The 286,476-nt window shown below is 48.9% G+C and overlaps 5 protein-coding genes and 1 long non-coding RNA gene across 12 annotated transcripts in view; 3 read left to right on the top strand and 3 right to left on the bottom strand.

The window, feature by feature from the left end:
- Por (cytochrome p450 oxidoreductase) overlaps positions 1-30,367 on the bottom strand; it is a 67,349-nt gene extending 36,982 nt beyond the window's left edge. Inside the window, exon 1 of one of the 5 annotated variants that reach the window (XM_076560132.1) lies at positions 30,247-30,367. The gene's annotated coding sequence lies outside the window, so the exon portion shown is untranslated. Of the gene's footprint in view, positions 1-8,668; positions 8,817-9,865; positions 11,380-11,947; positions 12,349-28,557; positions 28,626-30,246 lie in introns of those variants that run through there. The other 4 variants (XM_076560134.1, XM_006971282.4, XM_076560135.1 and 1 more) reach the window with 4 other exon arrangements.
- A 17,680-nt stretch (positions 30,368-48,047) lies between these two features.
- On the bottom strand, positions 48,048-60,721 carry Rhbdd2 (rhomboid domain containing 2). Its single transcript, XM_006971284.4, has 4 exons — positions 60,460-60,721; positions 55,974-56,381; positions 53,023-53,173; positions 48,048-49,537 (listed from the first exon to the last, which is right to left on the bottom strand). Exons 1-4 carry the CDS (start codon positions 60,635-60,637, stop codon positions 49,189-49,191), a joined length of 1,086 nt encoding a protein of 361 aa, XP_006971346.1. The 5' UTR covers positions 60,638-60,721; the 3' UTR covers positions 48,048-49,188.
- Positions 60,722-104,233: 43,512 nt separating this feature from the next.
- On the top strand, positions 104,234-107,320 carry Ccl24 (C-C motif chemokine ligand 24). The gene is made up of 3 exons (XM_006971285.4): positions 104,234-104,415; positions 104,627-104,744; positions 106,677-107,320. Exons 1-3 carry the CDS (start codon positions 104,346-104,348, stop codon positions 106,843-106,845), a joined length of 357 nt encoding a protein of 118 aa, XP_006971347.1. The 5' UTR covers positions 104,234-104,345; the 3' UTR covers positions 106,846-107,320.
- Positions 107,321-125,887: 18,567 nt separating this feature from the next.
- Positions 125,888-146,138, bottom strand: LOC121825367 (uncharacterized). Its single transcript, XR_013047516.1, has 2 exons — positions 144,676-146,138; positions 125,888-127,063 (listed from the first exon to the last, which is right to left on the bottom strand). It is a non-coding gene; the product is annotated as an uncharacterized LOC121825367 (long non-coding RNA).
- Positions 126,467-130,635, top strand: Ccl26 (C-C motif chemokine ligand 26). The gene is made up of 3 exons (XM_042268198.2): positions 126,467-126,602; positions 126,693-126,798; positions 130,381-130,635. Exons 1-3 carry the CDS (start codon positions 126,506-126,508, stop codon positions 130,472-130,474), a joined length of 297 nt encoding a protein of 98 aa, XP_042124132.1. The 5' UTR covers positions 126,467-126,505; the 3' UTR covers positions 130,475-130,635.
- A 512-nt stretch (positions 146,139-146,650) lies between the features above and the next one.
- On the top strand, positions 146,651-281,297 carry Hip1 (huntingtin interacting protein 1). 3 transcript variants are annotated; one of them, XM_006971288.4, is made up of 31 exons: positions 146,651-146,849; positions 233,925-233,988; positions 236,785-236,927; positions 238,129-238,185; positions 240,794-240,874; positions 242,807-242,883; positions 243,614-243,675; positions 248,314-248,454; positions 253,443-253,500; positions 257,230-257,305; positions 257,388-257,528; positions 258,482-258,579; positions 260,729-260,801; positions 261,762-261,945; positions 263,204-263,292; positions 264,131-264,247; positions 265,039-265,140; positions 265,356-265,499; positions 266,221-266,356; positions 267,668-267,754; positions 268,171-268,278; positions 268,358-268,494; positions 270,372-270,482; positions 272,660-272,718; positions 272,954-273,047; positions 274,608-274,708; positions 275,146-275,251; positions 276,674-276,797; positions 278,158-278,219; positions 278,974-279,082; positions 280,594-281,297. In XM_006971288.4, the coding sequence occupies exons 1-31, from the start codon at positions 146,730-146,732 to the stop codon at positions 280,644-280,646; spliced, it is 3,114 nt and encodes a 1,037-aa protein (XP_006971350.1). In that variant the 5' UTR covers positions 146,651-146,729; the 3' UTR covers positions 280,647-281,297. The 3 variants fall into 3 exon arrangements, with proteins under 3 accessions (XP_006971350.1, XP_015857559.1, XP_015857557.1); XM_016002073.3 differs by lacking the exon at positions 146,651-146,849 and adding an exon at positions 200,865-201,043; XM_016002071.3 differs by lacking the exon at positions 146,651-146,849 and adding an exon at positions 227,821-228,041.
- The last annotated feature ends 5,179 nt before the right edge of the window (positions 281,298-286,476 follow it).

The raw sequence follows: 286,476 nt of genomic DNA, 5'->3' as shown, positions 1-286,476 counted from the left end.
ATGTGTATGTGTGTGAGTTCAGGTGTTCAGGGAGGCCAGAAGAGGCTGTGAGATCCCTTGGAGCGGGAGTTAGAGGCCAGAGGCTCCCTAGGGCGCATTGGTCAGCTGGTTTAACCCCAGTGGTAAGCCCCAGGCCGATGAGAGACCATGTGTCAAGAAAACAAGATGTAGGAAGTGGATACTCAACGTAAGGCAAAGGATAACCAGACTCCAAACCACAGCTCCAGAGAAGCTAGGAACAAGGAGAACCCTAAGAGGGACGCACAGATAGCCCAGCAAAGGAGAAATAGATGAGATCTACACGAGCAAACTGGGAGGCAGGGGGTAATGGAGGGCAAAGAATGGGGATGAGAACATAAGGGAATGGGAGGGTCGAGCTGGAACAGGGACAGAGTGGGAGAGCAAGGAAAGAGATACTGTAATAAATGAAGACATCATGGGAACAGGAAGAGGCAGGGTGCCGGGGAAGTTCCCAGGAATCCACAAGGATGACCCCACCTTGGACTACTAGCAGTGGTCGAGAGGGTGACTGGACTGGTCTACTCCAGTGACCGGATTAGTGAATACCCTAACTGTCACCATAGAGCCTTCAACTAGTTACTGATGGAAGCGGATGCAGAGATCCATGGCCGGGAGCCAGGCTGAGCTCTGGGAATCCAATCGATGAGAGAGAGGAGAGATTCTGTGGGCAGGGGACATAGAGATCATGAAGGGAAAACACGCCGAGATGACCAGCCACACTAGTGGAAACCTATGAACTATGGACCAGTAACTGAGGAGCCCCCATGGGACTGGACTAGGCCCTCTGGATATGTGAGACAGTTGTTTAGCTTGAACTGTTTGGGGGGCCCCCAGGCAGGGGGATCGGGATCCATCGCTGGTGCATGGGCGGGCTTTTTGGAGCCCAGTGCCTAGGGTGTGACACCTTGCACAGCCTTGGTGCAGGGGGGAGGGGCTTGGACCTGCCTCAGCTGAGTGTGCCAGGCTCTGGTGACTCCCCATGGGAGACCTTGACTTGGGAAATGTGGGGATGGGGGATGGATTGGGAGGGGAATGCTAGGGGACTGGAAGAGGGAAGAAGGGGGATCTATGGTTGGTATGTAAAGTGAATAAAAAAATTAATAATAAAAAAGGAAAAAAATAAAAAATAAACTAATGAAAATATTGGAAATGAAAAAAAAGAAAAAACAAGATGGGAAGCTAGAGATACAGCTCAGTGGTTAAGAGCACTTGCAGAGGACCCAGGTTCGAGTCCCAGCACCCACATGGCAGCTCACAATGATCTTCCAACTCCAGTTGCCCTCTTCTAGCCCCATCAGGTACTGCACACATGTGGTACACAGACCTATAACATATATGCAGACAAAATACCCATATATACACACTTCAAATCCCATAATGCAGGAAAATGGCTGAGAGTTCGAGACTAGCTTGCTCTACACAGTTCAAGTCCAGCCTAGACAACTTACTAACACCCTGTTTCAAAACAGAAAATCAAAAAGAAGGCAGAGCACCAGGGGGCAGTGGTGGTGTACGCCTTTAGTCCCAGCACTCGGGAGACAAAGGCAGGCGGATCTCTGAGTTCAAGGCCAGCCTGGTCTACAGAGTGAGTTCCAGGACAGCCAGGACTACACAGAGAAACCCTGTCTTGAAAGATGGGGGATGGGAGGGTGGAGATCCTGGAGCCTCATTCCTGTAGAGGCAGGGAGGCAAGAGGCTGTCTGTGGGAGGGACTAAGCATCTAATGCCTCCCCCGGAGACTGGCCACCTCCAGCTGGGGCAAAGCATCTCTTCCCACTCACTGCCGCAGATCCCCAAGCTGAAGCCGTTGCCACAAGGGACGGTTCTGACTCTGCTCTCTTCCACCCATCCCCAGAGTTCTACCCTTAGAGCGGTTTTGTTGTTGTTGTTGTTTTGGTTTGTTTTTTTTTTTTTTGTTTTTCGAGACAGGGTTTCTCTGTGTAGCTTTGCACCTTTCCTGTATGTAGCCCAGGCTGGCCTCGAACTCACAGAGATCCGCCTGGCTCTGCCTCCCGAGTGCTGGGATTAAAGGCGTGCGCCACCACCGCCCGGCCCTTACAGCGTTTTGACTGAGCCTGAGGCCCCATGTTTTTAGCTACACGGGTCTAGGTAGGGTATATGGGTACCACTCCTCCATTCTTTAATTTTTTTATTCCATTTTAACTCTGCGTATATGTGTGTTTGTCTGTTTAGGGTATATGCACATGGGAGTACACTGTCCACAGAGGCCAGCAGAGCACCCTGGAACCTCTGGAGCTGAGCCAAAGGGTGTGGGTGCTGAGAACTAAACCCAGGTCTTCTGGAAGAGCAGCACATGCTCTTAACTACTGGGCCATCCCTCCAGCCCCCTACCCCTTTGTTCTCTGGAACGTTCTCGCCACTACTCTGGCCTCCTTACTGCCTTTCATCCGGTTGGCCTTGTTCTCACATAAGCACAATCCCAGCATCTCAGAGTCTGCCCGGCAGGCACGGCGTGCTCTGTGAACACTGAGCGCGGGGCAGGTGCTAGCTGCCTTTGCCAATGACCTGACATCCAGGAAAGGCACGCCGGGCCACAGACCTGCTTCCTTCAGTCCTGTCAGCTTGCGCCCCACACTCCTTCGTCTCGACTCCTGGAAAGCTCTGTGCTGAGTTCCGTGCTCACTCGCGATAGCTTCTCTTTCTCTCTCTTTTAAATGATTTACTTTTATTACGTGCATTAGTTTTGTCTGCACGTAGTCTGTGTGAGGGTGTTGCCACCCCTGGAGCTGGAGTTACAGACAGTTGTGAGCAGCCATGTGGGTGCTGGGAATTGAACCCAGTCTTCTGGAAGAGCAGTCAGTGCTCTTAACTGCTGAGCCATCTCTCCAGCCCAAGAGGTTCTCTTGATTCTCATCTGGCACAACTGACTGGCCTCTCAGGTCCTGCTAAGCTCTTGGTTTTGCTGGAAAGAGCACGTGAGATCCCATAAACTTACAAACCAGTGAGCCACAGAAGAACAAGGCTTCGTGTGTGTGTGTGTGTGTGTGTGTGTGTGTGTGTGTGTGTGTGTGTGTGTGGTGGTATTCTAATTGTACTGAAATGTGATTTTGATCGTATGTTAATAAATAAAGTTGCCCGGGGGTCAGAGCTATTAGAGCCATAGACAGAGTGTGGCGGTGGTGGCACATGCCTTTAATCCCATAGATCTCTGTGTGTTCAGGGATACAGCCAGCATTGGAGACATATGCCTTTAAGACCTAGGGGGCTGTACATTCAGACAGTGACGAGGCAGTCACGTGTTTGGGTTTACAACCAATGAGAAGGCAGAATGACTGGAAAATCGACTTACACACAGGAAATAGCTCTCTTTCGGGAAGCTGGGACAGCAGGAAGGGTGAGATTTTAGCTCTGAGTTCTGACCTCTTGGCTTTCTCTTTTACATTGTTTCTGTGTTTCTTATTTAATAAGACGGTTGGTTACATCTACACGTGTGTATTGTTACTTTCTAATTGTTGTGATAAAGCACTCTGACAAAAGGTTAAGAGAACTTGCTGCCCTTCCAGAGGACCTGGGTTCGGTTCCCAGCACCCACATCCAGTAGCTCATAACCACCTGTAACTCCAGCTGCAGGGGATCTGACGCCCTCACATATACATACACATGCACACAATTCTAATATAAAAAATTAGAAATAGCTGAGCAGTGGTGGCAAACGTCTTTAATCCCAACACTCTGGAGGCAGAGGTAGGCTGATCTCTAAGATCAAGTCCAGCCTCGTCTACTGAGTGAGTTCCAGGACAGCCAGGGATACACAGAGACACTTGTCTCAATCAATCAATCAATATAAAATTTCATAGCTACTGTACCTTAGAATAACAATCTTCCAAAAATACAGGTAGCACTTAATTGGACATCTGGGCTCAGTAACACACCGGACAAAGATCAGCAATATCCTTGGGAGCATGAAATCATATTCACTCATTCATTTACGCACTTATTCATCAGGTTATTATCAACTGAGTGTCTATCATCTTATGCCTGGCACTGTTCCAGGCCCTGGCTTATCCCCACAGAAATAACTGGAAGTTCTCTGTGCTCACTGAACTCACCCACCAACCCAACTATATTGCCACTGGGGTAGAAAGTTCTCAGATCCTTTTATGAGACCCTGTCTCACTATGTAGCCCAGGCTTGCTTCAGACTTGCCACCCTCCCACCTGAGTCAAGGGCTAGGATTACAGAAATGAGCTGCATGCCTGTGGCTCAACTCCTTCTGTTACTGACTACTTTATAAAAGGTAAACACAGATGAAAAACATGTACTCAACAGATAAGGAGAATGGTTTTAAACTCTTGTACAAAGCTGGGGGCAGAGAGCTTAAAGGTAGAGAATGTACTGGCACACCTGGATCCCTGATTTCACCCCCACACACACCAGTACCTCCCTTAGAACACATACACAAAAATTCTTTTCTTGTTTTGGTTTTGGAGACAGGGTTTCTCGGTGTAACAGCTCTGGCCGTCCTGAAACTCACTTTGTAGACCAGGCTGGCCTTGAATTCAGAGGTCCACCTGCCTCTGCCTCTACAAAAATTCCTAAGCAAAGTGGGCAGGGGGTGGGAAAGAGCAGCATTTGAGTGAGGCATGGCGGTAAGTGCCTGTAATCCCAGCACCCATGAGGTGAAGGCAGGAGGATCAAGAGTTCAAAGACAGCCTTGGCCACAGAGCAAGCTTAAGACTAGCCTGGGCTACATGAGACTCTGTCTTAATAAATAAATAACAAAGAAACAAAAACAAAAAAATAGAAAACAAACCAGTCTTCAAGATCAGTGTAGTAGGGGCTGGAGAGATGACTCAGTGGTTAAGAGAGTGCACTCTACTCGTACAGGACTCGGGACCTCTTCCCAGCACCCGTGTGGTGGTTTACAACTCTCTACAACTCCAGTTCCGAGGAATCCCATACCCTCTTCGGGCTCCACCAGAACAGGCACTCATTGTGGTACATGTCTATACACGCAGGCAAAACACAGATACACATAAAAATAAAAATAAATGCTTAAAACTATAAGGGGGAAAAAATCAATCTAGCAATGGTACCATGGACAGATCTTGAGAAGTGGGTGGGGAAAAGCAGAGAAGAATTAGGAATTCCAGGCCAGCCTGGAACAGGGCAAAGTTCTGTCTGGAAGAAAGAAGAGTGGGCATCAGGATGGCTCAGTGAGTAAAGGCGCTTGCTTGCAAGTCCGGCAGTCTGAGTTCGATCCCTGGGATCCATGTAAAGAGGGAGGAAAGATCTGAATCTACAAAGTTGTCCTCTCTCCTCCACACCTGTGCTGTGACACACACACACTCTCTCTCTCTCTCTCTCACACACACACACATCATAAACACACACATGCATCCACACTAATAATAACAAATAAAAATACTTAAAAAAAAAAAAGCGGTCAATCTGAGGACCACAACAGCTAGTGAAGACCATGCAATTACAGAAAAAGATTTGAAGACCAAAACCAGACAAGATGTACTGGCGGCTGCAGACCCAGAATACAAGGGAAAAGGGAAGGTACCATTTGTCCCTGAGAGCTCTGGGAGCCAGGAAGAGAAGGATAGCAGGGCCGCTGTCAGGAACAGAGACCATGTTGGTGGCAGTTTATGGCCGCTCAAGTACTATGTGACCTCCAGATCATATTGCAAGAACTTTATTTATTTTTATGGTACTGGGGATGGAACCCCAGGACCTCCGCACAGCAGGCAAGTGCTCCAGTGATGAGGGATATCCCCAGTCCCTAAGAATACTGATGGGTCAGTGGCAAAAGGCGATTGCTGCTAAGTCTGAAGACCTGAGTTCAATCCCCAGGATCTACATAATGGAGCTCCAACTTCACCAAGATGTCCTTTGGCTTACACACACACACACACACACACACACACACACACACACACACACACAAAGTGAAATGCCAGTGAGTGAACCCATGACAAACACTCTCTTCCATTAAACCATACTCCCAGTCCTCAAATAGCATTCATTATATAAAGGAACCCCCAGTGACCTGTCCAAGTGATACTGTGGTTTTATAATCAATCAGAAAGGCGCCGAACCCTTAGGCAAAGCCAACACACAGCCTTCTTCACCAGACCACAAAGCCCAGGTCAGGCAACTCTGTGATGCTTGGAATGTGCACCTCCCTCAGCCCCACCCCAGAGGAGCCGGGCACAATTGGCTGACACAATCTGTCTATCCAAGGGCCTTCATCTCTGTTTGTTGTTTTGAAAACCAACCCTGGTGACCCTTCAATCATTGCAGTTGTGTGCTGGAAAGGTTACGGAGAGTTTGTGTGTCCTGTGAACCCTTACATTGACCCAGTACGCAGTACACACTGTGGAGATCAAAGTCTTCCAAGTTCACGGTGTTGTGAACATGAACCATCCCAGGAAGAGATGATGTGGAGACTGAACTCTGGGGACAGGTCAGGCAGGGAAAGGCCACAGACACTGAAGCTATGACCAGAGGACATAAAGTCAAATGACTCAATACCACCTGTAAGTCTCACTTACAAATAAAATGACGTAAGTTCCACCTTAGAAAGCACACCTTGTCTATTATTCTTCCTGTTATACAATCAGGCAGATAAAAGCCAAACTCTCCACTCTCAGGACAGATCACTGCCAAGGTACCATAGACTGGAGTGCCATCTAATTATCCTTTATCCTTTAGACATCTTCCTTTTCCTTACTTCCTTCTCTCCTTTTGTGAGACAGGGCCTGATGCAGTCCAGGCTAGCCCTCCAACTTACTATGTTGCTGAGGATAGTCTTGAACTCCTGATCTGCCTACCTCCACCTCCTGGATTACAGACAGGCATCACTATGCCTCATTTATGCAGTGCTGGGGATGGAACCCAGGGCTTCATGCCTGCCAGGTGAGCACTCTGAGCTACAGCTCCAGAAACTGCTGAGTTTCTGGAAATCCCATGTCGAATTCTCTTAGCTGTGTTATACAAAGGAGATCAAAAGATCTCAGACCCCAGCATGCCAATCAAAAGATAATTCTGAGATTGGCCTCCATCTAAGACAGATCTTAAAACTGAAATAAGAGCTGGGGAAGTGGTGGCGCATGCCTTTAATCCCAGCACTCGGGAGGCAGAGGCAGGCGGATCTCTGTGAGTTCGAGGCCAGCCTGGTCTACAAAGCGAGACCCAGGACAGGCGCTAAAACTACACGGAGAAACCCTGTCTTGAAAAACAAAACAAAAAACTGAAATAAGCGGGCAAGCAAGAAGGCCCAGTGAGCAAAGGCAGTTGCTGTCGCCTGACAATAATAAAACAGAAAGTAAAACGTCAGACTATCTAATCATAAGTATAATTCTTGTGTTTCCATGTTCCAAGAATGAAAGAAATTTAAATTTAAAAAGGGGGGGGCAGTGAGGGGGCTGGAGAGATGGCTTAACAATTAAAGGCACTGTGCTCTTCTAGAGGCCTAAGCCTGGTTCCCAGAATCCATGCCAGGTAGTCCACAACCTCCTGAATTCTAGTTCCAGGAAATCTGATGCCCTCTTCTGGCCTCCCAGCAATTGAAAGGCTGGAGTAGGAGGACTGTGTTGAGTTCAAAGCCAGCTTGGGCTACAGAGTGAATTCCAGGCCTGCCTGGATTACAGAATATCTCCGTAACAAAAAAATCAAAGGGGGGGGGGGCTGGAGGGTTAAGAGTACTGGCTGTTCTTCCAGAGGTCCTGAGTTCAATTCCCAGCACCCACATGGTGGCTCACAACCATCTGTAATGAGATCTGGTGCCCTCTTCTGGCCTATAGACATACATGCAGGCAGAACCCTGTATACATAATAAATAAATAAATCTTAAAAAAAAAAATCAAAGAGGGAAGTGAGAAGGTCCAGTGGGTAAAGGCACATGCCACCATGAATAATGACCCGAGTTTGATCCCTGGGACCCACATGGTAGGAGGAGAAACTGACTCCTCTGAGCTGTCCTCTGACATGGTACATACGACATGTACCTTGGCATATGCCCTCACCCCATAAATAAATGTAATTAAAACAATTTTAACCAACAAAACAACGGGTGCGGGGATAGTTCAGTTGGTAAAGTGCCTCAATTTTCTAAAACCTAGCTTTAAAAAAAAAAAAGAGCCTGCATGTTGGCATGCACTTGTAAATCCCGGGGCTGGAGAGGCAGAGACAGGTGGATCCCTGGGACTTGCAGGCCAGCCATCCCAGCCAAATCAGCCAGCTTCAGGTCAATGAGACACGGACTCCGAAAGACTCATATTACAGGCATGGTGATGTGTGCCTGTAAATCCAACCCTAGAGAGGCTGAGGGAAGAAGCATGGCCAGGTCAGGCCAACCTCAGTAATACCCTGAGTCCCAGATCAGCCTGCCCTAAATAGTAGCACCCTGTCTCAAAAAAATAAAATAAAATAAAATAAAATAAAATAAAATAAAATAAAATAAAATAAAATGGGCTGGGCAGTGATGGCGCACACCTTTAATCCCAGCACTCGGGAGGCAGAGGCAGGTGGATCTCTGTGAGTTCAAGGCCAGCCGGGTCTACAGAGTGAGATCCAGGACAGGCTCCAAAGCTACACAGAAAAACAAAACAAAACAAACAACAACCCCCCCAAAAAAAAAGAAAGAAAGAAAAGAAAAAAGGAAAAAAAAAACCCTAACCTGTGGGAGATGGAGGCAGAAGGATCAGGAGTTCAAGGCCATCCACTTCATGAGGAAAAGCTAACTAATTAAAATAAAAAATTAAGCAAGCTTCTGAGCTAATCCAGGAGACAGATGGAACAAGGATTCTTTCCCCAACTCTGCCGATGAAGAAATCAAAGCTTGGCGTGTACCTATGGCTTGTCCCAGCAGATAAGCGACCTTTGACCTAGTGCTTCCGCACCAACTGCAGCGAGTCCACACTTCTGTCAAATGCCAAACAGCAGAACTGTACTGAAAGATGAGTTCTGCCCAGGAGCCCATGCCAAATAAATAATAATGAGGCTCTGACACCCTGTAAATCCAACACTTGGGAGGATGAGGCAGGAGGATTGCTACAAGTTTGAGGCCAGCCTGGTTATATAAGTAGTTCTGGACCAGTCAGGCCTACTTAGCAAGACCTTGTCACAAAACAAACAACACAGGCATGTGGAGGGGGGTGGGAGACTGACCCTATGAAGTGGTTATTTTCTGTCTCTAGAAGATATGAATTATTTGTTTCTTTTACTGTAATAAAATATGCAGTAAGACATACAAGAGGGTATGTACTCAGTCATGCTTTGTGATATTAGTCCTATTTTTTTTCTTTTTTTGAAATGAGATCTTACCATGCCCTCAAGCCTTGAGTAGGTTGGTAGCGTGCTTGTCTAGCACACGGTAAATGGGCAAAGAAAGCATTAAAATGTATGGATATGTATGGGAAAGAGTATGCTCAATATACAATAGATACCTGTATGAAAATCTAATAAAGAAAAAAATAAAATAAACCATGGGAAGTTATGTCTCACTCAGCTGAGGCCTAGAGGCCTGGCTTGGTGTGGGCAGTGATCACACACCAGCTAAGGATGCTGCTGGGCCTCTGAGGATGAGAAAAGATACGACAACCGTGTAAGGTTTACACAGAAGGAAAAAGTCTCGAGAAGAACTAGGTGCTGGAGCCAGGGTGGTGATATACATCTATGACCCCAGCACTTAGGAAGCAGAGGTAGGAGGACTGGGGATTCAAGGTCAGCCCAGGCTACCTGAGACCCTGTCTCCAAACAACTAGATTCAAAGTGGCAATGTTGAAATGGCCTATGGATTTAGTAAGTAAATGTTTTCCTCTTGGCAGGCAGTTCTTTTCAAATAGTCAAATCTGCTAAGTACACAGAGACTTACCTAATGGATGCAGATCCTGATTTTCAAGGAGTTAAGAAAACCACAACCCAGAGTGGAATGGTCCTACAATTTCAGGTTTATCAGGCTACAGACATCCATCTCCTATGGGTGTTTATAAACTCCTACTGCAGGATGTCTTCACCTGAGGTATCCAGGCTGCCATCAAGCCTGTGATTTCCAGGGACCAAAGTCCAACTCTGGAATCTTCTGAAGCTTATACCTACTTCTTATTTTCTTAAGTGCCAGATGTGAGGGTAATTCTAGAATAGTCCATTCTCTCCAGCGCAGGCCTGTTTTCTGGCCACTTTTTGATAATGATTGAGCAATGTGCTCAATGAAACCAATTCCTGTATCAGAGGGTATAAAAGTTAAGATCCATTCACTCTCCAAAGAAAGTGAAAACTTTTTGTTTTGTTTTGTTTTCCAGACAGGGTTTCTCTGTGTAGTCCTGGCTGTCCTGCAACTCAGATCTGTAGACCTGGCTGGCCTTGAACTATAGAGATCCACCTGCCTCTGCCTCCCGAGTGTGAAGATTAAAGGCGTGAGCCACCACTACCCGGCTGTGAAAACACTTTAAAAGGACCACTGTTAACAACAACAAAACCAAGGTGGACCATTCCGAGTTTCCTGGTTTTACTATTGGGCTTTCCCACTAGCAGCCAATTCAAGGGGGATCTATGAGGGTAGAGTGTGTGTGTGGTTAATGAACCAATGCTACAAAAGTTCCAGGAATTACTGCCCTGTATAGTAAGAACAAATCTCCACAGTTAGATAACCACTTGGCTTACAAAAAAAAAAAAAAAACAGCCCAGTTCTCAATACCACTAGCCAGGACCTCAGCCTCTCTCTTCTTTTCAGTTTTACAGAGACGGGGGTCTCAATATGCAGCCCCAGCTGACTTGGAACTTGCTGACCTTGAATTCAAACAATTCTCCTGCTTCAACCTCTGGAGTATTGGAACAGCTCCAAGACAATCTCTTGCTCTCAAAATGTCACAACCCTGGTCAGGCCAGGTGGCACACACCTATAATTTCTGTCCTCAGGAGGCTGAGACAGGAGACATCCATCAGTTCAAGGGCAGGTGCAGGCCAGCCTAGGCTGCATAATGAAACCTTGTCACCAAAAAACAAAAAGTCAACCCTAGGAGAGGGCAGCTGGATCACTAAAGACAAACTGGAAGCTCAAAAAAGTTACGCATCCTGACAAGATGGCAAGACTCAAACCCTGGGCCACCCCCACCAGTTAAGTAAGCCTCCCTTTGGGCTTCCATTATTCTCCTTCATGGCTAGGCTCGGAGCTAACCGTGGAAGTTTTATGGGTCGATTTCAAACACACAGCCGCTTTCACTGGAATGTCCCCCAAATCCTCAGTCCTGGTCACTGGCTTACACAATGCCGAATCGTCTTGGGAAAAGAAAATGAGTGGGGGAAAAAAAACAATCCAGGTCAAGAACCGTGGAAAGATGCTCGGCTCCTGCCGTCCAGCGGATCTCAACCTCTCACCCAGATGCTCCCAAGAGCTCAGGGTGTCACTGCTGCTCAAGAGAGCTCCACAAAGGTGTGTCGCAGACACTGTCCCGAAAGAGGGACTATCCCAGGGATGCACGCTGGGCGACTCCCAGGCTACCTCAGCTGAGTCCACCTGATTGTTGCCGGCTCCTATTCGCCCTCACAGAGCTCATTCTAATGTGAGTGGTTTTCATAATCTGCTGCCCCCCAAAGTCCCGCCGTGCAGGTGAGGAAACTGAGGCTTGGAGAGGGAATGTTGCTTTGCCCGAGAGAGGAATCTCGAGGACCGGATCCCCACCCGCAGATGCAAAGATCCGACCCTCGGGTGAAGGCAGCTATAGGGAGGCGTCTGGAAACGACGACCCTCCATACGCCCCGCGACAGGTTAGGTCGTGGTGGGAAACACCACCCTGGGAGAAGGGCCGAGGTGGGAAGTCTCGCCTTCCGCACCGGGTGAGACGCGTGGAGATCCGGCCTAAAAACCCTCCCCGGAGTCCCAAGCCGGATGACCGCAACGACAGGAGGTGACCCGGAATCGCGGAGCCTCCCCCGAGGTCCCCCAGTCCTCACTCACCCTGCGCCCCTCGGTACCGACCCGCTCACACACCGCGCGCGGCCGGGCAGATCTCTGTGGCACTGGGACCGGACGCAAGTCCGCACCACTGAGGCGCTACCACCGCCCCGAAGGCTGCGGGGGTGGGGCGTGGCCAGCAGCGCCGAGACTCCGCCCACAAGGGCCGCACGTGCGCGCTGTAGAGTCGGGCCTGCTTCCCTTGGCTCCCCTTCCAAATCCGTGCTCTTGGTACGGTCCCCGCGGGTCACGCCCCTTAACTCTCCTCGGAAAGCCCCGCCCCTAAGCCGAGCTCTCCGCTCCTAGGCCACGCCCCTCATCTCTCCTCGGGAAAAGGCACGCCCCGGAGCCCGGCGGCGCACAGATCGGTTGTTCCGTTTCTGGGCCACGCCCCTCTTCTCGCCTCAGAGAAGCCCCGCCCCCAGGCCCTGCGCCAGGGTCTGGGCCACGCCCCTCCCCTCCCGAAACAGCCCCGCCCAGCCCTGGGCTCAGTTCGGAGGTTTGGCTGCACGGCTTTGGCAGCTTGGGCTTGCGTGACCCAGCCGATCCCCCTGGCAGCCGAACTCGGGCTCTCGGGTCAATGCGGGGTCGTGGCTGTGTGCCACCTCGTGTAGCCTCCTGCTGCCGACCTCCGTTCACCTGTGATCTCATGTCTTTGTCAGCCGAAAACGGCGAGGCTGATGGAGGCACCGCTGGCCCGTGGGGGTCCCCGACTGAGATTTGAAGGCTTGCCTGCTGGAGGGTGGGAAGTGGCTGGGGATGAGGCCAAGGCAGCAAGGTTTGGAAGTCTGGCCACCAGCCGCCGCCGTGCTTGATGCCTGTCATCCCAACACACAGGAGGCTGAGGCAGGAGGATGGCGAGTCTGAGACTAGCCTAGGCAGTTACCGAGGTCCAGGAGAGCATAGGCTACAGAGTGAGACCTGTCTCAAAAATAAAAAAGAGGACAGGACATGTAGCTCACTCAGTGCTCACCTAGTGTACATGAAGCCTTGGGTTCCGCCCCCAGCACTGCATAAACGAAGCAAAGTGGATCAAGTCCCAGCACTCAGAGAACATTGCAACAGGAGAATCAGCCTTAGCTACATAAAGAGTTTGGGGCCAGCCTGAGCTGCTTGTAACTGTCTCGAAAAAAATCCCAAGAACAGAAGAGTGGGCTGTATTGAAATTAAGAATCCCACCTCTGCCCCCTACGGGTTTGGGGTAACAGGAACATAAGAATTGGGTGTTCCTAAGGGCAAGAGTGAGTGCTCTAGGAAGGAGAGACTTGATCTTTACAACTGTTACTATTATTAGTAACGGTGCGTGAGCCACCAAGACAACGACCTCTCTGGGTAAAGGTGCTTCTTGTGGAGTCTGACTCATCCCGTGCTCAGGACAAACGTGGCCAGGAAGGAACCAGTCTGACTTAGCAGCAGGTTCGGTGAATGCCACCGACCTCGGGGTAGGGCTGGCCCAGGCCAACTGGGGGACTGAGCAACAGGGGACTCTTACAGCAACCCAGGGCATTGCTGCTGGAGAAACCCGTACCCGATATTACATGTCACCCTTTCAACACCCTTTGATGTCTCTCCGGGTGCTCTACCAGGCCTCTTTTAGAGTAGAAATATATGGCTGATTGAGGTGAGGGGTTTTTCTTGTTGCTGGCTTTCCTTCCTTCCTTCCTTCCTTCCTTCCTTCCTTCCTTCCTTCCTTCCTTCCTTCCTTCCTTTTTTCAGTGTTGGCCACTGAACCCAGGGCCTCTGAATATTAGGCAAGTACTCTATCTTCAAGCCATGCTTCCAGCCTCTCACTGGGGACTTCTAGGCAAGTGATCTACCATTGAGTCACACCGTTGGCAGCTTTTGGTGCACCTAGGTTCACATTTCACCTGGGTGGTTCCAGAAGCTTCTTGACTGTATGTGTTTCCCAGTCAATGTCCTGATCACTGCCTTGCCTCACACTAATACACACTCAGATTCTATATGGATAAAATAATACTTCTAAAGGCATGTGCCACCACCACCCTGCCAAATACTTTTAAAGATGACGTAAAAGCCAGGCATGGGTGGATATCGATAATCCCAGAATTCCTGAGACATCAGTTCAATTCCAGCCTGGTCTATATAGTGAGTTCCAAGCAAGCCAAGGCTATATATAACAAGATCTTGTCTCAGAAAAAGGAGGAGGAAGAAGATGAAGAGAAAAGAAACCCCATAAAAATCAAATAAGAACTGAGTGTGAAGGTGAAAGCCTGTGATCTCAGTACTTGGGAGTTAGAGGCAGGAGGATCAGGAGTTCCAGAACAGCCTGAGGCACATGAGGAGTTGGAGGCCACTCTGGACTATCAGAACTTGTTGAGAGAGAGAGAGAGAGATAGAGAGAGAGAGAGAGAGAGAGAGAGAGAGAGAATGGTGGTTTGGGCCAGCCTAGACTACATAATGAGACCTTTCCAGAGCTGAGGACAGAACCCAGGACCTTGCTCTTGCTAGGCAAGCACTCTACCACTGAGCTAAATCCCCAACCGAGATCTTTTCAATAAATAAATAGGGCTGGTGGGATGGCTCAGCAGATAAAGGCACTTGTTGCTAAGCCCGGCAACCTGAGTTTGATCCCCAAGACTCACACGGTAGAAGGAGAGAACTTCCCGCCCAAAGTTGTTCTCTGACCTCTGCAAGCTTGCCACGGCACCATACACCCATCCATACCCCAAACAAATCAGATCAGTGTAAAGGAAACAACTAAATGCTGGATGTGTGTCAAAAATCAGCAGCACATTTCCAAAGACAACTAATTAGGAGAAAATATTTGCAGCGACAAGCAAGAGTACGTCCATAACAAAGAGCCCCTACTAATTAATTAAATAAGCAAGATTAATTGACCCAAGTGGGCAAAAGACAGAACCCAGCAGTTCCAGCAAAGGAAGGACAAACCGCTCTAACTACATGAAGTTTCCCGACATCACACAGAGAAGAGAAGCGAACTGGAACTTGGCTAGAAGGTCGCGCTTCCACTGCGCTATAACCAAATGCAGAAGTTGGTGGAGGTCTTCAGAAGCAGGTCTGCGGTTTATTATCGCTAAATCTGTAAGTAAGGAGCAGCCAGTTATTTAAAACCCAAATGGACAGGGAAGGGAGCTCACTGCCCATACACAGCAGTCTGCCATAATTAGACTTCCTTAATGGGGCGGGAGGCTGCTGAGAAGGGCCGGCCAGTAAAAGTACTTGCAGCCAAGCCCTGACCTCGATCCCCAGGACCCACCAAGTAGAACAGACTGACTCCTACGGGCTGCTTTCTGCCCTCCACAGCATACACTGTGGTGTACGTGTCCTGGTATGTGCCTCCCTACACAAAGAAATAACTAAACACAGTTTTCAAATCAAATCATATTTCATACTTCTCAATTTAAAAAAAGATATGCCTACAGGGGTGGTTACAGACACCAGTTGCCTGCCAACTCCCCACCATTTGCTTATCCTTACTGCTCAGAGGGGATCAATTCTTACCCTGTTTCCTGCTTTTTTCTGGCTTTTATTCCAACCTATTCAATCAGAGTTTTTCGTGAGGCTTGATGACCCCTACGAAAAACTAAATTGGTGTTGTTGTGACTGCTTTTGTCCTAAGCTAGATTTCTGGGTTTTTTTTTTTTTTGTTGTTGTTGTTGTTGTTGTTTTGTAGTACTGAGAATTGAACCTAGAACTTTCTACCTGCTAGGCAAGCACATAGCCTGACACTGAGCTACATCCTCAGCTCTCTTTTTGAAGACTTTTTCTTCTGGAACAGGGTCTCACCAAGTTACTCATGCCGGGCTTGAACTCACTGTAATCCAGACAGGCCTTTAGACCTGTGTTCCTCCGACCTCAGTCTCTTGAGTAGCTACAATGACAGGTCTGTGTCACCAGGACCTCTATATTTGGTTTTTGTTGTTGTTGTTGTTGGTGGTGGTGGTGGTGATATGTGTGTGTGCGCGTAATATTTTTACCAATTTTATTTTGGGTGTGGAGTGAATTGGTATTGATGTGCCACAGCAAGAGTGTAGAGATCAGAAGATAACTTGGAGGAATCAGCTCTCAACTTCTACCATGCAGATCCCAGAAATCAAACTCAGCTTGTCAGTCTTGGTGGGAAGCACCCTTATCCACTGAGACATTTCACCACCCTCTCTGTGCCTGAAAATTTAGATATTGTCTCTTATGGCATCAAGTCTTATTATTTTTTGGTTTGTTTGTTTTTTGAGACAGGGTCTTGTTATACAGCCCTGGTTGGCCTAGAACTCACTGTGTAGACCAGAACTATTTAAGTCTCGCTCATGATTAATTTATTGAAACCATAGCTCACCCCCACTTCTATATTTTTCCAATATAGTCATTTAGATATCTAATTTAGTTCTTCTTAGTCATCATGTTGATTGACGTAGCAGCCTTAGACCTTTAATCTAAGCACTATCTCTTAATCTTATGTAATGCAGCCCTTGACCCTGGTTCTGTCCCCATCTCTACCTCCAGTTTCTACTATTGGGACTTCTGTGTTTGCAGTCTTGGGCTTCACAGGGTTTGCGCTCTAAATATGTTTTTTTTTTCATGGTCTTGTAGCTAGAAGCTGAAGGTCAAGTCAACAAGCAATGTTGACACTGCTGTCACATCGTACCTGTGTATACAACATCTCCAATCATTCCTGAAATCAGAATCACAGAATGCTTTCTATGCAGCCCTTCTCTGCCTAGAGGCTAACTGGCATTGTTTAAAGGATCCACTGGAATAAACCTCAGCAAGTACAGCACCTGCCTAGAATCCCCCAGTGAGGGGCTGGGGTGTGGCTCAGTGGTAGAGCACCTACCTAGAATCCCCCAGTGTGGGGGTAAGGGTGTAGTTCAGTGGCAGAGCCTTTCTGTTTGTAAGGCCCTAGGTTCAATTCCCCAGCTACTGTAGGATGTCCTTCTGTATTCTGTGAATATGTGTTGCTCTGATTGGTTGATAAACAAAGCTGTTTGGCCAATGGTGACGCAGAATAAGGTTAGGCGGTATATTCTAGCTGGGCAGACAGGAAAGAGAAAGGAGGGATGGGAGAGATGGGAGCCCACCACCAAAGGAGCAGCAAGATACCAGCAGACTGGTAAAACCACAGCCATGTGGCAACATATAGATTAATAGGAATGGGTTGGTTAATTTAAGATGAAAGAGCTAGCTAGCAAGAAGCCTGAGCCATTAGGCCATACAGTTTGTAAGTAATATAAGCCTCTGTGTGTTTACTTGGGTCTGAGCAGTTGCGGGACCGGGCGGGACACAGGAAAACTTCTGACTACACCCAGCACTGAAAACAATGTTAATTTATAAGAAGAAAGACAGGGATTCTCCTTGACTCTGGTGCTGTGGAACTATTCCAGGGACAGACCCCCTGCAGTGCTGACAATTCTGTGTCCCGTCCTGATTGACTCACGCCACTCTTATTACACATGCATAACCTTGGTTGGTGAGTAAACAGGTCTGCTAAACCGCGAACACAAAGGCGTTGGAGATCAGTCTTCCACTTGCAGCTCCATAACGTTCCTCTGTGAAGCAGTAAGAGTCCAAAAGGGAAGCCAGGCCTGGTGGCACATGTGTCACCTTGGGAGGCTGAGAAAGGAGGATCAAGGTCAACCTGGGCTACACAGTGAGTTCCAAGCCAGTACACACAGAGACCTTGTCTAAAAAATGGGGTGGGTTAGGGATGGGAAAAGAACTACAGGAATAATCAAAATCAGGAACGAAAGTCATCCAAAGTCGTAGTGCCCCCCACATGGCAAAATAACTGTAGCTACACAGCCTAGGCTTGGGTGGCAGCCTCGCTAAGGGACTGGACTGCTGTCATCCCAGAACATTTCACTGGTCTCTATGAGATAAGGACCGTGTATCTTACCCAAGACTCTGTGGATTCTTGTGTCTTTTCCTGTTTTATTGTTTTGGTTTGGTTTTGGTTTTTCAAGAAAGGGTTTCTCTCCATCACAGCTCTTGCTCTCCTGGAACTTTCTTTGTAGACCAGGCTGGCCTAGGACTCACAGAGATCCACCTGCCTCTGCCTCCTGAGTGCTGGGATTAAAGGTGTGTATCACTACTGCCTGGCTTGACTCTTGTGTCTTTTGAACCTTCACCACCAAACATAAGGAGACAAGAGGTTGTAGATACAAGTGTGGCAGCCAGAAAGACTGCTCAGGACGTGGCATGAGGAGCCACGGGGATGGTAGACCTGTTACCCTGCAGTTGGTACAGTTTTATACCCCACCAACCCCACTCCAGTTCTTACAGTACCTACAGTGGAGTTAGATGTTCCCTCTAGCAAACTACAGCAAAAAACTTATCTTTGCAGTACTGGAGGTAGAACATGGGCTTTCATTTAGGCTAAACAGATACTGTACCACTGAGCCACACTGCAGCCCCTCACCGGGGGATTCTAGGCAGGTGCTCTACCACTGAACCACACCCCAGCCCCTCACTGGGGGATTCTAGGCAGGGGCTCTACCACTGAGCCACACCCCAGCCCCTCACTAGGGGATTCTAGGCAGGGGCTCTACCACTGAGCCACACCCCAGCCCCTCACTAGGGGATTCTAGGCAGGGGCTCTACCACTGAGCCACACCCCAGCCCCTCACTGGGGGATTCTAGGCAGGGGCTCTACCACTGAGCCACACTCCAGCCCCTCACTGGGGGATTCTAGGCAGGTGCTCTCTCACTGAGTCACACCCCAGCCCCTCACTGGGGGATTCTAGGCAGGGGCTCTCCCACTGAGCCACACCCCAGCCCCTCACTGGGGGATTCTAGGCAGGGGCTCTCCCACTGAGCCACACCCCAGCCTCTCACTGGGGGATTCTAGGCAGGGGCTGTACTGCTGAGATGTAACATGTTCTACATATCATAGCAAATCTCTCTGAAATAAACACTTGACAGAAGAGGACAGAGGCTCAGAGAGTTGAAGGGATTTAGCAGCCTAGTGGGTGCTTCAAGGTCTCCTGACCCATAGCTGTTTCGAGGTTCCCAGCTGGAAGTTGTCTTAAGGTCCCTAAGTGACGGTGTCTCATCTAGTAGATGTCTCAAGGTCCCCCAACTAATAGGTTGTCATGATTTATGTTACCTGTCAACTTGACAGAATCTAGGATAAGCTGGGAGATGGGCATGCCTGTGAGGGATTATCTTGAGCTGGTTAACTGAGATGGGAAGACCTCTGCCCATGGTGGGCGGTACCATTTCCTGGCCGGGATCCTAGGATGTACAAGTGGGGAAAGAGAGCTGAGTAGCAACAAGCATTTATCTCTGCTTCCCGACTGGGTGTGGTGGACTGCGCCCTTGAACTGTGAACCAGAACAACCCTTCTTCCTCTTTAAGTTGCTTTTATCGGAGTTGGTTTTTTTTTTTTTTTTTTTTTTTTTTAATCACAGTAAAATGAAAAGAAGGAACTGGGACATAGGCATTTCAAGATCGCCAGCTAGATAGACCGTGATCCAACCCGATTCCTAACGATGGGCTGGCAAAGCATCTCCAAGCCAACCCTGCTCTGCTCTCCCTGCAGAGCCTGCCTTCCCGGGGCGGGGTCTGAGTCTGGGATCTGCTCTCTAGGACACCCGCCTGAGCCGACAGGGAGCGTCAATTCCACTCTTGCTCTGGAGTCACACTGTTTCTCACAGTGGCTCACCTGTGCTCTCAACCAGGGGACCCTCTCCAGCTCTGATTCTCACGAGCTCCGTTTCTGGCCCCAGACTTTTCTCTGTACCTTTCACATTCTGGCCTCTTTTCTTTCATGGGCACAGAGGAGCTTCAGGTATTCTGAAGCCGTGGTGCATCTCTAAGGTTCCACAGTCCTCTTCCCAAGCAGGAAAATACCCCCATACTCGGCTGAGGAAGTGACTGGCCCTTGTATACGAAGAAAAAGAGGGCCTCAGATTAGCACGATTGTGTTAACGTCCCTCATAGATGCCAAAGGGGAATGGTTGGTTTTCAAGAAGTCTAAACCAGGAGGCAGAGTGGTATGCTTTTAAAGGTAGGAAGATTTCATCCGGGCAGTGCTGGCGCATGCCTTTAATCCCAGCACTTAGGAAGCAGAGCCAGGCAGATATCTGTGAGTTCGAGGCCAGCCTGGCCTACAGAGTGAGTTCCAGGAAAGGCGCCAAAGCTACACAGAGAAACCCTGTCTCAGAAACAAACAAACAAACAAACAAACAAACAAACAAACAAAAGGTAGAAAGATGTCTGTGAGTCCAAAGCCAGCTAGGGCTACATAGTAAGATCTCTTCTTTTAAAAAAGTACAAAGCAGGGGGCTAGAGAGATAGCTCAGTGGTTAAGAGCACTGGCTGCTCGCCCAGAGGACCCAGGTTCAATTCCCAGCACCCACATGGCAGCTCACAACATTGTAACTCCAGGTCCAAAGGATCCAGCACCCTCTTCTGGGTACTGCATGCTTGGGGCACACTTAATACACCTGTAGGAAAAACACTCATACATACAAAATAAAAATAAATAAAATATTTTTTAAAAGGTGAAAGGCTCCTAAGAAATGATACCTGATGTTGATCTCTGGCCTCTACACATACACGTGTGTGACCACACACACACACACACACACACACACACACACACACACACACACACACACACACACACACAGTGGTAGAGCATTTAGCATTCATGAGATCCTGGCTCAATCCCCTGCACTGCATTAAAGCCAAAACGTTATAAATTCCATGTCATCTCTCTAACACAGTTTTGTTTTTGTTTTTGTTTGTTTGTTTTTCAAGACAGGGTTTCTCTGTGTAGCTTTGGTGCCTGTCCTAGATCTCGCTCTGTAGACTAGGGTGGCCTTGAACTCACAGAGATCCACCTGGCTCTGCTTCCTGAGTGCTGGGATTAAAGGTGTGCGCCAACCCTGCTGGGCTTCTAACACAGTTTTTAAGATGCTCCCAATGGGGCCAGCAAGATGGCTCAGTGAATAGAGCACTTGCAGCCAAACCTGGTGACCTGTGTTCAATCCCCAGAACCCACATGATGGGAGGAAAGAACTGATTCCCACAAGTTGTTACCTGGCCTCCACATGCATACCACATAGGAGCACCCTGGGAAATAAAACTAGTTAGATAAAGTACAGTCTCAAATGTGATCGTTGCTTCCCCAGAATGTGAGGTAAATGAGCGTGTGGCATTACTGGACTCACAAGGTTAGGCTGACCTTACAAGGCCAGGCAACTTGAGTTAACAAAGTTCAGAGACCCAGAGCCAAAATCCGCTCAGAAGGTTAATCGCAGATCTGGCCTTGGCGAAATCTCTGTTCTGTTTTTCTCTTTGGATAAGAAGTCAGATTTCTTATCAGCCAAAGAAGAGAACCTTACCCTCACCCACTTCTTTTTGAACATTTTTAGTGTTTTATGTCTAGTGTTTTGCCTGCATATATGTCTGTGCACCATGTGTGTGCAGTTCCAGTAGCAGCCAGGAGAGGGCGTGAGATTTCCCCTGGAACTGGAGTTAGTGACAGTGAGGAGCTGCTGTGTGGGTGTGGGGAATTGAACCTGGGTCCTCTGGAAAAGCAGCCAGTGCTCTTAACTGCCGAGTCATCTTCTCAAGTCCCCCTTGACTGCTTCTGCAGGAAGTTCTGAGGCTCCTTATGACGGACAGATGACATCAGGGTAGAAGACCTGCATGGATCTTCTGTGTGGATCTGTGTGGATCTCACCATCAGAAAGTGGGAACACACTCTCCTGACTTCCAATGCTGTCAAAGCCTCACTCTGCCAGACCTTGACCTCACTGGGTCCTGAACTCCATGAGTGATTTCTGCCTTTGTTCTCTGTGTGTCGGGGTGGGGGTGGGGGTGAGGGTATGGGTGGGGTCACACGTGTGTGTAGGTGCACATGTTTGCATGCTTGTGGAATTAGAGATCAGCCTTGTGGATGGTTCCTCTGGAGCTGAAATCTGCACCATGTTTTTTTTTTTTGTTTGTTTGTTTTATGGTTTTTGAGACAGGGTTTCTCTGTGTAGCCCTGGCCGCCTGCCTCTGCCTCCTGAGAGCGGGGACTAAAGGCATGTGCCACCACCGCCCAGCACACACCTTGTTTTGAGACAGAACCGTTCACTGGGACCCGGGACTCTCAGATTCAGCTAGGCTGACTGGCCAGTGAGCCCAGGGGACCCCACCCTCACCCTCATCCCCCACTCCCCATTTCCCCACCCCCCATCCTTCCCTTCCCCTGCCCTCCCTCCTCCTCCACCCCCCATTCTCCACCCCCAACTCCTCCAACTCCCACCCCCACCCTCATCCCCCCCTCTATCCCCCCCTCTAATCCCCACCCCCACCTCCCCCACCCCCACCCCATCTCCCTAGTGCTGATTACAAGGGTACATCACCACCGTCTGCTCTTTGATGTGGGGTCTAGGGATCACACTCAGATCCCCATGCCTGTGCAGCAAGCCCCTTCCTGATATAGCTACCTCTCCCAGCACCTCTCTCCCTTCTCTCCTCCTGCCCTTCACTCTGTAGCCCAGGCTGGCCTACAGCCCAGGCTGGCCTTGAGCTCAAGCTCCTCCTGCTCCAGCCTCCTAAGTAACTGGGATTCGGAGCCCATGACACCTGCCCACGCCTCTCATGTGCTCGGTGAGCAGCACGTGTGCATCCGTGCGTGAGCTCGCAGGAGTCTGCGCTATACGCAAGTGCGCCCTTGCCTATGTGGGTGCAGCTGGAGGCCAAAGGTTGATGTCAAATGTCTTCCTCTATCGATTCTCTACCTTAGTGTTTAAGACACTAAAACTAGAGGTTACTGTGTGTGCTAGACTGGTTGGTCAGTGAGCCCTGTGATCCACTTGTCTCTGTTCCTAGCTCTGGAGTTACAGACATGTTTAATCACACCTAGATGTTACTCAGGTTCTGGGGATCCAACTGATGCCCTCATACCGTGTGGTTTTCTCGTTAATTTCAGCTGTCAACTTGGCATAGCCCAGAGTTACCTGAAGGAGTCTGAACTGGGAGATTGCCTGCATCAGATCGGTAGGCATTTGTGTCTCTGGGGCCATTTTCTTAATTGATGTATGAGGGCCCCGATCACTGTGGGCAGTAACATCCCTAGGCAGGGGAGCCTGGACCTAGACTGTATAAGAAAGCTAGCTGAGAAGCTGGAGAGATGGCTCAGTGGTTAAGAGCACTGGTTGCTCTTCCAGAGGACCCGGGTTCAATTCCCAACACTACATGGCAGCCTGCAACCATCTGTAACTACAATCTCAGGGGATCGACACTCTCTTCTGGCCTCTGTGGGGGCCAGGCATGCTTGTGGTACATAGACATACATGCAGGCAAAACACCCATACACATAATTTAAGAATAAAATAAGAAAGAAAGCCTAGCTGAAAAGGCGTGCGGGGGGTGGGGGGGGGGGAGCCAGTAAGTGGCATTCCTTCATGGTTTCTGCCAGTTCCCTCCCTGATGTCCCTCAATGACAGATTGTGACCTTGAAGTGTAAAATGAAATAAATCCCTCCGTAAGTTGCCTTTGGTTATGATATATATATATATTTTTTTTGTTACTTTGTTTTTTCAAGACAGGGTTTCTCTGTGTAGCCCTGGCTGTCCTGGAACTCATTCTGTAGACCAGGCTGGCCTCCAACTCACAGAGATCTGCTCACTTCTGCCTCCCGAGTGCTGGGATTAAAGGCATGCGCCACCACCGCATGGCTTGGTCGTGGTATTTTTTATCATAGTCATAGAAAACCAAACAAGAACATACAGCAAGCATTTTACCAACCCGGCCACCCCGACGGCCATTCCTATTCTTTTCCTTAAAGTATCCAATTCACAAAGCCTGTTGAGGTCCTTCCGGGGTCTCCTGGGGACACACGGACACACACACACACACACACACACACACACACACTCATGCACGCACGCACGCACACACACTCTTCTCTCTCCTGCCCTACTCCGCTGGTCTCCTGGCAGCTCACTCCTACTGTGCTAGAGGTAATTGGTCAGTGAGTCCCACCTGCTTTGTTTATCTTTGTTAACCTGCAAGGTTGGGTGGTAGATTCACAAGAAATGGATAGCAGAGCTAGGCTTACGTGTATCACACTTTAAAAATAATCCCATAATCTCTGTTGAGGGGAGGATCGGATGCTCGTGTCTAAAGGCGGCTATTACCCAGATGTAATTCAGCACACTCAGAAGTAAGCTGAAACCCAGTCAAAGATTTTGCAGATGGATGGCTGATCTGAAAAGGTAGTGAGCACCCCACTTTGTGTGCACATTTAGAATAAGGAAGTCTCAACCTTGGAGTTTGGGGAGATACAGGCACTTGGAAACACGGGATGCTTTTGGAAGGAATTATAAACCCACTGCAGCCTCTGCTGGCCTTCACTTTTCAGGGGTGTGTGGGTGTGTTGCACGTGTGTGTGCATGCCTGTGTGTGTTTCTGTGTGCATCTGTGTGTGTGTGTGAATTATAAACTCACTCTGTAGCCTCTGCTGACCTTCAATTTTCCTGTGTGTGTGTGTGTGTGTGTGTGTGTGTGGTGTGTGTGTAAAGGTGTGTATGCACATGCATGTGGAGGCCAGATGATGAGCTCAAAAGCCCCTCCCCAGTCCCTCTCCACCTTGAGACAGGGTCTCTCACTGCCTGGTGCTCACTGACTTGGCTAGACTGACTGACTGGCCAGTGAGCCCCAAGGGTCCACCTGTGTCTGCCTCCCTAGCACTGGCTCTGGGGATCGAACTCAGGCCCTCAGACTTGTGCAGCTAGCACTTCACAGACTGAGCCCTCTCCCCAGCTCCTAGCCGTCAGCTGTGTGGGCGTGTGCACATGCTATGACACACACGTGGAGGTCAGAAGACACGTAGGTCTCCGTTCTCTCCTTCCATCTTGTGGGATCCATGGATCAAACTCATGCCTTCAAGCTTAGCAGCAAGCACCTTTACCCACTGGGCCATTGTACTAGCTCCAGTGGCCTTCAGTGGCCTTTTGATCCTCCTGCCTCAGCTTCCAGGATGCTGGGGTTGACACCACTGTACCTTTAGTATCCCTAGCGAAGTCCCGGGTGTGGAGGATGCTTGTGGCTTACAGGCCACACTTTGTTTAGCTACATCTGTGAGTTCTGAAATATGAATCTATGGGAGACACCAGCTCCTGGCTCCTGGGAACACCAACCAACTCCCCACCTGCTCTCTGTGCCCAGAGGCACATAACTGAGGCTGAGAACCACAGGAGAGCTACTGCAGAAGCACAGCGTGAGACTCCTTAGAAGCCCTTTCACAGAAGGTTACAGTTGCCATAGCAACGTTCAGCTGTAGCCCAGGAGATCTGGGGACGGAGAATCAGGGGATTGTTTGCCACTCTGAAGAGGGAGGCCGGTGGGGTTGCTTGGCCTAGCAGCACGTGGACCACAAACGTGAAGGGCGAGGCTGAGCAAAGGCGTGGCTTTCAAAGTCCCTCTCCCCTCACGGCCCTGGACACCCTCCCGTTCTGAAACTTGGGTTGCATAACGGATCCAGGAACAGAGTGGGGGTGGGGGGGGAGAAGAATTCTATTCTCGAGAACCACTACTCAGGGGGTCATCTGACGCACATTAAGAACGATCCAATCCTGCTCTCAGCCACCTGGGGCTGGGTTCCGAGGACCCCCCCAGGAGCTATCCGATCTCACCCAGTCAGGCTGGTCTTGGAAATACGATCAACCATAGCAAAAGGCTCTGTTTGTTCTTGCCTCTGAGTACTGCCTCTTTGATTGCTGAACTTTGGACATGGTTCTGAGGATTGGATTTGTGGGGGAGGGGAGAAGGCAGGGACTGAAGGTCTGGATGAGGGGTGGGGGGTGGAGGCAGCAATTTCAACACTTCAGGGAGGTCAGCCTGGTTCAAGCATCGAGCTTTGTACTGGCCGGTCCCGGCTATCTCCTCTTCAGCTGTGCTCGGGTTTGGAGCAGCAGCAGCACTGTCCATAGTTCTCGCTCCACACAGCAGCCCTCAAAGTGAGCGTGGGCAAGACGGACGTTCCTCTAAAATGTCCGTTTCTGACATGGCGCCGCCCAAATGTGAGGACCTGAGTTTTGGTCCCCAGAACCCAGGGAAACCTGTATGCAGCTGCACATGTGTGATTCCAGCATTCCTGTATGCAGCTGCACATGTGTGATTCCAGCATTCCTACAGCGAACAGGAGCCTCACAGGACCAGCTGGCTAGTCTGGCCTAGGAAGAAAAGACTGAGAGACCCTGCCTTAAACAAGGTGGAAAGTAATGACTGACAGCCACGGTTGTCCACATGTGTATGACACACATCCACACGTACCATGCATGCACACACATCCACACATACAAAGCATGCACACACATCCACACATACAAAGCATGCCACACATACAAAGCATGCACACACATCCACACGTACCATGCATGCACACACATCCACGCATACAAAGCATGCACACACATCCACACATACAAAGCATGCACACACATCCACACATACAAAGCATGTCTCCAGCTGGCCCCAGCTGGCCAGCTCAACCAGCAGCCAGCAGGGCCACACACTGGGGTACTGAGCCCATCATCCAGGAAGCCAGTCTCTAAGGGATCATCGCAGGGGACAGCAAAGTGAAGGAGCATCCTGCAATTGGGGGGTGACAGCCACAATACTCGGCTTCTCCATTTTCACTCAACAAGTGGCCTTCAGGGAGCTAGACCTGGTGGCACAGGCCTGTCATCCCATACTGTGGTGATATATTGTGTACCCTAAGATATCACCACACCATACACCTGGGAGGCTGAGGCAGGAGGAGGGAGATGTTCAGGGTCTGCTTCCGCTAGAGTGATTTCAAGGCCAGTATGGGGGGCTTAGTGAGACCCTGTCTCAAAATAGACAATAAGAACAGGGCTGGGCCAGCACTAGGCAGGCAGATCTCTGTGAGTTCGAGGCCAACCTGGGCTACAGAGTGAGTTCCAGGAAAGGTGCAAAGCGACACAGAGAAACCCTGTCTCAAAAAACTAAGAGAGAGAGAGAGAGAGAGAGAGAGAGAGAGAGAGAGAGAGAGAGAGAGAGAGAGAGAGAGAACAGGGCTGGCAATGTAGCTTACTTAGGGTACAATGCTTTCCTAGCAACCCCAATGGGGGGCTAGGGGTGAAGCTCTGCAGTAGGGTGCTTGCCTTCTGTCTGCCAGTGAGGGGCTGGGGTGTGACTCAGTGGTAGAGCACCTGCCTAGAATCCCCCAGTGAGGGGCTGGGGTGTGGCTCAGTGACAGAGCCCCTGCCTAGAATCCCCCAGTGAGGGGCTGGAGTGTGGCTCAGTGGTAGAGCACCTGCCTAGAATCCCCCAGTGAGGGGCTTGGGTGTGGATCAGTGGTAGAGCCCCTGCCTAGAATCCCCCAGTGAGGGGCTTGGGTGTGGCTCAGTAAAGCACTTAACTTTGCATACCCAAGGTTCAATCCTCAGTAACACACACACCAAAACCACCTACAATGACACTGAGGTTCCTGCCCCCCCTTTTGATATAGGGTCTCATTCTGATGCTCTTATTCTCAAGCTGTTGTCCAGCTTGTCCCAGAACTCACATGTAGCCCAGGCTGGCCTTCAACTTGTAGCAATCCACCTATCTCAGCTTCATGAAGGATAGGATTGCAGTCATGGGCCATGACGCCATTGTGAGCGATTGTCTGACGTTCATGAAGTTACCAGCATCATAAAACCAGGTATGCTGGTACATGCCACCATAGGAGCTCAAGATTACCCCTGGCTACTTAAGTTTGTGGCCAGCCTGGACTACATGGGACCCTGTCTCAGAGGGAGGGAGGGATGGATGGATGGATGGATGGATGGATGGATGGATGGATGGATAGATGTATGGAGAGATAGATAACTGGATATATAGATAGAGGATAGAGGACAGAAAATAAATACATGATAAATACATAAACAATAGATAACTGACTGATGGGCATAATTGACATTATGATAGATAATTGACATAATAGACAATGAAACACCCCTTGTCACTGCTTTGGATTTTTAGAATTCTCTGTGTGTGTGTGTGTATGTGTGTGTGTGTGTGTGTGTGTGTGTGTGTGTGTGTGTACTAAGAGGTTACACTCAAGGCTTCCTGCGTGTCAGCTATCATTGACCTCCAGCTCCAGCCCTTAAAAAAAACTTCTTTTACATGTATTTCGCGTGTGTGCAGGCAGGTGTGTGAGTGACAAAGTATACATGTAGATGGCAGAGAACCAGCCATAGGAGTCAGTCCTCACCACTGTGTGGGGCCAGGGATCAAATGAGGTCATCAGACTTGGCTGCAAGTATGATGGACCTGTTGGACCATCTTGCTGCTACCGCCACTTTATTTTTCTTTCTTTTTGGAGACAGGGTTTCTTTGCACAGCCCTGGTGTTGAACAGGGCTGGTGTTCAACTCACAGATTCGCCTGCCTTTGCCTCTCGAGTGCTGGGATTAAAGGTGTGCGCCATAATCGCCTGGATCTGCCCTGCACCCCCCCCCCCCCGCTTTTTTCCTTCCTCTACTTTTTGAGACAAAGTCTTGCTATGTAGCAGGGGCTGGCCCTGAATTCCATCCCCCTGCCTCAGCCTCTTGAGTTGTGCCCAGCTGTTTTTAGATTTCGCCCTAAGACAACCCTGCATTTTCAGTGTTGGGGGCCGATACTCACATTTGGTCTCAGGGAGACTTTTCACCCCAGAGGCAGCTCTCAGGGCCTCCAAGAAACCCTCTGCTTCTGGAATGAGGGTGGTGGTAGAGTCATTGTCCCACAAGGAAAGAAACCTGACCCGTCCCTCCCATCCAATCCCGGGACAATGACAGGATTATTTTAGTTGTTTTGGCAAGGTAGACTCAACCAAACAGGCCAAGAGAAAAACAGATGAGGTTGTAGCTCAGGGAAGAAAAGCAGGTCTGGCCTCATTTCCCAAACTGTTTGCTAAACGGTTAATGCGGAAGGAAGAGGGTTCTATACACCCCCTCCTCATGCCTGACTGCCAGTGTACACGTGCTGAGCACATCCTAGCTTTGAAGATGAGGTCTCATTTGCTGAGACCCTGCTCCCTGTATTGGGGATGGAACCTAGGGCTTTGCATCTGCCAGGCCAGTGCTCTGTAGCTGAGTCAGTCCCCAGTCCTTCACTTGGGAATGCGAGACAGGGGCTCTACCACTGAGCCACATCCCAGCCCCTCACTGGGGGATTCTAGGCAAGTGCTCTACCACTGAACCACACCCCAGCCCCTCACTGGGGGATTCTAGGCAGGGGCTCTACCACTGAGCCACACCCCAGCCCCTCACTGGGGGATTCTAGGCAGGTGCTCTAACCACTGAGCCACACCCCCAGCCCCTCACTGGGGGATTCTAGGCAGGTGCTCTACTACTGAGCCACACCCCAGCCCCTCACTGGGGGATTCTAGGCAGGTGCTCTACCACTGAGCCACTCCCTAGCACCTCACTGGGGGATTCTAGGCAGGGGCTCTACCACTGAGTCACACCCCAGCCCCTCACTGGGGTATTCTAGGCAGGTGCTCTACCACTGAGCCGCATCCCAGCCCCTCACTGGGGGATTCTAGGCAGGGGCTGTACCACTGAGCCACACCCCTAGTCTCTGCATGTATTTTATATAATATACATTTACTATGAGTACGTGTGGTCCTGGGTGTGTAGAGCTAGAGAAAGAAGGATGACTCTCCCAGACCCAAATCCTCCCTGCAGCCAGACAAATACTCTTGGGCTCCCTCTACCCACCAGGCCCCTGGGGATTGGTTAGCAGGCACAGGCCAGCTGTGTGTGTCTCCCTCACAGCCATTTCCTTCACTGGTCACATCTACTTGGCTGCCCCCAGGAAGGAGCCAATACCTTCTGGAGGTTCTGTGACCCACAAAGCCCTGACTCCAAGTTGGCAGCCCTGGGTTTTGGGGTTTGTGGCCGGAAATCAGAACGACTGTATGAAGGGTCGAAGATAGGGTCAGTGGGATGAAAAGCAGAAGAGGCTGGAGAACCCACATAAACTTACTGCAGGGGTTATCCGAATGCAAGAGAAAGGTCATGCCCTAATTTCCCATCTTACAGATGAGAACACAGCCCAGAGAGGTGGAAGCATCTGCCCGGGGTCACACAGCATCCCCAGTTACGGTTTTTTCACTCCGAACCCAGGCCTGGGTACAAGTAAGGACCTCCCTCAGATTCTGCCCTCTTCCACTATGGCAGGAGTCTGGGGGCTGGGCACACAAACCACTGTCACTCTAGCTTCGCTTTGGCCCCCTGAGCCAGGCTTTCATCGGAGGGACAAGGAGCTCCTTGGTGGCTCAGACTCCACCATGCCAAGCTGCCCTTTTCCCCGAGCTGAGGAGGTACCCACCTGAGGATCCAGGAGTGTGAACACACCAGAGAGAGCCAAGCAGCACAGCCAGGACCTGTATTAACGATTGTCTCCACTTGCCCGGACTTAAGGCCCTCCGCGGCCCTTTATGAACCCGAGAGGTGTGAGAGAGGAAACAGGGCGTGGCTTAAGACATCTGCACCTGAGACACGCCCCCTCCCAGCCCTGCCAGGCAAAGTGCTGAGGCTTGATCCTGCAGCTGCCTCTAGAATGACCAAGGCCCTCCTTGAAAACCACAGAGATTCCATCAAGTTCATGGTTCCCACCCGGTCCAGAGCAGCTTAAGGGGATGCGTTTCGCAGGGCACAAGTGACCTCTCCAGCTCCCGACAGTCCTTCCTCAGAGGAGGCGGTGATCTTGCATCCCCTCTCTCTCTCCCCCCCATTCCTTTTTTTCTTCCCTCCCTCCCTCTTTTTCTTTTCTTCCCTTCTTCCCACTATATTTTCTATCACTCTCTTTTTAGATAGGGTCTCGCTATTTAGCCTTGGTTGGCTTGGAACTCATTATATAGACCAGGCTGGCCTTGAACTCACAGAAATCTCCTGCCTCTGCCTCCCGAGTGCTGGCATTAAAGCTGTGCAGCACCACCTTTGATTTGCTCTTTCCTTTTTTCTTTCTTTCTTTTGACTAATGATTTTATTTTCAGACAAGCCATTTTTCTACCGCTTCAGTATTTTCTTCTCAGATAACACAAACGTTGCAGAACTGGGTCACCTGCTTCTTTTTTCTCTTTGTCTCCTCCCAGTTCAAAACGCTTGCATCTCTGTAGGGCCAATGTCTTCTTGGTTCTGCGTTAGGCTCAACACATTCGACCCTGAGCGTAGGCTTCATTGAGGTTGTGGCCTTCTTTTAGAAAATAGGTTTTGTCTGTCTGCCCATCAGATTCACCTTGCATCTCATCATAGCCCCCCCACCCCTTTTTTAAGATTTTTATTTATTTATTTAGTGTGTGTGTGTGTGTGTGTGTGTGTGTGTGTGTGTGTTACATGTGTGCATGTTTGTGGAGCTCAGGAAAAGGTGTTGGTTTCCCTGGAGCCAAAGTTACAGGTGGGTGTGAGCCTTGCAACATGGGTGCTGGGAACTGAATCCGGGTCCTCTACAAGAGCAGTGCCTGTTCTTAACCACTGAGCCGTCTCTCTAGGCCCTCATCACAGTTGGTCATATCCTGGGTCACTCTGTGAGGCAGACACTTGCCACACTTCTTATAGACGGTCCTTTGGGTTTTAGGCACATTGGCCATCTTTGTGGTAGAGGTGTGTACAGGATGAGAGCGGAAGAGCCAGTGCCCGTGATTTTAGCCGCAAGCAGGACCCCTCACCCCCACAGTGTATCCCTCTCTAGCCCAGGCTGCTGCTTGAACTTACAGCAATCCTCCTGCCTCTGCCTCCCAGATACTGTGGTCAGGAATACAAACTACCACACCTGATTGAGGGGCCAAGAGTTCTGGAGCCAGCCAGATCCCCTGCCCCCAGTTCCTACTTATTGAGGGCCTCCAAACAACTCATGCCGTCTCTGAGCCTCAGTTTCGTCATGTTCAAAATAAAAATGCTAGCTGGCCATAGTAGTGCATGCCTGTAATCACACACACACACACACACACACACACACACACACACACACACCACACCACACACTCTCCCTCACACACACACATACAACACACACACAACACCCTCACATACCACACACCACACACACAACTCTCATACCTACCCCCCCCACGCCACATTCACACACCACACACAAACCAAACTCATACAATCACAGACACCACACACATCACACACTGCACATGCACATATCACACACTACACACACCAAACACACATCACACACACACACACACACACACACACACACACACACACACACACGCAGGCAGGCGGCTGGGCAGGCACTTGATCCCAAGGCAGTATAGAAAGATAGAAAATTGCGGGGCCCCCTGAGGCTGGGTTCCCGTTGAAGCCTCTGAGAGTCAAGAATTCTGAAGCATCAGCTACAGTCACTGTGGCAGTTGGTGACATGCAACATTTCTTTTATAGAGAGATAGTTCAAATAAGAATTTTAAAATACTGGTGAGGGACTCTCCAGAGAGACAGTTCAGCGGCTAGGAGCACTGACTGTTTTTCCAGGGGACTGGAGTTTGGTTCCCAGCACCCATGTGACAGTGACTCACATGTAACTGCAATGCCTCTGGCCTCCAAGAGCACCCTCGTTAACACACACACACACACACACACACACACACACACACACACACGGAAAATAATAAAAATAAATCTTAAAAATAATCAATGAAGCATCTGCAAGGCTTTGCTCTTTCTCCTATATATTGCTTTCTCCTATATTGCTATAAACATGCAATTAAAAATTACATTGATTTATTTAGTGTGTGTGTCTCTTTTTGTATGTATGTATGAGCACCCAGATACCAAGGTGTGTGTGTGTGTGGAGGTCTGAGGACGGATTCTCTCCTTCAACCATACGGTTTCTGGGGATCAAACTCAGGTCATCAAGCTTGTCTGCAGGTGCCTTTACCCACGGAGCCCTCTCTCTGGTCCCCAATCTGTAACTGTCTCCAAGTCGTGCCAGAAATAGTCTTTACCGTGAAAGAGATGCTCTAACTCCATTGACAGCCCAGTGGCTGCCGGTTTTGTTTTTGTTTTTTTTTTACTTAAGTTTTTTTTTTAATTTTTTTAAATTGTGTGTGTGCACACGCCCTTGAGGCCAGAAGCAGGCGTCAGATCCCCTGAAGGAGGAGTTAGAGGCAGCGGTGAGCCACCTGGGATGGGGGCTAGGACCCAAACTCCAGTCCTCTACAGGAGCATGCAGGCTTCTGTAACTGCCGATCATCTCTCCAGCCCGGACCACCCATTCATATAGTCAATGCACCTTGACTACATCCGCCCCCCACCTCTCCTCCCTCCCACTCCTGCAGACCCCTCTCAATGTGTCCCCTTCACAAGTTCAAGTCTTTTTCTTTTTGTTTTAAAGACTGACTCACCGACTCCACGTAGTGTTACCTGCTTGTGCATTTATAAATAATAAGTCATTAATCATTTCAATTAAAGCATTTACTCAACCACCCCCCTTTTTTGAGATTAGGATCTTTGTGTATCCCTGGAGGAGTCTGGAACTCACAGAGATCCACCTGCCTCTGCCTCCCAAGTGCTAGTATTAAAAGTGTGTGTGACCATGAGCAGCCTATAGTTTTCTTTTTCTTTTTCTTTTTTTGGTTTTTTCGAGACAGGGTTTCTCTGTGTAGCTTTGCGCCTTTCCTGGATCTCGCTCTGTAGAGCCTGCCTCTGCCTCCTCTGTGTTGGGATTAAAGGCGTGCGCCACCACTGCCTGGCTTAATTTTCTTTTTAAATTGAAATTTTATTGCATTTATTCATTCACAATTCCATACATATATAAAGTACTTTGAGGATACACCCGTTATCTTCTAATCCCCCTCCGGCTGAACCCCTTTTTCTTGATGAGGTCCTATTCTACTGAAAATCTCTTTTTAATAAGCCCCAAGTCTGCTTTGTACTGGATCATGCCTGTAATCCCAGCACTCCAGAGGTGGAGGCAGGAGGATCAGAAGTTCTCCTCAGCCACTTGGGGAGGTTGAGGCAGTCTGGGGGAGAGAGAGAGAGAGAGAGAGAGAGAGAGAGAAAGGAATACAGTCAGGGGTACAACAGCACTTCCATCAAGAGTGATGAAATCCTTGTCACACCCTGCACTGTGCGGATTTCTGGGCTCACAAAATGTAAGCTAAATGTGAGTACTACGAGGTCGCCTGATTGAAACATTCCCTTTTGAAAATTTACTTTTCCTATCTATCTATCTATCTATCTATCTATCTATCTATCTATCTATCTATCTATCTATCTATTATTTAGTGTGTGTGTGTGTGTGTGTGTGTGTGTGTGTGTGTGTGTGTGTGTTTCGAGACCAGGCTGGCCTTGAACTCAGAGCTCCGGGGAGAGGGCAAGCCAAGTCAACACATTTTAACAAATTACTGACGACTACTTTTTTTTTTTTTTTTTTTTTTTTTTTTTACAAATTGAGTGACCAAGTTGTCATTCAGAGTTCCCAGAATTCCAGTTCCCACTGTCCAACCCCACAGGCCGGTGGCTCCCTTTCTTATCCTAAACCCTGTCCGGCCTTCATCACGGCACTCTTGTGTTTGTGCCCCAGCCCCATATTCACACTCCGTGCTCCCATTCTGCCGACAGCTGCTCCAGGGCAGCAACCCTGGCATGGTCCATTCCCAGGAGGAGGACTGGGAACAGGCTCCCAGTCCGCACAGGCATGCTGAGAGCCTTTTGGACCCAGACTGCCAGAGTGCGGTGTAGATGGGGAGGACTTGGGGTCTGGACACGAATTTCCCCTTGACTCTGAGATGATCTGGGAACACGGCGAGGAACTCTTTGTCCATGTCCAGGGACCAATTACATAAAGCCACGGACATACACCCTTGCCTAGAATCGCCAAGGAGGGACTGGGGGGTGTGGCTCGTAGTTGAGTACTTGCCTAGAATCCACACACACACACACACACACACACACACACACACACACAGTCTCGTACCCAGATCGATCTAACACAGCAGCTTCTCACATCCACCTCCCTGGCTCTCCCCGTCTTGAACAGAACTACTCGGGCCCTCTGCATCTCTCTCTCAGAACTTCTATCCAGCCCCTGTCCACTGAAGGGAAACATATTGTTGGTCACAGCACAGGATGGACCAGGCTCAGAAGACCTGGAGGGGACTCAGAAAACCTAGGATCAGCCACTCTGGCCCTGCCTGGGCCCCGGGAAATATTTCTAGTGATGATGACATCCCTCTTGTACCCCAGCAGCCTGACAGACTGGTCTGGAGCCAGGACTAACACTCTGCCATCTGGAGTCCATCCTTACCGCAGCCTGTTTTCTTCTGTTTTTCTTGTGAAACAAGACAGCTGCTCTCACTTTGTCACGGCCTTGAATCTGTGATCCTGTTACCTCAGCCTCTAGCTTGGGCCACCTCATTCCACTTATCCTATCTCCAGTTACCCCCAATATTAAGGATTGTATCTAGGACCTTGAGCATGCTAGGCTAGTCTCCTCTACCACTGAGCCACACCCCAGCCCCTCACTGGGGGATTCTAGGCAGGTGCTCTACCACTAAGCCACACCCCAGCCCCTCACTGGGGGATTCTAGGCAGGCGCTCTGCCACTGAGCCACACCCCAGCCTCTCACTGGGGGATTCTAGGCAGGTACTCTGCCACTGAGCCACACACCAGCCCCTCACTGGGGATTCTAGGTAGGTGCTCTACCATTGAGCCACACACCAGCCCCTCACTGGGGGATTCTAGGCAGGTGCTCTGCCACTGAGCCACACACCAGCCCCTCACTGGGGGATTCTAGGCAGGTACTCTGCCACTGAGCCACACACCAGCCCCTCACTGGGGGATTCTAGGCAGGTGCTCTACCACTAAGCCACACCCCAGCCCCTCACTGGGGGATTCTAGGCAGGCGCTCTGCCACTAAGCCACACCCCAGCCCCTCACTGGGGGATTCTAGGCAGGTGCTCTGCCACTGAGCCACACACCAGCCCCTCACTGGGGGATTCTAGGCAGGGAAGCTACTGCAGAACATATCTCAGAAATTTTTCACTTTTTATTTTGAGTCAGGGTCTTATTATGTGTCCAAGCTGGCTTTAAATATGTGATCCTCCCTGCCTCAGTCTCCCCAGTGCTGAGATCACAAGGCAAACCACTATGCCCTGCTCAATCCTCACTTGGTGTACCTGTGTATTTTGTGTGTCTGCGTGATGTATGTGCATGTGTGTGCACAGGTGCTTGCCTATGCACATGTGTGGAGGCCAAAGGAGGACATCAGGTGTCCTACTCTCCCACTCTCCATCTTGTCCCTTTGAGACAGGGTCTCTCACTGAACCTGGAGTTAGGTTGGCTGCCAGCGAGCCCCAGAGATCTGCCTGTCTTTACCCCTCGCTTCTAATTCCAGGTGTGAACAAATGCAAAAAGCTGTGCCTAGCCTTTTCTGTGGGTGTGGGGATCTGAACTCAGGTCCTCAGGCTTGCACAGCAGGAGCTCTTACCCACTCAGCCATCTCCCTAGCCCCCAATCCTGACTTCTCAATTATGGGACCTTAGATGATTTGCTTTTCTGTGCCTCAGTTTTGCTCTATGAAAATGGGCTCAATAGCAATACTAACTCACAGGACGGTCCAACAGCCCAATGAGTCACTGCATTTATCCAGCCAGTCTTTGTCACATGCCTGCTTTGGGTCAAATACAAAAGAGCCAAAGCCACGCTAGACACTGGGAATTAAGTTATGAATGAATCAAAGGCTCTGGTCACACAGATGGTCCCTTCCTGCGTAGGAAGCATTAATGAAGGTGGAAGGAGCTATGAGAAACAAAAGAAAGCTGGGTATGGTGGGACACACCTGTAAACCTAGCACTTGGAAGGTGGAGGCAGGAGGATCTCGAGTTTGAGGCAACAGAGGAAGGCCTTGTCTTAAAAATAGATGAGCGTTGGGCTGGAGAGATGGCTCAGCTATTTTTCTAGAGGACCCGGGTTCAATTCCCAGCACCCACATGGCAGCTCGTAACTGTCTGTAACTCCAGTTCCAGTGGCCATCTAACTCCCTCACACAGACAGGCATGCAGACTAAACACCAATGCACAGAAAGAAAAAAGAAAAGAGGAATGTGAACACTGAGATGGCTGGGCATAAAGGCACTTGCCAGCAACACTAAAACCTGAGTTCAATCCCTGGAACCTACATGGTGGAAGGAGAAGAATCAATACCCACAGATGTTGTCACTCACTCACAAACACACACACACACACACACACACACATACACACACACACACCACAGACACATATATACATCATACAATACACACCACAGAGACATACACATATGCTACAGACACACACACCACAGACACACAGACATACATACATACCACATAGACACACACACACCACAGACACACACAATGTAATTGTTAAATGAATGAGTGGATGAATAATAATAAAGAGAGATGGTGGTGTGCTGCAGGATGTCTTTCTGTGAATATGTGTTGCTCTGATTGGTCGATAAATAAAGCTTTTTGGCCAATGGTGAGGCAGAATAAGGTTAGGTGGGACATTCCAGCTGGAGAGAGAGGAATGGGGAAGGAGAGGCGGAGGAAAGCTGGGAGCTGCCGCCAGGAGAAGCCAGATGTAAAAGTCCTAGTAAGCCATGAAGCCACATGGCAATGCATAGATGAATAGAAATGGGTTAGTGTAAGATATAAGAGCTAGCTAGCAAGAAGCCTGACCCCATAGTCCATACAGTTTGTAAATAAATAAATATATATCATATATACATAATATATATACATTGTGTGTATATATGTATATGTATATATGTATGTATGTATATGTGTGTATATATACATATATGTATATATATTGGTTTTTTTGAGACAGGGTTTCTCTGTGTAGCTTTGCACCTTTCCTGGAACTCACTCTGTAGCCTAGGCTGGCCTCAAACTCACAGGGATCCGCCTGCCTCTGCCTCCTGAGTGTTGGGATTAAAGGCACGCGCTACCACCGCCTGACACCAGTTTGTAAATAATATAAGCCTCTGTGTGTTTACTTGGGATCAAGTGGCTGCAGGACTCAAGAGGGAGAGATTTGTCCCAACCGCAAGGCCGGACAGGACTGGAGAAACCTTCCGGCTACAGTGGTGTTTGGGCCAAGGCAGCCCCCAACAGTGTATTAGTTCCTGTCTTGCTGCTGTAACAAACACCTGATGAAACTGACTTAAGAAAGGAAGGATTTATTTTGGCTCACCATCCATCATGGTGGGAAGGCATGGCATTGGAGCCTGAGGTGGATGTCACATGGCATTTGCAGTCATGAAGCCAAGAAGAGATGGATGTTCATGCTCCTCTAACTTCCTCCCTTGCATCCTGTCAGAGACCCCACCCCCAGAATGGTGTCACCCACATTCAGGAATGTCTCCTCACCTCAATTAGCTTCAGCTAGTTAAACCCTCACAGATGTGCCCAGAGGTTAGCTTCCATGCTGAGACTAAAGACCAACAGTCAATTAATTAGCAGAGAAGGTATCCCTGATGGAGGCGCAGTTAAGCTAAGAGCAGATGAACTCCCACAAGGGTGTGAGCCCTGCAGATACTGGAGGAGCCTCTGGGCAGGGAAAATAGCAGGTGTAAAGGCCCTGAGGATAGAGAAGCTCCATGTGGGCTCCCCCTGAGCCCTGGATTCAGCCCCAGGAAAGGTTCAGGTTTCTCTTCTGGTCCCTGTCACTACTTTCTCATCATCTAAGCACTAGTCAGGTGACATATGGGAGAAAGTGCCACATTTCACCTTGACCCTTCATTTGGATGCGACAGCTCATCTTTCTCCTTGGATCCTTGTGAATGATGCTGGCTAGCTGTCTCCAGATGTCTGGCACTCGGTGAGGGATTGGAAGGCCAGGACTCAATGTTCCCGAGGCAACAAAACTGCAAAACAAAGACGCTGGAGGAAATCCCATCCCAGGCCACCAGGGTTGCCTGCCCTCATCCGGACACCAGGGGCCAATAACGTGATATCCCCTATACACTGCCGAGAGGTCACCGTGACATCCTCTCTCCCAGGCTGGAATCCAGATGGCTCCTCCTGGGAACCCAGAGCACTGCTTGTTGGCACGCTGCTCTCTGGAGAGAGAAATGGGTCCCTTGCTGCATGCAGCCAACTCAAAATCACAGACTTCACCTTGAAGAGATTATTTATTCATTTATTCCAGAGCCAGATATGAGTGGCCATGATCTGGGAACACAGATTCTGATAACTTCAAATTCCCTGTTCCAATGCAGAAGTGGTTACATGTGATGTTTATTAGTTACACAATAAATAAGTCAATGAGCTGGGCAGTGGGGGCGCACGCCTTTAATTCCAGCACTCGGGAGGCAGAGGCACGTGGACCTATGAGTTCGAGGCCAGCCTGGGCTACAGAGTGATTTTCAAGATTACACAGAGAAACCCTGTCTTGGAAAGAAAAGAAAGGAAGGAAGGGAGGGAGGGAGGGAGAGAGGGAAGGAGGGAGGGAGGGAAGGAAGGAAGGAAGGAAGGAAAGAAGGAAAGAAAGAAGGAAAGAAAGAAGGAAAAAAGTAAGTCAATGTAGCAATGCAATCACAGATGGGTGGCTTACAGCAGAGGTACCTCTGCAGCAGGCTTTAGACACCATCTGATGGCATCCTTGGCATTTGGATTGGTGGAAGCCAGTGGTCTGCTGAGGATATACTCTGAAATTCTGGTAGTCATAAGGACGCTGGGTCAGACACAAGTGTGAACACAGAGGACTTTCAAAGGGACTGAAAACAATCCAGGGTTTATTCGGCTCTGGTTTGCAACGCTTTTATTTTAGATTTGCTTTTATTTTTTAAAAGTGTGTGTGTGTGTGTGTGTGTGTGTGTGTGTGTGTGTGTGTGTGTGTGTGTGTGTACGTACAGTGCCCGAAGAGGCCAGAAGAGGGCATCAGATCCCTTGGAGCCGAAGTTACAGGCAGCTGTGAGTCACCCAACTCGGGTGCTGAGAACTGAACTCCGGTCCTCTGCAAAAGCAGCATGTGTTTTTAATCACTCAGCCGGCTCTCCAGCACTGGTCTAGAGCATTTTGACGATCCATAATCTTAAAGTGTTATCACTATACCTTGTAGAATCTTTAGCGTTCCCTCTCCCCATCTTCTTTCTCTTTCCTTTCTTCCTTCCTTCCTTCCTCATCTCATCTCCTGCTTTCTTTTTCTGGAATCTTCAGTTCACCCAGGTCTAGGGTGCAAGGGCAGAGCTGAGAAGCACAGAGAGCCAAGATGAGCTTCCAGAGTCAATGGAGTTTATAAATTGTGTGTGTGTGTGTGTGTGTGTGTGTGTGTGTGTGTGTGTGTTCCCCTACCTAGAGTTCCCTAGCCAGCCCGGGTCACCTAGGGAGACGTTGTCCCAAACCCTGTCTTGATGGGCCAAGTTCCTTCCTTGACCCTCATCAGAGTCATGTGGAGAGACATGTGCCTCTGTCCTCAGGTTTGGCACACAGGCACAGGGGCCCCTGCAGAGCCTCCTCAGATAGAACGGAGCCAGATTTTCTGACCACATCGAAACTCTTGTTTCTTCATGGGCTGATGAGATGGCTCTGTGGTGCTTGCTGCCAAGCCTGGTAACGGGGAGTTTGATTCCTAGGACCCACATGGTGGAAGGAGGGAACCAACCCTCAGGGGTTGTCCTCCGACCTCCACACGCAACCTGTGGCATGTGCCCCCATAAAGAAATGCAATCGAAAAATTTAAAACTGATAAGCAAACAACATCCCCACCCCCACCCCCCTACCCCATCCCCCCCCACTCCCCCACCCCCCCCACCCCCCCACTCCCGCTCCTTTTCTCTTTTGCCAGGACTGAACATTGAACCTAGGTTCTCATGCATACTGGTCAAGCACACTACCACTGAGACTCCCTTTTCGGAAGCTCCAGAGGGGGATGGGCAATGCCCAGTCCTGGAATGGTTAAGTGGTTATCCAAGCCCAAAGCCCAAGGCTTCCCAGGGTGAAGTGCCACTTGAGCTCCAGAGGGGACATTGCAACCTGACCCTCAAGTCCTTGGTTCTCAGGAAACCTGAGCCTGTCCCAGGTGCAGAGCTCTTGGGAAGGGCGGGGCCCATGGCCTGCAGAGAAAGAAACCTGGGCTTTTATGCTGACTGAGGCTCCGAGGCTGGGCTACAGGCAGGCAGACAAGTTTGCCCCCAACATTCTGGACCCCGTATGCTGGGCCACAGTGGACAGAGGTCCAGGCAGGACCAGGATTAAAGTCATGGTGGTTTTCAGTGATGGGGGAGTGCCAGTAACAAACTTCCTTTCCTTGGGACCCCACCAGAGGGCTCCAGTGACCTTTGCAGAGCGTTTATGTCCCCGACTAAGCCTGCCCTTAGAGGACACTTTATTGCAGAAATGGATTTTCTTTTTAAAACAAATTTTAAGAATTACAGTGTGTGTGTGTGTGTGTGTGTGTGTGTGTGTGTGTGTGTGTGTGTGTGTGTACATGCCACAGCACGTGTTTGGAGGTCAGAGAACAACTTCTACCATGTGGGCCCCTGTAATTGAACCCAGATAATCAGACTTGGCAGTCTGCAGAGGGGTAATCGAGCCCCTGCCAACCTGAGACTTGGCGCTGTGAACTGATATTTCCAGGAGGAAGGAAGGAAGGAAGAAAAGGAGAGCCAGCCCTCTTCACTGGCTCCAGAAATGATCTCTAGCCTAGCCTGCTGGTGCAGGGCCTGCCATCCCAGCTATTTGGGAGTCTGAGTCAAGGGGACCACAAGTTCAAGGCCAGCCGGGGCTACAGAGTGAGATCAAGGACAGCCTGGGTAACTTAGTGAGACCCTTTCTTTTTATTTATTTATTTATTTAAATGCCAAATGCTGTTTATTGAAGGAGGGAGGAGGTCTTAAATACAGGTTCACAGCACAATGGGAGAACCCCGGAGGGCAGAAGTTCGCTACCGATGTTTTACAATCTTGCATCTAAGCTGTTAACGCCCATTATGCAGGATACACAGACAAGGATGAGACCCTTTCTTAAAATGAAAAGTGAGCTGGGGACTGGTGGCAAACTTTGCTCCCTGAGAGAGGCAGGTGTCACCTGAAGTCTGTCCTTCTGCCTCCTGGAAGGCTATCTTTTGTATGCACCTGAAGCTTTGGGAAGGAGCTGACGGGTCACACCTGGGTGTGGGGGACAGGGAACAGCAAACAGGAGGTACAAGTGTCTTGCCAGCCACAGGAATGCCCCTGGTCATTCACCAGGACAGAGGAGCGGCCTGTCACCACAGGAGGCCTGCCTCACCCCTTTGCAGATGTTTCTGTGTGCGAGGACCCAGGTCCCCCAGCAGTGTGTGACCCAAAGGTTTAGACAGCCATGGGAGAGGCTGGCCTCAGACTCCCTGGCTTCCAAAGAGTACTAAGAGGACAAGTGGAGAAACCTCACGGCCACCTCTGACAGGAAAGGGATCCAGCCTCAATTCCTGAGCTGGCCTCCAAGGCCTCCCGCCCTGGGCTCTGTGGATCCTTCACTTCTGGCGGCCCTGTGTAGTCTCTTAGAGCCCCCTCAGGTCAGGCCTGGCTGAGGGTCTCTGCTCTAGCGTGCATCCTCCATTTTGCCTTCTTCACATTCCATCCTGAGAGGCCTAGAGGGACCCCAGGCCAGGGCTAGGGAGCGCCACCCGGTGGTCTAGCTGGCAGCTCCGCCGTGTCCCACCCGGGGTGGGAAGAGACTTCTCCGAGAGCTAGGACTCCTGTTGCTTATGCCCGGCTGTCCTGGAACCAGACCTTGGTGACCTGGGGTCACAGGCCCTGTGACAGGGGCTCTGTGTCTACTAGAGGAGAGAACCAGGTCCCCCAGAGAGGGGATGAGTGAGAGAAAAGGGGAGGGGGTGATGGAGTGTGGAAAGGGGGAGGGAGGGGAACATGAAATGGTAAATGTGGGGTTCGTGAGTAAAGGGGTGGGAAGGAGTCAATGAAATGGCGTGGGGTGAATGAGAGAGTGGGAGGCAGAGACTACGTGAGTTTGAAGGACCAAGTGTCATCTGGACAGGGCTCAGGCTTCTGGGAACTGGGAACCTGGATTTTAAGTCCCTTGTGGGTGGTGTGGAGAGCTCCTGTGGGCTGGAGAAACCTAGCTCTAAGTAAGTGTGTGACTTCCCAAGCTCAGGCTGTCCCAGTAAGATGTCAGGACAATAAACATGGTAGTGTGCATGCCTTCAATCCCGGCACTTGAGAGGCAGAGGCAGACGGATCCCTGAGTTCAAGGCCAGCCTGGGCTACAGAGTGAGTTACAGGACAGCCAGGGCTACACAGAGAAACCCTGTCTCGAAAAACAAAAACAAAACCACACGGAAGTGTTCATGTATGTGTTCCTATGTGCCTGTTGTGGAATATGCACATGTGGGATCTGTGGGGTCTGTGCTTCTGGCCGCATAGGGCACAGTGGAGACAGGGTTATCCCCCGTGATTTCCGCAGGCAGGGGAGCTCTGATTTCTCATCCCAAGAAGCCCAGGATGCTCAGATACTTGGCCTCTGGAGGCTGTGGCTTGTCCCCCAAGAGGAGCAGGAATTCCACCCAGGAGGTCAGGGCAGCCATCCAGTGGCATGCTGAGGAAAGATGCTCTGACTCCGCTTGAAAGCTGGAGATCAAGCATGCCCATCCTTCATAATGTAAAAATGTCTTAATTAGGGTTTCCACTGCTGTGGCAAAACGCCATGACCAAAAAGCAAGTTGGGGCCAGGTGGTGTTAATTCCAGCACTCAGGAGGCAGAGGCAGGTGGATCTCTGTGAGTTTGAGGCCAGCCTGGTCTACCAAACGAGTTCCAGGACAGCCAGGGCCACACAGAGAAACCCTGTCTTGAAACAACAACACCAACAGCTAAAGCAAGTTGGGGAGAAAAGGGTTTTCAGCTTACATTCCCCCATCATTGTTCATCTTTAAAGGAAGTCAGGACAGGAACTCAAGCAGGGCAGGCACCTGGAGGCAGGAGCTGATGCAGAGGCCATGGAGGGATGCTGCTTACTGGCTTGCTTCCCATGGCTTGCTCAGCCTGCTTTCTTATGGAAGCCAGGACCAACAGGCCAGGGATGGCACCACCCACCATGGGCTGGCCCTCCCCCATTGATCACTAATTGGGAAAATGCCTTACAGCCGGATCTTATGAAGGCATTTCCCCAACTGAGGCTCCTTCCTCTGTCATGACTCTAGCTTGTGTCAAGTTGATATAAAACTAGCCAGTCCATGTAACAACAACAACAACAACAACAAAAAGAAACAGTGTAGGCTTGGCCAGCCTTTGGAGGTCTTTCTGAGATTCTCGGCCAGGTGTGTAGGGAGCCCTTGAAGCTCACAGCTGTAAGCCCAGCTGTGCCCAGCTGTTATTCCAGCACTCATCAGCCGAAGCAGAGGATTTTCTGTTCCAAGTCAGCCTCGACTGTCTCATAAAACCAACAAGGCCTCAGGTGGCCTTGTCACCTGCTCTGTGGGTGGCACTGGATTCCCCGGAAGCCAGGCTTCAAGTCCAGCGTGGAGTGTTGTTATTGTAGCATCTGTCCAGGCATAAAGGGACGCACCACTGTGGGCCTCAGGAGTCCCAGGGCCCAGCACCCACCGTGAGGCTTGCCTCGCTGGCCCCCGGTCCCTGCTTCCTGGAGCCCCAGCCTCCAACCCTGATAGAGCTCGGTTGGTAAAGTGTCTGCCCACCCGGCATCAAGTCCTGGCTTCAGTCCCTGGGACCACGAGAATTGTAACTGGTGGGGCATGCTTAAATCCTGGTTCTCAGGAGGGGAGGCAGGAGGAGCGGAAGTTCAAGGTAACCCTTGACTCATTTACACAGTTTGGGGCCAGCCTGGGCTATATGAGACGTCTTTCTTCCAAGATGTAAACCTGCAATTTTGCCAAAAATCCCCAATCCCATCTATAGTAAGTAAAAGGTCATTTCCTAACCACCCCTCCAGATTTTTAATTCTTTTTTGTTGTTGTTTTTGTTGTTGTTGTTTTTTTCAAGACAGAGTTTCTCCGTGTAGCTTTGGTGCCTGTCTTGGATCTCGCTCTGTAGACCAGGCTGGCCTCATACTCACAGAGATCCACCTGGCTCTGCCTCCCGAGTGCTGGGATCAAAGGCGTGCGCCACCACCGCCCGGCTAAAATGACAGTTTTTGAATGATCTCAAATTCTGCTTCATACCGACTCGATCTGATATTCTTTTTTGTGGTCAAGGATGGGGTTTTGTATGACTGGAAATCCCTCACCGACTAAGGGAACACCCTCAGGCTGCTCCACTCTGGCTAGGCCGACAAGGCCACCCACCATAGTGTGGAGCAGGCACCTGAAGACAGACAGGAAGGAGGCCTTGACGCTAAGCGAGATGTCATCACCATCATAGGCTTCTTCTCCCACCGACATTCTTCTAACGTCACCGCCTGAGCCTGGCTAGCCCACTTCCCTTCTGTCCAGCTGCTTGCCCCCCTGTCCCCCTGGCTCCACGCTTGCGTCACCACCTCTGGCTCCTGCTTCCCTTTGCCCAGCCCTTCCTTTGTATTCTCAATCAGTCGGGAGATCTGCTTCCCTTTGGCTGAAGCTGGAGCAGAGGTTGGGACCTTTTCCTCCAGCAGCCCCAGAGCACTGCCTGTCCTGGGGAAGAGAGGCCCACCCACTGCAGGGCACAGTTCTGCCTCTCTGCAGCCCCCAGCTGGCAAGCTGGGCAAACGGATGTCTGCAAGCCATTCGGGCTGGTTGGTGGCTGGTTGCTCCTGCCTTGATTGGGGATGGGATGTTAGTTGAGCGGATAGAGGTTTGAGTGCAGGGGAGGACAGCTTTCACTTAGGCTGAACAGAGGTCAAGGTTTTTCCTTTCCTGGAAGAGTTGGATGGCTATGTAGCCCCAAATCCCTGGCTCTTGAAATCCCCGACTCCCTATTGTTGGCATTAAAACCGTCCACCACCACACCAGGTACATACTATTTATCCCCTTTAGTGCTGGGATGAAACTGAGCTTTCTAGCTATGCCCTCTACCACTGAGCTACACCTCCAGCCCCATGACAATTCCTTTGTACATGCATTTGTGAGTGTGTTCACCAGTGTTGCGCTTGAGGCCAGAGGTTAATGTGGGGATATCTTCATCTGTTCTTCACCCTCTATTTTGAAACAAGACCTTTCACCCAATCTAGAGCTCACCCTTCTGGCTAGACTGGCCAGCCGGCTAGTTCCAGGAATCCACCTCCCAGGACTGGTTTACAGGTTCACATGGTCATGCCTGTTTATGGACGCTCGGGGGATCCGAACTCAGGTCCTCAGGCTTGGACAGCAAGAACTTTACCCAGTGTCGTCTCCCCAGCTCTCAGCATTTTTTTTTTTCTTTTTTGGTTTTTTTGAGACGAGGTTTCTCTGTGTAGCTCTGGCTGTCCTGGAACTCACTATGTACACCGGGCTGACCTCAACTCACAGAGATCCTCCTGCCTCTTCCTCCAGAGTGCTAGGATCAAAGGCGTGCGCCGCCACCAACCCGCTAGCTATTTTTTATTTATCTGTTTCCTCACTGTTCTGAGCAGCCTGGGGCAGGGTCATGTAGACTTTTGCTTGACAAACATTTATTGAGTGGCAGGGCCCGCACTCATGTCCCCGACACCCTATCTTCATGGCACGTGACTCCAGCCTGGGGCCAGGTACAGACTCAGCTGCCCAGAACACATGGTTTGGAAAATGGGGGAAGGGTTGCGATCCCATAGGCCCTTAGGGGTCTTGTGGAACACATGTGGGTGGAGGTTTTCCACAGAAACAAACTATAGTTCAGACCAGACCGCAAATCCTCCACCCCTCGCTGTTCAGGTCATGCTTTTGGACCTAGAGAAAGATTCTGTTCTCTGAGATTCCAGCTCAGAGCCCCAAGGGAGGTAGCTATGCAGTGGCCACGAGGTAAAGGCTGCTTGCAAAGCAAGTAAAACGGAAGCCTACAGGAAGGCTCTAAGAAACGGCTCCAAGGCCTGGAGAGATGGCTCAGTGGTTAAGAGCACTGGCTGCTCTTCCAGAGGACCAGGTTCAATTCCCAGCACCCACATGGCAGCTCACAATTGTCTGTTACTCTAGTTCCAGAGGATCTAATACTTTCACACAGACATACACACAGGCAAAACACCAGTGCACATAAAAATAAATAAATCTTAAAAAAGAAAAGAAACAGCTTCACTCTGGCCTGTGCATTGGTTCCAGATCATGGAACAGGGATCTAGGAGCAGCAAGGCAGTGTGGGGCAGTTGATGTGGGAAGCTGGAGTCCAGCTCTGCATCCCTGGAGCCCTCAGTAAAGCCAGTGGCTGGAGGATCCAGAATGACCTGACAGTTCTTACAGTCTAGCTGCCAGGGCACCAGGCATGTGCAGCTCTAGAGAGTGAGCCACCCTACCCAGGAAGGCCAGGAAGGGCACACACAAACCTATCTACACTAATAAGTACCCATCACACCCATTTCTGGGTCTGGAGTAGAGGGACATGTCTGTTCTCAGGAAGCACCACTACAGGTAAAATGCCAGGCATGGCTGGAGCCCAAAACCCCAGGTCCTTTCAGATTCTAGCTGTGTCTTCACTGAAGCCTAGATGCTGCCTGGGCAGCTGGTTCCTTGGCTGTGAACTCAATTTCCTAACCCAGATCAGGTAGTTCCATCATCAATCATGCCATCCTGGCTTCTGTCTGCTTGAGTTTCAAAAGGCCACTGGGGTGTGCCCATCTTCAGACTCCCCTCTCTGGAGGAGTGGACTTGGAGTCAGGTAATCATCTGTATGGGAAGACCTAGGACCCCTCAGATACAGCCCAGAGCAGCTGCTAGAAGGGAACGCCATGTACCACACCTAAAACATCTGTGCAGGTGGCATGCTTCCTCCGCCCAGTACTGGAGATGGAACCCAGGGCCACGTGTACGCTAGGCAGGCCCTCTACCACCGAGCCACACCCCTGCCCTGGAACTAGTCAGGCAGACCAGTGACCTTAAAGATGTAAGTGTTCTGCCTCCCAAGCGATGCAGTCAAAGGCAGGTACTACTATACTCAACTCTTATTTTTAGAGACGAAGTCTCACTATGGAGCCTTGGATGTCCTGGAACTATGTATGTAGACCAGGCAGGCTTCAAACTCAGAGATGCACTGTCTCCGCCTCTGAAGTACCGAGATTAAAGGCACCTACCACCATGCTCAGCTTATTTTTATTAAAATAATAATAATAATAATAATAATAATAATAATAATAATAATAATAATAATACAAACTTTTTGAGACAGTCTCACTAACTTGCCCAGGCTAGCCCCGGTTGACCAAATTTCTACCTCATCTTTTCCACCCACTTCCCAAGTCAGGTCCCCAGTGTTGATCCCAAGCACAGGCTATATTCAGACTTGATGTGACCCTTTCTGTCACCGCCCATTCCTGTCGTTGGGATCACTCCCCACCCTGGGCTGACCACAAATAAGCCACACACCACTGGCAGGTTGGAGGCTGGTTTTTATACAAAGGTAACTAACTCACAGGGTGGGCCAGCAGCGTGCTGCTGCAGGTCACCACTGTCTGGCAGAAGTCAGGACCGGGATGGCTGGAGGGGGCAAACGGTGCCACACAGACCGTCCAGTACAGAGACACAAGCAAGGATCCACGGGCACTGAGCAGGTAGGGCCGCCAAGTCCCTGGCGCCCGATTACAACTGCACTTTCTCGTGCTCAGGACACTGGATGAGGAACCGCAAAACCTTGAAGTGGCTGTGGAGCCTCCAGACTCCAAGGGACCCCGGAGTGTCTCACTTCTCACGTGGCCCAGTGGCTGGCTTCAGACCCACTGTGTAGCTGAGGGTGCCCTTCAACGTCTGATCCCGCCCTGATCATAGCTGAGCTCACAGGCACGTCTCACCACGCCCAGTTTCATTTCCTGTGTCTGGAAGCTGAGTCAGGAAACTACTTTCTAGAGCTGCCTTGAGGGGAAACGATACAGATATATAGGGATATTTATCCAAGTACTCAACAGAGCTGGCAAATAGAGGTAATTAATTAATAATAATAATTATTATTATTTGTGTGTGTGTGTGGAGCTGAGGACTGTGCTGGGTAAGCGCTCTACCACAGTGCTCTAGTCCCCGCCATTTTTATTAATTTTCACAGTCTTCTTATACACAGCCTAGGCTGGCCTTGAACTTGCTCTGGGGCCCAGACAGATCTTGACCCTTGGATCTATCGGCCTCAACCTCCCAAGCAGCTGGGATGTCAGGCCAGCACGCCCTTGGCTTCAATAAATAATTCTGAAGAAATTCCTCACTCGGATAGGACCTCTCTCTGTCCAACATGTCGGAGCCTCCTCTGCAGACGGGCTAGGGCATGGCGACCTTGGAAGACTCCTGGGGGCCTGAAGCCCCTGGGGTGCCCAGGGCCCCAGAATACACAGTGCCAGGACAGCTGATGGGGGAGGGAGGCTGCACCCCCTGGGAGGTCCCTGCAGAAGCGGGGTACACACTGGAGGCACTGGGGTTAGGACCAAAGTGGTTCTGCACATAACACAGGCCGGAAGCAGGCTGGTACGGAGGCAGGCTGGGCATGTGTCCGGGAGGCCAGGAGGCCAGTTTCTGCCCACTGGCATGCTGCATCTGGGTGACAGGGTGACTTGGGGCCAGATGAGGGTGGCAACTCTGTGTGGGGTAGGAGCCGGGTGCAGGGTTCAGCCTGGAAAGGAATAAGAGAAGACAGAGTCATTCTGTTGGCAGGGACAAGGTCCACCATGTCGTTTCCTGAGATAAGGGCATGGATCGGGCATAGCCAGCACCAGGTTTCAAGGGAGGAGAAGGACCTGGGGGGAGGGGCAGGGTTTCACGTAGCTCAGGCTTCCTTGAATCCTCAGTGTAGCTAAGAATGACCTTAAACTTGGGATCCTTCTACCTGTACCTCAGAAGATTTCGGCTACAGGCATGAGCCACCACACCCTGCCTGTGTAGTGCTCAGGGTCAAATCTAGGGATCCCTGTGTACTAGGTAAGAGTGTACACATGTCGGAACACAGTCCAAGAATGGAGTCGCCTGAGGATTCTGACAGCTTGAGGGAGAACTCTGAGAAAAAAAAAAAGAGTTTTGTGCCCTTAGTTTCTTTAAAACACAGAATTGTTCTTGGACTGTGTTTGCATGTTCCTCCCAGGGGTAGCGGATGGGAGTGAGTTTTCCTCCGCTGTTGTTATTCACGCACCTCCATGGAGAAACAAACATGTTTTGTCATGTGTGGCTTGTCCTTGTGACTAAACACCTTACTCATGTGATTCCTCTTAATCCTCAGGTATAAACTGCCTGTTGCTCTGAATAAAGTTGGCTATTGCAGGAGACTTTAGTCAACCTCATTTTAGGCCCCAAGCACACACACAAGTACAAAATTTTGAAAATATAAAAACTTCTTTTCCCATTGGGGCTGGGCTGTGGCACAGTGGAGAACCCGCTCAGTATGGGCCAAGCCCTGGTTTCCAACTCACTAACCCACTCCGGCTTCTTGGAGTGCTTTTTTCCTTTTCTTTCTTTCTTTTTTTTTTTAAAGATTTATTTATTATGTATAGTGTTCTGTCTGCATGTGTCCTGATGGGCCAGAAGAGGGCACCGGATCTCATTACAGATGGTTGTGAGCCACCATGTGGTTGCTGGGAACTGAACTCAGGACCTCTGGAAGAGCAGTCAGTGCTCTTAACCCCTGAACCATCTCTCCAGCTCCTTCCTTTTCTTTCTTTCTCTTTGTCTTCTTTTTTTTTTTTTTTTTTTTTTTTTTTTTGGTTTTCGAGACAGGGTTTCTCTGTGTTGTGTTTTGGTGCCTTTCCTGGATCTTGCTTTGTAGACCAGGCTGGTCTCGAACTCACAGAGATCCACCTGCCCCTGCCTCCCGAGTGCTGGGATTAAAGGCGTGCGCCACCACAGCCTGTCCTTTTTTTTCTTTTGAGACAGAGTCTCACTAAAGTCTTGGGCAGCCTAGAACTCTCTATATAGACTGGGATTAAAGATGCGCATTACCTTCTTATTAAAATGATTTTCCACTTGTGTGTGTTGTGTGTGTGTGTGTGTGTGTGTGTGTGTGTTGTGTGTGTGTGTGTGTGTGTGTGTGTGTGTGTGTGTGTGTGTGTGGCGTGTCAGAGAACTTTCAGGGTCAGTTCTTTCCTTCTACCATGAGGGATGTACCTCCTGTCCTCAGACTTGGTGGCAGATGTCCTGATCCACCAAGCCATCTTGCTGGCCTCTTTTCTTTCTTGTTTTTAATAAACCGTCTCTATTTTTATTATAACAAAACCACCCAAACTCTATGCCAAACCAACTTTCCAAACAAGATCAATCACAGAGACAAAACAACCCACTCGGCAGCTTACTAGAATAAACACACGTGTCCTGTCGTAACGCTCTTGGTGACTCTGTTAGGACACCTGAAACATCATGTTCTGTTCTGATACCTGCAGCCACCAGCCACGTGAGGAACAGAGAAGGAACACAAAGAGCTACCCATGCCACACCTGTCCAGGGTCAGAGCAGGCACCAGGTGACAGAGCTTCCCAGTGGGCAAGTCTAACTCAGAACAGAACCCTTTCTGGGTACCCAGGGGCAGGCAGCTCCATTCACTAGGAGTGTGTGAGTTGGGGCCGACCCCACCCCATTTCTGTCACATAGGACACTCCTTGAGGGGCAAGTCTGGACCTCTCAAGCCTGTCAAGTTCCTAGGAGACCCTTACTTGCTAGGCACACACTCTCCCACTGAGCCACATCCGCAGCCCTTGGCTTCTTCAGATGTGGCAAGCTGAGGTAGGGTTTCACTCTGTAGGCCACTCAGCCTGGCCTCCAACTCCAAATCCTCCTGCCTCAGCCTCCCAAGTGCTGAGATTACAGGTGGGTCCATACCCTCCTTCTTTCTTGGCTTTAAAAATTGCTCGCCAGGCAGTGGTGATGCACGCCTTTAATCCCAGCACTTGGGAGGCAGAGGCAGGTGGATCTCTGTGAGTTCGAGGCTAGCCTGGTCTACAGAGCGAGACCCAGGACAGGCACCAAAACCACACAGAGAAACCCTGTCTCAAAAACAAACAAACAATTGCTCAAAAGGAACCCGGGGACATGGCTCAGTTGGTAGAGTGCTTGCCTGCACACACAAGGCCCTGGGTTCCACCCCCAGCACCACATAAGCTGGGCACTGAGATGGAGGCATGAGAAGATCAGGGTCATTCTGATGAAACAGCTATTGAGGAACTGGACGCTCTATCTACAAATACACAAACAAAACACGCACGCACGCACGCACGCACGCACGCATGCACGCACGCACTAAATAAATAAATAGCACAGAACCCAAACCCAATTATTCCAGTTCAATGAAGCTTGCTGCAGACATTGGGAGTGGAGGGACCCCCCTCCCCGCCCCCTGTCAATGCTGGCCCTGTGGAGTCTGAGACACTGCCGGAAGGAACACAATGGCCGAGGCGGGATGGGGAAGGAGCCCCAGCAGGCTCTTCCCTGACTGTTACCTGGGATCACCTGTCCTCTCTGGCCTCCTCTAGAGAGAAGGTGTGAGAACTCCTAAGCTCTGGCAGCTGGCCTAGCAGGATCTAAGAGCAAACAAGCCCGGACGGGAAAAAGTCAGCCTCACCTACTCTTGTTGGGGAGCCAAGAAACTCTCCTTTGGGGGAGCCAAGAAACTCCTTTCAGGTTTCCTACCCTGTCACCTACTGAGCAGACTATCCAAGCCTGGCTCCCTGCCACAGCTCAGTGCCACCCGCAGTGTTGCTGACTGGGCAGTGTTAGGACTCTTCTCTCTCCACAAACCACTCAGAATCACACCCAAGCGTCTGTCTTTGGCCACTCCTGCTAGGTTCATTTTCACACAGGGCAGCAGCAGTGTTCAGAAGATATTTGTGCATAGATTCTTTCCTTATTTGCAGTGCTGGAACCCAGGGCCTCCTCTGAATTAGGTAAGAGCTCTACCGCAGAGCCACACCCCAGCCCCTCACTGGGGGATTCCAGGCAGAGGCTCTACCACTGAGCCACACCCCAGCCCCTCACTGGCAGACAGAAGGCAACCAAAGGCAGGGGTGGGTGTCCGCACAGTGACAGAGCACCTGACTAGCACGGGAAAGGCCTTGGGTCCGACTCCCCAGCACTGAAAGCAGCCAAGCAAGCAAACAGGCCAGGGGACTCATCACTTACTTCCGGCTCTGGGCTGCTCTTCTTTCGGCAGAAGAACCTGAGACGTACTTGAACAGGGGAATCCTCCTCATGACACTGAAGGGGAACTTCTGATCAAGCTTCAGGGCCACTCGCTCAGAGAGGTCCAGGGAGTAGCAGTAGGTGAGGCCATCTGAGGTGGGTGTATTAAGAAAAATTGAAGGCAGCAAGAACCGGGGCAGCTGACAAGCCCTTGGAGGACCCAGCCCCCGGGAAACACAGGTGTATGCCTCAGCCTCAGTCTCTGTAGAGGCCTGAACATTCCCATCCACACGCCTCACAGGAAGCAATGCCACGCGAGACATGCATCAGAATTCACACACACCCCTGAGCCTTCCAACCATAGCCACGGTGGTTTTTTTTTTTTTTTCTTTTTTGGCTTTTTGAGACGAGGTTTCTCTATGGAGCTCTGTAGACCAGGCTGATCTGGAACTCAGAGATCCATCTGCCTCTGTCTTCTGCATGCTGGGTTTAAGGTGTGCGCCACCACCACCCAGTTTACAATCCGGGCCTAATATAACACAGAGACTGGTACACTCCTGGATGTTCGCTCCAAATCAAAGGTGCTCTGCCTCAGTGTGACCAACTGAACTTCACATGGCCTTTTGCTGAGGGAGGGACATATAGGTAGCCTAGTCTGGCCTCGTACCTCAGACCCCTTGATGAGGAGGCAAATTCCAATGCGGCTTCTCCGGAAGCATTTCTCCATGTAGTCACCGTCTTTGTGTTTGTCTGCCACTGCTGAATAGCCTGTGCCACAAACCCTTCTACAATTTTATTACGTACATATTCTGTGTGTGTGTACATGCACATGGAGGCAAGTGTGCCAGTGTGTGTGTGTGTGTGTGTGTGTGTGTGTGTGTGTAGGGAGGGGTTGGGAGAACAACTTTCTGGAGTTGGAATCCACTCTCCCTCCACCATGAAGGTCCCAGGGATGGAACTCAGGTTGTCAGGCTTAGCCGCAATCCCTTTTACCCAGCAGGCCACCTTGCTAGCCGCCCTTCAGTAAATATTACGCATCTGTTTTATGCCTGCACCAAGGGGTAAGTACAGGTTGAGTGCTCCTTATCCAAAATAGTGTGGGGGAAGTATCTCGGGTCTCACAGGTTATTTGAATACTTGCACCTGTATGACAGAATCCACTTGTACCTCACACAGCCTGAGGTGACTTGACACAGTATTTGGGGTACATCCATGTCCTTACTTTGACTACAGTCAGGTCAGGTGCAGAATGTTCCATCTGTCTCATAATAATGGTCAAAACATTCCAGATTCTGGGAGTTGGGGATTTAGCTCAGTGGTAGAGCGCTTGTCTAGCAAGCGCAAGGCCCTGGGTTCGGTCCTCAGCTCCAGAAAAAAAAGAAAAAAAAAAAAAACATTCCAGATTCTGAAGTATTCTGGATCTCAGAATTCCTAATTAAGGAGGCTCAGTCTCTAATAAATGCCAGATAAGGGTAATGCTGGTCTTGTAGCTCAGTAGGGACTTGACCAGAGGGCCTAGGTTGGACCCCCAGCCCCGCCTAAAATGGATATTTCCGGTACTAATCGGCTGAATGTAATCCCAGCTACTCCAGAGGCTGGAGGACTGACTTCAATTTGCCGCCTCAGTCAGCTCCAGGCCCAGTGAGCTACCTTCCACCTTACCTCAAAATTAGAAGAGGCAAGCCGGTGTGTGCACACACACACCTTTAATCCCAGCACTTAGGAGGAAGAGGCAGGCAGATCTCTGTGAGTTCGAAGCCAGCCTGGTCTACAGAGTGAGTTCCAGGACAGGTACCAAAGCTAAACAGAGAAACCCTGTCTCAAAAAACAAAACAAAACAAGTTACCGTCTGAGGGCAGGGGAATCTAAAGATGGCTTCACAGTTAAGAGTGTAAACTGTTCTTCCAGAGGACTCAAGTTCAGCTCCCAGCACCCACATGGCAGCTCCTGTAACTCCAGTTCCAGGGGACTTGATATCCTCTTCTGGCCTCCTCAGTGCCAGCCTGCAGGTGCACGTATCCACAGACTTACCCATAAACAAAAATAAACCTTAAAAAAGAAAGCAAGCGCACACCAAGACATTTCTAACTGGAGTATGGAACCAGGTATGATGGCACGTGACAGTAACCCTGGCACTCAGGAAACTGAGGTGGGTCTTGAGTTTGGGTCTAACCTGGGCCATATAGCAAGACCTTATTACAACCCCTTTCCCTCTGAGAAAAAAGAAAATTAAGGGCTGGGATGTAGCTCAGTGGTCGAGTGCCTGTCAATCACGCACAACGCCCTGAGCTTGATGCTCTCAACCCAGCAAAAAGAGAACAAAAATCTCAGCAAGCCCAGGTCTGTTTCTTAACCCGTCCACGAACACCTCCAGGTGATGGACGTCTCGGGTTCTTCCAATGACCACTCTGTGTGGAGGCCAGAGGCCAACCTCGGGTGTCGATGCTCAGGAATTAGGGTCTCTCACTTGATCTGGAACTTACCACACTAGGCTGGGCGTGGTGGGCCAGTGAGCCTTAGCAGTGATCTCTGATCCCTGAACTGCAGTGATCCCTGCAGTTCAGGGATCAGAGATTACGATCCAGGGCTATGGATTATGTCAAGCTTGCACAGATCCTTTACTGAGAAAGCCACCTCCCTGGCCTCCTCCAGTGTGGCTTCACGCTAGAGTTAGTTGAGTAGATTACAACAAAAAAGGCAGGCCAGTATAATTAAGCTTAAACCGCCAACTGTAAACTAGATGGGTTTGAGCTGGCCCGGGCAGGCAACCATATTCATATTTTCCAGATGAGTCCTGGTCCAGGGAAGGAAGGAAGAGCTGCCCAAGGCTCCGAGGTTTTCAAAGCGGGAGCCAAACCCAGACTGCCTGTGTACTTGAACACCCCACACCCTCCAAGTGGGTTTGCCCTCTGGTGTAGCTTCCCTCAGCTGCCCCCTTCCAGGAAGGATACAGGACAGGCCGATGAGAAGGCCAGAGACATTACTCAGGAAGGAGGTCTGAGGGATGAGCCAGGAGGCACACAGCAGCAGCCACGGCACCAGGACGGAAGGCACCACCACGCCAAACACCAGGGCCCGCCTCATCCGAGAGCGGACTGAGGTGAGTCCCAGCATGGCGAAGGCCACGGGGGTGAACCCTCTGGCGTCCTCCACCTCCCCCAGCTTGGACAGCGACGACACGGACTCGAAGGACAGGTAGATGATGGCGGAGGAGACGGTGAAGATCAAGGTGAAGAAGCAATGGCGGACGGTGCCCACGGTCCTCTCGAAGTTGCCAGCGAAGCGCCAGATGATGATGGCGCCGCAGAGCAGGGAGACCGGGTTCTCGTAGACGAAGATGTAGGTCACCAGCCTGTAAACTAAAGACGGGTTTGGGTTAATGGTCCAAGTGCTGTTCCAACCAGGGGCAGCCAGGTCCCCAGCCAGCGAGGGGAGGGAGCCCTGAAGCCGGGCGGGGCTGTAGCTCGGCTGGTACGGTGCTTGCCCGGTGTGGACCGAGCCCTGGGTTCCATTCCTAGCACCACACACACACACCACACACAGGAAATGGTGGTGCGCACCTATGAGCTCGGCCCTCAGGAGGGAGAGGCAGGAGGGTCAGGAGTTCAAGGTCATTCCTGGTTACACTGTGAGTTTGAAGTCAGCTTGGTCTACACGGCCCGTCTCAAAAATAAAATAATAAACAGGAAAGTGAGAGAAGTGTCCACCCTCCGAGGCATAAGTATATAACATAACCTCTGCTTCTTCCTGACCCTGGAGACAGGGCTATCAAGACCAATTCCCGAGATTCAAAGCATGAGCATAGAATGTAGTCTCCATTCCTTCTTGGCCCTGGAACAAAGATTGTCTAGACCAATTGCTATGTGTGAAAAAGAGAATTTTTGTGAACTTGTCAAATGCTTTATTAACATTGTTTTAGGGATCTTTTAAAGACTCTGTCATTTGTATATCTCTGTTTATGCCACCTGTATATGTGGAGGTGCCTGGGGAGGCCGGAAGAGGGTGTCAGATCCCCTGCAGCTGGAGTTCCTGGAGGTTGTGAGTGAGCTGCCCCATGTGGGTGATGGGAACCAGCCTTGGGTCCTCTGCAAGAGCAGCAAGCTCTCTTAACCATCTCTCCAGCCCTCCTTCTGTAGATGTTAATACTGACCCACCTCACTGGGCAACTGAGGGTTAATTACCAGTAAGAGCTTCAGGGTGGACTGGGTGGGGGTCAGTTAACACTTGTGCCCCCATCTCCTCAGCTGCTGATTCTGGCCTCTCCTTCCACTGAGGCTGTTCAAGGGGAGAAAGAAGGAATCATGAATTATTTTGTGGTTTATAAGGACTATAATGTTATCATTAATAATATACAGAAATTGGACGCCTTCTCTAGGAACGCATTTCCAGGTTTACAGGTGGAGCCAAGATTTATATGCCATAAAATACCAAAGAAAGGGGCTGGAGAGATGGCTCAGAGGTTAAGAGCACTGCTTGTTCTACCTAGAGGTCCTGAGTTCAATTCCCAGCAACCACATACTTGGTGGCTCAGAACCATCTGTAATGAGATCTGGTACCCTCTTCTGGTCTGTGGGTGTACATGCACACAGAACACTGTATACATACTAAATAAATAAATCTTAAAAAAAAAAAAAAAAAAGATACCAAAGAAAATCCTTCTCTCTCTCTCTCTCTCTCTCTCTCTCTCTCTCTCTCTCTCTCTCTCTCTCTCTCTCTCTCTCTCTGCTGTGAGACAAGGTTTCACTATGCAGCCCTGTCTGGCCTACAGCTATGTAGATCAGGCTGGCTCCTGCTTCCTGAGGGCTGGGATTATATATGTAAGTCATCCCACTTGGCTTTTTTTTTTTTTTTTTTTTTTTTTTTTTGAGATAAGGTTTGGATATATAGCCCAGGCTGGCCAGGAACCCACCATCTTTCTGCCTCAGCCTTTGAGTGCTGAGATTACAAGTGTCTGCCATCAATGATTCCTACGTACAGCGTCTCTGTTTTGTGTGATGGAAAAGCCCCACAAACGGACAGTAGTATCAGGACATAATATCATGAGTGCAATAAATCAATACAATTAATGTAATTAATGAATATCATAAATAGAGTTATTGAATGACAAAAAAAAACAAGTGGCTGCCATCCTATTTGGTTTATACTTTTTATTTTTTCTAAATACAAGTTATCGGTAACACACATAATTTTTAAAAACTTTATCGTGGTTATATGGGAGTGCATGTGTGCATGGCACCCCTGTGGCATTCAGAGGAAAAACTGCAGGAGTCAGTGCCACCATATAGGTCCCGGGGACCAAACTGCAATGCTCATGATTGGTGACAAGTGCCTTTACCTGCCGAGCCACCTTATAGGGGTCTAATGCACTTTTTTTGTTTCTTTATTTGAGACAGGAAATCACTATGTAGCCCTGGCTGGCCTGGAACTCCTTATGTAAACCAGGCTGGCCTCGAACTCACAGAGATCCGCCTGCCTCTGCCTGCCCAGTGCTGGGATTAAAGGCCTGTGCCACCACACCTGGCTCTTTAAGGTACTTATCTCTCTCTGTGGGCTGAAACCCTAACATGAGAGAGAAAGATGAATCGATAGTGTCATTTCTTAGGAGTGTAAGACTTGGAGGGGATCTTGGCTTTATCATAACCAGGCTGCCTGGGCTCAGTTAAGTCCAACGACCATATCCTCACAGCTTCAATTTCCTCATTGGGAAGTATCAGGTCAAGCCCAAGGCCTTCAAAGGTCCCGTATCTCTACCTGTTCATGAATCCCACACTCACACAGATAGGGTTAACTACAAATGTGATGTAGTGCATGTCTGTGTCTAGTACTGAGGAGGCTGAGGCAGGAGATTTATGGGCTTGTGGCCACTCTGGGCTACACGGTGAGTTCTGACCATTCTGGTCTACATAAATAGCAAGACCCTGTTTCAAAGGAAAAAGGAAAGAAAGAAAGAGGGTATGTGCCTCATTAGATTGGCATTTAGCTGATTGTAAGAAGTGCTACATGCAGGGCTGGAGAGATAGTTCACAACCATCTGTAATGAGATCTGGTGCCCTCTTCTGGCCTGTAGGCATACACGCAGACAAAATAAGTAATACATATTTTTATTCTATATACATAATAAACTTTAAAAAAAAAGTGCTACAATGAAATTTGCAGGCAAATGGATGGAACTAGAAAAAAATCATCCTGAGTGAGGTAACCCAAACCCAGAAGGACAAACATGGTATGTACTCACTCATAAGTGGATACTAGATATAAAGCAAAGAACAATCAGACTGCAACCCACAGAACCAGGGAGGCTGTATAGCAGGGGGGACCCTAGAATGACTGTGGCTTATAATAAGTTTTGGTTTTACTCAATTACTGGGCAAGCCTCAATGAAACATTTCACAATTAGGATAAAAATTTATACTGTATCAAGCTGATAATAGAAAAATAAATTTTAAAAAAGGTGAAAAAAAGTGTTGTTTTTCAAGACAGGGCTTTTCTCTGTGTAGTCCTGGCTGGCCTTGAACTCACAGATTCACCTGCCTCTGCCTCCAAGTGCTGGGACTAGAGGCATGCGCCATTACCGCATGGATCCCAAATTAAATGACCCACATACGTATATATCTATATAAGGGTGTGCGCATTATATGTCCAAACCTTAGTTCTAAAACAGCATACTAAAAACAAAAAGCTGGGTTCCTATCTCAATATTTTGATGTATTAGCTCTGTGATTCTCTATTCATCCTCAATTTCTGGTAAACAGGCAATTTAATATGGCCTGTCATGAAATCGCTGTGAGGATTACATGAAATGAATGCACAGGCCTCTGTTACCTTGGGAGCCACTGGGGGTTCCCAGGAAAGAATGAGAAAGAAACAAAGGCTAGGAATCCTGTCTTTTACAAAAGGATGATTACAGACTTAATTGGTCTGAGAAAATTCTCTCCCCTGAGAAAACAAACACTTTACCAGGGGCAGAAGACGGCCCAGCCCTTTCCTCCTTCCATGAGCTGGAATTAAGAGTCAGGGTTAAGGTGAAGACGCAGCAGAAAATTCTAGACTCAAGAGGAAAAACCATTCATGCAGGTGACAAGAGACGAAAAGTTCAACTGTCACGACGAAGGCGAGAGACGTTTGTTTTGTTCCTGAGGGGCTCAGGCCTTCAGCAGATGGGGGTCTGTATTTATAAAACTGGAGGGGCGAAGGAGGGGGAGTCATCCTCAAAACCAAAGAATGAATGGGCCTGGGGGGGGACGGGACATGCAAGGTGGCAGTTTTGGGTAGGGAAGGAATTGGCGAAAATGATGATGAGACTTTGGACAAGACTTGCTGGAGCTCCAAGCGGGGAGATCAGTGATGGGCACGGAGGCTGGGGGCTGGCTGGCAGTGACGGATAGCTGGGGTCCCTGGGTTGAGGAAGCGCGCCATCCCCGCCCAGTTCCTGCTCACCTTGCCAGTTGCGCAGGGCCTCGGAGCGCAGCGACAGCCCCGAAGGCGCCAGAGGTGGCTGCAGCAGGAACAGGCGGGGCCCCGACACCAGCAGCGAGAGCAGGGCGGTGAAGAATGTGGCGGAGGGCACCTCGGGACACGAGCACCAGAAGCGACTCGCGGGCCCCGGGGCCGCCATGGCCGCCAGACCTTCCCGCGCGCCGCCTCGGCACTCGCCGCCCGCCTCGGCAATTTCCGCCCCCCTGCGGCGGTCTCCCCAGGCAACAGTGGAAAGCGGGCCTCTCAAGCCCCGCCCACATGGAGGAAGGACCAATCCCGTAGGGCCATCCGCCCAAAGGAGGCCGGGAGTTGTAGTTTCAGCGCGCCCTCTCAGTCTTGCCAATATTCAGTTTCCTTCTACTTTCTCTCTCTCTTTACTTATTTTTTTTTTAAATTTAATTACATCTGTCTATTTCTTCGAGTATTGGGGAGGTGCAGGTGCGTGCAACGCGTCTGAAGGACAGGCGACAACTTAAGGGAGTTGGTTCTCTTCTTCCACCTGTGGGTCCTGGGCATTGAATTCCAGTTATTAGGCTTAGCAGCCTTTACCTTCTAAGCCGTCTCGTTTCCCCTTTTTATTTATTTATTTATTTTTTATTTTATTTTATTTTTTGGTTTTTCGAGACAGGGTTTCTCTGTGTAGCTTTGCGCCTTTCCTGGAACTCACTTGGTAGCCCAGGCTGGCCTCAAACTCACAGAGATCCACCTGCCTCTGCCTCCCAGAGTGCTGGGATTAAAGGCGTGCGCCACCAACGCCCGGCTCCCCTTTTTATTTTTACTTTTATTTTTTAGATGTTATTCCCTATTAACTCGTGAGGCAGTGTACAAGGTGTATACACATGCACCTCTACTGTCAGCCATCTTGAAGATACGATCGCCCACTTTTTTTTTTTTTTTTCCTAGACAGGTTTTCTCTATGTAGCTCTGGCTGTCCCTGAACTCGCTCTGTAGACCAGGCTGACCTCGAACTCACAGAGCTCCGCCTGCCTCTGTCTTCCAAGTGTTGGAATTAAAGGCGAGCGCCACCAGGCCCAGCTCATTGTCGAATTTTCATACATGTGTAATACATGTGCATGATGTATTTTGGTCATATTTGATCACAGCTCCATTAACCTCTCTGGTTTTCCCACCTAGTCTCCCTTCTGCTTCCATCTTTCTTTCTTTTTTCTCTTTCTTTCTTTCTTTTTTTGGTGACCCAGTGAATTTCATTAAACTTACTTACAGAAGCAGAGTGAAGGTTATTTATGAAGCATGGGCACCTAACTAGTAGCTACACCACTTCAGAAAACATCTCTCCCTCTTCTAGCAACCATTAACTGCCAGTAGATCCTCAGAGAGGGGGCGGGGCCTTGAGAGCCACTCTGTCACTCTGTCCTGCCTTTTTTTTTTTTTTTTTTTTTTTTTTTTTTTTTTTTTTAATGTAGATAGTCTTATGTAGCCCAGGCTGGCCTGGACTCACTCTGTAGCCAAAGTGAGTTTGGTCTCCACATGATTCTCCACCTCCAGAGTGCCAAGATTTTAGGCGCGCACCACCTCCCACAGTTTATACAGTACTGGGGCTCGAACCCAGGGACTCGACTGAACTGAACTGAACTTCATTCTCAGCCCAGCCAACTGTAATGATTATGACGCCTCTTGTGGTCCACAGAGCCCTATTCTCTCTCTCTCTCTCTCTCTCTCTCTCTCTCTCTCTCTCTCTCTCTCTCTCACACACACACACACACACACACACACACACACACACACACCACTTGTGTTTGGCTTTATTATACCAAAGAGGAAACCGAGTCTCGGAGGGTCCCCTGACTGATACAGTTAAGTAGCAAAGGGAGGATTAGAACTTGGGTCTTCCCACCTGATTGGCCAAGAAGACAGCGTGGGCATCTTCTGGAGATGGATTGAAGAGGGATGAGGAGGCGAGGAAGGACGTCATGAGTTACGCATGCGCTATGATGCTTCACTAAGACCGGCTTTCGCCCTTCACAATTAGAACAACAGTTCCCGCAGAGAAAACCTGTTTCAGGCAGACAACTGGAGCATCCTCTCTGAGCTGTAAGTGCTTTAACGGGTGAGGTCGCTTCCTGGTGAAGTCACCGGTGGGAAGAGAGTCAGGGATTGAATCCCAGTTTGCTGGGCCCCAGGGGCAACTTCAGATATTCCTTCCCAGTATGTTTTGTTTGGGCAGTACTGGGCACTGAGCCTACAGCCCCATGCATGAGAGGTAAGTGCTCTACCACTGCGCTAAAGCCCTTCTTCCCAGTATTCCTATATGCACTGATAGACTCCCGAAGCCTGGAAATGGTGGCGCATGCCTTTAATCCCAAACACAGGCAGGCGGATCTGTGAGTTCGAGGCCAGTTTGGTCTACAGAATGAGTTCCAGGACAGCCAAGGCTACACAGAGAAACCCTGTCTTGAAAAACACCAACCAACCAACCAACCAACCAACCAACCAACCAACCAACCAACCAACTAACTAACAACTAACTAAAAGACTCTTGGAAAATAATCAGTTGTAATCAAGAAACCGTCCAGCCCCCAAAGAAACAATAGCGTTGCTCACATAACATCTACCACTAGGGGGCAGCACGGGGCTACAGACTCACGATAGGAATAATGAGATTTGTTTAAAAAAGGGAGGGCTGTGGGGAGGCGCCCAGCCTGGAGAACTGAGTTTGACCCCCGGACCCACGTGGTAGAAGGGGAAGCGGGAGAGCCGACTTCTGCAAGCTGTCTTCTGACCTCCACACAAGCGCCCACACACATAGACACAAATAAATAAATGAACATACTAGAATGGAAAACCAAAGGGGGCGGGGGATAGGCATGGTCTGTCTTTCTACACAAACCGCAGCTCTCATTTCAAAGAGTTTATTCTTGAGCTAAATATAGAAATGGTTTCATCCAGCTTTAGTAGCTATGGAGAAGCAACAATAACAAAAGGTCATAAACCATCTTTTTTGGATACATTGTTGTGACCATCAGGGTCACGGATGTTCAAAGTGGGTACTATTCATGCAGAGGACCTGAGTTCTGTTCCCGCACTCATAGAGTGGCTCACAACTGCCTGTAATTTTCAGTTCCAAGCCTCCACAGGCCCCCGCACTCACGTTCACACACACACACACACACACACACACACACACACACACACACACACATGCACATGATTAAAAAGAATAAAAATAAAAATCTTCTAACAAAAATAGAAGGAAGAATAGTGAGATGCCTCAGTGGGTTAAGGCACTTGCTGTCAAGCCTGACCGACTAGAGTTCGATCCCCGAGACCTGATGGAAGAGAACCAACTCTCACAAATTGTCCCTGGACATCTACATGAGTTTGCAAACAAGTAAAAATAAGGCCGGGCGGTGGTGGCGCTGGCCTTTAATCCCAGCACTCGGGAGGCAGAGCCAGGCGGATCTCTGTGAGTTCGAGGCCAGCCTGGGCTACCGAGTGAGTTCCAGGAAAGGCGCAAAGCTACACAGAGAAACCCTGTCTGAAAAAGCCAAAAATAAATAAATAAATAAGATAAGATAAGATAAAATAAGAAAAAGAAGAGGAAGACACTCCCAAGAATGGACGTGGGCTAGTGAGCAGAGACAAGATGGTCTCCGATTGGAGACCATCGCCACAGCCCCTCCCCCACTTGTACATCACGGTGTTTCACGTCCAGGTGAGGACGTTGACAGTCTTTCTCTTTCACACATTTTGTTTTTTACTTGCTTATTTATTTCTTATTTACTGGTGGGACCGTGGTGGAGACCCATGCTAGGGCGCATGCGTGGGAGTCAGTGGACAGCCTGAGGTGGCCGGTTCTCTCTTTCCACCTTGTGGGTCTTAGGGATTGAACTGAGGTCAGCAGGCTTGGCAGCAAGCTCCGTCACCCCCTGAGGCACCCCCCTGCTCTCGTATGTTAATCCTGTGTTCTCTCCCTGCTCTCTCCTGATGCATGTTCATGCTTTATTTCCAGTCATGGTGTCTGGAAGAAGATAGTCTCGAAGGGAAGTCTATTTTTGTGTTGACCTTATGCTATTTCTACCAACAAAATAACATGTCTCTACACAGAGACGAGTAGAGCCAGTGCGAAGGTTGAGACAGCAAAGGAGTCAGACGTGATATGAAGACAGATAGGTCAAACGTCTCACCCCACTTTGGTCTCCGATGAGACATCTGCGGACGCAGGGCCTTTGGGTCCTTGCAAAGTAACCTAAACATCTGTATCATGACCCACACAAGGCAGATGTCACCTACTGCAAAACTGGTGGGCATGACATTCCTTAATTTTATGTACTTTTTTACTTTTCGAGACAGAATTTCTCTGTGTAGCCCTGGTTGTCCTGGAACTCGCTCTGCAGACCAGGCTGGCCTCCAACTAGGAGATCCTCCTGCCTCTGCCTCCCGAGTGCTGGGATTGCAGGCGTGCGACGCCACCACCCGGCTATTCCTTACTTTTCTTGACCCTGTGACAGTAACAACTTAAGGAAGGAAGGAAGGAAGGAAGGAAGGAAGGAAGGAAGGAAGGAAGGAAGGAAGGAAGGAAGGAAGGAAGGAGGAAGGAAGGAAGGAAGGAAGGAAGGAAGGAAGGAGGATTTGTTTTGGCTCACCAGGGAGGTCACAGTCCCCGGGGGCAGTGGGAAGTCAGCCAGAAGCACCTGGGAGACAAAGACACAGCTCCGTAAAGCTCCTTAGAGAAGGTCTCAGAGCTGTGACTGGCCTCGAGGTGGGAGGGAGGGAGGGAGGGAGGGAGGGAGGGAGGGAGAGCATTAGACAGAAACAATAGCTTCACTACAAATGAGAGAGGCGTGAAGGAGAGAGACAGAGAGACAGACGTGGAGGGGAAGTGGGGGGAACTGAGGCGAGGCGAGGCGAAACCATGAGGGTTGGAGGGGGAGAGGCCAGAGGAGCCTCTACAGTGAACTAACTCCCAGCAAACCCCCTGAAGGCGTCTCCCTGGACTAATTCCTCAAACTGAAGAAAAGTCTTATCTATAACTTTTGGGGGGTGGCAGGAAGTGATTTAGGTCAACACACTGAGGGTGACTCAGAACGTGGAGGAGCCAGGTATCACAAATTGGGAGCTGTTCTTGGGCGGTGGTGGCGCACGCCTGTAATCCCAGCACTCGGGAGGCAGAAGCAGGTGGGATCTCTGTGAGTTCGAGGCCAGCCTGGTCTACACAGAGAAAATCCTGTCTCCAAAAAACAAAAACCAAACAAACAAACAAATAACTTGGTAGCTGTCGCCTCACCGCACAGCCTGCCTCTTACTTCTCTGTTCCAGAGAAAGCCACAGGGAGGTTAGGCTTGGCTCAGCCTCTGGGATCCGGCCCTAACGGGGCAGGCCTGTGTTCTAACTTTCAGGGACACGTGTCGGCAGGAACGTGAGACAGTTTGTCACACGGCAGCCACAGTCAGAAAGCAGCGGTGAATGCGGAGGCTCAGCTCGCTGTCCGCTGTCCACTTTTTCTTCCGTCTGGGACTCGTGGCTGAGCCTTGTCGTTAACACTCTCATAGATGCATCCAGAAGTGTGTCTCCTAGGTGATTCTCAGCCAGGAGAAAGGAAGACCAACCATTACAAAGACTGTCACCTCGGGCTGGAGAGATGGCTCAGAGGTAAAGAGCACTGACTGCTCTTCCAGAGGTCCTAAGTTCAATTCCCAGCAACCACATGGTGGCTCACAACCATCTGTAATGAGATCTGGTCCCCTCTTCTGGCCTGTAGTCATACATGCTGTATACATAATTAATTAATTAATTAATTAAAAAAAGACTGTCGCCTCTTGGTGTGACCCCTGAGATCACAACCATCTGTAATGAGATCTGGTCCCCTCTTCTGGCCTGTAGTCATACATGCAGACAGAACACTGTATACATAATAAATAAATAAATAAATAAATAAATAAATAAATAAATAAATAAATTAATTAATTAATTAATTAATTAAAAAAGACTGTCGCCTCTTGGTGTGACCCCTGAGATCAGTAACTTGAAGTCAATTAAAAGGACATGAAGATACAGGGTTAATGTAGGTCTCCCCTCTGAAACACAAATGCTTGTGTCCTTCTCTGTATGCCGGACATTTAGATATTGTCCATTCCTCTTGGAGATATAACCGAGTCCTGCTTCGCTCCACAGTTTCTGGGTTCCAAAGCTGCCATTCAGTCTCCTTCCTCAGCTCCCGGCCCACTGCACTGGGCTTCCCATTCCTGCCCTTTCTCCCCCAGGCCAGGGTTGTCTTGTGGCTCCCCGTCAATGCCAGTCTCTGAATTCTTCACCTTATTTCCTTATTGTTCTTTTTTGTTTTGTTTTGTTTTGACAGGGTTTCTCTGTGTAGCTTTGGCACCTGTCCTGGAACTCACTCTGTAGCCCAGGCTGGCCTCGAACTCACAGAGATCCGCCTGGCTCTGCCTCCTGAGTGCTGAGATTAAAGGGATGCGCCACCACCACCCTGCTGCAAGCTGCAGGAAAACATAATGGAATTCAGCTACTATCACAAAAGCTACTACTTGGAAAAGTCAAGGATTTCTCCAAACGTCAAGCTATGACTTAAGTCTTGGTGATATTTTAGCTTTTGTGTACACACACACACACACACACACACACACACAAACACATGCTGGTTCCTACAATGATTTTCTTGTAATGTTATGCATGCTTCCAAGAACTCCTAACAGTGTATTTGTCTAAAATGCCTATCAAGCATCTAAAGCCAAACGAAACAACACCAGTCTCCTAGGTCAGACGGATAGCTTTATTTCTTGTGCAATTTAGGGTGAGATCCTCCTTTCTTATACAACCTTACTAACAGACTCCTAACTTCTTACCTAACCACTCCTAGGAATGTGGACTGAGCACATAGATCCCTTTTTCATATACTAACGGGTCATTAGCACTCAGTTGACCTCCTCCTTTACCACTCCCATTTTGGATTGTAAAAGAAAGCCTAGTGGTCACTGCCTGAGGAAAATTCTTACCTGCCTTTATGACCCCATAGAATTCAAGCCTGGTGACCTGGCTCGACCAGGGGATTGCTATTGCTTAGGTTTATAACTGAACAGCTCAGAGACTTGGGGGGATTTAGAGGTCTAAGGAGATGGAGAGGAAGAGAGGAGTGGAGAACTGGAGGATGGAGAATGGAGAGGGATGAGGAGGATTTTGACCAGGGAGAAAGTGTGGACGAGATGGAAGATGAGGAAGAGTCAGATGGGGAAGTATTAGCTGGGTAAGAATGAGATGAAAAGGACCTTGATGAGGCAAAATTAAGACCAGAGAATTAAGGTAGAACTTAGAGGGAACAGTAGATAAATATAGAAAAAATTAAACAGCAAGGCACTAGGCTTGAGAACAGAAATGAAGCTGTGTAGATAGCATTCTATCCCAGAGGAATAAAGTAGACAGACAAAGAGCTTAGTGTACTTAGATTCTTTTCCCGGAAATAAATCTCGCTGTTTATAGTTTCTCTCCTGAGCCCCTAGGAAGTATAATATTAAGGCTGGTCCTTTTAATATTATACAAGACCTCTCGGCATTCCTTATTGTTCTTAATCTTGCAATACGCTTCATTCTCCTCGATTGGACTCATCTCCCCCATCCGTCCCCCCAACTCCGGAACCTCAGTCTCACATCCCGGGCTTCCTCACACATCCTGCTGCTCTCAGCCTCATGCTCCCACAGCAAGACAGTTCCTGCAGGTTCTGGAGGAGCGAGGGATTCAATCCCTCAACCCGCCGCTCTGCTGTTCCTGGAACAGCGCTTCTAGAATCAGACACTGGAGAAGGAACCTCTACCAGATCCCGGTGGGCCAGCAACTGGAGCATGCGCAACAGCCCGCTAGCTGTTTTCAGCGCACATAAACCATCGCGCTCGCTGCTTCTTATTTGCTTTGTTTGAAGACCGAGTCTCCTGCAGCCCAGGCTGGCCTCAAACTCACTACATAGCCAAGGATGATCTTGAGTTCCTAACCTCCTCCCTCCACCTCCCTACTATTGGAAATCCATGCGTGCCCCACCACACCCAGTTTGCCTGGTGCTGGAGACAGAACTCAGGGCTTCAGGCTAAGAAAGCACTCTATCTACTGAGCCACATCCCAGCTCCAAAAGGAAAAACATTTAAAATAATTTATTTTATGTGTGATGTTTTGCCTGCGTGCATGTCTGTGTGCCGCATGCTTGCGGTGGATCCTCTGGGAATGGAGTTACAGGCATTTGTAAACTTCCAGGTTGTTGCTAGGAACTGACTCCAGGTCCTCTGGAAGAGCAGCTAGCGCTTGTGACCACTGAGACATCTCTCTAGCTACTACACAATTTTTTCCAGTGTGTGTGTGTGTGTGTGTGTGTGTGTGTGTGTGTGTGTGTGTGTGATGGGATTTCACCGCTGTCCAAGTCAGTTTGTCTTAACTCTTCGGGTCAAGTGATCCACCCTCTACCTCAGCTCCCCCAATGCTAGGACCACAGGCATGTGCCAATGGACCCCAATTTAAATTCTTTCCCCCCTTTTTTAGATGGCACTGGGGACTGAACCCAGAGCCTATTCTAGGCAATGCTCTACCCCTGACATGCCCCCCTCCCCGTCCTCAGCTTAAATTTGACTTTTAGAATTTTATTTATTATTTTGGTTTCTCTGTGTAGCCTTAGCTGTCCTGGAACTCGCTCTGTAGACCAGGCTGGCCTCGAACTCACAGAGTTTCACCTGCCTCTGCCTCCTGAGTATTGGAATTAACGAATGTGCCATTACTGCCTGGCTTAAATTTGATATTTTTCTTAGGTAAAATTTCCCGGAGGCACTTCTCATGGTAACCAAGGCTGGTCTTGTACTCATCCATCCTGAGCGCTGGGATCTCAAGCGTGTGCCATCATGTCTGGCTTGAGGTCGTGTCCTGTCAAGACAACGTGTTTCTGCCTCACACCACACTTCCATCGTAATCCTCGTGTTCTCTTCCCTGACGCCATGAGTCATCGCTTTGGGCAGGGCTCGGTTGGCCATTTCTTAGGCTGCTTTTGCATGGGGTCACTGACGTATCTGCTGTTGGCTAGTGGGTTGTTGGAGACTGTGGCGAAGGCGAGCTCGCTGGGCTAACCACTTCTGCTCTCTGTGGTGCCGTCCCGAAATGGACCGTGTCAGAAGGGGGTCTCTGGGAAGTAAGCGAGGAAAAGACAAGGTGAGAAGACTTTGCATACCTCCAGCTGCCGCTGTAGCAATGGCAGCTCATATCACGTGGCTCATGCTATGGAGCCATCCCTCAGTGTCCATGGAGATTGTTCTAGGACTATAGTCCGACTATTCTAACCCCAAGGCAATACAAGTTCTTCATATAAAATAGTGTCGCATTAGCCTGGAACCTGTGCATGTCCTTGTATGCTTTCACTGTTGTCTAGAATACTTGTGATGGCTAACGCAATGGAAACGCAGGACCAGGGCTGTTCCATAGTATTATTAAGGGACCAAAGATCAGAAAGGAGTCTGAGAAGCTGGAGAGACGGCTCAGAGGTCAGAGCGCTTGCTGCTCTTGCAGAGGACCCTAGTTCAGTTCTCAGAACCCATGTCAGGGGGGCAGCTCACAACCAGATGTAATTTCAGATCTAGAGGATCTGATGCCCTCTTCTGGACTCTGCGGGCACGATGCTCATGTCCTCTGACCTACACACACACACACACACACACACACACACACACACACACACCACACCACACCGATAAAATAAAATCTGTTTTTAGAAGAAAGTCTCTACATGTTCAGTTAAGACACAATCCCTACCCCGCTCCTCCAGTTATCCTCTTTGCCTTTTTTGGAGCGAGGAAGAAGAGGAACTTGAGACAGGGTTATTTGTAGCTGAAGCTGTCATCCAATTCTGTACATAGTAGAGGATGAGCCTGAATTCCCGATCTTCCTGTCTCTTCCTCCCGAGTGCTGAGATCACAGCCCAATGCACCACTACATCCGGCAGCCCCTGAATAGTTTCCATGTACTGTTGGTTGAATCTTTGGGTGAAAAACTCACAGAAATGGAAGTCCAACTGTGTGTGTGTGTGTGTGCGTGCGTGCGTGCGCACGCGCGAGTGTTTCCAGGAGCCCAGGATGATCTCAAACACACTCTGTAGCCAAGGATGGCCTTGAAGTCCTGATCCTTCTTCTACCTCTCCAGCGTGGGGAGGGCTGAGTACCACCCTCCTCAGTTATCACAGATAGCTAAACTAACACTAATGATGATGCAGCAATGAACCGCAACAGTGATTAAGGTTTGACTTAACAGGAAGCAAAATATGAGTCAGGAGACGGGGAGTCGAGACTGTGGCAATAGGAAGGGGATCCGAGCTGCCATTATCCAGATTCAGAGGTAGGAAGGAGGAAACAAGTCCTGGGGACTTCCCATCTTGGTGCTAGCTCGCCCACTCTGTTCCCAGGCCACTTCTAGACGCCCTTCGTTTGTTTTCTTTCAAGACAGGGTTTCTCTGTGTAATCCTGGCTGTCCTGGAATTCACTCTGTAGACCAGGCTGGCCTTGAACTCAGAGATCTGCCTGCCTCTGCCTCCCACAAGTGCTGGGATTAAAGGATGAGAGAGAGAGAGAGAGAGAGAGAGAGAGAGAGAGAGAGAGAGAGAGAGAGAGAGAGAGAGAGTAAGGTGGGAGCTTTCTGAGTTTGGGTCTGGCTTGACTAGAATAGTGATACTTAGTCTCAAACAATAACATACATGGTCGGAGAGTGGTGGCCCATGACTTTAATCCCAGGATTTGGGAGTTGGAAGGGAGAAGTTCACATCTCTATGAAGATACAATGTGACTTTTTTTTTTTTTTTTTAGTTTTTTTTTTTTAATTTTTTTTTCGAGACAGAGTTTTTCTGTGTAGTTTTGGTGCCTGTCCTGGAACTCGCTGTAGACCAGGCTGGCCTCAAACTCACAGAGATCCACCTGCCTTTACCTCCCGAGTGCTGGGATTAAAGGCGTGAGCCACTGCCACCCAGCCTACACCCACCACTACAGCCTATAAGTGGCATTTTATCTTTATTTTCTGTGTATGTGCACAGGAGCATGCGCTAAGACTAGAGATTAACCACAGAGTACTGGCTCATGAGTTTTTACCTTGGTTTCTGAGACAAGGTCTCTTAACTGGCTTAGAGCTTGCTAATTTGACTAGACTGGCTGGCCACTGAGTCCCAGGGATCCACCTGTGTCCACCTCTCCATCAAAAGAACTGCAGGCACATGCCACCACACTTGGGTACATGCCACCACATGCTTTTTACATGGATGCTGAGGCTTAATATTAGGCCTTCTTCCTTTCCAGAAAGTACTTCAACTGAGTTGTCTCCCTAGCACATTTGGAGACAAAATCCTTCTATATATCTCTGGCTGGCTGGCCTTAAATTTGTGGCAATCCTCCTGGCTCTGCCTCCAGGGTGCTGGGGTTACAGACATGCCTGTGGAGGTAAAAAGACAACTTGCAGGAGTCAGCTCTAGCCTTCTGCTGTGGGTGTCAGGAATGGCTTGGGAGCAAGCCCCTTTACCCGATGAGCCATCCTGGAAGCCTACCAATCCCATTAGACATGATTTTATTATTTATGTGAATGGCATAGATCTCTGTGCACCACATGTGTGCTTGTGCCTTTAGAGACCAAAAGAGGATGTAGGATCCCTTGGAACCAGAGTTACAGACAGTGTGAGTCCACCATGGGGGTGCTGGGAATTGAACCCAGATCTTCTGGAAGAGCAGCCAGTGTTTATTCATAACGGCTGAGCCATCTCTCCATTTTAAATCCCCCCCACCATCCCGCCAACTCCATTTTTAAGAGAATCTTAAAGTTCAGAGAGCACACAGCCCTAACAGGGAGAACAGAACCCAGGCCAGTTCACCTCAGTGTGATGGGTCCATAGTTCTCTCTACAATATCAGAAGCCCTTAAGTAAGTTCACAGGACCCCATGGACCCCTGCTCTGTATGGATCTATGTCCCTCATCTGGCAGGGAGTACTTAGTTTTTATAAAAAGTGTGTATGGGAGGATGGGGACACCTATTATATCTGATTCGGTAACCATAGTATAGGCAGCTCAATATATATATATTAAACAGATTTTTGAGATTTTACTTATATTTCTTTATGTGTTTGCCTGAATGCATATCTGTGTACCATGGGTGTGCAGTGTCCTCAGAAGTCAGAAGAGGGTGTTGGATTTCCAGGGGCCAGAGTTACAGTGTGAGCCACCAGGTGGGTGCTGGGAATTGAACCTGTGTCCTCTGGAAGAGCAGCCAGTGCCCTTAACCACTGAGCCACCTCTCCAGCCCGACAGTTCATATTTGTATCATGATGGCTTTAAGTTTACTTCCTGGGAAGTTGAAAATCAAACCCACTTCCACTCCTCCTTATTGAGTCCTAGGCTGAGCTTGAATTTACTGTGTAGCCAAAGATGGCTTTGAACTCCTAATCCTCTTGCCTCACACTCCCAAGTGCTGGGATTACTGGTGTGGGCCACTATGCCTGGCTTCCAAAACAACTTAAGAACTTCCTTTTTTTTTTTTTTTGAGACAGTGTCTCACAGGGTAGCTCTTATTGGCCTGTAAATCACTCTGTAGACCAGGCTGGCCTCTAACTCACAGAGATCCACCTGCCTCTGCTTGTCAAGCTTCAGGATTCAATGTGCATACCTCAATACCTGGACTCTTGAGATTTTTTAAAATTGTTATTTAAAAGAAATTCTCAGGGGGGTGTGGTGGCACACACCTTTAGTCCCAGCACTCAGGAGGCAGAAGCAGGTGGATTTCTGTGAGTTCAAGGCCAGCCTGGTTTACAAAGCGAGTTCTAGGACAGCCAGGACTGTTACATAGAAAAACTTGAGGGTTGGGGATTTAGCTCAGTGGTAGAGCACTTGCCTGGCAAGTGCAAGGCCCTGGGTTCGATCCTCAGCTCAAAAACAAACAAACAAACAACAACAAAAAAAAAAACCAAACTTGAAAAACCAGTAATAAATAAATGAAAATGTCTTTGTTTGTGGGTGTGTGTATGAAAAGGGACACCACAGCATGTATGTGGCAGGTCAAAAGACAACTTGAAGGAGTCAGTTGGGGGGCCAGGGGCCAAACTCAGGTCATCAGGCTGCAGAGCAGGTGCCTCTATCTGCTAAATCATCTCACTGTCTCCCAAACCACTTCTGAAGGGAGGAGGCCTCAGCATGAACTGTCACAATTGCCGGGTGGAATAAGCTATCTGCTCTAGCTAACGTATGATGCAGGCAAATAAACAGTGAGCAATAATAAAAACAAAAGTAGCTGCCAGGGGTGGGGGAGATGGGGTGGGGGGGTCTGAGGCTATCATTACTGAGCTCCAGCTGTCACGCTTCACATAGCTGACCAGGGGCGGCACACTTGTCCCAGCCTGCGGTGGTTCCTGAGTTGACCTCCCCTTGACCTCTACGGCTTGTCTCTGGATCCTCAGGGAAGTCATGGAATAACTACCTGGCCTGGGAAGGAGTGGAGGACACAGTGGGGCTTGGAATTCGCTCTCCTGTGGATGCCAGGGGTGCACAGTACCTCAGGACCCTATGAAGCCCCCTGATGGTCGTGGTCTCTCCAGACCCGGCTCTTGGAGCCAAATCTTGGACCGCTGGTGGGTCTTCACTGCCACCTAGCGGCCAGCCCCATGCGGCTTCTCCCGGCTTGATGGAGAAACAGTCCAGCCCGGCCAGGGCCCTCCTGGCCTGCATCCAAGGCTCTACAGGTGATCTTGGAACTGCCCAACCCTGCCCTCCAGGGAAGCAGCAGAAAGCAGAGAAGCGGAGGCCGGGGGCGCAAGGGACCCCTTGCAGGCCAAATCGAGCAATGTGTGTGTTATTTCTACGAGCCCCAGGAAACTTCCTGAGCTAAGCTAAGAGGGTCAGGACCTACTGAAGGTTTGGAAAGCAGGCGAGAAACAAGTCCATTCAGATATTACGGACGGGGCTGAAGTTCCGTTCTTGTCCTCTCCCCCCCCCCCGCCCCACCCCCTTCTCACTTCTTCCTTTCCTCCCTCCCTCTGTTGCCTCAAACTTGCCAAAGCAAATAAACTGAGGGTGGCTTTGAACTTCTGATCTTCTTGCTTCTGCCTCCGGAACTGCTGAGATTATATACATGTACCACCATGTTTGGCTCGTGTGTGTGTGTGTGTGTGTGTGTGTGTGTGTGTGTGTGTGTGTGTCACATAAAAGAATGCAAAACATCTTTGCATCATTAAACAAATATTCCACAGCATTGACGAATGTCACACATCTTTAACTAATATTCCACAACACAGGTGGAGGCCAAAGGGCCATGTATGGGTGCCAGGTCTCTCTCTATATATATATTTACAGGATAGCCTGTATCCAGTGAGACCCTGTCTCAAAAAACAAACACAAACCAAACTCAACACAGCACTATAAACTCTTCCTTAAGGAACGTGAGCAGGGCTGGAGGGCTGGCCCAGCAGTTAAGAGCACATTCAGGTCTTCCAGAAGACCCAGGTGCAGTTTCCTGCGCCCACATTAACCAACTCACAACAACTGAACTTCAGTACCAGGAAATCTGGTTCTTCTGCACTCACTCAAGAGCATTTGCACACTCACATTCTCACACACACACACACACACACACACACACACACACACACACGGAGACAGAGAGACAGAGACAGACACAGAGAGAGATACACACACACTTAATTCTAAAACCTAAATCTCCTTTTAAAAAGAGTTGAGTACCTTGTAGATTATTATTATTATTATTATTATTATTATTATTATTAGGTTTTTTGAGACAGGGTTTCTTTGTGTAGTTTAGGTGCCTGTCCTGGATCTCACTCTGTAGACCAGGCTGGCCTCAAACTCACAGATCCACCTGCCTCTGCTTCCTGAGTGCTGGGATTAAAGGCAAGTGCCACCACCACCCGGCCCCTCATAGATTATTAAAGCACAGGTCTGAGTATACTTTTGAGCATATTTGCATAACTAATTAAATCATGAGGGTTCTGACCCAATGAATGGATCACGCAAGAGAATTAAAAGCATTTATTCCAACCAAAAGATGTGCAGAATAATGCACAGGAATTATGTCCACCCTAGTCCATTATTTTTATTGCCCTGACAGAACACTAGAGACGAGGGGGTTGATGGCTAAGAAGGTTTATTTTTGCTCAGGGTTCGGGAGTTAGCGATCATCAGGGAGCGGTGCCAGCGCACACTTAACTTCTGATGAGGGCCCGGGGTGGGCAAGAGTTGGCACCTCTGGGGCAGTGGTTCCTTCATCCCCACAGCCCGGTGCTGACAAGGTTCCTATTTCCCAGGGACCGTCAACTGTCTAATTGTTGCAAGAGCACTGTGCCCTAGATAGTCATGTTCTGAAAAGTCACCCGCTGCTAACCTAGGTCATTGTCCTTTATGCTTTCCAGAGAAACTGCCATCGGGCAGAGCAGCCTCCTCCCACAATGTCTAGGCAGCCTGTAGCCTGATCTAACTTCCTCTGTCCCCTGCAAGAGTTTCCACAGTCATGGCTGTGTGTGTGTGTGTGTGTGTGTGTGTGTGTGTGTGTGTGTGTGTCTCACTGTGCTGCCCTCGCTGGTCTGGAACTCTCTATGTAGATCAGGCTGGCCTTGAACTCACAGAGATCTATCTGCCTCTGTCTCCAGGGTGCTGGGATTAAAGGTGTGTGTCACCATGCTCTGCAGATGATGGCTATAGGTAACTATTCACTGATTCCAGAATCATGTGGTGGGAGCTGGGCTTCTGGGTGTGCCATGGGGGATTGTTTTGATTTTGTTAACTCTCGTGGGAAGACCCACCTTTCATTTAAAAATGACTTTTTGTATTATTTGTTTGTGTGGAGGCTGAGTGGGGGAGCAGATGTGCCATGGTGCACACGTGTGGAGATCAGAGGAAAACCTGTGGGAGTCAGCTCTCTCCTTCCACGGTGTGGGTCCCGGGGATGGAACTCGGGCCATCAGGCTTGGCATCAAGTGCCTTTACCCCCCAGTTATCCTGGTGGCTCAGGAAAACTATCTTCACCGTGGATGGCACTGTTCCCTGGCTGGGGTCCTGGACTGTATAAGTAGAGAAAGGGAGCTGAGCGCCAGCATCCGTCTCTCTCTGCTTCCTGACTCTGAGTGGGCTGTGACCAGCCGACCCAGGCTCCCCGCCCATCAGACGCTCTGTGCCTTCGACAGTGAGCTAAAACAAAGCCTGTCTCCTTTAAGTGGCTTTTGACCAAATCGGAGTATTTTTATCACAGGAACACAAATATGTACACACACACACACACACACACACACACACACACACACACACACACACACACACAGCCATGGTAGACTTTTGTAGCCAGAGTTACAGGCTAGGCTCCTCCACTTATTCCAGTATGTCAATTACAGAGAATAATGAATAACGGCGAAAATCAGAGCAGGGTTTACTATTCACTTATTTGTGTGTTTGTATGTACCACATGTGAGTATGCCAATGTGTGTACATTCATGTGGAAGCCTGAGGGCAATCATGTGTTATTCCTCCATCACCATCCACCTTAAAAAAATTTATTTATGTATCTATGTGCACATGAGTGCAATGCCTTCAGAGACCACAAGAGGGCATCAGATCTTCTGGAGCTGGAGTTAGGAGTGTGAGCCACCTGATGTGGGCATTGGGAACTGAACTCTGGTCCTCTGGAAGAGCATCAAGTGCTCTTAACAACTGAGCTGTTTCTCCAGCCCCACCATCCCCCCCCTTTTTTTTTTTTACATTTTTATTTATTTATTGTGGTGTGTGTATGTGTGTGTACATACTACTGTACTGTGCGGGTGTGGAGGCCAGAGGACAACTTTCAGGAATAACGTCTCTCTTTCCACCAGATGGGTCCAAGGGATGGAACGTCTATTGTTAGGCTTGGTGGCAAGCTCCCTCACTGAGCTGTTGCTGGCCCACTTTTAAAAAAAGCAACATGCAAACTTAATTTAACAAAGTTAACAGGTAAAGTCAAAGGGTGCTTATACTAGAAAACACCCGGGGCTGAAAAGATGATTCACCATCTTCCAGAGGACCCAGTTTTGATTCCCACGTGGTGACTCATCTGTAACACCAGTGCCAGGGGGTCTGATCCCTCCTCTGGCTTCCTTGGGCATCAGGTACCATGTGGTAAATAGACATACATGTAAACAAAACACACACACACACACACACACACACACACACACACACACACACACACACACACGCTGGGCAGCAGTGGTGCACGCCTTTAATCCCAGCACTTGGGAGGCAGAACCAGGCAGATCTCTGTGAGTTCGAGGCCAGCCTGGGCTACAGAGTGAGTTCCAGGAAAAGGTGCAAAGCAACACAGAGAAACCCTTTCTCAAAACAAAAACAAACAAAAAAGAAAAAAGAAAGAAACAGAGCCAATGGAATGAACAGGGATGTAAAGGGGCGTGATTAGAGCGGCTTATGGGCAATGGTCCAGGTAGTCCAACAACGACTGTCCCACTTGGTCAAAGGCCAAGGATCCAGCAGTTGTTCAGTCCGGGACGTTGGATGTCCCAGCCGTTCCAATCCGGTGTGGGAGAACTGGATTCTGGAAGAAGGTGATCCTGATGAACGCCTCAGCACCAGGTTAGGTGAACGTGCCAGCAAGAGTCGGGGCCAGCAGGCAAAAAGCAAAGCTTCCTTCTTTCCTGACCTTCTCTGTGGGCTGCCACCAGAGGGTGTGGCCCAGATTTAGGGAGGATCTTCCCGGTTCACATCGATTCCTAAGTTTTTAAATTGTGCATGGTTCTGAGATGTGTGTAATCTTTTGCTATTTCTTTCTTCCTGCCTAGGCTATCAAAAATCCCTCCAGCCAGTGCACTGGCTAGGGTTCTGTCAGCGTGATGCGAGCTTAGGGTCGCTGGGGAGAGGGAGTCACAACTGAGAAAATGCCTCATAGGATTGGCCCGTAGGTAAGTCTGTGGGGCATTTTATTTTATTTTATTTTTTCTTTCTTTTTTTAAATGTGGAATCTGTTTTATCTAATTGCACGATTATTGTGCCTGGATGTGTATATGTGTACCACATGCTTGCCTGGTGTCTAAGGTGGTCAGAAAAAGGAATCAAATCCCCTGGAACTGGAGTTACAGGCAGTTGTGAGTTTCCATGTGAGTTCTGGGAATTGAATCCAGGTCCCCTGGAAGAACCGTGACAGGTGCCCTTAACCACTGAGCCATCTTTCCAGCCATTGTAGGGCATTTTTTAAATTGTTGATTGATGTGGGAGGGCCCAGCCCACTGTGGATGGTGCCATCCCTAGGCAGGTGGTCCTGGGATGTATAAGAAAGCAACATGAGAAAGCCATGAGGAACAAGCCAGTAAGCAGCACTCCTTCAGGGCCTCTGAAGATTCCGGCCTCTGGCTTCCTACCCTGCTTGAGTTCCTGCTCTGACTTTCCTCAGTGATGGATCATGACCTGAGAGTTGTAAGGTTAAATAAGCCCTTCCTTCCCGATGTTGCTTTTAGTTATGGTGTTTATCACAGCAATAGAAAGCCTAAGATAGCCAGTGTATCCACGGTGTATACACTACCCGCCCTTTAATATTTAGCTGTCTTGGTTATCAGCGTGAGTTACAGCATCTGTACTAGTAACCTCTCTCATCAATGTGCAAAATACCACAGAGAAGCAAGAGAGGGAGGATTTGTTCTTCCTCACAGTGTCAGAGGTGTCAGAGCATGGTTACTTGGCCTCATGGGAACATGTGGCAGAAGGGAGCTATTTACACCATGGTTGATCAGGAAGGGGAAAGAGGAATTCTGGAGCTCAGTTGGCTTTCTCCTCTTTTCTTTTTTCTTTTTTTTTTTTTAGATTTAAATTTTTTCATGGACACATTTTACACTTAAATGAAAAAAATTTTTGAGATAAGATCTCTTTATGTAGCCCTGTCTAGCTTGGCACTATGTAACACCAGACTGAAATCACAGAGCTCCACCTGCCTCTCTCTCTGCCTTCCGAGTGCTAAGGTTTAAAGGCAGGTGCCATCATGCCTGAACTACTTAAAAAAAAATGATTATATTCAGTGTGTGTGTGTGTGTGTGTGTGTGCGCGCGCGCGCACACACACACACACACACGCAATGCACACACATGATGCACATGTGGAGGTCAGAGAACAACTTTCTGGGGGCAGCTTTCCCCTTCCACCATGTGGGGGGCCCGGGGATCGAACTCAGTTCATCACGCTTGCCAGCAAGTGCCTTGACCCTCTGAGCCACCATGCTGTCTCACCAGCATTTTTTTTTCAATTCTGTCCCTTCTTCCAGCTGGTGGGATGATGCCATGGACGTTCGAGGCGGGTCTCCCCACTTCAGTCAGCCCTCTGTGGAGTCTCTCAGACACAGGGCGCCTCACCTGTCTCTTAGGTGATTCTACATCGTCCAGTTGATGATGAAGAATCACCCTCAGGATTCTGCCATGCTGTGTTCAAGTAACAACCCTCAAGGAACTTAACGTCCCCAAAGTTCTGATGGCGGCAGCTGTATTACAGCGCATTGTTACGGCTTCTCTGTTTTTGCTAAGAATGTTATTGATCTCTTTCTGTGCTGGTGAGAACAGTAACCAGGCTAGTCAGTCTGACAACCAAGATAAGATTTAAAGACTGGGTAGTTGGGGCTGCGCTCTGTGGTTAAGAGCACGAGCTGCTCTCTCAGAGGAGCCAGGTTTAATTCCCAGTTCTCATCTGGTGGCTCACAACCACCTGGAACTCTGCTTCCAGGCCATCTGATGCCTGATGCCTAATTTTGGTCTCCACAGGCACCGTATGCAAGTGATGTGCATACACACACAGAGGCAAAACATACATGGAAAATGTAAATATACATTTAAAAAGAACATTTCTAGTTTTGATAAAAGGGATTCTTAGGATGGAGATGTAGCTCATTGGTTGAGTGTTTGTCCCCCAGGGTTGCATAAACTCGGTGTGGTGGCATATACCAGGAATCCCAGCACTCAGGTGGTGAGGGTGGGAGGGTCAGAAGTCCAAGGCCATCCTTGGCTACTTGGTGAGTTCAAGGCTAGCCTAGGTTACAAGAGACTCTGCCTCAAAAAAACAAAAACAAAAACAAAAAAACAAAAAAGAAACCCAAAAAATAAACAAAAACAAGCAGACTCAAGATAATTAAATTTAAAATCATTTTCTTGAGCTGGTCAAGGTAGTCCACAACTTTAATCCCAGCACTTGAGAGTCAGAGACAGGAGGATCTATGTGAGTGTGAGGCCAGCCTGGTCTACAGAGCATTTCAGGACTATATAGAGAGACCCCATCACAAAAAAAAGTTTTTTTTTTTTTTTTTAAAATCATGTTCTTTGCTGGCAAGAGGCTCCTGTTTCTCTGTGATTGATGACAGTGGATAATCATGGGCTTGGAGAATCATATTCTGACCTGGTGCAGAATCGAGTGTAGGTCAATGCACTTCATGATTTCCAGAGAAATAGACCTCAGATTTTCTTCCAACCGCAACTTCCACATACCTCACTTCCGCTGCCTCTTCCCATGACGGGGATTTAGTAGACTGAAAGAATGGATTCCTCATGTGGATCTCCAGATGCCTGATGGGTAACCAAAGCGTGGGGTGGAACATTCGTATCCCTGTCTCCATGCTTATGCCTTTTCTTTAACAACTTTAAGCTTTACACCAAATTTCAACTCGACTTTGCACAGATATATGCCAAGTGTTTAAGCAGCATTCACCTAAAGCTAGTCATTCACTGGGACCAGGGCTGGGGGGTCAGTGTGTAGAACACTCACCTGGCATACATAAGGCCCTGGGTTCAATCCCCAGCACCCCATAAACCAGATGTGGTGGAGCATGCTTGTGATCCCACACTTGAGAGCTGAGGGTAGGAGTTCAAGGTCATCCTTGGCTACCTAGGGAGTTGGGGACCAGTCTAGGTGGGCTACAAGAGACTGTTTCAGCTCCTCGTTCCCCTAAAACACAAAAACCCTGGTGAGATAAGGCTGATTAACCAAAAGTTTGTCTAATCTCTTTCCTTCCCTTTTCAGGCTGAAGGAACCAAGACGAGAGGAAGTGAGATACTTGTTTGATTTACCGAGATGTCATAGTCAAGACTGTCTGTTAGTCACTAGCTTTTGCAATGTTCTGTTCAGGACCACCAGTGTGGTATCTGGAAGGCTCCCACCATTGCCCCCAAACAAATGTGGACCCAGGCATTGCTCCAAATCACCCTATTTTATTCTGGTAACATCTCCCTCCCTCTCTCTGGTCATCTCTCCTCTCCAACCAGTTGGTTGTTCATGTCCTGGGAAACTGAAGTGCCACAGACGCCATCTTCCTCACACTGTCAAGGCTAGACTTGAGAAAGTGATCAGTCAGGGCGGGGAAATGGTGGGAGTGAAGAGCTTGCCTGGCATCAGGAGGACCGGAGTTTGATCCTCCCAGAACTGACACTGAAAAGCTGGGTATGAGCCGGGCATAATGGCGCACGCCTTTAATCCCAGCACTAAGGAGGCAGAGGCAGGCGGATCTCTGTGAGTTCAAGGCCAGCCTGGTCTACATAGTGAGTTCCAGTACAGCCAGAGCTACACAGTGAGAGCCTGTCTTATTTATTTATTATTTATCTATTATCAGCTTGATACAGTATAAATTCTTATCCTAATAGTGAAATGTTTCACTGAGGCTTGCCCAGTGATTGAGTAAAACCAAAACTTATTCTAAGCCACAGTCATCCTAGGGTCCCCCCTGCTATGTAGCCTCCCTGGTTCTGTGGGTTGCAGTCTCATTGTTCTTTGCTTTATATCTAGCATCCACTTATGAGTGAGTACATACCATGTTTGTCCTTCTGAGTCTGGGTTACCTCACTCAGGATGACATTTTCTAGTTCCATCCATTTGCCTGCAAATTTCATGCTGTCATTGTTTTTCTCTGCTGAGTAGTACTCCATTTTGTATATGTACCACATTTTCTTAACCCATTCTTCAGTTGATGGGCATCTAGGTTGTTTCCAGGTTCTGGCTATTACAAATAGTGATGCTATGAACATAGTTGAGCATATGAGAACCTGTCTTGAAAAAAAAAAAACACCACCACCACCACCACCACCACCACCACCACCACCACCACCAGAAAAGCTGGGTATGGTGGCATGCCCTTGAACTTCCAGAGTTGGGAGGCAAAGACAGGGAAATCCCTGAGGCTGACCATTGCCAGCCAACTTAGACTAATTGCTGCTGAGTTCCAGGCTAGTAAGGGACCTTGTCTCCAATAAATAAAATAAAATAAAATAAAATAAAATAAAATAAAATAGAATAGAATAGAATAGAATAGAATAGAATAGAATAAAAAATAAAATAAAATAAAATAATAAAATAAAATAAAAAGGAAAGAAAGAAAAGATGAATGGTACCTAAGATATCTGTGTTTTTCCCTGGCAACTACATGCTCACATACCCGTGTGTGCACACACACCTGAACAGATGCACACACGTGCACGGTCAGGCAGGCCTTGTGCTGATCACGACTGCTAGGGCTGGGAAGATGATGACGTGGTTGTTATGCAAGAGCCGATGTTTGGATCACCTGAACCTGTGCAGCCCATGGCTGTGACCTTGACCTCCTGTGTGAAGATGGGAGGCAGACGTGGAAGAATCCGTGGCAGCTGCCAGGCCAGCTAGTATACACACCAGCAAGCCACAAGAGATCCTGCCTCAGACAAGGTAGAAGGTGAGGCCTGATGCCCCAGGTTACCCTTTGACCTCCACATGTGTGCTTGTACTTACATGACACACACACCACAGGTAATGTGACAGTATGACTCTGCTTGCTTCTTGCCCCATTTTCTCCCTTTTCCATAAAACCCCCCAAAGTTACCTGTATTCACCACCATTCAACCCACAGGTCCTTTGAGGTGAATGGGCAGACCTGGCCCGTTGGGACATCTAGAGCCAGGCCTTCAGCCCCTCACTGGGTGATTCTATACAAGTGCCATGAAACGGAGTTACATCCCCAGTCCCATTTCTTAACATTTATGGTTTGTTTTTTTTAAATCAGCGGAAGCTGGGCATGGTAGTCTACACCTTTAATCCCAGCACTTGGGAGGCAGAGGCAGGTGGAGCTCTGTGAGTTCGAGGCCAGCCTGATCTACAGAGAGAGTTCCAGGACAGCCAGGGCTGTTACACAGAGAAACTCTGTCTCAAAAAACCAAATAAAAAAATAATAAAAATAAATTTAGTTGTTATTGTTGTTGTTGTTGGTGGTGGTGGTGGTGTGTGTGTGTGTGTGTGTGTGTGTGTGTGTGTACATGGGTATCCACAGAGACCAGAGAGGGCCTCAGAACTTCTGGAGCTGGAGTTACAGGTGGTTGTGAGTTGCCTGACATGGGTGCTGGTCATATTTAGTCAAGTGTAGAAAAAGGTTAGCAGGGCACATCTAAGACCCATTCCTAGAAAGATCCGCTTACAGAGCTGGCCTTTGGTTGGTATCAGGGAACCTGGCATTCACACGGTCTTGCAGGCCAACCACTTACTGATAAGGGGCCACAGCAACTGTCCCTTGTGTACTTGTACAAAGGACTGTGTTTATGATGTGCTACCCAAGGACACTGGGGCTTTGAAGCCGAGGACAGACACTTGCCTGTTCCCACAGTCCCCAAACTCATGGGGTCAAGGAACTCCCAGAATTCCTTCTGGGACTTTGGAATTTCAGCGTGGGCTATGCCCAGGTGTGGCTAATTGTCTGGCACCAGTAAAAGTGTTGGATTCTTGCCAGGCTCGGCCCAAGCTTTTAATCCTAGCTCTCAGGGGGACAGAGGTAGGTAAAACGCAGGTAGATTTGGAGGCCCAGCTAGGGCTACATGGTGCGACTCTGTCTCAAAAGAGAAAGAGAGAGAGACAGAGAAAGGAAGAAAGGAAGGGACAGAGGAAGAAAAGAAAAGGAAAGGAAAGGAAAGAAGAAAAAAAGAAAAGAATCTAGAGTTCTGTTAAGTTTGGATATAAAGTACCCCTTCAAAGAGCTTGGGTATCAAAGACTGGTCCCAATGGACATGCACACAGTATTTAGAAGTGGAGATTTTAGGAAGCAATTGGATCATGATGATTTGGTCTTCATGAGTGGACTGATCCAACGAAGGGATCAAAATGTGAATAGAGTGTTGAGAGGTGTGGGGATTGTGCAGGATGGGGATGATCCGAGAGTGTGCGTCACGAGGGCTGTTATTGTGGGTGTGGGCATCTTGCCTTGGCCACTTCCTGTTACTGTCTGTATTAGTTATTTTTCTGTGGCTGTGAGAAAGTTCCATGACTAGAAAGCAACTTAGGGAAGAAGAGTTGTGTGGGCTCCAGAGGGATAACGTCCACCACTGTGGGGAGGCATGGCGGCAGGCGAGAAAACCATGGCGGCAGGCGGAGCGGAAGCTAGCTGGTCACATCTTCATCCGAACACCGCAACAAGCCGAGAGGTAGGGCAGGAAGTGGGGTGAGGCTATAAACCCTCAAAGCCCTCCCACTTCCCAGTGACTGACTTCCTCCAGCAAGGCTCCATCTCCTAAAGGTTCCAGAACCTTCTCCACAGCATCGCCAACTGGGGACCAAGTGTTCAAATACATGAGCCTGTGAGGGGCATTCTCATCCAAAGCTCTATGTCACCCCATTCTTTAATTCCTGTCCACGATGATGTGAGCAGCCACCTCCGCCACAGACTCCCACAGTCTGCTTTACTTCAGGTTCATCAAAGGCTGCTGCAGAGCGAGGCCCAGCCTCAGCTTTTCCTAGCATAGAAGAGATACAAGCCTGGTGGTGTCCAGTACCTCAGAGACCCGGCATGACGCGGCAGTACTTGGAAAGGGGAGGATTATAAGTTCAGGTTTGAGGACAGCTTCATGCTCATGGTGAGCATCTCTTCCCAAATCCCCTTCAGGGACATCAAGTCTGTAACTTGGGATCACAGTAGAAACATTTTCACCAAGGGAATGGGCAAATACTACGACCATGAGAGCTCTCTCTGTAGAGCCAGTTGAGAAACATTTATCATCACACAACCAGCCCATCTCATCTGTCTGTCAACCAAGACCTACCCAGGCATGCGCCAAGAATTGTGGTGTCATAATTATCTTGTTTGAGACAGGGTCTTGCTATATCCCAGGGTGGTCTCGAACTCAGTATGTAGCTATAGATGACCCTGAACTCCTGAGCCCTTGTTCTTGCTCCGATTGCTGGGACTATGGGCACTCAGATGTAGAAGAACTCCAAGCAGTGATATTCCAGTTGCATTTGGGGCAGACAGCATGGGACACTTGGTGATGAAGACCTAAACTTTCCGCCCTAGTCTCCCAAACTCTCTCTTCTCTCACCTTCTAGAAGCTCCGTTCTCCAGGCTCTTCTGCCATGCTTGTCTTGAAGCGCCCTGGTCGCCTTCCTTATCCCTTTCTAAAACTTCTTGGACCTGTCCCCTCATCCAAAGAGTCCTTTGTACTTGAAGGTACATGGTATCCTCATTAACATTTACTGCATCCAGGCTTGGAGCCAGGAACTCAATAAACAGAGGTTCAATCTTTGCCCCTCCAGACACCGGACAGGGAAGAAGGGTTTCATCTCCACTGCCCAGATAACGATGATAATACCAAGGCTGGCAGAGCCAGGATCTGAGGCGGCCCTGCTTGCCCCGGCTGTGGAGACTTTATCAAGCTTTGCTGCCATTACTCATGTGTTTGTTCCTCCAGTGGACACCAAGGTCTTAGGTATTGCGTCTGAAATGGGTGTTTCAGGACCGGGCTTGTGCTACTGCGCACTTGCGATCCCAGCATTTAGGAGGCTGAGGTGGGGGAGTGTGAGTTCTAGGCCACATTGGGTTATGTGATAAGACCCTGTATCAAAGATAGAGGTAAGAGGCAGGGATGGGGAAGGAAGGGGAGAGAGAGAAAGGGGAAGGAGGAGGAGGGGGAGGGGGAGGAGGAGGAGAAGAAGAAGAAAAGAAAGAAAGGAAGGAAGGAAGAAAACAAAAAAGCTTTTCCAGCCTCACTGACGGGGAGGAACATCATGCTCAAGGTTGAGCCCTTAGACATTGTAGAAAATGTAATGGCAGGGATCCAGGGTGAAGAAGACATTCCTCTTGAGAGCAAGGCATGATCTTTGCTTGTAAGCAACTGGAAAATGGTCACACTTTGACTATAACACTCGAAAGAAGTCCACTCTCCATTTTGTATATTGACTGTGTGCTAAGAGAAGGGAGAAGTGGCCCGGCATGATGGCGCACGCCTTTAGTGCGTAGTCCCAGCACTCGGGAGGCAGAGGCAGGCGGATCTCTGAGTTCGAAACCAGCTCAGTCTACAGAGTGAGTTCTAGGACAGCCAGGGCTACACAGTGCAACCTTGTCAAAAAAAAAAAAAAATCAAAAGAGAAAGAAAGGCCAGCCAGCTGCCCTGAAACGCTACCAGCATGAAAATGGTAAACTTAGTGAGTCTCTTTCCGATGAATGTGGTGCCGAGCTTTCATGGTTAGATAGGAACTTAGAAACAAACAAACGAAGGAGGGAAACAGATCCGCAGGCAAAGGTGCTTGCTACCAAGCCTGATGACGTAAGCTGGATCCTTAGGATCCCAAAAAGACATGGTAGGAGGAGAAAGTTGATTCCTTCAAGTTGCTCTCTGGTCTCCACGTGCATGCCTAGGGATGTGTACGTGGGAATGTATGTGTGCAAACACACATCCATAAATAAATGTAATTAAAAAAATAATGAATGGAAAGAGAGAGGGAGAGGAAGGAAGGGAGAGGAAGCGAAGAAATGGGTCCTCAGGGGGTAGCTGCGATTCCGTCCCCCCGAGGCTCGAATTGTCTACATGGAGACCTACAGAGGTGAGTGTTCTGTGGGACTGGGGAGATGGTCCCAGCACTGGAGAGGCAGCACAGGTGGATTCCTGGGGGTCACTGGCCAGCCAGTCTAGCTGAATTAGTAAGTCCCATGCCCACTGAGAGACTCTATCTCAAAAACATGTAAAGGTACTTGCAGCTAAGCCTGGTGGCCCAAGTTTGGTCACTGGGACCCACACAGGGGAAGGAGAAAACTGACCTCCTCATATGCACTGTGGCATGCATTTGAGAGAGACTGCATACACACATGTGCATGCTTGAATGTTTGAACACTCCGGTGCGCGCGCGCGCGCGCGCGCGCACACACACACACACACACACACACACGCACGCACGCACGCACGCACGCACGCATGCATGCATACATGCGCACGCACACTCCCAAAAGCAAACGAATGTAAAATTTAAAGCTGAGTGGATGGCTCCTGAGGTATAACACCTGAGGTTGATCTTTGTTTCCATATACACCCCGAAACACACATATACTCACATGTATATAAGTACATGCACATTCACACATGGATGCACACACTTAACAAAATGGCTGCGCATTTCCTCGCATTGGTCTCCTCCATCACTCAAGGTTGCACCTCCTGTCTCTGGATGGCTTTGCTTTCCCCAGATGTCTTCCTTCTCTTCCTTTGAACTTGACCTCTCCATACCTCTTCTGTTCTGCGTGGACCTCCAAGGAGAGATGGAATCATGTGCTATTGGCATGGACAAGAGTTCCCTTGGGGCTGCATCCGTCTCTTTAGACACCCCAGCTGGGCTAGCTGGTTAGAGATATCACTAAATTTGCTTGCTATCTGGGCTCCTTGTTCATGTTCAAGGTGAGCCCTTGACAATCCTCCCATAGAGAGACCAAAGGGCAAGACACTCCATAGAGGCCGCCTGTGCCCCCTCCCTGCCTGTCTTGGGTCACACCCTTTCCTGGATTGGGCTTGGGTACGTGGGGTGGAAGTTCATCTCTAGAGTGGCTCACGGGCATCCCCTGATGAGGGTGGTTCTCACACCACACAGCCATTCCCACCCAAGTCTGTTTATTGTGGGCCGGCCCACATCTTGAAAGTCCTTGCACACTTCCGATTTTGCAAAGCCGAGTGAGGTGAAATCTGCAGCTGACTCCTTCTCCTTCGCACCCCTCCTGGAGAGGCCCCTCCCTTTCTCCTGCATCTCTGGATCTGAGTAAGCCAAGGGGAAGACCACTTCTCAGTTTGGTGTTTTTGAGCTGTTACGGGGTCGCTTCCAGGTAAGTGGTGTTCAGGACCGCCCCTGTGCCCAGAACCCTTGGAGTGTGTGTGTGTGTCTGACTGACTGATAGCAAGGAAAGGGGATGTCACAAGCTGTCGTGACACCACCAGTCTGTCCTTCTGAGTCTTCCACGCTTCCTATCTCAGTCCCATCCAGGTTCCTAGCACCTTCCTGTGACTTCCCCTTATTTTAAACCCCAGATGTCCTCCTAACTTTGGGAGGGAAGGCTGGGACAGGAACCGAAAGGGACCGGAGGATGGTGGGTGATGATGGTAACAGTGAGGGTCAAAAGGAAGGGCCAGGACCTGGAGCGATGGCTCAGAGGTTAGAGCATATTGGCTGTTCTTCCAGAGGTCCCGGGTTCAATTCCCAGCACCCACATGGTGTCTCAAAATTCTCAGTAACTCCGGATGTTTGGGACTGGAGACCAGAAGAGGTCTCCACAGGCATGTGGTGCATGGATATACATATAGGGAAAACACTCATACATATAAAATAAATATATCTTTATTTTAAAAAGGAAGGGATAGATTGGAGAGGAACCCATGACATGGAATGGGCACCACTCAACAGAGTACATTTATCCAGCACATGATGAGGGCCAGAGCTCCTCCCTGGGATGGTGCGGGGTCAGCCTGTTCTATCCCAGCTCAGAGCTCTTTTGGGCTAGTCATCGGAATCTCTATGTCTTAGTTTTCTCTCTGGTGAAATAAGGATAATACAAGGACCAGATAAAAATTCAGAGGATGATTATAGCTATAGATCACTGGTAAAGTGTCTGCCTAGAATCCCCCAGTAAGGGGCTGGGAGCAGGGCTCAGGGGTAAAGTGCCTGCCTAGCATATATGCAAGGCTCTAAATTCCATTTGAAAGTTCAGAGGAGCTGGGAAAGACCCAGAGCAATGGGTCTCAACCTTCCTAAGGCTGCCATCCTCTGTTGTGGTGACCCCCACCATAAAATTATTTGTGTTGCTACTTTGTAACTGTCATTTTGCTACTGTTGTGAATTGTAATGTAAATATCTGTGCTTTCCAATGGTCTGTGGTGACCCCTGTCAAAGGGTCATTTGACCTCTGAAGGGGTTGTGAGCTACGGGTTGAGAACCCCTGACCTAGAAGAATAACCACTGAAGCAATAGTGTTGATAGCATGTTTGGTTGAGTGAATGATTAGTTTTATTAAATTTTATCCTTGTGTTTGCATCACAGGGATATCCAGCCTGTGGTCATGGGCCACAAACCTCCCAGGATAGCTATGAATCAGGCCCAACACAGAAAGAGAAACTTACTTCAAACATTATTAGAACTTTTTGCTATTACGTTTCTGGTAACTCAAAACATTTTTGATCACTTTTCCCCCCTGGTTTTCAAGACAGGGTTTCTCTGTATAGCTCTGGCTGTCCTAGAACTCACTGTCTAGACCAGGTTGGCCTCAAACTCACAGAGGTGAGCTTGGCTGCCTCTGCCTCCTGGGTGCTGGGATAAAGGTGTGGACCACCACCACCCAGCCCATTTGGGTCATTTTAAAGCATCAACTTCGTTGGTGACTGTTTTGTCCACCAGAGAGTGATCTACCATAGCTATACAGGTGGTTCCAAATGAGTGAGTTTATTAAGTTTATAGCAAGCCAAAGTTAAAGAATAAATAACAAGAGATAGATAGATGATAGAGAGAGATATGATAGGCAAAGAGATATATAGATAGATGGTAGACACTGAAGACAGATAGCTAGACAAATAGATAAAGATAGATATGTAGATAAATAGATAAAAGATTAATGATAATAATGATAGCTAGCTAGATGATAGACATTGAAGACAGTTATCTAGATAAATAGATAGATAGAAGGTGGATAGCTAGATAAACAGAAGAGAGCCAGATAGATAAATAATAGCTAAATAGATAAATGATAGATGAAAGATAGATAGATAGATAGATAGATAGATAGATAGATAGATAGATAGATAGATAGATAGATAGATAGACAGATAGACAGATAGAAAAAAGGTAAGTAGGCATGCAGGCTGATAAAATATATCATCAAATCCAGTGCTCAAAACACCCAGCAGAAAGTAACTGGGGAAGTCGAGGCAGCCAGCCAGAGCTCCCCACTGGGCCTTCCTCCCACACCTGAACTCCCAGCTTCTCTTTCCCCCTGCACTAGCTTTGTATTAGAGGACAGACAATACTGAAGTCTGTTGGAAATGGCTCACCTTCCAGCTGGTCTCAAGGACATAACGATTCCCCCCTGGGCTGTTGGGCTGTTCTCTCCTCCCTGTCACAGAATTAGAGAATCAGCCACCCCCTAGGCCTCGGAGGACACTGGAACAAGCATTCCTAGGTCTGAAATGGAGTATGAGGGGACACACACCCCATTTCAGTGTGGGACTGCTGCACCCAGTTTATACAGTGCTGTAGAGGGAACCCATGGATTCTCCCAAGGACTGAGCAAAGGGCTCTGTTCCAGGCCAGTCTCCTCCTGTATAAATGCCCTTGTCTTTTTCCTCTGTCTTCACATCTTCCTCCTCTGTCTGAATCTCTGTGTTCAAACTTCCCTTTTCTATAAGGAAACCATGGCTTGGGTAGTGTAGCTCAGCAGAGGACTGCTTGCCTATTCACCTGGGCACAATGGTGCATGCCTATAAATCTCAGTACGTGGGAGGCTGAGGCAAGAGAATGCTGAATTTGGAGACCAGTCTGTGTTACCTACTGAGGTTCTGCCTCAAAAAACAAACAAGCAAACAAACAAATGGACCAAATAGAAAACAGCACTAAGCGTTGCAATGGTGGCGCACGCCTTTAATCCCAGCACTCGGGAGGCTGAGGCAGGCGGATCTCTGTGAGTTCGAGGCCAGCCTGGTCTGAAAAGTGAGTTCCTGAAAAACCAGGAGAAAGACCACAAGGGACTCAAAAGAGACAGGGCCAGGTGGGACAGGTACACCCATAGTCCCAGCCATCAGAGGCTGAGGCAGGAGTCCCACAAACTGGACTGCTTATAGAGACTCCGTCTCACAAAACAGAGAGAAAGAGAGAGAGAGGGTAGACACACACACACACACACACACACACACACACACACACACACACACACACCGAGAGAGAGAGAGAGAGAGAGAGAGAGAGAGAGAGAGAGGTAACTGGAGCTGGCTTCCTAAGGACTCTGCCATGGGATCCTTCACTAGAAGCTTCCTCCTCTGCCAGGAGCCCTGATTGTGCTTTGGGGAGCCTGAGGGGAAATCCCCATGCTCCCCACCTTCCTGGGTTATACCAGGTTCCGATCTGATAAACCAGACCTTTGGTTCAAAGTTGGGTCACCTGAGGGTGCAGACCAGCTCTTGGGCTTTGGGTATGGCCTGAATAAAACCTTTAAGGCTCAGCTATTTACATAAACATTTTGAAAACCACCTCAGCATCCTATCTTTTTTTTTCTATTTCTTTTCTAATTGAAATAAAATCCCCAATCATAGAATTACCCTTTTAATGCCCTTTACGGCATGAGTTGAAGGATGTAGGCATAGCTTGGTGACGGAGCATTGCCCTGGGTTCAATTCCCAGCACCCTTACCACCAACAGAAAGGATCTTCTAAAGGGGTAAGTTGAGGCTGGCAAGATGGCCCAGCGGGTAAAGGCACTTGCCACCAAGCCTGAGAACCTGGGTTCAACCTTCCAGCCCCACATGGTAGAAGGAGAGAATTGAGGAGCTGGGCATAGTGTTGCACACCTTTAAACCCAGCACTCAGGAGGCAGAAAGAGGGGGACCTCTGAGTTCAAGGCCAGCCTGGTCTACAGCGTGAGTTCCAAGAAAACCAGGCTTACATAGTGAGACTCTGTCTCAAACAAACAAACAAACAACCAGGGGAAAAAAAAACAGAGAGTATTGACTTCTGCAAGTTGTCCTCTGATGTCCATACCTCCTGTGACATGGCATGCATGCCCCTCCACCCCCCCCCCAAAAATAAATAAATAAAATATAAGAAGACCTCTAGAAAGATAAAATATTGTATATTGAGTGAAATAGTTACAAACAATGAACATATCATAACCATAGTCTAATTCCAGAACATTTCATCCTCCCTAAAAAGAAACCCTGTCCCCAATTCCCCATATTTCTTGGTTAATCCTTATGGATTTTTCTGTTCTGTTTCTTCAATTGCCCTTAGCCAAAAGGCTGAGAAGTGATTACTCAAATTGTATCTTAGAAATGAACGGTGTGGCTCTCATGTCTGACTTTTGTCATGTAATGTGATGTACTCAAGGTTCACCCTCATTGGTCATCTATCAGCATCTATCAGCACCCTATGCCTTTTTTTTTTTTTTGCAGTTGAGTAATATTCCACTGTGTAGATATTGCCCAGCTTCCCCCATTCTCTTTTTTAGCAATTATGAGAAATGCAGCTATGAATATTAGTGTACAAGTGCTTACGTGAATGTCCATTTTTTAAATTTGCTTGGGTACACAGAGTGAAATCGTTGAGTCATATCATAACTCTACACTTAACTTTGAGGAACTGCTGAACATTTCCATTGTGGTCATGACATGTATATTCCAAGTGGCAATGAATGAAAGTTCCCATTTCCCTGACAGCATTTGTTATTTTCCATTTTCATTTAATTGTAGTAACCAAACCAAAATCCACGTAGTTTGCCCCCAGCTCAGTAGCATCAACACTCTCACACTGCTGCATAACAGATCTTCTAACTCTCTAGAACTTTTCCATGTCGCAAAAGAACCCTGTACCCATTGAACTGCTTACCTACCCACAGCCCCTAACAATTAGACTTCTACTGTTGGATTGTTAGGGGTATTTCATGTAAATGGAGGACTGGATGTAGGTGGAGTTTTCCTGTGCCAGCAGCTGCTCCCAAATAATCACGCAGAAACTTAATATTCATTGTAAATGCTCGGCCAATAGCCCAGGCTTGTTACTAGCTAACCCTTACATTTATGTTAACCCACCATTTCTTATCTTTGCTTTGCCATGTGGCTTGGTACCTTTTCTCAGTCCGGAAGGCCTGTCTCGTTTCTCTCTGCATCTGCTTGTGACTCCCTTCCTCTCCCCAGCATTCTCTCTGTGTCAGGCTGTCTCGCCCAATCTCTTCCTCCCAGCCATCAACCAATCAGCTTTTTATTAACAATGAGAGCAATACATGTTTACAGTATACAAAGATTGTTCCACAGCAACTGGGGATGTAGCTCAGCCGTAGAGCCATTAATGAAACCAGTGGAGTACAGGGGTCAGCAGGATGGCTCAGCAGGTAAAGGTGCTTGCTCATAAGCCTGACCCACATGGTGGAAAGAGAGAACTGACACTTGCAAATTGTCCTCTGACCTCCACATGCACATGATGGCATCTGTGCAATGAACTCTAATGCACATTAATTAATTAATTAAATATTTAAAAGAAAGCTCAAAGCTGGGTATAGTGTTGCACACCTTTAATCCCAGCACTTGGGAAGCAGAGCGAGGTGGATCTCTGTGAGTTCAAGGCCAGCTTGGTCTACATAGTGAATTCCAGGACAGCCAGAGCTACATAATGAGACCCTGTCTCGAATAAAATAAAACCTCAAAAAGCAAAAACCAAAACGGCTTAAGTAGGCAATGGGGTATGGTGGTGACCCACAAAACACGGGGTTTACTGGAAGAAATAGGTCTCTGGGGGCATCATTCAATAGCATCTGGCTTTACCCCTTCCTACATTCCTTTACTTCCTGGCCACCATGAAATGGACAGCCTTGTTCCGTGATCTCACATGATCACACAGCCAGGATGGTCACCTTTGCCTTAGACCTAAAGCTCTGGCTGGGGTCAAGGGACCCTGGAAGGAAACTTCTGAAGCTGTGAGCAAAATGAGTCTTTCTCTTCTTTTTGGGGGGAGTAGGGTGAGACAGGAACTCACCATGTAGCTCTGGCTGTCCTGAAATTCACTATGTAGACCAGGCTGGCCTCAAACTCATAGAAAGGCATGGGTCATGGTACCCAGCAACCTTTTATTTTTTCCTTTAAATGTTTTTTCTCAGATATTTGTAACAGATTCCTAACAGTGTCTCAGTCTGTTTTATGTTTGTTGATGAAACTGAATGGTACAGACTAGGTAATGTTTTTGTATTTTCTTTTTTTTATTTTTATTTTTATGTATGTATGTATTATGTATGTATGTGTGTGTGTGTGTGTGTGTGTGTGTGTGTGTGTGTGTGTGTGTGTTTGCACATAGGTGCAGCGCCCACAGAAGCCATAAGAGGGAGTCGTAAGCCCAGGAGCTGGAGTTCAAGGTGGTTGTGAGACAACCAATGTAGGTGCTGGGAACTGAACCCAGGTCCTGTGCAAGAGCAGTAAGTGCTTTTAACCACTGAGCCATCTCTCCAGCCCTTTTGGAGATCCCGTCTCAAACCGTAGCCTGGTTTGGTCTGGGATTCTCGATGTGGCCCACGCTGACCTCAAACTGACATCGGCTCTCTTGCCCTGAGTGCTGGGGTTGCAGAGGTGACTCACCCATGCCTGGCTTGGAGGGTGTGCTTGATAAAAGGAAAGCATTTTTTACGGTTCAAGAGACGGGAAGTTCAAGGTCAAGGGATGTCTCAGAAGGGCCTTCTTGCTGTATCATCATTTACTGGGGGGCAGAGGGAAAGATGGAAAGACAAGGCAGAAAAGAGAGCTCACCCTGTGTGTACATGTGTGGCTGTGTGTGTATACTTATGTGCACATGTATGTGGGGCCCAGAGGACCTCAGCTGTCACATCTCAGGTGCCATTCTATATTTATTTATTTGTTTGTTTTTGAGATAAGATCTCTCATTACCTGGAGCTCACCATGTAGACTAGGCTAGTTGTCCAGCAAGTCCCAGGGGTCCTCCTGCCTCCCTGATTCTTGGGGTTCTGGAGTCAGAACTATGTACTACCACACCTGTATTTTTGTTTGTTTGTTTGTTTGTTTGTAATGACCTGGTCTCACTCTATAGCTCTGGCTGGCCTGGAATTTGCTATGTAGACCATGATGGTCTTGATCTCAGAGATCTGCCTGCCTATGCCTCCAGAGCGCTGGGACTAAAGGTGTGCACTACTAAGCCCAGCAAATTGGCTTTTTCATTTGTTTGTTTAAACATGAGTTCTTGGGATTGAATTCGGGTCCTCACACTTGTGAGGCAAGCATTTTACCCACTGAATCACCTCCTCAGTGCCAGCCTCATCCTTTGTCACAATCCCTCCCCCATAAAAGCGCTGACCTACTAGTGAGGGCTGAGCTGGTGATCCCCCTACCTCCCCCCACCACTGGGTTCACAGGCCTATGCGCAGCCATACTCTCCTTTATATATGGGCACTGGGGATCTGAACTCAGGTGTTCATGCCTGCGCTCTTATCCATGAAGCCACACCCCCAGCCCCGCCCCCGCCCCCAGCCCCGCCCCCAGCCTGAGGTCTGGACTCTTGGCAATGTTGCATTTGAATTTAAATGTCGGAGCTCGTTAACACTGAGAACAGATTCTAACCACAGCAAGTGGGAATGAGATCCTAACTCAGAGTTTGCACCTCCCTCTCCTGTGTGTTTTTCTTTTTTCTTTTTCTTTCTTTCCTTCTTTCTTTCTTTTGTTCTTTCTTTCTTTCTTTCTTTCTTCCTTCCTTCCTTCCTTTTTTCTTTTCTTTTCTTTTCTTTTCTTTTCTTTTCTTTTCTTTTCTTTTCTTTTCTTTTCTCTCCCCCCCCCCAGACAGGGTTTCTCTGTGTGGTTTTGGTGCTGTCCTGGATCTCGCTCTGTAGACCAGGCTGGCCTCGAACTCACAGAGATCCGCCTGGATCTGCCTCCCGAGTGCTGGGATTAAAGGCATGCGCCACCGCCGCCCAGCTTCCTGTATGTTTTTCAAGGTATATTCCCTCTAGAGAATGTAGCTGCTTTTTTCTAGTCTCCGTCCAAGTCTAGGCGCCCTGGACATCAGCAAGATTGGCAAGAGGACCTCCCTACCACCTGCTGTCCCTGCCACGATGGACTGTAAGCCCCTGAAGCCATGGGCTCAAATAGACATTCCTCTCTCATACTGCTTCAGCCAACGACCCGTCCCCTGCCCATGGATCCAGCCATGCCACCAGATCACAGCCCTTGACCTCATTAAGCTACTCAGAACTGGGGGTGGCTGCCACAAGATCCAGGCTGAGTCCCACGGGTGGGAGACATCCATAGCTCTTTCCACACATGAGCGCCACCCTTTCCTTCCATTGACAATGACGAGCTTCCGAAGAGCTAATCAGTTTCCTAGGCAACCAGGGCTCTGCTCCAACCCTGCCCCTCCCCACACTAAGAGCTCTAGCCTCTGCCTGTGTGTCCCAAGTGGTCTGAGAATGGTCTACGATGGTCATACATTTGGCTTTGAGTAAGTGAGTTTACTGACTATATACAGCAAGCATAAATAAAACAAAAATAAGGGAAGAGAAAGATAGAACACACACTCTCAAAGCAGGTGCTCAAAACATCCCACAGAAACCAAATGGGGAAGCCCACTGAAGCAGCAGGCTGGAGTTCCTTAGCGAGAGTCCAGGGCAGAGAGGAGTGTCCTGTTTAGTGAGACTTTCAAATAAAAGAACAATGAACAGGAGCTGGAGAGACGGCTCAGCGATTAAGAGCACGTACCATTCTTGCAGAGGACCTGAATTCATATCTAATCACCCACAAGCTGGCTCATGACCTCCTGTAAGTCTAGCTTCAAGGGATATAACGCTCCCTTCTGGCCTCATGCACTTACAGGAGCACACACACATTTACGCATAATTAGTAATTTAGAATTAAAAGGAGATTTGTTGGGGCTGGAGAGATGGCTCAGAGGTTAAGAGCACCAGCTTCTCTTCCAGAGGTTCTGAGTTCAGTTCCCAGCACCCACATGGTGGCTCAAAACCATCTGTAATGAGATCTGGCACCCTCTTCTGTATACATAATAAATAAATAAATCTTTAAAAAAATAAAAAAAAATAAAAGGAGATTTGTTTCTAGCTGGGGGTGGTGGCACAGGCCTTTAATCCCAGCAATCAGGAGGCAGGCGGAGCTCTGTGAGTTCGAGGCCAGCATGGGCTATAAAGCAAGCTCTAGGACAGCTAGGACTAACTATACAGAGAAACCCTGTCTCAAAAACCAGAAAGAGAGAGAGAGAGAGAGAGAGAGAGAGAGAGAGAGAGAGAGAGAGAGAGAGAGAAAGAGATATTTTTATTTTATGTGTATGTTTTCTTACATGTATGTCTTTGCACCATGTGTACATGCCTGGTACACACAGAATTTAGAAGAGGGCACTGGATCCCCTGGAACTGGAGTTATAGACAGTTGGGAACCACCGTGTGGGTTCTGGGGATTGAACGTGGGTCCTCTGGGAAAACCGCTTAGCCGCCTCTTAACCGCGGAGCCACCTCTCTGAAGCTAACTAGAGGGGCGGAGACAGTTGGCTGGAGTTCCCCATTGAGCTTTCTCTTCCCAGCTGAGCATCCAGTGTCTCTCTCTCCCACCGCAGGCACTTTTATACCATGGGGTCAACACTAGTGACCTCTGTTGGAAATGGGTCACCTTCCAGCTGTCCTCAAGGCCACAGTGTTTTCACTCTTGGGTTCTTTTTTTTTTTTTTTTCCGAGACAGGGTTTCTCTGTGTAGCTTTGAGCCTTTCCTGGAACTCACTCTGTAGACCAGGCTGGCCTCGAACTCACAGAGATCCACCTGCCTCTGCCTCCCGAGTGCTGGGATTAAAGGCGTGCGCCACCAACGCTCTCGGCACTCGGGTTCTTTTGCTGTTCTCTTTCCTCCCTGTCACAGAGTTAGTGGTGAGGGCAGCTGACCCCTAGACACCGAGACAAGCATGCTAGGGTCTGAACAGGGGGAGTGAGCTCCAACAGCCCCCGACAATGCCCCAGTGTAATGCATATTAGACCACACTCTGCTTCGGTGGCATTAGGGCATCAGTGCCAGTGTCCCTGCCGTGGTGTGACTGTGAAATGGGTCCCCACAGACTTATGCCTTTGCCCCTCTGTTCCCTTCCTGGTGCCTCTGATCTGGGAGGTCCTGAAATCTTGGGCATGGAGTGTCCCCTCCCCCAGCTGGTGGCAATGTCAATAACGGTGAATCCTGGAGGCTCTGGCCTGGCTCTTTGCTTCTTAGTGGCATCATGCCCCTCCCTGTCAATATGGACGGGCCTCCCCTGCCCTCATGCCTTCCTGCCATGATGGACTTGAATTCCTGGAAGCCATGACCCCAAATAAACCTTTTTTCTCTTAAGTTGTTTCCGTCAGGTGTTTTGTCTAAGTACTGAGAGAAATTGATACAGTCCTCTTCCTGGGACATGTCCTGAGATAATCTGAACTAATTTATTTTTCTTTTCATTTATTTTTGTTTCTTCAGTACAGGTTCGTGTACATGTTAGGCAACCATTTTACACCCTCCTCTCCCTCCCTCTTTCTCTCTCCCTTTCACCTTCTCACCTTTCTTGAGACAAATTTTCACTAGACAGCCCAGGCTGAACTATCCCAATCCATATAGCCCAGGCTAGCCTTGAACTTTCGATATCTCCAATTCGGCACCCCAAGACTAGGATTACAGGCATGTGCCACTAGGCCCTGCTTCTAACTCTTTCTTTCAGCCTTCCCCCTCGGCCTGTGACCTGTCAGGTCCCAGCCCTTCAAGAGAAAGGATACGGGTTCCCATTTGGGGAACCAGGATTCGTGGCCCGTGATAGTGTCTTGTTCATCTCCCTTTATAAGATTTCCATTTTCCCCTTGCAAACTGCGGTTGTAGGAACCACGGATACATGTGCAAGCTTGCAAGCAAGAGGATCTCAGTTTAGATCCCCAGCACCCATGTGTGTGCTGTGTGGGGTGGTGGCCCATCTCTAATCCCGCACTTGGGAAGTGAAAACCGGGGATCCCTGAGGCAAGTCGCTGAGTCAGTGAGTTCTGCATAGAGTGAGGAACCCTACCACAACATAGAAGGTGACTGAGAAAGGCACTGTCAACCTCTGGCCTCCACAGGCACACACGAATTCATGTGCCTGTGTGTGCGCACGTACACACTCACACACCACACACACTCACATACATATGCGAAAACAAAACAACAACCAGGGTTGGGGACCCCACCTACTCCCCTAGATACACTATGAAGACAAAGTGGGTGGTATTTGAAGGCCTTGGAAAACCCCACTAGAGAGTGTTAGTAATCTGGGATGCACCATCCACTTCAAGGCCTCCCACTGGTGACCTTTTGCCAACCCACTCGGGTTACAACATTAGGCCCTGAGCATCCCTGCCCTGGCCATGCACTTCTCTCTGCAGAGATCCATGCTTTTCCACTTCCTCTTTCGGTCACGTGCTATTGCATGAAGACCCAGAGTGACAACTGGACAGGCCCCTCAGAATTGCTAAGCAGCCAAGGCTGAGGTGGATGCTAGAAAATGCAATCATGGGGGCTGGGAGATGGTTCGGTGGGCAAAGCATTTCCTGTCCAAGCATGGGGACCTGAGTTCCATCCCCAGGACCTAGGCAAAGGCAGAAAGAGAGAACCGGACCCACAAAATTATCCTCTGATGTCCACATGTGCGTCATGGCACACAGGTTCCCCACCCCCAACAAATGCATAAATTGATCAATCAATTTTTTTTAAGATGGGCTTTAGCAATGGGAGCTTGTAACCTCAGCGCTGGAGCAGAGAGAGAGGGGGATCCCTGAAGTTCATTGGCCAATCCGTCTAGCCAAATCAATGACCTCCAGGGTCTGTGAGAGGTCCTGTCTCCAAAAACTAAGACGGACTGAGACTGGAGAGATGGTTTAATTGAGGAGTGTGCTTTCTGCTCAGGCAGAGGACTCGAGTCCAGTTCCCAGCCTCCAAGAAGGGCTGCCCACAATGCTCCCAACTCCAGGGATCTGACGCCCTCTTCTGGTCTCTGATGGTACCTGCACTTGCACACACACACACACACACACACACACACACACACACACACACACACACACCACACTTTAAAATAAAAATGAAATCTAAATGAACAAATGTGGAGAGAAATGTGGGAAAGATACCCAGCATCAACCTCTCTGGCTTCCACACTGGGGTGCACCCATGTGTTTATGTACCGCTGTGGACCGGGGGTTCCCAACTAACCCAAGCAGACACAAGAGGTTACTGAAGGGCAAGATTTAATGCAGGGCGGCAGAGGAGAAGGGGGGAAGTGGAGGGGGCTGATCAGGGCCACAGAACAGACTTGGGAGCTGAACTTCTTCCCCAAGTGCCAGCTGGAGCAGGTATTTAAGCACAAAAGTGGCAAACGCTTGTTGCAAAGTTACAGTTATAGTTTCTACCAATCAGAAATCAGAGATTAGGGGCTTTCCTGAAATGCTCCATCAATGTCAGCTGAAACAAAAGTGTTTCAGTCCAACCAATCAGATTCATTGGTTCCTCCTGTCATTAGGAACGCCCGTGTTTCCAGAGAACTCAAGATGCATAACGACTCTTTCTATGGTTTAAGGAGGAGGTGGGTCAGCCACTGGAAGGTTCTCAGCGCCCCTGGGACCCGAGAGCCTGAATTTTCTTTTTTTTAAAAATGATTTATTCCTTTTAATCTTGTGTTCATTAATGTTTTACTTGTATGTATGTCTATGTGAGGGTGTCAGGTCCCCTGGAATGGAGTTACAGATAGTTTTGAGCCACCATGTGGGTCCTGGGAATTGAACCAAGTCCTCTATTAGAGCCAGTACCCTTTTTTTTTTAAAGACTTATTTATTTGTTTGTTTGTTTGTTTATTATGTATACATCATATATGCCTGTAGGCCAGAATAGGGCACCAGTTCTCATCACAGATGATTGTGAGCCACCACGTGGTTGCTGGGACTTGAACCCAGGTCCTCTGGAAGAGCAGTCAGTGCTCTTAACCTCTGAGCCATCTCTCCAGCTCCCTGAATTTTCTTTCACCCTACAGGTTAAATGGAGTCTGAGGTTAGAATGGCAGCACTCGGGACAACATGCTTTTTGCCTGTTGCCAACAATACATACGCTGTACACGCAGACATCACATGGTGTACACAGACAGAAAGGTAACAATCAAAACAGACGGTAGACAGTCCAGTTACTGCCCTACCCACTTATCTCGCGTGGTGTACTCAATGAATCTTTTGTCCTATCCAAAAATAAGAAGGAAAATAAACGCTTTAACACACACACACACACACACACACACACACACACACACACACACACACACCAGTGCATGATAGGTGTTTCTGTGACTTCTCTCATGGCGGTGCCGGGTGAGAATTCTCACCGCTGGCTGATGAGGCTGAGGCAGGTAGGGTGAAGGCATGGGAAGCACTGACTGGGGTCTTGCTAGTTTTCACTCTGTATGAAAGGCAGTGGAAGGATTGGGGATACGGCTCGGTTTGTGGAATGCTTGCCTAGCATGCGTGAGGCCCTGGGTTTGGTCCCCAGCACCGCATAAAACAAGGCCTACAGATGGATACCTGTAGTTCAAGTAGGAAGGGAGGCAGGAGGAAAAGTTCAAGGTCATCCTGGGCCACAGGAGAACCTGCTTCAAAACAAACAAAAGCAAAACAAGTTTTAAAAAATGGGGGTTTAAGAAAGCATTGGCTGTTCTTCCAGAGGTCCTGAGTTCAATTCCCAGCAACCACATGGGGGTTCACAACCATCTGAGATGTGGTGCCCTCTTCTGGCTTACAGGTGTACATGCAGGCAGATCACTGTATCCATAATAAATACATTTTTAAAAAAGGGGGGGGGGTAGAGGAGCAGGAAGAGGAGGAGGAGAGGCAGAAGGATGAGCAGCGAGTCTGGGGACATCTGGATTCCTTGATGTCAGCCTTGCCTTCATCTGGGGCCTTACCTCCTGGCTTCCTGGTGTCCACCCTAGCTCTAGTCATTCTGAGCACTAATCTGTAAGGTGTCTGGTCCAGGGTAATTGTCTAAGAGAAATTGTCTCAGAGCTGATCCATCTTATATTTATTCTAAAACTGTTGGACACAGGGCTGGGGACTTGATGGGCATAGATGTTGGGGGCACTGAGGTCCTTGGACTCACAGAGAAGCACTAAGAGAACCAGGGATGTTAACCATGCAGGGGTGTCTCCTCCAGGGAGATAAAAACCAAATTCTATCCAGAAGGCTGGGAGTGGATTTTGTTAATGATCTGGTGACCTTTTTGCTATCTGTGGAGGCAGACATCACCCAAATCCCCCAGAATGATTATCCCAGGCTCTTCCCTCTCTAGACAGTTACTCACATGTACTTTTTTTTGTTGTTGTTGTTGTTGTTGTTGTTTTTTGTTTTTCGAGACAGGGTTTCTCTGTGTAGCTTTGTGCCTTTTCCTGGAACTCACTTGGTAGCCCAGGCTGGCCTCGAACTCACAGAGATCCGCCTGCCTCTGCCTCCCGAGTGCTGGGATTAAAGGCGTGCGCAACCACCGCCCGGCTGTCACACGTACTTTATGGGCTACTGAACGCGATGCTATCTCGGTCAGAGACCACACTAGATTCTAGGCCTTTTAGCTACAGAACTCACCCTCACGGTCACATGTACTTTGTAAAAGAGTTTCTATGTAGTCACACCTTAGGCTTTATTGTACATCTGGAATTGGACTGATTGTTGCCTGGAAACCTTTCCCCAAATTGTGCTGGGGTTTAAGTCTGCTGACAATGAACCACCTGGCCTTAGACTCCCTGAAGTCTGATCCAGGTAGACGAAGTCAATCTGCACCAGGTTTTCATTTTTATCTCTTTACAGGGTCCACTTCCCTGTCTGACACCTGCAGGGACCCTGCACCACCACCCCACCCCCCAATAGAAATGAAGCATTTATCTTTATAGACTCACCCACCATAAGGCATGTTTAATAAAAATTTAATGGATAGAGAAACTCTGTCTTGACAACAAACAAACAAACAAACAAAAAGTTTGGTGGATGAATGCATGGGTGGGTAAGTTGATTGGTTAAAGAAACAGTAGATGAATGGATGGATGAACAGATGTATGGATGACAGATGGATGTGAAAATGGGGTTACTGATAATTATCTAGAGGATTGTCAAGTTTATTTACCCCCATGGACAAAAAAAAATTGAACTTTTGGGAAAGACAGGGAAACTAAGGCACAGAGAAAAAACGTAATGACTTTATCCCTTCAGGGTGTGAGGAGCCCTAAGGTTCAAGGTCCTTAAGTGGATGCTGGCTTGGGTATTTCATAATGTCTCAGGGTCCTCCTCTTGCCCTGTTTAGATACCCACCCCTGTGTCTTCCCACCATTTCTCCTCCCAGTGCCTTCTGGGAACAAACCACCATCTCAGGGAGCCTGCTTTTGCCTCTCTAAGTTTCCTTTAGATGGACAGATGAATGGACAGGTAGATCAATGGATGAATGGACAGATGGAAGGAAGGCAGATAAAGATGACTCCACCCATTGCACAGCTACAAAAACTGAGGCTCAGAGAACCAGGATCCCACATGAGAAGCAGCGGAACCAAGTCAACGGAAACGGTCTTGGCCCAGGCAGGATGACAGCCCTCCCCCAGATCTTTGTTGCTAGAGCCCCAAATCATCCCTGACTCAGCGGGACAAGAAATGGACAACAACTTCCTCTTTTTTAGACCACAGAATGCTCATGATTTTCGAGGAAGCCTGTGGGGAAGAGGGAGGGAGGAACTCCAGTGTGTGTCTCTCCGGAGCTGTCCATATAAAGGCCAGGGGGAGAGAGGTTGGGGTGTCCTCATATCTCCAGGCCCTTCTTCTTGCACCCCAGCTTTGACCTCTGAGCTGAGGCCTCTAATCTCCAGGACATGGCAGGCCCCGCCACCATTGTCGCCAGCCTTCTTCTGGTAGCTTGTGCGTGCTGCATCTTCCCCACAGGTGAGACTTCGGGGGGGGGGGGGGCAGCCCGGGGCTGCTGGCAGCAAAAGCTTTTAAAGGTTTAGGCGTGATGGAGGGTGGGGGAACTGAGCAGCCTGGGGCTGAGGGGGGCGCTAAGGGGCCTGGGAGTATAACAGCCTCTGTGTCTGCAGCTGAGAAAGAGCCTACGGCAGGCTGGATGTTGACACACAGCTTCTCTCTCACCTTGTAGACTCTGTGACCATCCCATCCTCCTGCTGCATATCCTTCATTTCCAAGAAAATCCCGGGAAAGCTAGTGGTTAGCTACCAGTTGACCAATGGTAGCACCTGCCGCAAGGCAGGGGTGATGTGAGTATCGAACCCAGGAACCCCTAGGGTCCCTGAGGAAGTTCAGCCCTGGGCATCTTTGAAAGTATACGAGACCTCTCTGGAGGTCTCCTTCAGCTTCCTCACCCATAAAACTAGGAGGAAATGGGGGGTAGCAAGGGGGCGCAAATAGGTCAGTAAGAGTGCTTGTCTAGAACATATGGAGGCCCGTGTTCAGTCCCCAACATCACATAACAGCCAGGACACGATAGTAGATGCCAGTAACTTCAACACTCAGAAGGCTGAGAACATCCATGAAGGACCCAATGCAGGCAAGGCATTGTGCATGGAGGGAAATGCATAATTCATTATCCTAACTAATCTTAATTCCACGAGACAATACTAGAAACTCTGCCTAGAATCCCCCAGTGAGGGTCAGGGGGTGTGGCTCAGTGGTAGAGCACCTGCCTAGAATCCCCCAGTGAGGGGCTGGGGTGTGGCTCAATGGGAGAGCCCCTGCCTAGAATCCCCCAGTGAGGGGCTGGGGTGTGGTTCAGTGGTAGAGCACCTGCCTAGAATCCCCCAGTGAGGGGCTGGGGTGTGGCTCAGTGGTAGAGCACCTGCCTAGAATCCCCCAGTGAGGGGCTGGGGGTGTGACTCAGTGGTAGAGCCCCTGCCTAGAATCCCCCAGTGAGGGGCTGGGGTGTGGCTCAGTGGTAGAGTCCCTGCCTAGAATCCCCCAGTGAGGGGCTGGGGTGTGGCTCAGTGGTAGAGTGCTTTCCTAACATGCACAAAGCCCCGGGCTTCATCCCTAGAATGGTAAAAACAAAAACAATCTTATGGAGGACATAAGACTTTTCCCTTTTGCCGTGAACAGTTGAGGCTCAAGGTCACATGACCAACCAGCCCTCTAGATTCCAAACATCTTCAGAGCCGCCTCTTCACCTGGGGTGACAAGCAAGAACTCACGGGGAGTGACATGTGACTACATTCCCCAGCTAGGGTCAGATCGGTCCTGAGAGCAGGCATGGAAGAGGTCGTCCCACGCTCCCCTTTCAGCCATGGCGTGCCCAGTAGCCATGTTTCCATGCATAGTGTGAGCTGGTAACATTTGCCTTTAAAAATGTATGTATGCGTAGATGCACATATGTGTGTGCATGTACATGTGTGTGTGCAGACCTATAGAGGCCAGAGGCCAATCTTGGGTGTCATCCTCAAGTGTGCCATGCACCTCCTTCAAGATAAGGGTCTTTGAAAAAATTACACTTTAAGTTGAGTGTGTGTGTGTGTGAGCACACAGGCATGCACAGGTGTGCATATTCACACAAGTGCACGCACGCTGCAGTTCACGTGGAAGGGTCAGAGGACAACCTGTTCTCTCTCTGAAGCCTGTGGGTCCTAGCAATAGAACTCAGGTCATCAGGCTTGGCAGCAGGCATTTTTACCTGCTGAGCATCATCTCTCTGGCTTTCTCACCAGCCTGGAGCTCACCAAGTAATCTGGACTAGCTGGCTGGCAAGCCCCAGAGACCCACCTGCCTCTGCCTCCCTGGCACTGAGATTCCAAGCACACACCACCATACCTAGATTTTTTTTAAAAGTGGGTTCTGAGGATTGAAGTTGGATTCGCAGAGTCGCAAGACAGAGTTTTTCCCACTGAGGAGTCTTCTTGGCCCATTTTCCCGCTCTAGATTAAAGCCCATATCCTCTATCACATCCAGCATTCTATTCAAAAGCAGGACCTCCTCTGTCTCACAAGGAGGTCATAGAATGATTGTGGCCACACTCCATGGTCCTCCTGTTACCCAGTGGTAAAAACAGAACACACAGAGAGAAGGCTCACCTCAGTGGCCTCCTAGCACCGAGGGCGAGCAGCTGAGACTCCTGGGCCCCCACACTCGCTTCCTCAGGGAGGGAGGATTAGTCCCCGGACCTTGCCAGACCTCAGACTAAATTTATTCCCTTCTTCCTACAGCTTCATCACCAAGGGGGGCCACAAGATCTGTAGTGACCCCAAGTTGCCATGGGTCCAGAGGCACATGCAGAACCTGGATGCCAAGAGAAAGCAGCCTCCTGCAGGTGCCAAGGCACGGGGCGCCAAGTTTTCCGTCCAGACACACCACGGCAACAGCACTCAGGTTTAATCGCCTCTCCTCTGTCCCTGAACTTGGACGCTGGTCTTGGGGCGTGGCACACAGCTGGGATGAGGCCCGAGTTCATTTTCCCATTCTCAGCATTTCCTTGGGGGAATGTGTTTATTCTGTGAGAACCCGGGGGAGCTCCAAGCGTGCCAGAGTTCTGGTGTTTCCTGTGCTGCGTGAGAAGGTTCCAGAAGGATGGCATTGGTCATTCTGCCTTCTCCTCTTGTGTGGCTTGAAGAGCCCAGGTGCATAAGACTGGAGCACCTGTGGGTGTGCCTTGTTTGCGGCTGGCTTAGCTGCGGTCCTTGTCTTGGGGTGGGGCCCAAGGGCTGTCTGTCTGTCCACCTATGGGTGTCTGTCTGTCCATCTGTGGGTGAAGCTCCATCAACAGTAGTAATTCCCAAGCCTGTTGGGGGTACTCCAGGCTGGTCCCACCTCCAGAACTTTGAACAAATAAAAACTCTACTGAAATGGAGAACTCGATGGCATCATTTTTAAACTCATCAGAATTTATAAAGAGGGAGGTGAAGGGGGCTGGGAATGCAGCCCGGTTGGTGAGGTACTTGCCCAGTGTGCACATGACGCTGGGTTTCAACCACAGCACTGCAAAAAAACATGCATGATGATGCTTACCTGTAATCCTAGCACCCAGGCAAGAAGATGAGAATTTCAGGGTTAGCTAGGCATGGTGGTGCACGCCTTTAATCCCGGAACTTGGAGGCAGAAGCAGGAGGATCTCTGAATTCGAGGCCAGCATGATCTACATAATGAGCTCCAGGAAAGCCAGGGTTACAATAGAGAGCCCTCAACCCTCCTCCCCGCAAGAAGAAGTTCAAGGCTATCCTTAGCTGCATAGTTAATTTGAGGCTAGCCTGGGCTACATGGGACTTTGTCAGGGAAGGAGGAAGGAAATGGAGGGAAGAGGAGGAAAAGGGGAAAGGCATACAGCTGAGCATGATGGCACACACCTATAAACCCAGCACTCAGGAGTCTGAGGCAGGAGGATCATGAGTTCTAGACCAGCCTGGGCTACAAAGCAAGACCTTACCTAATGTATATATAGTTTTAATTTTTAAAAGTATCTACAGAGGCAGGTGGATCTCTATGAGTCTGAGGCCAGCCTGGTTTACAGAGTGAGTTCCAGGACAGCCAGGACTGTACAGAGAAACTCTGTCTTGAAAAACCAAGAAACAGTACCTAAAGGCCGGGATGCGGGCTCAGCCTAGGGAGTTTGATTCCTTCATGAACATATAATTTCAGGACGTTCCTCTTCGTGATACGGCTTGCTCCTTGCTGCTGTGGCGGACAAGAAGTTTCTGTGACTTTAACATTGGGCTCTCCCTACACTGTGGTGAAGGGAAGTTAGGGTGGGAACCAATGGAAGAGAGTGACCCCAAGGTTTCCGTACTATGTGAGATACAGTGGGGTACATCAAGAGCATAGACGTGGTCACTGTTCTCGATAAGCCAAGTAAAATGCGACTTCTGTTGTGGTGGCTGTCCCCTGCCTGTCCCCAACTCTCTGCAGAGCGTGACTGTCCATGAGGAAAGGAGGAGTGCTCCAGAGAGGCTCCTGGGCAACATAGACAGAGGGGAGGGGATGAGAGCCCAGTGCATCCTGCCAAGGTCTTGGCCTCCCTTGAGAACCCTGGAGTAAAGAACAGAAGGGCTTGAGATGCAGCTCTATGGGAGAGCCCCTGCCCAAAATCCCCCAGTGAGGGGCTGGGGTGTGACTCAGTGGTAGAGTACCTGCCTAGAATCCCCCAGTGAGGGGTTGGGGGTGTGGCTCAGTGGTAGAGCACCTGCCTAGAATCCCCATTGAGGGGCTGGGGGTGTGGCTCAGTGGTAGAGCACCTGCCTAGAATCCCCCAGTGAGGGGCTGGGGTGTGGCTCAGTGGTAGAGCACCTGCCTAGAATCTCCTAGTGAGGAGCTGGGGTGTGGTTCAGTGGGAGAGCACCTGCCTAGAAGCCCCCAGTGAGGACTGAGGGCATAAGCCACTCATAGCCCAACAAAAGTCATGTGGTTGGAACAAAGACTCAGGAAGTTCCAAGGAATCTAGGAGCTCTGTGTAAAAGGCTCTTTACCTCCATCTTTTAGGAAGTTCTCAAAGTTCTGTGTCAGAAATGGGTCGGAGACTATATACAGATATACATACAAACACACTTACATACTTATATACATACACAAATCTTCTTATAGTCTACCTTTTTCCCCCTATTCCTCCCAGGTCCACCTCCCACCCTTGTGCCCTCCCCCCACAGTCCATCTTTAATATGACACATTATTTCTCTTTTTCAAACCCGGTCATTGTGCCTAGGGCCTTGTGTATACACACATTCTCTACCACTGAACTACACCCCAAGCCCCTTCTTATTGTGTCTTTGCAAAATTTGTGATAGGATCTCACTATTTCCCACAGTGACTTTGAACTTGGGGTTCTCCTGCTTCCATATCCCCAGGGAAAGTTTGTGCTCCTAAGGCTTTCAAACAGCCAACCGTAATCTATCCAGTAACCTTACAGAAACTACCCAGTGATAGATATCCTCAAGGCTGTGTAAGAGCTGAATGGACTCCTGTGCAAATGTTAGATTTGAGGAGATTCAAAGAAGCAATAGTCTCATTTGGCATCCACTCATCTTTTGTGAAGTAGATGTTAAACTTGTGGTCAACTTGTAATAATTATCCCTTAAGACTGGAGGGATTTGGTTACAGATGTCTTAGAGGTTGGCCCCCAATTACAATGGAGGACCTGGTGGAAAGATGAGGCTAAGACCATTGAACAATAGAGTAGGGCTAGAGGTCTTGAAATTTGCCAAGATCAACTTCCTGTAGAAGGTGATTATGCTGATATACAAAGACAATCTTTATATGATGACCACACTCTGCCCTCATGTTGAATGGTAGCCTTGAATGCTTGGGACAGAATTGAAGAAGTAGGAAAGAAAATTGAGTCATTTACAAAAGTTATATAGGGCCCAAAAGAAACCTTCACTGATTTCTTACAAAAATTGACTTCAGTACTAAATAGAATGATACCAAATTCAGAAGCTAGACAATTAATAATTGAATCTCTGGCTTTTGAAAATGCTAATGCACAATGCAAATGGGTAATTAGGCCATTAAAGGCAAGATCAGCATCCTTGGAGGAATAGATCCAAGATACAATAAATATTGAATCTCATGATCATGATGATGCTTGGATAGGAGAGGTGATTTCCAGAGGTTTGAAGAAAAATAGTAATGCCAAATGTTTCAATTGTGGTAAAAAAGGTCACCTAAGAAGGGACTGTAAATGGGGCATTCCTAGAAACAATGTTTTTCCAAGGAATAATCCCAACAGCATGCCCCTCCTTTCTAGATTATGCAGAAGGTGTGGCAAAGGCAGACACTGGACTAATGAATGTAGATCAACAAGAGATAGACAAGCTAATCCCTTGCCTTTGCCATTGGGAAACTCCCTTAGGGGCCTCTCACAGGCCCCTATGTCAATTTGGTTCAGTCCTTTCCTCTCATCATGGAGGAAACACCTTCTTAGAGCAATTAAAGAACCTAATGCCTATTGTAAAAAAAACCATACTGCTCAAAGTGATAGAACAGCTATAGAAGAGAGAACAAAAAATTTGAGAGATACCATAAAGTAAAATTTTTTTGGCAGACTTCTATAAATAACAAAGACCAAAATTAAAAATACAAATATATGACATTCTCATTAAAGTGTTGTAGACACAGGTGTAGATGTAACAATAGCACCAGAATCTTGGCATCCAATTTAGCCTCTTCAGGAGATAATGTTCAGCTTTTAGGGATTGGAATATTACTTCAAGTGAAACAGAGCATAAGATGAGTTGAATGTATAGAGCCAGAAGGACAGAGAGGGAAATTAAAGGTCTATGTGGCTAATATACCTATGAATTTATGGGATGTGATTTATTACAACAATGGAATACTCAGATTAACATTCCTCCAATCTCAGAAGCAAACCATAAACTAATATATGTTTCTGAGAAAAATATTAGAAGGTATTATAAAGAACAGTCATCACCCATCCAGATTGCACAAGAACAGGGCACAACAGCTGCTGATTTTCAAAGACACCAACAGCCCTACCTTTAAAATGGTTAACAGACAAGCCTGTATGGATTCAGTAATGGCCTTTAACAACAGAGAAACTGGAGGCCTTAGAACAGCTGATACAAGAACAGTTAATTGCTCAGCATATTGAAGAATCAACCAGCTTGGAATTCTCCTGTATTTGTTATTAAAAAGAAATCTGGTAAGTGGAGAATGGTAACAGACCTAAGAGCTGTTAGCAAGGTAATTCAGCCAATGGGCTGTCTACAATCTGAAATTCCTTTGCCTTCTCTGTTACCTAAAGGATGGCCTCTCATAGTTATCAATTTAAAAGACTGTTTCTTTTCAATACCCTTACAAGAAAAAGACAGAGAAAAATTTGCCTTTATGGTGCCTACTTATAATTCTCAGCTTGTTAAGAGATATCAATGAAAGGTTCTCCCACAGGGAATGTTAAATAGCCCAAACCTGTGTCAATATTTTGTATGACAGTCATTGTAAGTAATACATAAACAATTTCATCAGTGTATAGTTTACCATTACATGGACGACATTTTATTAGCTAGTTCAAATACAGATACTTTAGAAAGAATGTCTGAAGAAGTAAAGAAAAATTTTGCCTTGTTTGAGATTACAAATTGTTCCTGAAAAGATACAAGAAGGAGATTCTATTAATTATTTAAGATATAAAATAAGTCTACAAAAATTTAGATCCCAAAAGGAGAGATCAATTATGTACTATTACTGACTTTCAAAGATTATTCAGAGACATTTCCAATCTATGGACCACTATTGGAGTAAAAAATGATGAACTGAGTAATTTGTTCAAAACCTTAGAGGGTGACAAGGACTTAAATTGTCCAAGAGAATTATCAGCTGAAGCTGAGAGAGAATTGGCTTTGGTGGAAAAGAAAATACATGATGCACATGTGGATCATTTGGATCCAAAGCTTGATTGCCATTTTGGTTATTTTACCCTCTAAACTTTCTCCTACAGGAATTTAATGCAGAGGTAAAATATTATATTGGAATGGATATTTCTACCAAATAAACAGAGTAAAAAATTAAAAACTTATGTGGAAAAGATCTCTGAGTTGTTTTTAAAAAGAAAATTAAGACGTTGTCAATTAGCAGGAATAGACTCAGCAGAAATTGTAGTACCTTTAACTAATGATGAAATTGACAAATTATGGGCAGAAAGTGAACCTTGGCAAAGAGCTTGCAGTAATTTATGGTGATATTTTATTTGTGCTGAAATATGATTTTATTTATATATTAATAAATAAAGTTTGCCTAGAGATCAGAGATCATAGTGAGCCAGGAACAGCAGTCAGGAGGTGTCAGCCCACCTTAATCCAATCACATGGCAAGCAGAGTCTCTGTGTGGTCAAGGATACAGCCAAGCATGGTGAGACAAGTCTTTAATCCCAGTACCAGCCATAGAGACCTGGAGGTTTGTATAGACAGGCAGTGACAAGGAAGTCATGTGGTTGGGTTTAGAGCCAATGAGAAGGCAGAACAGAAAGGCAATTAAAAACACAAGTCAGGCAGGAAGAAACTCTCTCTGGGGAAGCAATGGTGGCAAGGTGGTAAGATAAGGTAGTCATGACTCTCTGACCTCTTTGACTATTTAACTCTGTATTTGGCTCTGTGTTTCTTATTTACTAAGACTGTTTGGAATTTCATTTACAGTAATTTTTGGGAGAGATTAACAACAAATATCCCAAAAGCAATAAAATTAAACTTATAAAGAGAACTAGCTGGATCCTGCCTCAAATTGTATAGGAAACACCAATATCTGGAGCCCCTACATTTTATATTGATGCAAACAAAAAGGAAAGACAGGTTACAAATCAGAAAATTTAAGTAAAGTGGTTCAAAGTCCTTATAGTTCTGTCCAAAAATCAGAATTATAGGCCATTCTGATGGTATTAATGGATTTTTCAGAAATGCTCCATACAGTTAGTGATTCTCAGTATGCCCAAAGAGTGGCCTTACATATGCAACTCTTACATAGGGAATTTATCCCTGATGAATCAGAATTAACTTCGTCATTTATTCAGTTGCAAGAAATAATCAGTAATAGAAATCATCCCTTATATATAATAAACATCTGATCCCATACAGGACTGCCAGGACCTCTAGCACAAGGTAATGAGGAGATCAATCAATTATTGATAGGAAATGTGCTGGAGGCCTCAGAATTTCATAAAAAACATCATGTCAATAGTAAGGGTTTAAAAAAGGATTTTTCTATAACCTGGCAACAAGCCAAGGAAATTATAAGAAAATGTCCTACTTGTTCTTTCTACAATCAAACTCTACTTACAGCAGGATGTAACCCAAAGGGTAGTCACAGGAATGAAATCTGGCAGATAGATGTGTTTCATTTTATAGAATTTGTAAAACTGAAATATGTACACCACACCTTTGATACATATTCAGGATTTCAATGGGCAACTGCTTTGAGTTCTGAAAAAGCCGATTCTATAATCACACATTTGCTAGAAGTTATGGCCATCATGGTTATACCTGTACAAATTAAAACTTACAATGCTCTAGCATATGTCTCTGATAAAATGAAACAGTTTTTTGCTTATTACAATATAAAGCATACTACAGGGATACCACATAATCCTACAGGTCAAGCAGTTATAGAAAGATCAAACAGAACTCTAAAGGATATTCTAAATAAACAGAGAGGGGTAACAAAAATTCCCAGAAATAGATTACATAATGCTCTATTAACTTGAATGTTCTCAATGTTAATGAGAAAGGAACAACAGCTGCAGAGAAACATTGGATAAAAAAAAACTACTGAATTAAATGATCCTGTATACTTTAAAGATGTGCTGACCTCGGAATGGAAACCAGGATATGTGTTACATTGGGGACGAGGTTTTGCTTTTGTTTCTACAGGAGAAGAAAAGCTATGGATACCATCAAAAATTGATAAAGGTTTGATTTGAACAAGAGAGACCTCTTAATTAGAAGAGGTGATAGTTCATCAACCAGCATGATCATTCAATTTAAACTAATTTTATACAACTAACAAATGCTTTTCATTTCATCAGATATAACTTGCCAAAAGGGAACCTCCCCAAAGTTAGAGTTGAGAAGGGTTTTGCTTTTGTCTTTCAGGAGAATAAAGGCTAAGGAATTTGAAGAACACTGGACAAATGAGACATCTGAAGAAAAAGGACAAATCATCCAGAAAAAAAAATGTCCCAAGAAAAAAAGAGTAAATTGGCCTATTGGTATATCACATATCTAAGAGGACAAAACTTCATACATCTTCCTAAATGTTTGTTTCTGCTGCTCTCTACAGACACATACTGCAAATGGCCTTTATGTAGTCCCAGTTCAATTAAAAATTAAAGCTGGCTTTGGAGTTGGAGTGTGGCTCTTTCCTTCTCTTAACCCAAGCATACTCATTAAAAGAAAATGCAAAATCTCTGTATCATGTCAGTAGAGCCACCTGATATGGGGAAGAAAAAACAAAATTAAGGGACTATTCTATTGCTATTAATCATGCCTTTTGGTTTTTATTTTGACTCTTTAAAACTTTTCTTCTCTGTTTTTGTTTTTCGAGACAGGGTTTCTCTGTGTAGTTTTAGTGCCTGTCCTGGATCTCGATCTGTAGACCAGGTTGGCCTCAAACTCACAGAGATCCACCTGACTCTGCCTCCCGAGTGCTGGGATTAAAGGCATGTGCCACCACTGCCTGGTCAAAACTTTTCTTAAGGTATGAATTTTATATCAAAATTTATAAGATTAGGCTGGGTGGTGGTGGCGCACGCCTTTAATCCCAGCACTTGGGAGGCAGAGGCAGGCAGATCTCTGTGAGTTCGAGGCCAGCCTGGTCTACAGAGAGAGAGATCCAGGAAAAGCACAAAGCTCCACAGAGAAACCCTGTCTCGAAAAACCAAAAAAAAAAAAAATTGTAAGATTAATATATATATATATATATATATATATATATATATATATATATATATTAAACTTTTGACATGATATTAATGGTCATATAGAGTACTAATTCTAGAAAAAAGGCTTTATCTAGCTTCCTGTACATGATTTCAGGTTTGAGTATCAGTTTTCTGCAGTGAACCATGAACATGCCTAACAGTGACTCCAAAAAGATGATGGGACCCCACAATGATTCCATCAGGACTATGGTAACACCATTAAACTGACAAATACCACTCAAAGATTGGCTTTGGACTACAAACTGCTCAGGACAATATCAAGATGGCTAGCTGAGATGATCCAGCCTCACAGATTACTTGAGCCAGGACTTGAGACAAGCCCTGTACTTTCGAATTATGCAGTGACTGGACAACAAATGATACAGCTACCTCTCCCAGGACTTGACAATTAACCCAAAATTTTTCTTTTCAGGATTCCCTAAAGATGCCTTCACCCCCAAACAGCAGGAAGTAATTTTAAGAACACGGCACCCACATTTCTAAGAGGTGGGGTGGGTGGCTTATGGCCTTTCAATGAGTTATAGATAATTGTCATCGTTTAGGATGGTTAGTTACAAGTTGTTAATTGATAATGGTCAGGAAAAAAGCTAAACAAAGGAGATTAGATTCAGGGTTTTTGTTTGAAAGAAAAAGAAAAGAAAAAGAAAAAAAGAGGATATAGATAGGTAGATTATTGAATCTGAAAAAAAAGATACAGAAATTATAGGACAAAAGGGTAGATTATTGAATCTATTCTGAAAAGAAAAAAGGGATGATATGGATATGATCAGATAAAAAAGTGGATTATTGAATCTACATTTAAAAAGCAACTACTAGTTTTAAATATTTTACATTGGATTGGATTTTTGTATATTGTATACAAATTATGTATACTGATACAAATTTGAGATTGATTTTGTTAGAAAATACTGTACATATATTTCTAATCTTGTTCAAAGTATTGTACCTATACAGTTCATTTAACAATGTAATACAAATTTCTAGTTCTTGAAAGTTATTACCAACTAATTAGGATATAAAGAAATGTAGGTTAGTAGTTAGTCACCTATTACAATCAAACTTGTAGTCAGGTTAGGTATGTTTTCAAGATCAAACAGATCTATATTTTAGATAGACTGGTCATCTTCAAACACTTCAGAGATCTACAGAATATGGCATTTAAGATGTTTTAATAACACAGATTCTTTTTTTTTTTTTTTATGACTATGAGACATGTCTGCTCCTGGCAGCACCAATATACTTCAAAGAAGATGATGGGCATTGAAGAAACTGCATATGGAGTTTACTTTCTTTGTGGCAAAAGTTAGCCACTGGGCAAGAAAGTGCCCTTGCCTCAACTGCTGACAGTATGCTGTCCAAATGGACAAGCAGGACACAAAAGAAAGGACTGCTGAACCTTGCCAAGACAAGGTAGGAAGGCCCTTTAGAAAACCCTGCTTCACAGATGAGCCTGTCAGATATGCTAGGCCTGTAGGCTGAAGACGGATGCTGCGACATTTCAGGGGAACCTTGGGTGGCTGTCCAGGCAGCCAGCTGTTTCTGTCATTTCTCACATTTTGGGAAGTCATTTGTTTGCACTTCCTGCTTACTTAGTTAATATTATTTCCTTCTCAGGTCTCTGAGAGAGTTGAAGATTAGATAGTTATAGTTATATTTTTCCTTGTTAACAAATTCAGAAAAGACACTAAAGAGGTGTAAAGTGTATAAGTTTGAAAGACATCAAATGAAAGTTTTCAGTTGGCAATACAGATTAGGATAGAAAGTGAATTAGGGCTGGGCAGTGGTGGTACATGCCTTTGATCCCAGCACTCAGGAGGCAGAGCCAGGAGGATCTTTGTGAGTTCGAGGACAGCTTGGTCTACAGAGCGAGATCCAGGACAGGCACCAAAACTACACAGAGAAACCCTGTCTTGAAAATCCGGGAAAAAAAAAAGAAAGAAAGAAAAAGAAAGTGAATTAGGTACAACACTTTGGACTCACCAAAATAGGATTTAATGGAGTATTTTTTCTGAATTTGTCAAATGTTTATGGACTGGACATTGCTAATGTAATTCTTGACTATATATATTGTATATACTTATTGTATACATTTTCCTTATATTAGATATAACCTTCTTTTATTATTTTAGACAAAAAAGGGGGAAGATATTGATATATTGTGTACCCTAATAAAATTTGCCTGAAGATCAGAGAACAGAAGAAGCCACTAGATTAAACATAGATGCCAGGCAGTGCTTGCCAATTTCCAGATTCAGGAAGAGACCCTGTGTTTTAAAATAATAATAAGGTGTTGGGAGTGGGGAGATGGCCCAGTGCTTGCTGTCCAAGGATTAGGACCTGTGGTGATCTGAATGAAAATGGCCTGCAGAGGCTCACAGGGAGCGGCACTATTAGGAGGTGTGGCCTTGTTGGAGGAAGTGTGTCACTAGGGGGTGAGCTTTGAGGTTTCAGAAGCTCAAGTCAGACCATGTTCTCTTCCTGCTGCCTGCGGATCCAGATGCAGAACTCTCAGCTCCTTCTCCAGCACCACGTCTGCCTGCACAACACTGTGCTTCCTGACATGATGATAATGGACTAAACCGCTGAACTGTAAGCCTGTCTCAGTGAAATGTTTTCCCTTATAAGAGTTGTCATGGTCATGGTGTCTCTTCACAGCAATAGAACGCTAAGTAAGACAGGACCTGAGACTAAACTCTACATAAAAGTTCCAGCATCCAGGCAAAAACCAAGCATGGTTGCGAGTGTCTGGAGCCTCTGTGGAGCTGAGGCAGGCTGACCATGGAGCTGACTGACCGGCTAGCTATGCTGGATGGAAGGGGAGGCTTTGGCTCGGTGAGAGACCCTATCTCCAGGGAATAATATAGAGAAAAGAGAGGAACTCACTGAGGTCCTCCTCTGGCCTCTTCATATTCATGTTCATGTGTATGCACCCACACCCTCCCACACTCACTCGCACACACACACTCACTCTCTCACACACATTCACACACACACCCACCCACACTCACACACACACACACACCCACACACACACACACACACACACACACACACTCACGGGTGGAGGGTGATTGAGGAAGACACCTATAGCCGTAAGTTTCTCCAGTCCTACTCACCCCCCCCCCCCCCGGTCCCGCAGCCACTTATGAAATAATCGCTTAGGGGCTTAATATTAATTGCAAATTATTTTTGGTTGTAAGCCTAGCCTTTAACGGCTGAGCCATCTCTCCAGCAAATTATGTGGCCTATGGCTCAGGCCTCTTGCTCGCTAGCTCTTATAACTTAACTCAACCCATAACTATTAATCTGCTTATCACCACGTGCCCCATGTCCCATTACATGATGCTCCTTGAACGGTGGGCTGGCGTCTCCCCTCTCTCTCTCTCTCTCTCTTGGATTTTCCCACCTGGCTCCATCCTGCCCTGCCATAGGCCAATGCAGCTTTACGTATTAGCCAATGGGAATAATACATATTCACAGCCTACAGAAAGACACCCCACAGCAGACACCAAATGTGGTCTAGCCTCCACACAAATGCACACACACATATATACAATAAATAAATACAAAAATAAAAGTAAAGACAAAAAGAAGGCATGATAGAGCTGAAGGCAGAGCGCAGTTTACTGGGAATGGACTGAGCACCCCACCCCGCCCCAAAGTCAGCTACCATTCCTAAGCATGCCATTGATCTCTGTCAGCTGCGTGACAGCGGAAAGTGATTTTTCCAGTAGTTAGAAAGGAAAACAGAAGTCCCGAGCAAATGAATTGAAAAGGCGGTTCTAAAAAGGAGAAGTATAAATGGACAAAAAACATGTGGAAAAAAAATTCAATTATCTTTATATAGCCACCAGGGAACCGAAAATCAGCACAGCGAGTTTCCATTTCACCCTCCTCAGAATGGCTCTCACTGGGCAAATAGACAACATGGGGCCGGAGAGAGATGGCTCAGCGGTCAAGAGCTCTTCCTGCTCTCCCAGAGGACCTCAGTTCTGCTCCCAGCGCCCACGTCGGGCAGCTCACAGCCGTCTGTCATTCCAGTTCCAGGGTGTCTGCTGTCCTTTCCTGGCTCCCGCAGGTACGGGACGCACACGGTGCACAGACATACATGCAGCCTAAACACCCACACACATAAAGTGGTAAAATAAAGATTTATTGAAATACACATTTATACACAGAGGGCTTCATTCAGCTTGACTGACACGTGGAGGTCAGAGGATGGCCTGCGGAAATTGGTTTTCTCCGACTCTGTAAGTCTCAGGGATCAAACTCAGGTCGGCAGGCTTGGCAGCAAGCCCCTTCACTTTCTGAGCCATCTCACTGCCCCCCCCCCAGCTTTAAAGAAGAATGAAATCATGCCATTTTTGAGAAAATGGATTATCATAGTTAGGGATACGATTGCTGTGATGAAACGCCATGACCATAGAAACTTGGGGAGGAGAGAGGTCTATTAGGCTTAAGCTCATAGTTCATCATGAAAGGAAGTCAGGACAGGAACTCAAGCAGGGCAGGAACCTGGAGGGAGGAGCTGATGCAGAGGCCATGGAGGGCTGCTGCTCACTGGCTTGCTCCTCATGGTCTCCTCAGCCTGCTTTCTTTTCTTTCCTTTTCTTTTTCTTTCTTTTTTTCATTTTTGTTTTTCAAGACAGTGTTTCTCTGTGTAGTCTTGGTGCCTGTCCTGGATCTCGCTCTATAGACCAGACTGGCCTCGAACTCTGGCTCTGCCTCCTGAGTGCTGGAATTAAAGGTGTGAGCCACCACCACCCGGCATCAGCCTGCTTTCTTATTGAAGAACCCAGGACCACCAGCCCAGGGATGGCACCACCTTGGGCTGGGCCCTCCCCCATTGATCACTAATTGAGAAAATGCCTTACAGTCTTTATTCCCAGCACTTGGGAGATAGAGGTAAGAATATCTCTGACTACACAGAGAAACCCTGTCTCAAAAAATGTTTAAAGAGAAAGAGAGAAAGAGAGAGAGAGTGAGAGAGAGAAAGAAAGAGAGAGAGAGAGAGAGAGAGAGAGAGAGAGAGAGAGAGAGAGAGAGTGTAAGGAAGGGAAGAAGGAAGAAAGGAAGGAAGGAAGGAAGGAAGGAAGGAAGGAAGGAAGGAAGGAAGGAAGGAAGGAAGGAAATGCCCTACAGCTGGATCTCATGGAGGCATTTCCTCAGTTGAGGCCCCCTCCTCTCTGATGACTCTAGCTCGTGTCAAGTTGACATGAAACTAGCCAGGACATGAATAGAACTGTAGGACTCAGATGAAAAGCTTAGGTGTTTTCTTTCATTCAAAGAACCTATATTTAAACATCTATATGCATATGTCTTAGTCAGGGTTTCTATTGCTGTGATGAAACACCGTGACCAAAAAGCAAGTTGGGGAGGAAAGGGTTTATGTGGTGATGTATTTGTAATCTAAGAAATAAAGCTTGCCTGAAGAGCAGAGGACAGAGCTAGCACAGAGTTAGCCATAGAGGTCAGGCAATGGTAGCACACACCTTTAATCCTAGCACTCAGGAGGCAGAGGCAGAGATCCTCTGAATTTCTGTGAGTTCAAGGCCAAACTGGGCTACATGAGATTAATCCAGTCTAAAAGAGAAACAGTCAGGCAGTGGTGGCACACACCTTTAATTCCATCACTTGGGATCACACACCTTGAACCCCAGCACTAGGAATGTTGAAACAGGAAGTGATATGGCTGGGCAGAGAAAGGAATATTAGGCGGAAAGAGACAGGAACTCACTCTCTTTGGGAGGATCTTCCAGGCTGAGGAGTTGGTGAGGTAAGAAGTGGTGGCTGTGGCTTGCTCTACTTCTCTGATCTTTCAGCTTTCACCCTGGTATCTGGCTCCGGGTTTTTATTATAAGACCATTTAGGATTTGTGCAACAGGTTTATTAGGCTTACACTTCAGCATTGCGGTCTGAGCAAGTCACAAGGAGCAAGCCAGTAAGCAGCACCCCTCCATGACCTCTGCATCAGCTCCTGACTGCAGGTTCCTGCCCTGTTTGAGTTCCTGCCCTGGCTTCTTTTGATGATGAACTATGATATGGAAGTGTAAGCCTAATAAACCCTTTCCTCAACTTGCTTTTGGTTATAGTGTCTCATTACAGCAATGGAAACCCTAACTAAGACACTAGGCAAACACTTTACCAACTGAGCCACATCCTCAGCCCTAGCTCCAAAGTAACTTGAAGTCCACTGGAACACTCAGGAGCCATGGCCTAGGAAATCATGTCTCAGAACAGGCATGACCTAATGAAAACAGCTGCATGTCTCCTAGACAACTGGCAGTATGCTTTTGTGCTGTGAATGTTGCAATCCCTAGACTTGTGTTTCCCCTTTTGGGCTCCTAAAAGTTTGGATATGGTTTTCTGGTCTTCAACTATGTTTCTCCTTACCTACTCAACTGTGATTTATCCATTGTTCTGGTATCCTCTGTTGTTAGTTCTTTTATTACTCCTTTGGGGGCCTACCACCCAGCTCCCAAATCACACACAGAGGCTTATCCTTAATTATAAATGCCCGGCCTTAGCTTGGCTTGTTGCTTGCCAGCTTTCCTTCTTTTCAATTTTTCCCATCTACCTTTTGCCTCTGGGCTTTTCCTGTTTTCTTACTTCTGTAAATCTTACTCTTACTTTGTGGCTTGCTATGTAGGTGGGTGGCTGGCCCCTGGGATCCTCCTCCTTCTTCTTTGGCAAATTCTTTTTTTTTTTTTTTTTTTTTCAGAGCTGAGGACCAAACCAGGGTCTTGTACTTGCTAGGCAAGCGCTCTACCACTGAGCTAAATCCCCAACCCCTCTTTTTTTTTCTTCCCCCAGATTTCTCCCTCTATTCTCTCTGCCTGCCAGCCCCGCCTATCCTCACCCCTGCATTGCTATTGGCCATTCAGTTCTTTATTAGACCATCAGGTGTTTTAGACAGGCACAGTAACACAGCTTCTCAGAGGTAAACAAACTCAACATGAACAAAAGTAACACACCTTAAAATAGTATTTTCCAACACTCCTCACTTACCTATAGGACCATTTTGGATAGAGGCTGGGGGAAACCTACTTGGAGGTTCGTTTTTAGGGTAGAAGGGGACAAGACGCTGAGACTCTTCAGAATGAGGCAGAAGACGTCCAGCTTTAGCGTTGACCTTGGATAAACCAGTTCCTCTCTCTGGATCTCCATTTTCTTAGACAGCCAAGAAGGATAAAAACTAAGCTCGGGATGGAGCAATGGCTCAGCGGTTAAGAGCACTGGCTACTCTTGCAAAGGACCCAGGTTGGATTCCCAGCAACCACAGGGCCACTCAAAACCCCCTGTAGCTCCATTCCAGGGGATCCAGTGCCCTCTTTGGCCTCTGAGGGCACTGTGTACATCTGGCATATAAGACATGCATGTAGGCGAAACACCCATACATACAAAATAGAATAATTTTTAAAAAATAGCCATCTCTCTCAAAGAACTGCTTTGAAGAGTTATACAGTTCCTTCAAACAAACAAGGTCTGTCTTTAAAATGTCATTATTATTATTATTATTATTATTATTATTATTATTATTAATTTTGGTTTTTTTGAGACAGGGTTTCTCTGTAATAGCTTTGTGCCTTTCCTGGATCTTGCTCTGTAGACCAGGCTGGCCTCGAACTCACAGAGATCCACCTGGCTCTGCCTCCCAAGTGCTGGGATTAAAGGTGTGCGCCACCACCACCCGGCAATTATTTTTATTTTATGTGCATGCATGTGTTTGTCTGTGAGTGTGTGCCTTATGCGTGTCAGCACCCACAGAGGCCAGAGGAGATATCAGATCCCTGAAACTGGAGTTAACAGGCAATTGTGAGCCAGCCCCATGTGGTTGCTGGGACCCAAACTCAGGCCCCTCCACAAGAGCACCAAGCACTCTTACCTGCTGAGGCATTTCTGCAGCCCCAAAAGTCTGACTCTAGCTGGATCTGGTAACACACATCAGTAATGCCAGCACCTAAGAGGCTGAAGTAAGAACATCTTGAGTTCAAGTCCAGTCTAAGTTAAATAGTGAAACCATACTCAAAGAAAGCCAGCATGTGGACTGGGCTGCCCTTTCTTCTGTGCTGTGCTTTGAAAGTGAGATGTTCTCTCCCCCCCTCCAACACACACACACACACACACACACACATACACACACACCCTACCCAGACCCATGTCTTTGAACACAGGGTGCCTGGCTGGTGGTGGTTTGGGGAGATTTTGTTTTGTTTTGTTTTTGTTTTTGTTTTTTCTGAGACAAGGTTTCTCTGTGTAGTTTTGGAGCCTGTCCTGGATCTCGCTGTAGACCAAGCTGGCCTTGAACTCACAGAGATCTGCCTGGCTCTGCCTCTGAGTGCTGGGATTAAAGGCATGCACCAACGCCGCCCGGCTCTTTGGGGAGACTTGGGAAGCCTTTGGGAGGTAGGGCCTGACTGGAGGAAGAAGGCTGATGGGGAGTGGGGTCTTCCAGATCATAGTGGGGATCCACTTCCTCTCCTGTCTCTGTTTTTGATACCCTCAAGATGTGGATAAGAACCTACTGCTCCCTCCAGAGGAGCCAAGTTCAGTCCCCAGAACCCACCTCAGGAGGCTCACAACTTCCTGTCCAGCTCCAGAGGACCTGACTCCCTCTTCTGACCATCACAGGCAACTACACTCATGTGCCCATACTCACACACAGACATACACATAATTTAAAATAAAAATAAACAAAAATAAAAATAGTCAGGCATGGTGGGGGCACACCTTTAATGCCAGTACTTGGGAGGCAGAGGAAATGGATCTCTGTGAGTTTGAGGCCAACTTGGTCTACATAGTAAGTTCCAGGCTTACCAGGGCTATGTAGTAAGACTCTGTCTCAAAAAATAAGTCTTTATTAAGTTCTTGTTTCCAAACATAGGCACATTGAAGGGTTAATGCTTCAACATATGAATTTGTGGGATGGGAATACAGTAGTCTGTGGTGATATATTGTGTACCCTAATAAAATTTGTCTGAAGATCAGAGGACAGACCAAGCCACTTTAAACATAGAGGCCAGGCAGTGGTGGCACACACCTTTAATCCTAGTACTTGGGAGGCAGAGATCTGCCTGGATCTCTGTGAGTTCAAAGCCACCCTGGCCTACATGAGATTGACTCAGTCTAGGAGAGAAACAGAGTCAGACAATGGTGGCACACACCTTTAATCCCAGCACTTGAGATCTCATGCCTTTGCTTGGGAAGCACACACGCCATTAATCCCAGGAAGTAATATGGAAGTAGGGAGAAAGGTATATAAGGCCTGAGGAGACAGGAACTGAAGGCCTTTTCAGGCTGAGGAGTCTTAGAGGTGAGACGTGGCAGTGGCTTGTTCCTTTGTCTCTCTGATCTCTCAGCATTGACCCCGATATCTGGCTCCGGGTTCTGTATATAATACCATTTAGAATTCGAGTAACACCATTCTGTAACACAAGGGACATAAGGAAGGAAGCCTGGACAAGTGAGCCAGTCTGTTCCATCCCTGTGACCATGACAACAGAAGAATTTTAGAAGGGTATCCGTGGCAGCAGAATTTCAAATAGCTGACCAGACCTTGGGAAGCATCCCAGATGGGGGTTTCTGGCACATCCATACAAATGTAACCAGATCGCAGCCAGCAACCTGGAGGGTATGGAGCAGGGAATTTAACCATAGGGGAGGGTGAGCTGGGGACAGAACAGGACCCAGAGGGGCTGAAATGATGGATATGCTCAGGACTCGGGGTGTAGCACGAGGCTCTGGGTTGGATCTTCTGCACCCAAAAAGGAGAGAAGAAGGAAAAATAAGAGGACTACCTCAAAGCCCTGGACAGAGCATTGTGCAGGATTGCTGAGAAGGTAGATTCCAGCAGATGCCCGTTTATGGACACACCCATTACTTGGAGGGATTCTGATTCATAAAAGAAACACAATGACCACTAACCGTAGAAGGATAGTCACGGACAGAACCTATACTTTAATCACACTTTTAGAAGTTTTATTTTTATTTATTGGTGTTTTGCCTGCATGTATGTCTGTAGGAAGATGCCGGATCCACTGGAACTTGAGTTACAGACAGCTGTGAGCTGCCATGTGGGTGCTGGGAATTGAACCTGGGTTCTCTGGAAGAGCAGCCAGTGCTCTTAATGTTATTTATTTGTTGGTGTTATTTACCAGGCTCCAGAAAACACGAGGTACAATGGAACCCACTATAAGAGTTTTTATTAGGGAAGGGAAAGAGTGGAGGTGGGTAGGTCTACCGAAAAAAAAAAAGGTGAGTGGTGGAGAGGGAAGGAAAGAGGGAGAGACAGAGAGAGAGGAGGGGGAGGAGCGGATAGAGCCTGTTTTATAGGTCACCTTGCGCATGTGTATCTGGGCTTAAGTAGCTACGCCATGCGTATAGATTATGTGACCACACTGCGCACTGATTACAGAGGACCTAAGGCCTCTAAAGCATTTTGCCTGACTGCTGACAGCGCATATGCACTCATGTGACTCCAGAAGTGGCTAGGAATACTAACACTTAACCACTGAGCCATCTCTCCAGCCCCTAGAAGATTTTTTTTTTTTTAAGAGCAGGCTGGCCTCAAACTCAGAGATCTGCCTACCCCTGCCTCTGGAGTGCTGGGATTAAAGGGGTATGCCCCCAAGCCTAGCTGAATTTTTAGAAGAATTTAAGAGTATGATTACATGTATAGCTATCCTGAGCTGGGATGCATTAGGTAATGAGTTCCCTGTCATTGGAAGCAATCAGAATAACCCAGATGGCTAAAAGGGAGGTGGTTTGAAAAGGGTTGAATCTGGGCATGGAAAGATGGCTCATTGATTAATAACGAGAACTGCTCTTGCAGAGGACCCACTTTCAGTTCCTAGCACCCACTTTGGGTGGCTCAGGACCATCTGTAACTCCAGCTTCAGGAGACGCAGCATTCTCTTCTGGCTTCCACAGGCACCTGCTCTCACTAGTACATACCACCTCCCCACACACATGCACACAACTACAAATTTAAAATAAATCTTTTATTTATTTACAAAGAGTTAAATGATACATAATGTCCCACCTCAAAATAGATTTGGTGATGAACACCTGTAACGTCAGTCCTCAGGATGGTAAGGCAGGAGGATCACAAGTTTGAAGCCAGCCTGGGCTACACTGATAAACTTTATCTTAATAAATAAATAAACCTGGGCAGTGGTGGCACACATCTTTAATCCCAGCACCTCGGAGGCAGAGGCAGGAGGATCTCTGTAAGTTTGAGGCCAGCCTGGTCTACAAAATGCGTTCCAGAATAGCTAGGGTGGTTACACAAAGAAATGCTGTCTCAAGAAACCAAACAACAACAACAACAACCAAAACAAAACAAAACCAAGGTGAGGGTCTGGGAAGATGACTCAACTATTAAGAGCATTTACTCTCTTCCAGAGAATCTAAATTTGGTTTTCAGGACCCACATCGGGTGGCTTACAACCATCCATAATTCTAATTCCTGGGGATCCGAAGCCCACCCCCACCCCTACATATACATTCAATACTTTGTTTTCAACCACAAAATTCTCTGGACTTTTCTTCAGGTACTGCACAGCCTCACAGAAGACAAGATAAGAGGAATTCAGGAGACATCTATGAAGAGCCCAGGCCCATGGACCATGAAGACCGTCTCTTTGAGTTCCATTGTTCTCCTGGCCTTCTTCCTCGGTATCCACCTTGGAGCTGCCGCACGTACGTAGATGATCTACCGCTCCCCCCCCCCCCCCGCAGCTCCTCCTCCGGAAGGGCCGTCTCAAGGTCATTCTTCTCCGTGGTTTTTAGAAAGCGACAAGCCTTGCTGCCTCTATTACAGCCACCATGTGATCCCGTGGAACTGGGTGCACTCCTATGAGATCGCCAAAGGCAGCTGTCCCCAAGATCTCATGGTGTGAGTATCAGGTCCCGCTGCATCAGCCACATCACCGGGGAGGGACTGGGTAGATGTCCACAGTGATGAACTGGGCATCGGGTGGGAAGCTGGGAAGTGAGCATCTCAGTTTTGTTTCGTGTCTCTGGGATAAAATACTCGGATAGAAGCAACTTGAGGGAGAAATTCCAGTTTGCTTTCTGTGGCTATAATGAATAGCGTGTCAACTTGGGGACGAGAGGGTTTATTTCGGGTTGACACTCCGTCACTGAGGGAAGTCAGATCTCTAGGCAGGAACAGAAGAAGAGAACATGAAAGAACGCGACTTACTGAGTTTGCTCTGTGGCTCATGGTCTCTGCTAGCTTTCTAGGCCCACCTGCCTAGCAATGGTCCCACCTAGGGAATGATGCCACCTAGAGTTGGCTGGGTTCTCTCACATCAGTCGTCAGTGGAGACAGTTTTTTAACAGATGTCTCCACAGACCAATATGGAGGCAATTCTTTAATTGAGGTTTTTTTAAGATGATCCCAGGCTAAGATTACACTGACAACTGAAACTAAGACACAATCCATCATTGCTGGTAAAGTCAAGGTAGCAAAATCTTGAAGCAGCTAGTCATAATTATATTCACAGTCAAGAGCAGAAAACAATGAATTTGATGCATGCATGATAGAGCTCAGCTTGATTTCTCTAATATAGTTCAGAGTCCCCAGCCTAAAGGATGGTACCACCCACAGTGGCCAAGTCTTCCCACTTCAATGAATATACTCAATAGCCGCAACCAAGACTTCCTTCCTAGATGAGTCTAGATTGTAAGTTTACAATGAAAACTAACCACCAAGCTAGGTTAGAGCCCTCTCTCTGCAGAAACGCATGTGGCTCTGAGCTAATTAGATCCCGACTTTCATACCACGTAGCATGCCATGCTCTAACAGCTGGGTATAAAAGCAAGAGGTAAACACAGTGATTATAAGTTTGTAATCTCAACACTCAGAAGGCTGAGGTGGAAGGATCATGAGTTTGAGGCCTACTGGGGCCACATAGTAAGACCTTGTAGCACAAATCCTAATTGGCCTTAGTAATAAAAACCTGGAGCCAGATATTGGGGTAAATGCTGAAAGGTCAGTAAAGAAGCCAGCCACTAGAGAGACTTCTTATCTCTACCAAATCCTCAGCCTGAAAGGGAGCTGAACTCCTGTCTCTCCCCACCTCATATTCCTCTCTCCGCTCAGCCATATCACTTCCTGTCTCTACCTCCCTAGTGCGGGGATCAAAGGTGTGAGCCACCACTACCTGGCTTTTTTTCTCTACACAACCTTGTGTAGCCCAGGGTGGCCTTCAGCTCCTGATCTTCCCTGCTTCCTCCTCCCAAGTGCTGGGATTAAAGGTGTGTGCCACCACTGCCTGGCCTCTATGGTGATCTAGTGGCTGGCTCTGCCCTCTGAGCTTCAGGCAGGTTTTATTTGTTAGAGCACAAACAAGTGTGAGATGGCTCAGGAGGTTTGCCAACCAAACCCAATCATCTGAGCTTGTTCTCCTGGCTCCCTGTGATGGAGAGAGAAAGCTTACTTCCTGCAAACTGTCCTCTGACCTCCATGTACGCACTGTAGTATCAAAAGCCCCTCAGAAGCCTGCCCTGAGAAGACTGCTCCTTGAGTCCCAGGGAAGATGCTCTGAGCGGCATGGGTTAGTAATGTGAGGGATATCGAATGAATCAATCTACTTACATGAAACTCTTTAGTCCGTTCACTTTTATTCTTCTGAGACAAAATGCTATCTACACAGCTCCAGTTCTGTTCTCACACTTAGCTCCTCTCTGTCCCTTCTCCTCCTGTCCTCTCACAGTTTTAAGTTTATTCCCATCTCATCTTCATCTTCGTCCCTCTCTATCCTCCTTCCTTCCTTTCCTCTCCCGGTGACCCCATCTCCATACATCAGCAATACTCTGGCTCTGCCCCTTTCTGGGCGGGCGGGCGGGCAGGCAGGCTAAGTCTGCTGGGAGCTAGGAAACCTGCCTCACACAGCTTGATGCACCAGGTATGAAAAAGCCCTTTTGTTCTGAGTTAATTGTTGGAGGGGAAATCTGGGGGTGCCACTAAGGTTGTGTAAAAAAGAGGGGCCTGAGCTTAATTTGCACAAGAAACAAAGCTATGTCCCTAACAGTTGCCTGGCCTTGACGGTGTCTTCGTATGGATATTTATCTTAATTCAGGAGACTAGCAGGTGGCCGGAAATGCTCATTCTGTCTGTCCTTTGTCCTTGGATGTTAGCTAAAGGAGATATCTGATTCTAATGCTAAGAAAGGAGAAACAAAAAGCCTGGAAGCAGGAAGCCTTGCCTGTGTGGCCCTTATCCAAATATCTTAGTGGTACATGCCCAAAGACTGACCAATCCACACTGTTTAGAAGTTCTTAGGAAAAAGAATCAATTGGGGAAGCTATAATAGCACACATGAAATTCGTAGCCGCAAACAGCTGATATATTCACAAAGCCCAAGGACACCAATACGCCTTGAGCCTTGGCTTCCTCTGGAAAGTCCTTGACCTTTCCAGGTGGCAGCTTTTGTTATAGTCAGCTGAATTCCTGCTTCATATTTCTGTAGCCTGGAACACTATAGCGATAAATAAATAATAATTAAATAAAATAAATAAATAAATAAAATTAAAAAGTATGAAAAAGAGGATGAAGTGGCATATTCATATGGAGTCTCTTTCTGTCCTCTAAAATTCATTGTGCTGAGCTGTGGTATAACTCAGCGGTAGGGCATTTATTTAATTATTAATTATTATTAATATTATGAAGCTCTGGATTATACTCTCAGCACGCACGCGCACACACACACACACACACACACACGAAAGATTAAAATTGGTTGGGCAATAGTTCTCTAGTCTATAAATATACTGAAGTCTATTAACCAACAAGTACTTGTCTATTAAGTTTTTGTTTATTTATTTACCTTACTGGGGATTGAACCTAGGGCTTTCTACATGTTAGGCAAATGTACTACCACTGAGCCACACCCCAGCCCCTCACTGGGGGATTCTAGGCAGGGGCTCTACCACTGAGCCACACCCCAGCCCCTCACTGGGGGATTCTAGGCAGGGGCTCTACCACTGAGACACACACACACACACACACACACACACACACACACACACCAGCCCCTCACTGGGGGATTCTAGGCAGGGGCTCTACCACTGAGCCACACCCCAGCCCCTCACTGGGGGATTCTAGGCAGGTGCCCTTATAGCTAAGCTATAGTATCATCATCCCTAGTCACGTCAAATGTGTGCTTCATAGAGTGTGTAAATAATGTCTCAATAAAGCTGTTATATTGAAATGAAAGCTAGGGTCCCAATACAGACTACTGTCTGGCAACTAGACCCTGTGAGACATGATTCCTGGGGTCTGTGGGCCTGAGAGTGTGTGGATTCCAGGGGAAACAGAGAGAAGAAGCAGGATCAGCAGGAGATGGGACAGGAATGAAGTGAAGCAGTTGTGTTGAATAGGAAGAACGCTGGTCAGACTAACTCACCCTCCTCTTTCAAAAGCTTCCTAAGCCAAGGATGTCGACATTCACTTCTTACCTCTTTTCTACAGATTCACTACAAAAAGAGGCAAATTCTGTGTGCAACCAAAGGCCAAGTGGGTGCAGACATACATTTCTTTGTTGGAAGCCCAGAAGCATCTGTGACCCTGCTGGATTTTCAGCCCAAGGATCCCTGAATGCAGTTCTTGGCTCCTTTGCCCTCATGGAGCCTGGTGAATTCCTTTAGAGGGTTCGTAGTCCTGGGGGAAGGAGAGCATGGTTTGTTTCCATTAGAGGTTTTTAAAATAAAGATTTGATTTCGCTAAGACTGGCACGATGGCGCAGTGGGTAAAGGCACTCGCCACCAAGTCTGACGACCCGAGTTCAATCCCTGGGAACCCACGTGGTTGAAACAGGGAGCCAACTCCTGAAAGTTGCCCTTTGACCTCCGTTTGCATTATGGTGTACACACACACACACACACACACAGAGAGAGAGAGAGAGAGAGAGAGAGAGAGAGAGAGAGAGAGAGAGAGAGAGAGAGAGAGAGAGAGTAAATAAATGTAATTTTAAAAACATTTGACTGGCTAGGCATAGTGGCATACATCTTTAATGCTGGCACTCAGAAGACAGAGACAGGCAGATCTCTTTGAATTCGAGACCAATCTGGTTTATATAGTGAGTTCCAGGTCTTCTAGGGCTACAAAATGAGCCCCTGTCTCAAGATGATGATGATGATAGATGATAATGATTTAGACAATGAGATAGAAAGATAAATTTTGTCCTCCAGATGTGCGCACACAGGCATAAATACCTGCACACATGCATGCATACAACACACACAGGGTCTCTCAATCAAAGCCAGAGCTCATCAATACGGCATGCTCCGGGGATCTCTTATATATATCCACTCTCTATGCCTGGAATCCTGGGAAGGCCACCTTGCACAGCAGTAGAAAAACAAACCAGGCAAAAACAAAGAACACTTAAATACTGTCAGTTCCTTGAACCGTGAACCTGGGACATCTTTCCATTTGTGTTTCCTTCAGTATCCTTTACTGGCAATGCTAATGGCTATTCTCACGAGGCCTTAAGGAAGTACTCATTGGCCAAGCTCCTTGGTTCTTATCTGAGGTATTTGAGTTTCTCTGTAAACAGGTGTTGAGATAAGAATTTACCTGTATTTGGGAATTGATCCACAAGAAATCAGTAGGGAGAGGGGATATGAGACAAGGAAGGAAAAGAAGCAATAAATGTGTGTGAACAAGGAAGTTATGGGAGGTGGCAGCAGAGAGATCAGGAGTTTAAGGCTACACCACCAATTCAAGGCCAGCCTGGGCTACACTAGACCGAGTGTCAAAAGCCCAAACCAAACCCAACAAATACGCCTGAGGCTGGGTCTACTGGTGGAGTGGTTGGCCAGCATGCAGAAAACCCTCCTCTATCCCCCAAGTCGGATACAATGGATGTGGTGACTGGTGCACCTAGGGAGGTCGAGGCAGGAGGATCAAGAGTTCAAGGTCGTGGGGTCTGGAGAGATGGCTTAGCAATTATGAGGGCTTGCCTCTGCAGAGGACCTCTCGGGACCCACATGGTGGCTCACAATCATCTGTGACTCCAGTTCCAGGAGATCTGATGCCCTCGTCTGGCCTCTGCTGGCACCAGGCACACACGTGGTGAACATACATAGATCGTGCAAGCCAAACAATCATATGAATAAATAAATAACTTAAACGGAAAAGAGTTCAAAGTCATCCTCAGCTACATAGAGAGTCTGAGGCCATCCTGAGCTACATGACACCTTAACTCAAAAAATTGAGTAATTAGAAAACAAGAGGGCCCAGAGATGTGGCTCATCTGTTAAGAGCATGTATTGCTCTTCCAGAGGACCTGAGTTCAGATTCCAGAGTCCACATCGGTAGCTTACAACTAACTGCAACTCCAGCCTTTACTGACACCCTCTTCTGGCCTCTGCGGGCCTCTGCACTCACATGCACACAGACACATACACATGGATGAAAATTTAAAAAAAAATCTTTAAAAAAAAATCAGAAGACATGGAGGAAACTTGTACTGATTAGAAGCTTCCTCTCTGCTGAGCTAGCTTTCCTAGCCCTGGAATGTGTGATGTAGCCTGCTGGGGAGGCAAAGTGAGCAACAGTCTTACGCAGCTGTCAATCAAATGAGCAACAATGGTGCTGCCTCAGCAGGGTAAGGGATGCCCGTGGGTGCAATAGCGGTATAAACATTGTGGGTGTAACCAATCGCTTTCTGCTTAATTTAAAGCCTGCTGCATTGGAAGAAACACATGCCTGCTATGGCTGCCCTGGCCAAGAACCCATGGCTGAAGAGTTTACTAGCCCCAGGGGTAACCTTTTACTATTATTCTGCCAAATGGACATAGTATAAAATTGGATTCTAAATCTATCCATCTCTACATAGAGATTAATGTATCGCTCAGGTCTTATCAGAAAGGTTTCTTTGTGCAGTGGATGGTGGTTGGTGCAGAAATTCAGAACTGGTCAGAGTGGATGCATAAACATCAGTAGAGGTGACTGGCTATGAACAGGCCCTCTATATCATAATCTCTCCCCAAAGGTCAGGGACCAATGTGAGAGAGGAGGCAGAAAGATTGTAAGAGCTAGAGATAGGAAAGACCAGATTGAAAACAGCATCTTTGCTGGGCAGTGGTGGCGTACACCTTTAATCCCAGCACTTGGTAAGCAAAGGCAAGTGGATCTCTGTGAGTTCAAGGCCAGCCTGGTCTATAAAGTGAGTTCCAGGACAGCCAGGACTGTTACAGAAAATCCTTGTCTCAAAAAAAACAGCATCTTCTAGATATGGCAGAACCAAGGCACACATGAGCTCACATCACAGCAGCTGTGGTTGGCTGCACGAGACCTCTGCAAGATCATTTTAACACGATGTGGGAAGAGGTTCAGAACCCCTGAGCCATAACTGAGAACTATGAACGGTTGATGGTTAATTTGGATCACAATCAGCGCCAGGTCTCAAAGAAACCTGGACAAGTCTCACTCAGTACCTGTGGCTCCTTCCCGGCACTCTTCACCCACCCCCTCCCCTGAGCCTCTCCCTCCCATGGGCTGGGCTTCTGCTTCCCTTCCCCCAGCTTCTCTTTTCTGTATAAACTCAGCTTTTTTTTTTTTTTTTGGTTTTTCGAGACAGGGTTTCTCTGTGTAGCTTTGCACCTTTCCTGGGACTCACTTGGTAGTCCAGGCTAACCTCGAACTCACAGAGATCCACCTGGCTCTGCCTCCTGAGTGCTGGGATTAAAGGCGTGCACCACCACCGTGCGGCTCAAACTCAGCCATTTTGGCTATGCAGTCTCCTGGCCTCTTGGTTCCTGTCTGGCTCGGCTCCTGGATCTCTCTGGGTCGGCTTGCTCCCCTCCTTCATCTCGCCTCTCTCACTCCCCCCGCCCCCTTTCCTCATCCACGTTCAGTCTGGACTTCCAGGTGCCGCTGGCTGTTTTCTCCCTCATAGCTACAGTAAACTTTCTCTTCGACCATACCTTGGAGCCTTCAGTCAGGACTGGTAAGTACATCATATATGGAAGTACAGTTAAAAGCTGCTTTTGCTGGTACACCCGTCAACCCGAGTAGTAGGATGACTCTGAAATGTCCCTCATGGGCTGTGACTAGCAGCCTCACCCCTGATGCCACACCTTCCTCGCCATGACGGACGGTCTTGCCTGGACCCATGAGCCCTAACAAACCCACTCCTCCCTCCCTCCCTCCCTCCCTCCCTCCCTCCCTCCCTCCCTCCCTCCCTCCTTCCTTCCTTCCTTCCTTCCTTCCTTCCTTCCGTGGCTTTCATCAGCTATTTTGTCAAAGCAAAAAGAAAAGTAACTAAGAAACCTCTCAACAAGATGACAGAAGCCGGCCAGTGAAGTACCCAATCAGATAGATGGGCTCGGGCCTCAGGAGACACAGTGGTGTCCAGAATATGAGGGAAATAATTGGGGACTTAAGAGCCAAAGATTGGTGCCCGGCATACTGGTGCACACTTGCCATCCCGGCACTTGGTGGTAGAGGCAGAAGGATCAGAAGTTCAAGGTCATCCTCAGCTATACAGTGAAGTTGAGACCCGGCTATATGAGACCCTGCCCCCAACCCAAACCCAAGAATGGGCTGACTGTGGCTAGTTCCCTAGAGAAACTGATAGACCTTCTTTCTGCCTTCCACCTCCTGCTCCATTTGGTAAAGGCATTATCTCCCTCCATTAGGAATCCATTAGTTCAGCGGAGGCCAGGCGGAGGAGTCCATTAAGGCTCCCTCGGGTGTAGCCAGGCATCTATCCAGTGCATTAGAGTGGAGACAGGGCTGGCGAGGAGGCCCTTCGGGCTGGCTCAGCAGCTGCCTTCCCAGGATGAGGTATGTTGCTGCCTCATCCATTTCAACCAGCAAACGCCACAAACCCAGTGGGATTGAACGGGGGTCTCTACATCGGCATGCCCCTGTTTCTGCTGCCCGTGTGCTACAAAGTAATTACATCTTCCATGGATAAGCAGTTTCCTATGGCTTTGTTTGTTTGTTGAAACAACATCTCACTGTGTAGCCCTGGCTGACTTAGAATTCACTATATAGACAAGCCTGGACTCCAACTTGTAAAATTCTCCTGCCTCTACCTCCCCAGTCCTGAGAGGACAGGTGTATGCCACCACACCTAGTTTATGTGGTCCTGTGGGTGGAACCCTTCAGGGATGCTAAGCAGTCATTGTATGACTGATGTCTGTTGGGGAATATTATTTTAAGGTGTGTTACTTTTGTTGCATTTGTTTAACTGTGAAGCTGTGTTACTGTGCCTGTCTAAAACACCTGATGGTCTAATAAAGAGCTGAATGGTCAATAGCAAGGCAGGAGAAAGGATAGGCGGGGCTGCCAGGCAGAGAGAATAAATAGAAGGAGAAATCTGGGAGGAGAAGTATTAGCCAGAGAAGGACACTAGGGTCCAGTCACCCAGCTACACAGCCAGCCACAGAGTAAGAGTGAAAGTAAGATTTACAGAAGTAAGAGAAAGGTAAAAACCCAGAGGCAAAAGGTAGACGAGATAATTGAAGAAAAGCTGGCTAGCAACAAACCAAGCTCTGGCTGGGCATTTATAATTAAGAATAAGCCTCCATGTGTGATTTATTTGGGAACTGGGTGGTAGGCCCCCCAAAAGAACAAAAACAACCCGCAACCTTTTGGCGTTCCAAAGTGGGGCCGTAGAAAGCTGAACAAGAGATGCCTCCAGCCCATTTTTGTTTGCTTCTTCTTTGGTGTGTGTTTGCATGCTTGTGTGTGCACACGCAAGCAGAGGTCACAGAAGGATGTTGGGTGTCCTGCCCCATCATCCTCCATCTTACTTTTTTGAGACAGGGTCTCTCATTGAACTTGGAGCTGGGCTGGCAGCCAGCAAGTCCTAGCGACCTTCCTGTCTCTGTCTTCTATAATGCTGGGGTACAGGGGTCCCCAGTATGGACATATAAAAGAGCTGGGGCAGCAGTGCATGTCTGTAATCATTACCCTGAGGAGGTGGAAATGGGGGGGGGGTCCTTGAGACTTTCTAGTGAGACGGTCTGGCCAACTCGGCAAGCTCTATGAGTGGAGACCCTGTCTCAAACAAAAATAAGGTGGAGATCGACAGAGGAAGATGTCCAAGTTTGACCTCTTGCTCCTACACACACACACACACACACACACACACACACCCCACCACCACCACCACCACCACCAACAACAACAACAACAACAATCTGGGGCTGCACAAGACTGGACTTGTCAATAGTCACAGATGGGGCAGAGTTTATGGGGGGCCCTGTCCCTCCATGCTAAACTACTGACTACTGATGGATTCTGGGGGAGGTTTAAATGGGATGGGAAGACCCACCTGAGTGAGCAGCACTCATGGGCTGGAATTCAGGAATGAACGGAAAGGAGAAAGGAGCCAGAGGTGGTGGGGCACACCTTCCACCCCAGCACCCACGAAGCAGAGGCAGGCAGATCCACAGAACAAGTTCCAGGCCAGGCAGGGCACACACTGGGAGCCTGTCTCCAAATAGGGGAGGAGAGTTGGATATGTTGTTTCCTGTCTAAAAATCCCAGCACTTGGGAAGCAGAGGGAGCGGACAGGAGTTCAAAGTCATCCTTGGCTAGCCATTTTGCGGCCAGCCTAGGCTACATGAAACCCTATCTCAAGGTATAAAATAAATAAATAAATGAGAAGCGAAAGCCAAGTGCACACAGGCAGTTATCTCTCTTTGCTTCCTGACTTCAGTGTTAATGCCACCAACTGCCTCAGACTCCTGCAGCTCCCCCATGACAGGCTGGAGCCCTTCGAACCGTGAGCCAAATAACCCCTTCTTCCTTCCTGTGATGGCTACTTTTGGTTGTCAACTGGACTACATCTGGAATTGAGAGCCCACGTCTCTTGGACACACCTGTGAGGGACTTTTAGTTAGCTGGATCATTTGAAGTAGGGAGGCCCTCCTTAAATCCAGGTCATTTGAGGTCAGAAGACCCACCCTAAAGCTCAGTCACAGCTTCTTAGGGCAGCCTATGTAAAGGACAAGGAGGAAACCCTGGTTCTTTGTCTGCTTGCCCTCCTCTCTTGACTCACGGTATTAGAGCCTACTGCTTCGGGACGCCACTGTACACTGAAGACGAGCTGAGATGGCCAGCCTCCTCGTGGACTGAACAACTACTGCGTCCTTGACGTTCCACTGTGAGACAGTCATTGTTGGATTAGCTGGACCACAGTCTGTAAGGCACTCTAATAAATCCTGTATCAGTATTTGTGTGTGTGTGTATGTGCACATATGTATGTGCATATGTTAATGATGTCTATGTACATATACATTCATTCCATCAGTCCGGTTCCTCCAGAGAACCCTAACACACTTCTTTAATGTGCTGTTGTCGGGAAATTGGTTACAGTAATAGAAAAAGTTACAAACGCAGGAAGTAGTCAAGGGCAGATGAGGTCACAAGGCTGGACTTCACATCGTGGTATTAGTGGCTTTTCCCAAGAAAAGAGATTTGAGCGAGCACGCTCACTCTGTTTCTCAGTGTGCTGCCATGAGCCATGCTGTGATGGATCAAGAAGACCTTCATCAGAGCCACGCTTTATAGTGGACTTCCCAGCCTCCAGACCCGTGAGAAACAAACTTTGTTTTTTTCCCATGTCACAGCCTCTAGTATTCTGTTATCTAAGCAGAACACACACTAAGGTAGATCCATTACAACATCATTTCCTTTCATCTGCTAGGTGGCTGAGGTGGAGATGGGTTAAATACCCATTTCACAGATGAGAGTGTTGAGAGGGTCATGGATGTTCAGTACACAGACGTGATTCTAACACTCGGCCCCAAGTTACCCCAGGTTAGCCCAAAGTCTGTGTTGCCTTCACTTGTACAGCTTCCCCCGTCTGAGGAACACATGGCCAGCTGCCTAGTGTGCACTCAGCTCTGGGAAAGTTCCAGGCTTGACATCTTGTCTGCTATCAAAGCCTGAAGCTCTTTTGAGAAAAAACAAAACCAGTCAAGCATGGTAGTGCACATCCATGATCCCAGCAATCGGGAAGCTGAGGCAGGAGGATTGTGAGTTCAAGGGCAGCTGGGGCTACAGAATGAGACCCTGTGAAGACAGAGAAAAAGGCCGGTGTCACCTGCCATGGTGACGCCAGGAGTAGCTAACCACTGCCACCTACTGGCCGCTTTTTATAAGAGTGCCTGTTAAGAATCTCTGTGTGGCATGGTGGCTTTTGCCGGCAATCCCAGCATTTAGGAGGCTGAGGCAGGAGGATCTTGAGTTTGAGGCCAGTTTGGACTATACACTTAATTCCAGGCCAAGATGGGATACACAGGAAGACCCTACTAAGAATATGGAAAGAGGAAGGATGGAGTACAAGCAGGAAGGAAGGGAAATCTGAAACAATATTTGTTTGAGATAGGGTCTCATTCTTTTTTTTCTTCTCTCCAAGACAGGGTTTTTCTGTGTAGTTTTGGTACCTGTCCTGGATCTCGCTCTGTAGACAAGGTTGGCCTCGAACTCACAGAGATCGACCTGCCTCTGCCTCCCGAGTGCTGGGATTAAAGGCATGTGCCACCACTGCCGGAGAAATAAGATCCTATTCTTTTGCCTAGCCTGGCTTGGAACTTTTGAGCCTCTTGACTCCACTTTCTGGCCACTGAGAATACAGGAGAATGCCACTGTGCCTTATTAACACACCAGTGCCACAATATTATTAGTTTCTATGTAACAAGCCCTCAGTCAACATGCTCTCCCACTGAGCCACACCCCAGCCCCTCACTGGGGGATTCTAGGCAGGGGCTCTCCCACTGAGCCACACCCCAGCCCCTCACTGGGGGATTCTAGGCAGGGGCTCTACCACTGAGCCACACCCCAGCCCCTCACTGGGGGATCCTAGGCAGGTGCTCTACCACTGAGCCACACCCCAGCCCCTCACTGGGGGATTCTAGGCATGTGCTCTACCACTGGGCCACACCCCAACCCCTCACTGAGGGATTCTAGGAAGGTCTCCGACTCTGAGTTATATTCCCATGCCTCTTTTTATGTTTTATATTGAGAGGATCTCACTAAGTTGCACAGGCTGGCTTTGAACTTATTCTCTAGCCCAGTTTTTTTGACTCTATTCTGGCCTCTACTGTCTCCCACCTCAGCTGTATGAACACCTGTCGTGATGTACCTGGATCACTAGGACCTATTTCCTGGATTTTTAAAAAAAAAATTTAAATTTTTTAAATTACATTTATTGGCCAGGTATTGACCACACCTTTACTCCCAGCATTAGGGAGGCAGAGGCAGGTGGATCTCTGTGAGTTTGAGGCCAACCTGGTCTACAGAGCGAGATCCAGGCCAGCCAGGGCCACACAGCGCAAACATACTTTGAACACCTCCCAATCCCATATTCAATGTTGTCTTAATACTGCCGACAGTTCGATGAAGTTCCTTTTCATGAGGATTTCTGTTTAAGCTGTTTCACCTTCCGTTTTGAAATTCTTCCCTTTTATAGAGAAAATGTGACATTGTGAAAATGCTGAGAAGAAAGCCCCCACTTCCCCCTCTTCCTTTAATGACCAATCTAGGTGAGTAGGGGTGCAAATTTTTACTTTTGCTTTGGTTTTCATGAACGTTTATCTTTCAGAATAGGATTGTGTAATCATGTTTAAATGACCAAAAAAAAAAAAATCCTTGTTTTTGTGTAATTAACAAAGCTACTGCAAGAAAAAAGAAAATTTAAAACTTTTCTTGGTTGAGAGAGAGAGAGAGAGAGAGAGAGAGAGAGAGAGAGAGAGAGAGAGAGAGAGAGAGATGGCCTCTCATGACCTAGGACCATTTGAGTACTGCCCTTCGCCAGCCCCCTGGCCCACTCCCATCGTGAGTGTCTTTCTTAAGAAATGGTCCTGGTTCAATTATTTGTTCTGGGATCAAAGAACCTCACTCTCCCAGGGGGTGTTCTGCAGACCCCAATCCATGCCTGTAAACACTGGAGTGTCCTCAAAGGAGATGCTAAACAGATCCAAGCTATCTGGGACAAGCTTCACCCATTATGTGTGTGCGCCAGTGGCCCTGGGAGCCAGAAAAGGATTTAGGATGCCCTGGAGCTGGCGTCGACGGTGGTTGCAAGCTGTTTGACAAGGAATACTGAGCACCTAACTCGGAACTTCAGGGAGAACAACAATTGAACTCTCTCCACACTTGTACCATTTTTTAAATTACGTGTGCGCGCGCATGCGTGTGTGCGTGTGCGTGTGTGTGCCCATGTGGAGGTCAGAGGACAACCCGCAGGGTTCTTCCACGTGGATCCCAGGGATCGAACTCCGGTTGCCAAGCTGGGTAGCCGGTGCCTTTTCCTGCTGAGCCATCTCACTGCCCTGTCTTGCTTTTGACTGGTCTCATTCAGCTGATTTTGTTCTGGAACTTCCTATGGAGCCAAGGATGACTTTGAACTTTTGAGCCTCTTGCCTCTGCCTCCCGAGTGCTGGGATGATGGGCACATACTACCAGGTTTATGCGGTACTGGGGATGGAACCCAGGGCTTCCTGCATGCTTAGACGAGCACTATAAGAAAATGAGCTGTACTGCCCCCCACAACCCTCCCACACCCCCGCCAGCCCTGGTTCTTTCTTTCTGACTTGCTGAGTTTCACGGGAAAACACACTTGAATCTTCCCCTAACCGGTGCCTCCAAACCACAAATTCCTCATTCCCACTCTGGTTTACTGTAATAGAAGTAGGCTGATCCCTTAATCCCTGTTTAAAAGGCTGGTGTTTATTGATGCCATAAAATCTAGACCAGGAGTCCTAAATCTGTCTCTAGCTGAGCCCAGTGCGTAAGACAAGTGTGGAACTCGGAACGGTGACAGCGGGGTCAGAGTGTTAGGAGCATTCACTGTCTGTCCCCTGGTGTTTGGAAACCATTCCCTTGGGTACGGGGCTGGAAGCTCAGTTGGCCAAGTACCTGTCTTACAAGCACAAGGACCTGAGTTCTTAAATCCACATGAAACACGCACACACACCACCACCACCACCAACAAGACAAAACAGATGTGGTGGTTCCTGCTTGTAATCCCAGAACCGAAGTGGGGGGGATCCCTAGGGCTTGCTGGCATTTGTAATGAGCACAGGATCAGGGAGAGACCCTGCCTCAAAAAGCACAAGGTAGGAGTCCAGGACTGGAGAGACGGCTCAGCAGTTACCAGAAGACCCAAGAGGTTCCCATGTGGGGTGGCTCAAACCATCTATAGCTCCAAGGGATCTGACACGCTCACGCTCTTCTGGTTTCTGCAGGCACCTGCACACATGACACACACACACACACACACACACACACACAATTTTTTTTAAAGCAGGACAACAACAAAGACCAAACAAAGCAAAAAACAAGGCAGAAGCCAGGCACAGTGGCCACATCTTTAATCCCAGCACTTGGGAGACAGGTAGAGGCAGCAGATCTCTGTGACTTTCAGGCCAACCAGAGCTACATGTAAGACCCTGTTTCAAACAAAACAAAACAACCAAGCATGGTGGTACATGCTTTTAATCCTAGAACTCAGGTCAGAGGCAGATGGAGCTCTATGAGTTCGAGGCCAACCTGGTCTACATAGCAAGTTCCAGGCCAGCCAGGGCTACACAGTGAGACCCCGTCTCAAAATAAATGAATGAATAAAAATAACCAAATCCAAGGTGGATGAGTGTATATGTATACACAGTCACCCCATGCGCCACCCTCAACATACAGGAGAGAGGGAGGGAGGGAGAGAGACCGAGAAGAGGGGTGGGGAGGAAAGGAGAGGAGAGGAGAGAAGGAGAGGGGAGAGGGAAGGAGAGGAGGAGAGGGAAGAGGAGGGGAGAGAAGGGGAGGGGAGGGGAGGGGAGGGGAGGGGAGGGGAGGGGAGGCTTACTTGTTCTTTGAAGGAAGGAAGGGGCCATAGGGTTTTCCCAACCTTTTACATCTAGCTGAGTTTGACTGATCAGAGGAAGAAGTTAGAATGTTGAGGGGTCGGGGTTCCACCCCAATCTCCCTTCCCTGCCAGTCTGTTGTCCCCACAGTGACTGGCTTCAGACACAAAGGCCCAGCTCTGCAGGAGGCAGGTCCTGCCTCTTGAGAGACCCAAGTCCTGGCTGATTCCAGGATGGCTCCGCCCCTCCCTCGTCCCTTCAGGTCAAAAGATAGAAACAGAGAGATGGCTCAGTGGTTTGGACCACTTGTTGATCATGCAGAGACTCTGGGTTCAATTCTCAGCACCCACACGACAGCTCACACCCATCTGTAACTAATTCCATGGGATCCGATACCCTCTTCTGGCCTCTGTGGGAACATACATACATGCAAGCAAAAACACACATACAAATTAATCTAAAGCAAATGTTTAAAGAGGAGCTAGGAACAGCTTTCACTATTCCCTGGTTCATATGTGTGTGTACATGTGTAGGTGTGTGTGTACATGTGCAGGTGTGGGTGTACATGTGCAGGTGTGGGTGTACATGTGCAGGTGTGGGTGTACATGTGTGGGTGTACATGTGCAGGTGTGGGTGTACGTGTGTGTGCATACATGTGTAGGTGTGGGTGTACATGTGTGTGCATACATGTGCAGGTGTGGGTGTACATGTGTGTGCATACATGTACGTGTGTGTACATGTGCAGGTGTGGGTGTACATGTGTGTGTACATGTGTGTGCATACATGTGCAGGTGTGGGTGTACATGTGTGTGTGCGTACATGTACAGGTGTGAGTGTACATGTGTGTGTGCGTACATGTGTAGGTGTGGGTGTACATGTGTGTGTACATGTGTAGGTGTGGGTGTACATGTGTGTGTACATGTGCAGGTGTGGGTGTACGTGTGTACGTATGTGTGTATATGTGTGTGTGTGTGTGTGTGTGTACACGTGTGCAGATGTGGGTGCCCATGTGCGTGGAGAGCAGAGGACAACCTCAGTTCCCCTCAGGCACCTTCCACATTTGGAGACGGGGCCTTTCACTGGCCTGGGACTCACCACGCAGACTAAGTTAGCTGACCAACTACCCTGCTCCAATTACAGGTGCAAACCACCACGCCTGGGTTTTGACGGGGGTTCTAGGGATTGAACTCTGACCCTTATGCTTGCAAGACAAGTATCCTACCAAGAGGCCTTTCCCCGGCCCTGATGTCTTTCCTTCTAGAACCTGGACAGATACTTCCCGACCCCGGTGCCCAAACACACTTATGCAGTTTATAGATGACCTCCTTCTACACAAATATCGTCTCAAGCTAATCTTCCCATCACTCTGGTGCTCTGAAGCCCCTCTCCTGACATCCCTGCCTCATCACTGCCTCTCTTCCCACATTCCCTTGGCACACGCTCACACACACGACTCCCTAAGAGGAAGAACTTTCTCCTCTTCCAGATCCTCATCTGCTGTCCTGTCCTGTTGACCTAGTTTTAGGTCAACCTGACACAAGCTAGTCATCCAAAAAAACGGGAACCTCAATTGAGAAAATGCCTCCATAGGACCCAACTGTAGGGCATTTTCTTAATTATTGATTGATGGGGGAGGGCCCAGCCCGTGGTGGGTGGGGCTACTGGTCCTGGGTTCTATTAGAAGGCAGGCTGAGCAAGCCATGAGGAGTAAGCCAGTAAGCAGCACCCCTCCACCGCCTCTGCCTCAGCTCCTGCCCCAGGCTTCCTCCAGTGATGAACCACAATGTGGAAGTGTAAAGCCAAATCAACTCTTTCCTCTCCAACTTGGTTATGGACATGGTGCTTCATCACAGCTATAGAAACCCTGACTAAGCCATGGGCCTACCGATGACACTGCCCCCTCGGCCCCTTCACTTTCATCCAGGCTGGGTAACCTGGTGGCCACAATGCCAGTGTGGCACAGAAAAGTCTTCAGAGGCTCCCTGGTGCTTGTAAATGCTCACTCCCTCTTTTATGTCTCTATTGAATGAATTTTTACCTAAGGTTTCTAATTTTAAAAAAAAAATTACTGGAGCTGCTCTTCCAGAGGTCCTGAGTTCAATTCCCAGCAACCACATGGTGGCTCACAACCATCTGTAATGAGATCTGGTGCCCTCTTCTGGCCTGCAGGCATACATGCAGGCAGAACACAGTATACATAATAAATCTTGAAAGACAGAGAGAGAGAGAGAAATCATTAGCAGTTTCAAATTAATCTCCTCTTTCAGTGAGGGCACAGAAGTTAAAGCAGTTGCTGATCAAGCCTGGGCATCACCAGAATTGGGATCCTCTGCTGGGTGGATGTGGAGGACTGCCTGCCTGAAAGTCCAGTCTCAGAAGTAGGAGACAGGGTATATCCAGAGCAAACCGGCTTGTGGTGATATTTTGTTTGTGCTCTAACAAATAAAGCTGGCCTGGAGATCAGGGTGTGGAGCTAGGCACTAAACCATAGAGGCCAGGCAGTGGTGGCACACACCTTTAATCCCAGCACTTGGGAGGAAGAAGCAGGAAGATCAGGAGTTCAAGACCACCCTGGGCTACATGTTGATCTGGTCTAAAAGATAAACAGAGCCGGGTGGTGGAGGCTCAAACCTTTAATCCCAGCACTAGGGAGGTGGAGGCCGTAATATAAGGCGGGAGGAAACAGGAGCTCAGCCCCCTTTTTTGGTCTGAGAAGTTGTAGAAGCAAAAGGTGGCTTTGGCTGCTCCTTTACTTTTCTGATTTTTCAGCATTTACCCCAGTATCTGACTCTGGGTTTTTATTATTAAGGCCAATTAGAATTTGCACTACACTGGCCAGTGCTGATATCCACAGTGTCTTAGGGTTTCAATTGCTGTGAAGAGACACCATGACCACTCAGCTCTTATAAAGGAAAACATTTAACTGGGGTGGCTCACTTACAGTTCAGAGGTTCAGTCCATTATCGTCATGACAGTCAGCAAGGCAGCAAGCAGGCAGACACGGTGCTGGAGAAGGAGCTGAGAGTTCTTACATCTTGACTCACAGGCAGCAGGAAATGATCTGAAACACTGGGCGGTATCTTGAGCATACATGAGACCCCCCCAAAGCCCACCTCCATAGTGACACACTTCCTCCATCAAGGCCCCGCCTACTCCATCAAGGCCCCGCCTACTCCATCAAGGCCCCGCCTACTCCATCAAGGCCCCACCTCCTCATAGCGCCGCTCCCTTTGCGGGGAGGCATTTTCTTTCAAACATCCACACATAAGCAGTAAGCTCTGGGTGTCATGAGACCCCACCTTGATGGATAAGATGCAAGAGTGATAAGAGGATAATTGCTGACATCAGCTTCAGGTCTCCATGTGCATGGGTGCACTCATGCATGCAAACACACACACGGCCACTGCGGGAGGCTGGGGGATCTGTGGGTGTGTGTGCCTGTAATCTTAGCATTCAAGAGACTGAGGCAGGATTGCTGGGAGTTCAAGGCCAGCCTAGACTACTTAGTGAACCGCTGTTGTTTTTTAAAGAGTCCCGCTGGTGAGATACTTCAGTGGGTTAATTGCTGCAAACCCCTGACTACCCTAGTCAGATCCCTGGGCCCCACGTGGCAGAAAACAGATTCCTATTTGCTATCTGTCAGGTGCACGGCAGCACGATCACGCCCACACACATGCACACCGGTACATATACACGCATACATTTTTTTTATAAGTCAAGCATAGTGGCCCACGCCTGTAATCCTGACACTTGGGAGGAAGAGGCAAGAGGATCCGGGGTTCAAGGGACTCAGCTGCAGAACGAGTTTGATTCTATCGTTAATTAAAGCATTGCCCAATACGAGTGAGACCCTGGGTTCTAGCGCATGGATGGATGGGAGGAATCATCAAACCGGCTAAATGCTTTACGGTGCCATCCGTCATTAGTGGAGAACCTGCAACTTTTTTTCCTTGCTGAGGAGCACATGTAGCTGCTCTTGGCTGAAATCATAGCAGGATGAGAGGGGCGGACCCTAACACTGACAAACAAGAAGTATGGGGGGCGGGTTCTACCAGCAGGTAAAGCTGGGATGATGAAAGCTGGGGAGGTACCCGCAGTCACAGTCCAGTACTTGGGGATCCGGGGCTGCAGTCCTCTAGAATGGGCAGAGACCGCATGCGCCGGAAGGAGGACCTCTGAGGCCTCCATCGCCGGACCACACTAACTTGGAGTTCCCCCGCGAGCCGGGTGAGAGCCGGGTGAGAGCTGTGCAGCCAAGCTTCCCACGATCTGCCGTCCCATGCCCTCGGGAACTCATTTGAGCAACGCGAACCACAGGTGTCACCGGCCGGACCACTGCTTTGATTGCTCCAGTACCTGCAGTTGCGGAGGGTCCAGGAGGTGGCGCTTCGAAGTAGGGTGGAGTCAGGGAGGGCTGGTCTGGGGCAGCCAGGCCCCGCCCCGTGAAGATGACGGACAACCCTTCAGACCAATCATGATGCTTTTGTGGTCTTGCGCGGGGTGAGAAGGCGGAGCGACGGATGTAGGGTGGAACCAGCGCGGGAAGGTTGGGACAGCGGGCCAGGGCCAGCCCCGCTATGATGACAGACAAGTCTTCAGACCAATCACAGTGTATCTACAGCCTTTGGGGACCCGGGAGGTGGTGCACCAGGTAGGAGGCGGGGTCTCGGAGGGCAGGTTGGGACAGCAGCTCACCAGGTCCCGCCCACTAATGATAATGGACAAGCCTTGAGACCAATCATAACGGGTCAACTGCCCTAAGGCGGGCCAGCCGGGCGAAGTGAACGGAGCGCCTCCGAAATGGGAGGAGGCGTGTGGGGAAAAGCCTCTTGGAAAGATGGGGTGGGTCCTGAGGGAGATGGACAGCTCTGTCAACCAATGGAAGACGGAATCTGTCCCCGTTAGCGCCGGATCCCCGCGGGTAGGGCGGGGCGGGAGGCGCCGCGGGGATCCCGGGGCTGCCGAGGCCCCTGACTCTCTGTTCACCCTGGGAACATGGACCGGATGGCCAGCTCCATGAAGCAGGTACCCAACCCGCTGCCCAAAGTATTGAGCCGGCGTGGGATTGGTGCTGGGATGGAGGCTGCGGAGCGCGAGAGCTTCGAGCGGACTCAGGTGAGGTTCGAGAACCCTGGGGCATCCCTGGGGCACCCGGAGTGGTGCAGAGTGCTGGAGAGGCTTGGAAGGGAGTGAGGGTCTTGCAGGCCCGGGAGAGGATTAGGCAAGGTGGTTGCAATCAGAATAATGTTGGGGTACGGAACTAGGGGGGTTCCAGGGAAGTCAGAGACCTGGGCATCCCTACTGGCCTGGGGATCAGGGTGCACTCCGCGGACCTGCAGATCTGTGAGGATGAGCTGGTGAGACCCAGTGAGCATCATCAGGGGTCACCAGGGAGGCCAAAGGAAGGCACATGGAAAGGGGACTCCTGGGTACGGGAAGGGGTGCTCCTGGGTAGAGCAAGCACTTGAGAGATACTTGGTTTTTGCAAGTGTGGGGACGCCGGCCTGCGGGTGTGAAGGGTGCTCTTGATCGCTTCATGTGCATATTGACTTCGCCCCCCACTCCTAAGCGTCCCGTTCAACGGTGCCGCTAACTTGGCTCTCAGCAGCCCCAGCTGTTGGCCTCTGAGGCCGGGCCGAAGGGGTCTGAGTGATGAGAAGGAATGTAGGAAATGCGAAGTGTGGCTCAACTTGGAAAATGACCCGGGGGACTGGAGGAATGGGGACGTGCAGTCTGGGACCGGAGTTGAGGCGCTTGAACTGTCAGGCCCCTGCGTGTCGGGAATAAGCTGTCCAATGAGACCCAGGATCCTGATTTGAGGTTTTGTTTTCACCCTCCAAAATATGCCTGACTGCTAATAAGCAGACCGCCTTATTTGTCTGGTCTGACCAGGGCGCGTGGCCAAAATTCCACCGCGACTATCAACAAAACCACTATCCGCTTTTACCCTGAGCTTTTATGCTTATTGTATTGATTGGATTGAATCAAGCTGTGAGGCGCGGGGCAGTCACCAGTTTATCTGTATGTCAAATCCGTTTCTGAGAATACAACCCTTAGGATCCCACTGCCGAAGCTGTGCGGGTAGATTCCCTGTTCAACTCTGGCTCTCAGAGTTCTACTTCGCAGATCCAGTTGACTTCTGCCAAAGGCTGGTCCCCTGTCGTGTTCTGTGGGTAGCACAGATCGAAGAGATAGGGAGGGCCCGTGTGCTCTATAAATGGACTGCCCAAGGAAGAAAGACGTTAGCCCAGGGGACTTTAATCCACCTCCTGTCTCTGAGACCCTTGGATCCACTACGTGTGTCTGAGGGAAGGTAATTCACTGGCCTCGCAGGGTTCAACTGGGTTAGGAGCTTTTCCCTCAGATCTTCCCAACTGACCCCTTTTTAGCCTTGGGCGTTCCTGGAAAAAAAAAAAGTTTTTATATTTTCTCCTCCACTACTTTTTTTTTTTTTTAACTGAAAGAAGAAAAGAAACTGGAGTTATTTAATAGCATCCATTCCTTTGAGAATCTCAGATAACTCAAAACTGGAGCAGTAAGTAGACCCAAGAGTTGGCGCTTGGGGGGGGGGGGGACGACGGACGGACGGATGGACGGACAGGCTCAGGGGTAAAGGTTCCTGCCAACTAGTCTGGCCACCCGAGTTTCATCCCAGGAAGAGAACCAACTTGTCCACATTGTCCTCTGACCTCCACACTCATGGTGTACCATGGACAACCCCCCCCCACACACACACACATACACCAAAGATTCATTTGAATTTAAAAAAGTTTGAACTTAACATGGAGTGATAGAAATTTAACATTTGAATGTTTCCAGCCACGACTAACATTTTCCCTAATTGTCCAAGGAACACCCAACCAGAAGTGTGGTAGGCCAGTGTTTCATTTTACCATCTTTAGAACACTTGTAAATTAGCCAGATTTCCTGTGTGTGTGTGTGTGTGTGTGTGTGTGTGTGTGTGTGTGTGTGTGTGTGTGTGTGTTGAGGTAGAGAATTTTTCAGTTGTTGAAACTCTTTTGACTCAGGACCTTACTATGCAGCTCCGGCTGGCCTGGAACTCTCTATGTAGACCAGGCTGGCCTCGAACTTTCATCGATCTCCCTGCCTTTGCCTCCCTAGTGCTGGGATTATAGGTGTGAGCCACCAGGATCCAACTCAGTTATTGGAACTCTTTAGAGCTGGCTGCCAGGGTGAGACACTCCTGCAGTCCCAGCACTCGGGAGGCAGAAGCAAGAGGATCCTTGAAAGCCAGTGTGGTCTTAACAGCAGCTCCTGGGCTAACCGTGGCTACACAGAGTGAGACCCTATCTCAGAAAGAATTTCAATAACCCCAAACCAAAAACATTGGTGTCTTAAGAGACCAAGAGAATCAGCAAAGGTAGTATAATAATAATTGTAGCTAATAACTATGTTGGGAGGCCCTCTAAGTACAGTGCTTTATTTGCTGTCTTTAATCTTCACAAGAGCTGCTGGAGTGCTTATCTGCCCCATTTTGCTCAGAGGAAATTGAAGCCTGCTGAGGTGAAATAACTTGCCGGGTCACACAGGGGGAAGTGGTCCCAACCTTTAACCACCGCCTTGGGCTACCTTGCCGTCCTGGGCAGATCCGGAAGACATCTGCGTTCTGTGTTCTGTGCATTTCTTTTTGTTTTGAGACAGGGTCTCTTGTGGTTCAGCTGGTCTCAAACTAGCAGTGAAGACAAGGTTGAGCTTCAATTCCCGATCCCCCTGCCTCCACCTCCAAGTGCTAGGATCGCAGGAGTGTCCCACTGTGGCTGGTTTTATGCAGTGCTGGGAATAAAACCAAGAGCTTCAGGCATTCTAGGCAAGCCCTCTACCCACTGAGCCACATTCCCAGCCCTTAGGAGACATTTCAGTTTTGTGGCTAAGCACAGGGGGATGTGATTTGATGTGTGGGACTGGGTGCCCTCAGGCAAACGACCTGACTTCCCTACTCCTCAATTCCCTAGCTGTAAAATAAAAATCATACAGGTTGGGGAGACGACTCAGCAAGTATTATGCTTGATGCACAAGCGTGAGGAGCTGAGTTCAGATCCTCAGACCCCACATTAAAACAAAACAAAACAGGTGCAGCTCCCGTTTTAGCCCAGTCGGTGAGATTCAAGTTCAGTGCACTGCCTCAAAAAGTAATAATAAGGTGGAGGTCAATAGATGAAGACACACAGTGCTGACCTCTGGGCTCTACCTGTGTGTACACAGAGGAACGTGCGTCTGCACACATAAGCATACAACACACATATACAAAATAAACCTAATACTTAACCTTGCGGGTTTTTGGTGTGGAATGCATTAAATAATAAACAAGAAGGCTTTTTGTAAATTATGGGGCACTGCTGTGTTGTTTCCGGTGTCCCAGGAGCAGCCTCTTCCAGGAAGTCTGTCCTTAACTGTCGGCATTGTTTCAAAATGTCACTTGGCTACTGTCCCTTCCAGTGGCCCAACCAATGCTGTACCCCGAGTGTCACCTCGCTGCCCATTCAGCTCAGCACAAGCAGCCGTCAGATGGTAGGAGAAAGAGTAGGAGTGTGTGTTTTGACATGTTAAATTCTGGCTTGTTTTAAATTTTGCTTACCCGGTCAGTTCTGTATTTACTAGGACTTAATGTATAAGAGGGAGAAAGCCTGGGGAGGTAGCTCAGTGGTTGCTGCACGAGTGTGAGGACCTGAGTGCGGATCCCCAGGACCCGTGGGAAGATGGACATGCTCACACACACCTGTAATCACAGTACTCTTTGCTGCAAGATGGGAAGTGGGGACGGGAGAATCCCCGGAAACTTAGCGGCCAAGTAGCTTGGTGTGTGTTGTGACAGACAACCAGAAATTGTGTCTCAAATAAGGGGGCAATTGACTGGCACCTGAGGTCATTTTACGACCTCCACACGTATAGCATGGCATGCACACACACACCCATACACTGTCACACACACACACACACAGACAGACAGACAGACAGACACACACACGGAAGCGTATGTATTGCTAGGATGCTTATGGACAGATAAGGATGGTAGTGAAGTTGTTTCTTCGGCTACAATGGTAGTCCAAGTAAATGCAAAAGCAAAACCTTTTTTTTTACTTTTTCTTAAATTTCCCCATCCCCTCTTTTTGCGTTTTGTGTTCTGTTTTGTTCTTGAGACAAAGTCTCACATAGACCAGACTGGACTTAAACTTGGTATGTGGTAGATGCTGGCCTTGAACTCTTGGTCCTCCTGCCCCCACTTCCCAAACGCTGGCCTGATGGACGTGCTCCCCATGCCTGACAGGCTTCCCATGTGCTAGGCGAGCACACTGTAAGCAGCTTGCATCCCCAGCCTTTTCGTTGGTCTTAAGTCTAGGGGCTGGAGAGAGGTTTACGAGAGCTTTCTCTTCTGCCAGAGGACCTGGGTTCGGTCCCCAGCACCCACATCAAGTGGTCTCACAAACCACTGTCCCTGTTACTCCAGGGAACATGTCCAAGGAATCTGATGCCTTCTTCTGGCCTCCAAGGGGACACATAGACACTTGGCACACACACACACACACACACACACACACACACACACACACATGCACGAGCACACACACACACACACACACACACACACACACACGCGCATGCACACACACACACACATACACACACGCACGCACGCACGCACGAATGCACGCACATGCACACGCACACTCGAGCACACACTCTTGGAGTACAACCCCAGGCTGGCCTCAAGCTTATGGTTCTCCTGCCTCAGCCTCCCAAGTAACTGAGTGAATGGGCCTCATCACCCTGATGTTCTAGTATTGTTTTCTTTTGAGACAGGGTCTTATGTAGCCCAGGCTAGCCTGGAACTCACTATACCCAAGGATGACCTGGGACTCCTGATCACTTACGTGTGCCAGCATCACAGGTGTGCCCTAGCCCATTTGGCTTTACTATTATTTTTGCCAATGAGGTTGCAAAATGGGTATCAGTATCATAAAATATGTGATTAAAATTTTTTGTGATTAAATTTTTTTAATTAAAATTATTTGTGTGTGCCCATGCGCGCATGCACGTGCACTCCCCAGGCATGCACAGGAGGAGGTCAGAGGAGGACCTCAGATGGTCTCTCACTTGAACCCAGAGCTAGGCTGCGAGCCCTAACCTCCTGTCTTGGCCAGCCACCCCCAGCACTGGGGTTACAGGTGGAGGTGGCCATGCCCAATGTCGTTTAAAACATGGGTGGCTGGGGATTCGAACTTAGGTCTTCCTGCTTGTGCAGTAAGTGTTCTTAACCCACTGAGCGGTCTCCCCAGCCCTATGCTTTTATTATTATTATTATTATTTCATGTAGGACCCAAAAAGCAGTCTTCCCTTCCCAAAAGCTACTGTGGCATTGAGGAGAATTTAGCTCCCTGTGGAATATAGTGAGCGCAAGGACTTGGTTTGGTCCATGGCACTGAGAAGGCGGAGGGGGAAAAGCTTCTGTGATGATACCTAGTTTGGGGAGCACTTTACAGTTTATAGTGAATGATAATGAATGACTTCAGCCTTCAGAGAGTTTGGCAGCTCCTTTTGGTCATCCAGTGCTGAGCGAAAGAATGGAGGATTCTTCAAAGCCACGACTTCAGGCTCCCCATGTCAGGCCCAGACTGCCGTGATGCCCTCCGGTTGGCCATGAAGATATTTCTGGAAGGAGTTAGGGGTTACCAACCAGATGAGGAAACTATCTTTACCTGGGTTTTTATTTGGCTTTATGTCTTTATTTTATGTGTCTGTATGTATATGTGTAGGGTGTGCTGCACGTGGGGATCAGATAACAGCTCTCAGGAGTTGGTTCTGACCTCCCACCGTGGGTCCTGGGGATCGCACTCAGGTTGTCAAGCTTGGCAGCAGGTGCCCCCGGTTCTGTGACCCTGCTCGCACTATAGAGATCCCTTTGAATGTGTGATCCTCCAGCCTCAGCCACTGGAGGAATGGATTCAAGCATACCCGCCATGCTTGGCTCCTGGCTATATTTACTTATCCAAAGAAGGCTTTTCCCTGTGGGTTGTTTATTCTTTTAACATTACTTGGGGGAGCGTGTACCATGGCGTGGACCCAGAGATGAGTAAGATCGAGACTAAGCCCCGGAGGAGCTATGAGTCAGCAAGGAGGTGGGGCTCTGTTGTGGTCAGAGGACCAGTCTCAGGCTTCGAAGGCTGTTAAAACCAAAGGCGGAAGGCTGACGGTGTAGCTCCGCCATAGAGCACTTGCTCAGAATAACCCAGTGCCGGGCGAGGGGTGGCACTCATGGTATGAGGAGGCACACTGTCCATCATGGCGGGGAAGTCACGGCGGCAGGAGCCTGAGGCGGCTGGTCACATGGCATCCACAGTCAGGAAGCAGAGAGAGACGGATGCTGCTGTTCAGTTTGATTTAGTCCAGGACCCCAGCCCCTAGGATCGTAAAGCCCAGATTTAGGGTGGATCTGCCCACCCCAGTCTGGAAGCATGCATGCTCACGGATTTGTCTCCCAGGTGACTGTAGACCCTATCTGTCGGCAGTGTTAACTGTCTTTGTCCCTGCCTGACACCTGCTCGCTCTCCTCCTTCCTCCCCCTGATCTCTGGGGTCCCCAAGATGCTAACCTCACCCCACTTCCCTTTTACACCTGTCCACTTCCTCCGCTCTCAGCCTCCATCCAGACAGCTTCTGTCCTCACCACGGTGATGTCACCTCCCCACATCTCCTTCCTCAAGACGTCCGTACCCTCCTCCATGCCCTGTGGCCTGGCCGTTGGTCCCTTTGTGTCCCCAGCCCCACCTCTTTCCTCCCTCTGCCCACACTGCCTGTGTTTTGTTGTCCCCATTCTGTGATGTTCCTATGTCCAGCCCTCCCTTATTCCCCACAGTGCCAGCCTCCACACCTTTGCATTTCTTTCTTTTCCTCCCTTCCCCTCCTCTCTCCCTTTTCTTTCTTTACGGTCCCTTTTCTCAAGAGCCTTTGCTGGGGGCTGAGACTATAGCTCAGTTGTTAAGAGTGCTTGCCTCGGGCAAAGCCCTGGGTTCCACCCCAGCACCACATAAACTAGGCCTGGCAGTGTGCATCTTTAATCCTAGCATTCAGAAAGCGAAGGCAGAAGGATCAGGAGTTCAAGGCTGGGGCTGGAGAGCCGGCCCCATGGCTAAGAGCACATGCTGTTGCTCTCTTTCGGAGGCTCTGAGTTCAGTTCCCAGCGCCCACATCAGGCAGATCCCAACTACCTGTAACTCCAGCTCCCGAGGATTGGACAACCTCTTAGGTCCTCCAGGGGCACCTTCACACACACACACACACGCAGACCCTCCCCCCCACACGCACACACACATAACGGAAATTAATGAATCAGGCTGGAGGGATGGCTCAGTGGTGAAGTGTGCTTGAAGCTATTGAAGAAGACGTAGGTTCGTATCCCAGCACTCACATTTGGTGGCTTACAGGCACCTATAACTCCCAATTCCAGGGAGTCCAACACCCTGTTCCGGCTTCCACAGGCACCTGCACACATATGGTGCGCATATACACACTCAGAAATGAATCTTAAAAACAAACAAACAAACAAAACAGGGGTGGTGGCGCACACCTTTAATCCCATCACTGAGGAGGCAGAGGCAGGTGGATCTCTGTGAGTTTGACATTAGCCTGGTCTACATATGGAGTTCCAGGCCAGCCGAGGCTACATAGTGAGACTTTGTCTCAAAAAAAAAAAAAAAAAAAAAAAAAAAAAAAACACACAAAACTTTTCAAGGTCGTCCCCAGATTCTGTGTGGTATGAAACCACCAGGGTCCCTGGTCCTCGCCCTTGTATAACTCAGACATATACCAGGCATCTTTTGTATTCTGGTTGTACACGGGTCGTCTATTCCAGGGAGTCTGGGATGCTGTAGTATGTTATGACACTTATGCAAGCCCACATCTTGGCTTCCTGTGTCAATAGTTCCCTCTTGGGGGGTGGCTGTGCGTCTCATTGTCCATGGGGGGACCCTTGTAGAAGGTAGGTGCTGGTGTGCCTGTTGGCCAGACATAAATAAAGGAATGGGAGAAGTGAGAAGTGGTGGTCTGTATCTGTACTCCCAGGTGCTCAGGAAGATGAATCGGGAGGACTGAATGAAGTCAGGAGTTCAGGGCCAACATGGGCAACATATTGAGACCCTGTCTAAAAAATAAATAAAAACAAGTATGCTGTTCTCACGGCTGTGAAGGGAGAAAGGGCTTGTTTGGCTCACAGTTCAAAGGTATCCTTCATCATGATGGGAAGTCACGGCAGCAGAGGTGTGAGGCGGCTGGTCACATGGCATCCACAGTCAGGACGCAGAGAGAGATGGATGCTGATGCTCAGCTGGCTTTCTCATTTTTTATTCAGTTCAGGAGCCCAGCCTAGGGAATGATGCCGCCCACATTCAGACTGGGTCTCTATCTTCTGCTCAGGTAAACTCTCTGAAAACACTCACATGGACAAGCCCACGGGCATGTCTCTAAGAGCCTCGAGCTCTACTGACCGAGTCACTTTGCCTAAATGATTAAAAGTATCAATGTGACAATCAAGATTGACCCTCAGGGGCTGGAGAGATTGCACTTGATGCTCTTACTGAGGACCAGAGTTTGGTCACTAGCACACTCCTTGGACTGCTCACAGCCTTCTATGACTCCAGCTCCAGGAGATCTGATGACCTCTCCTTGACGTCCTTGGGCGTTGTACTTACATCTCATCCACAGATGCACAAACATACACATAATAAAAATTGAAATCTTTTTAAAAAGATTCACCATTAGCCCCTGTGTCGTAGCATACACTTCCGACCCCAGCTGCTCACAAGACTGAGTTTTTTGTTTTGTTTTGTTTTTTTGGTTTTTGGAGACAGGGTTTCCCTGTGTAGCTTTGCGCCTTTCCTGGAACTCGCTTGGTAGCCCAGGCTGGCCTCGAACTCACAGAGATCCGCCTGGCTCTGTCTCCTGAGTACTGGGATTAAAGGCGTGCGACACCACTGCTCCGCGAGACTGAGTTTTGGAATCAAGAGATAAAGGCATATATGGTGCTGACCTTCTGCGTGTATTTTGTGTGTGTTTGTGTGTGTGTGTGTTTGGTGTGTGTTGGTGTGTGTGTGTGTGTGGGGTGTTTGGTGTGTGTGTTGGTGTGTGTGTGTTTGGTGTGTGTGTGTGTGTTGGTGTGTGGGTGTTTGGTGTGTGTGTGTGTTGGTGTGTGTGTGTGTGTGTTTGGTGTGTGTGTATTTGGTGTGTGTGTGTATGTGTTGGTGTGTGTGTGTGTTGGTGTGTGTGTGTGTGTGTGTGTGGTGTGTGGTGTGTGTGTGTGTTGGTGTGTGTGTGTGTGTGTTTGGTGTGTGTGTATTTGGTGTGTGTGTGTGTGTGTGGTCTGTGTGTGTGTGTAGTCCAGCAACAGTGTTTATATGGAGGTTAGAAGACAACTTATAGGAATCAGTTCTCTCCTCCTAGCACAGGGTTCTGAGGATGGAACTCAGGTTGTCAGGTTTGGCTGCAAGTACCTTTATCTGATGAAACATCTTGCAACCTCTAAAAGGCTCTGTTGGATGCTTCTCTGTCTGGAGAATAGGGACCAGGGATTAGAGGCCTGGGGCTCTCAGAACCCTGGGATTGTACCTTAGGAAGCAATGGAACCAAAAAAGCAGATTCTCTGGCCCTCACCCCCAAAGGTTTCTCACCTGGCTGGTCTTCAAGGCAACAATCAGGGCTGCGTCGCGTACCCCAGCCACTGGCTTGCACAATCTACTCCCTTAGGTGCGGTGGAGGGGATGTGGGTGTGGCAAAGCTCAGCCCGGTGCAGCGGGCCGGTGGCCAGTCTGTCTGCGGCTGCTTCCAGAAGCTCTGATGGCCTGGAATATTGCCCACCTAGCAAAGGGAATTTGTCAGTCCCACCCCCCTGGCAGGGTGGAGGCTCCTTCCTGTTTTCCTGCCTGGGCGGGCAGGGAGGAACCCTGTTCCTAGCGCAGGGCCGTGCCGTCTGATACTGGTGAAAGGACCTATAATTCAGACAGCGGGAGAGAGAAGCTCGTGTTTCTTGGATGGGGACTCACAGCCGCCACCACTGTTAATATGATGGTGAGACAGTTCCGGAAGCCAGTGTGCGCCACGCAGGTCGCCAGCCCTGCCTGTGATCCGGTGATGGCTCGCTGCATCCAAAGCCACATTTACATGGACCCTCTTTTGACGCCCTCACTAAAAGGTGCATCACATAATCCACGGCTGTGGTCATTTTCCCAGTACAAACCCCGAGACGGAGAGAGGTTAGTGATCTGTCTGAGAATGCACAGGGAAGCTTCGAACGTGGCACAGATCTGGACACAGATGCCCTTCCTTTTAAAATGCCTGAGACAACATCTCACTTGCTGCCCAGGTTGGCCTTCGACTTTCCATATAGCTAAGGACAGCCTTGAACTCCCTCATGATCCTCCTGCCCCCACCTCCTGGAGTGTGGGGGTTACAGGTGATCAACACCATGCCTGTCCTTACTTTTTTCAAAAAAAAATTTAATTCATGCAATTCAAGTATGTACCTGAGTTTATTCCTACCTTGCATCACTTAGGCCCCAGGATCTAACTCAGGCCGTTAGGTGGGACAGCCAACACCTCCCACTGAGCCGTCTCCCTGCCCTACCCCACCCCTCTCTTAAAATCTCTTTTAAAGCTGAAGTCTGGTCTGTGGTTAATAACTTAAAAGAAAAAAAAAAAAGATACACAGATTTGATTTTCCCGCCCTTTTCCAACTGAAATACTTGGATGTCTTAAATTCCTCCCCTGGGGAACGGCGGCTGTGGGGGGATAGGGGGAGGGGAGGAGGAAAAAAGAAAAAGGCACACGTACCCTCCTAGGATATAAGTTCATCTAGAAACCGTGGTGTTAACTGTCAACCTGATAGCCTCTAGACTCACCTGGAAGAGGGGCCTCTGGGCATGCCTGTGGGGGAGTGGGTAGATGAAGGCCAGCCTCTGAGAATGACTTGATTACATGAATCGATGTGGGAAGACCCATGGCAACGATGGGCAGAACCATTCCCTCGGCGGGGGATCCTGGACCGTGTGGAATGGAGCCGTGAACTGAGCACCAGCGCGTGTACACCAGCTCGCTGCTGTCTGCTCTTGACTAGTGTGGATTTAAGTTCTCCCAGCACTGTACCATCCCTCCCTGGTGGAGCTGTGAGCCAGAATAAGCCTTCTTCCCTGACGTTGTTCGGTCGGGGTGTTTTATCACAGTGCCAGCAAAGGACACTAAGACGAGCGGTGTGCACGTGAGTCCCAGCTACTCAAGAGAGGAAGGCAGGAAGATGGTTCAAATCCCCGAGTTCAAGGCTGACAGGGACAGTTGGATGGGGAGAGAGGGGCAGAGAGACACTGAGTGCCAGCATTAGGGAGGCTAAGACAGGGTAGCTTGAGCCCCGGAGTCACAGACCATCAGGAGCGACACAGCAGGGTTGCCATATTAATTCAAAAATAAGTCAAGCACCAGTTCATATGTTTTTATTATTTTATTGTTTTGAGACAAGGGTAGCCTCGAACTTGTAATCCTCCTTCCTCTGCCTCCTAATTACTGGAGAATGAAATCGGTCCCCAGAACCCATTGCTCCAGAAGCGAAACTGCAGAAATCAGGAAGTAACCACAGTTGAGTGCAAGCCGCCCTGTGGGGCAGGTGAGTGAGTGGGAAGCTCCAGCCAGCAGCCATGAGAGCCGGGATTTCTCGTTCCTTGAGGTCTTCGGTATCCACATCGTTCTGTGTTTCTTCATTTTGAAATAGGGTCTCCTTGTGTGATGCAGGCTGTTCTTGAACTCTCTTTAACTTTCATTTTATTTTTAAGTGTGTGTATGTGTGTACACGTGCGTGTGCACATGTGAGTACGGGTGCCCGAAGAGTCCAGAAGAGGGTGTTGGATCACTCGGAGCTGCAGTTACAGGCAACCAGTGTGGGTGCTGGGAACTGAACTTGGGTCTTCCGAAAGAGCGTTATGTGCTCTTCACCATTGACCTCTCTCCAGCCCCATCTCTTTTTTTCCCATGTATGCATATGTGCCTGGGTACATGGGTATGTATGATGCATGTAAAAGTTAAACAGCCTTGGCTGTTCTTCCTCAGGCAGCATCCACCTTGTTGATTATGTGTATTTATTTATTATGTACACACACACACACACACACACACACACACACACACACACACACGAGCGCACACCATGGCAAACATGAAGAAGCAGAGGAAAACTTACGGGAGGCGGTTTTCTCCTTCCCCCATGTAGGTCCCAGGGACTGAACTCAGGTCCTCAGGCTTGGCAGCAAGCTCCTTTACCCACTGAGCCACCTTGCCTGTCCCTTCCCCACCTTGTTTTTGGAGACAGGACCTCTGACTGGGTCAGTGAGCCCCCATCAGAAGCCATCTGCTGGAGGCTGGAGGGATGGCTCAGTGGTTAATAGCACTGGCTGCTCTTCCAGAGGACCCGGGTTCAGTTCCCAGCACCCACATGGTGGCTCACTACCATCGGTAATGGGATCTGATTCCCTCTTCTGGTGTGCATGAAGGGGTCATGCGTATACATAAAGTAAATAAATGTTTTTTAAAAATCCCTCTCCCTGTCCCCGCCTCCCCAGCACTGGGGTCACAAGCGAATGCCACCACTCTTGGCTGTCTTTAAATGGATTCTAGGGCTGAATTTGAACTACCACCCTAGCCCTGCCCTTGAGTTCTCTATTAGCCCAGGCTACCCTCAGACACCCTTTGTAACCCAGGGGACCTTGAACGTAGATCCTTCTTCACCTGACTCTCAAGTGCTGGAATTAACAGGTGTGTACCACCATACACAGCTGTGTTTATGTTATATTTCAATGTGCAGAAGATTAAAAAAAAACAACAACAGCAACCGAAAAGACAACTCTTCCCAGGGAGTAGGCAGCTGTGTGCAGGGACTTGCCTTCTGTCTGTCCACACCTGCTTTGAGCTCTGTCTCAAACCCAGCCTCCCCAGAAGCATTCTCAAAGGCATCCGGGAACAGAGAGCGGTCGACCTATGAGTCACGGACCGGCCTGCCGCTTCCCAGTACTGCAGTCGCTGGTAGCCAGGAAGCAGAGACCATCCTTGACCCACACTTTGCATGGGGTCCGTGGCTTCTGTTCGTCTCTGTCGCCTGTCTACCTTCTCTAGACACCAAGGACCTGTAAGGTTCTCGTTGATCTTTTTAGTGTGGCGCCCCCCCCCACCCCCCAGCACTTGGCGGAGGGATTTCACCACCTAAGCGACGGTGTCAGTGAAATGTGGAGTGGTCAGGTGGTGGAATTTTCAAAAGGAAGAGGGACACAGAAGTGTCTAAAGCACTGGTTCTCAACCTTCCTAACGCTGCAGCCCTTTAATACAGCTCCTCATGTTGTGGTGACCTCCCGACCATAAAATTATTTTTGTTGCTACTTCGTAACTGTAATTCTGATACTGTTATGAATCATAATGAAAGTATCTGTGTTCTCCAATGGTCTTAGATGATCCCCAAGAAAGGGTCATTAGACCCCTCAGAGGTCACGTCCCACAGGTTGAAAACCACTGGCCTAAAGAGAGTGGGGATGGATTCATTCAGCGTGGATCTCAGGCATGGCTCGTGTTTAGAGGAACACTGGCTGCAAAGGACAAAGCTGTGGGTGAGCCATGGATGAGCTGCTGGGAGATGTTGCCCGGGAGTGTGCACACAGGATGACCTTGTTCCCCAGGGTGTGTGTGTGCGTACGCATCCATGTACATATGAGTGCAGGTACCCAAGGAGTCCAGAAGAGGGCAGATTTCCTGGATAGAGCTAGGGTACAGGCGCTAGTGAGTCCCTAAATGTGGGAACCAAACTCTGCTCTTTTTTTCCCCCTTTGGTTTGTTCAAGACAGGGTTTCTCTATGTAGCCCTGGCTATCCTGGAACTCGATATAGACCATCCTGGCCTCGAACTCACAGAGATCTGCCTGCCTCTGCCTCCCGAGTGCTGGGATTAAAACTACCCAACAATGTCTATTTGTTTACCTGTAGATTAGCACAAAGACTGTAAAAGAGAAAGAAATGTAACTAAATAATGGTGTTTTATGCCACCAAGTTTGTAGTCACTTGTTAGTGATAGAAGATGAACAAGGCTGGGCCACCAACATGACCGAGTTCAGTCCCTGGTCCCTGGTAGAAGGAGAGAACTGACTCCCGAATGTTGTCCTCTAACTGCCTCATGTGCCCCCACCCAAATACACAAATAAATGTAATTTTAAAAAGGGGGGTGGTGGTGGATGAGCAAAGCTAATGGGTAAGCCGTGCTCCCAGGCAAGACTCCCAGTGACCCCCAGACCCGACTTCACAGACAAACCACCTTGCTGGACCCCAGGGGACCCCTTCTATTTGATGTGTGTTTATGGTGGCCGTAGATCAGACACTGGAATTCCACCGCTGGCACCCGTTCCCAGAAGTTTATCCTGAAAGGACAACTCAACAGTCCGTTCGGAACATTTTTTCCCCCTGCTAGGCCACCGAGTTCTTTGATACAATTCCAGGCTGGAGGATCGAAGACCTAATTTACTTAACATTTAAAGGGGGGGGGGTGCAGAATCTTTTAATGAAGCTGCGCTATTTTTAAAAAAGTGTGCGGGGAAACCCCAGTGCCGTGATAGAAGTGGGCTGGAATGTCTGCAGAGAAGAGAGCCGGCTTGAAGACAGGAAGCAGATGAGGGATCCAGGAGGGAGAGCCCCCAGGCATGTCCTGTTGTGCCCTTACGCTTACTCAGGCTTGTGGTGGAGATCTGGAATGTTCTGGTGTTCCCAGGCTTAACTACAGAGGAAGCATGCTCTTGTAGTACTTAGACTTAAGACCTAGGAAGCTGAAGCCAGAGAGATGGCTCAGTGTGTTAGAGTACTTACCCCAAACCGCCTGCCATGTGACCACCTGAGTTTGACCCCTGGGACTCATGTGGAGGAAAGAGAGTATTGACACTCTGGAAGTTGTCCTCTGGCTTACATACACACACACACATACACACACATACAGACATACAAAGACACCCCACACATACCACACATATCACACACACACAAACACATACACCATACACATATACCACACACACAACATACACACCACACATACCACACACACATACAGACATACAAACATACTACAACAAACATACACACATCACACACATATACATACAGACATACAAACACACCCTCCACACCGGACATACCACACACACATCACACACACACACAAACACACAAACATAACACACACACACACACACACACACACACACACACGGACATACAGACATACCCACACACCACACACACAAACACACATGTGCACACACCCTTAGAAAAATGCATGCAAGACTCCCGACCAGGACTCTTCAGAAAGACTGGGAGAGGTTGGAGAACTGTCAGCTGGGAGGACACTAATATATGTTATCATCCCGGTTTGCATCTTGGAACAGAAAGAGCATGGGGATGGGCAGATGGCGGAATCAAAAGCAGTCAGTAGGGCAGCTCACAGCGTGAAAGGCCAGCGAGTGTGTCGTGGTCACTGTTCGGCAGTTGTGGAAGGTGCTGGCTGATGGAGGAGAGCTGGGGAGAGGATGTAGAGGAACCCCGAGCTATTCCGGCAGCTCTTCTGAAGATCTAAAGGGATCTCAAGCCAAAATGTTCAGCAGAACAAACTGAACGGCACAGTACTTACCAAATCCTGAGGTTGATGGACGTGTGGTCCCTAGCCACCACGGAAACTTTACCCTCAGGACAGCAGAGACCCACACGGTCAGAGGTGCCAGACAGGGTGGCACCGTCCCTGTTCTCTTCTCTCCTTCCCTTCTCCTGTCTCCAGCACTGTTTCACACCAGCTCAGGATGTCTTAGAACTCCTGACCCTCCTGCCTCCACTTCCCAAATGCTGGGATCACAACAGAATACCACTACACCCACCCATGGGTGCCAGGGGTCAGACTCAGGGCCTTGTGTGCTCTACCAAGGGAGCCCCAGCTCCAGACCCTTGTTCTGCTCGTCTCGGCTTTCTTTCTTCTTCTTGAGACAGAGGGTCGTGAGATAGTCTAGGTTGACTCAAACTCATAGAGATTCTCCTGCCTCAGGTTCCTGAGTACTGGGATGACAAGCAAGCATTACCATGTCTAGCTTACAGTTTTCTTATCAGCCCTTTGCGGAAATATAAAATGTTGTGGGGGGCAGTGGTGGCACACGCCTTTAATCGCAGCACTTGGGAGGCAGAGCCAGGTGGATCTCTGTGAGTTCGAGGCCAGACTGGGCTACAGAGTGAGTTCCAGGAAAGGCGCAAAGCTACACAGAGAAACCCTGTCTCAAAAAATCAAAAAAAAAGTTGTGTGGACATGTGGGCTCACTGAATGGGCTGAAAAAGACAGGATACAGCAGTAGCCCATGCTGGCTGTCTTCCCCTGTCCCCAGGAGAAGTGTCCCCATCCCCCAGGTTCCCTTCACCTCCTGCCTCTCCCGGGGCTCCTATGGGTTGTGTGCTTTGTCTCCCTTGGGACACAGAGCTCCGTTAGGTAACAGGCTTGTGCACACAGGACTGTTGAAAAGATGTGTCTCGTCAAGGATGAAGTGATTGAATGAATGAGTGAGTGGATGAACAGGGTTTGGGTGATTGAGTGAATAAATGAATTACCGTTAGCACATAAATGAGTGCTTGAATAAATGAGTGAGTAAATAAGTGAATGAAAGCATGACTGATGAATGATCAGTGTGTCAATGAGCAAATGAATTAACGAGTGCTTGAATGAATGACTGATGAATGACCAGTGTATGAATAAGTGAATGAAGTAATGAGTACTTGAGTGAATAAATGAATGATGAAGGATCACTGTGTAATGAGTGAGTGAGTGATTGCGTGGTCAGGTGATTGTGAGAACGAGCAGTCCAGTGAATGAGTAGTGAAGAAATGCACAGTTGGCTGGATGCCCGAGGGAATGAATGAATGAGTGAGTACCCGTGTCCTTCCCACCTGCCGGAGGGATGTCCGCCACATGGCTCCTCACCCACGTGACCGCCCTGCAGCAGGCTGGTCTGCGGCGTGACTACGAAGATGCTCAGAGCGCTCCGTTGTTTTCCCCGCGGTCCCGGATGGGGCTGCTACCTTTCCAGAAGTCGCTCACCCTTGTTTGTGCCGCTCCTGGCCGCCAGGGCCCCGGAGTCCTGGCCTCTCTCCTGTCTCTGAGAACTTCTTGCCACAGGAAATCGGGCTTATTTTGAGGGCCAAATAGTCTCTAAATATAGCCTCCCTGCACAGATATTTAAAGAGCGGTGCCGGTGATGTTATGTCTGCACCGAGGAGAAGGGAAGAGACGGCTTTACAAGCCCCTGTGAGGGAGAACCGAGGCCTACCAGGTTTTCTTGGGAGCAGAGGCAGGTCCAGGTGTCAAAGTTTTAATTATGGAAGTCCCAGGTGCTTCTCAAAGGCCTGTCACCGGCCCGGGGCTTTTTAAGTTTAGATTTCTGTTTCCAGGCAGTCATTTCTCGATTGCTCCTACTTGTCTCCATTTAAAAATACCCCAAGAGCTGGGCATGAGTGTGGACGCATGCCTGTCATCCCAGCACTCCGAAGCCTGACACAGGAGGATCACAAGTTCAAGGCCAGTCTGGGCTATATAGGATATTCCGTCTCAAACTAAACAAAAGCTCTAAAACAACAGACACTCCCTCCTGTCCTGGAACGTGACACAGGCATCCTTCCTGTCGCACTCAGAGGAGCCTTGCTTTAGGGGGTGTCGCTGGCAACCTCAGGCCCCGCAGGCACCACATGGGGGAGCCTGCCTTGAACAAGTCCTTTGCCTGCCTATCGGCTCCTCCCTCCCGCTTCCCCCGCTCCTCTCAAGTACCCGCTGACAGGCAGCAAGTGATGAGGGATGGGGGCCCTGGAATCTCTCTGGGCAAAAAGCAAACTGCCAAGTGCAGAAAGCAAGGAGCAAACAGCTCGTGCCAGAGAGAGAGAGAGAGAGAGAGAGAGAGAGAGAGAGAGAGAGAGAGAGAGAGAGAGAGAGAGAGAGAGAGAATCAGCCCTGAAATTCCACTCATGCCTGGTATCGGAGGCCTCCTCCCCAGCACATGGCCCCCACCTGCTCCCCCCAGCTCCACCTTGGACTGGCTATTGGGTGGACAGAATGACCTTAAGAAAGTCCGACCCTTTGGGGCTAATGTTTTTGTATCTCTATTGTTTTTCCTAAATGAAAAATAGGATTGTTGGGGCGCGGGTTTAAACTTCTTTTGAGGCTGAATTTATGTCTCTTTTGGGGGAAACAAAACAAGTGCCCTTTTCCGTCCTCTGTGCTAGCATAGCGAACATTCCAGCCTCCGTGTGTCTGCAGCTTACACCTCATCTTCTCCCTCTGTGGAAATCAAGAGACTGACGTATGTTACTCTTCTTACCGCCGTGACAGAATGCCTGGCCAAAGCATTTCCTTAAGAAAGGAAGCGTTTGCTGGACGGTGGTGGCGCACTCCTTTAATCCCAGCATGCGGGAGGCAGAGGCAGGCGGATCTCTGCGAGTTCAAGGCCAGCCTGGTCTGCTTATTGAATTTTAGCACAGCCCAGAGCTACATAATAGAGAGAGCCTGGTGTTTGTTTTTTGTTGTTGTTGTTGTTGTTTGTTTGTTTGTTTGTTTGTTTGTTTTTGAAGACAAAGAAAGAGAGGGAGGAAGGAAGGAAGGATTTATATGACTCACAGTTTGAGGGAATTGTCCATCCCTGTGGGGAAGGCATGGAGGCAGGAGCCTGAGGCAGCTGTTCACATGACATCTGCCGTCAGGAAGCGGAGAGAGATGGACGCTGGTGCTCAGCTCACTTTCTCCTTTTTTATGCAGTCGGGATCCCAGCCTGAGCCAAGGGGATGGTGCTGTCCACACTTAGGTGTGTCTTCTCACTTCACTTAACCCAATCTGAAGACTTCTTCACAGATGTGCCTAGAGGTTTGTCTCTTAGATAATCCCAGAACTTGTCAAGTTGACAATAGAAACCATCCCAAGCATAAAAACAGGAATAGTGGGCTGGAGAGATGGCTCAGTGGTTAAGAGCACTGACTGCTCTTCCAGAGGACCTGAATTCGATTCCCAGCAACCACATGGTGGCTCACAACCACCTGTAATGAGATCTGGCGCCCTCTTCTGGCCTGCAAGGACACATGCAGACAGAACACTGTATACATAATTAATAAATAAAATCTTTTAAAAAAAATAGGAATAGTTTTTTGTCTTCTGTTTTCTTTTAGAGACAAGTTCTCATACTCCTTTGATTTTTTTGAGACAGGGTTTCTCTGTGTAGCCTTGGCTGTCCTGAAACTCGCTCTGTAGCCCAGGCTGGCCTCGAACTCACAGAGATCCACCTGCCTCTGCCTCCCAAGTGCTGGAATTAAAGGCGTGCGCCACTGCCGCTGCCACCACCTGGCTAAGTTCTCATACTCTTACACACATTGGCCTGAAACTCACTGTTGTAGCCCAGGCTAGCCTCACATTCACAGTGATCCTTCTGCCTCCACCTCCTGAGTACTAGGATTATAAGCATGTACCAACCATGCTTGGCTCCAAAATAATTAATGATGATAACTGGTGTTTTAAAAACCTCTTCAAGAGAAAAACAAAAAAGACAAACAAAAAACAAAACCCAGACATAGCAACAACAAAAGCCCACGCTGGGGCAGCCAGATGGCGCAGTAGAGCACCTGTCGAGAATCCCGGGGGCGAGGCTGGGGCGAGGCCCAACAGTACAGCACTGGCCCAGCCCGTGTGATGCCCTGGTCTCATCCCCAGGGCTGCAAATCAAACCGAAATGGTGCTGTTCTCATTCCCCGCGACAGGCCGCGGCACTTGTCCTCCTTTAGAGCTGGAGCTTTCCTGTCCCAGTGAGGGATTTCTAGGGTTCTCTTAGGAGGCCTGCAGTCCCAGGAGCCCTTCTCCCCGATTTTGCTGTTGTCTGCCCTCTGTGGCCATGGCCTTGGTGCCTGGGTGCTAATCTCCATGTCAGTCCCCCAGCCGAGAATGTTCTCCTCAGGGCGTGGTGTGCCAGGTGTGCCCTGAGAGGCTCTTCTCGCGGGGGCTCCGGCTGGTCCCTTGAGGCCGGGGACCTATCACCTTGTCTTCTTTGCTTGTTCTCCCGAGGTCCGCTGGGGTTGGAATGAGTGAGTTCTTTGGAATGTCAACATGTCCTCTGCAGCGAGCGTTCACCATTCAGCCAGACGAAGGTGACAGGAGTCATGGATGAATCAGACTTGATTGTGGAGTGCAAGTTGCTTCCAGAATTCAGAGAGAGAGAGAGAGAGAGAGAGAGAGAGAGAGAGAGAGAGAGAGAGAGAGAGAGAGAGAGAGAGAGAACGGGCTAAGTGGTCACTGCTCAGCCTTCCATAACCATGGCAGCAAGGGATGCCAAAGGTTGGTGGAAAGAGACTGGGAAGGCGGGATTAATCACCTCCAGCTACTTGTGGGAGTGCTTTGGGGCTGTAGAGTGCCCTTTGGTTAGAGAAGCCACAGGGAGCCAGCAGCAGGGGCAGGTGGGATTGGGAGAGGGCTTTGGAGGACCAGGCTGGAGCCGAGGAAAAGCTGGGGGAAACGGAGCCCATGCCACTGCAGAAGTCCCAGACTGGCGTCCCCAAGGCTGGAATCTTTTGTGAGTTTGTTTTGTTTGGCCCACGCAGTGTTTTTTTTTAATTTGTTTTTAAACTAGAACTTAAATGGCTTTATATGGAGAACTCAACTGTGTTCCTCACCCTAGTCCCTTACCCGCCCATTTGACCCTGACCTTTTGTGCATTGAATCACAGAGTCCAGTGAAACCCCAGAAGACATGGGAAAAAGTCTGAGACCTAATGAGCAAAGTCAAGGTAAGGGGCACAAGTGATGGTGACTAGGTGTGTAAAGGTCAGGAGAATGTAGAGGTAAATGAAGATGTAGACGTAGAGGCAGCGTCGGCCATCTTGAAAGTATACCAGAAAAGGAAGAGCTCAATGTGGTGCTACACCATTGTGATCCCAGAACTCAAGAGCCTGGCCGCCTGGGTTCTATCTCCAGGCTCCAGAGTGGAAGGAAAGAACCAACTCCTGGCATATATATGTGTGTGTGTGTGTGTGTGTGTGTGTGTGTGTGTGTGTGTGTGTGTGTGTGTGTGTGTGTGTGTGTGGGGTGTGGTGTGTGTGTAGTGTGTGTGTGTGTGGTGAAAATTCTAACCCCCCTTTTTAAGATCCAGGGTCTCATGTAGTTCAGGCTAGCCTTGAACTCATTAACGGGAGCTAACTTGAACCTCCCAATTCCCTTGCTTTAACCCCCTAGAACATATTTTAATAATGAAAGCACTGGTCTCATTCATTGTGTAAAAATAAACAAATCAACTGAACGTGGTGGTGTGCTCGCGCGCGCGCGCACACACACACACACACACACACACACACACACACACACACACACACACAAATGCAAACAGCTGAGTCCATTTTTGTGGTTTGTGTGGAGATGGTTTCAAGGCTGACCATCCTGCACTGGACAACCAATATGGAGGCTCATGCCTGGGAGAGGCTAATTCTTCTCCCAGCTGCTCTTAGCTGCCTGTAGGTCTTGGGGTGTGTGTGTGGGTGGGTGGGAGGTGGATGTGATAGACCCTTATTGTATAGCCCAGGCTGGCCTGGAACTCCCTGCTTCAGCCTCCCAGAGTGCTGGAGGGGCCATGTTTCAACATTTAAGTTTGTTTTCTTGGTTTGGTGGTGCTGGGGATTGAACCTGGGGCTTCTCGAATGCTGAGCATGCGCTCTACCACCGAGGCACATCTCCAGCCCTCACGTCTATTTTCCGTCTTTTGAAGTGTCACAGAGGACTAGCTGAAGTGCGTTGGCCACACACATGCCTTTTCCACGATTCACTTTACACCTAATAGCAAAGCACTGAGAGGGGGGCCATGAGAGGGCTCAGTAGGAAAAGGTACTTGCTGTACAACCCTGGCAACCCAAGTTCGATCCCCGGAACCTGCTTGGTGGAAGGAAAGGACTGACTGCGTGGAGTTGTCCTCTGGCCTCCACATAAATACCATGGCGTGCCTACCCCCTCCATAAATTAGTAAGTAAATTAAAATAAATAAATGAGAATAATAAAGACCCACGAGGACAACAAGAATGTAAAAAGGGGTCCTCACCCAATAAGATATATCAACGGGCTCTGGAAAGACATGAATAGATGCTGAGCACAGAGTGGAAGCCCAGGAAGGTGGGTATTAGGAGCTTGTCCTGTTGGAAGGGACACAGGGCTGAAGTCACGTGAGAAGACAAACTCGCGTCCTCCCTGGTGGTAGCACATACGGCTAATCCCTGCACTGGGGAGGCTGAGGCAGGAGGATTGCAAGTTCCAGGCCAGCCTAAGCTACATGGTGAGATTCTTGTCTCAAAACAGTGGGCTAGGGAAAGGGCTCAATTAGCGGACCCGAGCTTCGTCCCCAGAGCCCATGTTGAAACAGATGGACAAACAGCTTGGGCATGCTGGCCCACGCCTTTAATCCTAGAACTTAGGAGGCGGAGAGGTTGCCTGTGTGAGGTTGAGCCTCGGTTCACACAGAGAGTTCCAAGGCCAGCTAGGGCTACATAGTGAGACCCCATCTCCAAACAAAACACAAATCAAGCAGATAGACAAAACAGGCATGGTGGGACATACTTCTAATCCCAGCACTGGGGAGGCAGGGACAGGTAGACCCCTGGGGTCAGCCAGCCTAAGAGATTCAAAGCAAGGTGGACGTCACCTAAGGAATGACAGCTAAGGCTGGTCTCTGGTTTACACACACGCACACACACACACACACACACACACAGACACACGCACACACCCACCCCTGCACTCACATAAACACGTACCCCCTACACACAAAACAACCGCATCCAACCCCAGGCACACTGACGTAGCCTGCCCCGGCTGAAATGCCAACAGGCAGGCATTTCTTTTGCAGCTGTGGACTTGGCTGGAGAAGTTGACCCGTGCTTGTTTCTAGTCAACTCCGAGACTCCATATTGGCAGAGGGTAGAACACAGCAGGTGCTGAAAACAGGGGGATTAACTGGAAGTCTGGAACTTTCTCTCCATCCAGAGGAACCCAATGTGAGCTGCCTGCCATTTGCCTCCCAGGCAGAAGTTTCTGGAAAAACCCAGAGTAGGGAGCCTCTGTGGAGATGGCTAGCTCATTGCCTACTTCCTTGGAAATTAATTTTTCCATAAGTGAGTCCCATCACCATGCATGCATCTCTAATGAGTGTTTTAAAAGCTGTGCTTTATTTATGTAATCATGTGCACTGGTGCCCTCGGAGGCCAGAAGAAGGCATCAGATCCCCTGGAGCTGGAATTACAGCCGAGTGTGAGCCATGGGTTGGAGGTGCTGGGAATTGAACTCGGGTCCTCTGCGGGAACAGTCCGCTGTCTTAACCACTGAACCATCTTTCGACTTCTAGTTTTCTCACACTTCCCCAGGGATCTACGGAAAGTCAAGAAAACACGGAACCAAAGCAACCAATGAGAAACAGTGTTGAGGGGAGTTCAGAGGAAAACTGGAGAAAAATAGTATCCCGGAGCTCAGCGCTTCCTAAAAGGAACCAGGAAGAGCCAGGGAAAGAATTCAGTCTCATCGGACAGCTAGGGGGATAACGGGGAGGAGAAGCTCTTAGCAGGTCTCACACAAACAAACAAAATGTCACCTCGATTGGAGAACAGAATGGGACACACGCCTGTCATCTCCACACTTGTGAAGAGGAGGCAGAAGGGTCAGGAGTTCAAGGTCACCCTTGGTACTTGAGTTTGAGGCCAGCTGAGCCGCTTGAGACTCTGTCTTAAACAGGAGGACGAGGAGGTGGCCCTGGGGGTGAAACAGCCTGCCACACGGGCCTGATGCTCTGGGGCTCCGGTGAAACGCTGGGTTCAGAGACTGGCTGGAGAGGTGGCCTGGTGGTTAAGAGCACTGACTGCTCATGCAGAGGACCCGGGTTCAGTTCCCAGCACCCGCATGGCAGCTCACAACTGCCTGTGTTAACTCCGCTACAGAGCAGACCTCCTTAACGTCACCCATCTCCGTAACAACCACAGTCCCTGTGTCAGCACACACCTCGGCTGGGACATTAAGCTCCTGGGTGCCCGTTTTCTCCAAACTGCACGTTTTTATTTCTTCCCTCCCCACCTGCTCACTTCCACGATCACACTGCAAACTCAGGGTCACAGTGTCTTGAAATGTCCTCTGCCAAAGAAATTAATCCATTACATTGTTTTTTCTTTCTTTCTCTCTTTCTTTATCTCTCTCTCCCTCCCTCCCTCCCTCCCTCCCTCCCTCTCTCTCTCTCTCTTTCTTTTTTTCTTTCTTTCTTTCTTTCTTTTTTTTTTGACAGCATCTCACTGTATAGCCCTGACTGGCCTTGAACCCATGGAGAGCCACCTGCTTCTGCTTTCCGGGTACTGGCATTAAAGCCATGTGCCACCGTGCTTGGCTTATTCATTACGTTGACGTTTAGCCTCGAGCAAGCTCTTAGGACACAGGCAGAAGGCAGCCATATTCTTTGCCAGAATATCATGAGAATGGCCCAGTTGCCGACATTGTTCCCTGTGAAACCTTGGGGTCTCCACAGTCCACATTACTCTCATGTCCACGGTCTCCCAGGTTCCTACTAGAATGACTCACTGGGCTCTGCTGACAGCATCCAACCACTTTTCTATTGCAGATTTCCAAAATCTTCCCCATTTCTTTAAGGGAAACAAAAATCAGACACGCAGTTCTGTTCTTCACAGCAACACACCGTTGTCCTACCAACTTCTGTCTTGGTTTGATCTCTCTTGATGTAATGAAGCATTAACCAGAAACAACTTAAGAGAAGAAGGAGGGTTTTGTTTTGTTTTGGGTTTTTTTTTTTTTTTTTTTTTTTTTTTTTTTTTTTTTTGGCTTCCAGGTTACAGCCCATCACTGGAGGAATCTAAGACAGGAACTCAAGGCAAGAACGTGGAGGCAGGTGCTGAGACAGAGACCACGGAGGAATTCTGCTTACTGGCTTGCACACCAGCTTTCTCAGCTACCTTTCTTTCCGCTCTCCTCCTCCTCCTCCTCCTCCTCCTCCTCCTCCTCCTCCTCCTCCTCCTCCTTCTCCTCCTCCTCCTCCTCCTCTTCCTCCTCATAAGATTTATTCTTATTATTTTTAGTTATATATAGTTTGGTGTGTCTACATGTGGGTGTGTGCACATGAGTGCTGGTAGCCTTGGAGGCCTTGGATCCGTGGAGCCAGAGTTAAGGATGGTGGTGAACCACCATGTGGGTGCTGGGAATGGAACCCAGGTCCTCTGGGACAGCAACAAATGCTCTTAACCTCTGAACCATCTCTCCAGCCCGTTCAGCTACCTTTCTTATACAGCCCAGGCTCGCTTGCACAGGGATGACACCCCCCACAGTGGGCTGGGCCCTCTCATGTCGATCAGCAGCCAAGAATATGTCCCACAGACATGCCCACAGGCCAGTCTGATGAAGGCAGTTCTTCACCCGATATGTCTAAGGCATATTCCTAGACTGTCCAAGCTGTCCAGTTGACAGAATCTGAAACAGTTAACATCAGATAACTTCCTCTATCCGTCTCCACCCACCCCCTTTTCTTTGAGATCGGATTTCTCAGTGTCTCCCTGGCTGTCCAGGGACACACTATGTAAACCAGGCTGGCCTTAAACTCACAGAGCTCCACCTGCCTTTTTAAAAAATGCCAAGTGCTGGCATTAAAAATGTGGGCCACCATGTGTGTGGCCTTCCATCAAACTTTTCTGAAGCGGGGACTCTCACTGAACCTGGAGCTCACCAATATGGCTACATTGCCTGGCCAGCATACCACAGGCATCCTCTTGTCTCTGCCTCTCCAGTGCTGGGACTACAGGTGTGCTGCCATTTCTGGGTGTTTATATAGGTGCTAGGAATACAAATTCACATCCTCAAGTTTCCATGGCGGCGATTTTACTAACTGAGCCCTGATTTTTATTTTTCTTTTTTCTTTTCTTTTTCTGTCTTTCTTTTTTCTTTTCTTTTCTTTTTTTTCTTTTTTCTTTCTTTTTTTTTTTTTTTTTTTTTTTTTGCATAAAAGTTCATCATTGCCAGGTGGTGGCACACACCCCTTTAATCCTGATGCTTGGGAAACAGAAGCAGGCAGATCTCTGAGTTCAAGGCCAGCCTGGTCTACAAAGCCTTAGTTTCAGAACAGCCAGGGCTGTTAAACAGAGAAACCCTGTCTTGAAAAAAATCAAACAAACAAAAAAGTTGATCATTAACCATTTTTCAAAGGTGCGATTCAGTGTCATTTCCGTAATCTAACCCAGTTTGGGCTGGAAGTCACGGTGTACTCTAAGGTAGCCTCAGGTGCAGAGTTATTCTCCTTTTTTTAGACTTCCAATGCTGGCATGTCAGGTTGGGAGCTGTCTGTCACATACACCTGGCTTCAAGCGTGTGTTTCGGTAGCACCCCTCAGCTCTGTTCTCACGGTTTCTCTGTGGAATCACAGAGGTCGTCACTAACCATGCTCCCTGGAAACTGACTCCCCCGGAAGGCCAAGGCAGCCCCAAATTGCATTTGTGCTATATGTACGTCTATATAGATAGACACACGTGGTGATTTCTATATGTGCATAAATACACATGTGATTGTGTGTGTGCACGCGTGCACGCGCGTGCATGTGTGGTATTGATGCTGCTCTCACAGTGAGGCGGAAGTGTGAATCTGTCTGCATCACTCTTTAGGAATTGGTCTTTCCTGTCTGTTTCCCCATCAGCCTGCTGAAATCATCTGCAGGCTGTGCACAAGAAAGTTGTTGGGGGGGGGGGGGCGGTCCCCAGCATGGCTGCCATGGGAAATTAAAGCCAGGGGACCTCAAAGAGAACAAAAGGGGCTTTGAAGAGACCCCGTCAGCTAGTTGTCAGGCAGCACCTGCCCTCAGCTTGTCATCTGAGTCAGGTGCCGTGAGGCCACCCCGTTCTGCCGGTCCCAGGACGCGCCTGTCATGGGGAGCTGGCTGTTGGGATGGGAGTCGGAGGCGGGGCACATGGTGATGAATTCTTATCTATTTGAGGACTTGGTGCAGCTGTCTCTGGGTGAGGACCAAAGGCCTCTGAGGGAGGCAGCTGTTGTTGGGGCACAAGGCCAAACCCACGACAGCGGGGTCATCGATGTGTGCGTGGGAGCCCTGACAGGTGGGAATTTGTGCTCTGGGTACCCTCATCCAGAGGGCATCTGCAAGCAGAGCTGTCCTAAATTTGGCTTCCTGTTGTCCAGGCTGCCTTTGTCCACCATCCAGGGGCTCAACCCTGCAGAGGCTGAACCGAGGGCCCTTCTAGGTCTCAGGCTGCAGATGCAGCTCTGAGAACCCCAGATGAACCCTGCTTGTTCTAGGTAGACTCTGGGAACCAAGAGCTCTCTGGCTGTATCATATGAGCGGGGTCTCCATTTCTTTCCACAGTGAGCGCTGCCTTGCCTGAGGATGGCTCCAGAGAGGCAGTCTCCTTGCCTAGGTTGTGCAGGCCCTGGGGCGCTTGCGTCATGGGTTAAGAAACTAACAACAAGCCCAGCCATTGCTCATTGTGTAGTAGAGAGAGATTCAGGAACTGTTAGGAGGGGCCTTGTGGAAGTGTGGAGGGAATTCTGTGAGACCTTTATAGTGTGTGTGTGCTGTGTGTATGTGTGTGTGATTGTGTGTGTGTGTGTGTGTCTTATGTGGAGGTCAAGCTCCAGGATATGAGGACTCCTTCTCATTGAGGAAAATAAGCGCTGGTATCAAAGGATTTTCACAGCCAAGTGTCGAAGAGAGAAGACTTTTCGAGGAAAACATCCTGGAAGAGGTTCAGGGGCCGGAAGTAGAGCCCTGTGCTGAGCACAGTGGCAGCTGGGGAATCAAGATGGGGAGGAGAGGGAACCATGGGAAAGTGGGTCCTGAGGAGGACGCGCAGGGCCAGACTGTGTGCACACGGAGATTATTTATTTATTTATTTACTTATTTATTTATTTATTTATTGGTTGATTGATTGATGGGGTCTCACTATGTAGTCTTGGCCTGGGACTCTGTGTAGACCAGACTGGCCTCAAAGTCACAGAGATCCGCTTGCCTCTGCCTCCCGAGTGCCAAGATTAAAGACGTGCGCCCCATGCTCAGAGATTTTAAAGGTACGTGGAGAGCCTGGAAAGGTCAGCTTTGTGGTTAGGAAAACTAGATCCCCACCCCATCCACCAGCAGGATAAAGAAGATGGGGCTGGAGAGATGGCTCAGTGGTTAAGAGTACTTGCTACTACTACAGAGTACCTGGTTTGGCTCCCTGTATCTACACAGCAACTCACAACTGTCTGTAACTCCAGTTTGAAAGGATCCTATGCCCTCTTCTGGTTTCTTAGGGTACTGCATGCATGTGATGCAGACAAATACTCATAAAAATAAGTAAATGGATGATGTGGTGGGTTTTGTTTGGTTGGTTTTTTTTTGTTGTTGTTGTTGTTTGTTTGTTTTTTTGAGACAGAATTTCTCAGTCCTGACTGTCCTAGAACTAGTTCTGTAGACCAGGTTGGCCTCAAACTCAGACACCCACCTGTCTCTGCCTCCTGAGTCCTGGGATTAAAGGCGTGCACCACCACCACCACCACCACCACCACCCAGCTCCACTTAGATGTTCTTAAAAGTGTGCAACTTGATGGGTGGTGGCACACACCTTTAATACCAGCACTCTGGAAGCAGAGGCAGGTGGATCTCTGTGAGTTCTAGGCCATCCGGATCTACAAAGTCAGTTCCAGGACAGACAGAACTGTTACACAGAGAAAACTTGTCTTAAAAAAAAAAAAAGTATAAAGGCTAAATATATTGATCAATGGGTAGAGCACTTGCCTAGCATGCATAAAGCCCTATAGTCAATCCCCAGCACAGCAAAACTGTACACATTGTAAACCCACAACTATGTGCACTTAAACACACATGAACATGTGCACACACAGAGGAAGACCATCCAGTTGTTCATTTACAAGGATGGCCTGATAAATTGGCATAGCAAAAATCTAACGGTGGTTGAAAATCTGTCAAGGTGGACAGCTCTGAGGAGCTATGGATGTTGGGTATTCACAAACAGCCAATGGGGGCTGGAGAGATGGCCCAGCAGTTAAGAGCATGTACTGCTTTCCCAAGAGTTCCAGAATTCAGTACCCAGCACGCATCTCAGGAGACTCACAGCTGTTTGTAACTTCAGCTCCAGGGGCTCCAGCTCCCTCTTCTGGACTCCAAGGTACCTACATTCATATATGCATATGCACATACTACGTACAGATACACATACATACACATAAATTTTTTTAAGCAAATCAGTGTTCAGCTTCTGTCAAGGATGTGAGTGGGAAGCAAGCAGCCAGATAGCACTTTCATTTAAATACCATTCACATATAGTTGGAGGAAAATGGTGCCTCCATTCAGTGTAGTTAGAAAAAGAAAAACCAGTGTGTATTGAATTGGATACACACATTCAAGGGAATGATAAATAGCTTACTCAAGATCCTGGTCACAGCCAGATGTGCTGGCACACACCTGTAATCCCAACACTTGGGTGGCTGGTAGAAGGATCATGAGTTTAGGCCAGTTAGGGCTACAGATTGAGACCTTGTCTCAAAACACAAAAGGAAACAACAAAATATAGTGTCCCATTTAGGGGGTCAATGTAACAGCAAGGAGTCAAAAGGGGGGAGCCAAAAATAGCTCAGCTCTACCAAATGAAGCAGGGTGTTAAATTTAGTTTGTTTTTAGATTTTATTTTATTTGAGATTGTGTGTCTGAGTCTCTCAGAGTGTGTATGTGCACATGAGTGCAGGTACCCATGGAGACCAGAAGAGGGAGCTGGATCCCCTGGAGCTGGAATTACAGGCAGTTGTGAGCTACCTGATAAAGATGCAGGGACTCAAACTCCGGTCCTCTGCAAGAACAATACCAATCTTAACCTCTGAGCCATCTCTCCAGTCCCAGGATATTAAGATTTGATAATACAAAAATATAGTTAGCTCTGTTGGATAGAGTATCTGCCTAGCATGTATGAAGCCCAGGGTTTCATTCCCAGGACCACATAACCAGATATGGTCCCAAGCCTCTGATTCCAGCACTCAGGAAGTGGAGGCAGGAGGATTAGAAGTTCAAGGTCATCTTTGGCTACTTGAAAATGTACCCCCCTTTTATTTTATTTATTTATTTATTTATTTATTTATTTATTTATTTATTTATTCATTCATTCATTCATTCATTTTGAGACAGGGTTTCTTTGTGTAGCCTTGGCTGACTTGGAACTAACTCTGTAGACCAGGCTGGTCTCAAACTCACAGAGATCCACCTGCCTCTGCCTCCCAAGTGCTGGGATTAAGGTGTATGCCAAGACTGTCTGAACTGAAACTGTCTTAAAAAATAGAAAAATTAATGAAGGCATCAGAGTAACTGGAGCAGAGGAACGACCTGCAGAAAGGCTGGAGGATGAAGTTGCAGGGTCTGGAATCATTTAAAAAATTATCACATTTTTATTTAATTTGTGGGGTGTGTGTATGGGGGAGCTCACACATGCCCCTGCCCCCCTGCCCACCATGTGGGCACTGGGATTAAACTCAGATCATTAGGCGTGGATGTCGTTACCTGATAAGCCGTCTCTCCAGCCCTGGAATTGCTTTTAAAAGCCCTGACACAGCCTAGTGGTGGTGGTGCACACCTTTAATCCCAGGGAGGCAGAGGCAGGTGGATCTCTGAGTTCGAGGCCAGCCTTGTCTACAAAGTGAGTTCCAGGACAGCCAAGTTTACACCGAGAAACCCTGTCTTGGGGGGGGGGAAGCAAAACAAAAAACTCTGACACGTGCCAGGTGTAGTGGCACATGCCTTTAATTCCAGCAGAGGCAGGTGGATCTCTTTGAGTTTGAGGACATCCTGGTCTATATTAGCAAGTTGCAAGACAGTCAGAGTGACACAGTGAAAAAAACAAAACTCTGACATACATTCTTGGAATTCAAAGGGAGACGTGTGTGCATGTGTACAGTCATGGGGGTGTGTCTTTCTGGTGCACAGTCATGGGAGTGTGTCTTTCTGGGGGTGGGGTGCATGCCCAGGGAAGCCTTGAGAAGGTCTTCACTCTCAGCTGATTCCCTTTGAGATTCTGCACACAACCAGTGGCATGCAGAAGGTTTCTGCCCAACACACTTGCAGAGTTTCTCTGCAAAGAGCAGGAGGTTTCTAGTTCTAGAAGCTTCGGGAAATCCCAGTCTAGTCATTAGCTGACTACTAGGTCAATGGAGCAAAGACTTCAGTAGCTACACATGCCCTGGAAGCCAGGCTTTGCTTAATCACTGGGAAAGCCATTAAATAAATAGCAGCTGAAAGATGAAGAGCGTCCCAGAGGGCAGAGCTTCGTTTCCAGGGTTGCTAGTGAAATGCCCGGTTTCCAACAAAAAGTATGCACTGTGCAGAGAAACCCAGGGGAGGGGTGGGAACTGCTGGGCAGTTGGCATGGCGTGGTGAGTAAAGGTGCTTTGTGACCTGAGGTCCATCCAGAGAACCCGTGTAAAGGTGGAAGGTGAGAACTCACTCGTGAAAGTTGTCCCTCTGACCTCCACACGTGTACCATGGCACACGTGTGAGTTCACAAGCACTCTCGAGTGCACATGAAATGTTTCTTTTTTTTAAAGACGCTGTCTCTGGTGAAGCCTGAAAGCTAAAATTACTAGACAAATATTTTAAATTAGCTATTTATGGATTGATTTTTTTTTTGGTTTTTCGAGACAGGGTTTCTCTGTGTAGCTTTGCGCCTTTCCTGGAACTCACTCTGTAGCCCAGGCTGGCCTCGAACTCACAGAGATCCGACTGGCTCTGCCTCCTGAGTGCTGGGATTACAGGTGTGCGTCACCACCACCCGGCGGATTGATTTGGTTTTGAGACAGTATCCCATGTAGCCCAGGCTGACCGTGAGCGCATGAGGTGGCTACAGATGACCTCCTGCTTTTCCTGCCTCCACCTCAGAGCTGGGGTTTCAGGTGTGTGTCACCCCAGTTGATGCAGTGCTGTGGATGGAGCCCAGGCCCCAGGCACGCTAGGCAAGCACTCCACCAACTGACTGTGTCCTCAGCCCCCAAATTGATGTGTTTGTTTGTTTGTGCTGGGATTAAAGGCAAGAGTGCTGGGTGGTGGGGGTACATGGTCTGCAGAGCGAGTTCCAGGACAGCCAGGGCTACACAGAGAAACCCTGACTTGAAAAGCCTAAAAAAAAGAAAAAGAAAATCAAGAGTAGGCCACTACCTCTGACCCCAAATTGACTATTATTTTAAATAGCCGATTTGGGATTCGGCATCTTATGAAATCAAACTGGCTGAATAGTCTAGAATTGACATTATGTTTTATGACCACAGTTTAATTGTGACTTGGGTCGTGCCAAGGCATTTACCACATTGAAGACATACTCAGTGTAGTCTAAATGAATTTTAGTCTTTGCATCTGTGATCTTACTTGGTCTCTCTGACAGTCTTGCAAAGTGAATTTTGTTGTTTCTTTTCTTTTAATAAAAAGTATGTGTGCATGTGTACATATATATATGTATTTATATATACATATTATTAAATATATTTTTATTGTCTATGTATACATTACATATTTGCCAGTGCTTATGTGGAGGTCAGGGGACAACTTGCAGGAGTCACTCACTTCTCTCTTCCCACCATGTGGGTGTGGGGGATCGAACCCAGGTCATCAGGCTTGGCAGCAAGCTCCTTTACTTGCCGAGCCCTCTGGATGGTCCAAATTGTGTTGTTTTCATACTGGGGTTTATGCAAGGAGCTGGGAGGGTTTAGACTGGACGGAACCCAGGTCTTGGAGATTTCATGTTCCTCCCATCACTATCTGTGAATTAAGTGAAAAACTTTGGATTTATCCCAGCTCATGGAGTAGGTTGGCAAGGCACCATTATTTCCAGAAAGTCTATTTTATAGCCTGCCTTTGATACTAGCCCATTCCTCTGTCTATTTAAATAACATTTTCCCATTAATCATATTAATTTTAGAAAAGCTATTTTAAAAACAGCTCAAAAATTGCCACAGTTGCCAGTTTAAAGTCTTTCTTTGCAGTGTCTGCCTATAAATACCCTGCCTATAAATATGTCATATGCACTTATGCATATGCACGAACATATATATTTATACCGTTTATGAGATTGTCCTCGCACTCTATAAATGGGTTCCTAGTCGGCCTCCTCACTTCTTGTGGTATTGTGATGCTCAGAATAGCATAATGGTGAGGTTAATTGGGCCTTGGAGCCAGAGTGCAACACCCGGTTCCCCATGTGCCTTTGGGAATTATTTAACCCTTTTGTGGCTGATTTTTTCCCTGATCCTAGCGAATCTCTGTTGTTCTTTCCCCTGTCCACTGTTTTCCCATCTCTGTATGTGTGCATGGGGTGGGGGCTGGGAGGGGCACATGTGTACCACAACTTGGGTGTGGAGGTCAGAGGACAACTTAGTGAGTGTTGCTTCTCTGCGCCCACCATTTGTGGATTCCAGGTATAAAACTCAGGTCCTCAGACCTACTGGCGAGTACTCTTGCCCACTGACATCTCACTGACCCCTGTGACCTCTTTCGCCTACCAGCCAATGGGGTCTTTGTCTTCCAATTATCTTTCCTTCCCTTCTTCCTCTTCCTCCTCCTCCTCCTCTTCTTTTTCTTCCTCTTCCCTTTAGAGTCTCACTCTGTATCCATGACTCTCTTAGAAATCACTATGCACACCCTGTCTCCAAATAATAATAATAATAATCATCATCATCATCCACCATATGGGGGGACTGTGGAGATGGCTCAGGTAAAGTCACCTGCCATCATGATGGAAAGAGAGTGCCAACTCCATGGGCTTGTCCTGTGACCTTCACTTGAGTGCCATGGCACAGAAATACATGTCACACACACTCACACACACACACACACACACACTATAAATAAATAACTATAAGAAATCATTTTAGGGCTGGAGAGATGGTTCAGCGGTTAAGAGCACTGGCTGCTCTTCCAGAGGTCCTGAATTCGATTCCCAGCACCCACATGGTGGCTCACAACCATTCATAATGAGATCTATTGCCCCTTCTGGTTTACAGGCATACATGCAGACAGAACACTATATACATAATAAATGAATAAATCTTTTTTTAAAAAATCATTTTAAAAACCTACCATACAGCTGGGTGGTGGTGGCACACGCCTTTAATCCCAGCACTTAGAAGGCAGAGGCAGGCAGAGTTCTGAGTTCGAGGCCAGCCTGGTCTCTAGGACAGCCAGGGCTACATAGAGAAACCTTGTCTCGAGGAAAAAAAAAAAAACCTAACTAACTACATAGCATACAAGAACGGGGCCAGTGAAGGGTAAAACCACCTCTGTCCTCAATTCCCAACTTTGGTCTGGAACTTAGACCCGTCTTGATTTTGTCTCTGTATGATAGGAGTCATTGAATGCAGTAGATACGCAAGGGACGTGGGTCTCATCATCTTCGTTTACAGGGTTTCACTGGCATCGTGCTCACAGATCCCAGAAACTCCAGATGCCTTGTTCTGTTTCCCAAGTATTTGCTGCTGTTGGTCTGGGCTGTGGCTTGTTTGTTTTGCAATCCTGGGGACAGGACCCTGAGTTCCGGACCAGCCTGTAAACACACCAAGGGCTTCTAACCTTTGACCACTTGCCCGTGTATTCCCCGATTTTGGACTGCTCGTTCCTCCCCTGCCTCTTCCTTGGGGCCCTCCCTCTGTCCTCCTCTTATGAGATCTTGTTGGACGAGCCCATGCTCACCCCCTCCCCTCCCCTCCCCTCCCCACCCCTCCCCGCCTGGCAGTGGGAGGTGTGACTCCAGGCTGTGGGAAGTGTGACTGGTGTGCTCTGCAGCCTGAGTTCTGTCTGAAGTGGCTACTCCTGTGCAGCCAGGATCTCGAGTCTTACCACAGAGAAGAATTTCAGGACCATCTACGGCAGTGGTTCCTGACCTGTGGGTCTTGACCGCTCTCACAGGGGTTGACTAAGACCATCGGAAAACATAGGTATTCACATTATAATTTAAAACGGGCAAAAATACAGTTTTGAAATAGCAATGAACTGTATTAAAGGGTCACAGCCTTAGGAAGGTTGAGAACCACTGATCTATGGGAAATAAAGTCAGGTTTTAAAGAATCAAGAAAGGGGCTGGAGGCATGGCTCAGTGCTTTGGAACACACATTGCTTTTGCAGAAGACCAGAGTTAGTTCCCTGTGCCCACAGCGGGCAGCTCACACTACCTGATGCTCAGCTCCAGGATATCTGGCTCCCTCTTCTGGCCTCCACAGGTACTTGCACTCATGTGAATAACCGACCTCTGTCTCATACACATAAAATCAACATAAATAAGCTGGAGGATAGTGGCACACACCTCTAATCCCAGTACTTGGGAAGCAAGATGGATCTCCAGGTTCGAGGCCAGCCTGGTCTATATAGTGAGTTCCAGGACAGCCAAGGCTACAAAGAGAAACCCTGTCTCAAAAAATCAAAATAAATAAATCGTTAAAAAAAGATCATGAGTTTAAGGCCAGCTTAAACTACATGGCAAGGCCTTGCCTCAGGAGCAAAAAAAAACCTTGTGTTTCCAGGCTGAAGTGAAGATGATATCCTTCTTTTCCACATTACATTTATGTGTGTATGGGGGCGGGCATGCGTCAGTGTGTGCTCACGTGTGTGCGTGTGTGTGTGTGTGTGTGTGTGTGTGTGTGTGTATGTGCGTGTTTGTGTGTTTGCATGTGTGTACGTGTTTGTGTGTGTGCACGCGCATGTGCGTATGTGCATGTATGTGTGTGTGCACGTGTGCGTATGTGCATGTGCGTGTGCATGTGTGTGTGTGCATGTTTGTGTGTTTGCATGTGTGTTTGTGTGCGTGTGTGCGTATGTGCATGTGTGTTTGTGTGCGTGTGTGCGTATGTGCATGTATGTGTATGCATGTGTGTGTGTGCATGTGCGTGTGTGCATGTGCGTTTGTGTGTGTGTGTGTGTGTTTGTGTGTGTGTGTGTGTGTTTGTGTGTGTATGTGTGTGTGTTTGTGTGTGGTCCACCATGTGGGTCCTGGAATTGATTTGGGCTGTTTACTGGCTTTGCAGTACTGGTGACTGAACTCAGGACTTACCATATTGATGCCCTACCACAATGAAAGATGGCGGTTGGCATGATCCGGAGTCAGACCTTTTCCCCCTATGGCAGTGGTTCCCAACTTGTGGGTCTTGACCTCCTTGGGGGTCAAATGACCCTTTCACAGGGGTTGCCTAAGACCGTTGGAAAACACATATTTGTTACATTACAATCCGTGACAGTAGCAAAATTACAGTTACGAAGTAGTAACAAAATGTTTTGGTTGAGGGGGTCACCGCAGCATGAGGAACTGTATAAGGGGCGCAGCATCAGGAAGGTGGAGAACCACTGCTCTCCAGCGACAGAGCCTGCCTCTCATCACCCACCCACTCCTTACTGTCTGTGATGATGAGCGCTGTTGAATTGACAGAACCCAGACTCGGCTGGCACACGGGCCTCTGGACATGCCTGTTGATAGCATAGATGGAGAGGGAAGATAGGCCCACTCTGGGCGGCGCCATTCCCTTCGTGGGACCCTTGCTTGTATAAAGAAAGAAGAGGGGCCGAGCAGCAGCATGCGTTCAGAACTCTCTGCTTCCTGGGTGCGGATGTGAGGTGACCACCCTGACACCGCTCCCCACCATGACTGCGCCCTGGACTGTAAATTAGAGTAAGCTCTTTCTCTCTTACGGTGTTTTTATCACAGCCACAGGAAAAGGAAGTGGGGTAATTTCTCCCATCTTAGCTTCTTGGGTGCCCTTTTCTCTTAGATCCTCCTTCCTCCTGCCTCTCAGTAGACATTGGAAAGAGGAGACCCTCCAGGTGTGGAGTGTGGACCTCCTCTCCACTTCTGATTTGCGTAACTGGGATTTTAGGGTGAACATCCGGGCTGCTCCTGGAGTCTCCAAGGACTTGTCAGCCACTGCCCAGAACATGAATGGTAGGAAGCAGAAGATAATCAGCCAGTGTGGATTGGAAGGAGGGGTAGATAAAAGGAGCAACTGGCCAGCGGGCTCCAGAGATCCCCTTCTCCACCCACCCTGCTCCGGACGGACGGAGTTCAGGCGTCTGCAGCTTTTGTATGTGGTGTGCTGGAGATCTGACCTCAGGTCCTCCTGCCTTCAAAACAAATGCTTTCCTGACTGAACCACCTCTTTAGTCCCAACAAGGGCAGCTTCTGAGTCCCTGTTCTAATTCATGGCTCCGTGACGTTCTTAGACGACGTTGTCCCCTCTTCATCGGCCTCCCCCCCCCAAGCCTGGTTCACTTCCTCACTTTCTCAGGCACATTCTCTCTTTGGTGCCCTCCGCCTGCCATCCATTCCCCACCCCCCAATGTCCATTCCTAGTTCCTCCACCACCCCCACACGCCAGTCTTCCCTTCTGTAGATGGCCCACTGCCTTCTCTGGAATTTTCCATCTCCTAAGGAGTTTCCTGTGGTTCCCCACCCATCTCCTCCATCAGTTAGCTATCCAGGGGAGGTGAACAAAACTCACAGTGTTTTCCTCTTCCCTGACTTCTTGTCCTTCAGGGCATGACTAACACCTCCTTACTGTGGCGCTGTCTGTCCCTTAAATGTCTTAAATATGTCAGACTCTAGACGTTGGAACCAAAAACAGCTATTAAACCGGACTTCCTTCTTGCCTCAGGCAGATCGACACTCTGGTGTTTGCAGAGACCCCCACACGCTGCCTCGAGCTAGAATCCTAACCTTCCCCTCCCTCCACAGCCTACCTTATCCTCTCCTCCACCCCCATCCCTTACCTGCCCTTCCTGCCCCACCCTGTATCCCCCTCACCCCACATCTTCCCAGCCCTTCTTCTCCCAAAGCCTTCAGTTTTTGGAGCAAAAGCCCTTTGCAAGCCCGTGATACCACAGGATCGGTATCCTATTCATAAAGCTCTCCTGTTTGGGGGCAGAAATAGAAAAGACTCCCCCAGGGAGGGGCTGGGGATGTGGCTCAGTGGGGCTGCCATCTTGCCTAGCCTGTGAAAGCTTCTTGATTCTATCCCTAGTACCCTAGATAAATAAAATGGAATAAAAATATCCTGGGGCAGTGAACGGGGCCTAAGGGAGGGACATTTTCTCCTGTGGTGCAGCCACAGGTCAAGAGCTCCTGCAGATAATCCTTCCCCATGTTCCTGTAAGCAACCTGAGTTAAAATCAGGGGGTCACCAAGGGGTGGGGGGCGAAGGAGATAAAAGAGGAAGGAGGGAGACAAGAGATGGTGATGGGGTGAACAGGATCAAAGTATGTTATACAGATATAAGAAGACAGCATGATGAAGGCCATTATTGCAGGGCATGGTGGCTCACTGGTAGGTGGATCTCTCTGAGTCTGAGTCTGGTCTACATGGGGAGTTCCAGGCCAACCTAGGCTACAAAAGGACACCCTGTCTCATACAGACAGACAGATGGAGAGCCAGTGGTTAAGAGCACTGGCTTTTCTTCCAGAGGACCCAGGTTCCGTTCCCAGCACCCACATGGTGGCTCCCAACCACCTCTCATTCCAATCTCAGGGGATCCGACATCCTCTTCTGGCCTCTGAGGGCATGAGGCACAAAGTTGGTATACAAACATATAGGCAAAAGCTATATACATAATACATGAGTAAAATACGTAAATAAAATCATAACTGGGCAGTGGTGGCACCTGCCTTTAATCCCAGCACTCAGGAGGCAGAGGCAGGCGGATCTCTGTGAGTTCAAGGCCAGCCTGGTCTACAAATTGAGTTCCAGGACAGCCAGAGAGCTACATAGTGAAACACTGTCCAAAAAAAAAAAAAGAAAGAAAGAAAGAAAGAAAGAAAGAAAAAGAAAAGAAAAGAAAGAAAAAATAGCAAACAAAATAAACTCCTTATTATATATAATTAATATTTGCTAATAAAAAATTAAAAGACAGAGTGTGGAGATTAGCCATTTACAAGTGAGCCGATGAGAACTGTGGACATTCCGGCCTGAGCAGAGGAGAGTCCTTCCTGGGCTCCTCCTTGGTGATTTTAGCTAATTTCGTGTCTTTTCTGCCCGAGGCCTTCTGTGGCCTTTATTTTCATACTGTATCCAACCCCACGGTGCTGTTCATTCACTTCTATATTGGCTTAGATGGAGGCCATGCTGTGTAGCCCAGGCTGGCCCCAGACTCCTCTGTTAAGGTATCCCCCTGCTTCAGCTTCCCAAGTACCAGGGACTGAAAGATGTGCCGGCTTTGCCTGGCTCCTTGTCCTATTTCTTTTTCTTTCTTTTCTTGAAGCTTGAACCCAGGACCTCATGTGTGCAGGGCAAACACTCTGCCCACTGAGCTACCTGCCCGGTCCCTAGTGATTCCCGGGGCTACAGACGTGGCCCATCGGTTCAGAGCACTCGCGGTTCCTGCAGAGGACCTGAGTTCGGTTCCCAGCACCTGTGTCAGGACTGCCTGCAACCCCAGCTCCGAGGGTTCAGACCCCTCTGGCCTTGGGGGACACCTGCACACACATGTGCGGACCGGTCCCACATACTCGTGATTAAAAAGAATAAAAATAATCTTGGCAATGATTATCGCTGGCTGTGGTAATTAGCAGATCTGGTGTTTAATTAAAATTTGGCTAGTGGGGCTGGAGCGATGGCTCGGAGGTTGAGAGCAGTGGCTGCTCTGGAACTGTTTCTCCAGCGCCGTGGGGCTTCCGGTTTAGAGGGTTCTCCGGCTTCAAAGCGGTGGGATGTACTTCCTGCCTGTGGGTCCTTAAGACCCTGTTATCCTTTCTCCCCCTCCTTCCCTCCCCCTCCCCGTCCCTCTTCTCCCCTTCCCTCCTCCCCTCTCCTCTCCTTTCTCTCTCCTGCCTTTCTTTAAGACAGGCTCTCATATAGCCCAGGCTAGCCTCCAACTGGCTATGTAGTTGAGGATGACCTTGAACTCTTGATCCTTAAACCTCTGCCTCCCAAGTGTTGGGATTCTGGGCGTGCACCACACCACACCAGACTTTTCTCTTTTGAGACAAGGTCTTACTGTATGTATAGCCCAGGCTGGACTCAAACTCAGCTATCCCCCTGCCTCAGCCTCTTGAGTGCTGGAACTACAGCCATGCACCACTACACCCTGCCCCCCTTCCTCCTTTTCATGCAGGCCTATGCTTGGCAGGTATCCCCCCCCCCCAACCTCCCCCCTCCTGGCTACCTGCACGAACAGCTGAGTCCTGCTAAGTGGTTTTTGTGTGAATTCCGTGTCGTGACTCTTAAAAAAGCAGCACAGGGGGAATGAACACAGAGCTAAAAATAGCCCAGGATCAATTTAGGGAGGGGGCTTGTCTTCCTTTCTGTTCGTTCTCCCCCAGGGCCTGTAAATTGCTGCTGCTCGACAGCTGGGCTGGGCTAGCTCCTTGTAAAGCTGTAATAATATGGAATTACCCTGGCTGCCAGCCTCCCCAGGGCAAGGATGCTGGCACTCTGACCACAGGCATCTCTGAGCTGGCATCCTGGTCCTCTGCTTGGTTCATTTGGTCCACACTTGAACGCACACATCTCTACCTCAGATGTATCTGAGACTGGTGGAATGGCACACGCAAGAGTCTTAGGCAGGAGGAATACCAGTTCTAGCCCAGCCTGGGCTAAATACTCAGACCCTGTAACGGATGAGATAACTGGACAGAGGTATAATCCTGGACTTGGCCTCTTGGGGAAGAGCCCCGGAAAAACTCTGGGCCTCTTAGAGGACGAAGCTCTTTGCTTCTGGGCTGGGCAACCAAGGAGCTTTGGAATTGCTCCTGCATGGAGGACCCCGCCCAGGCTGCTGAGCAGGCAGGGCCCCGGAGCTCCAGCTTACTGGGTCCTTGGCAGAGACTTGCAGGCTGGTTGCTGACTCGGGGGTTTGTCTGAGTGGCTCCCAGCTGTCTCCGTGAATTTAGTACGTCCCCTCACCACTGCTGGCCACCCACATCCTCCAGGGGAAGACATAAAATCCCACTGTTTGCGTCCAGAACCTGACAACACTAAGTGCCATCTGAAGAATGGGTCTGTGTTCTTCCCTGTGGGGTCTCCTTGCAGAGCTCTTCGGGGATGGAGGGGGCGGATCCTTTCCCAGTACGTCAGCTATTTGGAAATTGTCAGCAAAGACCTTGGCTACCTATGTTTGAGTGGCATTATAAAGGGGAGAAATAGATCCCCACGGGACAAAGGGCTTAAAGATCTCCTCTTTTTTGTTTTTTTTTGTTTTGTTTTGTTTTTTTAAAGACAGGGTTTCTCTGTAGCTTTGGCGCCTTTACTGGAACTCAACTTTTTAGCCCAGGATGGCCTCGAACTCACAGAGATCCGCCTGGCTCTGCCTCCCGAGTGCTGGAATTAAAGGTGTGCACCACCACGGCCTGGCAGAGATCTCTTCTTATAGCTTACATAGAGTGTGGCTAAGGGATGGAAAATTCTGTGTTGAAGCTTGGAAATTCCCAGTATAGGAGAAGCCAGAAGGGAAGTCCCATGCTTCCTCCTCTCCGGTACCTGTTGGCATCAGCCAAGACCAGGGTTGGGTTCCTGAGTCCTGGCTGAAAAGATGATAAAAGGCGCTGGTTACTTCGTGGGAAAGTCACCAGCCATGGCCACAACTACCTCGTTACCGAGAGCTTTGTCAGGTGGGAGAGGGGGTGGGGTACAAGAGAACCAGGCCTAGGAAGGAACACCTGTGGAGGGCAGAGAGGAAGCTGGGGGTGAGGGGGAGAGACAAGACCCTAAACTGCGCATGTATGTTCATGTAGCTAGAGTGAGGGCAGAATTCTAACCCTGGCTCTGGTTGTTGGGTATGTTCCCAGTCTTGGCTGTAAGAACTGGAGTGTGAGCCGGGCAGTGGTGGTGCACACCTTTAATCCCAGCACTCAGGAGGCAGAGCCAGGCAGATCTCTGTGAGTTCGAGGCCAGCCTGGTGTACAGAGCGAGATCCAGGACAGGCTCCAAAACTACACAGAGAAACCCTGTCTCAAAAAAACCAAAAAAAAAAAAAAAAAAAAAAATGGAGTGTGGCTCAGTGGTAGAGCACCTGCCTAGAATCCCCCAGTGAGGGGCTGTGGTGTGACTCAGTGGTAGAGCACCTGCCTAGAATCCCCCAGTGAGGGGCTGGGGTGTGGCTCAGTGGTAGAGCCCTTTACTTGAATCCGCTAGTGTAGGGCTGGATTTTTATCCCTAGCACAGGGGAAGAAAAAAAAAAAAGAAAAAAAGAATCCCAGAGAGATAGCTTCCTTCCAGCATTGACTGTATGTTTTAAAATGCTGATGCCTACCCTGTCTAGAAATAGGTGACATCAGAAACCCTAGAATAAGACCAGGGTCTCAAATGATTGCAGTGCAGAGGCCAATTGCTTGTCAGGCCTGGGATCCAGAGTCACCCTCCATGCCCTGTCCTTATAAGCTTTGGAGTTGCATGAGACCTGGAAGTCTAGGCTCTGCACACACACACTCCGGCCCCAGAAACAGTATTTTAAGAAGGCTAGACATAGTGACTCAGGCTTTATGATCCAAGCACCGGGAAGCTGGACACTAGTGGATTCTGGGAGCTTGTTGGCCAGGCAGACTAGCCTCCCGTGAGCCCCAGGCCAGTGAGAGACTCTATCTGAAAAACTAAGGCAGGGGCCTGGCATGGTAGCTCACACCTTTAGTTCCAGCACTCAGGAGGCAGAGACAGGCAGATCTCTGAGCTCTAAATAAATACATAAAACTTAAATAAGGTAGACAGTTATCTTAATTGCCGTAATGAAACACCATGACCAAAGCGACTCAGGGAGGAAAGGGTTTATCTGGCTTACACTTCCACATCACTGTTCATCACTGAAGGAAGTCAGGACAGGAACTCAAGACAGAGCAGGAACCTGGAGGCAGGAGCTGATGCAGAGGCCTGGAGGAATACTGCTTACTGGCCTGCTCCCCATGGCTTGCTCAGCCTGCTTTCTTATAAACCCAGGACCACCAGCCCAGAAATGGCCCCACCTACAATAGACAGGGCCCTCCCCAATCAATCACTAATTAAGAAAATGCCTTACAGCCAGATCTTATGGAGGCATTTTCTCAATTGAGGTTTCTTCCTTTCAGATGACTCTAGCTTGTGTCAAGTTGACGTAAAACTAGCCAGGACAACAGTGCTTGATGAACAATATCCAAGGTTGATTTCTGGCCTCCACATACATGAACACATACAACACCCCCGTGCACCCAGACATACAGACAAGAAAATATCAAGACCGAGTCATCCGGGTTTATACACTTCAGTGGGTCCCAGAAGATAAGACACTTGGAACGCCTCAGCTGCCCCTCCTTAGCGAGACCAGGAGGCCACACTTCCAGACACCTTATGCCAATGAATGTGCTGTTAGGCTCGTGGGGCGGTGCCCCAGACCGACCTTGGCTGGGATGACTACGGAACACTTGACCTTTGCTGGCTCTGAGTGGCGCTTCAATCCTCTTCTCATTACTCATTGATGCCAAAGCTCTCAGCCTTCCCTGGGGACAGCTCTGACATCCCCAGCTGGTGCCCAGAGAGTGCCCTGGGGCAGACCTGTCTCTGCTGATGGCCTCTCTTCTAAAGGACAGACAGACTGTCAGGGGAAAGTGACTGGAGCCTTTGCTGGGCTGAGTTGAGCCTCGTAGGAGTGGACAGTGGGTTTAGGAGGAAGCGGACATTACTGCTTATGGGGGCTTGGGCGAGGCACTGTGTTCACTGAGGGTCAGCGTCTAGGCTGTGTGTTAGGTAGGGCTGCACAGACACAGCCTGGCATGCTGTGGGTGAGCGAACATCCATCCCGTGGCAAAGCACGGCTACACAGACTTCATTAGATCGAATGCAGCCTCAGACAGCAGTAACTCGGCTTCTTAGTTTTACTGTTGTTCTGTATGTGCACTCGCAGGGGCCTTACAGGTGTCTAGACGCCAGAGGTCAGTGTCAGGCCGTTAATTTAATCCCAGCATTCGGGAGGCAGAGGCAGGTGCATCTCTGCAAATTCAAGGCTAGCCTGGGCTATATATCAGAGTTCCAGGACAGCCAGAGCTACATAGTAAGCAAATAAATAAATAAATAAATAAATAAATAAATAAATAAATAAATAAATAAATAAATAAATAAATAAATAAATAAATTTTGTTTTGTGCACACTGACATGCTCCAGTGCGCATGTGGAGGTCAAAGGACAACTTTCAGGAGTGGGTTCTCTCCCTCCACCATATGGAATCTGGGGATCAAACTCGGGTCATCAGGTTTGGCAGCAGATGCCTTTACCCACGGAGCTTCCTCTTGCTTTTTGGGCAAGGTCTCTCGCTGAACCTTGAACTTACTGAGTAGGTTAGACTGGCAGTCCATTTGGCCCCAAGGCTCCTCCTGTCTCCACCTCCCCAGCTCCCAGGATTACGAGCATGTGCTTTAGTGCTTGGCTTTCCCACTGGCTGCTGAGGATTAAACGGGGTCTTCATGTTTATGCAGCAGGGACTTTACCGATGGGGCCATCTTTTCGCACGGGCTGGTCTCTTAACTCACTCTAGCTGAGGATGACCTTGAATTCTTCACCCTCCTGCCTCCAGATACTGAGTGCTGGGATAATAGGTGTATACCACCATGCCCTTTAGGTGGCGCCAGGGATAAACCCAGGGCTTCATGCATGCTAGGCAAGCACTACCAATGGAGTGACATCCTCCGCCCTGTAACTAGGTCTTTATTGAGTTGCCCTTGCCAGGACTTGGGTGCTGCCATGCCAGTGCCTTGGAGGGAGGTTTGTGGAGTGTGCAGTCCACCTCCTGTTCGGTCTGTTAGGCAAACAACACATATGGGATTGTCCTCCCCTCAGATGTGACTGTTGGTGGCAGGTCACCAGGGGACCCGAGGCCCCGGCACCTGCTGTGGGGTCAGCTCAGGACTCGGGCCAGAGCTACTGACATTCTGCTTTTTTCAGGATCACAGAGGGTGACAAGGCTGGGAACAGCCATGGCTAATCAGTATGCTAAATTTGTCTTTCGGGGGATGAGTCCAAGACATCCAGGGCCGTCCAGGACATCCTCCTGGGGACCAGCTGGCCCAGGAGAGTTGCTTAGCTCCACCCTAGTGCCCCTATATGTGGTGATTAATCTTGATTGTCTCCTTGATGAGATTTGGAATCTTGAGTCCTAGGCCGGCAAGATGGCTTGTTGGCAAAGGTGCTTGATACCAAGACTGATGACCTGAGTTCGATCCCTAGGACACATAATTGCGGAAGGAGAACACTAACTCACTCCCTCAAGTCAACCTTTGACCCTCCACAGGTTCTCTCTCCCTCTCCATTCCTCCCTCTGACATACACTGGTAGAGGATGCATCTAATCCCAGCACTTGGGAAGTAAAGGCAGGCTTATCTCTGAGTTTGAAGCCAGCCTGGACTACATATTGAGTTCCAGGTCAACCATAATAATAAATGTCTCAAAAATAAGTAAATAAAATGAAATCAATCTAATGGTGAAGGCGATTTCAGAGATACTTAGCTGAGGAGGGAAAATTCCCCCCTGAATGTGGTGAGCTGGGGTCTCAGACTGATTCAAAAAGAAAACAGACCTGGGATGTAACTCAGTGGAGACTTGCCTGCTGTCTTAGTCAGGGTTTCTATTACTGTGAAGAGACCCCATGATCGCAGCAACTCCTACAAAGGAAAACATTTAATTGGGGTGGCTTAAAGATTCAGAGGTTTGTTTAGTCCATTATCATCATGGTGGGACAGGGGGGCGTGCAGGCAGGCATGGTGCTGGAGAAGGAGCTGAGAGTCCTACATACTGACTTGCAGGCAGCAAGCATATCTGACACCCCCTCCCCCAGTGACACACTTCCTCCAACAAGGCTACACCCACTCCAACAAAGCCACGCCTCCCAATTGTGCCACTCCCTATGAGATTATGGGGGCCAATTGCATTCAGACTACCACACCTGATACGCACAAAGTCTTGAGTTCCATCCTCAGTACCACACAAACCTGGCATTGGGGGACAAGCCTGTAATCCCAGCAGTCAGGAGGGGGAGGCAGCAGGATCAGGAGTGAGAGGTCATCCGCAAGTACACACCAAGGTTGAGTTAGCCTAAGCTTTGGTGATGGCATCTTATGAATGCACTAATTAGTTTATTGATTAGATCAGAGCCCTCAGGATACATCTCTGGAGGCACCTCACAGGCATATGCAGAGGGATGCTTAACCAATGTGTAGAGGGTTCTTTTTCTTTTCTCCTTCCTTCCTTCCTTCCTTCCTTCCTTCCTTCCTTCCTTCCTTCCTTCCTTCCTTCCTTCCTCCCTCCCTCCCTCCCTCCCTCCCTCCCTCCCTCCCTCCCTCCCTTCTTTTCTTTTTAAATTTGGTTTTTCTAGACAGAGTTTCTCTGTGTAGCCCTGACTGTCTTAGAACTCACTCTGTAAACCAGGCTGTCCTCGAACTCACAGAGATCCGCCTACTTCTGCCTCTCCAGTGCTGGGATTAAAGTTGTGTGCTACCGTTGTCCGGCTCTCTTTTTCTTTGTAAAGATTTATCTTATGCCAGGCATAGTGGCTCACACCTTTATTCCCAGCACTTGGGAGAGGCAGGCTTATCTCTGCGTTTGAGATATCTTGTCTCAAAAAAACAAACTGAGGGCTGGAGAGATGGCTCAGAGGTTAAGAGCACTGACTGCTCTTGCAGAGGTCCAGAGTTCAATTCCCAGCACCCACATGGTGGCTTACAACCATCTGTAATGAGATCTGGCGCCCTCTTCTGTATACATAATAAATAAATCTTAAAAAATATTTAAAAAAAAACCCTGAACAACAACAAAGATTTACTTTATTACTTTAATTGTGTGTGTGTGTGTGTGTGTGTGTGTGTGTGTGTGTGCCATACACATGTGTGCAGGTATCCACAGAGGCCAGAAGGGTATATCAAATCCCCCAGAGCTGCAGTTAGAAGTACCCGAGAGCCGTCTGTTGTGGGTGCAGAGATCCAAACTCCAGTTCTCTGATGGAGCATTAGTGAAGGGTCTCATCCACTGAGCTGTCTCCACTCTTTCTCACCCTCTTCCTCTGTTTCCTCATTCCTTCCTTTCCTAGTTTTTCATTTGATATATTATTGTGTGCGAGCGTATATGATTGGGTCATGTGTCTCATAGCATACTGTGTGGAGTCTGTTCTCTCCATTCACCGTCATGTGGCCTCCGGGGTTCACAGGCAAGAGCTTTTACATGAAGGGCTGTCTCTCCAGCCCATGTTGTACGGTTTGAAGAAGTGTCTCATGTAGCCCAGGCTGGCCTTAAACTCACTATGTAGCCAAAGATGACCTTGAATTTCGAATCCTCCTGCCTCTGTCTCCTGAGTGCTAGGATTACAGGTGTGTGCGCCATGCCAGGTTCATGTGACATTGGAACGGAGCTCAGGGCTTCATGGGTGCTAGGCAAGCACTCTGCCCACTGAGCCTTGACCCAGCCCCATCTTTTCATTGCAAAAATGAAAGCATCGTAGACAGAGTGGCAGAAACGTAAGGTGGGTGTGGTAGTGCACACCTGTGACCCCAGCACTCTGGAGCCAGGTCAGGAGCTGGAGAGATGGCTCAGTGTTTAAGAGCACTGGCTGCTCTTCCAGAGGACCTGGTGAGTCTCAGCATCCAATACACATGGAGGTCACAACATTTTATATACATACATACATACATATCTTTATCTATCGTATGAATGATTTGTCTTGCATGTATATCTGTTCATGCCCTGTGTGCCTGGTCCCTGTGGAGATCAGAAGAGGGCATCAGATCCCCTGGAACAGGAGTTACATGTGGCTGTGAGCCACTGTGTGGGTGCTGGGAATTGAACCTGGGTCCTCAGTAATAACAGCCAATGCTCTTACCTGCCAAGCCATCTCTCTAGACCCTGACCCCACCCCCATATACCATCTTTAACTCCAGTTCCAGAGGATCTATGCCCTCTTCTGGCCTCCATGGGCACCAGGCACACATGTGGTGCACAGACCTACATGCAGACAACACACTCATACCCATAAAAATAAATAAATCATTCCCGGCTAGCATTAGCTACATAGAGAGACCCTGTCTCAAAACAAAACAAACAAAAAATAATAATAAAAAGCAAACCGGCCAAGCATGGTGGCGCAGGCCACCACTTGGGAGGCAGGAGCAGGAGTGTCAGAAGTTCAAAGTCATTATGGCTATGTAAGAGAATTTGAGGTCCAATTGAGCTACCTGAGACCCTGTCTCTAAGTAAGAAAAATAGGGGCTGTGGAGATGGCTCCCTAGCTAAAGGCGCTTGTCACCAAGCCTGAAGACCTCTGATGCTGAGAACCCACATGGCAGAAGGGGAAAATTAGTCTTAAAATTGTCCCCTGACCACCGCCCCCCAGCATGGCACACACAACCTCTCACACTTGTGTGCACATGCACACAAAACAAACAGTTGTGAAAAAAATGCAAAAAACCAAAACCAAGAATCTACGGCCCATCCCTGCTTATCCCGAGGCTCCATGGTCACTATGCCTTATAACTCCATCAGCAAGTATCCATGTAGTCATAACAGGACATTCTGCCCCAGACTACCCGGCGGCTCACAGGGACTGGGTGAGATAATAGACCAAAAGGCATTTTGTAAACACTGCAGTCCTGTAGAGAGCTTTATTTTTAAAACCCATAGCATGACAACTAAGGCCCTTGGACAAGGACGATTCTTTGAGTACTAATACGTAACCTTGTTACTCGGAATTACTGAAATCTAACACCTCCACAGCACAGTGCTCTGTAACAAGGCCATGCCCTAGCTTGGCATTCAAGGCCATTGGTGTGGTATGTGTGGGGCTAGGCTTCACAAATCTGGCCACCAGTAGGTGTCAGCCTCCACCAGGACACATCCACCAACCTCTGTGTGGGTTTGTCAAGGAATGGCAGATTTCTCACCTCCTCTGTAAACCTTCTTTGTGGTGCTGAGGATTTCAATCCTGCTAGGACAACACTGTCACTGAGCCACACCCCAGCCCCTCACTGGGGGATTCTAGGCAGGTGCTCTACCACTGAGCCACACCCCAGCCCCTCACTGGGGCATTCTAGGCAGGTGCTCTACCACTGAGCCACACCCCAGCCCCTCACTGGGGGATTCTAGGCAGGGGCTCTACCACTGAGCCACACCCCAGCCCCTCACTGGGGCATTCTAGGCAGGTGCTCTACCACTGAGCCACACTCCAGCCCTCTTTATGCTTTTTATTTTGAGACCAGGTCTCACTAAATTGTTACAGATGATCAGCCTGAGGAAGAGGGAGAGGAAGAAGGCTAGGCAAAGGTAGACTGCAAGGGAAGGAGAGGAGGCCATAGCATTAAGGATCTTGGTGCAAAATAAGCCAAATTAGGGTTTGCTTTTTATTTAAAGTAGGTTGATGGTAAATTACAATTATAAATTATAATTAATTTACTGTAAGAAAAATGAGAGAAGAGACTAGACATATGTGGATCAGTTCAGGGGATGTTTTTGTTTTCAATTTTCCATTTATTTACTTTGTATTGGTTTTTTGCCCACATGAGTGTCTGTGTGAGGGTGTCAGATCTTGGCATTAGAGACAGTTGTGAGCTGCCATGTGGAGGCTGGGAGCTGAACCCGGGACCTCTAGAAGAGCAGTCAGTGCTCTTACCCATTGAGCCATCTCTTCAGCCCTTGGTTTAAAATTTTTATTACATTTATTTACTTTGAGGGTGGGCACACACATGCCCCAGTCCTCATGACAACTTATGGGAGTCCCTTGACTCCTTTCGTCACGTGGGTCCCAGGGATCGAACTTAGATCTTTTGGCTTGTCAGCAAGCGTCTTTACCTGCTGGGCCAGCTTGCCAGTCCCCAGAGGCTGTTTTTTTTGTTTTGTTTTGTTGTTGTTGTTGTTTTTCGAGGCAGGGTTTCTCTGTGTAGCTTTGCGCCTTTCCTGGAGCTCACTTGGTAGCCCAGGCTAGCCTCAAACTCACAGAGATCCACCTGCCTCTGCCTCCCGAGTGCTGGGATTAAAGGTGTGCGCCACCACCGCCCGGCGAGGCTGGTTTTTTAAGGTACCTTTGCACAGCCTTGCCTGCCCCTGTAAGTGGAGTTAGGCATAGCCCTGCCCCTGGTTGGCCTGTCCTCTTTTGTCACCGCTTCAGGATAAGATGACCCTACAGAAAACATCACAGCCCCTGGGCAGCCTAGTGCTGGAGCCGGAGCACCAGCATTTGCTGACCTTTGAGCATTGCGTGCACCTCCTGTAATTGCTACAACAAAGCTGACCACACGCTCAGTCGTTAGAACATCAGAGTTCTGGGGCCAGTGTCATGGCTCAGTGGGTAAGGGCGCTTGCCACCAAGCCCAATGACCCGCAGACCTGAGTTCGATCCTTGGGACCCACATGGTGGAAAGAGAACTCATTCCTGCAAGTTGTCCTACCACACACAAAACCAACAACAAATAAATGTATTTTAAAAACAGAAACAGGGGCTGGAGAGATAGCTCAGAGGTTAAGAGCACTGGCTGCTTATCCAGAGGTCCTCAGTTCTGTTCCCAGCAACCACATGGTGGCTCACAACCATGTGTAATGAGGCCCTCTTCTGGCCTGCAGGCATACATGCAGATGTAACACTGTCTATGTAATAAATAAATAAATAAATAAATAAATAAACAAACAAACCAGAAACAGAATCCTGTCTTCTAACAGCCCTGGAGGCCAGAGGCTGGACATTTATGTTACTAGGTCACAATCTAAGGGGATGACATGGGTTAAGGAAATGGCTCAGTGGGTTAAGAGTGTGTGTTCCTTAAGCATGAGGGCTTAAGTTCAAATCTCCAGTGCCTAGCTAAAAAGTTAGGTATCCATGCACACCCATCAATCCAACACTCTAGAGGCTTTGACAAGGGATTGCTGTGAGTTCAAGGCCAACCTGGACTATATCTAGTGAGTTCCGGGTGGGGGAGGGGATAGCAAGATCTTGTCTTAGAAAGCACACCCAGCTGGGTGTGATTGTGCATGCCTTTAATGCCATCACTCAAGGGACAGTTCCTGGCCAAATTCTAGGCCAGCCAGGGCCATATAGTGCCTTTCTCAAAAAATAATAATAATAATAATAATAATAATTAGGAAGCATCGCTCAAACTAGGTGTGGTGTTCTATATAAAGTCCCAGTATTTACAGCTGGACACAGAGACACATGCCTTTAACCTGAGCACTCTGGAAGCAGAAGCAGGTGGATTAAGATGGGGCTAAGGCTTGAGTAGTCTACATAGTGATTTCCAGGCTAGTCAGGGTTACACAGTGAGACTCTGTGTAAGCAATAATGATAATCATCATCATCATCACACATTTGTAAGGAAGAAACAGGAGAAATACTACACCGAGTATATGAGACTTTGTTTTTAAAAAAAGCCTTGGCCGGCCATGGTGGTGCATGCCCCGCTTTTGATCCCAGCACTCAGAAGGCAGAGGCGGATAGATCTCTGTGAGTTCAAAGCCAACTGGGTCTGCAAAGCTAGTTCTAGGACAGCCAGGTTACACAGAGAAACCATCTCAAAAAAAAAAAAACCCACCCAAAAACAAAGACAAGAAAAGGCAGCCAATAACAACAGCCCACACTCAAGTAAAGAGCGTCTGTTGGGAATCCTTGATCTGTCAACCAATTCCAAACTTAATGGTTCACAAAGTTTTTTACTATTTTTGAGGCAGTATATTTTTATTGTAGCTCCGGGCTGTGTAGCCGAGGCTACTCAGAAAACCCCATCCTCTGGCCTTACTTAGTGCTGGGATCGCCACCACACCCAGCTCCTGCACATAGTTCAGCCCGTAGGTCACTCTGATTGCATGCTGGCCCCCACCCACCAGAAGGCTTGCCGAGAAACAGTCCCAACTTCATTGATAAGAACTCTGATTGCAAAGGGAGGGGGCTGCCAGCCTGCCCAGCCCGCTCTTTCCTGTAGGTAGAGAGGCCAGGGGTCCACTTCCTGGCAGTGAGGGGGCCTATCCCTTCTTCCTTTGAAAGTCTAATGAAGCTCATCCTCAGCTACACAATAAGGTGGAGGCCAGCCTGGGCTTCGTGGGACTCTGTCTCAAATACGAGAGCCAGCCTGTCAAGGCTACTGCGGACCTTTGGTCCCAGCACTTAGGGAGGCAGAGACAAGCAGATCTCTATGGGTTTGGGGCCAGCCTGGTGTATATAGAGAGTTCCAAGCCAGCTACAGGGCTACACAGTGAGACCATCTTAAAACACAAAACCAGGGGCTGGAGAGATGGCTCCGAGGCTAAGAGCACTGGCTGCTCTTATAGAGAACCTGGGTTCGGTTCCCAGAACCCACATTGTGCTTCACAACCATCTTTAACTCCAATTCGAGGGAATCCAATGTCAGTCTTCTGACTCCTACGGGCACCAAGCATCATGCACATGGTACACAGGCATACACATAGAGTACGTGGCAGAACACATAAAATAACATAGATAAACCAATTAGTGACCCACGGGCTGAACTATGCAAGCCAGAGTGCTTGCATTCAGATCCCCAGAACCCATGTGAAAAGCTGGGCACACTGTCCGTCACCCCAGCGTTGGGGAAGGGAAGATGGATGTCTCCCTGGGACTCACTGTCCAATCAGCCTGGCCAAATCAGTGAGAGACCCTGTCTCAAAAAATACAGCAGAGGGCTGGCAAGATGGCGCCTCCTGCCAAGCTTCATCGTCCATTTGTTATTCAAGACCCTGCATGATGGAAGGAGAGAACTGACCCGTGAAAGTTGCCCATTGGCCGCCACACGTGTGCTATGACATCTGTATGTGCATGGGCACAGAGGGAATGATGAAGACTTGTGCCTTTCATCCTCCATCTCACACCCCCCCCCCAATGCGCCATACATACAAAATACAAAGGTTTTAAAAGCTGCATGCTCCAACTGTAGGGCATCTCTGGAAGCCCTCTGGAGCTTGGGGGTACTGTCTGTATTGAGGTTTATTACCAGGAGCCACTTCATTCTCCTCTGGGCGTCCCGGAGACGGGGGTTTCTCTGTGTAGCTTTGGCACCTTTCCTGGAACTCACTCTGTAGCCCAGGCTGGCCTCAGACTCAGAGAGATCTGCCTGGCTCTGCCTCCAGCGTGCTGGGATTAAAGGCCTGCGCCCCCACAGCTAGGTCCCTGGCGTCTTAACTACACCGCGAACCAGGCTGCCTTTGATTTGGGAGGAGGAAGATGGCAGGCTTTTGTCTCCTGGGAAACCTTACACCAAAGGAGCCTTTGCTTGGAGTCTTGCTCTAGACACCAGCTGTGTCTCCCAAAGCAGAGAGCCCGCCAAGGGATTCTCTGGGGGTTCTGAGAGGGCGTCGATACCCAATTTAGAAGAAGCCAGGCAGCCAATCTCTCCTCCAGAAAGGGGCAAGCTTGCGGCTCCTCGGGAGCAGGGGCCTGTCCCTAGGGCGCTGGTGTGGACCTGGCACCGTCATTTCCGTTCGCCCATCTGTTGGGAGCCCCCAGCCTCGTGTTGGGAGGCCCCTGGGGATTAGCCTCAGGAGGCCAACCACAGCCTCTCAATTCCCTCTTTGTCCATGGGGGGAAAGCCAAGTGGAGAGGGGACAAGGGGCTGGACCCCTGCCCTCGCTGGAATGTGCAGACTCGTGGTTGAGAGGGCATCTCCCCTCGCCCCTTCTGCGCCCCCCTCCCCCGTCCCCCGCGCACTTCCCGAGTCCCACCGAGCCCTCCACGGAAACGCGCGCGCGTACATGCACACACGTTCGCACATGCTTGCATGCATGCATGCATACACACACACACACACACACACACACACACACTTCCTGGCGGCCCCCAGCTCCTGGCTCGCCGGTGATCCGGTCCCATCCGCCTGGGCAGCTGCCAAAAGAGACCTTTTGTTATTCAAATCACACCCTCCTCGCTGGGGACCTCAGGGTCCCGGAATCCACCGCGAGGTGTCCTCACCTCTTGCGGCGCATCTCGGGGTTCCCCGGGCCCTCCCCTTAAGAGCACGTTCTCCAGCTCCACCGAGGGACCGCGCCTCCCCCGCCGGCGCCCGTCCCCTCCCCTTCCCTCCCCGCCCCGCCCCTGCCGTCCTCGGTCCAGCCGCGGTGCCGCCGGCCACCACCAGGGCCCCCGCCGGCCGCCGTTGCCAGCAAGCAGCATGGCACCCCCGGGGCTGCAGTAGCCGCCACCAGTCTTCAGTGGGGGGTACCCGGGATCTCCCTGGGTGTGGGGAGGACACCCTACCGCTTCGGTCATGGATGTGAACAAGATGGTAAGTGAGAGCTTTTGAGGCTCTTGTCCCCGAGCTCCCCGCCCCCACCCGCCTCGCATCCCATCTCTCCCCCTCCCCCCTAGTCTGCAGCGTGATCCATTGAAAGTTTTCTGGATTGTTGATTCTCCTGCCTGTTGGCCCCGCTCCGCAGAGCGCTGGGAGAAAGGAGGGAGAAGCCGGGCCAAGGATCTGGAGGCGGCTGGCCCGCGGGGCTGGGGCTCCCGGTTTCCCGCCTCGGCAGCTGCCAGGGCTGCCCTGGGCCGGGCTCCCTTTCCTAAATTAGTCAACCTGCGAGGCGGAGGAGGGGAGGGCAGCGCTGCAGGAAGGGGGCTGCTGTTGTCCCTTCGGGGCATCCTGCTCGCACGGGGCTGGGGATCGACTAGGAAGGTTTATGCGCTGGGAGGTACAGGTGTCCCTGGGAGGGCGAGTGAGGAGCCATCCTGGCTTTGGCCAAAGTGAGGGGGCAGGAACGAGACGACCCTCCACCCCCAACCCCCACCAGCCCGCGCACACTCTCGGAGGGGCCATGTTATAGACTGGTCACTTGTAAGCCTCAGCTTCGGTGGGCCTGGGGAGCAGCGACCCCTTTTTTGGTTCGTTAAAGTATCTAATCTTTTTGGGTTCCTTTAGAATGGAGGGGTCTGTTCCCTTCCCCAAAGCAGCCCCGCCCCCACTCCAAATACTGCAGGAGATGCCAAAATTGTTGCTCATTGATTGAGACCAACTAGTGACTCTCGGCGGGTTTCAGGGATCCTGGAGGGATGGAGGAAGTAGCTCAGGAGGACACCAGTACCGGGGAACCCAGGGAAACCAGTGCCACGCTGGCTGACTTTAGACCTGGGTTCCCCGTCCTTGGCTGCCTCCAATTGGAGAGGTGCGCTCCCCCAAATGGTGGGCTATGACTTTGAGAGTCCCAAGGAAGGCCGGGGAAAGCCATAGGCTTGGAGTCTGACTGTGTGTGGCCTGTAGGAGACTTGGGGACCTGCAGCTTACAGAGGAGGTTTGAGGCTAACTTTCTCTAGAGAGTGCATTTTCAGGGTGCAGAAGTAAGTCCATTCTGGTCCCCGCATAACCTTCGACCCTCTGTCTTGGTTCTGGACCAAAGCGTTGAGACACGTGTGAATTTTCTTCCCCTGGAAGGAGGCTCTTCTCTAAGAGGCTAAGTCCCAGCACTCTGTGGTAAGGGCTGGGTTAGGGGTCTCCTGAACTCTTGTCTTTCTGTGGTGAGACAGTGCCTAGAGGCTAGACCCTGCCCCGTTCCCCGTGTTTGTACCACAGACGACTTAAAACCCGCAAAAAAAAAAAAAAAAAAAAAAAAAAAAAAGCCCTCCTGAGGGCTGGAGAGATAACGCCATCCATAAAATGCAAGCGTGAGAACCAGCGACTGATTCCCAGCGCCTTGTGAAAACAGACCCAGGTGCACACACTTGCAATCCCAGCTCTGGGAAGGTGGAGACAGGTGGATGCCTCAGGGCTCGCTGGCCCACCCAGACTAGCTTCGTTTGCAAGTTCTAGGCTGAGTGAAAGATCCTGTGTAAAAAAAAAAAAAAATGTGGACAGCACCCGAGGAACGCCTGAGATTTACATCTGGCCCCCAAGTGCACGCGCTCATTTGAACCCACACTCACACATGCACCTCGAACACGCCCACACGTACACACGCAAAAGCAAGTGAGGGGAGAGGGCTGATGAGATGGCTCAGCCTGTAAGGCACTTGCCATGTAAGTCTGACGACCTGAGTTCAGTCCCTGTAACCCCTGTGAAGACCTGAGTTCAGTCCCCATAACCCCTGTGAAGACCTGAGTTCAGTCCCTGTAACCCCCGTGAAGGTGGAAGGCAGTAGGAGACCCGACTCCATCAAGCCGTCCTCTCGACAGCATGGCGGGACACTTGACTGGCTGGCATTTTCTGAAGGTGTCAGAGCAACACTAAAGACTCACCAGTCTGAGCTAGAGTTTAGGGTCCCGTGACTGCTGCTCCAGATGGCCTCTGAGCTCCCACACCTGCTTTCATTCAAGTTCCTTCCGACTTGCCAGGGTCAGGGACTTCTGCCTTTAAATTCTTCTTTTTTTGTTTGTTTGTTTGTTTTTTTTGAGACAGGGTTTCTCTGTGTAGCTTTGCGCCTTTCCTGGAACTCACTCTGTAGACCAGGCTGGCCTCGAACTCACAGAGATCCGCCTGCCTCTGCCTCCCGAGTGCTGGGATTAAAGGCGTGCACCACCACCTTTTTTTTTTTTTAAAGCTGCATAAGACAAGTTTATTTTTATGCAGCTTAAAAAAAAAAAGCAGGAGGTGGTGGCACACGCCTTTAATCTCAGTACTCAGGAGGCAGAGGCAGGCGGATCTCTGAGTTGGAGGCCAGCCTGGTCTACACAGCTAGTTCCAAGACAGCCAGGGCTATACAGAGAAACCCTGTCTCAGAGAGCCAAAAGAAAAAAAAAATCCCATTTATTTGTGGGGGGTGGGGTGTGTACGTGCGCACGCGCGCATGCATATGTTTGCATATACCATACAGCATGGGTGGCAGTACAATTCACAGGAGTTGGTTCTCTCCTCTCATGTAGGTTCCAGGGATAGAACTCAAGTCTTTAGGCTTGGCAGCAGGCACCTGTACCTAGTGAACCATCTTGCCACCCAGCCTATCCCTGTCTTTAGTCACTTTACTTCTGGTACTTCTACCTCCTTCTATCCCTCCTGAATTCCATGGTGTTTATTTATTTCCTATCATTGTGGTACCAAGTGCTTGGATGAAGGGCACAAAGAAATAGAGCCCAAGGCCTCCTGCTCCCGGGGGCAGACAAGCCGGACAGCAGACGGCTGTCTGTTCAGACTCTGCACAAGCTTTAAAGGACCAAGGTTTAAAGGAGATGCAAATGCAGCATTCAGATGCTGTGCAAGAAACAGACTTGGGAGGGGGGAATATTGAGTGGTGTGGTGAACAATAGGAACCCAAGCACTGGGAAGGTGGGGATGAGCAGGTCACTGGGGCTTTGTATCCAGCTTAGCTGGGTCAGGGAGCTCCAGGCCAGTGACAGGTCCTGTCTCCAAAAATAAGTTGGGAAAAAAAAAAAAAGTTGGGCTGGGCGGTGATGGTGCACATCTTTAGTCCCAGCACTTGGGAGGCAGAGGCAGGCAGATCTCTGTGAGTTCGAGGCCAGCCTGGTCTACAGAGCTCTGGGAACAGTCCAGTGGGTAAAGTGTTAGCTACGCAAACGTGAACTGAGGCTTGGATCTCCACCACTCACGTAAAAACTAGGCAAGGGGGCATATGTCTATAACCCTAGTACTCAGGCAGATAGATTCCAGAAGCCTGGCTAGCCAGCCAGTCTACTCAATCAGTGAGAGATCACGTTTCAAAAATAATGTAGAGCTAGGTGTGGTGGCACACACTTTTAATCCCAGCCCTGGGGAGGCAGAGGTAGGTGGATCTCAGTGAGTTCAAGACCAGCCAGTGCTACATAGTGAAACCCTCTGTTAAAGAAGAAAAAAAGTGGGAAAATGATTGGGGAAAATGTTCTGATCTCAACCTCTGGCTTCCACATGTTTCCGCATGGGTGAGCGCGCGCACACGCATACACACACACACACACACACACACACACACACACACACACACGCACGCACGCACGCACGCACACACGCACCCAGTAATAAAATAAAATGACCTGGCTGGCTCTGGAGGGCTGGGTGGAGTTGCTTCTTCTAGAACAGCGAAGGGCATTGCTCTTTGGCAGAGGAATGGGCAGAGCCCATTGGGTGAGACTGGGCACAGAGGTTGGAGATCAGGAAATAGCTGGCTGGTTAGTTGTGGCTGGTCCAGGAAGGCCTTAAATGCCAGCCCCGGCGGCGCTCAGCCTGTAGGGACTGGCGAGGCTCATGGGAGCCGTGAGCACAGAGGCTGCACATTGATGGCCTCTCTCCCCTTTTAGCTTGGAGTCTAAACAAAAGTGATATTTGATTCTCATTAATCATTGAGCAGCCCAGTGCCCAGCCCAGAAGCCATTGTCCCCGGTTCTTTGTGAAGAACACAGACCCTGGGCTGTGTCACTAAGAGAACCTTCCCAACCCGGGCCCTCTGAGCCCGCTTCCCATTCCCACAGGAGGCCCGGGTTGCTTTCTGTTCTGACCCTTCCTCCCCTGCCATGTTTGGCTTGAAGCCTCTCTCTGGTCGCCTAGAGCTTCGGGGTTGACCCCAAACCCATTATTCCAGCTACGTCCCTGACAGAACCCATCATTACTGCTCTTGGGGTTTTGAACCCCATGGTGGTCTTTGTTTAACGAGAAAAGCCAGGTTAAAGTTCACCTGACTCCCTGGATGAGTCTAAAAAAATTTAATAATTATACTTACACATATATGAATATGCATACACATATACATACATAGGACTTTGATTCCACTTAATGACTATATTGCATATGTTCTTAAGAATTCTACTTGGATTGTGTCCTAGTGATGCTGTTCTTGATGTAATGAAACACCATGACCAAAGCAATTTGGGAAGAAAAGGGCTTATTTGGCTTACACTTCCATATCACTGCTTATCATGGAAGGAAGTCAGGACAGGAACTCAAGCAGGGCAGGATCCTGGAGGCAGGAGCTGATGCAGAGGCCATGGAGGGCTGCTGCTCACTGGCTTGCTCAGCCTGCTTTCTTACAGAACCCAGGACCACCAGCCCAGAGGTGGCACCACCACCTGGGCCCTCCCCTGTCAATCACTGATTAAGAAAATGCTGTACAGGCTTGCCTACAGCTTGATCTTATGGAGGCATTTGCTTAATTGAGGACCCCTCTGTGATGACCCTAGCTTGTGTCAAGTTGACGTAAAACTAGCCAGCACAGATTGCTTGTGAAATTTTTTTTTTTTTTTTTTTGGTTTTTCGAGACAGGGTTTCTCTGTGTAGCTTTGCGCCTTTCCTGGAGCTCACTTGGTAGCCCAGGCTGGCCTCGAACTCACAGAGATCCGCCTGGCTCTGCCTCCCGAGTGCTGGGATTAAAGGCGTGCGCCACCAACGCCCGGCTGCTTGTGAAATTTTTATAAGAAACAGGTAACTGAGTATGGTGGCGTATACCTTTAATCTCAGCACTAGGGAGGCAGAAGCAGGCTGATCTCTGTGAGTTCGAGGCCAGCCTGGGCTATATAGTGAGTTCTAGGACAGCCAGAGCAACATAGTAAGACCCTGTCTCGAACAAAACAAAACAAATAAAAAAAATAAAAATAAACAGTCATCACTGGAAATTGATCTATTGATTTACTTTTTGAAATGCTGAGGATGGAACCCAGAACCTGAAAATGCTAAACAAATGTAGCATGGAACCATGTTCCAAGCCCCTCACTGGGGGGATTCTAGGCAGGGGCTCTACCACTGACAATGTCCTCAGCCCCTCACTGGGGGATTCTAGGCAGGTGCTCTACCACTGAGTCACACCCCAGTTCCTCACTGGGGGATTCTAGGCAGGTGCTGTACCACTGAGCCACACCCCAGCCCCTCACTGGGGATTCTAGGCAGGTGCTCTACTGCTGAGCTGTGCCCCAATCTTTTTTTTTTTTGGATCGATTATCACCTTATAATTGAGACTGACTTGGAACTCCCAGCCCTCCTTCCTTGGCCTCCCAAGCGCTGGGATTACGGGCATGTGCCACCATGCCCAGCGACACCTGTAGTAAAAAACGGTTTTACACCGTGGTTATTGGGACAATGTGGACCCTGAGGTGACTGGTTCTTCCTGTAACCCTTGAGTTCCTTGATTGGCCTGAGGAGCAGAGCCTCATCTGGGTTTCAGTTGACAGCTCTGGGAACCAATTGTCCCAGCTCTCGTTATCTCTGAACGAGGGTACAAATGAGTGGGGGCAGTGGACTCCCCAGCTGATGCCACAGACATGAGATGTCTCCCGAGGGGGAGCCATCGAAGAGTGCTGAAATATGGGAGCCATTCAGGGGTGGATAGTGGCGCCGACTTTGACCCACGCACAGAGCAAGCTCCCGGCTTTTGGGGAGCAGACAACAGTACCCGTCCTGGCAAGAGCATGGATGTGTAGAACAGTTCGCTTTAGACAATGCCCAGCAGTGCCTGAAGCGTTTTCATACCTGCCAGGGAGGCAGGGCAGAAACAGGCAGCTCTGTTTCACAGACAGAGAAGCTGGTGTCCAGGAAAGTGAAGCTGAGGACCCCATGTGAAGGGCAGAATCAGGTCCTGTACCCAGTACGCGCGCGCGCGCGCGCGCGCACACACACACATTCACTCACATTCACACACACACACACTCATACTATATTCTCTTTCTCTCCCTCCCTCTTTTCTTGCACCTCTGCTCCCCTCCCCCAGCCCCCCAGGCTCCATCTCTTTTTTAGACAGGGTCTCACTGTCACTGTGGCTGGCCTGGAACTTGCTCTGTAGCCCAGGCTGGTCCCGATCACAGAGATCTGGCTACCTTTGCCTCCTAAGGGCTGGGACTAAAGGCATGCGCCACCATAGCTAACACACACCTTCCCCCAAAGCAAAAAACCAAAACCAACGTAAAAATCATTTATTATTATTGTGTGGGTGAGATGTTTGTGTGGAGGGTGCTCGTGCCTAGGTGTGCCTGTGGAGAGGTCAGAGGGCAACTCTGTGGAGCTAGTTGGCTCCCTCTCCCCTTCCACCTTTTTCGTGGGTTCAGGGATCAACTCAAGCTATCAGGCTGCACAGCAAACACCTTTACCTGCTGAACCATCTTGCTGGCCCTTTTTTTGTTAGTTGGGTTGTTTGTTTATTCTTGAGAAAGGATCTATTGGGTAGTTCAGGCTGGCCTCAAACTCACTGTATAGCCAAGGATGACTGTGAACTCTAGAGCTCCTGCCTGTACCTCTCAAGTGCTGGGCCTTCCCTGCTGTGGTTCTAGAACCTTCCAGGGCTGATGAGTGCACTTGCCAGAGTCTGTAAAGTCATCTAGATCACTGCCTGGCACAAAGCAGGTACTTGGTAAAAAGTCCATGAGTGCTGTAGTATATCCAGCTGAGCTGATGTGACGACGACGTCTGTCTATCCTGAGTCGTCTGTGAGCAGGTCCCACCATTGCTGTGAGGTCTTCATATCAAAGACAATGTATCCATTTGCTGCTTCACCGTATAGCTCAAGCTGGCATCAAACTGGAGATCCTCCTGCCTCAGCCTACTAAGCGCTGGAATTACAGATCTGTGCCATCATGCGTAGCGGCAATTCATTTCTTTTATTCATTTTGCATACCAACCACGGATTCCCCTCTCATCCCTTCTCCTGCTCCCCACCCCTGCCCCAAATTCATTTCTTTATATTCTAAGGACTCAGACTATAACGGTGTGTGTGTGTGTGTGTGTGTGTGTGTGTGTGTGTGTGTGTGTGTGTGTGTCTTTGTGCCTGTGCATTCAGGCCATAGTGGTGTGCATGTGTGCGTGCATGTGTATGTGTGTCTGTGTGCCCGTGCCCTCCACTGTGGAGCAGAGAGAGACCTCAGATGTCTTCTGTTGCTCTACTGCTTTCCAGTGTTCTACCTTAAGACAGAGTCTCTCACAGAATCTGGAGCTCACCTTTTCCAGCCAGCAAGCCCCAGCAATCCTCCTGTCTCCGTGTCGGGTCCCCTCTTCCCGTCTCCACCCCTGCACTGGAGTGCAGGTGGGCACACACCTGCACCCGGCCTTTCCCCTTTGTTCCTTAGCTGCTGGAGATGGCACTCGGGTCCTCTGCTTGCCTGGCAAGCACTCTTACCCACTGGACCACCTTCCCAGTGCATGTGGGTTCAGCTCCTCAGAATTCTTGGAGAGATGATGGCTCAGTGGTTAAGAGCACGGGCTGCTCTTGCAGAGGACCCAGGTTCGATTCTCAGCACCCACGTGGCAGCTCACAAGCATCTATAACTCCAGTTCCAGGGGATCCAGTGCCCTTGTCTGGCCTCACACACATACGTGTAAGCACACCTACATACATAGGAGGTAAAATAAGTGTCTTTTAAAGGGGGTGGGAGGCAGGTGTGGTAGTGAGATCCTGTCTCAAAAAGAAAAAAAACAAAAACGATTCTTTTTACTGGGCTAGGGAGATGGCTCAGTGGGCAAGACATTTGTCACCAAGCCTGACCTCATGAGTTCCGTTCTGGGAACTCACATGGTGGAAGGAGAGAATTGACTTCCCTGAGTTGTCCTCTGGCCTCTGGTGTATTTTAGGCACATACACACATACAAAATAAAGGAAGAATTCTTTTCACTGATGCCCCTTGAGCTGGGTAGCAAAGGCATAGGAGTAGTCTCCTGTACTTTGCCTTGTGACCTTAGAAACCAGACTTCATGATTAGTCTTCATCCATTCCTGCTACTGTGGCAAAAATACTTAAGATGGGTTGGTTTGCAAGTCATAGAAGTTTGTCTTCTAAGCCAGCTGGTGGTGGTGCACACCCTTAAACCCAGCACTCAGGAGGCAGAGGCAAGTGGATCTCTAAGTTCGAGGCTAGCCTGGTCTACAGAGCAAATTCTGGGACAGCCAGGGCTACACAGAGAAATCCTGTCTCAAATGCCCTCCACTCCCCCCCCCCCAAAAAAAAAACAAAAAAAGTTTATCGGTCACAGTTCTGGAGGTAAGTCCATTATCACAGAGGCTGCCTATGGGGCCTCTAGTAGGAACCTGTTCTGTATACAGTATTTCCTCATGGCACCCTCATACACTGGAAAAGAGAAAAGATGTGTCTGAAGGAATAGAAGACCAGGCTGTTCTCTAAGCCTCTTTCATAAGGGCTTTTATCCCATGCATGAGGGCAGGGCTCTCAGGACTTTATTACTTCCTGGAAGATCTTGGCTCTTGTTCCTACCACATAATGAGCTCAAGGCTAGCCTGGGCTACATGAGATGATGTCTCAAAAAACAAAGATTTGCAAAAAACTTAAGGAGAGCTCAGTGGTAGTACAAGGCCATTGGCTCAAAGTCCAGCACTGAAAAAAAATATATTGTCACAGGCTGGGAACCAAGCCTTCAACAAAGGGCCTGTGAGGGACTCTTACCCAAGCCCTGGCATGTGCTACTGTTGGAACAGTGCTTCCCATTTTTTAAATTATGCCTTTATTTTGTGCACATGTGTGTGGGTGTGCCCAGAGGTCTAAAGACAGCTTGGGGAAGTGTAGCGGTAACGCCCGCGTCACCGCTAACCGTTCACCACGTCTGAGCGAAGGGCTGCGGATTAAAAAATAGAGACAAAAGACAGCGAGTCATTCGTACGTTTGGATGTCGAATGCCGTTTATTGAAAGAGGGGAGAAACCTTAAATACGTACAGGCTTACAGCACAAATGGAGGAACCCCCGGAGGGCAGAAGTTCGCTGTCAATGGTTTACATTCCAGACTCAATGTTCGACCATCTAGCATCTAAGTAGTTAACGCCCAAAATACAGGATACACAACAAGGAACTTCCCTCAAGCATTCAGAAGGGTGGATACCGGCAGGGAATCCGAATAGGGAGGACACAAGGAACTTCCCTTAAGCATTCAGAAGGGTGGATATCGGCAGGGAATCCGAATAGGGAGGAATTCTGATCAAGGTCAAGCAAGCAAGGCCGCAGCCACTCCCAGTCGGGGGCCAGGGCCCATGGCGCCCACAGTTCCCCCCTTTTTATTAAATGAGCTTCTGACTTAGGTTGCGTGGGACCAGCAGACCACCTTACCCGTCATAGAGACACTTGCCCAGGCCACACAAGTGCTCTGTCTTAGGTTGGTGGCAGCCGCCCAAGCATTACCCGTCTCTGAATACTCATTATCATACAGACTCAACCATGTGAGCTGTAGAGTGACTGCTGCCAAAGATCTCAAAGTGGCACTGGGCTTGCAATCTGTGCGACACAGAAAAGACCAACAGAAGTCCGAACCCACCCATAGCCAGAAGGCTAAAGGCAATTGAACCACTCCCTTCTAAAACGAGCCTTACTGTAAATAGGAGTCCTTGTAAGGTGGTATCCCATAAGCAAATGGAACTTGAGTTTTAATAATTTTTTTTTACAACTTACAAAGCCAATTATAATGTATAAAAGTGGAATTAAATTTGTCATGCCCAATAAGAAGAAAGATTAACTAACTGTGGTAGCTACTTTTGCTGCCAGGGTCTCCATTGTGCTAGCTGTAGTAACCAATTATGAAATAGCAATCCCAGAAACAATAGCAGCAGTGACCACCACTGCTAAAACAGCAACAACGGCAACAGCGATGTCAGAGTCTCTTCTGGAGCGTGTGAGCATCATCTGTGTCTAGCTGCCACGGTCCACTGGCATGGACACGGCTCCAGGAACACGAACCACCAAGGCCCATTTTTCTTGATCCCAGCACTACTTAGGCTGGCAGGTCTGCAAGAGAACAACTGAGAAACATAAAGAAAACAGAAAACAAAAACAGCAAACAAGGAGTAGAACTAATGGCCTCAATAATGGCTACATTCAGGCTCACAAATTTTGAGGTATCTTCAAAAAGGCTAGATGAATTTTAAGAGGCAAATAAATGTTGCACAGAGCCATTCCTGAAAAGTAGGTACTACACCAGCTTGAGGGGGGTTGCAAAATGCGAAAAAGGCTTAGCTGGTATGCTGTTTACAACTGAAGTTCATTGACCTTCAGAGTTATCCTTAATCTCCAAGGTGTGGTACATTCTCAATGTTTTTTGAAAAAAGTTACCATACATTACCTTCTGAGGAATCCAACCACATGGCTACAGTTCCTAGGCTTAGAATAATGTTTGTCAAGGCTGGCCGTATTGGGCTCTCAATCCCCATTGGCATCAGAAGGGGAGAGTTTTTTACGAAGGCCCAATAGGTCTCTGCCATGTTGGGATTCAGCAGCAGCCACAGGGCGCACACAGCGTTCAGGAACCCACAGAGGAATTTCATTGTCCTGTGGAAAGACACAAACAGATCCCCGGGCCCACACCAACACCGGATCGGGTCCCCTCCAAGTGCCAGTAGAAAGATCTTTCCATCGCACCAGAGGATGATTTGCAACAGGAGCCCTCCAGTGCTTATCTGCAGCAGATACTCCAGCAGAATCCACCGATAAAAAATTTAAAATATATAAAACAAGGGAAAGAATAGAATGTGGAGAGGAGAGATGAGCCCCTAACTCCCCCTTTTTTACTTTAGCAATATAAGTTTTTAAGGTACGATGGCAGCGTTCTACTATAGCCTGCCCTTGAGGATTATAAGGAATACCAGTCTTATTAACAATAGAAAAATCTTGGCAGAATTTTGAAAATCCCGTACTACTATAGGCGGGACCATTATCAGTTTTTAAGCATTTTGGCACTCCCATGTAAGCAAAAGCATGAAAACAATGATTTTTTACATCCTTAACCTTTTCCCCTGAATGGACAGAAGCAAAAATTAGAGAAGAATATGTATCAATAGACACATGGACATATTGTAATTTTCCAAAGGAAGGCACGTGAGCCTGTTCCAGGGCCTCTTGTACACGTTGTAGGGCTACGCGTCCTTCAACTGTTAATTTACGGGGAGATGAAGGGTCAGGGTCGCCCTTTAAGACATCATACAAGGGGCGAAGCTGACCTGTTGGAATTTTTTAAAGTGGGCCGAAGCCATTGAATATCTCCCAGAAAGGTTTGGAAATCATTAAGTGTGCGTAGCTGATCCATACGCAGAGTAATCTTTTGTGGGCGTATGCCCGTGCGTAACAATTCATGACCTAAATAATGATAGGGAAAAGATATCTGTACCTTTTTTGGGGCTATCTGTAAATTAGCCAAGCTAAGAACCTCTTGTAAATAAGAAAAGGCATCAAAAACAAGTTTTTTATCTTTAGCAGCCATTAATATATCATCCATATAGTGAATTATATAAACACCTGGAAAAGCTTTTCGAACTGGAGCTAGGGCCAAAGACACATAAATTTGACATATAGTAGGGCTATTGGCCATTCCTTGAGGCAATACCACCCACTGATATCTCTGATAAGGTTCCTTAAGATTTTCTGAAGGAACACTGAAAGCAAAGCGAGGACTGTCCTCGGGATGCAAAGGAATGGTGAAGAAACAATCCCTCAAGTCAACCATAATTAAATGCCAATGTTTAGGAATTGCCACAGGGGCAGGCAAGCCAGGCTGTGTTGCTCCCATGAGAAGCATGGTTTTATTTACAGCTCTAAGATCCTGTAACAGCCTCCATTTTTCTGATTTCTTTTTAATAACAAATATAGGTGAGTTCCAAGGTGAAGTGGAAGGAATGATATGTCCAGCATCTAACTGCTCCTTAACCAATGCATACGCAGCCTCCAATTTTTCCTTAGCAAGGGGCCACTGCTCCACCCATACAGGGTCATCACTCTTCCAAGTGATTTTTATCGGTTGTATTATTGAAGGCTGCTGTGCAGTGACCTCTATGGAAAAGACCCTAATCCTCTAGTATCCCCAGGACCTCTAGTGACACAGTTTGTCTGCCGCAGGGAGCGGGTCTCCTTGCAACATTTTCCCTAAGCCTTTGTCCGGGCAGTAGCCCTGACTCTTCAGTACCTGTTGTATAGGCTGTGTAGTAAGTACAGCTCCAATACCATCTAACATATCCCGTCCCCACAAGTTTACTGGAATGTCAGGTAGCACAAATGGTTGAAAAGTTCCTGCATGACCTTCCTCATCCTTCCAATTTAAAAGTAGCTTGCTCTGTAATGGCGTCTGAGCTGTGCTGATACCTTGTAGGTTAGAGGTAGAATTTTTAAGGGGCCAATTGGGATCTCAGGATTCTTGTGAAATTGTAGATATATCTAGTACCAGAATCCAATAATCTTTTAATCTCAATCCCACATAATTTTATTTTTAATTTAGGCTGTTTATCATTGATAACTGTTTGTCAAAACACCTTTTTTCTTGTACTTTTAAAGCCTCTAGTTATATATATCGGCACCATTTTGAATTTAAAATATGAAAGCAATAATAATTGAGCAATTCTATCACCAGCTTTTGTTTCCATGGTCCTTTTTTACATATGTCAATTATAAAAGCATTAAATACAATCTCTATAGGATTTGAAAAGGTAAACTTTAGGTAATACTCTTGAGTATTTTTATAAAATCTTAAAAAGAGGATTCCTTTTTATAGATCCCAAATAACACATTAGCACAAATAGCCAATTATTAACAATGTGGACCAAACAATATACCTGTATTTTATTTACTGGAAAAATAATTTTGTAACCTCTTTATCAGTAAGAGATTATTATTTATGGGTTTATCTTAGCAACATTATTTAATCAGCTAACAACCCAATCTATTTTAGGTGTTATATTTTTATAGAATTAAACCAAGAATTTCTAGAAAGCAACTTAAATTGTAGAGCCAAATTTTCAGTAATGATCAACAGACAAGAGCACATCTAATATATAACAGACAAGAGCATACCTAATATATAGTTCAAAATTATGAATCCTGTTCTTTTAGTTTATCTACCATGAAAATCTAAACATTTATCCAAACATTTATCAAGACAATCAAAAGAACAGAACATCCTTTATTCACACAGCATTGACTTAGCATTCAATGTCCTGACCGAAACCATTTTTCACCAGAAGTTAGGCCCGGTTAAACTTTTAGTGTTAGTTCCTTCCCAGCCCCAGCTCACTGGCTCTGCCCAGTGCTCAGGCTCTATTGCTAGCGCCTACCTGGGCTGCACTCCATCACGGCTCTGCCTCCCACCGGCGCGTACCTGTCTGCCCGCTGCTTCGGGCTATTTCGTGTATGCCTTTGTCCTCCACAGCCGCTGGGCGCACCCCTCACACACAAACTCACATTTAAATTTCCTACTTCCATGAAGGGACTACCTAATAACGAGTTATTCCCACCATAAGGGAAAACAGAAAAACATTTCCCACGAAGGGATCCTAAATATTGAATTATTCCCACTCTGAGGGAAAAATAAAAAACATTTGAGCCAAAATTAAGCAAACAGACAGCAAAACTTTAAGCTCTGGGCTCGCTTGCTGTTCAGCCAGCAGCAATGAGGCCTACCTGCCGATTTTTTGTAATTTAGATGTTGTCGCTCTGCACTGGCTGGCAGAAGGAGCTCAGAGTTTCAGCTATCCTGAAAAACTCTACAGTTGGAAAAAATCCTTACATCCTCCATTACCACTGGGAAGAGGCTTCTCTCTTTCCTTCATCCTTCCTCTACAGGGCCCAAATCTTTAGGACTAGTTTTAAAAATTTTTTCCCCTTTTTACCAGGAAAATCCTTTTTTTTTGATTAAAATTTTTTCCCCATTTTTAACGGGAAACTTCCTTTCCTTCCCTCTTCTCTATTGGGAAGATTTCCTTTTTTATTTAAAATCTTTAGCTGTCTTGCCCTTACTTAACTTTGGTGCCTTCCTGCTTCAACAGTCCAATTAACTGACTGTGAGCTAATTGCACCCATATCAATCCACTCTTACCTTAAAAATGCCGGCCGGCCTTCCAAGAGTGTCCGTCAGCTGGTCCTTTCTTTCTCAGATCTCGGTAGGAACCTCCATTTGTAGCGGTAACGCCCGCGTCACCGCTAACCGTTCACCACGTCTGAGCGAAGGGCTGCGGATTAAAAAATAGAGACAAAAGACAGCGAGTCATTCGTACGTTTGGATGTCGAATGCCGTTTATTGAAAGAGGGGAGAAACCTTAAATACGTACAGGCTTACAGCACAAATGGAGGAACCCCCGGAGGGCAGAAGTTCGCTGTCAATGGTTTACATTCCAGACTCAATGTTCGACCATCTAGCATCTAAGTAGTTAACGCCCAAAATACAGGATACACAACAAGGAACTTCCCTCAAGCATTCAGAAGGGTGGATACCGGCAGGGAATCCGAATAGGGAGGACACAAGGAACTTCCCTTAAGCATTCAGAAGGGTGGATATCGGCAGGGAATCCGAATAGGGAGGAATTCTGATCAAGGTCAAGCAAGCAAGGCCGCAGCCACTCCCAGTCGGGGGCCAGGGCCCATGGCGCCCACAGGGAAGTCGGTTCTCTTCTCCCGTCACGCAGGTCCCAGGGATCAAACTCACGTCATCAAGACTTGGCGGCAAGCCTCTTTCCCCATAGAGCCATCTTGCCAGAACTGTGCTTTAGGCGGATAGTCCTGAGCTGGGTATGTAGCTCAGCTGGTAGAGTGCTTGCTTAGCCAGCATGCATGAAGCCATGGGTTCAAGCCCCAGCACAGCATGAACTGGGCATGGTGATGCACACCGGTATCCAGTACTTGGAAGGTGTATGTTGAGTCCCGGGTCAGCATGAGCTATGTGACACCCTGTGAGAAATGGAGGTGCAGGAGATCGATCTGGCAATGTTGGCATCCTGAGCTGTTAACCAGCAGACCCACAGGCCCGGAGTCCAGGTCGGGGTTGCCTTGCCCGGGGGCACTTTGGAGAGCTGCTGCCTGCCTCCCCTACACCTCTCCTGGCTCTTCCTGTCACCTCCCCTAAGGAAGAGTTCCCCTTGGTCCTAGAGACACAGAAGCGAGAGTTCTTGGTGGCTTTGCTTTCTGAGGAAGTCAAACCTCAACCCTGCAGCTGATGATGAAATGTACCTCCAAATTTAGCAACCTCCCCCCCCCCCCCAAGAAAGTTCTAGAACATCCTCCCCAGCTTACACTCACTCTGTGGTCAGAACAGGGAGTGTTCTTGCCTTGTTGGTGTGACATTCCGTGGCGTGCTGAGGGTGACCATGCCCTTTACTAGTGATTCACTTTTCCTCCTCTTTCTGTGTGTACAAGCAGGTATGTCTGTGGATACACTGACACGCGAGTGCCTGTGTGTGTGTGTGTGTGTGTGTGTGTGTGTGTGTGTGTGTGTGTGTAAGCCAGAGGACAGCCTCCTCGGGTGACATTCCTCAGGCACTGTCTACCCTGCTTCTTTTGAGACATGGTCTTTCACTGGGTCTGAGCTCTCCGATTAGTCTAGATCAGCTAGCCAGGGAGTCCCAGGGAACCGCCCCCTCCATTTCCTCAATGCTAGGATTACAGATGTGTGAGGATCACTTGGGTCCTCATGCTGTACCAGCTGGGCTGTCTCCCCAGCTCTGTTTTCTGTCACCCCTCCACCCATCCCACCCTCTCTCAGATAGGCCTTGACCTCACTGGATAGCTGAGGGTGGCCTTGAACTCCTGGTTGCCCTGCCTCCACTTCCCAAGGACTAGGATGGTGGGCATGCATGCCAGGACCCCGGTTATGCTTTTAGTTTCTGACCTAATATCAGTGAGGCCACATCTGTTGCCTGGTTATGTTGGTCCCCAAACTGGGGGCTTGGCATCAGGCAGTGTGCTCTCATCTGTGACAATGATTGCACTGTCCTTCCCAGGTATACTGCTGTGCTTTCTGTTGCTGTGGTGATGAATACCATGGCCAAAACGCAACTAGGTTTTTTGTTTTTTGTCTTCTAAGTTACAGTCCGTCATAGAGGGGAGCCAAGGCAGGAACCTGGAGGCAGGAACTGAAGCAGAGGCCTTAGAGGAACCCTGCTTACTGGCTTTTCGTGGCTTTCTTTCATTGTTTAAATTTTAACTTCATTTTATCGGTGTGGGTATTTTGCCTGCATTCATGCATGTGTGCCACATGCCCGCCTGCTGCGAAGGGGGTCCAAAGAGAGCATTGGGTCCTCTGGAACTTGAGTTACAGACAGTTGTAAGTCATTAGGTGGGTGCTGGGAATTGAACTCAGGGCCTCTGAAGAAGCAGCCAGTGCTCTTACCCGCTGAGCCGTCTCTCCAGCCCCTCTCCTATCCAGTTTGCTTTCTTATAAAGCCAGGCGCACCTGCCTGGGGGCGGGGGCACTACCAACAGTGGGCTGCCCCACCCCCATCAGTTGTCAATCAAGACGCACCCATAGGCCAATCTGATGGAGGAAATTCCTTAACTGAGGTTCCTCCTTCCAAAATAATTCTGGTTGTGTTAAACTGACAAAACCCAATTAGCCCGCCAGGCCAAGAAGAATGTAGCCACAACGGATGGATTCTGACTCTCCTGTTTATAAGCTGGGTCATCACGAGGGAGGTCTGTTCATTACCTTTTCTCATTGCTATGACAAAATACTTGACCAAGGAGCTTAGAAATGTTTGGTTTATTGGACCTTGCAGTCCATCATGGTGGGGAAGTCATGACGGTCAGAACGTGAGGCGGCTGGTCAATTGTATCCTTACTCGGGAGGTCGGTAGAGAGAATGCTGGTTCTCAGCTCACTTTCTCCTTTTTATAGAGTTGGGAGCACAGCCCATGGGGTGGGGCCAGCCACATCCAGGGAGGGTCTTGTCTTCCCACCTCAATTCACCCAGCCTAGATATTCCTCACAGTCATGCCCAGAGGTGTGTTTTCATAGTGATTTAAAATCCAGTCCAGTTGACAGTGACGATTAGCCCTCAGACCAGGCGTGGTGACCAGCCAGAAAGGTTACTGAACCATTCTGGGCCTCAGTTTCCCCATCTGTTCGGCAGAGTTAGATCCGGTATTGCTATAAGAGAGAAATGAACTAATGTATAAGCTTGAATCTGGGATCTATTACAAGCTAGGAGGAGTTAAGAGATGGTTGTGTGTGTGTGTGTGTGTGTGTGTGTGTGTGTGTGTGTGTGTGTGTGTGTGCTGCAAATCAAACCCAGGACTTCACACATGCTAGGCAAGTCTACAGCTCTCTGCAGGCCACACACACACTGTGGAATTGTCTCTGCCTCTCCTCCCAAAAGCAAACAGCAGTCACTTCTGTCTCTCTTCTTAGCGCTCTCCTTAGACGAAGAGCATCAAAGTGACTGACTCTGTTCCAGTATTGGTCCATCCGGGGCCAGGCACTTTAAAAGCTGAACAGGGAATGAAGGAGAGGAAGACGAATTGGCTGGAGGAAAAAACACATGGCCTGAGGAGAAACTGGGCTGGAGCAGGAAGGGCTCAGGCTGACCTCACTTCCTTCATCCAGGGGCACCTGTACAGGACCCTCATGCAGCCACCAGCACCTTGGGCTTCCCGACACCCCGAAGCTCAGCCTCGCTTCTTTACCCTTGAAGATACAGTCTCTCAAAAGTTTGCACAGCCCTTACTTGTCTGGGCCACCTGTGCCCATCCAGTAGCCCTGGTGACTCCCAAATGTGCAAACACATCATCGTCTCTCCGTTTGAAACAAACCAGCCTTGACCCACCTCTTTGCAGCGGGGTCCCCATGCATCACCCCAGAATGCAGCAGAAGTGCTGCTAAGACCTATCTAGCGGCCTGCATTTCCCCTCCTCCCTGTCTTTCATGGACTCTGAGACGGACCTTCCCAGGGGATCCAAGCGGCCCTAGCCATGTTCCCTGTGACTGTATGCAGCAAGGTCAGTTTTCGGCTCTGAGCCCATGACTTGTCTGCCACGTCTCACACACTGATCCTCTGTGAAAGACTCTTTCCTGTGAGCTGTCTCTTCCCCCTTTTCTCATCATTGGCTTCTGTGTCTCCTTTTTGAACATTTGGGTGATCTCGGTTTGTCCCCAGACTTTTCGTGTATGTCCAGTCTTTGGAAAGCTGATTCATTATTAAACTCTGTGTTGATGTGGACCACATTTATACATCTAACTTGGAACCTACCAACACCCGCCACCCCAAGAGGGTCTCACCACATAGCCTTGGCTGGCCTGGAACCCACAGGGAACCCGCCTCTGCCTCCTTCTTTCCATTGCTGGAATTAAATAAATATGTGTACCACATCCAACTCTATTTTTTTTCTTTTTGGTAGCAATGGTGTCCAGCCCCTCACTTGAGGATTCTAGGTGTCTTTGTACAGTTTTTTATTACTGTAATAAAATGCTATGACCATAAACAACTTGGGGAGGAAAGGGTTTATTTCATCTTATAACTTTCTGGTCACACTCCATCACTGAAGGAAGTCAGGGCAAAAACTCAAGGCAGAACTGAAGTGGAAACCATGGAAGAACGCTGCTTCCTGGCATGCTCCTCATGGCTTGCTCAGCCTGCTTTTTTCTTCTTCTTCTTCTTCTTCTTCTTCTTCTTCTTCTTCTTCTTCTTCTTCTTCTTCTTCTTCTTCTTCTTCTTCTTCTTCTTCTTTCTAATTTAATTTAATTTTTGGTTTTTGAGACAGGGTTTCTCTGTGTAGTTTTGGTGCCTGTCCTGGATCTCGCTCCATAGACCAGGTTGGCCTTGAACTCACAGAGATCCGCTGTTGCCGCTGCCGCCGCCAGCCTTAGTCTGCTTCCTTATACACCCAGGACCACCCACATTATCACTAAGAAGGTGCCCACAGGCTTGCCTACAGTAAGTCAGTCTTATGGATGTATTTTCTCAATTGCAATTCTCTCTTCTCAGATAACTTTAGCTTGTATTGAGTTGACCTCCCCCCTGCCCCCCGCAAAAAACAATGGGCAGTTGACTCCTTGTCAACTTGACACCTGAGCCACACCCCTCACCCCTCACTGGGGGATTCTAGGCAGGTGCTCTCTCTACTGCTGATCCATATCCCCAGCCCTGCTGGAACTCTTCTAAAACCATATGTGGCACATCCCACTTGCTCACGTCTCCATTTGTAACAAAGAAACCCTGGGCTAGGAATGTAGGTCGGTTGGTAGAATGCTTGTCTAGTTTGCTCATTTATAGTGCTGTGTGGATTATCTGGTAGGTTGCTTTTATTTAACATACCTAAAAACCAGCTCCTATAAACCAGCTCCTGTGTCCTCAGACACACTTTTCCCATCATTCTTTCTGCCTCGTTTGTTATTTACCATTTTGAGGGTGGGTACCGCTATGTTGCACAGACTGACTCCAAAGTCTCTGTATAGCTTAGTTTGGCATTTAACTTGAGATTCTCCTGCCACAGACCCTTGAGTGCTGGGATTACAGACCTATGCCACCATACCCACCCCTCTACCTTGTTAGGAGTAAACATGGTCCCTGTTTCCAGCAGAAGATATTCATGGTATGTCAGGATTTTTATTGCTATGAAGAGACACCATGACCATGGCAACTCTTATAAAGAAAACATTTAATTAGGGTGGCTCACTTACAGCTGCAAAGTCCATTATCATCATGACAGGGAGCAGGCGTGCAGGCAGATGTGGTACTGCAGAAGTAGCTGAGAGTCCTACATCTTGCAGACAACAGGAAGTTGACTGAGACATTGGTGGTATCCTGAGCATAGGAAACCTCAAAACCCGCCCCCACAGTGACACACTTCCTCCAACAAGGCCATACCCACTCCAACTCCACTTCCTAATGGTGCCAGCCCCTGTGAGATTATGGGGACCAATTACAAACCACCTCACATGGCTGTCATCTTTGACTCCTCCCACACTCTCAGCCAGCATCTATGAAATAGCCCATCAGCAAATCCCATGTCAGTTCTACCTTAAAAATAAATCCTAGACCGGTCGGTGGTAGCACACGCCTTTAATCCCAACACTCAGGAGGCAGAGTCAGCAGGTGGATCTCTGTGAGTTCGAGGCCAGCCTAGTCTACAGAGCAAAACTACACAGAGAAACCCTATCTCAAAAAAAAAAAAAAAAAAAAAAAAAAAAAATTCTAGAACAGAGAGGCAGCTCATCAGATAAAATGCTTGCTGAGCAAGCGTGAGAATCAGTTTGGTCCTCCCAGGCCCTAGGTAAAAGCCTGGACTCCCAGCCTGAAGAAGACAAAGACAGGATTCCTGGAGTAAGCTGCCCAGCCAGATGAACCATATTGGCAAGTTCTGGGTTCAAACGAGAGACCCTGCCTCAAAATAGTAAGATGGAGGGAGAGTGTTTGAGGAAGATATCTAACACCAGCCTCTGGCCTCCTCACACATATGCAGATACACACACAGACATAGACACACACACACACACAGACACACAGACACAGACACACACACATACACACACACACACACACAGACATAGACACACACATACACACACAGACACAGACACACACACACACACACACACACACATGCATGCACACACACGGCACACACTAAGCATGTGCACCACACCTTGCACACGTGCAAAAGAAGATTCCAGTAACATTCGCACAATACCTGGGCTCAGCCCCGAGCACTGAAAAGAAAAAGTAGGTGAAGGAATAAACGATGATCCCCAGCACCAGCCTGTCTCTTCCCCTCCTGCCACCCTCAGCTAAGCTGCCATCATTTTGGTCTGAGGTCCCTGCTTGTCCCTGTAATCTGGTCTCAGCATAGCGCCATAGGTTGCCTTCAATCCCAGTACTCCTGAGGCAGAGAGGCGCAGGGGTAGGGGGGAGGTGTGTGTCTCTGAGTTCGAGGCCACCATGATCTACAGAGTGAATTCGAGAACAACCGGAGCTACATAGTGAGACCTTGTCTCAAAAAGGAAAAAAAAATTACACCAAGGTTGGGGGTGTGGCTCAGTTAATAGAATGTTTGCCTGGCGTGTGTAAAGTCCTGGGTTCGTTCCCAGCACTGCGTAAAACCAGGCATAGTGATGCATGCCTGGAATCCCAGTACTCTGGAGGTAGATCCAGGAGGATCAGGAATTCAAGGCCAGCCTGAACTACTTTGTGAATTCAAGGCCAGCCTGTGCTACATGAGATCATGTTTCAAAACAAATTAAGGAAAAGCAAGTCCAATTGTGTCACCCCTGTGTTCAAAACCTCTAGTCAGGTATGGTGACACATGCCTGTCATCCCAGCACTCAGTGGACTGAAGCAGGAGGAATCATCCTAAGTTCAGGGATAGCCTGGGCTACATAGTAAGTTCAAGCCAGCGTGTTCTGTTTCATGATCGTATCTCAAAAAAAGCAAATATAGGCACATGCTAAAGAAATGTGTGGGGAGAGGCAGGTGGATCTCTGTGAGTTCAAGGCCAGCCTGGTCTACATAGTGAGTTCCAGGACAGCCAAAGGCTACCAAGAGTGACCCTTAAGGACTTAGCCAAGATTGGGGTTAATCTTAGTATTGGGCGAGGGTGGTATTGAGTAGCTCTGGGAAGGCAGGTGAGCGTCTGCTGGGCTGGCTCCATAGTGAGAGGCAACGTGAGAGAGGAGCTCATCTTCTGAGCTTTCTGTAACAGATGTGGTTTTGTGTAAATCGCACTTCTGTAAACGCAACCCAATTTTAAATATACTAACGGAGACTGCTATTTAAAGGCATGTGGTGCCAGTTTCTTTTGTAAAGTGAATCATTAATCTCTTAATTTGCACTCAGCGTCAATTCCTGTGTTCCATGAAGAAAAGGTAGATTCATTTAAAAAAAAAAAAAAAGATCAAGGTATGATGGTGGGAGTCGAGGGAACCTCTGTTCTCCACGTGGCCGCTGTCTATATTTCTCTCTCTTTGCCCAAACTCTTCCTCTTACTTCCTGTCATTCTTTTTTGCTGAGTTCTTTCCTCGTGTATGGAACATTCTTCTTCAGATCCAGCATGGTGGTACCTGCCTGTAACCCCAGCTAGTCTAGAGGTCTGAGGCAGGAGAATCAAGAGTTCCAGACTAGCCAGGCACACCTTTAATCCCAGCACTCGGGAGGCAGAGGCAGGCAGATCTCTGTGAGTTCGAGGCCAGCCTGGGCTACAGAGTGAGTTCCAGAACAGCCAGGACTGTTATATAGAGAAACCTTGCCTTGATAACCCCCACTCCCCCCAAAAAAAGAGTTCCAGACTGTGGGGCTGGGGGTGTGGTTCAGTTGGTAGAGCGCTTGCCCAGGATGCATAGCTCTGGGCTTGATCTGAAGAATGCGCTAAACTAAACGTGGTACACATCTGTTTATAATCCCAGTACTCGGGAGGTGGAGGCATTTGGAGGATCGGGGGTTCAAGGTCATCCTTGGTTATATAGTAGATTCCAGGCTAGCCTGGGCTACATAGCAAGACCCTGAGTCAAGATGAGAAAGTGAATGTAAAAGAAGGTATGACGTGTACAGTGTTCCCTCCTCAGGCCAGATGAATTTGGGGGGCGGGAGAGGAGCCGCATTAAGTTCCAGGGGATAGCCACTATAGCCAGCTTTGGGACTAGCATCCCAAGTGACAACCAACCATTAGTTATTTTTGCCTCACTGTGACCAAAACACCGCACAACTTCCGGGGGAAAGAGTAGGTTCTGAGTCATGGTCTCCAAGGGTTTCGGTCCATCATGGCTGACAGGGAAGAGAGGCAGGCTGTAACCAGGGACCTGGCTACAACCTCAAAGCCTTGCCCGTAAGACCTGCTCCCCTCAGCTGGACCCCAAAATAGTCTCCCCAAATAGCGTCTTCAGCTGGGGAACAGGCCTGTGGGGGACACTTCAATTGAAGTCATAACAGATGTTCCGCCTTGTGCTTTAAAAACCACTGAGACCCCAAGAGTGTCTGTCTGCTTTGTGACAGAGAGTGTGGCTGGTGTGGATGTGACCACAGACCATGACAGGATTGGTTGATGGTCTATGGGGCAGGAGGAGCTGGAGTTTAGGGCTCTGGACTGTCCCCTCCCAGCATGACATCTGTCCTGCCCATACCTCCAATGGGCAGCCAGATCGGCTGGCCTCTCCCGCAAGGGGTTTTATTCTGACTTCCTAAGGAGAGGCTGCCTGTTGTGAATGCAGCCCCTGTTTGAATCACACTGGGGTAGGTCGGTTAAGTTCTTGTTCTTGGTTCTCTGACAGACTTTGTCCTTTTGGCTCTGACTGGACCAAAAATGGCTGAACATCTGCTAGTAGGAAGAGCTGAACTCTCCTTTTTATGTTGTGCTGAGGTTGGAACCCTAGGCCTGGCCCATATCACGCCCCAGCCCCTCACTGGGGGATTCTAGGCAGGGGCTCTACCACTGAGCCACACCCCAGCCCTTCACTGGAGGATTCTAGGCAGGGGCTCTACCACTGAGCCACCCCCCAGCCCTTCACTGGGGGATTCTAGGCAGGGGCTCTACCACTGAGCCACACCCCAGCCCCTCACTGGGGGATTCTAGGCAGGGGCTCTACACTGATCCACACTCCAGCCCCTGACCGGGAGATTCTAGGCAGGTGCTCCACCACTGAGCCACACCCCAACCCCTCACTGGGGGACTCTAGGCAGGGGCTCTACCACTGAGCCATACACACCCCAGTCTTAGAAACTTTATTCTGGCTACTTCATTGAGAAGGGACGCTGTGTGGGCAGAGGTAGATTCAGATTCTACAGTAATATGGGTGTGAGGTAGGGTGCATGTTGTGGAATCAGAATGAGAGTTAGGAAGGCAGAGGATGTCTGGGGAGGGAGAAGCAGGGAGCCTTGACATTGCTGGGCTTGCAGCAAGTACTTCCTGCCTCAGTCATGGGACAGACGGGTCACCGATGAATCAGCTCCATGAGCGATGCAGCTGGGTCCCGAGAGCTTCCTGTAGCACCCAGCTCAACCCTCTTACCCACTTGGTTTTGTGAGGTTGTTGCTGGCATGAAGCTGCTGCTGTGGGTCCTTACCAGGAGAGAGAGAGAGAGAGAGGCCGAGCACCCACAGCTGTGGAAACGGGGTGTGTCAGAAGGTATGAAGAGGGAAGAGAGCCATTGGGTAATGTAGTGGTTTGAGGGCAGACACAGCCCAGCCCCGTGCATCTGGAACATTCTCCTCAGAAGCCCTGGCGAGGGATGCCGCCAACAGTATGGAAATCTTAATCTCGGGCTGTGCCTTACCCGTCTGTCACTGTCATCAAATCCCTGACAGGTAACCTAAGGGTAGAAGCGCTTTGTTTAGGCTCACGGTGTGAGAAGACACAGTCTACCACCTTCATGGGGAAGTCATGGCTGAGTGCACAGGGGCAGGAACTTGTGGTCAGGACTCTTCCCACTGTTTACCAGGAAGCAGAAAGTTTCGATCGAAATCAGGGCCCGGCCGTAACCTCAGGTCTGACCCCCAATACCCACTTCCTCCAGGAAGACCAGTGTTTCTATAACCACCCAGGAGAGCCACATTAGCCGGGGACCAGTGTTCAAACAGATTAGCTTTGGGGAAGGAGGCTGTTTCGCATCTCTATTGGTTCTTTTTTACGTTGCTGTTTAAAAAAAAAAAAGTACCCTTCACAAAAGCAACTTAAAGGAGAAAGGATTTATTCTCTCACATTCCATCACTATGGAAACACCAGGGCAGCAGGCGGGGAAGGCTGGATGGGAGCAGAATAACTGGCTGCTCACATTGCATCCACAGTCAGAAAGCAAAATGTGAACAGGAAGTGGGCCAGAGCTATAAGGGCTCAAGGCCCGCCCCCACCGGCCCTCTTCCTCCAGAGAGACTCCGCCTCCTAAGGGTTCCACGACCTTCCCAAACAGTGCCACCAGCTGGGGACAGATGATAAGTAAAATATCCCCTGGTAGTGGGTAACTCCGGCGTTGCAACAAGTCATATCAGGCCAGATTAATAAGTCAGTTTTAATCTGAGCAAAGCATTCCTGGGTGTTCCCAGGGGAAAAGGAGAAACCACGTGACAGGTCTATGGGCCGGGTCTTAAATACCCTGTAGGTGTGGTCTCAGGCATCTCTGGGGGAGAAGCTGCCACTTGGCTGGCTTTCTGAGAGGTGGGGTCTGGAGAGAGATGGGGCAGAAGTGAGGCTCCCCCCTAAACAGCAAGTGCTTACACACGTGAGCCCTGTGGCGGACCTTTTCCCTAGCCCAGCAGACTGTGTTGGGCCCACCAGCGGGAGGGCTTTTGCAGAGTAGTGAGTGTAAAGAAGATGGAGAAACTGCAGTACCTCTTCCAGACAGACGGTGGCTGCTCCTGTCGGCAGGACCTAGAATCACCCAGAAGGTGAGCTTCCACTTGTCTGTGGGAGAGTGTCTAGATTATGTTACTGCAGCAGGGGAGGACCCGCCCAGAATGTACAGGGTACCACCCCACAGGATTGTGCGGCATCCTCCGTACGACGTAGCGTCACCACTGGTGCCCCCTGACTTCCTGTTCATTTCAAGCTGGACTCCTGTTTTGCCCTGCTTGGGATTTACTGAGTATTTCCTGTTACAAAGAAGCAAGCATGGGAAACAGAAGAGCAGGAAGGGGAAGAGGAAAAAAGAAAAAAGGAAGAAAGGGAAAGGAAACAAACAAACAAAATTTAAAGTCGCGAATGAGTTTTCTCTTTCTTTTTCTTTTCTTTTATGTGTATGGATGTATATGTGTGCACCATGTGTGTGCCTGGTGCCTACAGAGACCAGAAGAGGGCACCGGATCCCCTGGAACTGGAGTTTTGGACAGTTGTGAGCCACCATGTGGGTGCTGGGAGTCCTCTGGAAGAGCAGCCAGGCTTATGACCACTGAGCCATCTCTCCAATCCCTCTTTATTTTTGATATAAGAATTGAACTGAGCGATCTCCTGTATGCAAAACAGGCACTGTGCCACCTCCAGCCCCCTACCAGGTGATTCTAGGGAAGTACTCTATTACTGGGTTATGACCCCAGCCCCTCACTGGGGGAGTCTAGGCAGGTGCTCTACCACTGAGCCACACCCCAGCCCCTCACTGGGGGATTCTAGGCAGGGGCTCTACCACTGAGCTACAATGCCAGATCTTGCTTTTTGCATTTCTTCTATTTTGCTTTCTGTTCCTGCTCTTCCCTGCCCCTTTCTTGGGTATTCTTTCTGGCCTCAGCAGCTGGTCCTCCTCCGGCCCCTTGTCCCAGGGCTGCATCCCAACCCAGGACACATCCTCTCTGCCTACTCCTGCTAACCTTTGTAAGCCAGCCTGGCCTTGGTAACCCAAAGGCTGGGCTGCAGCCGGAGCTGTGTGCGTGACAGGACAATGCCCCGTCAGCCCCACAAGCCAGCCCGGGCTCCACTGCCCGCTCCAGCAGCAAGACCTAAAAGCTTCCCATTGGCCACATCCAGGCTGGTCTGCCCGGAGGAGAGCCTGTAAATAGAGAGGACTAGAGAGGGAGGAAGAGAAGTCGGGAGAAAAACCTCCTCCCCTCCTGCACTGCCTGCTGATAATTGGCTCCCGGGGACCAGCTGGGGACACTGGGGCCAGCTGGGCCAGGAAGTTGTACAATGCTGCTCTTTCAGGAGAGCGGCTGCTGGCCTTAGGTCCCGTGTGACTCCAGCGGAATAAAGAGAACAGGGTGTTCTCAAAGGATGTTCTCGAACCTAGACCCCCCTCCAGAGGTGAGACACAGCGCCCTCCACTTCCACCCTCTGCCCCGAGGGCACCCCCTCCCTCTGCTCGCGCTGGCGCCCGCCCGCCTGCCCGCCCGCAGAACCAGATCCGTCCGGACCAAATGATTTCTCTCAGAGTCTGGGCAGCAACTGAGTGGTGTCGGGGAGCAGGTGGCATTGAGGCTTGGGGACCTTATCCTGTCCTGCCCTAAGGTGTAAGGCCGTATAGAAAGAGAAGCCTGAGCGTGTGTGTGTGTGTGTGTGTGTGTGTGTGTGTGTGTGTGTGTGTGTGTGTGTGATGTATGGACGTGTTTGTAATGGTGTGTGCACGTGGAAACCAGAGGTCAACTTCAAGTGCCTCCCTTGGTTGCTCTTCTCCATCTTATATTTTCCCCCCCAACTTTGTCTTTCCCTGAACCCGGACTCGTCTGACCAGTCAGCTTTAGGGGTCTTCTCTGCCTCTACGTCACACTCCCCAGATGGGATAATGGAGTTATGAGATGTGTACCACACCTGAATTTTATGTGGGTGCTGGGGTTTGAATTCGGGGTTCATGCTTGCATGGCAGGCACTGAACTGACTGAGATGTCTTCCTCAGCCCCTTGGACTTTGGTCTTTAGGGGATAAAGGCTATTTGCTAAGTACATACAATGTTTTTTTACTTGAAAAAAATGTAATTTTTTACATACAAAAAAAAATGTATGTTTGCATACATTTATGCCCCTGGCCCTTGGGAGGTTCCTGTAAGAGGCTAACCTGGATGACATAGTGCATCCTAGTGTAGCCTGGGCTACGTAAGGCCATGTCTTTAAAACAGAAGGGCCAGGGTTTTTGTAATTGTTGGGCTGTAGCTTAACAAGTAGAGAAAATGGTAAAAAAAAAAAAAAAAAAAAAAAAAGTAGCTTTTAGGTTTTTTAAAGTGACATTTATGTATTTATGAGAGGTGGATGCATGTGCATGCTAAGGCGTGCATGTGGAGTTCACAGGACAATATGCAGGAGTCCACCATGTGGGTTCTGAGGATTGCACCCAGGGTGCCAGGTTTATCGGCAAGCTCCTTTTCCTCCTGAGCCGCCTCACCCGCCCTGAAATGAAGTCTTTGCAATATAGATAGATATAAAAGTACGTGTGATGTAGGATGGGGCATGAGAGTGTCATTTGGGCAAACTGGTCCTGACGGGAACATCTGCCCCAGAAACATCAAGGTGATGGACATCCTGAGGCCTCTGGGTGACCCAGACCTACCCCCACCCCTTCCTTTGAGACAGGGTGTTAGTATTGCCTGGCATGGCCTTGAACTCACTCTGTAGCCCAGGTGGACCTAGAACGTAGGAGCGTCCTGTTTCAACTTCCTCCAGTAGCTGGGATTCCAGGCCAGCACCTCCAAGCCTGGTCACAGCTTGCTTGCTTTAAAGGGCCCAGTGTGAGCCAGACACAGTGGCAGAATCTAATTCTGAGAAGACTTGAGTTGGAGGATTGTGAGTTCAGGGTTAGCCTGGACTAGTGAGATCCTGTCTCAAAACTGCAGTGGCTGAGGGTGGCGAGGTGGGGAAGGGTGGTGGATCATTACCTAGTATGTGTGAGGCCATGGGTTCCATCCCTAGCACAAATTAAACAGGGCACAGCGGAGCACACTTGTAATCCCAGCACTCAGGCAGCGGAGGCAGAAAAATCAGAAGTTCAAGGTCATTCGCCGCTACTTAGTGAATTCAAGGCCAGCTTGGTATAAAGGACACTCTGTCTCAACAAAACCCCAAGTTCAAGAATGTTAAAGCTCAGACCTGCCTTGTGCCTCAGAGTCCTGAGAGGCTGTGTAAGCTACAGAATCCGAGCTACAGCCAAGAGCCATGGTGTGGCCTCCGGTTCATCGGCACCTCCACCACTGGTGAATATGGCTGGAAGTCCGTCAGGTACATCCGCAACACTGAATGAGTTCTTGTGAACACCACCTGCTACGGGAGAGGATGTGGGGTAACAGCTGGGGGGGGGGGGCTATCAGTGCCCCAAGTGACTTAGGATGGTTAATATTTTTCACATTTAGTTATTGTGTGTGCATGATGGGAGTGAAGTCCATGCACGTGTGTGAAGATCGGAGAACAGTTAGGGAGTCATTTCTCCCCTGCTGTGCAGGTCGGAAGTGGGGGGGCTTGGTGGCATGCACATTTAACCCACTGATCCATCTCGCTGGCTCGGCGGTAAATATCTGTTGTCAACTTGGCAGGACTTAGAATCACTCCAGACAAGGCCTTGCACCCGTCTATGAGGGAGTTTCTGGATGAGTTAATTTAGATGGGAAACTCCACTCTAGATGTGGGTGGCACCATCCTATTGGCCTGAATAAAAAGTAGTGAGCTGCGCTGGGGGTATTGAGGGCAGCGGTGGCGCACACCTTTAACCCCAGCACTCGGGAGGCAGAGGCAGAGGCAGGTGGAGCTCTGAGTTCGAGGCCAGCCTGGTCTACAGAGTGAGTTCCAGGACAGCCAGGGCTACACAGAGAAACCCTGTCTGGGGGTGGGGTTGGCGGGGTGATCTGAACACCAGCGTCCATCTCTCTCGCTGCTTCCTGACTGTGGATGCCACGTGACCAGCGCCTCACGCTCCTGCTGCCGAGCCTTCCCCGCCATGATGGACGGCACCCTCAGACTGTGAGCCATAATCCACCTTTTCTCCCTCATGTCGCTTGTGTTAGGTATTTTGTCGCAGGAATAAGAAAAACAGCAGAACCTGGCTTCCTCCCCAAACTCAGCGCCAGACCAGGTCTTTCTCAGTTGTGCTGGAGTCTAGGAATGAAGGCAGTGTATAACACTAAAGGAAATCAGCTCATTTGAAGCAAGCCCCTGCCTTCTGGGGGTCCCCGGCATCCGTGACATTGTCCTTACAGCTACGATCCTCTCCCACATGGTGGGGACCGCATCTAGCTGTAACCCGGGAGTCTTTCTCACAATCACCCAGAGAGGTGATTGACGGGTAAAAAGATCGAGAGTCTGGCAGTGTTGGCTTCATTATCGAGGGAAGAAGTGGTCAGTGGTTGGCGGGAGCTGAGTGGTTGTAACTGATGAAGAATCCCTCAACCGTCGCACCTCCTTTTTAGTTTATTTGTTTTGACGTAAGATCCCAGGTAGCCCAGGCTGGCCTTGAGTGCCCTAGGGAGCGGGGGATGGCTCTGAAGATTAAAAGATTCTCCCGTCTCTGCTTCCAAAGTGTTAGGATTATAGATACGGCACTGTGTACCACATCCTCTCCTTCTTCCGAAAGGGAATTTTCATGGGTTGGGGTGGAGCTCAGTGAGTAGCGAGCGCACTTGCCTAGCACGCTTGAAGTCTGGGGTCCCAACACCATTCAGAATCAGTGCGGGAGGATCAGGAGTTCAGGGTCATTCTCGGTTATATACCAAGTTTGAGGTAGGCTAGTCCAGGATGCATTTATGTATGTTTGAGTGCTTCCATAATGAAAGGGATAATTTAGAAAAACAAAACTTAAAAAAATAAGTAAAGATCTTTACATGCATGGATGTTTTGTCTACCTGTATGTCTGTGCATTGTGTGTGCTCTTGGTACACACAGAGACAGAAAGGACCATCAGATCCCTTGGAACCAGAGTTACAGATGGTTGTAAGACAAGTTGTGGGAGCTGGGAACTGAACTTGGGTTCTCTGTAAGAACAAGTGCTCTTAACCACTATGCCATCTCTCTAGCTCCAAGCAAAATATTTTAACTTTGTATTCTCACTCCTGGAAACCTATCTCTTGAAAACATTGGCTGGATGGTGGTGGCACACACCTTTAATCCCAGCACTCGGGAAGAAGAGGCAGGCAGATCTCTGAGTTTGTGGCCAGCTTAGTCTACAGAGTGAGTTCCAAGACAGCCAGGAGTACACAGAGAAATTCTGTCTCAAAGAACCCTAGTTAATTAATTAAAAGCATCACTTAACATGAATATGTGGAGCTAGACCTGGTGGTACATGCCTGTAATCCCATCTACTATGAGAAGCTGAGGCAGGGGTAGGGTGGGGGGAGGTCTTGGATTAATAGCTGTCTGGGGTCTGGAGTTCATTCAAAGCCTGCCAACTTAGTAAGACTTTGCCTCAGAAAATCTAAAAGCAAAACAGGCTCAGTGGTAGACTACCTGCCTAACACGTGCAAGGCCCCAGTTCAACCCCAGGTACCAAGGGACAAGAAAAAAGGAAGAAGCAGTTTTGCATTCTGCTTGGAGAATGTCAAAATATTTTCCAATGAGAAAACCAAGTATAGAGAAAAGGGTATGTGAAAACACTATGTTGGGGACAGAGAGGTGGTTCAGTGGTTAAGAGCACTGGCTGCTCTGCCAGAGGACCCGGGTTCAATTCCCAGCACCCACATAGTAACACACAACCGCCTGTAACTCCAGTTCAAGGGATCTGATGCCCCCTTGTGGCCTCCTCAGGCAGTGCACACAGAGGTACACAGTCATACACGTGGGGAAAACACCCATACACATTAAAAAAATTCTTAGCCGGGCGGTGGTGGTGCACGCCTTTAATCCCAGCACTTGGGAGGCAGAGCCAGGTGGATCTCTGTGAGTTCGAGGCCAGCCTGGGCTACAAAGTGAGTCCCAGGAAAGGTGCAAAGCTACACAGAGAAACCCTGTCTTGGCAAAACGAAAAAGAAAAAAAAAATTCTTAAATAAAAAATATAAAATAATGGCAGACTTAAGACCTTTAGTACAGTGAGTATGAGTGAGTGAGTGAGTGAGTGAGTGAGTGTGTGAGTGTGTGTGTGTGTGTGTGTGTGTGTGTGTGTGTGTGTGTGTGTACACCTCGGCAGGCAGGCATTCCTCCCCCCCCAAAGTGCACTAAATAAACAAATACAGAGGCTAGGGTGGTGGCTCAGGGGTTAAGAGCACACACTGTTGTTGCAGAAAACCAGAGTTCAGTTCCCAGTGCCCACATCCGGCGGCTCACAACTCTAGCTCCAATGCCCCTGGCCTCTTCAGCACCTGCACTTATGTGTGTACACATACCCACAGTCAGATACACACATACATATACATAATTAAAAAAAATAATAAACCTTTTAAAAAATGTCAACAACACAATAGCCTACCAGATAAATGATAAATGATACCATTTAACAATTGTGCACATTATTCACGTGTCTGTGGGCTGTGTTAAAATTAGCGTGAGAGCCATGAATTTGAAAGCAACAGGAAAGGAATAATTTCGTGTTTTTCCATGTAATTAAGGCAGGAAAGGGGATTTGCCCTCCAGTTGGAAAATGGCCAAGGGTGGATGGAGGGCCAGGAAAAGCTCATGGAAGTTTTGTTTTGTTTATTATTTTGGGGGAACGTACTTGCCACAGCTCTTGTGTGGAGGTCAAAGAACACTTTTGTGGATTGGGATCCCCTTGTCCATCTTCATGGGGGTCCTGGGAACGGCACTCCGACTGTACCCGCGGAGCCCCCTCGCCAGCCCTCGGTGGGAAGGCTTACAAGAGGCAGAGGGGTGGCTGACTGGTCTCAGCTCCCGACATCAGCATCTCTTCCTCTTGTACTCTGAGGGATAATGTTTCCCTGGGGATGAAAAAGCCTTCCTTTGTGTGGCCCCTTAATTACCATGCTGTTGTGCCAAGCTGGCGCGTAGCAGGCGGGTGCAGCAGCTGGGTACAGCCAATGCCAGGCAGCAAAGCCTGCTCCCTTGGGACAGCCTGGGACAGCTGGTCTGGGAGCGCTGCCCACCTCTGCCCCCTCCCCCCCACCAAGCTGGGTACCGGCCGAGGATCTAGAGGACCCTGGATGGTCTCGGGGCAGTCAGAAACCCCAAGGGTCATGGGGGGGGGAGGAAGTTGGGAGGGGTCTCAGCCGCTCTCGGAGGCTCATTTATTTCACCCCCCTCCCCCTCCCCCATCTTGTTTTGCAGACCGTCAGCGTCAATAAGGCCATTAATACGCAGGAAGTGGCCGTGAAGGAAAAACATGCCAGGAATATCCTTTTGGATGCGATCCTTGGGAGGCCGACCCTGGAAGGGGGTCAAATAGTGGGACCCGGGGTCAGGAGGAGGCTTCTTGCTTGGCCACAGGAAGAGTAACCCTTGCCAGGGACAGGAGCCTGCAGATGGAAGCCACTTCCACTTCCGGTGGAACTGCGGACCCAGAGAGCACCAGTCTCAGGAACTCCAGCCTGGCAAGGGCCAAGGAGGCCACCCAGCCAGGCCTTTTCTGTTTATTTAGTTAGTTATATTACGTTTTCAACCCAGGACAAATGGCTAATTGAGGTGTCCATTAGCATACCAAAGCTGACCTGGCCGCCAGGTTCTCCCAGCATCCTTCAGTCCCTACCTGTTACAGGTATATATATATGGCTGGCACACCTCACCCCCTACCCTAAACTCTCCAGCCCAGAGGCTGGGCTGCCCTTCCTCCAGAGGCTCGTCTCTATATAATGCGACCATTCTGGTTGCCCGGCCTTTCGGCTCATCTATTCTTCACCCTCCTGGCCTCTTGGTTTGGTACTCCCCTCCCCCCTCCCCCGCTCCTCACATGGCTCAGTCTGACCATGTCCACTCTGGACTCCCAGATGTCCCTGCCTCTGGCTATGCTCTCCCACACATCTACAATAAACTTTCTCCTCCACCACACCTAGGAGCTGCCATGTCCTTCCCTTTTTATTTATTTATTTCGTTCATGTGAGTTGGTTAGATTTATTTTTGAGACAGGGTCTCATGTAGCCCAAGCTGGCCTCTAATTCACTGTCTAGCTGAGGGTAACCTTGAACTGGTGACTTCCTGAGTTCTGGGATCTCACAGGCCTGTACCGTCATGCTCAGTTTTTATGCAGTGCTGGGGTGAAACCCAGGGCTTCGTGCATGCTAGGCAGATTCTTCACCAGCTGAGCTACAGTTGAAGTTCTTATTTGCTTGTTTATTTTATTTATTATGTGTGTAGGTGTTTTGCCTGTAGGTCTGTGCACCACATGCCTGCAGTGTGCACAGTGGCCAGAAGAGGGCGGTGGATTCCCTGGAACTGGAGTTACAGGCAGTTGTGAGCTGTTGTGTGGGTGCTGGGAATCGAACCAGAGTCCTAGAAGAGCAGCAGCTGGTGCTCTTAACCGCTGAGCTGTCTCTCCGGCCTCTGCTTGTTTTTTGATGGTTTTGATGGTGGCGGTTTTGAGACAGGGCTTCAATGCGTCCTACAAGTCGGCCTCAAACTTGGGATTCTCCTGCCTCAAGATCCCGCTGGGATTCTAGGTGTGTGCCGCCAGGCCCAGCTCCTACCCCTCACTTTAATAATGAGTAAGAAAGCTCTCTGAGCTGGCTCAGCAGGCCAAAGCTGGTCAAGGCTGGCATCCCGAGTCTGGTTCTCAGAATCCACAGTGGGCGAAGGAAGCCTGTCTTCAAGGTTGTCCTTCAGCATCCTCACATGTACCGTGGCACGCTACACTCATGCTCACACACAGGCGTGGCAGACACATGAACAAGGACCACAGGCAAAACAAAAGTGAAAGAGGAAACCACGTGTTAGGACCATGGCAACGGGCCGGAGAAATGGCTCAGCGGTTAAGAGCACTGGCTGCTCTTCCAAAGGACCCGGGTTCAATTCCCAGCACCCACATGGCAGCTCACAGTTGTCTGTTGTAACTCTAGTTCCAGGGGATCCGACACCCTCAGACATACATGCAGGCAAAACATCAATGTAGAAAAAATACAAATAAATAAATTATTTTAAAAAAAATAGATTGTGGCAATGGTCCCAAGAGCCCTATGTACATCTGGCTGACCCAGAGAGCAGCCAAGACTACCCCTGGCCCGAGCCACAAGTGCAGGTTATGAAGGGACTTCCCCTCTCAACACACTTCCACTTCTGGGGACCATGGTGACACATGCCTGCCACCTCGGCCACTGGGAGGATGAAGCAGGGTGATTGCCGGGAGTTGGAGGCTAGCCTGGGCTACAGAGTGAGACTCTATCTCATTAACACAAACAAAGGGCAGGGGGGCTGGGAGTGTGGCTCAGCTGGGAGAGTGCTTACCTGACATGCACCAAGCCCTCTGTCCCAGCACAGCGTCACATAAAACAGGTGTGGTCCTGCACACCTGTAACCCCAGAAGTCGGGAGGTGGAGATAGGAGGATCAGAAGTTCAAGGTCATCCTCTATTAACATACTACTTCCAGGACAACCTGGGCTATTTAAATGTTGACCCACTCTCAGAAAGACAGGGAGGGGCCAGTAAGATGGCTCAGCAGTTGTAAAGGAGCTTGCCATCAAGCCTCTGAGGTCTGAGTTCAGTCCTCGAGACCCCGTGTGGAACTGACTTCAACAAGCTGCCCCTTCTACATATGCACCTGGGTATATGAGTTCCCGCACATATATACACGCACACACACATAATAATACATATTAAAAAGACAGTTCTGGCTGGGCGGTGGTGGTACACACCTTTAATCCCAGCACTCAGGAGGCAGAGCCAGGCGGATCTCTGTGAGTTTGAGGCCAGCCTGTTCTACAGAGCGAGATCTAGGACAGGCACCAAAGCTACAGAGAAATCCTGTCTTGAAAAACCAAAGGAAAAAAAAGAAAGAAAGAAAGAAAAAAAGACAGTTCCTTTTGAGAGGAAACTATTATAAAACAGAGAACAAGGTATTCCAGTACCCCCAGCCTCCAAACCGCCCAGGCAAGCATGTGGAATTGTGGGGTCTCCGCAGTGAGCAGGGCCCCACCCTCCTTGCCAGCACCACCCACCAGGCCCCCCACCAGGCCCTTGCTTTTCCCTGACTCCCGTCACCTTGCATCCTGGGCACCCACCATGAGAAAGGCGCGCAGACGTTTTGGTCCGTGGTCAACCGATTGCCTCTGTCCAGCAACGCCATGCTGTGCTGGAAGTTCTGCCACGTCTTCCACAAGCTCCTCCGAGACGGACATCCAAACGTGAGTCCCTGGGGCGGTAGGTACCGGCGATCGACGCCAGTGAGCAGAGACGGGAATTGAAGCTTTAAAGATAACATTTTTTATCTATATGTGTGTGTCTACGTGAGTGTATGCCACGCGTCCAGGTGCTTGAGGAGGCGGAAAGAGGGTGTCAGATCTCCTGGAGCTGGAATTACAGGATGTTGTGAGCCGCCCAGTGTGGGTGCTAGGAGACGAACTGGGGTTCTCTCTGCAGGAGCTGTAAAACACCCTTAACTGCCAAGAATTTTTTTTTTAAATATGCATTGTTGTGAGGGTGTCAGATCCCCTGGAACTGGAATTACAGACAGTTAGTTGTGAGCTACCATGTGGGTGCTGGGAATTGAACCCAGATCCTCTGGAAGAGCAGCCAGTGCTCTTAACCACTGGACCATCTCTCCACCTCCCAGGAACTGAACCTTTAAAACTATTTTATTCAGAGAGCCAGCAATTGGAGAAGACTGTGTCCTAGCTCATCTTAAGGCAGCAAATTATATAGGGAGAAGGGGGTGGAGACAAAGGCTGTCAGTCTTTTCAGGGTTCAACCTCGCCCCTTTGGTCAGGTGATCAGCCATATTTCTGATCAAAACATCCCACTTCGGATATTTGTGCCTCACGGTATCATTCCTTGCACTCTTCTCTCGTTCTGTGGATGTCTGGGCTCAAATGTTTATCGAAATACTTAGGTTAGTGTCTGCTGGTGTCAACCTGTCCTGGAGACACTCAGGCCAGAGGCGGTGGTACACTCCAACCGTGTCTGTGCAGAGGCCAGGAACATTGTGTATACACTGATTGCTTCCCGCAGTATGCAGCACACGTGTCGTTATAATATAGAATATGGAAGTGCCCCGTTCATCTCTCCTGTCCCCTGTCAAAAGCGACTGTCAGGCCAGCAAAATAGTCCTAGGAGCCCAAGGTGGGAGGAGAGACTGATTTCTGAAAGTTGTCCACTGCTCTCCACATGTATGCTGTGGCCCCTGCACACACACACACACACACACACACACACACACACACACACACACGAAAAAAGAGGCTGCTGGCTGCTGCCATACCGCTTGTCTTGATTTCCCATAGGAGGTGGGTACATCCCTTCGGATGGGTCTCTTCCCCACCCCAGGCCCAGGTAGACTGTTCTCTGGCCACCCGTGTCCCCTCTCATGGTTCTTCTCTTCTTTCCTAGGTGCTCAAAGACTCTCTGAGATACAAAAATGAATTAAGCGACATGAGCAGGATGTGGGTGAGTGTGGAGATGCACCCGGGACCCCTTACTCTTCACAGGAACTTGCCATTCTACTTGTGACCTTTGTGGTCACAATACATTGCACCTTTTTGTTTGTTTGCTTTCAAGACAGGGTTTTTCTGTATAGTTTTGGCCTTTCCTGGAACTCACTTTGTACACCAGGCTGGCCTCGAACTCACAGAGACCCGCCTGGTTCTGCCTCTCGAGTGCTGGGATTAAAGGCGTGCGCCACCATCGCCTGGCTACATTGCACTTTTAATTCTTTGTTTTGGGGCTGGAGGGCTGGCTCAGCAGTTAAGAACACTGGCTGCTCTTCCAGAGGACCCGAGTTCAATTCCCAGCATCCACATGGTGGCTCACAACCATCTATAACTCCAGGGATCCAGTGACCTGTTCTGACCTCCTCTGCCATCCATGCATGTAGTACACAGGCCTATATGCACCTATACACATAATAATAAAAGGTTAAAAAAAAATAAAGATCTATTATTTGTTTGAGATCTCTGTACATAGCCCAGGCTAGCCTAGAACTTGTAATCTTCCTACTTTACCCTCCTGAGTCCTGGGATTATAGGCATGCAGTGAGAACATGGGGTGGGGGTGGGGTGCAGCCACCGGTGGTGTTCCCCAGGAGCCATCCACCTTGTTGGTTTTTGGTTTTTGGTTTTTGTTTGTTTGTTTTTTGAAGCAGGGTCTCTCTACCTAGTCTTGGCTGTCCTAGAACTCACCACATAGACCAGGCTGGCCTTGAATTCCCTGAGATCCTCTCAGCTCTGCCTCTCAAGGGCTGGGGTTAAAGGCTAATGCCATCACAATACACCAAGCTGTCTGCCTCGTGTTTTTGAGACAGGAGCTCACTGAACCTGTGGCTCACCTATTAGGTTAAGGCAGTTGTCTGGTGAGCCCTGGGGATCCTCCTGCCTCTGCTCCCCAACACTGGGGTTGCAAACATGCACTCTGAGTGTGGAAGACGCAAACATGTGGAAGATTTGCAAACATGCACTCTGAGTGTGGAAGATGCAGACATGTGGAAGATTTGCAAACATGCACTCTGAGTGTGGAGGATGCAGCCCGGGCCCCCAGCCTTGCCTAACAATTAATTAACAACTGAGCCATCTCCCCAGACTTTTTTTTTTTTTAATTCTTTTTATCTCATCCCATGCTTTCCTATGGATTCATTGGGTCTCACTTTGTAACCCAGGCTGGCCTTCAATTCCAGATCCTCCTGCCTCAGCCTCCCTGGTGCTGGGCTTGCAAATGTACAGGGCCACACCTGACTTTCTTTACAATAGCTATTTTAATTATTTAATTTAATTATTTAGCCAGGCAGTGGTGGCGCACACCTTTAATACCAGCACCCGGGAGGCAGAACCAGGCCAGCCTAGTCTACAGAGTGGGTTCTAGGACAGCCAGGACCGTTACACAGAGAAACCCTGTCTCAAAACACCAAAAAACAAAATAAAAAAAATTATTTTTATTTGTCCTGTGGGCGCCGGGTGCTGATGTAGGCCTAACGAGGTGTCACATTCACTGTAGCTAGAGCAATTGTGAGCGAGGAATTGAATCCAGGTCCTCCCTGAGAGCAGCACACACTCCTGACTGCTAGGCCATCACTCCAGCCCCCCTTTACAAGATCTTTCGCCTTGCAAACAGTTGAGCTATCTTAATGAGACCCATACCGTATATTGCTTTTTATAATCTCATCATCTATCCTTAGAGATCTGTTTGGCCATCTGGCATTTCTGGTGAATCTTAGCTATTCTTCACATTTTCCTTTTGTGCTTTTTTTTTTTTTCCTTCCCTCCTTGGGAGCTACTCAGTTTTCCTGGGAACACAGTTCTTTGAAGTCAGTAATAAAGACAGGTCCCTCTGGAGAGAACCTGTGTTTGCCTCTGTAGAGATCCGCTCTCAATTAAGCTCTCAGCTGGAGGTTTATGAATTCTGGGAAGGTCCCCTGGGGAGTGTCGGCTGGGTCTCCTTCCCAGCGCTGATTGGGTGGAGGAAATCCAAATTGAATATCCTCAAGGATTTCCTCCATGTGGGAGTGCTGGGAGTGAACACCCTTTAAGTGTTTGTTTATTTTTTTAGAGAGAGAGAGTGAGAGTGAGAGAGAGAGAGAGAGAGTAGGGGAGGGGTACATGCATGTCACCAAGCATGGCTGGAGGAATCGGGGTGATCCTCCACTGTGTGGGATCCTGAGGTCGTCAGGCTTGGTGGCAAACTCCTTTCCCTTTTGAGCTGTCTTTTTGCCCTATCTTTTAAAATTATATTTATTTGGGTTGGGGATTTAGCTCAGTGGTAGAGCGCTTGCCTAGCAAGCGCAAGGCCCTGGGTTCGGTCCTCAGCTCCGAAAGGAAAAAAAAAATTATATGTTATGTGTTGGGATGGGTGTGGGCACATGAATGACGTAACACTCATACAGACGACCCCTCGCCTGTGGTAGTCAGTCCTCTCCTTCCATCGTGTGGGTCCCAGGGACTGACTCAGGTTGCTGAGCCTGGCAGTGGGAGCCCTCACCCACAGAGTAGCCAGCCAGCCCAAGGAAAAGATTTCAGGGAAAGTCCTACCTCAGCACTGATGCAGCTTCTTCTCTTCTTCCCCAAAGGGCCATCTGAGTGAGGGGTATGGACAGCTGTGCAGCATCTACCTCAAACTGCTGAGAACGAGGATGGAGTACCACACCAAAGTGAGCATCTCCTGTTCTCCACGGCTCCCGCTCCCTCACCCCATCCCTCCTCCGAGCCCGCCCTCCCCAGTCCTCCCTCCAGACCCTCCTTGGTCTTTACTAGCACTTTAGGGAACAGGCTGGGACCTCAAGAAGTGGGGGTGCTATAGTCCAACTCTGTAAGGGGAAATCAACTGATAGAACAATTGTGGTCAGGGAACCCCAGGGTGACCTTTTGACCTCTGTTCATAGGGTCATTCTGTTCTGCATTTCACACAGAGGATAACAACCATCATCCGGTGCATGGTGTTTCCTGAGGAAAATGGCAAACATTTACTTATATATATTTTTAAGATTTATTTATATTTTATATGTGTGGTCTGCTTATACATTATGTGCATCATGTGCATGCAGTGCCCAAGGAGGCCAGAAGAGGGCAACAGATACTCTGGAAGTAGCATTATAAACAGTTGTGAGCTTGGGGGTGCTATTACCTGCTGAGTGACCAATCCAGTACCATCTTGTCTTCTTGTTTTGAATTATATTTTTATTTATTTCAGGTGGCCGGTATCAGAGGACAACTTAGAAGAGTCAGTTCTTTCAGGGCTGGAAAGATAGCTCAGAGGTTAAGAGCACAGACTCTTTTTTCGAGGGGAATAGGGTTCAGTTCCCAGCACCCACATGGCAGCTTACAGCCATCTGTCACAGCAGTTCTAGGGGATCCAGTGCCCTTTTCTACACTCTCTGGGCACCAAGTATACACATGGTGTACATGCATACATGCAGGCAAAACACTCATGCACATAAAATAAAAATAAATCTTAAATCATTTGGAAGATAAAAATAATAAATAAAATTTACTCTTTAAAGTTTTAGGGGGGAAAATTAGTTCATTCTCCCTTTCTACCATGTAGCCCCAGGTTATCAAATTCAGGTCAAAACAAGCCAAAAATCTATAAATAAAGAGCACTTTTGGGGTGATAAAGCAAGAATAAATGGAGTCTCGCCTTGTTCCAGCTCCATGTAAAGTATTTGCTCTGGAATTTAGAGGCTCTTGATGAAATGACCTCTATCTTTTTGTGATCTGTTTCCATGTCCTATGGTATCTTGGCTACTACGGCAGCTGAGGCAGGAGGATCACTTGAATCCAGGAGGAGATGTAGCTAAATGGTCAGAGAGTGCTTACCTAGCATGCTCGAAGCCTTGTTTTGATCCCCAGTGCTGGATAAACCTAGTATGGTGTGCACACGTCTAATCCCAGCACTCAGGAGGCGGAGGCAGGAGGATCAGAAGTTCGAAGTTGTCCTTAGCTACATAGTGAGTTTCAGGTCAACCTGGGCTACATGAGACCCTGCCTCAAAACAAACAAACAGATACTTGAGATCAGGCTCTGTCTCTTCTGGACTCCCATGGGCTCACAGTAACAGCTTTGGTACATTGCCAAGGCTGAGGAGATTGAGTGGGAATCAGAGAGGGCCAGTGAGTGATGAGTGTCTGCTGCCCTGGGATTCCAGATGATCCACTGGGGAGCATGCTCACATGCTGGGTCTCATTGCCCCTTGGGAGGACGCGCTTAGAATGTTCCAGGACTCATGTTGCAAGAGAGGGACCTTCAGCTCCGATGATGGGTAGTGGGCAGCGGGTGTTGTTTGTTGGGAGCCTCATTAAGGGGTCCTGCCTCCCTCAAAAGGGTGTAGTTGACATGGGACCTGCTATATTGTTTAATCTGGTCTTATTGGGCTGTGTGGGGGCTTTTCCCCCTGACCCCCGAGGTACCAGGATTGAACCCGGGTCTTTGTGCTTGCGGGGGGACTCCTCTCTCTCTACACTGTGTCCTCAAACAAGCATTCCATCCCTTGAGTAGCATCGGCAGCCGAACGCTCCACCCACCTGGCTTCACCCCCAGCCTTCTTGTGCTTCATTCTATCCTCCTTCACCCAAATTCCCTTCCAGAATCCCAGGTTCCCTGGCAACCTTCAGATGAGTGACCGGCAGCTGGATGAAGCTGGAGAGAGTGATGTTAACAACTTGTAAGTGGCTATCCTGCTCCAGACCCAGTAGAGAAGTAAACTTTTGTGATTTTAATTCTTGCTCCTGGCAACAGTGAGAGGCCCTGATGGCAGGAGACAGGCTGGGATGAGGAGGAAGTCCCCGGGGTGACTTGGCCCCAGGGTCACTTATCCATTTGGAATCCTACCCAGACATATTTCACCGTGGCTTCCCTGTCTTAGTCTCCGCTTCCTAACCCCGAACCGAGCCTTGTCACCTTTCTTTGCCCCAGTGGAATCTTGAGAGGTTTAGTCTTTAAATAACTTTCATAATAGATGCTTGGAAGGAAGCTGAGGTGTATGTCTATGCAAGAAAGAATGCCCCTGTGCTCACACGGGAGTCCTCAGGGTGGGGAAGCAGGACAGAGTATGGGGGCGGTGTGATTACCTGGCTTTGGTGGCTGACAGTGTGGTTCAGCAGTACAGTACTTGCCTAGACTCTCCTAGTGAGGGATCTGGGGTATGACCCAGTGGTAGAGCACTTGCCTAAAATGCCCCAGTGAGAAGCTGGGGGCATGGCTCCTGAATGGAAGAGCATCTGCCTAGAATCCAATGAGGTGCTGGGGGCATGGCTTAGCAGCATCATGCTTGCTTAGCATGTACAAGGTCATGGATTTCATCCCCAGCATTGGGTTGGGGTGTTGAGGAAGAGTCAGGGCGTTGAGGGAGAGTCGGTGCTATAGACTCTGATTTCTGTTTCTTCCTGTGTCAGTTTTCAGCTCACAGTGGAGATGTTTGATTACCTGGAGTGCGAACTGAACCTCTTCCAGACTGGTGAGTCACTTCCCTCTTCTCTGATTGGGGCTGTCCTGGGACTCAGTCTCCTGATTCCCAGCCTGGTCCGTGTGGTCCAGCTGACCCAGCCCTTTGGTCTGTCCGTCTTCTTTTGTTTTGTTAAAGACAAAGTCTCTATGGTGTGGGTTGGTCTCGAACTCACGTCAGGTCCTCCCTCAACCATCTGAGCGTTGGGATCACAGGTTTGCACAGTCACATCCGGCTGGCCGAGCCCTTGCTTAGCAGGGGGCATTGACGCGGAGCTGTCGCATCAGCCTTTGCTCTCTCCTCGCACAGTTTTGAAGTCCATTATTTCATATCAGATAGGGAGGCCGGTTGCTCTGCCCATCCCCGGGGCCTCCCTCCCTCCTGGCCACCAGGCTCCCAGAGGCTCTTTTGCCCTTTCTGACATCCACGGAATGGTGGCCACCGTTCCAGCCAGGCCTGTCTGTAATTGGAGCTGTGCTGCCACGCAGGCATGCTCTCTGCTCAGAAGGGGCGTGCAATCAGATTGTTCTTTGGGCCGCCAACCAGCTCCCAAATAAAGACATGGAGACTTATTATTAATTGTGAATGCTCGGCCTTGGCGTAGACATGTCCCACTAGCTCTTTTAACTTAATTTAACCTGTTTCTAGTCATCTACGTTTTTGCCTCGGGGCTTTTTACCTTTTTTTCATTATGTATGTCCTTCTTTCCTGCTTCCTCTGTGTCTGGCTGTCCCTGGCATCTTTTTTTTTTTTTTTTTTCTTCTCCTGAGCCTAGATTCCTCTTCCTACTTACTTTCTCTGCCTATACCTCCTCCCTCACTATTCAGCTTCTTTTTTTTTTTGTTTGTTTGTTTGTTTGTTTGTTTTTTTTGAGACAGGGTTTCTCTGTGTAGCTTTGCGCCTTTCCTGGAACTCACTCTGTAGCCCAGGCTGGCCTCGAACTCACAGAGATCCGCCTGGCTCTGCCTCCCGAGTGCTGGGATTAAAGGCGTGCGCCACCACCGCCCGGCTCAGCTTCTTATTAGACCAATCAGGTGCCTTAGGCAGGTAAGGTAAAACAGCAATATATATTTACATAGTTAAACAAATGTCCCGCCACACGGGAGTCTGTCTTGAGCTAAGGATGCAGCTCAGTGCAGTAGAGCGCTTGCCTACCGTTGCGGTGAGACCTCCATTTGTTGCAGTAACGCCCGCGCGACCACTACCCGATCACCATGTCCGAGCCGGGGGCTATGGATTAAAAAATAGGGACCAGGGGCTGGAGAGATGGCTCAGCTGTTAAGAGCACTGGCTGCTCTTCCAGAGGTCCTGAGTTCAATTCCCAGCAACCACATGGTGGCTCACAACCATCTCTAGTGGGATCTAGCACCCTCTTCTGGCATAAAGCCATACATGCAGATAGAGCATTCATATAAATAAATATTTAAAAAAAAAATAGAGACAAGAAACAGTGGGTCATTCACCCAGCAGAATGCCGAATGCCGTTCATTGAAAGAGGGAGGAGGCCTTAAATACAGGCTTACAGCACAATGGGGGATCCCCAGAGGGCAGAAGTTCGCTACCCAATGTTCTACATTCTTGCATCTAAGCTGTTTACACCAAATACAGGATACACAAACAAAGAACCTGGGGGTGGGGGCGTTCAGTAAGGAGGAAACTGGCAGGGAATCGGCATAGGGAGGACATCTGGTCAAGGTCGACAAGCAAGGCAACAGCTACCCAAGATGGGGGGTCAGGGCCCTACAGCCTAGCATGCACACAGATTTTTTTAATCATGTATACATATGTGTCTGTGTTGGGGTATATACAACATGAGTGCAGTTGCTTGCAGAGGCCAAAAGAGGGCATCAGATCCCCTGGAGCTAGAGTTACAGATGGTTATAAGCCACACTGCCCCCTATGGGTGCTGGGAACTGAACTTGGGTCTTCTGAAAGAGCAGTATGCACTCTGAACTACTGAGCCATCTCTCCAGCCCTAATAACCCTGTTTAAAAAAAAAATTAATTAAAAAAAGAGAAAAAAAGCCAGACATGGTGGTAGGTAGATGTCTGTGAGTTAGAGGCCAGCCTGATCTACTGGCGAAGGCACCTAGGGTTGTTACACAAAGAAACCCTGTCTCAAAAAAAAAAAAAAACCAATAAAAAGGAGTAGAAGCAGCTAAGGATACCCGAGGTTGACCTCTGGTCTCCATATGTACCAGCCTACATGTGTACCTGCTTGTACACACACATACACACATACACACACACACACACACACACACACACACACACACACACAGACACGCACGCACGCACGCACGCACGCACGCACACATGCTTACCCACCAAGCCAGAGCTGAGAAGCACAGTGCAGAAGCTCTTGGCCTCCTCACTGGTCTCATCAGACGGTGTGCGGCACAGGCAGTCATAACCATAGAGCTCACAGCTGAGCATTCAGCGGCCCGGCCAGGCTGAGAAACTTGCCTCCAGTCACACTGCTCTAGCTGCTGCTGGGGGTCAAGTGGCATTCCCAGGAGGAGATGGAGGTAGCTGTGATTGCTTGTCAGACAGGAGCCTGAGGAAGCCAGTTGACACTGATGGCTGCCTTGCATGACAGCTGCTTTTAATTTGTGTCAAGGGTGGTTCAATTTGGGTGGTTCTCTTTTTTTTTGAGGGGGGCAGATTTTTGAGACAGGGTGACTGTGTTGTTTTGGTGCCTGTCCTGGATCTCTCTTACAGACCAGGCTGGCCTCGAACTCACAGAGATCCGCCTGGCTCTGCCTCCTGAGTGCTGGGATTAAAGGAGTGTGCCACCACTGTCCGAAAAATCAAACTCTTTTTGGTTTTTTGAGACGGGGTTTCTCTGTGTAGCCCTGGCTGTCCTGGATCTCACTCTGTAGACCAGGCTGGCCTTAAACTCACAGAGATCCGCCGGTCTTTGCCTCCCTAGTGCTGGGATTAAAGGTGTGTGCCACCACTGCTTGGCTGGTGGTTCCCTTTCTGTGGTGTGTGTGTGTGTGTGTGTGTGTGTGTGTGTGTGTGTGTGTGACTCTCTCTGCCTTTCTCTTATCCACCAGACAAACACACTTACAGGATCTGTGCAGACCAGGGAGGTGCAACACACGAGGACTCTGTGCCTACCCATGGGCAGGTCCACACATGTGGGGACATCAGGGAAGTCTTGTGTTTCACGTTACATAGAGTCTCTAGGGACAGTGGGCAGCCAGGACAAGAAAGGTAGTCAGCCCTGGCCATGGGGTGAGTGATAGCCTATAGCCAGGCGTCCAATAGCTGGGTGTAGAATTAGGTAATGTGGATAGATGCCTGGAATAAGAAATTTAGGGGAAAGCTGTAGCACAATTGATAGGTAGGGTGCTTGCCTAACATGCATGAAGTCCTGGGTTCAAATCCCCGGCACTATATAAACCATGCACGGTGGCTCACACTTCTCCCAGCATTCAGGAGGTGGATAGAGGCAGGGAGAACAGAAATTCAAGGTCACTCTTGGCTGCATATTGAGTTCAGGTCCACCCTTGGCGACCTAAGACTCTATGTCAGAAAAGAAAATGTGTTGAGTGTTTCTGATCAGACTTGGGACATGCCTCATAGGTTATCAGTGAATCTTCTTTCCCATGCTTATCATGGGGTTCTGCACAAGGCAGTGTCTCCCTCACCTCATCATGACACACCGAGCTTTCTGGCCATCAGGAGCAAAGGTGCTTGTTGTACCCATTGATGGCCATGTGGGCTCATAGCACCCAAGCAGTAGCACAACTACTTCTTGGCTTTGTGACCACCTTCAAGTGATGTTTTCCTTACCTGTCTGGTGGGGATACCCTTTCCTGTCTCGGGGTTTCATAGGGTTAAATGAATCACATGGGTCAATGCACTTGTCAATCACAGGCCACCCACCTGTCATCCAGCCCTCAGGAGGCTGAGGTGAGAGGATAGAGATATTAAATCCTGCCTGAGCTACATAGCAAGATCCTATCTCAATGTGAGATTATGGAAATCACTAGGGATACAGTTCAGGATCATAGCATTGGCCTAGAATCCCCCAATGAGGAATTAGGGGTATGGCTCAGTGGTAGGATGCTTGTCTAAAATTCCCCAGAGGAATTAGGGCCATGGCTCAAGAGTAGAGCCCTGGGCTAAAATCCTCCAGTGAGGGGCTGGGGACATAGTTCAACAGTAGAGCACTTGCTTAGAATCCCCCAGTCAGGGGCTGGGGTGTGGCTCAGTGGTAGAGTACCTGCCTAGAATTCCCAGTGACGGGCTGGGGGTGTGGCTCAGTGGTAGAGTCCCTGCCTAGAATCCCCCAGTGAGGGGCTGGAGGTGTGGCTCAGTGGTAGAGCACCTGCCTAGAATCCCCCAGTGAGGGGCTGGGGTGTGGCTCAGTGGTAGAGCCCCTGCCTAGAATCCCCCAGTGAGGGGCTGGGGTGTGACTCAACAGTAGAGCACCTGTCTAGAATCCCCCAGTGAGGGGCTGGGGGTGTGGCTCAACAGTAGAGCACTTGCCTTTCATATACAAAGTCCTGGGTTCCATTCTTAGTGCCATAAAAACAGAATACATGCACAGAGTAAGTCTTGGTTGTATGTCAGACCCCTGATTCTACTCCACTGCAAAGATCTCTGCCTCACTGTGGCCTCTCCCCATCTTCGTCCACAGTGTTCAACTCCTTGGACATGTCCCGCTCCGTGTCCGTGACCACAGCTGGGCAGTGCCGCCTCGCACCGCTGGTCCAGGTCATCCTGGACTGCAGCCACCTCTATGACTACACTGTCAAGCTGCTCTTCAAGCTCCACTCCTGTGAGTATGACCGCCGCTACCATCTCGTGCGAGCTTCAGGCTGGGAGCAGGGTCACAGCCTCGGCCAGTTCCCAGAGGCTTGTAGGCAGCTCAGTCAGTACCCTCGGCCTTTTGCTCTGGTCCAGAAGGCCTGGGACTCCTGGTCGTCTGAGAATGGAAGGGAGTAACCCAGGCTTTAAATTGCCCGAGTCTAGCTCCTGTCCTCCAGTCCTTTGTCTTTGGAGGGCTCTTTCTGTTCACCTCCACGTCTATCATGTCACCATTCACCAGAAGTATCTTGTGTTCTTAGGTCTACATAAAGGACAGCTGAGCCGGGCGGTGGTGGCACACGCCTTTAATCCCAGCATTTGGGAGGCAGAGCCAGGCGGATCTCTGTGAGTTCGAGGCCAGCCTGGGCTACCAAGTGAGCTCTAGGAAAGGCGCAAAGCTACACCGAGAAACCCTGTCTCGAAAAACCAAAAAAAAAAAAAAAAAAAAAAGGACAGCTGACCTACCTGACCCACACCTACATGACCTCCAAAGCAACCCAATCCCCTGTAACAGATGGAGTTTTATGGAGAAATAGAAAACAGCTGCAGGGTTGATGTAGCTCAGCATAGGACAGTTGCTGAGACTCCCTAGCGGAGGGTATGATTTGTAGCATTTGCCTAGAATCCCCCAGTGAGGGGCTGGGGGCGTGGCTTAGTTGTTCAGAGCTTAACTAGCATGCATAATGCCCTGAGTTCCATCCCCTCAATGCAGAAAAATTAAATGTAGCTGGGCCTGGTGCCACATGCCTACTGTCCCAGCAGTCTGGAGGCAGAGGCAGAAGGATCTCTGCCAGTTCAAGGCCAGCCTGAGCTACATACTAAGTTCCAGGCAAGCCTTGCTTACATAGTGAGACACTTTCTTAAATAAACCAATAAACAAATCACAGCTGATCCAAGGCGGGGAGGCGGGGGTGGAGGAGTGGGGGGGGCTGTTTTTTGCCAAGCAGCAGATTCTTGCTGCACCCTTTAAAAAAAAAAAAAAGGAAAATTGAGAGCTGCTGGTTTGTAGAAGTTCTTATGCTTGGTGCCCTGGTTTAAAATATGGGGTGCTGGGCCCAACTGGCAGGGGGTCAAGGGCAGGCTGGCAGGGCTGGGGGGCCTGGGTAGGCTGTGGGGATTGGGAGGGTTGGGCACAAGCTGGCAAGATGGCTCAGGAGAAAGGTACTTACCACCAAGTCTGATGACCTGAGTGCTAGTTCCAGAACCCATATGATGGAAGGAGAGAATCTACTGCCCAAGTTGACCTTTAACCTTCTCCCTTGCATATGAGTGCATACACACACACATACATATACACACATATACATATATATACACACACACATACATACACACACACACACACAAAAAAATCAATCAATCTTTTTTTTCTTTCTTTTTTTTTCCCCCCAAGACAGAATTTCTCTGTGTAGTTTTTGGTGCCTGTCCTGGATCTCACTCTGTAGACCAGGCTGGCCTCCAATTCACAGAGATCTGCCTGGCTGTGCCTCATGAGTGCTGGAATTAAAGGCATGTGCCACCACCATCCCATTTTTTTTTTTTTAAAGCCAGCTATTACTGGGCCAGCTTGGTATAGTTTAGACTCTACCATCTAAATGCAGATTTAAATGCAGATTTCCCAGATATAGCTACTATAAATCCTCGCTGGGGAATTTTAGGCAAGTGCTCTACCACTGAGCCATGCTCCCAGCCTCTGAAGAATGCCTACAGCATGGTGGGAAACATAATAACTTGTAGATCTGAAAGGAGGATACTGTTCAGGTTTCATAGCCCAGAAAGGACAAGGGTATGTTTTAGATGTGTAGAACATGGCTGAGCGTGGGCATGCGTGCGTGCCTGGAACCCCAGAACTTTGGAGGTTCTCAAAGATGATGGGAAATTGATTGTCAACCAGGGCTACATGCTGAATCCAAGGTTCACCCAGTTAACTTAGTAAATCCCTATCTCAAGGGGAGAAAAATGTTAAATTTAAAAAAAAGTGCGCACACGCCCATATGTAACAAGGGGCACTTTGTAACTGTTAACTAACAAGTAATGACTTGTTTTATTTCATTTATTTATGTGTTTCTTTGGCGCATGTGTGTGCTCATACATACTTGTAGAAGTCAGAGGACAATTTGCAGGAGTCAGTTCTCTCATCTGGGTCCCAGGGACAAAACTCAGCTCATCAGGTTTGCAGCAAGTGCCTCTACCTGGACCTGTCTCCCTCAACCAAACCTGGTTATTTGAGACTAGACAAGAGAAGCAGCATCACTGTGATTAATCTGGGGGTCGTTTCCCTCGAGGGTGACTGCAATTTGCTGTTCCAGGATTAGAAAGGCTGGGTGCCATAGGGTGTGCCTCCAGGAAGCAGAGAGGGTGGACCAAATCCCAGGAGAAGGAGAGGCTGTTGCTTAGAAACATCATCAGTTACAGGCGGGGAGTGTAGCTCTGTTGGCAGAGAGGGCTTGCCTAGCGTGTGTGAAACCCTGCACTCCCACTCCGGCACTGCGTTTGAATCTCAATGCCCACATGGTAGCTCACAGCATCTATACCTCCACTTCCAGGAGCTCCAGCATCCTCTCTGGCCTCCTGAGGGTTCTGCACTCACATGTACACAGATATACATGCAGGTCAAACATTCATATGCACAAAAATAAATATTTTTTTAAATAGTTAAATAAAAATAAACAAGTATAGGTGAACTTACTTTTATTTATATATTTCTTTTGTTTATTTGAGAGGATTTTATATGTATCAGGTTGGCCTTGAGCTCGCGATATAGCCCAGGATAACTGAGTTTCTAACCCACCTACCTCTGCCCTCTCCTAGATAGTGGGATTGCAGGCATGAGCCACCAAGCCCAACCCGCTGTTGTTAATGTATTAGCATGAAGTTTGTCAATTAGTGAAATATTGATACTTTCTTGTGTGTGCTGTAAAGGAACACAGGGTCTTGTGTGTACTAGGCGAGTGTTTTACTGCTGAGCCACACCCCAGCCCCTCCCTGGGGATCCTAGGCAGGGGCTCTACCCCCTGAGCCACACCCCCAGCCCCTCCCTAGGGATTCTAGGCAGGGGCTCTACCACTGAGCCACACCCCAGCCCCTCACTGGGGGATTCTAGGCAGGTGCTCTACCACTGAGCCACACCCCAGCCCCTCACTGGGGGATTCTAGGCAGGAGCTCTACCACTGAGCCACACTCCAGCCCCTCACTGGGGGATTCTAGGCAGGAACTCTACCACTGAGTCACACCCCAGCCCCTCACTGGGGGATTCTAGGCAGGTGCTCTACCACTGAGCCACACCCTAGCCCCTCACTGGGGGATTCTAGGCAGGTGCTCTACCACTGAGCCACACCCCAGCCCCTCACTGGGGATTCTAGGCAGGGGCTCTACCACTGAGCCACACCCCAGCCCCTCACTGGGGGATTCTAGGCAGGTGCTCTACCACTGAGCCACGCCCCCAGCACTTTGTAACATACTTGCAGCTAAAGTCAGTACTTCACTCAGATTCTACCATTCTTACCCAGTTTCCTCTTCTAAGCTTCCACTCAGGATCCCGTAACACTTAGTCATTGTTTCTCCTCGGGCTCCCAACAGCTGTGACAGCTTGTCAGACTTCCTTTGTTTTTGATGACCTTGACAGGTTTGAGTTCTGATCAAATTTTTTTTTAAGTGAAATCTTCCTCAATTTGACTTCTTCTGGTGTTTTTCTCCAAGTAGAACTGAGAGCAAGGGTTTTGGAGTAGAAATTAAATGCTATTTCCATCCTCTGTCTAATTTTATCTTTTTTTTTTTTTTTTGGTTTGTTTTTTGAAACAAGGTCTCTATGTCACCCTGGCTGACCTTCAGCTCGCCATCTGCCTGGCTCACATTCAGCACTTTCAATAATCATAATTTATACATGAACTTTGTGATTCTATCACTCACTCAAAACAGTTAAAAACAAGGCTTGTTGGCACACATTTGTAATCAGAAGCAGGACGATCATCACAAGTTCAAGGCCAGCCTGGGCTATGTAGTATGTTCCAGGACAGGCAGGGCTACAGCGTGAAGCCCTGTCTCAAATAAACAAAGAAAAAGCCCAGCACAGTGGCATGGTTTGTTGTTCCGGGTACAGGAGAGTCTGAGGCTGGAGGATGGCTTGAGTCTAGGAGTTCAAGGCCAGCCTGGGTAACATAGCTAGACTATGTGTCAGGACGAGAAAAGGAGAGAGAAGGAAGAAAGGAGACTGAGGGGCTGGGGGAGTTAAAATAAAAGCTGCCGCCGTGGGGCTTTCCACACAGTATAAGGAAAGAACCAGTTCCCCAGTGCGTGACCTGCACGCACACGCACACACGCACGTGCGTGCACATGCACACGCACTGTCTTTGGCACAAGTGCACCCACATGCAAAGATAAAATGTAATTTTAAAAATTGGTACTAAATAAAATTAAGCCAGGTGTTGACCGTCACCTGTAATCCCAGCACACACGAGACTGAAGCAGGAGGCTCATGAGTTCAAAGCCAGCCTGAGCTATATGGCAAGACCTGCTCTCCAAATAAAATAAAATGAAAACTGAGTTTTGGTGCATAGCTGAAATATGTAGCCTCTCGTGGTCCCGGATGTGAAGGGACCTCAGAGAAGCAGCTCCTTAGGGGATTGGCCTTGAGGGGCCACAGAGTTAACCGCTCCCTAAAGCCTCGGATGCATCCCGAGAGCGGACTCGCTCTCGCTTGCCTTCATCAGCCCTGCAGTTTGATGGAGCCGCTCCTTCCCAGGGATGCAGGCTCCACCCCAGCCGGTCCAGAGCAGTGAGGTGCAGGAATGCAGAGGCTGAGCCCCCTGCTGTTCCTGGGGGGTTCCCTTCGTCACCAAACCTCAGGGCATTTGAGCCAGCAGCGCCAGAGTGGGTCGGCCGGCCCCTCCCCGAGCTCTGATGCAGCTTGCCTGATCCCTCGTCTCCATATACTCACATGCTCCTTGCAATTTCCTCCAGGTCTTCCAGCCGACACCCTGCAGGGCCACCGAGACCGCTTCATGGAGCAGTTCACAAAGTAAGTGACTCTGGAGAAAGGAGTGGAGTCCGATCCAAACGCACACCATAGCAGGGTAGGGTCAAGTGCCTGCTTCATAAGCGTAATGATCGGAGTTCGGATCCCCAGCACTCAGGTTAGATTAAAAAGCCAGGCAGGGCACAGCGCATCCCGCGCGCATGCGCCCGAGTCCCTGGAGCAGTATGAAGATCTGGAAACAGTTTTCAGGAGTCAGTTCTCTCCCTCCACCAGGTGAGACTCGAGGATTGAATTCAGGTCTCAGGCTTAGTGACATTACCCATTAAGCCACCTCACCAGCCCTGCTGTTTCTTCTCCTCTGGGCCGAATGGAACCCCCGTCCTGGATGTATGTAGACCCCATTTGTCGATGGACACCTAAGCCGCTTCCGGGGTTTGGCTGTTGTGAAAGGGACCACAGTGAACATGGGTGTGCGGGTATCTGTGTGGTGTGCTGAATCCGACGCCTTCAGGTCTATACCACGCCATGGTACCGTACATGGCTGACCGTACGGGATTTCCAGTCTTTTGAGGAACGTCATACTGGGTTCCATGTAGCTGTACCTTTTTACCCACCCACAGTGTATTAGAACTCTTCTCTCCCCACGTTCTCACCCAATGTTTGTTTTCTTTTCCTTTTCTTTTTTTTTTTTTTATGTGTGTTTTCTTGATGATAGCCATTTTCATACTTCAGAGAGAAAAACTGTCCGTGTGGTTTTAATTTGCATTTTCTTGGTAGCTAAGGATATTGAGCTATATATATGTGTGCATATATGTGTGTATATGTATACATTAGTGTCTTAGTTTCATGTCTGTCGTGATAAAATACCCTGTCATAAAGCAACCTAAGGATAAAAGGGTTTATTTGATGTGGAGCTCCAGGTGACAATCTCCTATTTCAAGAAAGTCCAGGCAGGAACTTGCGGTATCAGCCACATCACATCCACGAGCAGAGATAGAATGAATGAATGAATGCATGCATACTTGCTGGTCGGCTAGCTTTCTTTCTTCTGATACAATCCAAGGCCCCAAACCAGGGAATGGTGCTGCCCACGGTGGTTCAGGCCATCCCACATCAATGAAGGCGATCAAGATCATCCCCCACAGGCCCCCTTGATTTAGACGGTTCCTTGGTGAGACCTTTTTCCAGATGGTTCTAGATTGCATCAAGTTGATCATTGAAACCAACCATCATGGTTGGCCCTTCTTATTCCTTGTCTTGTGGATCTTTCATTTGTGAGGTGGCCATCCTGACGTAGTGTGTTTTCCCTCTGAACTTCTTCGTCCTTGACCGTGGCTTCTAAATCTTCTAGCTGGTGCTTTCTTGCTGGTTGCCCTCCAGAGCAGTCAAAGGACACACACAGGCTTGAACTAACCCCCTGGTTTCCTTCCACTAGGGAAGCCTGGTGCACATCCTATGATGAATGACTTACTAAATCCTGCGAGACAGGCCCTGGGGCTGGTTTCCTGGAATGTGAAATTCCAGTAGCTTGCGAAAGCACTAACGTCCATTTACTGTTGGCGCCAACCCAGAGAGACGGGGACGTGTGGTCAGCTCGTTGTATTTCCTTCCATTTTGTTTCCTAGCTTAGGAAAACATCCCCTGTGGGGAGCTGCTTCGCTTTCTCTCCTGCACAGAGGTGAATATTCTTGGAGGCCTCGCTGCCCTGGAGTTCAGGATAAGCTGCAGCAATGTCACAGGGACCCTTTAGTCTTGGGGTCTGATAGGCTGTGTGGCGACCCGGGGGAGGGGTTGGTTGATGGAGCTGAGTAAGCAGAAGTTCCGTGCTGCAAGCAGAGGGCTGCTGGCGCCTCAGCTCCTCCTCTTGGTCGGCTTTCTTGGGCTTTGGTGTTTTTACTCAGGTTAGAGGCGTGACAAGGAGGGAAATGCTTTCTTGGCGTTTGGTTCAGATGCACAAGGTTTGTGTAACGTGCGTGAAGCCGTGGGTTCTGATCCCTAAGCACTGCGGAGTAGATTGGAGGGATGGAGCGGAATGAGCTGGGATAGGGAGGGTAGAGAAAAAATAGAAGAGAAGAGAAAAGAATGGAAGGTAAAGTAGACTAGAGAACCATAGAATAGAAAAGAATGGAATAGCCAGGCGGTGTGGCGCACGCCTTTAATCCCAGCAGAGGCAGGCGGATCTCGGTCAGTTCAAGGCCAGCCTTGGCTACAGAGTGAGTTCCAGGAAAGGCGCAAAGCTACACAGGGAAACTTTGTCTCGAAAAACAAAACAACAACAAAACAAACAAACAAAGAATGGAATAAATAAAATAGAATAGAACAGAACAATAGAATGTTACTTTTCCAGTTGCTGGAACAAAATACATGAAAAAAAGCATCCCAAGGGAACTGGAGGAGGGTACAGTCCAGCATGATGGCGTGGAAGTGACGGTGGAGATGATCACTTCCCCCTCATGTCCCTCCAAGCCCGCCATTCCTAGGAAGAGAAATCTGCCGACAGCAGCGTGCCGTCCACAGCCCGAGGAAATGGGTGTGGGGGTCTGGGCAGTTTTCTAGTGTTGTCAGAGTTGTGAGGAAATGCATGAGAAACGCGACTTAAGGAAGGAACGGCTTTCTGTGGCTCACAGTCTGAGGGCGCGGGTCCATAGTGATGGGGACGGCATGGCGGCAGGAGCTTGGGGCAGCTGGTCACACTGCCTCCGAGGTCAGGAAGCCACCCCGGGCTTCAGTTTCTCTCCCTACACATGTGTTTACTTATTTATTTATATTTTTTAAGGGTTATGTATTTATTTATTTTGTATGCAGTATTCTGTCTTCATGTGCGCCTGCAGGCCAGAAGAGGGCGCCAGATCTCATTACAGATGGTTGTGAGCCACCATGTGGTTGCTGGGAATTGAACTCAGGACCTCTGGGAGAGCAGTCGGTGCCGTCTCTCCAGCCCATGATTATTTATTTTGTAGGGCTGTGCCACAGTGTGCTTGTGTAGACCAGAGGAGGGAACTGGTTCTGTCCCTCCATCCTGTGGGCCCCAGAGGTCACTGGGTTTGGCAGCAAATGCCTTTACTCACTTCTGGGCCGGCCCGTGTTCTCCTGATTCAGCCCCGAGGGGTGGTGCTCCCCAAATTCAAAAACAAAGGGGAAGGAGGTTCTTCCCACCTCGTTTAAACCTCTATGGAAACACCCTCACAGACAACACCGGAAGTGTGTCCCCATGGTGATTCTAGGTCCCGTCAAGTAGTCATCCAGATTGACCGTCTCTGAGACTGTCCAGTCTTCAACAGGATCTGCAGCATTGATTATTCTTTTCTCATCACTGGTGACTGAGAACTCACTGTAAAAGACCTCAGTCCGTGATACCATTTTTGAAATTTTATTTTCATATATTTTTATGTGTGTGTGTTTGAGAGAGTGGCGGGGGTGGGGGTGGGGGGTGTCATGGTGGTGTGAATGTAGAGATCAGAGGGCAACTTTATGGAGTCGGTTCTCTCTTTCCACCTTTATGTGGGTCCCAGGAATCAAACTCAGGTCACCAGGCCTGCTTCTTTAGATGGCAAAGTGCCTTTACCCCCCGAGCCGTCTCCCTGGCCCTATGGTATCATAATCGAATCCTACTATCATAATCGAATCCTGGCATCATGGAGGGCAACCCACCAAGAGCGTGTGCCTTTAAGATGGACAGAGGGTGGCAATGCTGGGAAGGTGTGTTCCTTGTGTTCCCGGGACTGGCAACCAACCACGTCCAGCACCCCTAAGATGCCTGTGTGCTCCCAGGTTGAAAGATCTGTTCCAGCGCTCCAGCAACCTCCAGTACTTCAAGCGGCTCATTCAGATCCCCCAGCTGCCTGAGGTGAGTGCACCCCTGAGGGGCTCGGCATGGCTCCGGGACCTGGCAGGTAAGCATCCTTCAAAGGTGTGTCTTGCTTCTCCAGAATCCACCCAACTTCCTGCGCGCCTCAGCCCTGTCAGAGCACATCAGTCCTGTGGTGGTGATCCCGGCCGAGGTCTCCTCTCCAGACAGTGAGCCTGTCCTGGAGAAGGATGACCTCATGGACATGGATGCCTCCCAGCAGGTACAGGAGCCTCGGGAGAGGAACTTGGCTCTTCCAGTTGTCCCTAGAGGAGACAAAAGGATAGGAGAGGCTCCTAGCTTGGGTGTATCTGCTCAGACAAGGCCTGCTCAGCTTTAATATTTGGACATGGCGTCTCACTATGTCGCCCATGCTGGGTTCAAATTCCTGGGCCCAAAATCCTCCTGCCTCTGCCTCTAAGATGGGTACAACTACACATGTATGCCAGAGTGCCTATTGGGTTCCTCTCTCTCATAAGAAAGTGGGAGATTAGGCTGAGCCCTCTGCCCTGGGCTCCCGGAGTGATAGGTCTCAGCCAAACCAAGAAAACAGAATCGTGAAGCCAAGCATGGTGGTCCATGCCTCTGATCACAGTACCTGGGAGGTGGGAGCAAGAAAAGCGGAAATCAGTCAGCTTCAGTCACACAGCACACTATGAGACCCTGTCCCCAAAATACGAAGGGCTGGAGAGTTGGTTCAGCCATTAAGAGTGCTTGTTGCTTTGAAGAGGACCCGGGTTTGATTCCCAGCACTCACAAGGTGCCTCAAAACCATCTTTAACTCGAGTCCTAGAGGAGCCCACACTGTCTTGTGCCCTGTGAGTGCCAGGCACGCACACAGTACACAGACATACATGCAGGCTAAAAAGGTTTGTTTAAGTACAAAGACAGGAAGGAAGGAGGGAGGGAGGAAGGAAGGAAGGAGCCAGGCATGGTAGCACACAGTTTAATGCCAGTACTCAGGAGGCAGAAGCAGAGGGATATTTCTAAGAGTTTTGGGCCAGCCTGGTCTGTATAGTAAGTTCCAGGCTAGCTAGAGCTACATTGCATGCCCCTGTCTAAAAAATGAAATAATGAGTTGCATGATAGCCCATCCCCCGCACGCGCGCTCACCCGAACAATTTCTAGGTCTCTGACCTGTTCTTTGCCCGTCCCCCACCCTGCCAATCACTGCAGAATTTGTTTGACAACAAGTTCGATGACATCTTCGGCAGCTCGTCCAGCAGCGACCCCTTCAATTTCAACAATCAAAATGGCGTGAACAAGGATGAGAAGTGAGTCCATGCTGGGGGAAGGAGGCCCATGGTCTAGAACTGAAGTTAAGCCCTGGTCTGCCTTGCAACCAAGAGGAAGGAAGTGTGTGTGTGTGTGTGTGTGTGTGTGTGTGTGTGTGTGTGTGTGTGTTTGTATATGTGTGGGGTGGTAGATATATATATACACATGTGTGTGCTAGTGCACTTGCCTATGCTTGCCTGTATGGTAGCTAGAGGCCAATGCTGGGTGTCTTCCTTTTTGCTCACCACCATTGTGTGTGTGTGTGTGTGTGTGTGTGTGTGTGTGTGTGTAGCCATGGAGGCCAGAAATAGGTATTGGATCTCCTGGAGCTATAATTACAGGCAGGTCTGAGTCCCGTCCCCCCCCCCACCTTCCCCCCCCCCATAGGTCCTGGGAACTGAACTTGTTCTTCCACAAGAAGAAGTGCTCTTGACTACTGAACCATCTCTTTCTCTCTCTGGCACGGCACTTCTTTAAGAAAAAAAGATTTGTTGTATTTGTTTTGTTTGATTATATGTGTGTGTTGTGGGTCCGGACGGGAGTGTGGGAGGACATGCCAAGATGTACTTGTGGAAGTCCGAGAGCTTCGTGGAGTCATCTCTCTCCTTCCAAAGTCAGGTTATTGGGCTTGGGAGCAGTCGCCTTGACCTACAGAGCCGCCTCACCCCCACTGAGAGAGCTGGGGCTTTGCTCCGTGGTAGAACACTCCCTTAGCATGCCTAAGGCCTGGGCCTCAGTCCCGAACTATAGAAGGGGCCAGCGCTAGAGAAACGGCTGGGTGCTGAGAGCCCTTGCTACGTCAAGTTCATTGCCCAGCACCCATGTTAAGTGACTCATAACTGTGTAACTCCCGGGGATCCAACACCCTCTTCGAACTCCAAGAGCACCCACACACGTGTGCATATACTAACAGGCAGAGGCACACACGTAAATCTAAAAAAATTGTTTAAGTCTCTTTACCCCTCTCCAATATGACCCCCTATATCCCAGATCGGTAACTGTGAACAGGTGGGTGTCAGGGTAAGATACCTCATGTTTAAGGTACAACCACCCTAGGTATCCTAGCGTTATTGGTTCCAGAATCACCCCCACAGAGACACACAGATACAAAGTACAGCCACTGTGCAAGACCCCACTAGAAGACTGGATACTGTCTGCCATTCCTCCATTTCTGTACCCTTTAAATCACCTCTACGTGACTCATAGCACGTGATACATTGTAAACACTACAATGTTTCTTTGTGCGTTTTGTTTTTTTCTTTTCTTTTCTTTTTTTTTTTTTTTTTTTTTGGTTTTTCGAGACAGGGTTTCTCTGTGTAGCTTTGCGCCTTTCCTGGAACTCACTTGGTAGCCCAGGCTGGCCTCAAACTCACAGAGATCCCCCTGCCTCTGCCTCCCGAGTGCTGGGATTAAAGGCGTGCGCCACCACCGCCCGGATTGTTTTTCTTTTTATACGCCTTTAATTTTGTGCTGGGAGGGAACGGGTGCATGAGCACTGTGGCATTAGTGTCCACCTCAGAGGACAGCTTGCAGGAATCAATTCCTTCCTTCCACCATATGGGACCCAGGGGGTTAACAAAGATGGTCAGGCTTGACGGCGGGCATCTTCACCCTCTGGGCCAGCTCAGAGCCGCTGTTTTCCTGTAGTGTTTAGGGAATAATAACAAAAACAAAAATCCATATAAAATACGTAAAAATACATAGTCGATCTAGATGCAGTTTTTTTTTTTCTCGCCCAGTATTTTCCATTCCCAGTCTGTTGAATGCACAGATATAGAACCCGCAGATGAGAAAAGTTGAGTGTAAAATTTATACTGCAAAGAATCATTATTATCCATGGGGCTAGTGATGTGGCTTCATTTGTAGAGTGCCTGCCTCGCATGCAGAGACACCCCAGTACCCCATAAACCAGATAAAGTAGCACATGGTCTGATTCTAGCACACGGGGGGGGGGGGGGGGGGGGGGGGAAGGGAGGGGAAGAGGGAGAGAGAAACATCCTCCACTTGACATCTGGTAACAAGAAAAGTTTTTGTTTAAGAGAATGGCCCCAAATTAACACCAGCCTCCCCCTCCTTTTCCAGTCTGTCGGCGTACATGGAGGGGAGGGGTGGGGTGTGCTGACTCCGGGCCTGCTCTTCTCTTCTCAGGGACCAGTTGATTGAACGCTTGTACAGAGAGATCAGCGGGCTGACAGGACAGCTGGACAGCATGAAGGCAGAGGTGCGTGCTAGGATCCGTCTACCCTTGGGCTTCCCCGACACGTGGCACTGACATTGGTGTCTCATGATATGATTTGGACCCTGTCCTAAGACATGACAAAGCCAGTGAATTTGGTCATCTCCAAGTCTCAATTAGAATTCATTGTCCTGTCATGTGACTTTAGGGTGGCAATTAAGCTGCGGACCAGCTTCCCTGGGAGCCATGATTATGGCTTGGCCTTCAGACCATGATGAGAACGACCAATTTTTCTCATAAGGTCCTTGAGAAAGCTTGATTTGGGAGCTGGGGCTGTATGGCTCAATGATCGATGACTTGTCTAAATCTCTCAGTGCAGAGCTTGGAGTGGTAGAGCACCTGCCTAGAATTCCTCAGTAAGGAGTGGACAATGTGCCTCAGCCAGAGAGTGTCTGCTTAAAATTCACCAGTGATGGCCTAGAAGTGTGGTTCCCTTGTTGAGAATTGGGCTAACAGGAAGGGGCAGGAGGCATGGCTCATTGGTGGAGGCCTTGCCTAGAATCCCTCAGTAAAGGATTGGAGATGGCAGTGGGGGGAGGGGTTGAGTGGTAGAGCCCCTGCCTAGAATCCCCCAGTGAGGGGCTGGGGTGTGGCTCAGTGGTAGAGCCCCTGCCTAGAATCCCCCAGTGAGGGGCTGGGGTGTGGCTCAGTGGTAGAGCCCCTGCCTAGAATCCCCAGTGAGAGGCTGGGGTGTGGCTCAGCAGTACAGCTACTGACCTAACATGAATAAGACCCTAGGCTCCCTACCCAGAGCACTGAAACAAAACCAAACAAAAAAAATGTTCTCTGTCTGTTTGGTTGGATCTGTGGTCAGGAAGTTTGAAGATACAGAGATCAACCACAATGGGTCAATGCCACCAGGGCGTAAGTCGTCCCCGTCCTGCCGGGTGCCCCCATGGGGCAGCCTCACAGGAGCAGGCCCCTTACCCCGGGTGCCCCTGACAGAGCCAGCGGGCCATGCTGCAGCTGAAGGGCCGCGTGAGTGAGCTGGAGGCCGAGCTGGCCGAGCAGCAGCACCTCGGGCAGCGGGCGACGGATGACTGCGAGTTCCTGCGCGCCGAGCTGGACGAGCTCAAGAGGCAGCGGGAGGACACGGAGAAGGCGCAGCGCAGCCTGACCGAGATAGAAAGTGAGGGGCTGGGGCTGGGGGTGTGGGCGGGGCCGAGGCCGGTCGGTGCGACTCCCCACAAGTAAAGCCTGAGGTGCTTGCCCTTGGCCTCAGATGCAGAGACGGGTTCGGTGACCCAGCCGGGCCGTAGCAACCAAAGACACGGGGATGATGGGAGCGTTTATCCCGGGAGAGGGAACTTCTAAGAGAGGACCGAGACCTAAGGGGGCAAACCTTAAACATGAACCTTAAAGCCTGGCTGACGTGGATGCTGTGACTCTTAGCTAGGGTTTCTATTGCTGTGAAGAGACACCATGACCAGGGCGACTCGGGGAAAACATTTTTTTAACTGGGGGGGTGGGGGTGGGGGTGGGGATGGCTTACGGTTCAGAGGTTCAGTCCGTTATCATCACGGTGGGACACGGCGGAGTGCAGGCAGACATGGTGCTGGAGCAGAGGTTGAGGGTTAATATACCTTGACTTGCAGGCAACAGGAAGTGGTCTATCTCACTGGGCATAGCCACAGGAGACCTCAGAGCCCACCCCCACAGTGACACACATCCTCCAACAAGGCCACACCTAATACTAATAGTGCCACTCCCTTTGGAGGCCATTTTCTTTCAAATTACCACACTGTGTTTGTAGATATCAGTCTGCAAAACAATTTGAATCAGGGGGATGTTTATTCAAAGAAGACAAACTTTATGTCCAGTATAGTACAGATATTTACCTGTAATTCCAGAACTCTGGGGGATAAGGCAGGAGGATGACCATAAGGCTAACTTGGGCAATGTAGCAAGACCTTCTCTCCCAATAAAAACCCCAAATTAATTAGATAACTTCTAGCTGAGTGTGGTGGTGGACACCTGTAGTCCCAGCATTCAGGAGGACCAGAGGTTTGAAGTCATGTTAGCTACATAGCCAGTTTGAGGCCAGCCTACATGAGACCGTGTCTTTGAAAAAAAAAAAAACAGCACTAGGGAGGCAGAAGCAGATGGATCACTGTAAGTTCAAGGCCAGCCTGGTCTACAGAGTGAGTTCTAGGACAGCCTGAGCTGTTACACAGAGAAACACTGTGAAAGAAAGAAAGAAAGAAAGAAAGAAAGAAAGAAAGAAAGAAAGAAAGAAAGAAAGAAAGAAAGAAAGAAAGAAAGAAAGAAAGAAAGTCAATCAAAATAAATAAGGAATAAAAACATCCTTAGTGCCCCCAGCTTACTGGAGGGAGGATGCGGGGATCCCATCCTGGGCAGAGGCCTCACCTTGGTCTTTCCCAATGCAGGAAAGGCCCAAGCCAATGAACAGCGGTATAGCAAGCTAAAAGAGAAGTATAGCGAGCTGGTTCAGAACCATGCCGACCTGCTGCGGAAGGTAGGAACTCAGACCCCTCTAGTCCTGCCGTAAACCCCACATTACAGGAGAAAGAGTGCAGACCTTGGGGTTCCTCCAAGATGCGCTTCTATTTATTTATTCCTCCTCTGTGTGTCTGTGTGGATTTGGATGTGCATGTGTGTATGCAGTTGCTTGAGGAGGCCAGAAGAGGGCATCAGATCCTCTGAAGCTGAAATCACAGGCAATTGTGAGCCACCCAGCATGGGTGCTGGGAACCAAACCTGGGTCCTTTGAAAGAGCAGCGAGGGCTCTTAAGCACTTACCCATCTCTCCGGCTCTTGCACCCCCGTGTCTTAACCCCAGCTTCTTGAGCTCTGTCTTGCGTGCCAGCCACAGTTCGAGTTACCCCTCCTTTGAGCTGGGCATAGTGGAAGACACCTGTAATTCTATCAGAAAACAGAGGCAAGAGCCTGCCCCCCCAGAAAATAGTCAGGTGTGGTGGCACATGACTTTAAACCCAGCACTCCAGGGCAGCCAGGACTAAATAGTAAGATCCTAACTCAAAAAATAAATAAGTAGGTATGCTATCTCACACTTGCAATCTCCAAACTTAGGAAGCAGAGGCAGGAGGATTGCCGTGAGTCTGAGGCTAGCCTGGGAAAAAACACTACACCAGACATCTATGTATTTTTGTAAATCCCTGACAGTCTAACATCTGAAGGTCGTGGCCTGATTCTGGCTTCCTTTGGGTTAGGGAAAATCTTCTCCTGTGTCTGCCTCCTTGATACTCACGTCTGATTGAAATCACTGGTACTAGAAGAAAGATGTACGTTGAGCCTGAGAGATGTCAGCTCAAGATGCTCCTCTCCCCTTTCAGAATGCAGAGGTGACCAAACAGGTGTCCGTGGCCAGGCAAGCCCAGGTGGATTTGGAAAGAGAGAAAAAAGAACTAGAAGATTCCTTTGCACGTGTAAGTGACCAGGCCCAGCGCAAGGTGAGCAGGAGAGGCACTTGGGATGTAGGAGAGAGGTGTCTACTGGAAGTGGACTTTTCCTAGTGTTTTATGTGTGTGTGTACATATAGCAGCATGGGTGTTGAAATCAGAGGACAACTTGTGGGTTTAGGTTCGCGTCTCGCACCATGTGCATCTGGGGGATTGAACTCAGATCATCTAGATCAGCAGCAATCACCTTGAGCCACTCATTCATCCCCTCAATCCCTGCCAAGGGGCTTTGAGGCAGGCATGGATCAGAGAACTTCATCATATGCTCCATGAGGAGTTTCCAGAGGGCCCTTGGAAGCCGCTCAGAAGAGCAGATGCTGGGGACTGGGTGTGTCACTCAGTTGGTAGAGTGCTTACCAAGCATGCTCTCCTAGGAGGCCCTGGGTTCCATCCCCAGCACCGCATAAACCAGGCATGGTGGTGCACATCTGTAATCCCAGGAAGGTGGAGGCAGGAGGATCAGAAGTCCAGGGTCATCCTTGGGTATATAGCAAGTTCAAGGCCAGCCTGGGCTATTTAAATACATAATATATATTTATATATATTTATAAATATGACATATATATATGTCAGTCATGACTTTTTATGACTGGTAAACTAATCTTCCAAATTACTATTGGAAAAGAAAAGTTGTTGGTGAGGTCTGGGTTGTTACCTTCCAGCCTGCCCTTCAACCCAGTGGAGTGCACAGTCTCAATCAATGGCTTGGGAAGTTTATACATATGTGCATCCCTTCTCATGACTCTCCAGCTCACAGCGTTCCTGTTTTGCCTCCGTTTCAGACTCAAGAGCAACAGGATGTTCTTGAGAACCTGAAGCATGAACTAGCCACCAGCAGACAAGAGCTGCAGGTCCTCCACGGGAATCTGGAAACCTCTGCACAGGTGAGTCACTCCCCGCTCCGCCCTGGTGCCTGGGTCCCTCCCGAGAGCCCCTCGGCTCCCACTGTAATCCACACGTACTCTTCGAGGCAGTGATAGGCACGTAGACAGGCTACCACCCCCTGCCCTTCAGAGCCAGGAGGTGGATCTGGAGGCCCAGTGAGGGGACCATTTAATTTCCTCAGTTTCTCCCTGTTTCCACATGGTGACCTCTGCAGTCAGAATCGAAGTGGCTGACCCAGATCGCCGAACTGGAGAAGGAAAAGGGCAGCTTGGCAGCTGCCGCTGCTCAGAGAGAGGAAGAGTTCTCAACCCTCCGAGACCAGCTGGAAAGCACCCAGATCAAACTGGCCAGTGCCCAGGCAAGTAACAGACATCCCCTGGAACACCGTGGAAGCCAGAGACAGGTGTGCAGTGAAGGGTTCAAGGCCATTGTGGCTGATGGCGAAGGCTTTCTGTGAACATAGTTTCTAAAGCCAAGTGTGTCTTTTTGTATAAGAAGAAGAGTGTGTGGGCCAGGGCTGTGCCTCAGTGGGCAGTGCGTTTGTCCATCATGCACTGGACGCTGAGTTCAGTCTCCAGACCACATCAGCTGAGTTAGTATGCAGGCTGACACCTGTAATCCCAGCACTCAGGATGTGGAGACCGGAGGATCAGGAGTTCCAGTTACCCTCAGCTCCCTAATACCGAGTTTGAGGCCAGCTTGAGATACGAGTCCCTGCCTAATAAATATGGGCTGGAGAGATGGCTCAGAGGCCCAATACTTGCTGCTCTTCCAGAGGACCCATGCTGGGTTTTAATTACCTCTAGAAATACTCTGATAGACACAGCCCGAGGTATGCTTTATTAATCCAGGCTTGTCTTAATCAAGATGACAAGTTAGCACTCCTTAGGGAGTCATCTGAGTGCCACCCTGGGAGTGGACCAAAGTCAAGTATTGTTTTCTGTGTGGAGCTGACCAGCTTCGATCTCATTAGCACCCCCACAAGAGGCCAGGAATTCCAGTGTGGTCCCAGGTGGATGCTGCTTTGGGGTTCATTGTAGTGTGCCTGACCGACTCTCATCTCCATGACCTTTTTCTAGGAGTCCATGTGCCAGCAGGTAAAGGACCAGAGGAAAAGACTCTTGGCAGGGACCAGGAAGGCTGCGGAGCGTGAGATACAGGAGGCACTGAGCCAGCTTGAAGAGCCTGCCCTCATCAGCTGCGCGGGGTCCACAGGTAGTCTCCCAGATGCCCACCTGCTGGGCCCAACTGCCTGGTACTTCCTGTTGGGGTTGAATCCAGCCGCATGCTGGAGCCTCTGAGGCTTGCCCCCTCTCCCCATCCTAAGTCAGTTAGGTCGGAAAATGCGGCATCCTGCCTGCGTGGTTGTGACTTCTTGGCCAGGCAGGTGAGGCACACACTGCCTCAGCCAGTGTCCTGGTTGTCACTGTGTCGCCCTGACCGTAACACATGGCAGAAATGACTTAAGGGAGGAAAGATTCGTTTGGGCCTGTTTCAGAAGGTTCCGGTCCACAGTGATGAGGAAGGCGTGGAAGGGCAGCTCTCTTCGTGGCTGTAGGAACATGTGGTGGAGGCTATTCATAACATGGTGGACCGTGAGCGGAGAGCAAGACAGGGAATAGGCAGGAAGAACCGATTCCCAAAATCTGCCCCCTGTGACCTGCTCCCCCCAAATCAGCTCCATCTCCTACATTTCCATAGCCTCCCCAAATAGCACGAAACTGGGAAACCAAGCATTGGAACGTGGACTTATGCTTGGGAAGCAGAGGCAGGAGGATCTTTGTGAGTTCTAGAACTATTTAGTGAGACCCTGTCTCAATATAATAAATAATAATAATAATTAATAATAATAATATCATGAGCTTTTAAGAGACACTTGAGGCCGGGCGGTGGTGGCGCACGCCTTTAATCCCAGCACTCGGGAGGCAGAGGCAGGCAGATATCTGTGAGTTCGAGGCCAGCCTGGTCTACAGAGTAAGATCCAGGATAGGCACAAAGCTTACACAGGGAATCCCTGTCTCGAAAAACCAAGAGAGAGAGAGAGAGAGAGACTTGAGGTTCGCACCTTATAGTGTGCCATACCCCTCTAGTGAGCAGTACCCTGAGACAATAGTGAACTGAGAAATAGTTCTGGAGGGCTGGGGACATGGCTCAGTTAGTAGAGTCCTTGCCTAGCATGCACGAAGCCCTGGGTTCTAGTTGTAGTACCATGGATACTAGGTCTGATGGTACATGCCTGTAATCCCAAAACTTTGGGGAAGGAGGCAGGAAGATCAGAAGTTCAAGGTCATCCTTGACCACATAGTGAGTTCAAGGCCAGCCTGGATTACCGTGAGACCCTGTCTCAAAAGAAAGAAAAGCAAATAGATGATGTACATCACATGAGCACAAGCACACAGCCAGCAGCCCTCCTTTGTGAGAAAAAGCCGATGAGGCAGGGACTCTCAGGGGGTCATCCCGCCCACCCCGCTGCTTATGTAGAACAAATTGTGGGAACTCGTGTGCTGACTTCCTGTCTCCCCTCAGATCACCTTCTCTCCAAAGTCAAGGCTGTTTCCAGCTGCCTCGATCAACTGGAAAAGGACCGCAGCCAGTATCTGTCCTGCCCAGAAGGTAAAAGGAACAGAGGACGCGGGCTCCGTCACTAGGGGCAACCGGGCCGGGTGCAAATATGTACATATGTACAACCGGGAGCTGGAGAGATGGCCCAGGGGTTAGGAGCCTCTTGCAGAGGAGCTAGGTGCATCCGCCAAACCCCCCCTCACCTCAGGCTGCTCCCAGCTGCCTGAAACCCCAGTTCCAAGGGATTTGATGCCCTCTTCTGGCTTCCATGGGTATCTGCATTCTTGAGCAGACACACACACACACACACACACACACACACACACACATACACATACACACACACACACACACACACACACACACACACACACACACACATACTCGCAGACACATACATCAAGTAAAAATGAACCTAAAAATGGCGACACCACTAGGCCTGAGACCTTACTTCCTGTGCCCTGCAGATATCAGTGAGCTCCTGCACTCCGTGACCCTGCTTACCCACTTGACCAGTGACACCATCATTCAGGGGAGCGCCACCAGCCTCCGGGCCCCCCCAGAGCCGGCCGACTGTGAGTATCAGAGTGGAAGGGGTACCCCCGCGAGCCAGGACGACAGGGGCATTTAAACACCTGTCTCTTCTGTCTCCAGCTCTGACAGAGGCCTGTAGGCAGTATGGCAGGGAAACCCTGGCCTACCTGTCCTCCCTGGAGGAAGAGGAAGCCATGGAGAAAGCTGACGGCACAGCCATGAGGAACTGCCTCAGCAAGATCCAGGCCATTGGCGAGGTATTGTTAGTGATGTGGTTTGCTTTTTGTTATTGTTTGGTTGTCTGAGACAAAGTCTTGTGTAGCCCAGGCTAGCCTCGAACTTTCTATGTAGCCAAGGATGACCCTGAACTCCTCTCCTCTTGTCTCTGTCTCCTGGGATTACAGGTCTAGACCACGATACCTCGTTTATGTGGTGCTGGGAATGGAACCCAGGGCTTCAGGAGTGCTAGACAAGCGCTCTAACTGAGCCACTTCCCCAGCCCTGTTTGGTTTTCTGTTTGTCTTTTGAGATGGTCTGACATAGACCAGGCTAGCCTAGAACTTGTCATGTATCCAAGAATATCCTGGAATGGCTGATTCTCCTGCATCCACCTCCCATGTACGAGGATTGCGGGCACACACCACCATGCCTACACAGAAAGTCGTTTTTTAGAAAAAGATTGTATGATTGTATTATTTGTGTGTGTGTATGTGTGTGTGTGTGTGTGTGTGTGTGTGTGTGTGTGTGTGTGTGTGCATATACATGCCAGTGTGTAGGTAACCTGCCAAAAGAGGGCATCAAATCTCCTCTATCGCTGCCTGTTCCTTTGATGCTGGGTCTTAGAGAGCCCTGAGACCTCTGCTAACCTGAAAGCCAGCCACCTCCAGACATCCTCTGCCTCTGCTCCACTCAGAGCTTGGGACGCGGTCATGTGCCAGATGCTAAGCTCTTTATGCCGGTGCTGGGATCCGAACCCCAGAACTCATGATTGAGCAGCAAGCCCTCCTACCCACTGAACTATCTCTCCTGTGTATCCACCTGGACGCCAGAAAGAGCTGGGGCTGAGAATCACTGGCATCCTTGTATTTAGAGACAGGATCTCACCGTGTAGCCCAGGCTGCTCACATATTTACAGGCCCACTGCCTCAGCCTCTCACGGGCTAGGATTACAGGCTGGTACCAACACACACACAGCAAGTCCGTCCAGAAGGACTTTCTAGCTGTGTTTAATTCACTGGCCTGCTGAAGGCCTCACTGTCAAGGGGATAAATAGTACAGTTGATGCCCGTGACTACGGAGTTAGGGCCTATGTTAGTCTAGTATCTTGTCGCTGTTAAAAACACCTGCAAAAGCAGCTGGAAGAAGGGTTTGTTTTAGCTCACGGTTTGAGGCTTTGGAGGGACTAGTGGCCTCCCAGTTGGACATGGTTGTGTAATGTGCAGAGAAGGGAGGAACATGAGGTTCCATGTTGTTTCATTTTACTCTTTGGCTCTTTATCCTTTGGGGGACTGGCCATTCAACTCCCAAATAAATACACGGAAACTTATTCTGACTTATAAATGCCTGGTCTTAGCTTGGCTTGTCTCTAGACAGCTTTTCTTAATTATTCCAGTCTACCTGTGACCTCTGGGCATCTTTCTTTCTTACTTCATTGCTGGTTGTGTAGTTGGGTGACTGGCCCTTGAGTACTTCTCTCCTTCTCCTTTTCTTTCTCCTTAATCTTCTCTTCCCAGATTTTTCCTCCTATTTATTCTCTTTGCCTGCCAGCCCCATCTATCCTTTTTCATGCCTAGCTATTGGCTGTTCAGCTCTTTATTAGACCATTTGGGTGTTTTAGACAGGCACAGTAACACAGCTTCACAGAGTTAAACAAATGCAACATAAAAGAATGCAACACATCTTTGCATCATTAAACAAACATTCCACAGCATAAAAGAATGTAACACATCTTAACTAAAACTCTACAACAGTTCCAACATTCACATGGAAAGTTCCAGGTGGAGTCTGTGACAGACCCTGCCTCCTATGACAGACCCCGCCTCCCATGCCTCATAGAAGGTTCCCATGACAGGTCCAAGAGAAAGCTAAGAGAAGACCAAGTGTCTTTTTTTAACCTCTGTGATATTGTTCACAGGACCTGCTGCCCAGAGGCCTGGACATCAAACAGGAAGAGCTGGGTGACCTTGTGGACAAGGAGATGGCTGCCACTTCAGCTGCCATTGAAGCTGCCACCGCCCGGATAGAGGTGAGAGGATTGTGTAGGATTTCCCACAGCAACATTTCTGTCAGTTCCCTCAGGCAGTGCTATGCCTCGGGAATGTCTTTGTCAAAACTGCCAAGTGTGATGGTGCAAACCTGTGATCTCAGCCCTTGGGAGGTAGGAGCAGGAGGTTCATGATTTTAAGGTGATCTTCAGCTAGGTAGTAAGTTTGAAGCCAGCCTGGGCTGTGTGAGATATTGTCTCAAAAAGAAAAAGGAGAGAAAGAGAAAAGAACACAAAACCAAAGGCCAAGGTCACTGCCTCAATGAGGGGATGAAAATGGGGTCCTTACAAAGAAAGATGAGTTTCCTCCAAAGTAGGATATTTTGGTGTCAGGCCACCTGGGGTTCAGTTTTCAGGCTGCCTGATAATTACATGACTTATGTGAGTTATGTCACCCGGCTGAGACTTAGATCCTGTTTCTTTTCTTTTTTTTTAAGACTTATTTATTTATTGTGTATACAGTATTCCACCTGCATGTATGCCTGCAGGCCAGAAGAGGGCACCAGATCTCAATACGGGTGGCTATGAGCCACCATGTGGGTGCTGGGAATCGAACTCAGGACCTTTGGAAGAACAGCCAGTGCTCTTAACCGCTGAGCTATCTCTCCAGCCCTAGATCCTGTTTCTATAGGATGGCCATTGATTTAGCTTCATTTCTGTTGCTGTTACAAAGCATCTTAACAAAAAGCAGCTTAGGGGAGAAGGGTCTATTTTTGCTTACAGTTTGAGGGTACCGAGAAGTCACCATGGCAGAAGCTGGAAGCAGCTCATCCCATCCTATCCGCAGTCAAGAGCAGAGGGCATTAATGCATACGTGTTCTCTTGCTTGCTTGTGCTCAACTTGATCTCTCCACTCTTCACCCCCCCCCCAGGGCAGAGGAGGGGGAAGGGTTTGAGACAGGGCTTCTCTATGTAGTCCTGGCTGTCCTGGAACTCACAGAAATCCACCTGCCTCTCCCTCCTGAGTCCTGGGATTAAAGGTGTGCCCCACCATTGCCCGGTGATTTCTCTACTCTTTTTTTTTTTTTTTTTTTTTTTTAAAGATTTTATTTATTTATCATGTATACAGTATTCTGTCTGCATGCATGCCTGCAGGCCAGAAGAGGGCGCCAGTTCTTGCTACAGATGGTTGTGAGCCACCATGTGGTTGCTGGGAATTGAACTCAGGACCTCTGGAAGAACAGCCAGTGCTCTTAACCGCTGAGCCACCTCTCCAGCCCCGATTTCTCTACTCTTAATGAAGTTCAGAATCCCCTGTCTAGGGAATGGTGTTGCCTACAGTGGGCTAGGTCTTCCCACATATGTAAATTTAATTAAGACATCCCTCCCACAGACATGCCCATAAGCCAACCCAATGTAGACAGTCTCTCACTGAGACTCTCTTGCTGAGTGAGTCTAGGTTGTCAAGTTGACTGTTAGAGCTAGCCATCACCGTCATAATAATAAAATGTCAGAGGTCGCCTGGTCGGTGTTAAAGAAGTCCTCAGGAGAAGCTGAATGGGTCCTGTTGGAAAGGTCTCACGTGGCTTCTTTGGTGGAAAACTCACTCCCTGCTGTGGTGTGAGCACCTGCCTTGTGGATCTGGTAGCAGCTGACCCTGGTGGTCAGGTACCAGAGCTCTTGGTGTTTCATGCACATCAGCCCGAGTGCCAAGATCGAGACTCTACTGACTGGAGCAGTCAGCTCCAGCTGTCTACTATCTGATAGATGAGAGGTCTGGGGTGTTCTGACTCACAAGGACAGAGATGAAGCTATCTAGGTTCAGCCTTCTGTGCTACCACACCTGGTTGGATCCAGAGTGTATCAAGGTCGTGGTGGTTGATCAGGTTCATGATACATTTAGGAACCATGTTTCTTGGGGTGGGGATGTAGCTTGCCTAGAATCCCCCAGTGAGGGGCTGGGGTGTGGCTCAGTGGTAGAGCTCCTGCCTAGAATCCCCCAGTGAGGGGCTGGGGTGTGGCTCAGTGGTAGAGCCCTGCCTAGAATCCCCCAGTGAGGGGCTGAGGTCCTGGTTTATCAAACAACATATAGGAAGCCTGGGCTTAATTCCCAGTAATACACACACACACACACACACACACACACACACACACACACACACACACACACACACGCACACACACACAGAAAAGAAACCAGACGTGCTTCTTTTTAACAGGAAATACTCAGTAAATCCCGAGCAGGAGACACAGGAGTCAAGTTGGAGGTGAACGAAAGGTCAGTGTGAGCCTTGTGGTCGCAGTAGGTAAGCCCAGCCCTTGAAAGCAAGGCCCAGAGTGAAGTGTCACTCACTCGGCAGCTTTCCTCCAAGGCTTCGCCTCAGGCTCCCCAGCAGTCCCAGCACCTTTCCTGCCCCTCATCGCTACTCAAGGTTTTCCTGGTTTAGGAATGAGAAAGTAAGCTGTCCGCTCTCTTCTTACTGTCCCCGTCCCCAACCCTTTCTTTTTCCTAGGATCCTGGGTTCCTGTACCAGCCTGATGCAAGCCATCAAGGTCCTGGTGGTGGCCTCCAAGGACCTCCAGAAGGAGATCGTGGAAAGTGGCAGGGTAAGCGGGGCACTGGTGTGGGCTCCTTCCCCTTCCCTGTGTGCTGGACTCTGCTTTGCTGTGGCCTCACGGCCTCCCTCACGGGCAAAGCTGCCACTCTTAGGGAAATTTCCCAGACACTGGCAAGTTGAGGGTTCCTAGTAGCTGTCTCTAGGGGCAATCAGCCAGTTCCTTCTAGCCCCAGCTTCCAGGCCACACAGACCTGCTGTGGAAACCCTGCTGCCACCTCCAATCTAGGTCTTCAGGGACAACTGGGGACTTTGGAGAACTGGGCAGATCCCAGGAATAAACCTGGTACTGCCATCCCTCAGGCACAGATGACAAGTCTCTATAGATTCCCAGACCTGCAGATACTTAACCCTTTTAATAATCCAAATGCTCGTAAGGCTGAGGCAGGAGGCTCTCAAGTTTGACCTCAGCATGGGCTACATAACTGGGTCTTTTCTCAAAACTCCCTCTGTGAGTCAAGGCTATAACTCGATTGGTCAAGTCCCTGCTTGACATCTATAAAATCTTGGATTCCATCCCAAACACTTCATAAAACCACACATGGTTTATTCCCAGTATTGGGAGGCAGAGGCAAGCAGATCTCTGTGAGTTCAAGGCCAGCCTGGTCCATACATAGAGACCCCATCTCAAATCAAAAATGTTATGGGCTGGAAAGATGGCTGAGCACTTCCTGGTCTTCTGAGGGGTCTGAGTTTGGTACCAGCATCCACATCAGGTGGTTCACGACTGCCTGTAGCTCCTGCTCCAGGGCATCAGATGCCTCTGGCATCACTGGGCACCTGCATTTTCTTAACATAAACATACACAATTAAAAGTTAAAAATAAATCTCTTTTAAAAGCTGGGGATTTACTTTAATTCATTACCTCCAAGACCTTAAGGATGTTATTTTGCCTTATTACACCTTAGTTTTCTTATACCTAAAGTGAGAATAAAGGCACTTAGCACTTGGTAGGCATTCTATAAAATTGGCCATTAATAGCTGGGTAGTGGGCCAACAAGATGGCTCAGCAGGTAGAGGAGCTTGCCACCATGCCTAACAACATGAGTTCAAGCTCCAGGTCATACATGGGAGGAAGACAGAGCCAATGCCTACAAGCTTTCCTCTGACCAACCTTTTCCTTTGCACCATGGCATGGACATGTCCCACCCACATGCACACGCAAAATACATAAGTAAATGTAATTTAAAAGAAAAAAACCTGGGTATGGTGGTACATGCCTATAATCCTAGCACTTGGGAGGTTGAAGCAGGAGGACCAAGAACTGGAGGGTAGCTTAGGCCATGTAGTAAAGCCTGTCTAAAAATAACCCGGGCTGGAGAGGTGGCCTGTCGGTTAACCTGTTGCCCTTGCAAAGGACCAAGATTCAATTCCCAGCACCCAACATGGCAGCTCACAGTCATCTGTAACTCCAGATCCAAGGGAGTTGACCCCCTCTTCTGACCTCTGCACACATGTGCATGTGCATGCAGACAAAACCCTCATGCGTGAAATCTGCTTAAAGATTAAAATAAAAACAACCAACCAAGCTGTGATATTTTTGCTTCCATAGGGTACTGCATCCCCTAAGGAATTTTATGCCAAGAACTCTCGCTGGACAGAAGGACTTATATCTGCCTCCAAAGCTGTTGGTTGGGGAGCTACCGTCATGGTGTAAGTGTCTGGCTCCAAGGCTTCCCACATCCCCTTCCTCATTCCATTGATCCACCCCAGACAGATAGGGTCTCAAAAAAATTTTATTTTTTTATAAATAAGGTAAACTATACCTGAGGAAAGATATGTGAGGTGGCCCTCTGGCTTCCACATGCTCTCTCTCTCTCTCTCTCTCTCTCTCTCTCTCTCTCTCTCTCTCTCTCTCTCTCCTACACACACACACACACACACACACACACACACACACACAAATACAAAAAGTAGTGACTGGTACTGTATGTTTGCAAGGGACCTGGGGTCTCCCAGGACAACACAGGGGTAGGGCAAGCAGGCTGCCTTTCCTGCCTGGCCAGGGACTTAGGGGTTGGCTGGAGGTGGGATGGTGATGGTTTCTGTTCTCTGCGACCTCCTCCTCCGTGTCTCCCCTGGGTTCTCAGGGATGCTGCTGACCTTGTGGTCCAAGGCAAGGGGAAGTTCGAGGAACTGATGGTGTGTTCACACGAGATCGCTGCTAGCACAGCCCAGCTTGTGGCTGCGTCCAAGGTAGGACCCGCTAGTGCTGGAGGCTCAGCACACTGTGAGGCTGGCTGGGTCAGAGAGGCTCCAAAGAAAAACTTTAAACAGGGGCCGGCGAGACGGCACAGTCAGGAAAAGGTCCTTGCCGCTAAAACTGATGATGTGAGTTCGATCCCTGGGACCTCCGTGGTGGAATGAGAGAAACGACTCCCACAAGTTGGTCTCTGACTTCCATATGCACACCATGGCATGCCCACCTACACATAAATACTAATTAAAAAAAAATGATAAAAAGTAATTTAAAACGGGCTGAGGAAGCTGGGTAGTGATAGCTCACACTTTTAATCCCAGAACTCAGGGGGCAGAGCCAGGCTGATCTCTGTGAGTTCAAGGCCAGCCTGGTCTATAGAGCAAGTTCTAGGACAGGCTCCAAAGCTACAGAGAAACCATATCTTGAAAAACCAAAAAGAAAAAAAAAAGGGGGCGGGGGGAGGCAGCAGATAGTTTATTAGCAAAGCACTTGGCCCAGATTTACTGGTAAGAGACAAGGGCCATAGCTCAATGGTAGAGCACCTGCCTAGAATCCCCCAGTGAGGGGCTGGGGTATGACTCAGTGGTAGAGCACCTGCCTAGAATCCCCCAGTGAGGGGCTGGGGTGTGGCTCAGTGGTAGAGCACCTGCCTAGAATCCCCCAGTGAGGGGCTGGGGTGTGGCTCAGTGGTAGAGCACCTGCCTAGAATCCCCCAGTGAGGGGCTGAGGTATGGATTATTGGTAAATCGCATGGCCCTGGGTTCCATTCCTAGTATCCAAAATCAAAACAGTATCTATTCACTGGGTATGCTATCCAGGCACACACCTTTGATCCCTGTACTCAGGAAGCAAAGGCAGGTGGACTTCTTGAGTTTGAAGCCAGCCTGGTGTACATAGTGAGCTCCAGGCCAGCCAAGGCTCCAGAGTGAGAGAGACCCTGTCTTAAAAAACAAAAGTATTTGGTGATGAAACTGCTGAGCAGAGACTACAGGTCACCTGACTTGGCCTTTAAAGTCCACGTGACCAGTGTCTGCCCCTCCTTTGTTGAACTTGAACCACTGGCCCATTTAACCCTCATGCAAAGCTGTTGACCAAGGTCTCCTCACCAGGGAAACAGAACTTCAGCGGTGAATGGCCTTTCTTCCTCCCTTTCTTAGGGTCCCAGGTTTTCCCACACCCGGAAGAGTTCATGCAGAAAACTGTTCAAGCTAGAGTGCAGTGTAGATAACCCAACCTATGTGCCGGGGGTGACTTTCTATTCTAGACATGTCAGGGGCTGGTCCCACAGGAAACAATGATTTTGAGAGGTTGACTGGTAACAACAGTCGGGGTTTGCTGGGCACCACCAGGCCAGCTGTTTGGTCCCGTCCTCGCTGCTTCTGATGTAGCCTGAACGAAAATGTCCTTTGTCCCGGCAGGTGAAAGCTAACAAGGGCAGCCTCAATCTGACGCAGCTGCAGCAGGCCTCTCGGGGAGTGAACCAGGCCACGGCCGCCGTGGTGGCCTCAACCATTTCCGGCAAATCTCAGATTGAGGAGACAGGTAGCCTTTCAGCCATTGCGAATCTCTTTCCCCATGATCTCAATTTAGTTCTGTTTTGTTTTTGTTTTCTTCTTCTTCTTCTTCTTCTTCTTCTTCTTCTTCTTCTTCTTCTTCTTCTTCTTCTTCTTCTTCTTCTTCTTCTTCTTCTTCTTTCTTCTTCTTTTCTTCTTCTTCTTCCTTCTTCTTCTTCTTCTTCTTCTTCTTCTTCTTCTTCTTCTTCTTCTTCTTCTTCTTCTTCTTCTTCTTCTTCTTCTTCTTCCTCTTCTTCTTCTTCTTCTTCTTCACCTTCTCCTCCTCCTTCTCCTCCTCCTCCTCCTCCTCCTCCTTCTTTTTTATGTGTGGTGTTGGCATATGCATACAAGTGTTTACTAATGTGTGTGGGGCCAGAGTTTGGGTCTCTTCCACTGTTGATACTTCCCCCATAACATTCTCTCTGTCTCTGTCTCTCTCCCTGAGATAGGATCTCACTGTGTAGTCCTGGCCTTAAACTCAGAGATCCACCTCCATCTGCTTCTGAGTGTATGGATTAAAGGCGTGCACCGCCTCACCCAGCTCTTCCTAGACACACTCTAAGGAAGGATGTAGGTGGCTAGGGATGCAGCTCAGTCACTAGAATGCTTCCCTGGCATGTGTGAAGCCAGACTTGGTCTTTTTACATCCGTGCTAATCTCCTAAAGCAGAACCTCACATAAGCATGATTTGTTGATTTGGTTTTTTGTTTTTGTTTTTTTTTTCCCGAGACAAGGTTTCTCTGTGTCGCTTTGCACCTTTCCTGGAACTCACAGAGATCCACTGTGCCTCCTAAGTGCTGGGATTAAAGGCGTGCGCCACCACTGCCCGGCTTGATTTATTGGGTGTTTTGCTTTGAGGGGGGTTAGTTTTTCCTACTTCAATTAACCTAGTCTAGAAACTCCCCGACGAACACGCCCCAGGGTCTATGTGTCCATGGTGATTCTCCATCTCATCCAGGGACTGGTGATGTCGCCCTGGGAAAGAGCTTGTCACCAAGGCTAACAACCTAGTTCAATCTCCTGGACCCACATGGTCCATGCACCCTCACACACATGAACATACATGCCGTGCTCCTGTATACACGATAACAAACACACAAAGACAGGCGTACATCTAGGGACCTACCAGCCAGGCCCAACCTTCCAAACCTTCCACAGTCTCCCCAAAATAGCACCAACAGCTAGGGAAAAGTGCTCCCAACATGAGCCTGTGAGGACAGTTCAGCGTGGGACCATTATGGTGGCAGTGGGCAGGCCAGGCAGTGCAGTGGAGAATTGCCATCGTCCTCGAGGTCACGTGACTGCTAGGGACATTATTTGACTGTCTCTTCCTGTATCCATCCTTGCAGACAGTATGGACTTCTCAAGCATGACACTGACCCAGATCAAGCGCCAGGAGATGGATTCTCAGGTAAGAAAACCAGGGCCACGGCCAAGGTCGGGCTGGCTCCATTCCCTGCACGTCGACCCCAAGTATCATTTCCCCAGGGAGAAGCCAGAGAGAAAAAGAGTAACTTAGGGGAAATGAAGTTAGGTACGGGCATGCATGTAATAATCCTGGCACTTGAGGGGCTGAGGCAAGAAGATTGTCATGAGTTTGAGGCCAGTGTGGGCTACATAGCAAGACTGTTGAAAAACAGACAAATAACAAAAAAACCAGAGGTGGCTCAGTAGTTAAGAGCATTTGCGGCCGGGCGTTGGTGGCGCACGCCTTTAATCCCAGCACTCGGGAGGCAGAGCCAGGCGGATCTCTGTGAGTTCGAGGCCAGCCTGGGCTACCAAGTGAGCTCCAGGAAAGGCGCAAAGCTACACAGAGAAACCCTGTCTCGAAAAACCAAAAAAAAAAAAAAGAGAAAAAAAAAGAGCATTTGCTTACAACAACCTATGACTCCAATTCTAGGAGGTCCAACACCTTCTGGCCTCTGTGGGCACCTGCACTCAGTTGCAAATGCCGCCCCCCGCCATGTGTATTCAAAATTAAAAATGGGAAAAAAGAGGAGAGAAGGCTAACGGTTGTGCTGTACACCTGCAGTCCTGGCCTAGGGAGGTAAAGGAATTAGAGTTCGAGGCCAGTCTGTGTTCCATGGGTCCCGGTCTTGGGGCTGCATTTTAACTTGTAACTAAGTTAAACCAATACCAGACCCTCTCACACCCTTTTCCCACAGGTTAGGGTGCTAGAGCTGGAAAATGACCTGCAGAAGGAGCGTCAAAAACTAGGAGAGCTTCGGAAGAAACACTACGAGCTGGCTGGAGTTGCCGAGGGCTGGGAGGAAGGTAAGCACGCCCCGGGTACTTGCTGCGGGTGCCGGGTGCCGCAGAAGCGGGTGCCTCGGAAGGGACGGGCTTTCCCCCAACAGGACGGGTCCCTCTACCCTGGCACTTCCTCCTCTTCCTCCCCCTTTTCATTCCTAAATAACCTGTCAGTCTAGAGATAGGCACATCGTAGAGAATGGAAAAGCTTCTGTTATAGCCCTTCCAAGTTCCAGCTGTACCCTGTGTGGTGCACAGCTGGAAACCTAACACTTGGGAGACAGAGGCAAGAAGACTGGGGATTTTGGCTGCGTAGCCAAAAACAAACAAAAAAAACCCTGACTGTTATAAAAACCTCCACGTTGGCCAGTGGACTTGTGTCCTAGTCACTACAGTGCCCTCTCTGGTTACTAGCCTTGGCATTGTTTTGTTTTTAAAGAGTTATTTTTTGGGGGGCTGGAGAGATGGCTCAGTGGTTAAGAGCACTGGCTACTCTTCCAGAGGACCCGGGTTCAATTCCCAGCACCCACATGACAGCTCACACCTGTCTGTAGCTCCAGTTCTAGGGGATCTGACACTCTCACACCAATGCACATAAAATAAAGTTAAATTATTTTTTTTTAAAAAAGAGTTATTTTTATTTTCTAGGTATAGAAACAGTTGTGAGCTGTCATGTGGGTTCTGGGGTTCAAAGTTGGGTCCTCTAGAAGAACAGCCAGTGCCCTTAACACTGAATCACCACCACCACCACCCTGGGTGGACACACACACACACACACACACACACACACACACACACACACAGAGCTTTGCTATCAAAACTGCAGTAGATGAATAGTGGTCAGTGGAGCGCTGGCAGGCAAGGCACACTAATTCTGAGGTTCTGACCATAGAGCCAGCAAAGCACCAATGTGGAGCCAGGAAGGTGGTTTGGTAGGTAAAAAGGCAAAGCTTCATGACCTGGGTTCACTTCCTGGAACCCACAGTAGAATAGAACCAATTCCCGAAAAATCTGTTCTCTTGATTTCCACATTCTGAATCTGGCATGTGTGCACTTGCGCGCACACACACACACACACATATACACCCATGCACGTACACACACAATAATAATTTTTTTTTCTGGAGCTGAGGACCGAACCCAGGGCCTTGTGCCTGCTAGGCAAGCGCTCTACCACTGAGCTAAATCCCCAACCCCAAATTTTTTAAAGGGTTCTTTTTTTTTTTTTTTTTTTTTTGGTTTTTCGAGACAGGGTTTCTCTGTGTAGCTTTGCGCCTTTCCTGGAACTTACTTGGTAGCCCAGGCTAGCCTCGAACTCAAAGAGATCCGCCTGGCTCTGCCTCCTGAGTGCTGGGATTAAAGGCATGCGCCACCACCGCCCGGCTAAAGGGTTCTTTAAAGTATGGCATTCGTGAACTTGAGTCTCATATGGCCACAGTCTCTCATGAAGAGTTCATGTATTCATGAGGTTCCATGTGAATTTTTTTTTTTTTTTTTTTTTTTTTTTTTTTTGTCTTTGTTGTTTTTGTTTCTAGGGACAGAAGCTTCACCTCCTACTGTTCATGAAGCAATACCGGAGAAAGAGTAGGCCCAGCCAGCGCCCCACACGTCAGAATGTAAATCTTTGTTATCCTTCTGTTTGTGACCCTCCCCGTCTTGGCACACCGGGTCCTCTCCATTCACAAACGCTGAAGCCCATTCATCCGTCGTGTCTCCTCAGGACACCGCCTCTGTCTGAATGCATGATGAGTTCTCCCCTTATGTCCCTGACGTACAGGCAGGCCAGCGTTGGCCATGAGCAAGCTCAGGTCCACAGAAAAACAGCAACATGGCCAACCTGTCTTGCCTTATATTCACCTCCTCGCCAGCCATGTCCTAAGAGAGGCTTCTTGTCATTGAGAGCTTGGAGAGGGGACATCTGACACCTGTTCTCCCGCCCCCCAGTCTTTTGCATTTTGTCTTTTGCGCAAACTTGCGAGCATCTGAACTCCACTGGATTCCAAACCAGACCGCCGTTTGAATCCACAGTCAGAGGAACAGGAACAAAGGCCTGGCGGAGACTGCCAAAGCAACGCCCCCCCCCCCCTTCACACTACACTTTTGGCAGTCTGATGGATCCCCTCCTGCTTATTATTAGGTGGTCGTTTGGGTCTTTTGGTTTTATAGTCTGAACGTTTCACATAGCCAACTTTCCCAAAAAAGGGTTCCCCTCCCCGCCCCCACCCTGAGCTCTGAGCCCTTCTGAGAGGAAGGTCCACACACACACCATGGTGCGGCTCAGGCTACGCCCTGGTGCTCCAGATCAGCTCTTCCGTCAGCCAAGGCCACTTCCCAGGGTGACAGCTCTCCTCGGAAGCCTAAAGCAGAGCTAGTGCCTTTACTTTCTGACCCTGGGTGCCATCCCAAGGCCTCTGTCCACCTTCACAAGCCAGGGAGCACCAGTTTCCAAAAAAAAAAAAAAAAAAGGTGCCAGGGACCCAGCTGTTCTGGGGACATTTTTCTTAGGAGCCCATGTGAGCAGGTTCACCACCCCATCACGTGCCGGAATGGAGCTGGTATGAGCAGCAACACTACATCCCCAGAGCGAACTTCCTGTGCCATGTCACGTGGGCCACTTTCCGTCAAACCCGGGCAAGGTCCTCAGAGGGACAGATATAAAGGAGCTGGAAGTAGTTCCTTTTCCAGCTGCCTGCTCCTGCAGCCTCCTGAACCGGAAAAAGATGGTTCTGTGTGCTACTTATTCAACAGACCCACTAGCTCCCATCGGGAAGAGACCTCAGCTCTGGGTAGGACTCTTCGTATTTATTACTAACAATCTTCCTGCGACACCTGCCCCAGAGATGCTTGGAGCAATCAGGACTGAGGGTGGCCGACCAGGCTTGCCCTCTGCCCGCAGTCTCCACAGACCACAGACAAGACTAAAGAGCCATCCCTGGGCATTTCTGGGCCCCGATTCCAAAGCAGGCAGGTTCTTCGAAGCATCGAGGAGCAGGAGAGGAAGGGGACCAGCCCTGGCTGTGTCACCGACTCCGCCACTACCCACCCTTGCTCCCATGAAGACAGGGTGGGCACTGAAGGCATCCCACCTAAATACAAGCAGCCGGACAGCACTTTGCCACTCTCAAATGGACCACTGAGTTAAGTGACCTTCTGATCTGTAGCATGGGGCAGGGAGATGGCGTCTTCCTCCCTCCGGTATCTGTGACTCTTAGGTGGCAGCCAGCAGGCAATTCCTTGAGCCTGTCCCCAATGGGACGTGGCTCGGCTTTGCTGGGTAATGGGTTGTGAGGCTAATTAATGTTTGATCACTGTGAATCAACCCCCTTCTTCCTGCTCCACCCACCCTGACTCTGTCCCCCGGGGTATTTTCTAAGCCGGCACTCCATAAACTCCCAGCATCCCAGAAGTCTGCTGAGACACGTGACCTCCACATTGGGCTAAAGGAGTTACCTGCAGTGGAAACGGCCTATTCTGGTGCCGCAAGCATGTTTCTCTGCTTAGCATTTCTTCTTGAGTCCAAGGACCAGAACAAGCAAGCTGTGTGGCATTGTTGGCCCATTTATGCCAATCAAGCCAATCCGTGTGCTCGCTGTGGGTCAGCTTTTCCAAAGGAGGTTAACATAGTCAGTCCTTGCTTCTAAGGTCAGAGCGTTCCCACTTGTGTGTCCCACCAAGAGGATATCAAACGCACAGCCATAGAGTGGGATTCTCTGAATAACACGCCTGTCTGAAAAGCCAGTCATTTGTAAAACCCTAATCATTCATCTCTTCCTGAGTAGCAAAACAGTGGAGAGCCCCAGCACGAGGGGAGTCAACAGCACAAGTGTCCACCTGCTCAGTGTTGGATCAGAACTTTTTAGTGGAACTCAAGTCAGCAGCTGCCTCCCTCCAGCCAGGCTTGGCAGTGCATACCTGTAATCTTGGCTTTCAGGAGACTGAGGCAGGAAGATCCTAAATTTAAGGACAGCCTGGGCTACATACTGAGACCTTGTCTCAAAAAAAAATTTTTTTTAAATAATTAGATTATATGTGTGTGTATATAAATTATATATAACTGGGTGTTTTTTTTTGGGGGGGGGACAGGGTCTTATTATATAACCCTGGCTGGCCTCAAACTAACTATGACACCTCATTGTCCTTGAACTCACAGGGATTCCCTTCCCTTTGCCTCCCAAGTGCTGGGGTTAAAGGTGTGCACCATCCCACTCAGCCTAGACCACAATTTATTGGCTCTGCTGCTACCTAAATGGGAGTCTTTAACCCAGTGGCTGGACAAACCAAACCCTGAAAATTCTTACAGCTCAAAAGGAACAGCTTTTTCAAGCATTCCTGAGGCCCCTTAGACTAAAGTCTGCTGCATGAGTGTAGACAGATCCTCAAGGCAGGGAACTGGGGGTCCGGAGAGATAGCTCAGCAGTTAAGAGCACTTCCTTCTCTTCCCGAAGACCCAGGTTCTGTTCCCAGCACCCACATCATGTGGCTCCCAACCACCGTTAACTCCAGCTCCAAGGGATCCGATGCCCTCTACTGGTTACATGAACTCATGAGGATGCACGCAACGTCCATTTGAGTACAAATAACTCAAAAAATATTATTTCAAGACAGAAAATTAACAAGACAATGGCTTGGGTGGGGTGAAAAGGAAACTCAAATCTAGCTGTCTTTCACGTTTAACTTGTTACACTTTTCTAGTGCCTAGAGATTGAGGATATGTATGTGGGGTTCAGATCTGAGCAAGGAATTGAAATGACTCTAACGGGCTTGACAGTGGAGGCCTGCAATCCCAGCACTTGGGACACAAGCAGGAGGATCACGAGCTCAGGTCTAGCCTGGGCTATGTACTGAGACCTTATCTCAGAAAAACCAAAAATAAATTAGACTAGAGCTTAAATGGCTTGATGGCTGTACTGCGCACAGCATTATTCCTAGAATCCCACCTACATACGAGCCCTTAACCCTGTAGCTGGGGGAGCCAAACACCTCCAGGACATCCTGTCTCAGAATAGGTGTGGCTGATGGGTCCTACACCAGGCTTTATACCAGGTAACTTGAGGTCACATGTACTTGTCATTCTGGCCACATTCGTCTGCTATGACCTCTCATCTTAAGAGTTCTCATCTTGTGTCTGGGGAAAGCTTTTACTTCCTGGTCAGTGGCTTGGTTGTAGAAGGGTTTCCAGCACCATTTAACCCTAATTGTGGGGGTGGGGCTAGGGAGCTTGAGACTGGATTTCTCTGTGCAGCCTTGGCTGACTTGGAACTCACTCTGTAGCCCAGGCTGGCTTCGAACTCACAGATATCTGCCTGGCTCTGCCTCCCGAGTGCTGGGATTAAATGTGAGCGCTGCCACCGCCCGGCTTAACACTAATTTTTTAATGGCTGGCAGATGTGCTACTTTCTACTGCCTTTCCATCTCTCTGGCAACCTTGCTACAAAAGCCAGCCTTTGGAGCCAACACTCACCTGCCCATCAGAGTGGCCCTGCTCTCCCTCCGCCATCTTGGGTCCTCCGTATTTGCCTTGGAAACAGAGTGGCTTTGCCCTCTCTCTCCACCTCTCGAGTTCTCGGAGACCACACTGATTGGAAACCATCACTTGGCAGCCGCCCACACCCATCCAGAACAGCGATTGCCACCCCTGTCACACAGGTCCAGTCCAAACAGGGAACCGGCAAACACGGTGGTGGAGTACTTCCTCGCCCGGGAGCCAAAGCCAGAGACGTCTGGTTAGATGTGACTGGATCCAGTTCTGAGCATGTAGACCCTTCAGACATGTTTTTCAGGTGACCCTCAACTACCTCAGGTTTGAAGACCCTAAGTTAAACTGATGAGCGCTCTAGGGACAAACCGAGGGATCCCGTTAAATCTTGGCGAAGACGACCTAAACGTCCCAAGCTTGTAACAGACTCTGAACTTGCGGGGATGGGGTTGGTTTGGTTTGTTTATGCCCTACCTTCTGTTTTTAACCTTTTCCACAGTTTTCCATTAGAATCGTCCCTATCAGTGAATTTCACTTCTCACTTCGTGCCTACCTTCCCCGGGCAGGTGGCCAGCGGCTCTTGTCTCCTCCCAGCAGTACTTTTATTATGGAATGAAGACCTTTCTTTGTACAATGCATTGCATCTGTGTTTTCAATTTTTCCAATAAACCTGTCAGCCTGGCCGTGGAGAACAGTGAAGACGGAGGGTCAATGGAGGGCCCCTGAGGATTGGACTCCTATATCTTCTTTCTGTGTTCTGAGAGCCATGGGATTCACATGGCAGTTCACAACTCCCTTAACGCTAGTCCTAGGGTATCCAACACCGTCTTTGACCTCCTCGGGTTCCTACACATATGGACTACACATACATGTACTCAGGCACACACACACACACACACACATAAGATTCATAAACAATTTTTTGTTTTTGTTTTTCAGACAGGGTTTCTCTGTGTCGTCTTGGTTGCCCTGGAACTGGCTTTGTAAATCATGTTGGTCTTGAACTTGGAGATTCTCCTGCCTCTGCCTTCTGAGTGTCAGGACTAAAGGCATGCACCACCATACCAAGCATGCTTTCTTTTTAATAAAAGTTATTTTTTAAATACAAAAATGAGCTGGAGAGCTGGCTCAGTACTTAAGAATACTTGCTGCTCTTCAGCAGACCTGGGTTCAGTTCCCAGCACCCACATCAGATAGCGCACAACTGCCTTTAAGTCCAGCTCCAGGGGATTCTACAATCTTCTAGTTTGTGCAGCTACCTGCACGCACCTGGTGTATGCACAGAAAAGCAGATACACAAGTTTTAAAATGACAATTAAACATTGGTTTGTGTCTTAAGTGTTTCATTGCTGTGAAGAGACACCATGACAACGGCAACTCTTATCAAGGAGAACATTTCATCGGGGCTGGCTTACAGTTCAGAGGGTTAGTCCATTATCAAGGCAGGAGGCATGGCAGCATGTAAGCAGACATGGTGCTGGAGAAGTTCTACATCTGCATCTCCAGGCAGCAGAAAGCATGATCAGGCTTGAATTTCTGAGACTTCAAAGCCCACCCCTAGTGGCACACTTCCTAATAGTGCCATTCACCATGGGCCTATGGGGGGGGGGCATTTTTATTCAAACCACCACAGTTTCTAAGCTGGGGGGTGTAGCTCAATGATAGAGTGCTTGCCTACCAAGCTATGGGGTCTGTCTGCAGCATTCATAGCAAAGGATAGGGGTGGTGAGGAAGGAGGGCTGAAGTCCTGTGCACCTCTCATCCTAGCATCGGGAAACAGGCAGGAGGATTACACATTTGAGACCAGTTTGGACAACTTATGTATACTTATGTATACAGTGGAGCTCTGCTTCAAGATCCTAGAAAAGGGTGGAGCATGGTTGAAAGAATGCTCACTGAGCATGCTCAAAGCCGCAGGCTTCTCGGTATTGGATAAAACTAG

This window comes from Peromyscus maniculatus, chromosome 23, assembly GCF_049852395.1.
Source record: "Peromyscus maniculatus bairdii isolate BWxNUB_F1_BW_parent chromosome 23, HU_Pman_BW_mat_3.1, whole genome shotgun sequence".
In the NCBI taxonomy this organism is placed as follows: domain Eukaryota; kingdom Metazoa; phylum Chordata; class Mammalia; order Rodentia; family Cricetidae; genus Peromyscus; species Peromyscus maniculatus.
Note: the sequence above shows the minus strand (reverse complement) of the source record. Positions and strands in the feature narration are given on the sequence as shown.

What these genes read in the sequence shown, in the direction of transcription:
- Rhbdd2 (XM_006971284.4), bottom strand. Translation starts at nt 60,637, where the DNA reads ATGGCGGCCCCGGGGCCCGCGAGTCGCTTCTGGTGCTCGTGTCCCGAG. An exon ending in CCTTCTCATCGGCCTGTCCT is followed by an intron (nt 53,174 to 55,973) that starts GTATCCTTCCTG and finishes CACCCACCTCAG; the next exon opens with ATGGCCTCACCTACTGCTAC. An exon ending in AGAGCAGCCCAGAGCCGGAA is followed by an intron (nt 49,538 to 53,022) that starts GTAAGTGATGAG and finishes ATTCCTTTCCAG; the next exon opens with GCTGAACCCTGCACCCGGCT.
- Ccl24 (XM_006971285.4), top strand. Translation starts at nt 104,346, where the DNA reads ATGGCAGGCCCCGCCACCATTGTCGCCAGCCTTCTTCTGGTAGCTTGT. An exon ending in GTGCTGCATCTTCCCCACAG is followed by an intron (nt 104,416 to 104,626) that starts GTGAGACTTCGG and finishes CTCACCTTGTAG; the next exon opens with ACTCTGTGACCATCCCATCC. An exon ending in TGCCGCAAGGCAGGGGTGAT is followed by an intron (nt 104,745 to 106,676) that starts GTGAGTATCGAA and finishes TTCTTCCTACAG; the next exon opens with CTTCATCACCAAGGGGGGCC.
- Ccl26 (XM_042268198.2), top strand. Translation starts at nt 126,506, where the DNA reads ATGAAGAGCCCAGGCCCATGGACCATGAAGACCGTCTCTTTGAGTTCC. An exon ending in CCACCTTGGAGCTGCCGCAC is followed by an intron (nt 126,603 to 126,692) that starts GTACGTAGATGA and finishes CGTGGTTTTTAG; the next exon opens with AAAGCGACAAGCCTTGCTGC. An exon ending in TGTCCCCAAGATCTCATGGT is followed by an intron (nt 126,799 to 130,380) that starts GTGAGTATCAGG and finishes TCTTTTCTACAG; the next exon opens with ATTCACTACAAAAAGAGGCA.
- Hip1 (XM_006971288.4), top strand. Translation starts at nt 146,730, where the DNA reads ATGGACCGGATGGCCAGCTCCATGAAGCAGGTACCCAACCCGCTGCCC. An exon ending in AGAGCTTCGAGCGGACTCAG is followed by an intron (nt 146,850 to 233,924) that starts GTGAGGTTCGAG and finishes CTTGTTTTGCAG; the next exon opens with ACCGTCAGCGTCAATAAGGC. An exon ending in GAGAGTGATGTTAACAACTT is followed by an intron (nt 242,884 to 243,613) that starts GTAAGTGGCTAT and finishes TTCCTGTGTCAG; the next exon opens with TTTTCAGCTCACAGTGGAGA.